The sequence below is a fragment of the Pseudorasbora parva genome, chromosome 19, assembly GCF_024679245.1.
Source record: "Pseudorasbora parva isolate DD20220531a chromosome 19, ASM2467924v1, whole genome shotgun sequence".
Lineage (NCBI taxonomy): Eukaryota > Metazoa > Chordata > Actinopteri > Cypriniformes > Gobionidae > Pseudorasbora > Pseudorasbora parva.
In genome coordinates, this window is record NC_090190.1 from 10,039,475 (window position 1) to 10,327,832 (window position 288,358).

The following is a 288,358-nucleotide window of genomic DNA, read 5'->3' on the forward strand; positions in this document are numbered from 1 at the left end:
TATTTTAGCTTTTTGTTACATTTTTATTTTATTTTATTAAACATAAAACATTCAAGTGTTTATAAAAAAAGATTAGATAGAATTAAATTAATAAAATAAAAAGCAGAGGCGTTTTTATATAGGCTATATACACTCACCTAAAGGATTATTAGGAACACCTGTTCAATTTCTCATTAATGCAATTATCCAAACAACCAATCACAGGCCAGTTGCTTCAATGCATTTAGCGGTGTGGTCCTGGTCAAGACAATCTTCTGAACTCTAAACTGAATGTCAGAATGGGAAAGAAAGGTGATTTAAGCAAATTTGAGCGTGGCATGGATGTTAATGCCAGACGGGCTGGTCTGAGTACTTTACAATCTGCTAAATTACTGGGATTTTCACACACAACCATTTCTAGGGTTTACAAAGAATGGTGTGAAAAGGGAAAAAAATCCAGTATGTGGCTGTCCTGTGGGTGAAAATGCCTTGTTGATGCTAGAGGTCAGAGGAGAATGGGCCGACTGATTCAAGCTGATAGGCTGATAGAAGAGCAACTTTGACTGAAATAACCACTCGTTAAAACCGAGGAATGCAGCAAAGCATTTGTGAAGCCACAACACACACAACCTTGAAGCGGATAGGCTACAACAGCAAAAGACCCCACCAGGCACCACCCATCTCCACTACAAATAGGAAAAAGAGGCTACAATTTGCACGAGCTCGCCAAAATTAGACAGTTGAAGACTGGAAAAATGTTGCCTAGTCTGATGAGTCTTGATTTCTGTTGAGACATTCAGATGGTAGAGTCAGAATTTGGCGTAAACAGAATGAGAACATGGATCCATCATAGCCTGGATCTGCCCTCCTACGTATCATTTACCATCATTTAAGTTACAGGGACTGGTCAGTTATTTTATTGCCATCTGTCTCTCATCACCCATGTAAAAATCCCTGGCCGAGTTACCTACTGCTTTTGACAAACGCAAGGTCGTGTGGTGATGTAATAGCTGTCCGAATCCACATCTCTTAGTTTTCAAGAATAAATCATTTCAAAATTCACTGTTTATAATCCGTTTTGACCACTGCAGAGCACCATACGGTTGCTTTGCTGTTATGTGGATGCATTTCTAGACTTGTAAAATGTTGGCAAGTATTTACAAGTGCAATAGATTTCATCACCACTCAAACAAATTAAAATAAAAGCACTTAAATATTTGAATTGTTCTGTTCTTTATAGCAGCATTTATTATAATACCAAGCATATGACATTTTATTTACAGCATACAATGATGTTACGGACCACGTGAGCGCTGCGTTCCCGATCAGACAACTCTCCCCTCCACTGTAGCGTGAATAAATCACAATCCGAATGCATGTGTTTTAGGTTTTATCCTAGGATTTTATCACTGAGGTGGCCTGAACAAGTGGACATTTATGTTGTCAGATTTCCATGTGTGAAACAGGTGAAGCGCGCATGACATGTGTCACGACCAAACGTTAGCAATTGGTTATGGCAGATCCAGAGTGGCTCGGGGTAGATCCAATAGTTTTAAACCTCAACAGAGTGCCCGCCTTTGCGGAAATAAACCCTTGTCAAGAGAGTGGCCAGACTCTATGTACAAATGAAATGTGCAAGAGTCTGGTAAGACCAGGCTAGATCCATCATGCCTTGTTACCACTGTGCAGGCTGGTGGTGGAGGTGTAATGGTGTGGGAGATGTTATCTTGGCACACTTTAGGCCCCTTGGTGCCAATTGGAAATCGTTTCAATGCCACGGCCTACCTGAGCATTGTTTCTGACCATGTCCATCCCTTTATGACCACCATTTACCCATCCTCTGATGGCTACTTCCAGCAGGATAATGCATCATGTCACAAAGCTCAAATTATTTCAAATTGGTTTCTTGTACATGACAATGAGTTCACTGTACTAAAATGGCCCCCACAGTCACCAGATCTCAACCCAATAGAGCATCTTTGGTATGTGGTGGAACGGGAGCTTCATGCCCTGGATGTGCATCCCACAAATCTCCATCAACTGCAAGATGCTATCCTATCAATATGGGACAACATTTCTAAAGAATGCTTTCAGTAGAATTATGGCAGTTCTGAAGGCGAAAGGGGTCAAACCCAGTATTCGTATGGTGTTCCTAATAATCCTATAGGTGAGTGTATAATATTCTGGGGCCCATGAAATTGAAATTATCCAGAATGCTGGCAAAAAAAAAAAAAAAAAAAAAACACCAGTGAAGAAAGTTAAAGTACAGTTAAATGTATTTAAATAATTAAATTAAATTAAATTATTAAATTAAATTAAATTAAATAGGAACTGGTATACTTAAAGTTGTAAAGTATAAGTATGAAATGTGGGATCACAAAATAAGTCATGAGAGTTCAAAACTGAGAAAATGTATTAGATATTTACACATCTAAAAACTAATTAAATAAGCTTTCCATTGATGTGTCAGAATAGGACAATATTTGACCGAGATACAATTTTTTGAAAATCTGGAATCTGAGGGTGCAAAAAAGTCGAAACAATGAGAAAATCGCTTTTTATACTTCCCTTCGAGTATAAAACTAAATTAGTGGTTTACTGAGAGTATACCTCAAAGTGTCCTTTCACTAATTCAACTAGAAAACTACAGTATAAGTGTACCTATAAGTTCACTTAGTATACTTGCAGTACAAATTAAAAACTTTAAGCTGTAAACTAGTTGTGTACTCAAAGTTTACTATTGTTACACTTAAGGTATACTTAAAAAATACTTTTACACACTAAAATGTAGTTTTAGTTTCCCAAGTATTATTAAAACAGTACACTTACAAGTATTCTTCTAGGACATTGATATTAGTATTACTACATAAGGTATACATAAAAATATACTTGAACTTGAAGTATACTTAAAATGAACGTGAAGTGTACTTATTTTTTGTAAGGGTATCTTACAATAAGGGTTCCATGTTTGTTCAATCAATCGATATAACAAGTTGGAAGATCCTTCTGCTTGTTTTAAAAAGCTGTCATTTAAAGAGCCAGCTACAATTTTTATTCCAAGGTTGAAAAACAAAACAAAGAATTATTGGCCAAAAAAGTGAACCTGCATGCAAGATCTGGAAACATCTGGACTCATGAGCCTGTCTATTCAAAGGTGGAGTGTACAAACAGCCGTTGGTGTTATGTGCAAATAGGAGGAAGCTGGAAAAATGAAAACTTCCATCTTGTGGGTGGACCTCAGCACATGCTAGGCCTGGCATGTGGCATGCCTGAATACTCCAGGCCCTTTCACATTGGTGGTTGAACGTCTTATTTTGACCCTGGTGATAATGAAGTGTTGACAGCTGGTATTGTTTTTATAACACTTTATACCTAATACTACGATTCTGGAAATGTTTTCTTGGGCTTCATTAGTCTTCTCACACCTTAGACAGAAACAGCTCTGCAAACTGCAGTTCAGCAAGGCGTGTGTCAACAGCAAAGTGTGCTAGTTCTGTGTTTACGGACACTTGTACAGTTATACAAAACAAAAACACAAAAGCATACATAATAGGTGGTTAACAATAATAATGATAATAATTTAAAATGAATTTACGACAGTTATACTTGCTCCCTAATCACCTTAATAGCTACTTAATATCTACTTACTGCCTGATAGCTTTCAGACAGAATGAATGTTCAAATGATGTTTTCTCAGCTGTATTGTAACGCCACTAGATATTTAGTTCCAGATCTTTGACACATTCCTCATTACTGTATGTAATTATACTTACAAATACACATCATTTATCTAATGCTGCAGACAAATAAATAAGCAACCCTCCAGACATTCTGTGCTGTTGTGGGTCATTAAATCTGTCTGTTTCAGATTTTAACACGGATTGACGCCGCATCCACATGAAGCCAAAGCTTTCCCAATTTTTTTATCTCCTCATTTCCAGAAATATCTGTGAACACACGAGAGCAATGAAAACGACTCAAAACGATGTAGCATACATGCCAGACCAGTGAGTGGCGCTGTAATTCTGCCACAGAAATACACTAAAAATGGAGAAGAAGAGTTGTGGCTAGAAGGGGTACATCACGGTAGGAGGTGAGGCAAAATCTCACATTAAAAAACTATAAATAAATGTGCTACTTAAAGCTGTTGTCCGTAAAAACAGTTGTGTTCAAGATTTACAAAAATTATATAATGAGAATGCTCAACATGAATCCATTTTCCAAACTGTTTTTTTTGTCTCACCCTGAATCATTATGGTACACTTATAATAAGTATTTATATTGGGACTATTTCAGGCCAGACTGGTAGGTACCGCTGCGGAGGAGCACAGTCCCTGTGTGATCCGCCATAGACATAAACAGAGAGAAGTAGCTCCGGATGCAATGTTCTTCCACAAGACGCATGCAGTTCTGTTCTGCAGAGTGCAAAAAGTTACGGACTGCAGCTTTAACAGATATGTTTCATTATTTGCCTACACCTACAGTTACAATAATGCAAATATGGTAATTAAATGATGCAATATTGATGTGCACATACCCAGTGCCCGTAGTTGTATCCATAGATATGTGTGCATATACATATCTATGGTTGTATCCCTTAACTCCTTTCACCGTGCTGGACGTAGTGTGATGACATCACCGTTTCGCAAAATATACGGATTGGCTGCACACACGAAAGCGTAAGAATGTTGTTTTCAGATTTATCCACTCTAGGACCCGGTTTCAGAAAATATCGGATTCATGCTTCCAAAACGCTGGATCCGTGAGGGCGAAACACTGATACGGTACAAAATGTATACATATACAGGTCCTTCTAAAAAAAATAGCATATTGTGATAAAGTTCATTATTTTCCATAATGTAATGATACAAATTAAACTTTCATATATTTTAGATTCATTGCACACCAACTGAAATATTTCAGGTCTTTTATTCTTTTAATACTGATGATTTTGGCATACAGCTCATGAAAACCCAAAATTCCTATCTCAAAAAATTAGCATATCATGAAAAGGTTCTCTAAACGAGCTATTAACCTAATCATCTGAATCAACTAATTAACTCTAAACACCTGCAAAAGATTTCTGAGGCTTTTAAAAACTCCCAGCCTGGTCCATTACTCAAAACCGCAATCATGGGTAAGACTGGCGACCCGACCCTGTCCAGAAGGCCCTCATTGACACCCTCAAGCGAGAGGGTAAGACACAGAAAGAAATTTCTGAACGAATAGGCTGTTCCCAGAGTGCTGTATCAAGGCACCTCAGTGGCAAAAAACGCTGCACAACAAGAAGAGATGACCGGACCCTGAGGAAGATTGTGGAGAAGGACCGATTCCAGACCTTGGGGGACCTGCGGAAGCAGTGGACTGAGTCTGGAGTAGAAACATCCAGAGCCATCGTGCACAGGCGTGTGCGGGAAATGGGCTACAGGTGCCGCATTTCCCAGGTCAAGCCACTTTTGGGCTACAGAGAAGCAGCACTGGACTGTTGCTCAGTGGTCCAAAGTACTCTTTTCAAATGAAAGCAAATTTTGCATGTCATTCGGAAATCAAGGTACCAGAGTCTGGAGGAAGACTGGGGGAAAGGAAATGCCAAAATGCCTGAAGTCCAGTGTCAAGTACCCACAGTCAGTGATGGTCTGGGGTGCCATGTCAGCTGCCGGTGTTGGTCCACTGTGTTTTATCAAGGGCAGGGTCAATGCAGCTAGCTATCAGGAGATTTTGGAGCACTTCATGCTTCCATCTGCTGAAAAGCTTTATGGAGATGAAGATTTCATTTTTCAGCACGACCTGGCACCTGCTCACAGTGCCAAAACCACTGGTAAATGGTTTACTGACTATTACTGTGGTCAATTGGCCTGCCAACTCTCCTGACCTGAACCCCATAGAGAATCTGAGGACTATTGTGAAGAGAAAGTTGAGAGACGCAAGTCCCAACACTCTGGATGAGCTTAAGGCCGCTATCGAAGCATCCTGGGCCTCCATAACACCTCAGCAGTGCCAAAGGCTGATCGCCTCCATGCCACGCCGCATTGAAGCAGTCATTTCTGCGAAAGGATTCCCAACCAAGTATTGAGTGCATGACTGAACATAATTATTTGAAGGTTGACTTTTTTTGTATTAAAAACACTTTTCTTTTATTGGTCAGATGAAATATGCTTTTTTTTTTTTTAGATCATCAGTATTAAAACAATAAAAGACCTGAAATATTTCAGTTGGTGTGCAATGAATCTAAAATATATGAAAGTTTAATTTTTATCATTACATTATGGAAAATAATGAACTTTATCACAATATGCCAATTTTTTTAGAAGGACCTGTACAGCTAATCACGTCTCTGTGTGGACGGGGCCTTAAAACTTAGAACTTAAAGGGACAGTTCACCCAAAAATAAAAATTCTTACCCTCAAGTTGTTCCAAACCTGTATAAATTCCTTTGTTCTGCTGTACACAAAAGGAGATATTTGTAAGAATGTTTATAACCAAGCAGATCTTGGGTCCCATCGACTATCTTCTTTTCCTACTATGGGGAGTGAGATCTGCTTGGTTAACTGTAATGTTAACTGTGACAATTTTTCTTTATACTTTACACCTGTCGTATACAGTCCCTGACAAAAGTCTTGCCACTTATCTATTTTCTAGAAATACCTGATATTAACCTGACTTTTAATTAATTAATTGGTGTTAGAAATAGCTCATATGAAAAGCTAAAACCCTCCCAAATGATGTTTAATGCACTGAAATAAATAATTTTCACAGAAAAAATATTTATCATTTAATCAAGACAAAAAGGTCAAATTTTGGCAAGACAAAAGTTTTGTCGCCTATACAGAAATTGAACAAATTTACTGCAAATACAAAAATATGTCAGCAAATTAAGTTGTGGTGCTGTGAGATCCAAATTTAATATCTTGTATGACTTCCATGAGCTTGAAGGACTGCATCCATGCGGTTTGGCAAGGATTCATACAATTTATTGATGGAGTCATTAGGAATAGCTAAGAAGTCTTGCATGCCTCCCAGAGTTCATCAATATTCTTTGGTTTCGTCTTCCATGCGTCTTCTTTCATCCTACCCCACATATGCTCAATGATGTTCATGTCTGGTGACTGGGCTGGCCAATCCTGGAGCATCTTGATCTTCTTCACCTTGAGGAACTTTGATGTGGAGATGGAAGTATGCGATGGAGCACCGTCCTGCTGCAGAATTTGGCCTCTTTTATGGTTGGGAATATAAGAGGTAGCTAAGATTTCTTGGTATTTTAGACTATTGATGTTGCCTTCCACCCTGCAGATCTCTCGCACACCCCCATACTGGATGTAACCCCAGACCATGATTTTTCAGCCACCAAACTTCACTGTTTTCTGGGTGAATCTCGGATCCATTCTGGCTCCAGTAGGTCTCCTGCAATATTTGCGGTGACTGTGGTGTAATTCAACAGAAGATTCATCTGAAAAATCCACCTTCTGACACTTTTCCAGCGTCCATCCTTTTAGCAGGCTGTGGGCCTTGGCAAATGCCACACGGCTTTTCAATTGTCTTTTGTTTAGTGCTGGCTTCTGGGCACTGATTCGACCATGGAGGCCATTTCGAGACAGAATCCGACAAACTGTTCTGGTTGACACAGGGACTTCAGGTGACTAGGTCTCGTGGAGCTCTGCTGCAGTGGAAAATGGGCTGGCCTTGGATTTTCGAGCCAACAAACGGTCCTCTCGAGCAGTTGTCTTGCGGGGTCTGCCTGACCAGGGCTTGTCAAAAACGTCTCCAGTCTCTTCAAATCTTTTTTTTATCCTCTGTACTTGACTCACATTGACACATTGAAGGTGTCTGCCACATCAGCAGTGGATCTGGTCTTCAGCCTCTTGATAATCAAAACTTTAGTCTCAGGGTGAATCTTAGGCATGTTTGCAGAGGTCTAGTTGCAGTTGATGTGAAGGTCTAGCGTACTGGGGTTCTTTTTATACACACTTGAGACCTAATTGATCCATTATTAGTCACAGGTGAAGCTCATATGACAAGTTGACAGCACTTATGTCTTTGCACATATTGACTCAATGGGCTTTATCAAGCTGTGAATATTAGAATACTTTTTGAAAGTTTAGTTTTTCACTGAAACATTATCACAAAAGCTGGTGGGATTAAAATGAGCCATTTCTTGTCAAAATATCTTGATTAGAAATATATTTCAGCGGCACTTTAGGTCAATTTGTACACAAGTGACAAGACTTTTGTCAGGAACTGTATAACATACATAAACAGATTTGAGTCCTTTTACAATCCCACCAGTAATAACTGCTAATCCTTTCGGTTAGACACACAGGCAGCATTTTGTATTTCCACAAAACAAAGCATTTTCTCTACTAGAAATGTGGTAAGCAAAAATAAGCTGAGAGATTTAAAATATTCTTTTTAATTCCCTTTGGTCATGTTCATCTGTCAACATGCTCAAGTTTTAGTCGGTGTGTATATGTATTTTCTCTCTGTTAAACTGTTTAGGACTTGAGTTTGACCATGAACAGAACACATGTAGCTTCCTCCTAAAGTAATCTTTTAGTTGAATAATGCAGGTGTAAGATTCACTGTTGATGTGTAAATGTTAGTGTTTTAGGGTAAAGGTGGTGATGTAAGCAGCTGACAAACACTGATTTGACTGTACCACCCGGGAGTTGTTCCTCAAGACAAGCTCCAACCTGGATGATCAGGTTCCCACCATCAACAATAACATAGCATTCTGTGTAGACTCAATAATATCCACAAAACAGATTGCCAGCAACAAACCCAAAGCAGCCCAGAGCATCCTCAATGAAAAGCAAAGAGTCTTTAAACAGGATCTGCAGTGGAAACAAAAACTTCAACAAAAACTTGAAATGAGCCATCTGACAAACAGAAACAGAGAAACAGTACAAAAACAAGGTTGAGCAGAAGGTCATGCAGCATGAGCAAAATGTGAAGTCTGAGAGAAGACATTGATTGAAAGGTTGAAATCAATACTTATTTCTAAAAATCAGCCACTAATATCAATGACAGTTTAAGGCTGTAATACTAATGATGTCCACTAGAAATAGGTCTCATAGCTTAGAATCAGTGTAAATGGTTTAATAGCTTCACATAAAAGGCACAATTTGTAAGCCTTTTGGATTAAAATATACCCAAAAACCAATAGAACAATGTTATTTATTGTCTGTTTTAACCAGGACACGGACTGTGTCCATGCCTTGCCTATCAATGACATCCAACCCGTTACCCTCGCTTATTGGTTTTATTTTGTAGAAACCATGGAAACACCAATGACACTTTAATATATTGTGTTTTATTAGGGAGGTGAGCAACTGTTTGGATACATTCATTTACAGAAAACTAATAATTGTTGTATATCTTAACAAAGTAAGACAGTGTTTAAATCTTGTTTTCTTAATTTAGCGTGAGTACTATGTTTTACCGATCTAGCTTACTGCAGTGTGCAACAAGTGTCTTAGTAGCCACCGAGTGAATGCAGAGTAGCATTTTAACATAACTTTTAAAACGCTCAAATGTATCTTTTATGATTAAACAGCACTGCGTTACCCCACATATGCATAATTAGAACAGGTGGTAGTGACTGGGGCATAAAAGCTCCACTGCTCTCAAGCTCTCAATTCTACTCCCATTCTGCTTCATACTACAGTAATGTTAATAAATCTTTAATACATTAGCTCATCATAAATATGATTTCTACCAGAGTCCCATCAGATTCTTTTCCATCAGCTGTAGATGTGAAGACAACAACTCCCATGTTGCTGCGAAATTAAGGTGTTATCAAGTGATCTCTAGCAGCGAAAATTACATATTGCCACTTTAAAAAAATCAGAAATGAATTAAAGCTACACTATGTAACTTTTTGGTCCACTAAAGGGTGCCTATTCAAACTAAAGGTGTAGCTTGATGATGCCAAGTTCAAGCTCAGAATCTTGGGGCATGTGGTCTTCACCTAACAGCCGGTGGAAAATAATCGGGATTACACTAGGGCAGAAATCATGTTCGCGATTATTAACGTTAATGTAGTATGAAGCAGAGCAGGATTCAAGATCCTCAGGAGGTCTCTCTCAAGACCCATAAAAGGTGCCAAAGACGTTGTTACAAAGCCCATCTCACTACAGTGATTCTACAATCATTTTATGAAGCGACAAGAATAGTTTTTGTGTGCAAAAAAACGTAATAACAAATTATGATGGGCCGATTTCAAAACAAAGTTTTGAATGTTAGGAATCGGTGTATCAATAATGATTCGGATCCCCACTGTCACATGATTTCAGCAGTTTGGCAGTTTGACACGCGATCCGAATCATGAATCAATACGCTGATTCATAACCATTTGAAGCTTTGTTTTGAAATCGGCCCATCACTATATAAGTTGTTATTTAGTTTTTTGGCTCACAAAGTCACTGTAGAGTGATTGTAGTGAGATGGACACGACGTCTTTAGTGCCTTTTATGGGTCTTGAGAGAGGAAATGATATTGGTGTCAATGAAGGCCTCTCTGAGCCATCGGATTTCAACAAAAATATCTTCATTTGTGTTCCGAAGATGAATGGAGGTGTCGAACACCTCCGATGAACGAAGATGATTGGATGTCGAACGACATTAGGGTAAGTAAGTAATGAGATAATTTTCATTTTTGGGTGAACTAACCCTTTAATATAAAAGGGTTATAAATAAGTTTGTAAAGATTATACTGTAGATCATCAAATGATACTTTAATAATTTATTGATTATATATATAATATATATTTAATAATTAAATATATTGCTGTTCATTTAAAATGAAGAGATTATTTGTCTATTTTAATATATAAAATAAAATATTCCACCCCAGAGACTAGATCAACTAGACTCTCCCTATGATCCCTGTTATTTATTGACATAAACAAGCCTGTCATCTGTGTGATGACTCCGATCTTCACCTTGATGGAACTGGACAAATATTCTGACTGTTTGGATCTAATATGACTTCTGATTTATAATGTTGCCTGAATCATAATTATACACTGTTTGTTTGTTTGGCGCGGGGAGAGCCTGAGCCTGGCACTCCGACTGAGCCTGGTTTCTCCCTCTCCATTATGTCACCTGATGGAGTTTGGATTCCTTGCCACTGTCGCCCCTAGTTTGCTTTGGCTTTTGTAGATTTGCGGTCCTGCAGATTTGCTTTATACAACATTAGAAAGATTAGACCCTTCCTATCAGAACAGGCTGCACAACTCCTGGTTCAAGCTCTTGTTCTCTCCAGACTGGACTATTGTAATGCTCTTCTGGCTGGGCTTCCAGCATGCACTATCAAACCCTTGCAGCTGATCCAAAATGCAGCGGCGAGAGTGGTCTTTAATGAGTCGAAGAGAGCGCATGTTACACCTCTCTTCATCAAACTGCAATGGCTGCTCACATCAAATTCAAGGCACTAGTTCTCGCCTACAAAACAACCACTGGCTCTGCACCAATATACCTAAACTCACTTGTTCAGCCTTACACACCCTCCAGAAGCTTGCGTTCTGCGAGCGAGCGGCGCCTCGTGGTTCCATCCCAAAGAGGCATGAAATCGCTCTCACAGACATTTTCCTGGACCGTTCCCACCTGGTGGAATGACCTGCCGATCTCAATTCATGCTGCCGAGTCTGTAGCCATTTTTAAAAAACATCTTAAGACACATCTTTTCCAATTGCACCTGACCAATACAGAATAGCATTTACTGATCACCACAGCAACGACCAAAAAGCGCATCATATCTACATCTCTCATCCGGATTTGTGCCTTCAGGCGGGTGTGTTACATAGTTATCATAGCTATCATAATCCGGTGTACTGTATTTTGTGTACGTGAGTTTTTGTTGTAGATGGCTATTGCTGCGTGTTTAGCTAGAATGCCATACAAAACCAACCCATTGGGCCACTGAATCTGCATAACGACAACAGTTGGGGCAACAGCCTTAGTCCTAATGGGTTGTTATCATGGCTATCAAAATCCAGTGTTCTGTATTTTGTGTACATGAGTTTTTTGTTGTAGGTGGCTATTGTAGATGGCTATTGTAGATGGCTATAAAAAAATATATATAAAAAAAATTGTGTACTGTGCTACTTAATTGAGACTTCTACAGCTCTTACAGGTTGTTGGCCTTGTTTGTTTCGTTGCTTCTATTGCTCTCCCCTTTTTTGTAAGTCGCTTTGGATAAAAGCGTCTGCTAAATGATTAAATGTAAATGTAATGTAAATGTTTTGGCTTGCTCAGTTGTGGACACTAAATATTTAAGTATATTACTTTCTATTAAATTCTATTAAACAGCATTATGTTACCTCTTACCCATGTGAAGCTGCTTTGAGGCAATCTTCATTGTAAAAAGCACTATATAAATAGGTGACTGTCACCGGGTGTTTGGTGTTGGTTAATTTTCATGTTCATGTTTTTGAGTTCATGTTAAGTTGTTCACAGTCATGCTTTCTTTTGTCATGCACTTCCTGGTTCATCATGTTCCCATGTTGTCATTGGTTTATTGGTTAATCATTGATCACTGGTGTGTCTTGTCTAGTTATTTAATCACTCATGTTTGCCATGTGTCTTTCTTGGTTATTGAAAATAAAAATAAATAAAATATAAAACATACATAATAGATTGTGGATTGTATAATAATCTACAGTAATAATTAGAAAACAATTAAGGCCATGAAGTTCCTCGAACAACTGGTGCCAGTCAAAACTCTTCATTATTGATTCTTCTCATTTTCACCCAGAGAAGAGGAGGGTTCTCAAGGATGACATCCAGTTATGCTCACCAACACAGGTTAATTCACTTCCCAATCTTGTCCTTCCAATCATGGGTGCGTAACATAGTATGATTGTCTGGCTATAACCAGACCAAGCTCAATTTAAGATTGAACATTGTCTGAGGAGTCTGCTTTGTATTTTAGGGTGCTTTCACATCTCTAGTTCGGTTCATTTGGTCCGAACCAAGGGCAAACAATCGTGATCAACTGCCATGACCCATCGTTTCTCTATCTGTCATCGTTTTAAACCCGCCAATAGCGCACCAGGTGGATAAGCCAGTCTGTGATTGGTTCCCACAACCCACAATGTGTAACAGAAGCTGTTGAAATGAATGTACAGGTTTACAGACTGAGTTGCAGACCAAAATCGACTAGCTATTCACGACTGTTTCCCTAAATCGTATTGTCGCAAATCTGTCCAATCACGTTGGTTAATGATGTCACACAGGTGGTGGAGTAATAACTGCTTTTAATGAATTACTTTGAGATAAAAAAAAAAATGTTGTGCTATAAATTAAGGACATGACGTCTGAATACAATTTCTTATTTCATCTTAATTCTATATTTTTCTCAGTTATTTTGCTTTATTTCAAGATTCAATCATAGGCACGTTCTTACATAGCATGTTCACACATGCACACTCTTCAAAAAAGTTGCTTTAAATCTCTTGACAAACTAAGACAAAAATATCCAACATATTAGATATTGATTGTACTAAATGTCAGCTTGCTTATTTTGCGCAAGATAAGTATTTATTAAGTCCACATGTTATGCAAACAATAAACAATGCTTCTAACCACAGGTCGAGAGCTGTCATTACAACTAGGCTACACAAGTTTGCGATGCTGTTTACGAATGTTCGTTGAAACTATGGTTTCGGGAAACACAGACTGGCTAAACTACCGGTATGTTGATAACGATGGAACTTACAACCACAGTTGGCTAACAATGCTTTTGGGAAACGGACCCCAGAGCATCCTTCCTATCTGCCATATGACATTGTATTCCTCTCACTACTCTGAGCATGATCATGGCCCTGCCCTCTATGAGTTCAGATGACTGCTCATCTGGAGTTGAACATCTTCAATCAACATCTTCACTAAGGAAAAGATCATAATCAAACAAACTCGTTCAGTGTCCAAAAAAGTATCCGCCATATTTTCTGCTCTTCTTTTATTAAGTAATTGATTCCATTGTCTGCTGGTTTAAATCTCTGACAACCAAGAACAGAAAAAAAGAACAAAAATACCTAAACTATTGAAAACATCTTCGCAAAAATCACTAGAATCTGCCAAGTTCTAGTTTCATTTTATGAACAGATAACAGATGTTAACTCAGGTCCGATGAATAATATTAATGATACAACTTTTTATTTTAATGATTTGTTTTAGTAGCCTATGTTGCAACTAGGTAGGTGAAAACTTAGTAAGTGAAACTTGGTAGGTTGCTAGGCAACGTGGGGGAGAGGACGCTGGCGTTGTCTGTTCGCCGCTTCTCCACCCACAAATGATCATGTTAATGTACTATTAGATTTACATTTTATTTTATTTCCTTATGTTTGTGACTAGTCTAACAGTCAGAGCTACAATTGGGACTGTTGCTGATTGCTGGCACTGGCAGCCACTGAGAGGTCGTTGTTCGTCGTTTCGCCGTTTTCAACCGCTTCTCTAATGTTTACGTTTGAATTGCTGCGGTTGGTTTCTGGTTTGGAGGACATTTGATGTTTCTCGCCGCGGGTGCTCACTGGTGGTCTCCCTTGGGCTTGGGCTGCATGGTGGCTGAAGTTTGCACCGGGCTAGCGTCATCCGGGCTCTCGTCGTCGGCGTCCGGCATGAAGTTGGGATGTTCTGCTTCTCGGCTGCGCCGCTGTTCCGTCCTGCATTGCGACCGTGGAGCGGCTTGGACATCTGCGCCGGCCCCGGTGTGTCCACAGAAGTGCCCGGAGGAATGTTCTGACTCCTGCATGGTGCTGCAGCGATCCCCATCGTTTGAATCATCATGAAGAAGACCCATCATCTGGTTTTCAGCTGTCGTGCCTCGGCGATGTCATCGGGACACTGCCGCTGGGAGAAATCTGAAACATGGAGTGGACCACAGTGTGCTGCGGAGCTAACAGAGACTTCCACCATCAGCTGTTTTCTGTTCACCATCAGCTCTGTTTCTGTTCACCATCAGCTCTGTTTCTGTTCACCATCAGCTCTGTTTCTGTTCACCATCAGCTCTGTTTCTGTTCTGTTTTCTGTGTTGGTTGACTGTTTGAAGTATTCTATATTTTTACTTGTTATTCATTTTTTGTTGTTATCCCCCCCCCCCCCCCCCCTCTGTTGCACTTTGAGATTCTTCGGAATGAAAAGTGCATTATAAATAAAATCTATTATTATTATTATTATTATTATTAACTAACTAACTGCAAATAAACTAACATTAATAAATGCTTTAGAGGTATTTCATTGTTAATGTTAACTAATGTTGTTAACTAATACTTTACTATAAAAAACCTTACAGTAAAGTATTAAAAAGCATAACGGTGCCTCACACAATGGGTTATATTTAAGTTAAATAAAAGCATAAATTCAATATAAAGTGACTCAGTCTCAAAAGATTTGGACTAAACCACACAATTCATATGGATTAGTTTTATGATCTCTTTATCCACTTTTTTAAGCATCGTTGTGTAGCTGCCAGTGGAGGGACAGAAATCTCTCAGATTTCATCAAAAAGATCTTCATTTGTGTTCCGAAGATGAGCAAAAGTCTTACGGGTTTGGAACGAAAAAATTAGGGTGAGTAACTAATGACAGAATTTTCATTTTTGGATGAACAAACCCTTTAACCTATGTGTGCTGTGTAAATTTAGCATCAAGGGAGCTTCGAATGAGCCTCTAGCACACTATGTGTGGAAGAGAATGCAGTTTAGTTCTTATGCTACTCTTCTCAAAATAGGTAGAACAATTTCAGTTTATGTCATTCATGGAAGAGTTCATGAGAAAAACCGTTGTAAGGTATTTTGCTGATATTCTATCCGCTCTATCACTGAGACAGGGTGAAGGAAGCTCACTTAATTTTTGAAACAGACCAACCTGCAAAGTTTTCCCATTAGAAGTACAGTCTGGGATTGGATGCCCCAGAGAGCTTATTTTGGCATTATCCCCAGATCACCTTTCATACAGTATGAATTCATTTCCTGAATTGTCTGGAAAGCTTTTTATTCACAGGTATAGGTTTGGCTATAAGAAACTTATTTAAGTGTAAAACATAGTTGCCACCCAATATGGATGAATTCCGATAAAGAGATACCTTTTCTTTATTATTACTTTTGCTAACTTTAAGGTCCAGCTGTAATATTTCAATATTTTATACATTTCATATAATGTGTTATTTGCAAGGTATACCAATATACATTTTGATATCATGCACTCCAGACAAATTTATTTTCAGGTAAAGTGGATCAGCTGGTCTGGTACAAAAAAGGTATCAAAAATGATCCTGTGTATCTTAATTAAAAACACATGATTTATTAACATTATCTAACAAACATAATTAACAACATATTTACCCCCCCCCCCCCCAAATATAGCCTAGCCTGTGAGTAAAATGCATCACTCAATTCATGTGTGAAATTCAGAAATAATCAGAACATCGATGAAAACAAACTCTATGACATGTTAACACATGCAACAAATAGTCTTTCAAAAATTGTACACAGTGTACACTCATAACAGTTTTCTAAAAAGGTAGATTATACATGTCAACTAAAATAACCAGTGAATGTCATAGTCAATTTATTTAATTAATTTAATTATAATTACTGAAGGGTAAAGGTCGCTCACTTCACCTGAATCCCACAGGCTTACTTTATCCAACACATTCAGCCCAATTTGGCCAAATATATTTAATCAGCTTACAAGAAAACAAACAATTAAAAAAATATATTTTATTCTTTGCATTTTAATCATTGTTAACTGTAGTGACAAAGCAAAAATTCAGCAACAATAATATTACATTTCACAATAATATGTTTACATATAGTACAATACATAGCCTACAATAGATGGCGACAATCGGCTGTGTATATAAGTGAGTGAACTATTTATTTAAAGAATTCAATCAAAAATATTGATTTGTTTTAGAATGTGAAGTTCCTCAATTCGCAACCACATACTAGCATAATACTCTTGCTACTTGTACCATATCTTTCTATGGCAAAAATATTAAAAGTAGTGTGCTATATGCAGTTCTGAATTCAGCAACTGAATAATTCACTCAACTGATTCGTTCAAAAACACTGATTCATTCAGAAAGGGAACATGTGAATATGAGTGGTTCACTGAATCATTTAGGCTACTCAAATGATTCACTCAAACGCTGAATGATTCAGAATGTTCAGTGTGTTTCTCTGCAAACAGAAAAATCTGAGACAACGTAACTAGTAGCTTTCTGTTGGAAAATGCATTGAATTAGCTTGACGAACAACCGAAATTTGCAAGGAATTATTTTTTGTCCTCACGCACGAAATGTTTCACCCGTGAAATTTCGATAAATAAAGGTAAGTGTGACAAGTGTGGACATTAAGTGTCATTATTCTAATGTTAGCTTCTTTATGACTGTAGAAATTTGATGTTTAATGTTGTCAAAATCATATTGCCTCGAGATCACCTGGGCTGCTTTGCCCAGAAGTATTGTAATCCTAAATTGATCGTAGATCAATCTACCCTACAATTTTCTTACGAAATTTAACCGTGGCTTTACTAAAAATAAAATAAAATAAAAAAGGTATTATAGTTAAACCATGGTAACCACAAATTAACCATGATTTTTTTTCTACCATAGTTTAACCATGTTATTTGTGGTAAAACTGGTTAAACGAATGGTAATCAATTAGCCAAAACAACAACAAAAACATGGTTACTGTTACTATAATGTTACAACAATAAAACCTGGTTAGTTTTTGTAAGTGGAGATCAATTAAAATCCCTTTGGGAAACTGCAGAAAAATTATTTGTGGTCTAAGTAAAATAATTACTTTTATTGTTGTTGGCTAATCTTTCTTTTTTTATGTATTTAAACTTCCAGTGCTGTTCATCAGAAATGCCACGGTATAATAACCTATAGGTATTGCTTAAAATATGGACAAAACCCCACCTATTTTCCAGGACAGATGGCTGCATCTTTCATCTGGATCTTCACTACTGGCAGCTGCACCAACAGCCCATGACACACAGGAAAGGATGGGTGGAGTTCACAAGTCTTTCCTGAACTTAGGAAGTAAGTTAGCTTCCTTTTCCTGTCATTTCTTTGATGCATAATTGTCTTTTTGGGTGCCTGAATTGACCTTTGTATCTTTAAAACACCTGATTGTGTATTATTACAGTGTTTTGCAAAATTGTGAGGTCCTCTATGGGCTGTGTTACCTGAAAAGAGTCTGTGGACAGATAGGGACTCAATTTCACTTGTGACAGACTGTGCCATGACCTTGTGTACTTAACAAATACCAGCCCGTGGTAATTTGATGGGCAATTATTGTTGGACAAAGATACTGACATTAAACGGTCACTGGCCTGCAATAATTGCCTTCTATTATCCTAATTTAGATGAGTGAGGGCAAACAAAGCTGTCATACAGAATCGGTGAACAATGGTTATCAATGTCTTTGGCAGAAAGGCAGGCTGTTAAGATTTTCTTAGGGAAAACAGAAAGACTTCCAAGCTTCACTTTGTCCTTTTTACAGAAATGAAACATGCTGCTTTGAGTTCATGTGTTATTTCCTAACCATGGCTTTTAATATACATATTGGGTCTCCCAATGTAAGCGCTCATGGAAAAGATGTTTCCTTCATTTTTTAATCTTTGTTTATTTCCTGCTACGTTGATGAAACCGCAACAGATTACTCTTTAACCCGACCAGACCTAATTCTTGATTACTCAACCACATGGATTGTGATATTTTTTTGTAAATTTGAATCTGAATGCGAAGTTGATCTTGGCTAGAATGACTTCACTGCTCAAAGACAGTATGTCTGTGAAAAATTACCACTCTTGTTTCCATTTGGAAATTTTGAGTGTGACTTCTGCTGCTATGCTCAGTAAATATTAACTGCACCGGTAAGAACAAGATGGACATGGCAAAATAAGAGGGGGAATGTTTTGCCTTCCCGTTTGCTTGGCAGTGGAAAGAGAGGGCAAGGCGCCGAGACCCTATCGGGGTCTAATTATGACTTGCAGATGAAGAGAAACCACAGGAAAGCCGTAGATGCATTCTCCCATTCCATAGGCGCATTTGGCAGATACTCAGCCAATATAGCAGGAGATTCCATCCCGTTAACAAAAAAAGGCGGATTAACCTTTCTTAGGCCATTTTCCTTCATTAAAACCCTTATTCTCACGTGCATATTTTTGATTTGAATAGGGTGATGAAAACAGGAAAGAGGAAATATATTGCCAGTGGCAACCATCTTTCCCTACTAAATACAGGGCTGAAATGTAGTATTCGTTTCCTTTTAGTATTTTATGTCTGTGTGTAGTGTAGTTGCACATGTTACGGAGGCCTGAGGGAGCCTTTGTAGCGATGCTGGGCAGAATGTGTGAAGTTACATAACCCTGTTGGAAACAAGGTTTTGATAAATGTTCTCCAACTGCTTTTCTCCAGAAAGCCCTACCAGGCGCTATATTGCTGCAGTAACAAATGGTCAGATGTAATGCCAGTCAAACATACAAACAGTTCTTAAATTTCTACATTAGATCATTTTAGGAATACAACTGAGTATCCCAAGAAAGATGATATTTAGATGGTAAATAGGGGAACGATTAACTCATTTCCTGTTTTGAAATATAAGACAGAGATTCTGTCGATTGATTGATGAAGTGTTTTGGTTCATCTACTAACCAAAATGGGCTTCTTTTTTTAAGAAGTAATGAAACATAGATGTTCCCTCCTCTTGTTTTAGTCCAGACATTGCCTTTAGTAGTCAGAATTGATTGTTTAGCATAATTTATATTCAATTTATGCATTTAGCAGACACTTCCAAACTTTTTGCCACTTACAATAGAGGCCTAATTGGCCTGGAATATATTTTGCTCAAATAGTCTCGTTGTACATATCAGGTTGCAGTTGAATGTCTAAATGCAAGGTTGTCTGGCATTGTAAAAAATATGTAAGTTACTGTGAATATGGGGTCGTTCTTCATTTATTTTTATATTGACTTGATATATGGGTGCAGTTGATGTCATATAGTCATTCATATAATTTTGTAGACAGAGATGGTTTGATAGAACACATACATGAATTGGTTACACCTGCTAGTGGTGATAAATTGAGAAAATGTACATGCCATAAAAATATTATAATCTCTTTCATTTCAATCAGTCATAAGTATGCATTATTTCACTAGTCAGGCGGCTTGATTTACTTGCCAAAGGGATTTTTACTTGCATGCCTATGTGGTTTTGTTCATTTAGCTTTGCATGTCTTGATGTTGGACAGAATAACAGACCGTCTTTCTAAACTGCTTAGATTTTTTTGTTAGAATGCTATTAATTAAAATATGAGTAAAAACAGATTCAGCTGTTGTCTTTTTGTGTTCATGTAAATTCATGTTGACGTCATGAGAAAGGAAGTGTGCAGGAAAACCCATTTGTGCTCAGAGTAAATATTAGCAGCTCATCCTGGACCAGGAGTGCATTGTCGCCTCTCACTCTCTGACCTCGGTTCAGATAATGATGCTAGTTTGAGGATGCATTTCCTCAACAGGATGCAGTCTATTATTTACATCTATTATTTCAACCTAGTTTGCCTTTATGGCCTTTTGTCACTCTTAACATTTGGCTGACACAGATATACATTTCCATAGAAGTAGCTAGTCTGTGTGCCACAGATGTGAACCTGTGAGTTCTTTATAATTTAACTAAATGCACACATGTGAAGATTAGATGTAAATTTACCACTAGACTTCTTCTTTTTGTCTTTCAATGATAAATAGCAACATGTCAGTAACAAAAATTTTGGACATATATACACGGTATTGCCAAGAATATTGGGACACCCATAAAACCAAGAACCTAGGCATGCAGACGCTTCTACAAACATGTGTGAAAGAATGGGTCACTCTCAGGAGCTCGGTGAATTCAAATGTGGTACCGTGATAGATTCCTACCTGTGCAATAAGACCATTTGTAAAATTTCCTCACTGCTAAATATTCTGTTCTTAACTGTCAACAGATAGATAACAAAGTGGAAGCAAATAGGAACAACAGCAACTCAGTATGGTATCACAAAATGGTAGGCTATGTAAAATCACAGAGCGGGGTCAGTGCATGCTTAGGTGCACAGTGCACACACTGTAAAATAAATTTTACAGAATTTTTACAGTTTACAATTGATCATTTTCTAGTGACTGATTTCTAGTGAAAATTTCATTTGGCCAAATTGAATTTCTGTGAATTGATGCAATTTAATTCACATTTCAATTTGAATTACACATTTAAAATTCAGTTTGGCCAACTTAAAAATTTAGATGTGATTAGTCACTAGAAATTTTTCAATTTAGACTCAATAGCGAAAGACCTCCAAATTTTGTGTGGCCTTCAGATTAGCTCAAGAACAGTGTGTAGAGAGCTTCATGGAATAGGTGTTCATGGCGAGCAGCTGCTTCCAAGCCTTACATCACTAAATGCAATGCAAAGCGTCGGATGCAGTGGTGTAAATCATGCCGCCACTGATTTACACATGATTCTAGAGCAGTAGAGACGTGTTCTTTGGAATGACGAATCACGCTTCTCTGTCTGGCAATCAGATGGACGAGTCTGGGTTTGGTGGTTGCCATGAGAACGGTACTTGCCTGACTGTATTGTGTCGAGTGCCAACAAGTTTGGTGGAGGGGGGATTATGGTATGGGGTTGGTTTTCAGGGGTCGGGCTTGGCCCTTTAGTTCCAGTGAAAGGTACTCTTAATGCTTCAGCATACCACGACATTTTGGACAATTAAAGGAACTTTCTTGTGGGAACAGTTTGGGGATGACCCTTTCCTGTCCCTACATGACTGTGCATTAGTACAATATGCAAGGTATATATATATATATATATATATATATATATATATATATATATATATATATATATATATATATATATATATATATATATATATATATAATATGTTCAATATTAAAATTTATTTATTTGGTTAAAAAGCAGATTTATTTGTTGGCAGTTCTTTAGCCTGGTAAGGCCTTGACACTGTGGTTTCAGCTGCCACTTTCTGGTGCTAGTTCAGCTTGAGAAAGATCTCCTTATCACATGGCTCCCTATTCTTAAATGTCAAGAAAAGGAGGAGCTGATTGGACTACTGATAGAACTAAGACACACTCTCTCTTTCACTTTCTCGCTTACTCCCTTCTCCTTCCTTACAGTAACCTAATGTGTGGCACCATTATATTTGCTTATCTTGGCTCTAAGCAGAGGAGTTTCTTCCTTGCACTCAACACAACACAAAGTGGGTGTGGATGGGGAAAAGGGGGAGCCATACCCTGGCCCCTGACTTCTATCAGGCCACCTCAGCGGCTAGGGTTACCTCTTTTCATTCTGGCCTGGATTTTTTCCCTCCCTTTTTCCACATGGTACCATGGAGACTCCAGCTTCCCTCTGTGAGGTGGCCTGCCCTGTCTAACTTGTCCTTGAGAAAACCACATACTTTCTGCATGCCTTCCACCAACAAAAGCCCTCCTAGCCCATCCTACCCTTTCCTACTTTTTTTCATTTTAGTCTTATTCTATCCCTTTATTTCTCTCTCACACACAAATAATGCATTGTGATTTGATTGTTGGCTTCATAAAGCTCACATTTGCAAATGTGCAAACATGTCAGAGATAATTCACAGTGATTGTAGTCTTTTATACAAATATTTCTAGTGCAATTTCAACCCAGAATTCAAATTATGAATTATTTCATGTCAGGTATTTGCTGAGAGAGCCACAATTTCGTCCTGTACTTGATGACCTGGACACGGTTTCATAAATACACTGTTATTTAGTGTTTAGAGAAGACCTAAAAGCTTAAATGTGAGTCTCTGACTAAGAGTCAATGTATAAAGTGTCATATAAAAGCAAATTATTGTGAAAATGAGGGGATAAAAGAATGGATTGCACAAAGCCCATGTTCACAGATGTAAACAATTTGGGGGGGTCGGGGGCTGCAATGCAAAGGAATTTCTCAGGCATGCCTGTACATTCAAATGTTGAAAGCAGGATCTGTGAAAGGGATCATCCAATTAATTAGTGTGCGGTATTAGATGTCAAACATGTGGAAACACACTGTACACGTCTCCCACGAGTCGCATATGAACGCAATTACCGCTGCGTCTGTGTAAACAGTATTACTCTTATGAATGAAAATATCTTCAGTGTGACGTGGAAATCAAAAATGGACACACTTGCTGGAACACATAGATGGAGACACTCTTCCAGATGTTCACTCCAGAGAGCTATGGGCTGATTTTACTGAAACATGAATGATGCAGCTTGTAAGACAGACTTCTCCTTTTATTAGCTGCAGAATCGCAGATTTTTTTTGTTATAGGCAATGCCACTTATTTTGTTTTCATTTGAAGGTTTTATGTAAAAAATAATGCATTTATAATATACTGCTAATACACCGTCCAAAAGTCAGTAAGACCTTCTTTTTTTTTTAAACCACTTAAACTCCATGGACCCTGTACAGGGTAGGGAATTACATCGTCATGTATATACTTTCAATTTTAAATGTCTGTGGAGGAGCTATGATGTCATATGTGGTACCATTTGAAAGCTTAGAGTCTCTACTTTCTTCATTTGTTTTACACAAAGTAATGTATTTACACTAAATTACTCTGGTGCCATTTCCACCTGGATTTGGCCTACCCAAATTGAAAACCCTCCCATACACACATACAGTGGTCTAAGTTCAAAATGTTGGTGTCATTTTACAAGAAACCCTTTAAAGTTACATAAAACACTGCTAAAAGTGATAAACATGTAAGTATATGTTTTTTTGAAAGTGTGTAACTCAGGCCCTGTGTGCTCTAGGACCCTGCAGACAGTTTGGACTGTTTCCAGCATATATAATTAATGATTTAATGACACTGGAATATTGCATTTATATCACTGTATATGGTGATGGAGGGGGGATAGCAGGGTCGGGGGGGGGGGGGGGTGTCATCCTTTCAGACCCATTTGAATAAATCTGACATACAACATGATACAGACAAACTTCTTTTTTCCACTATTTTCTAGAATTTAGTGGAAATAGCCCAAACTGTCTGCAGGGTCCTAGAGCACACAGGGCCTGAGTTACACACTTTCAAAAATGAATTTATTATTTAAAAAAAGCACCACAACATATACTTACATGTTTATCACTTTTAGCATTGTTTTATGTAACTTCAGGGTTTCCTGTAAAATGACACCACAATTCTGAACTTAGAGCACTGGTATGGGAAGTTTTTCAATTTGGGTTGGCCAAATCCAGGCGGAAATCCCAAAAAATGGTCTTGGAGTTTAAAGAAATGAATACTTTACAACAAGGATGCTTTACATTAAGTCTTTCCATGCCAGCATTTAAAAAAAAAATGAACTTTTGAAAAAAACAATTTGCCAGCCACCACCAGCGTTTTTGGCCATTTTTACAAAAATGCCATGGCCCCCAGAATACTTTGTAGTATGAAAAAAAAGGGAGAATTTTTTTTTTTTTGTCAAAGACTACGTCTGTATTAGATTCAGTTCAATGTGCAAAACACAGATGGGGCAGATCAAGCCCATCAACACCCCAAAGCTTGCACAGCCCTAACAACATCCTGCGTCGAATTTTCACTCTGTAACATTAAGCCATTTTGATTTATATGCTGTTTATTGCTGATGATCACATTATTTTTCATATGCATCTGCTTACATATAAGATCGCTCGTGTCTGTTTCTTTTCTCCTGTGTTTTTATCTGGAGATATTGTCTGGCTATCATCACCAGACCAAGCTCAGTTTAATATTGAACATTGGTCTGAGGAGTCTGCTCTGTATTTTCTACTGCACAAGAGGAGTGATAAACAAGTACGCAATTGGATAGTCCTTCAACCAATCAGACCACAAGAGACGTGATCAACGGGCAACAACCACTTCTATTCACTTCTCTATCCGTCATCATGTTAAACCGGCCAATAGCGTGCCAGGTGGATAAGCCAGGTTTGTTGCGGAGTAAAATCAAATCGCCGGTAGATCAGGATGGGTTTACCCATCATGTACCCTTCTTTAAAATACACCTATTACGTGTGCTGTACAGCTTTTCTCAAATGAATAAACACTTGTGCACTCAGGACATAAGTCACTAAAGGGTAAATTACTGGCAACTGTAAGCATTCACAACGATAATTTGGATAATGCAAAAAATGTTTTTTTTTTAAATATAATTATTACCTGTATATAAACTGCAAGGTGGTAGTCTTCAAAAGTAATTTGGATAATTCTTCTACTGTTCTTCGCTGTATAGTATAAGATGGAGGCAGGTTACCGGCATACTGCAAATTAATGTAAAAACGAATGAAACCACAAATAAAGATGTAAATACTTGATGTAACATCATTCACGGCAGTCAGATGGTGTGGAGCGGTAAGATTAAGTTTAAAGTCGCCATGTAATCAAAATTGACAATTCTTTTTTTATTGAATATTGCAGTATTTCTTTTGAACAGTTTATTTAAAAATGATGTTCCCTCATGAATTTTATTAATCAAAATAACTTTCATCTCTTCTCTTCTCTGAAGACGTTTCCCGGCATTACGGAGGGACATCCTGTCACTCACATGAGATTAGCAAACCACAACCATTCTATCAGTTATTAATGGACCAAACCAAGTCCCACCCTTATTTTCCTTTTATTTGTTGTTTCACTCGCTATACATCTCAAAAGGGAAGAAAAGACTACCGCAACTTTAATTTCATGCTGGCTTTGCCTTTCTTGCCACAACAATTGTTCGAATTTCATAATACAATTGACAGAATTTTTAAGATGAGATATTTCTTAAAAATAACATTTCAATTATCACTATTTTCCACAAATGGCTCATTGCAACTTCTGGTAGAACATGTCACTTTTAAACAATGTCTGTTACTGTCAAATTTAGCCAAGCTGTAACTGAAATTAGAGCTGGGTGGAATTGTCATTAATGGCTTGTCTTTTCATTTAAACCTCATTAGAATATGGGAAGAAAAACTCTATTTGACCACAGACCTTATAACAAAATATTGGAGTGTTTTCAAAAGCAGCTCCCTGCACTGTAATTAAAATCAAGCCATGCAGTCACCAAGGCACTAGTGGATTTTTTACCATGCTCTGGGGCCAGCTTCATACTTAACATGTCTTAGTTTTATTTCATAATTCATTCCACGTTGTGTGAGCTGTAAAGCAGGACAGTGGAAAAGTTACATTCCTTCAGTCTTTGGTAATGCAGGTATTTCATGTAAATCCTAATGTGTACATCTAGATATATATTGAGCAGTAGACCTTACGCCATTAATTCAGATATACATGTACCAGTGGTCTCCTTGTCTGAAAATGCACTTAAAGTGTACCATAAAGGCACAGTTTAAACTTCCATGATTTACAGCTCAATACATCAAATTGTCAGTGAATGTGTCTAGAGAGAGCATATTGTTGATATATCGTCCATTTATTACTTAGTGGCCTGTGAGTATAGTTTGGCTATTGTTGAACATTCATTATAAACATTATTTTGATTTCGCAGAGGACTGTTGCCTCAGGATTAAGCATGTGGATTTAATAAACATTATGGTGTCTGCTGTGTAAGAAAGAACTAAATGTAATGTAATGACATGAAGTGGCGGTGGGCTCGTACAAACAGCAAAAACATATTAAGTGTAGAGTTTTCTTCTTATTTAATCTCACTTTCTGGTGATGTATTACACTTTCCCAAATACACACTTGGAAAACGAGTCAGATTCATCTCCTTGAAAGTGCTGTCTTTGTTTTTATGTTTTCTTTTTTCCCCTTGATTTGTATTTCTGTATATGGAAAGGAGCACAATAATTATAAGCAACAGACTATTCATTTGTGGGGGAAAATGGATTCAGTAGCTTACTTAGGCAGAGTACGCATGAGCATTAACTGTAGGATGTCATCAGGTCGCTGCTGTTGGATTGATGACTGTAATTGGTGAACTCCCATTGATGCTTTTATTCACGATAAGGCATGCATCTGGCCGGCTTTGCTAAAATACCTTCCCTACCTGAATTCATTCACTTAGCTTATGGTGTGCCTGACTCAGATCGGCCCATGAGAAAACGACAGCTGTTATTTTAGGAGAGAGTTTAGAGTTATGTGTCTGCTTCCTTCTCAACTGAAAGCTATGAAATTCAGTAAGGTTGGAAATCAGAACGCAAAAGAGCTTCCTATAGTTTTGGGGGTTTAGGGGTAATCGCATTGGTCTAAATGATCCACTGGGCAACTACAGAGGATGAGATTGTAAATAACCTGATATAATTTGCCAGGTAATGATTCTGAGGAACTGCAGCCAGCAAAATAATTTTGTGGACTTAGGCAAGTTTGGTTTTTTTGGATAATTAACTAAGCGCTCGATTATTTGATTAAATGGAGTCTGTTTATCATTATGTCATCAGTGTTACATATGGTAAAAATAAAAATGTATTTGCTGCAAAAAAATATTATTCATTCTGATAAATTAATAACTTTCATATTAAGCTGCTTTCCTAATATTTAGAAAGTTGTTAGGGTGCCAAAATCTATCTTTGATTGATTAGATTGTTCATGTAAAGGGATAGTTCACCCAAAAATGAAAATTCTGTCATTAATTACTTCACCCCGTAAGACTTTCGTTCAGCTTAGGAACAGAAATTAAGATCTTTTTAATTAAATCGGAAAGCTTTTTGTATAGCTACGCAACCACCACTTTTGACAGTTAATAAAGAGATCCTTAAACTAACCCATATGAATTGAGCGGTTTAGTCCATGTTTTCTGAAAAGACACGATCGCTTTATATGATGAACAGATTAAATTTAGGCTATTATTCAAATTTAAGCATTCATCAATACACACATTAGTTATGGTAAATGGAAGCCATGAGGGAGGTTCATTCTCGCATGTTATGCAGGATGTTTTTGCTTTTGCAAGAACCATCGAGGTTTGTTCTCGTGTGTCAAGCAGGTTCGGTTAAGATTCTGATTATGGCTGATCAATGTTAAAATGTGAATAAAAGCCTAAATTAAATCTGTTCATCATATAAAGCAATTGTGTTTCTGTGAACATTGGGAATAAACCTTTCAATTAATATTAATTCGTTTTACGATCACTTTTTGAAAAAAATGTCAAGTGTCAGTTGAGTAGCTGTCTGGAGAGCAGGGGCGGAGCCAGACGATGTAAACATTCGGGGCTTAGCCCAAACCTAGGGGGGTCCGGGGGCTTACTCCCCCGGGAAGATTTTTTTTCCCATTTACATCAGCTAAATGCACTATTTTTCAGGCTGTTTGAGATAATATAATGCCTTAAAATCTATATACTATCTGGGAAAATTATAAGTTACTCAGAAAAAAAAAAAAAAAATCACCCAGTAGAGCCTACATTAGTAGTGTTTTGTATTTAACTGTTCTCCAGCTGTGAATCCAAAACACCAAAAATGTTAAGGATGACTAATTTTCACCCCTGGCAAATAAAAAAGGCAACCATTATCTGACTATTTTTAAGTTAGCCTGTAGGGGTGTAAGAAAATATCGATACACGTGAATATCGCGATATTATGTTTGGCGATATTGTATCGATTCTCAAAAACGCTGTATCGATATTTATATATTTATTTATTTACATCCAAGATTCGTGGCTTTGTGTTCGGTTTAAACCACAGACTGTATAACACCCAACCGCTAGATGGCAGTGTTATCTCAGAACGTATAACTGACTCGGAGCCGGAGAAGCGCAAGGTGAAAGTGCTAGTGTTTACATTAGCAAACCCAGCTCTCAAGACGATAGAATTATTCCGCTCTTGCAGTATACAGAGCTGAAGTGTGGACTCATGTTGGCTTCAGCTATAAAGAAGCCACTAAGGAAATCGACAAGAATCATTTTGTTTGCAAAATAGGCCAAGTTATAATCTAATACTCGGGAAACACATTGAAACAGAGAGCTCGCTTAACATCCTGACGTCACCCGCGCTGCTGAAACGCGTTTCGATAGAATGTCCTGCACGCTTTCCTCTCAGTAACAAAATAAACACGCACCAAAACTGACAGCGGTGGCAGGAGAACGAAAGATAATAGCAATGTGGATATGGATGCACCAGCTCTGCAGCTCAGTAACGTTACTTGAAACAGCACTTTATACAATAGACTGCTTTATAGAAAACAGCTTTAGGGTCCGATCACACAGAACGCGTTTTTCAGGTTCGAAAACAGTGCGCTTTAATGTTTCTAGGCAACCCCCGACTCACCTGTACTGTCAGTCAAATCAATGTAACGGTCAACACAACGGAAGGCCCGCCGCGATGATGTTGCGCGCTTTTCCGCTCAGAGTTGACTTTTTTTTCAACTTCATGCGCTCGGAGCGCTCCTTCAAAAACGCGAGGCGCCCAGGGCGCATAAGCAGCGCGCATAACGCTCTCTGCCAACCGAAATCCATTCAAAAAAGGCTTCTCGCTGCAAAAACACATTCTGTGATCGGGGCTACTGTGTTAAATATAAAACAAACAGTCATTCAGTCATGAAATGGACTGCACTTTCTGTTGTTAAATAGCCACTGCTATACTGTGAACCTTTAAAACATATACACAAAGAATCCCGCAGTGACTTTACATTTCCCTTAATTTAGATTGCACATTGCATATGATTAGTGTTATAAATGATACTGTATTAATTAAATAAAATACTTTGGCTCGTGTTTTAGGCTTATGGTTGTGTTCTTTATTCTTTTAAATTATAAAAAACAAAAACACACAAAAAGAAATATCGCAATATATTGCCTCTCTTACAATATCACAATATATTGCAATATATCGTATCGTAACCCCTGTATCGTGATACGTATTGTATCGCCAGATTCTTGGCAATACACAGCCCTATTAGCCTGCATAGGTAAAATTGGAATTTGGTGTAAACATCATTAATAATCTTTAGAGTTCAGTTTGGTTTACTTTGTGCTTAGCTGACAAATTTGCTATATCAGAATCCATGACCAATCAGATGTTGTTTTCGGCTGCAAACTTTCACGGTTAGTTCTACAAAGGAAATGCCCATATTTGGATTAGACAGCGCTGTTTGTGAGACTGAGAGCTTTATAATGATACCAGGCATGACATGTTTCTGTGAATGGAGACGGCAGGGGAGCTCGCGTTAGAATAACTTTGGATGATTTCAGGTAGAAATCTAAAGGCGCACGGTGACAAAATATAATGAAATAACCACCTTAAATGTGTAATGTTGCCTCTTTTTTTTTTTTACATGAAAGCTTACATGTTAAGGGAGTAAACTGGCCCAAAATCTCAAAATTGACTGTTTTCACCTGTCGTGTCTTGCCTTAATAAGTAAAACCTAACGTTAACTCTAGCTAGCCAGCAATACAGTCATGTAACTCAAGTGTTACAATAGCGGATTCAAAAACCTGTTACACTTTCGTCTGACGCAGAATCTCTCTGGCCGGTGAGGTTTAGTGTTCCTTTTAAAAAATGTGTAGTGCCCATTTTAACTATAGTTAACTACGGCGCTGGTGAAATACAAAAGTCCGCCAATCCCTGATGACAACGACGAAGAAGAAGATGTATATTCTACTTTGTTAGTGTTTATTGGCAGTTGGCATTGGAAAACAAGCTGAGTGATGTGCGATGCATTGCCGACCGCCACACACACGGTAATAGAGCTTTTGTTTCATTTTTTGCCGCTCCAGTCTGAAAGTCTGAGAGGAAATTAAACAAAATGTAAAACTTTTTTTGTTTTTTTGTTTAACTAAAAGATTCGGGGCTTTTGACAAAACATTCGGGGCCACCCCACTAGTTATATCATTTGCCCTCATGCTTTTAAAAGTCGTCTGGATTATGATTGTCAGTGTTTTATTGTTCATCGGCTCGGAAAAAAAATCACGCTGGCCATCAGGTAGGTTTTCATGTCAAGCCCTGGAATGATTCTTAAAATGTTATATAGTGGTGGCAGTAGCTCAGTGGTTCATGTAGCTGGAAAACCAGAAGGTTGGTGGTTCCATCCACTTTCCCACCTGACCAAGTGTCGAGCTGTCCATGAGCAAGACACCTAACCCCAGCTGCCTGTGTGTGAATGAATGGGTGAAAGTGAGGCAATATGTAAAGTGCTTTGGTGGCAATGGGTCTGTTGAAAGCACTATATAAATGCAGTCCATTTACCATAATTATAATTATCATTATCGTTATTGTTATTATATTCTTTGGAAGAATTTTGGCCACCAAACAGTTTTGGTGACCATTGACTTCCGTTATGGACAAAAAAAGGAGACATTTCTCAAAATTTCTTTTATGTTCTACAGAAGAAAGTCATACACATTTTTGAGGGGTTGACATGAGAGGTAAGTAAATTATGTCAGTAAGTATGTTGAGGTAAGTAAGACTCAATTTAGGGTGAAATATACATTTAAAGGCTTATTGACTATAGTGTCTTGGAACTGATTCTTGCTATTGTAATAAATAGTGGCAAGTTCCTTGAATATCTGAGTATGAAGTATTAATATGTCAGGTCTTCTGACACATTGAACTCAAAATGGGTCTGTAAGGGCCATTTGTAAATCACACTTGTTCAAAACATTTGTTATAGTGCGATAACAACAATGCCCTAGATGCATTTCGAGTGTGTTCTCTAGATCAAATTTGAACATCGAAACTAAATTTATGCTACTACATTGCTTCACGAGAGGCCCAATAGTTGACAATCTGTTATACACCTCTGCTCTATCAGTGAGGTACGTGCCAGTAAAACCATTTTCCCCTTTTTGTTCATTCTGCACATCTGGACAACAGCTGAACATTGTTCAGCGTCTGCTGCAGCAGAACCACTAGAAAGACACATTAGATGTATGTGTGCATCTCTGTACCATAAAAAAGCTGCTAACCCCTCCTTGCATCATAACCCCCACAATTCCTTGAGCTAATGTTTTATCAGGTAACCAAACACAACTGGGCCAGCCAGTCCAGACATCTTTGCAGACAGCTCCCTCTTATTTTTAGCAGGGCTGAAAGATGGGCCAGCAGACACAGATGATCCTTCAGTCAAATGTAGGACTCCCAGCGCTGCTGTGGAGAGCTCTGTGGAAGCCCAGTATGTCATGAAGGAGAACAAGAAGACTGAGATGATGCAATGTGAGATGCTCTTCTTGATATCCCAAGGTCACGCTGTAAAAAAATAAAATAAAATAAAATAACACTGGGGCATTCGCTGAGCATAAAACATGAATGCAACAGTTGGCAAGACTTTGCAGGGTTTTTTTTGTGCATTTCTTGTCGAAAGTCAACTTAAGAGCTTTGTATTCATTTCTCTCTTTATTTATATGGGTTTTAATTGTTGAATATTGATATCTTCTCACCAAACACATGCACTTACTTTCAAAGTTTAAAATGTTTTATAAAGAAAGTCCCAAGAAAAGTGCTCACCAAATTTTGTTCAAAAATACGATAATGTTAAAATCGTAATACTGTGAAATATTAAGTGTTTTTTTTTTTTATGTAATGGTAAAGTTGCACATAGTTTGTCCTAAAGCATGTTAAAAACACCACACAGACATACACTGAAAAAAAAAAAACCTTGGATCAACTTAAAAAATTTTGGATAAAGTTTGGGACCAAAATTAATTTTCAATGCTTCAAGAGATTCTAATCAACCAACTCCAACTCTGTGTGTGTGTGTGTGTGTGTGTGTGTGTGTGTGTGTGTGGGTGTGTGTGTGTGTGTGTGTGTGTGTGTGTGTGTGTGTGTGCGTGCGTGCGTGCGTGCGTGCGTGCGCGTGTGTGTGTGCCGCGATTCACGTAAACCGTGTGAGAAACACGGACTCTGGAGCGCTGTTGTTCAGAAAAGTAACCTGCGTATTTGTTTTAGCCGATTGTAATGTATTTAGTTCCATAAAACGCATGTACTGTAAGCAGTGATGGTGTTAAAGGTCCTGTTCTTCGCGATTCCATCTTTCAAACTTTAGTTAGTGTGAAATGTTGCTGTTGGAGCATAAATAATACCTGTAAAATTATAAAGCTCAAAGTTCAATGCCAAGCGAGATATTTTATTTAACAGAAGTTCCCTATCAAAGCCTACAGCGAACGGCCGGTTTGGACTACATCCCTGCACTTTCTTCAGGAATGACGTCACTAGAACCGTTTGTTGACTAACCCTCCGCCCACAAGAACACGCAAAATAGGGGGCGTGGTCTCGCTGCTCTCCCACGTGGAGAAGAGCGTGCATTCAGGGCTTGCATCTCCCCGTTATGGTAAGAGGAGGGACCTTTCTGGGCAAAGTGCGCTAAGCTGCTGTCCAATCACAACACGGGAAGCGCTGGCCCAATCAGAACTCGCTATGTGTTTCTGAAGGAGGGACTTCATAGATCAAGGAAATCATCAGGCCGTTTTTAGGACAGAGGAAACAGCGCTGTACAAATAAGTAAATTGTGTGAAAAATACTGTTTTTTTACAAGCGAAACATGAACTCATGTTATATTGCACACTGTAAACATAATCAAAGCTTCGAAAACACGCGAAGAACGGGACCTTTAATGATGTACCTCAGATTTGAGCGTGAGTGAGCTTTAGTGTAACGTTATCACGCTCGGACTGCAGAGAATGTGCTCAGCGAAAAAACATACTTTTCTTTTGAACTGGAGTCTAATAAAAGTTAAGCAGAAAATATTGTAGCTTATGTAGGCTATAACTGCACTTTGAGTAATGTTATTGTTAACTCTTTTCTTTACCTTGACACGGTCAAAACCCCCACAAAATGCATTTAGATGGTTTGCATGCATTTACGTTATACTCACCCACCCAATGGGGGGGGGGGGGGGGGCTAAAATAACCGAATGTTATAGTTTGAATGAAGATTGCGAACATTTCGAGTGCTATCTTAAAAGTAAATTTACACGCTATCAAGCGTTAGCGCTGAAATTACGTCCAGAATCAAGGCCCGTCAGATATACTTGGGGTAAAAACGTTAAAGTTTATCTTACCTTATCAATGTTGCTCGTAGTTCTGTCTCAGAGCCTGGCTGAATGGGTCTGATGTCCGTTGAAATGTACCGTCACGCCCATTTATATTGTATCAATTTAAAAAAAAAAATGATTTTCATCACAGGGATTTAATATTTTCGGGGTAAATATAAAGTTTAAAAAAATGCATTTATTTGAAATAGAAATACAGTATAATATCATACATTTTAATATCACTTTCGATCAATTGAGTGTGTCCTTGCTTAATAAAACACATTTCTTCTAAAAGAAAAGTCTTATTGCCCCCAAACTTTTGAATGGTAGTGGATGAGAACACTACACACAGATGTTTGTTGTCATTGTTGATGTTTCAGTTTGAGTTTAGGCTTATTTGAACTAAAACATGCATTCACTGAACTGTTGGTTTAATGTAATCAGATTATAATGAGATGCATTACTCGTGTTAAGTAATGGAAGGTATAATGATAATAAACAAGTCTTTTTTCTGCATGTTTTATTTGCTCTAAGAATCTTTTTTTCCCAGACATTGCTATTCATAAATCTCAGGATTTATTTATTTATTCAATAATTGATTTAGTCTTTTTCTGTAGAACATACACATTTTGATTGCAAACATGTGTTGTAGATTTCCAGATTGATGTGACATCATTATCTCCGATTCTCTAATCTAATTTGCCACAAAATCACAGTAAAACAAATTGCAAGTCTGAAAATGTGTGCTGTTTGGTCAGAAATACAAAACAGTCCTTGGAACGGTGCAGATTCCCGGAAATGTTTTCTGAATTTACAGTGAAGTCTACATGATTAAATGGGTTTTAAATGTTGCGTGTTGGAATCGTGGTGACTTTTTCCACATTATTAAAATAGTTTTGTCCAAAAATACTGACTTTAGACCTCACTCAGCCCCTACAATCTTTTTATAATCTCTTTTTTAAAATTGTTGCTTTATCATTTCAAGGGCAGTTGTTGTATCATGGATTATTCCAGATTTTACTTCAGCTAAAAAGGACCAACATGGTTAAAAATCCTGAGATTTGAAGTACCTGGATTTATGAGGGAAGTAAATATACATACTGCTGGCCATTATAGGTCAATGGCACCAAATTGACCCATGGGACAGGGGAACATAACAAAAGCATGTTTATGCATCATGAGGGGCCCATTCTAACCAGCCCTGCCCAGATATGAGACTTCAAACAAGCCTGCATACCAGTTTAAATACCTCACTTCATGCATGTGCCATGCGTGCTACAGACAAGCAGGCTCCTGAACATGGAAATGAAACAGAAAGAACCATTCAAATCAAACTTAAAAGTCTGCGATATAAATCAAAGGCCACTTGGATGTTGTGTATTTTATTCAAAGGGATCATTCTCAGTTTTTATGGCAGCTTATTGAAGGGTAACCATGGGAGCAGACATTAAACATGTATGTTTTAGTCTGAGGCCTATTTGAGTCTGTCATCATCAAGTGACTGTCTTTGCTTTGATTTCCTGTACTAGTCCCATGCTTCATGGTGCATGTATGCGCGATGATTTATTTAGAGGTCAGCTGCACCTATAAAAGATGACTGACATGTGAGAGCATTGTTAGCTGGGACCACAAGCTTCAGTCCAATGTTTCTTAAAAAAACACACTTTACAGACTTTAAGAGGGAAGAGAGAAAAGGCAGTGGTTTGATGTGCTGATGACTGTCATGTAGCCTCAGGATATGGTAGAACATTTTTTTAATAAAAGTCAGCTGACGCCGTTTCTCTGTTGAACGGACATTTATTTTCATTGTTGATTGTTTAGAGTCAGACAAATAGTACCATTTCCACCATTTTATGAGTTGCAGATCTTTGCTTTACTTTGAAGTTCTTCTAAATTTATGCAAGATTCATGGAATGAGTCGTCATTTCATCACATTTTGAACAGCTACAAATCAAGAGAATCAATAAGAGTTTAGTTATACAACCTCAGGAATGATTCTCAGCTTGTCCTGCTGTCTTCCACATGTGCATTGTGGGTAGGATGCAATATTTGCTTAGTTTTTAACACTTTGGCGGGGGGGCTTTTTCTCAAACCCCAAAGTATTCACATGTGCCTGGGCCTCCTGTTTAAATGAACACCTTCCTCTGCAGGGCCGGTGCAGAATGATTTCCTCAGATTGTGTTTAGGCCCTCTAGGGGCAGGAAACAGGAAATGGAGGTCGGCAGTATGGTGTTAAAGCATGGCTCTGACAATAACGCTTAGTGACACTTGGCAGAGATTTGAGTGCAGCCGTTAATGCGTCTTTTCCGCACAGTATTTGTCTTCTCACAGACAGACGGTTGATTTAGCGCCCAGAGATGATGACCGATAAGAGCTGGGCAGAGAGGACTCATAAAGTACTCTCCCATCACACACTGGCCTAGACATTTGTCTAATAGACTAAATCTACAAACTCTCAAATATGTCTCAACTAGCCACAAAATCCCAAACTCCCAAATATATCTCAGCTAGCCAAACACTATTAAGAATAATCTACCTGTATTTTGCCTCACTGAATCAATTACTTAATTTGCTCCTACAATATGATAAAAGGATATATTACCTGAATCTTCAAAAAGTTGGTTGAGTGTTTGTTGTGCTAAACATTTAGAGAGCTTCACTGGGTACCAATTAAAACCAGTGAGTGATTACTGATTTCATCTTTTATTTAGTGAAATATCTGATCTGAAATATCTATCTGATATATAGAAAATATAGAACAGGTACAACTATTATCTACTTAAAGGGGGGGTGAAATGCTGTTTCATGCATACTGAGCTTTTTACACCTTTAAAGACTTGGATTCCCATCCTAAACATAGACAAAGTTTCAAAAACTAATGTTGGACGTTTGATGGAGTATTTCCGTGTCAAAAATGCTTGTTTCTCACAAGTTTCTGAGAGTTTTTTTTTTTTGAGTATGGGTCGGCTTGACGTCGATAGAGCGGAAGGTCCTTGTATGGGCCGTACGGGCTCTTCTCCCGGTAGGGTGCGCGCGCTCGTGACTAGAGCGAGAGAGGAAATGCACGCCCATAAACACTCCGCGCCGCGCTCCACTTTATTTCTATGGGTGACATCAAGCGACTTCAACGCTTCAGCACAGCATTCCGGGAAGGCAGCGCTGCATTTGAACGCAGAAATGACGGGAAGCTTCACAACATTGCTTCAGTCGCGTCGCAAAGTGGATCTCCACCGTTCACTGCTGTCAGGACTTCACCAAATCATACCAAAGAAGTGCGTTTTTGATGGAGCGGTTCCAGCGATAAAGGTTCGGTCCTGCTTTGGAAGCAGCCGGTGAGTAAAACTGCTTCAAATGTCTATGCTGTTGGCTATTGTCGCGTGAGTAAACATCAGTAAACGACACGATCACGTGCTTCGTCATTCAAATGCGCTAACGGTTACTCCATTGCTGTTCTCTGTATAACGTTACACTAGTCTGACGTGCAAAACCGTTTTGCTTGCTAAGGTTTAGTCGCATACAATAGTCCATAAACCGAATCATGTCCTCATAAACTGCGAGTAAACACACACAAATGTTGACAGGCCACTAAATACAGTGCATACCACAGAGATGGACATCCTGCTGTTCCTGTTTCTCCTGTTCAATTTATTTCAGCCTCTGAATGATTCTGGATCATATCTATTAGCTGAGATCGATAGCCATGGGTTTCTCCATGCTTGAGGACGTCACCGCTTTGCGCGCTCGTCATTCTTTAGCTCCGCCCACATGATACGCCTCCAGGCGCTCGTTTTTTTCCGGAAAGACTCGGTACAGCCCATATTTCTTTTATAAATATAATAAAACTAAAGACTTTTCGAAGATATGAAGGATGCAATACTACTCTATAGATACTCAAGATTGACATGAGATTGACTGAAACTGAGTGTTTCACCCCCCTTTAAATAGATTTGTTATAGACCCCAAAATATTAAGATTAAATCTTAATAACATTATTTAAAATCAAATCTGACAACAATTGTATCATAAATTTGTATCAATAAATGTGTACTCAAATCACCCCCCAAAAAATATTTGTTACATTTTTTATTTGTATTTATTTATATACACCGATCAGACATAACATAATGACCACAGACAGGTGAAGTGAATAACAGAGATTATCTCTTCATCAAGGCACCTGTTAGTGGGTGGGATATATTAGGCAGTAACTGAACATTTTGTCCTAAAAGTTGATGTGTTAGAAGCAGGAAAATGTGACCAATAACTGAAAGTAGGGACACGAGTCGGTTCTGGGGCATTGAGTTATTCTGAAAAGACACAAAGGGACACAGATTCTGAAAGTGTAGTCACCAAGCTTTCCAAGTAACGATGTGTGACACATGGAAATCAGATAATATTTGGAGAAGTTGTGGCCACTTGAAGGTAGGCTTTAAAAAAAATTAAAGGGAGAAAACGCCTCTAAAGATGTGCATTTCTCACCTGTTCTCACCTGCTGGGAGTGACAATAGGGCTCATTTAGATAAGCCATACCCCTGTATGGTTGCATAGTTGCTAGTAACAACAGATGCAACATGAAAAATTGGACTGCACTATTAATAATAAAGGATAGCAGGTGCTAACATTACCATCTAAACGCCCATTATAGTAATGGGGGTTTTGGCAAGTGATACAATGCTAACGATGCAAACGATAAAAATTAAAATAACAGTTAATAACAATAGGTATAGGTATGGGAAGGTCTAAACATGAGATAACGTGTACGTGTTCTTAGAATGAACACAAAATGACAAACTTTGATGTTTATGGAAACTCACCCCATAAGAAACAGAAAAGTATTCTTGCAGATCTCGTTGCCTCCAATGAAATAAGTCGTTCATGCACACTTTCTGTTTGTGGGGGTCTTCCTTGTGGATGTTGTACATTATGTAGAGGCGGCCAGAGCGCTGCTTAAATAAGTAGCCATGCTTCCTTGGAGGACGGGGCAATTACAAAAGCTGGCTTATCTAGTATAGAAATACACACAGACAAAACAAGGTGATTTCAGCCTCAATATGTACGCTTTTAAATATACCACTGCTATCTCAGACACGGAGAGGCTTCTTCGTGATCTCAACTAACGTATTCTGCAAAAAAGTGAAAATCATTTATTTTGAAAAAGAAGAAAAATATGCTTCTTTCTCATTTTGCTTGAAAGTAGTGCTGACAACTTGTGTCACTGGTTTCCATGACGGGTCACAAGGATTTGAGCGAATTAGGGTTAGAGTTAGGGCCAAATTGTGATGGCTGGATGACTGGGTCAGAGCATCTCCCAAGCTTCAGCTCTTCTGGGGTGTTCCTGGTCTGCAGTCATCAGTATCTATCAAAAGTAGCCTAAGGATGCAACAGTGTTGAACCGCCGACAGAGTCAAGGCTCAATGATGCACATGTGGAGCAAAGGCTGCCTGTGTGGTCCAATCAAACAGACGAGCTATTAGCTCAAATTGCTCAAGAAGTTAATGCTGGTTCTGATAGAAAGATGCCAGAATACACAGTACATCACAGTTTGTTGAGTGTGGGGCTGCATAGCCGCAGACCAGTCAGGGTTCCCATGCTGACCCCTGTCCACCACCGAAAGCGTCAACTGTGGGCACATGCGCATGGAGCAATGGAAGAAGGTGCTCTGGTCTGATGAATCACGTTTTCTTTTACATCTCATGGATGGGTCGGGTGTGTGTCCGCTGCTTACCTGGGGAACACATGGCACCAGGATGCACTATGGGAAGAAGGCAAGCTGGCGAAGACAGTGTGATGCTTTGGGCAATGTTCTTCTGGGAAACATTGGGTCCTGCCATCAATGTGGATGTTACTTTAACACTTACCACCTACCTAAGCATTGTTGCAGACCATGTGCACCCTTTCATGGAATCGGTATTTCCTGGTGGCTGTGGCCTCTTTCAGCAGAATAATGTGCCCTACCACAAAGCAAAATTGTTCACTGAAATAATTAAAAATGTTTTATATGTTTATAGGTTAAAACAGTGGCTTTTACTGTTCTGTGGACAAGCACAAAGACATGTACTGAGAAAATAAACTAGCTTGTTAGCAATGATTAGTTAGCCAAATAGCTGTGTATAGGCCAGGGATGCCAGAGTGTGTCTCGTCTGTGTAGGAATTCTCTGCTGCAGAGGTCAGTGATTCGGTGTCTGGTCTCTGTGACACTGTGGTAGAACAGTATTTTCAAACAGATCCAACAGATGACTTAAATATTCAAAATATGTGTCCAAAGTGCATTTGAGTTGAAGAATTATTGTGTCTCCCTTCATCAGTAATAATCTGTTTATTATTTCTACAGTCGTGATTATTATCGGAGACATTCCAAGGCATTTATTCCCCCACGCTTTCTAATATTTGTACATGTTGAAAAAGTGTATGATGATAAAGTGAACGAAGCACAGCGTTCATTGTTATTCATGAATTTTATCCTGTTCCCCAGGCCTGTTCCCATCATAAAAGAATGGCCGGAAGAGATGGCTGGATGAGGAACGGCTTTTTGAAGGAGGGGGTGGGGGGGGTGCAGAAGTAATGCTGAAACTCTATAATTGATGGTGTTTGATTTCCACTGTAATTAGCATTCCTTTGGATATTTGAATTTCCAACCTGGGCCTATCTTATATCCATGCTGCATTCCAAAAATGGCTGGCTGGCTTACAGATCCTCTAAACTGCCCATGAATTGAGTTTTGGATTCTAGTGCATTTAGTGTAACAGGCACATTGCTCTCACAGTCAACAGGGTATGACTTTCTTTCTACTGTGGAACACTTTAGCAAAATGTCAGAGCTGCTCTCTTCCATTAAGAAGGAAATGGATGGGGACCAGTATGCATCGAGCTGTAAAAAGGAGTCATGAAATTAATCAACATACATGCTTTTTCATTTCATTTCAAGACACCCAAATCCTTACGATAGCTTTATACGAGGAACAGACTGAAATTGAAGTAGTTGTTCACTATAAATCTTGCATTAAATAACTTCACAATGGTGGTCACCATTCACTTTCAATGTATGGAAAAGAGCACCAACATTCAGTCAAAAGGACCTGTTTTTCTTTTTTCTTGATTTTTTTTTTTTATTGCCTTGTTTATTGAGCATAAACAACATTTACAACAAAGTTACAATGCTCTAAGTTCAATGCAAAGGAAGATATTTTCTTTAACTGAAATCCCTTTTATGAGGACTACAGCAAATGAATGGTAGTGACTACAACGTGGTTCTTCCAGGGTTGGTGACAACACAAAAAGTAAAATATGTACATTAACCCTGCGCCTGGGAACATGCAAACAAAGGGGGTGAGGCCATGTTGAGAAAAGGAAGAGTTGTTGTAGTACATTAGAGAGTCTACTCAAGTAAAAAGAGGTATAGGACCCCTTTAATATGAAGAGAATTTTTAATAATCTAAAGAACCTTTTTCCACAATAAGAAACTTATTGTGAAATGGAAAGGGTATTAAAGGGTATTATCCATGGGTATTAAAATTTCTTCTTGGAACTATAAATGCCAATAAAGAACCTTTATTTTTAAGAGTGTATTATATTATATACTCACACTTCTCTCCCTTACATGGTATTTTGACTTATAAACATTCCTATTTGGGTGAGAAAGAAAAGACCATGTTTTTGTTTCATGAAATTCAATAATATTCTATATGAAACAGTCGTCCAAGGACAAGTTAACATTCTTCCCTTTTCCTTCAGTCTTTAAGTTCTCCGTATATTTAGGCATTCTCTAATCTTTTCCAAGGAGCAGCTATATAAATATTTAGCGTGTGCCCAGTCCAAACTTGTGTCCTCTCAAAACTTTTTTCGAGAATGTTCACAGGTGCTTGTCCAAGTTCACAGCTTAGGAAATGTTTTGTTTTGTGAGGTTGATCGATAGGGCAGGAAGCAGAATGGATTGCAGCCATGGGCAGGGAACCATTCTGAATTTGGCCATAAGAAATGGCCGCATATAGTTCCAGGGCAAGCTGATCCTTTTGATCAAAGCAATGAGAATAGATTGGTCTGCACCAGATGGTATTTTTCTGTTGAGGAAATAAATTAATAAACCAGTATGGCAGAAAACGTCTCGGTTACGTATGTAACCCTCGTTCCCTGAAGGAGGGAACGGAGACGTACGTCAGAACTGAACCGACGAATGGGATCTTACTTTAGAGACCAATCCTACTTCGAGCATCTAACAACGAGCCAATGAAATTTGGCATGCGATCACGCATTCCACGCTCCGCCCCGCAGCGCGGGTATAAATAGGAAGTGGAATGGTAGATCAGCGCTTTTTCTGCTGAGGAGCCGAAAGGTGACCGGACTCCCAGCGGAAGCACAGCATCTGGCGACGGGACGTACGTCTCCGTTCCCTCCTTCAGGGAACGAGGGTTACATACGTAACCGAGACGTTCCCTTTCAGTCGGTCACGTTCGACGTACGTCAGAACTGAACCGACGAATGGGATCCCTATGGAAAACGCCAGGATGCTGGCCCTTCCAGCGTCCTGCTTGAGCGCACTGCACCGTCTAGTATGGTACGGAAGTCAGGGCTCCAAGCAGGGAGTACAGTCACTGCTGTTTCTGCAAGACCCACTCAGAATGACTATTGGATAACGCTGGGAAAGCGTGCCTACCTCGACTTGAGAGAGAGGGTACGCTGCGGGGCCACGTCCTTCAGGGAAGGAGAGGTGGCAGAATACACATAAGGACTAACCTGGCAGGGTAGTGCAACATATGGCAGTCTCTGGGGTGGTTCCAGCCTGATTGAAGGGGGGAAAGAACACGCCCAGAGACGACAGAGCGGGCTCTGTCGAGGGAAAGACACGGGGCTAGCCCGAAGGGTAGCTGGAACCGTGGAAGAATACACATATGGGGTTGCCGTGAGGGAACCGCTACATATGGGACCCAGCCTACAGCCACGTTTCACAAGCATACGGGTGCAGGCCTGGCGTCAGACGGTCCGCAACGTCTGACACCGGAGGGGTGACGGAGGAGCTCGACAGGGTTAGCCGGTTTCCCGGGGAACACAACTGGAGACAATAGACGCACGTATCCGGCCCAGAGGGCGGGAGTGGCGTTTCGCAAGCCGACACTTAGAACGGGCACTTAGCGCTCCTGGCCCCTGGGGGCGAGGATGCGGGAAGATACCGGCTCTACACGTAAGCTATAGAATCTAGCAAACGTGTTAGGTGTCGCCCAGCCCGCAGCTCTACATATGTCTGTCAGCGAGGCGCCTTGAGCCAGCGCCCAGGAAGAAGCAACACTCCAAGTGGAGTGAGCTCTTACACCGAACGGGCAAGGCACGTCTTGGGACTGGTAGGCCAAGACTATAGCATCCACTATCCAGTGGGCTAACCTCTGCTTGGAGACAGCCTTTCCCTTCTGCTGGCCTCCGTAACAGACGAAGAGTTGCTCTGAGGTCCGAAGGCTTTGGGTCCGGTCAACGTAAGCGCGAAGAGCGCGGACCAGACACAGCAAAGCCAGGGCTGGGTCTGCCTCCTCCGAAGGCAGCGCTTGCAGGTTCACCACCTGATCCCGGAAGGGAGTGGTAGGAACCTTGGGCACATATCCGGGCCGGGGTCTCAGGACAACGTGAGAGTTACCCGGCCCGAACTCTAGGCACGATTCGTTGACCGAAAGTGCATGCAGGTCCCCTACCCTCTTGATCGAGGCCAATGCCGTCAGGAGCACTGTCTTCATTGACAAGATTTTCAACTCACAAGATGCCAAAGGCTCGAAGGGAGGGCTCTGAAGTGCTCGGAGCACTAGAGCTAAGTCCCAAGAGGGTATCGAGGATGGACGAGGAGGATTTAGTCTCCTCGCACCTCTGAGGAACCTAGCGATTAGGTCGTGCTTCCCCACGGACTTACCTTCTACTACATCATGGTACGCTGCTATTGCTGCAGCATATACCTTGAGGGTGGAGGGAGACAGCCTTCTCTCCAACCCATCTTGCAGGAAGGAAAGCACGACACTGATCGAACACCTTCGGGGGTCTTCCCGGCGGGAAGCGCACCACTCAACGAACAGGTTCCACTTCAGAGCATAGAGGCGCCTCGTAGAGGGGGCTCTAGCTGAAGCGATGGTATCTACGACAGCTTGTGGTAGTCCATCTAGAACCTCCGCGTCCCGTCCCTTTTTAGGGACCAGACATGAAGATTCCAGAGGTCTGGACGCGGGTGCCATAGCGTGCCCCGTCCCTGAGAAAGAAGGTCCTTCCTCAGGGGAATCGGCCAAGGAGGGGCTGTCGCGAGGAGTGTGAGTTCTGGGAACCAGGTCCGGTTGGGCCAATACGGCGCAACTAACAAGACCTGCTCCTCGTCCTCCCTGACCTTGCACAGAGTCTGTGCAAGAAGGCTCACTGGGGGAAACGCATACTTGCGTAGGTCCCGGGGCCAGCTGTGCGCCAGTGCATCTGTGCCGAGGGTACCCCCGGTCAGGGAATAGTACCACTGGCAATGGGTCGAGTCCGGAGAGGCAAACAGGTCGACCTGTGCGGCTCCGAACTGGTCCCATATCAGCTGGACCGCCTGGGGGTGGAGTCGCCACTCTCCCGGAGGTGTCGGCTGACGAGAGAGCTCGTCGGCTGTCTGGTTCAGCACACCAGGGACATGAATGGCCCGAAGCGACCTCAGCTGCTTCTGACTCCACAGGAGGAGGTGGCGGGCGAGTTGGAGCAGACGACGGGAGCGTAGACCACCCTGACGGTTGATGTACGCAACGGCCGTGGTGCTGTCCGTACGGACCAGTACATGCTTGCCACGCAGCGGCCCCTTGAGGCGGCGGAGTGCCAGATGTACTGCCAGTAACTCGAGGCAATTGATATGCCAATGCAATTGCGGCCCCGTCCACAGACCAGCAACTGCATGCCCGTTGTACGTGGCCCCCCAGCCTGTGGTGGAGGCATCCGTGAATAGCACAGCATGCCTGGACACTTGTTCTAGGGGCACCCCGGCCCGGAGAAACGAAGTGCTGGACCACGGGCTGAAGGTTTGGCGGCAGTAAGGAGTCACTGGGACCCGGTACTGACCGCTCTGCCACGCCCACCTCGGGACTCGGCCATTGAGCCAGCGTTGAAGCGGTCTCATATGAAGCAATCCGAGCGGCGTGACCGCGGCTGCAGATGCCATATGCCCCAGGAGCCTCTGAAAGAATTTCAGTGGGACCGCTGTCCTGCTCTTGAACATATTCAAGCAGTTCAACACCGACTGGACTCGCTCCTCGGTGAGGCGCGCCGTCCGGTTGACCGAGTCCAGCTCCATACCGAGATAAGAGATCCTCTGTGTGGGACAGAGTTTGCTCTTCTCTCGGTTGACCCGAAGGCCCAACTGGCTGAGGTGACTGAGCACCAGGTCCCTGTGTTCGCACAACTGGTCCTTCGACTGGGCTAGGATCAGCCAATCGTCGAGGTAGTTGAGAATCCGAACGCCGCGTTCTCTGAGTGGAACAATGGCTGCCTCCGCGACCTTCGTAAAGACGCGGGGCAACAGGGACAGCCCGAAGGGCAGGACCTTGTACTGATATGCTTTCCCCTCGAACGCCAAACGTAGGAACGGTCTGTGTTGAGGGAGAAAGACACACGGAAGTACGCATCCTTCAGGTCGATCGCTGCAAACCAATCCTGGGGACGGATGCATTGGAAATGCGTTTCTGCGTCAACATCCTGAACGGGAGCTTGTGCAGGGCCCGATTCAGAACTCGCAGGTCCAGGATTGGTCATAACCCACCCCCTTCTTGGGCACAATGAAGTAGGGGCTGTGAACCCCGTCTTCATATCGGCTGGAGGAACCGGCTCGATCGCGTCCTTCGCCAGTAGGACCTCGATCTCTGACCTCAAGACCTGAGCATCGCTGCTTCGCACGAAGGTGAAGAGGATGCCCCTGTACTTGGGCGGCCGGCGCGCGAACTGAATCGCGTAGCCGAGTCTGATGGTACGGATGAGCCAGCGAGACGGCCCGGGGAGACCTAGCCAGGCCCCCAGAGACCGTGCAAGCGGGACCAACCGCACCACAGACGTGCCCGGGGTGGGGCAGCGAAGCGGAGTACTCTGGCCCGACTCGGGAGGCCCGGAGGCGGCCCGAAGTGTTGCCTGAGCACTCCTGGTTTGGACAGAGAGTGGGTGAGAAGGCCCGGAGGCGTCCTCGGAGCCCACTCTGCTGCCCACTGCCCGGAGGCAGGGAAGTGAAGCACTCAGCCCCGACCCGGGAGGCCCGTGGGCGGCCCGGAGTGTTGACTGAGTGCTCACGAGAGAGGAAGTGTGTGGGTGAGAAGGCCCGGGGGCGTCCTCGAGGCCCACACAACTGCCCCCTGGCGACGGGAGGGTAGGAAAGGAGTGACAAGGCCCGTGGGCGTCGCACACTGCCAACCTGACCCTCTTGGGGCCCAGAGAGAGAGGAAACTGCTCTTAAAATGTGGGTACCGCTGGACTCCGGAGAGCCAGTGGCAGAACCGAAACCAGTCAGGGCCCCCCGGTCCTCCTCCGGGGGGGTGGGGGAGGGATGCGAACATCGTCTCCCCCGAGCAGCTCCTGTTCTCCCTAGCCGGCCCGTCTCAGGGCCGCGTCCCCTTGCGCTTGCCTGCCGGTTAGCGGGCCCTGGACGGGTTGGGCGTCCCTCGCGTCCGGCACCCTGCTCCTCCAGTGGAGGCTGCTGCTCGGCTCTAGCAGGGTGGAGGCGGACGCAGGAGGGGATGCCCTCGGCGGCGAGCCGGCAGAGGCGCTGCGACCGACGACCGAGCAGCTGGTCGTCGGCACCCTGGTGCAACGCCTCCGTCTGCTCTAGGGCCACCAAGAACTGCTGGGCAAAGTTCTCGATGGCGCCGCCGAGGAGGCCAGCCCGACAGACAGGCTTTTCTTGCGCATATCTGCCAGGTTAGCCCCCTATTCCTGGACCACTAGTGTGGACATCGCCTGACCCAGGGAGCGTGCAGTGATTTTCGTCGCCCATAGGGCGAGGTCCAACACCGCACGCAGTTCCTGCACAACCCCTGGGCTGGGACTACCCTCGTGCGTGCAGGGCAGAGGGCAGTGAGAGAGGGAAAACAATGACACTTTTTTTTTTTTTTTTTTTGTCTCATTTTTGGCCCTTTTGACCCTCCATATTTCCCTCTCTCCGATGCAGCAATTGACATCTGTCCTCTGCCAGAGCCAAAAATGAAACGCTAAGCCCTTTTTCTTTAGGATCAGCGATTCCACCTTCAACTACCAGCAGGCATGCGAGACAGTGAACGTGGCCGTCAGAACGGCACACAGCGCACTGAGCGCTCAAGCCTCTATGAAGAAGGCAAGGCGAACAATGCCCTGACGTGGTCGTGTTCTCATGAGAGAATCCGTACCACCCACGAACAGAGTCTCAGCATGCTTTTGATGCGATAGAGGAGTGGGGGCCCGAGGGGATTTACCCGGCGGGGAATCCCCACTGTAATCCTCAGGCCACCAGCGCTTATCAGCCAAAGTAGCCCTTTTCCAGTAACACTAGAAATGAACTAGATCGGGGGATAGGCGAAGGGACTCGACCCCATCTGAGGTTTCATAGTCTCGACCGCGCATCTAGAGCGCCGACTGACGCGCGCCGGTTGTTGTGACAACCACCGCTGTCAGCCGGTCGCTCGACGGCACACGGCGCGCTGAACACTCGAGCCCTTTATGAGAAGGGGGAGACGAACAACGCGCCGACGTGACCATGTTCTTTACCAGAACATGAATCACCCACGATCGCAATCTCACATGCGCTCGTGGCCGTCAAAGAGGACAGGAAACAGTTGCATACCAGGAATACACGGTTTGAATGACATCTTGAAAAAGACGCAGGGTCAAACCGTGTTGCTCTTTTGTGAATGGAAAGCTGCTCTTTTAGTGTGCTGAAGCACTCAGGGAGATGACCGCGGCTCCACACAGTTCGTTCCGCAAGCCTGTGTGAGCTCTCAGTGATGTCTATTTGTGTGTGTAACGCCCAGCGAACCAACAGTTTGTATGGGAAACGCTCAGCGAACCAACAGCTCCTTTAGATCGCTTGATCACTGATCAGACGGTCTCTCACTGACGCGCCGTATCACCCGCACTGGCAGACTCTCTCACTCAACACTCTTTGACTCGTAGTCAGACACTCTTCGTAGGAAACAGTAAGCACTGCTCGGCTCCGAAGTAGAAAGCGCTGATCTACCATTCCACTTCCTATTTATACCCGCGCTGCGGGGCGGAGCGTGGAATGCGTGATCGCATGCCAAATTTCATTGGCTCGTTGTTAGATGCTCGAAGTAGGATTGGTCTCTAAAGTAAGATCCCATTCGTCGGTTCAGTTCTGACGTACGTCGAACGTGACCGACTGAAAGGGAACTGAGCTCCTTGTCGTAGATTTTTTACTCTCACTTGTTTAGTTTGACTACTAATAATTGTGACTATGTGCATGGATTAGAAAAGAATTCTCTCTTTCTTTCTTTTTTTTACAAAAGTCTTGAATTTCCTCTTGAATGTAATTTCAATGTCATACCATTTCATGTCAGTGGGATTTGCTATTCATAACATTATAGTGTTTATGAACATTTACACTTAAAAAATGCTATTGAATGACTAATATTTGAAAAAATGCTTTAAAACATGATTTTCATAAAATAAATATTGCAAGGTTTTATTTCATTCTTTTTAGACCAATTTAAACATTTTAAACATTATAGTTATATATTTTTTAAATATGGTCCGGTTTTGTGTAAAATCTAAACTTGAAAAGTACTCGTTTCCAGTAGTTTCCAAAGATTCAAATTGGTATTCAACCCCTGGGACATCAAACTGCCCAAAGCTGAAGAAAAGCCCCTTTTAGAAACACCCTACATGCAGAAATTACTTCTACATGTATTGGAGGTTTTTTATCATGACTCATACCCAACTTTCTGTACCAAGTGCTATCAAGCAAGTCTACTACATGCATATAAATATATGTGATGCAAACATCAAAATATGCTATGGTAAAAAATGTATAATAATAATAATAATAATAATAATAATAATAATAATAATAATAATAGTAGTATTGTGCAAGAAACTGTGTGTATTTATATTCTGCAATATTAATTTGTTATTTATGTTTTACTGGAACTGGTGTTCATTTCAGCTGGAAAGGTTTGTTTTTGTAATTGTGCAAATTGTAGGTAGAGGCACATTTTTCAATGAGCCTATTTTGAAAATGAAGATGAGCACTAAATCTACATTTTTGTGAAGTTGCTCTCAGTTCTCCAGTGCTCTCATGCAACCACATAAAATCATCCTCATCTAGATATGTGTTCCAGTGCACATGTCTTTTTAAGTCATCCTCACATCTGGTGTAGAGGAAATCTACTCCCAATATTACAAGTAATGCTGTAAATTTTTCTCAAAAGGTCTTCTCTTGACTATTCAAGTGATGAGGCTAAACTGAACCTTATGTTTATTCATGAAATTCAGGAAAACCCCATATACTAAAACATCAGCTGCCTTTCACCATTTTATTTTCTAGCAGGCCCAAACCATGCTACCTCAACCATGCCATAATACTTTCCCATTTTCAAAAACATTTATCCCTCTCTCTGGAGTTTATATGACTTGAAACTATTGCAAAAATGTGTCTGTCTGTTTCCTTTTTAGGACTTGTGAGACATAATCCCCTTCTGTCTTTTTCATTCTTCACTAATGCAATGGGCACTAGGGCACACGTCTGGACTGCTGTACGTAAAAGTCAAATAAATCAAGTTGGGATACACTATGCTACACCGACTGTTAAGAGTGCCTATGACATGTTTGTAATAGTTGGCATTGTCGAGAGTAGAGACCCCCAGAGTCTATACGCACAATAAAATAAGGTTCCAGATTCCCAGTCTGGCATCTTTTCCTTTGCAAACACCTCATGCTCCCCCTCTGCAGACCCTCATGATGTATTGACTGCTGTGCTGTCCATGCTTCTTTCTCCAAACATTAGGGTGGTAGGTTGAAATACAGACGAAAACCTTTTATTTCTATTATTTGACATAGTAAAATCATTTATTAGAGGTCACTTTGCTCTAAATTATACTATTTGGAAGTCATGCCAAACTAGTATACAGTTATATAATATATAGTGGGAAACTCATTGCCTTTTTTAAGCTCTGCCTCCTTTTTGTTAATGAAAATTATGGTGGAAGAAAATTGAATTCCTGTAGCTCAAATAGTAGAGAATGGCACTAAGAAAACCAAGGTCATGGGTTTAATTTGAATGCACAAAACATGCTTGTGATATTAGCAAGAAATGTACACATAAGTGCTGAGAAATCCCACATGATATTACCCCAGTTCACCCTATATCTCCTTAATATTTCCCATCTTGAATCTCGTAAAATCCAATAAAACCACTTATTTTTAAATCACCACATACTGTGGCGTGAGTGACCGTTCCATGAGACATAATGAACTATTTCAAACTGATGGCATGCAAGGTAACATTAACTCTTTTTAAAAACAAAAAGTAGCTTTGTGTTTGTGTATTTTAACAGATGATACTGAGAGGTATATGTGTTTTATGAGATCCTCATTCCTGCTCATTCTTAGAAAACAAACCAGAGCTCATCCTTGAGGCAAAGGTCATTAGGAGTTTAGATCAACCGAGCGCCAACAATCTTTCTCTTAGCAGAATGATTAGGACTATTGTCCTGTCACCGCATTAATTTTTAATATTGCTATTCATGACGTTCATGACAACTAGTTTGTTTGTCCATGCAGTAATTGCATTGTTTCCAAAAACCTTTCTAATGAAATGTCATTCAGTTCGGCAGTGTTTTGACACAACAGCAAACAATATTCTAAACGATCTGACTCTGCATTTGGCTCAGCTTCACACTGACAAGCATGACAATGATTTATAATTACATGTAATATTCTGTTTATTTTAGCATTAATCTCACTTACAGTTACATTCTAGAATTTTAACTGTGGTTTTAGAATTCCACATTCTCTCCACTGTGACTGGGTTGAACTTGAAATGACATGCTTTTTTAGCTGTTGTCTAAAAGGTGTTTAACAAAAGGTTTTTATCAGTCAGACTATCAAAGAGCATGAAAAAAAAAGAAATTAACATCTAGTTGTCAAAGCTGTCAATGATCAAATCCATTAAACTTACAGTCTTGTTCAAAATAATAGCAGTACAATGTGACTAACCAGAATAATCAAGGTTTTTAGTATTTTTTTTATTGCTACGTGGCAAACAAGTTACACTGAAAAAAATTTGGAGTGACATTTACTTAAAAAAAGCTAGGAAACTTTTTCCACACAGAAAGTGCTTGTAATCTTTACTCGGGCTATTCTAAGTAATATTTACTTACTAGAACCACTTATTTTTTATGTAAAATACACAAGTAAATTGCACTGGCAATACTCCTCTATAGATTGTAACTTTCACTCAGATTACCATTGCATCCAATTACAAAACCCAAGTGAATATTGCTGATATTTCTTAGTTTTGAATGATGTTCCCAGAATGCATTGTGGCATGAAGCATGTCACCATTGTTGAGATTCTTAGGCTGAATCTTGATATCTGTGTGTGAGAAAAGCTTGCAGGTGATCAAAGTGCTTAGTGTACAGTCTGTTAAAAAATGTATTCAACTTTTCTAGTTAAAACTGTGCTGGCTCTTTTCTAGAATAAAACAAGGTTAATAGTATATTGCTCATATTCACATATATAAGATTGGTGAATTAAGCCACTACACAATGATCATATTCTGATCATCAAGCAGCCGACAGCATCTGATCGTGTTTTCTCTGCTTTTCTTGCCATAGCAAACTCAGTCACAGCAGTGAGAGAAACACTAACATTAAAAAGTCGCCAAACTGGCCAACTAAAGAAAACACTAATCGCCATAATGGTGACATAAAAAAAACTTGATTAATTCTCAATAAGAACTTATGTAGCGTTGGCTACCGTTATTGTGATTAAAACTCACGTTCAGTGAAAAGTCAAAACTTATTGAGAATAAGTCAGCCACATAAAAGCAACATCCCAAAATGATCGTCTCTGCCACCACTGAACAAGTGGGATCTTTGCGAAAAATCTGTGCGAGTGCGCATTTTCAAATGCACTTTGCTTTTCAGATTAAAATTTACTTAATATTTTAGGTGAATGTGCCGTGACTATAAAACATTAAATATTATTTGTAAATATATGATAAAATGTACTCTTTTTTCTCCGTTAATTTATTACATGAATAGACTGTGTACATTTTACTTAAGATATATAATTCCAACTTAAACTTGATTTTACAATGTAATAATTACATGATGTAATAGATTTTACCATAACACAAAGTCATTTTTTTCAGTGTAGATTACATGTAAAATACAAGACAATTGTTTTCGACACAGATGCTGTTAGCTAATAAAGGATGTTTAGGTTCTTTAGCAAACTCAACTCTGTCAACTAACGTGAAGTTAGCCTAAGTTATATATTAACAGTAACGCGTTAACTCTTTAACCACCATGATTGCAGACAGCTTAATAACTCTATACTTTTCTTCAAACGTAACTAAATTGACCAATAAACAAATATTTCATAACTTACCGTGTAAAAATCGCATCAGTCTTCGAGAAAATTTTCCGATGCTTTCCTCTGCGTGCCACTTCAGTTCGGACCCCAGTGAGCATGCGCATATTGCCTGGCTTCATGGAGTAAGTTTTACTTGCGTTTGTCATTTTTTGCATTAGTTCGTTAGATGACAAAACACCAAGCAAATGTTACTTGGGCAGTTCCATTTGAATTTACTTATGTATTTAAGCACAATAAATAAACATGAAGCCTCCAGTAGTTTATTGAATTAAACATGACATTTTGAAGTAAAAAGACAAAATAGGATTTGTTTGTAAAATATACTTAACTTATGCTATCTTTATTTACAAGCTCAAAAAAATCACTTTTTACAGTGTACCAGTAGGTTCAGTAGATTCTCAGAAAACAAATGAGACCCAGCATTCATGATATGCACGCTCTTAAGGCTGTGCAATTGGGCAATTAGTTGAATTAGTTGAAAGGGGTGTGTTCAAAAAAATAGCAGTGTGGCATTCAATCACTGAGGTCATCAATTTTGTGAAGAAACAGGTGTGAATCAGGTGGCCCCTATTTAAGGATGAAGCCAACACTTGTTGAACATGCATTTGAAAGCTGAGGAAAATGGGTCGTTCAAGACATTGTTCAGAAGAACAGCGTACTTTGATTAAAAAGTTGATTAGAGAGGGGAAAACCTATAAAGAGGTGCAAAAAATGATAGGCTGTTCAGCTAAAATGATCTCCAATGCCTTAAAATGGAGAGCAAAACCAGAGAGACGTGGAAGAAAACGGAAGACAACCATCAAAATGGATAGAAGAATAACCAGAATGGCAAAGGCTCAGCCAATGATCACCTCCAGGATGATCAAAGACAGTCTGGAGTTACCTGTAAGTACTGTGACAGTTAGAAGACGTCTGTGTGAAGCTAATCTATTTTCAAGAATCCCCCGCAAAGTCCCTCTGTTAAAAAAAAGGCATGTGCAGAAGAGGTTACAATTTGCCAAAGAACACATCAACTGGCCTAAAGAGAAATGGAGGAACATTTTGTGGACTGATGAGAGTAAAATTGTTCTTTTTGGGTCCAAGGGCCACAGGCAGTTTGTGAGACTACCCCCAAACTCTGAATTCAAGCCACAGTACACAGTGAAGACAGTGAAGCATGGAGGTGCAAGCATCATGATATGTGCATGTTTCTCCTACTATGGTGTTGGGCCTATTTATCGCATACCAGGGATCATGGATCAGTTTGCATATGTTAAAATACTTGAAGAGGTCATGTTGCCCTATGCTGAAGAGGACATGCCCTTGAAATGGTTGTTTCAACAAGACAATGACCCAAAACACACTAGTAAACGGGCAAAGTCTTGGTTCCAAACCAACAAAATTAATGTTATGGAGTGGCCAGCCCAATCTCCAGACCTTAATCCAATTGAGAACTTGTGGGGTGATATCAAAAATGCTGTTTCTGAAGCAAAACCAAGAAATGTGAATGAATTGTGGAATGTTGTTAAAGAATCATGGAGTGGAATAACAGCTGAGAGGTGCCACAAGTTGGTTGACTCCATGCCACACAGATGTCAAGCAGTTTTAAAAAACTGTGGTCATACAACTAAATATTAGTTTAGTGATTCACAGGATTGCTAAATCCCAGAAAAAAAAAATGTTTGTACAAAATAGTTTTGAGTTTGTACAGTCAAAGGTAGACACTGCTATTTTTTTGAACACACCCCTTTCAACTAATTGCCCAATTGCACAGCCTTAAGAGCGTGCATATCATGAATGCTGGGTCTCGTTTGTTTTCTGACAATCTACTGAACCTACTGGTAACTTGTTTGCCACGTAGCAATAAAAAATATACTAAAAACCTTGATTATTCTGGTTAGTCACGTTGTACTGCTATTATTTTGAACAAGACTGTATATAGACAAAGTTTTAACTTTTTTTCAATGTCCAGACTCTATGGAGCCTGCAGGACATGGTAATTGAAAAAAATATGAAATGGGGGAAATAGTATATATGTAATACTATATAATACTTTCAATGATTTTGCAAGTGAACATAACGTTTCTAGGGGAAACGCAATATTTTTGCAACCAAACTAGTAGGGTATCAAGAACCGAATTTCGAAGAACCTTGGATTTGATAAGACAGGCTTTTTAATTCCGCTTATTGATTGCTGTGCACAAATTCTAATGTGATTTTAAATCATTCAAGTGCAAGAAGATGCAAGAAATCTATTTTCAATGCTTCAATAGGAGGAGCCTGATTTAACTATCTCAGAGTTATGAAATGAGAATTATGCCATTTTGGCTAAACGGAGGTGCTCAATAGCACACTGTTAAAAAATTCAATATCCATTTAAGCATTTTCTAGTGATTGGTCACATCTAAATTTTTCAGTTGGCCAATTTGAATTTTTGTCAATTAAATTGCATCAATTCACAGAAATTCAATTTGGCCATCTGAAAAATTTAGATGTGATCAGTCACTAAAAATGTTTTTAATTGGAGACCTGATTTTTTATTGTATTTTATTTTTTACAGTGCATACAGTCTTTACTAAATTACCGGTAAATGATCATGTGTGAACAGGACCTTTTCAAAAATACCAGTAAATCAGTTGTAATTTACAAGTAAGGAAAGTTGTAACATTACCAGTTAATTACAGCTAATGTGCACTGTGTGAAAGCAGAATGAAGATACCAGTATTTGCAAATACAAAGTCAGAACGCGATGACATAAGAGGTCTGCTTTGGGCCAATCATAAGGTCTTATGGAGATTACATGATAACTCTGCGGTTGTCACAGGGTGTTTTGGTTTTTGAGTTTTTGAGTTTATCATGTTCACAGTCATGTTTTGTCTTGCACTTCCTGGTTCGTCATATGATCCTGCAATGTGCTCCATTGTCTTGTGCTCCCATGTCATGTTGTCATTGGTGTATTGGTTAATCATTGTTCACAGGTGTGTCTTGTCTAGTCCTCAGTCTTTTTGTATCTAAGCAATAGTTGGAATCATTTGAGATATTGTAATTACTCAACTGAACAAAACACTGGCCTAGTGGTTTTTGGAGATTTTACTGATTTTTTTTTTCTACATAGTGCACCTTTATAAACTTAATTTTAATAGGTAAATTTAATAGAAAGGGAATATGAAAATGTCAAAAGGTGAATTCGAACTTGGTTCTCCACTCACAAAACATGTATACATTGTGGCCTAATGTGACCTGGTGATTTCAGCCACAATGCAAGATTCTCTGATGTATGACTCTTTTCATTATCAAATGCTACATATGTGGTTTGTGCTCTGGCTAGTTGGATGTGATTTCTTCCATGGTGTAAAAGACTTATACACTGCCATACCACATTAAAGGTTTGACTCTGAAACCAAAACCCTTTAGTATAAATTAAGATGCCAAATGTCATTCAGCGCGTCTTTGATCAGCCGTTTTGATTGTTTTCCACTCCTTTACTTCACAAATTCCTGTTGTTCGAATGCCATCAGTGTCTCCTATAATATTACAGAGAACACCGGCTCTTATCCCAGTAGCACACAGGCACAGCAACACACATTTGGAATGATTTAGTTCCTCAGTTTTTCTCATGACTAAAAAGATCTCATCGCATTTCCCTCTCCTGCTCCGTTTAAACACATGGAACAAGTCTAAAGAAACATTATATAGAAAATGTGACAGGTTTTTGAGACTGACCATTTTCTGTCAGTCATCTTCATAATGCATAAAGGAATAGTTCACCCAAACAGGAAAATTCTCATCATTTATGTACTCACCCTCATGTCATTCTAAACCTGTATGAAAATGTATTTTGCAGAAAAGAATCTTTCAGTATCGTGCTTTTGTCCAATGGAAGTCAGTGAGTGAGATCAGTGAGGTTTTACTAAATGACAAAATGTAATTTTTTGGGTGAACTGTAGCTTTAAATTAATAATAGTCGTAAAGGTAAGTTGCATATGTGAACATCTCTGACAACACCTCTGTTTGTGTGTGTGTGTGTGTGTGTGTGTGTGTGTGTGTGTGTGTGTGTGTGTGTGTGTGTGTGTGTGTGTGTGTGTGTGTGTGTGTGTGTGTGTGTGTGTGTGTGTGTGGTCCGACCAGAACATGTGGACACAGTTACAGGTTGATTATTTTCAATTATATAAATTATTCAATTATTTTCAAAAATATCTTAAAATGTAGTTCACCACCTTTTCAGAGGCGAATGGATTCTAATGGCATTCCCTGGATTTTTGGGAAGTAGGGCCGGTGTTTCCGTATTTCACGGATCTCAATGGTGTGACAAACGCAATCTTCACTGGAATTCCTGGCAGGGAGATCAGAGGATGTGATTTATTGGGATGTACTTTCTGTATCATCATGGAGGCGGGAGAAAAAGCAGAGGCTGCCCCCTTTGATGGAGCGTGCGGGGAGTGGGGCTCTGGAGCTCTCCTTAGCCTTGATTCAGCAAAGTTGATCCCACTGGGGTTTGGACAGGCTGAAGCACGTGCCCCGTGTCACTGAGGTTAATATATTATCCTTAAGCGCTAAATGCTCTGCTTAACATTAGCATTGTGTTACTGCTAACATCTCCTGTGTTCTTGCGGTACACCAGAGAAAATGTAGCATACATTGTTGCTGGAAGACTCTTGCATCCCTTCAAAACTACTTGCTGTTTTTTAAAGGCTTTATTTTGTTCTTGATTTAACAATAATTCCTTCATGGCTTCCTCTCCAGTTCAAGCTTCCATTGAATTCTTAGAGCCAACTTGATTTCAACTATAAACCTGTGTCCAAGAACACACAGCCTGTTTTTCCTTTTATTAGTTTTTGTTTTGTTTTTGTTCATGTGATGTATTATGTGTGGTTTGTCAAAAAACAATTTACAACTGCTGCCGCAATGACTGAAATGAAGACTCTAAATGTAATTTTTTTCAATCAAGTCTTTTGTCTATAGAAGCTTGTCTTCGCCAGTTTTCTGTGAAAATAAATAAATAAAACAATTATATAAAATAAGAAATGTTCTATTTATTTTTGCATTTATTTGTATAGTACTTTCACAATACAAATCATTTCAAGCTTTATAGAAAATACATATTTCTACATTTCAGTTTAGAGCAATCTGGTATCTGATGTGACTGTGCCCAAGTAATGTCCATATGTAAAAAATGTACAGCTCTAAAATAATACCATTCATGTTGTTAGCTAACATAATGTATTCCTTTAGGCAGAAACAATTAGCTCGGTAAAGCTAGGTCTGGCCCAGTCTAAAGATGTTTTTAGTCGACTAGTAGCCATTCATTTAAAGAGTTAGTTCACCCAAAAATGAAAATTCTCTGATTAATGACTTACCCTAATGTAAGCCGTAAGACCTCCGTGCATCTTCGGAACACAAATGAAGATATTTTCTGTTGAAATCCGATGGCTCTGACAGGCCTTTGACACGGTTATTTCCTCTCTCAAGACCCATAAAGGCACTAAAGACAGCGTTACAAAGCCCATCTCACTGCAGCGCTCTACAATAATTTTATGAAGCGACGAGAATAGATTTTGTTCGCAAAATAAACAAAATAACGACCTATATAGTGATGGGCCAATTTCAAAACAATGTTTCGAACGGTTATGAATCAGCATATTGATTTGTGATTCAGATCGCGTGTCAAACTGCTGAAATCACGTGACATTGGCAATCCAGATCATGTCCGATACACGTTCGAAACTTTGTTTTGAAATCGGCACATCATTATATAAGTCGTTATTTCATTTTTTTTTGCCGCACAAAAACTATTCTCGTCTCTTCATAAAAGTATGTATTTGTTCGAATTCAATTGTAGAAACACTGTCAATGAAGGCCTCTCAGAGCCATCGGATTTCAACAAAAATATCTTTTGTGTTCCGAAGATGAACGAAAGTCTTACAAGTGTCTAACGACATTAGTGCAAGTAATTAATCGGAGAATTTTCATTTTTGGGGGAACTAACCCTTTAAGCCATTTGTCAACTAATTGCGAGTTTGTATTAAAGTTTCTACAATTTTTTTATTTAAATATCCAACAACCACTAGAACAATGTTATATATTTTGTTGACTTGTATACTTTCATTAACCCACAATTTCAAGAGTGTTTTTCGCCAGCTGTAGAGGTGAAGACAACAACTCCCATGATTCTGCAAAAACAAGGCGTCACCAAGCTACAAGTTTGTTTTCCAAAAGTCAGCACTTCATCATAATTGACTAAAAGGTCTGAGAGAGAGCAAGATATACATTTGCATTGCCATAATTTTGAGAAGCAAAGTTGCAAATCAATTCTGAATAAGATCACTATTATTTTTAAAGAATACTTCTGTTTTTATGCGCACTAGAACTTTTCATTCTTGTCTAATGTCTGCTCTATTTCTCACGAAAAAGTTGTCTAAAAATGTCTTTTTACTGTACTTAATATAAAGCTGATTGGTTTGGACGTGATCTCTAAGTAAGCAGGGATTCATGCATTGTTTTTCCCATTCAGGGAACTTTTCGTTGAGGTTTTGCTGATGTGACCACATGCACTGTGAGAATTATGTGCAGTTGTTGTTACGCTAAATATGAAGTGTGTAATTTTTCTTCCAGTAAATTCACAGAATAGACTAGCAAAATCTCCCCATCTGCCATTGGTCGTGCAAACAGGTAGTCCCGCCCCTAACTCAGCTATTATTATGTCTAACCCAGACTGGCCTCACAAACAAACATTCCAGTTCTGTTTAGTGCCACCAGTGGTGCAAAACACACTTCACCGTTAACTTCACAATTATTCTTACTTGATCCAATCCTTACAATTTACTTTTTGTTGGTGAAACCAACAATTCCTATAGCACAGACAAAATGACCATGGTGCTAGCGACACAAAGGTTATGGGTTTGAGGCCCAAAATATTGATTGAAATTAGATGATACCTTTCTGACAAAACCATCTCATGTCTCTACGTATGTATCGTACCAGGTTTATGAAATGGCAACATCAGAAGGAAACCATATTGTTTTAAGGGCCTCTCATGCACCACTTTGGAACATTACTATGACCCTGCTGCTCCCGTTCAGAGAACGCTAATGAGAGAACCTTTAAGGCCAGCCATTGTGGGCTCTGAATTTGAGTTTGAACTCTTGCCATTCTCACCACAAAAGCCTGAGCCAAGTAATTCTGTGATTCATTTTTGGCAGTCCTGATACCGAAATTTTCCCTTCTTCTCCCATAGCCTCTTTCTATTGATTTCAGTGTTCCTCTTCTTGTTTTACTAACGTGACCCCAGAGACCTAAAGTGTTTGCTATGCTCTGAGGCACAGTGTAGAATCGAGCACTCTGGAATGCTGGTGTGTGGAGGTTTTTGGGCAGATCCAGTTGGTTCTGAAGGATCAGATATCCTTCAGTATAGAGCCCTGCACATGACTTGAAAAAAAGAGTCCATGCCCATATTGTTGCCACAATTTAACTAGATTAAAACAAGGAAACCATTTTGTACAAAATGGCAACAAATTAATAAGTTGTGGGAATTAATTTCCACAATATCTATTTTTTTCTTCCACGTCAAGTGCAGATTTTTTGCTTCGTCATGATCATTATTTTAATTGGACTACAATTACTAATCTCATTATTAAATTTAATAATACTGTATAATACTATAGGCAGCATGTCAAATAAAATCTAAATGAAACCCAATATTTTTTTTTAAATAGGGCTGTCAAAATTAACACTTTAGCGCAAATTCATTTTAACGGCACTACATTTATTAATGTGTGTTTTTACATAGAGCACATGCAGTCCAGCTTTCACTTTCCGCATGACAGATTTCACATTACCAATTTTTCATACGAACTGTGCCCTGTTCTGAATTAAACTGCCCGTGTAAAAACTTCCTTTATTTATTTTCTTAAAATGAGAGAAATCACTGCTTATTTTGAATTTGAAAAATACATGAACAAGTTCTTTGATAAACATCTATGACCTTTGATACATGTCTAGTCTTCATGCTGTATTATTTATTATTATTGAATAAGTATGGTTTTACTACACTGTAAAAAAAATGTAAAAAAAATTAAGGTCTCTAATTGAAAAATTTCAGTTGGCTGAATTGAATTTCGGTGAATTAAATTGCATCAATTCACAGAATTTCAATTCGGCTAACTGAAAATTTTAGATGTGATCAGTCACTAGATAATGTTCAATTGGAGACTTTTTTTTTTACAGTGTAATAATAAATGTACATTTGCATAAAGCATGTATATTTGTTAACAACCATGTTGATTAGAGTATTAAAAACTTAATTTAAACTTAATTTAAGATACATTTACAACTAATAAAAATGTGCGATGAAGTTGTGATTAATCGCGAGTTAACTCATGCCAATCGTACGATTAATCGGGATTAAATATTTTAATCAATTGACAGCCCTAAACATTTTAAATATTAATTTGAAAATGTATTACGATAAGACAAGTTAAGAGTTTCTGTTGTGAAAATCTGAGCTCCTGAAATGACGTATGTGTTTTAGTTTGTTGTTATGGAAATGTGACATATATGCCTTATTTTGTGCGTGTGTAAGCTGTAATATTAAGTTTATATTTAATGCTGTATCTAATATAGGATGTGCTTGGTTAAGTTATTTAACCCTTTTGTAAAGTGCATCAGCTCACTCTTCGGCTTCACCTCAAGTGGATTATTTGAAAAAAGTCATCGTTTATTAATTTTTCTTATTATAAAATGATACATCTTAGTGTGATTTTTCTCGTCAAGTGTTTTTTTTTATTTTATTTTTTTATCGTTAATAAGGTCAAAAAAGTCTCTTGCTAAAATTTTCAGTATTGATTTTATTGACCAGATAAACTGTAAGAGGTAGACATTGCCTACTACATCTAAATTTTGACCGAAGGCGATAACCAGTGCTGAGAAGAGGTCCTAGCAACATGACTGGATGGCCATTTCAAAAGAAGGGGATCCATCTGTGTAAACAACACCTCGTTGAGTGGAGTTATTAATTAACCTCAGTCATTTGCCATGGATTTATCTGATCCCCCTCCCTCCATCTGACTCCAGCTGACTGGAGGCATTCAGTGTGGTAAAAACCGCATGGACGGATGCCCTGTCTGCAGAGGGCCCTAGACCAAGTTGACCATAAATCTCTCTGACGCCCACTTACAGCGCAGACTTCTCGCCACAACCACCAGCCGCCCCCGCCCGTGTCTATGAAGAGAAAGAGAGGGCCAATGTGGTTACAATTTATTATTTCATCAACATACTGTCAAACAAGAACTTGCGCCTTTTTATCCATTCCCTGTAAAGTTTGGGAAAGAGGGGTTCATCTTTTTTTCTGCCTTCAAGAATGTCAGCAATGCTTCCCAAGAATCCCATATTGTTGACTTTGGTGTAGGATGAAAGGTCCAGATTCTCTGTTCTCTCTGTAGATCTTAAATGCGATTAGATGGCCTCGACATGATCAGATGCACAGAGGCTAGAACAGATTATGTGCTTCTATGCTTCTGTTATTTTGAGGACATGGTTTGCAAAATAAGAAAAGAGAAAACGTCTCAGGTTACGTATGTAACCCTAGTTCCCTGAGGGAACGAGACGCTGCGTCGAAACGCTGTGAGAACGCCTCTGCGTTAATGCGTCGTGAAGCGCCTGTAGAACCATTCCATCGGAAAAAAGATCGATCGTCGGCGTGATGACGTCATCGACCGGAAGCTATAAAACGTCCGTGAAAACAAACAGGAACTAACTTCTGATAAAGCCTGAAGTAAGTGATCACGGACACGCCGGGAGTATGGCAGAGCGACGCAGCGTCTCGTTCCCTCAGGGAACTAGGGTTACATACGTAACCTGAGACGTTCCCTTTCGGGGAACTCGAGCTGCGTCGAAACGCTGTGAGAACGCTTATACCCACATCGCCATAGGACCAAGTGTCTCGTATGTGTGAAACCGAAGCGCACACGGTTACGAGAGAACCTGCGCCCCTACTGTAGATGCCAGGTCTAGCTCATAGAACCTGACGAAGGTAGACGGAGACGACCATCCGGCCGCGTTACATATATCATGGAGGGAAGCCCCCGACAAAAGTGCTTTAGAAGCAGCCATACCCCTGGTAGAATGTGCCCGGACAGCCAAAGGAGATGGCTGCCCGGCAGCTTCATAAGCAAGTGAAATGGCCTCGGCCACCCACTTGCTCATCCTCTGCTTGGATACAGGAGCCCCCTTCTTAGGGGGTCCGAAGCAAACAAATAACTGTTCAGTCTTTCTCCACAGGGCAGCTCTGTGGACATAAGTATCCAGTGCCCTCACCGGACACAGCAGATTTAATCTTTCCTGGTCTGACGTCAAGAATGGAGGAGGACAGAAGGCTTGTAGAGTGATGGGGCCCCGTGGGCTCGTAGGAACCTTGGGGACATAACCCGGCCTGGGATGCAGAAATGCTTTCACCATCCCAGGCGCGAACTCTAGACATGAGGGCCCTACTGACAGGGACTGAATATCTCCTATCCTTTTAAGGGATGAAATGGCCAAAAGGAAAATAGTTTTCAGGGTGAGGAACTTATCCGAAACCTCCTCCAAAGGTTCGAACGGAGGTCCGGACAAGCCCCTCAAAACAATGGCCAAGTCCCATGCCGGGACCCTCGAGTGCATAACTGGCCTCAACCTTAATGTGCCACGAAGGAAGCGTGTAATTAGAGGGTGTCTTCCCAAAGACACTCCACTGCAAGGGACGTGGACAGCGCCCAAGGCCGCCACGTACACCTTAAGTGTGGAGGGGGTCAACCCTGCAGAGAACCTCTCCTGCAGGAACTCCAGCACTGTACCAACCGGGCAGTTAACTGGATCCCACTGGCGTTCTCTGCACCAAGCTGAGAAAAGTCTCCATCTCAAAGCGTACAGCTTCCTCGTGGACGGAGCTCTGGAGTGTAGGATGGTCTCTACGACCTCGGCCGAGAGACCCTCCTCTATGAGCCTAGCCCCCTCAGAGGCCAGGCCCACAGTTTCCACATCTCCGGGCGTGGGTGCAGGAATCTCCCGCCCGCCTGAGAGAGTAGATCCCTCCTGGTCGGAATCTCCATCGGAGAGCCTTCCAGGAGAGATATCAGGTCCGAAAACCATACTCGGGTCGGCCAGTTCGGGGCCACTAGGAGTACCTGGGCCCCGTCCCGGCGTACCCTCTCCAGAACTCCTGGAAGCAGAACAATCGGGGGGAAGGCGTACAGAGGCAGCCTCGGCCACTCCTGTACCATGGCATCCAGCCCCAGCGGAGCCGGATGGGTCAGAGAAAACCACCGCGGGCAGTGAGAGTTCTCCGCCGAAGCGAACAGGTCTATCTCTGCTTTCCCATAAACCTTCCATAGGAGCTCCACCACCTCTGGGTGGAGTCTCCATTCCCCGGGCCTCGGCCCCTGTCTCGACAGGCTGTCTGCTTCCTGGTTTAGGGCCCCCGGGATATATACTGCCTTGATTGACAGCAATTTCCCTTGGGCCCACAGGAGGATCCGATGTGCCAATTTGTCCAACGGACGAGACCTCAGACCCCCCTGGTGATTTATATAGGCCACCACGGACGTGTTGTCTGTTCTGACTAGTACGTGGTGGCCCCTGAGGTCGGGCAGGAACTGTTTCACTGCAAGAAACACTGCGAGCATCTCTAGCCGATTTATGTGCCAGTGCCGCTGATGTTCCTGCCATAGACCCTGGGATGAGCGACCACTCATGGTCGCCCCCCAGCCCGTGAGGGAGGCGTCTGTCGTTAGCGTTACGCGACGAACATGAGCCCCCAACACGGGACCCTGAGATAAAAACCCCGGGTTTTTCCACATGACCAGAGCACGTAGGCATCGCCGCGTGACTTTGATCGTGCGGAGCGGATTTCCCCTCGGGGAGAACCCCTGTGTTTTGAGCCACCACTGCAGTGGCCTCATGTACAGTAGGCCAAGAGGTATCACGTTGGACGCTGCTGCCATGAGACCTAACAGTTTCTGGAACTGTTTCACAGTGACGGCTCGGCCTAGCTTCTGTTCTTTGGCGGCTGCCAGGATCGACGCTATGCGTGTTGGCGATAATTGCGCCCGCATAATTATCGAGTCCCAGTTCACACCTAGAAAAGTGGTTCTCTGAGCCGGAGAAAGCACACTCTTCTTGGCGTTCAGCCTCAACCCCAGCTTCGCCATATGGGCGAGAACAGCATCTCGATGCTGAACCGCCATCTGCTCTGTATTCGCTAGAATCAGCCAGTCGTCGATGTAGTTCAGTATGCGGATGCCCTGAAGACGCAGCGGCGCCAGAGCTGCATCCACACACTTGGTGAACGTGCGGGGTGACAGTGCTAGACCGAAGGGAAGTACACGATATTGGTATGCCTCTCCCCCAAAGGCAAACCTCAGGAACTTCCTGTGATGTGGACGGATGGAGACATGAAAATACGCATCTTTGAGGTCTATGGTGACAAACCAATCCTCCGATCTGACCTGCGCTACAATCTGTCTGAGTGTAAGCATCTTGAATTTGAGCTTGGCCACCGAGCGATTCAATAGCCGCAGATCTAATATCGGGCGTAAGCCCCCGTCCTTCTTCGGCACGATGAAGTAACGGCTGTAAAAGCCCGACTCCCTGCTGGGAGGGGAAACCCTCTCTATAGCCCCTTTTTGCAGGAGTGTCTCTACTTCCTGTGCCATTACCAGAGCCTGCTCCGGGCCCACCACTGTGGGTAGGACACCGCAGAAAGGAGGTGGCCGACTTCTGAATTGTATGGCATACCCCTTTTCTACTATCTGCAGGACCCACTGAGATATATTTGATAGACGTTTCCATTCGTCTAGAAAATCTACTAAGGGAACCAGCCTCTCGAGACTGGCCTCTGGTGTATTTTGAGCAACAAGCACAGTGCCCTGAAGCGGCGGACCGGCAGGGAACAACTGACTTGACTGCTCGGGGACCCCCCGAAGGGGGTGCGGACCACCCTCGGGTGGCCCGCGGAGACCGACTGCGCCCCGGCATTGCGGCAGGGTTGGCAGCGCGGCCCCCCGAGGGTGCCGTAGGGAAACGGGTACCGTAGGCAGGGGTAAGCACCGTTTCCCTACGGGGGGAACCACCCTCAGCGTCCTGACGCTTCTGGCGTCAGGAACGCTTCGACGAGGCCTTCTTGGCGATCAGGACTGTCCGCAGATCAGCCCTGCCCCTCGAAGGCCTCGTCTGAGAGCGCCGCCCCTGGTCCCCGCGCTGAGGGGGAGCCCGAGCGGCGACGCTCTGTTTCTGTTGTGCCCTGTGAGCTGAGCTCGTACTCGGCTTGGGCTGCCTGATGTCAGCGGCAGCCCCAGGGACCTGGACTCGGAGAGGGAGAAACTGCTTCAGCGCCGCAGCTTGTTTCTTTGACTCCTGGAACCTCTCGGTGACAGTGTGTACTGCGTCACCGAAGAGGCCACCAGGAGACAGCGGCGCGTCGAGCAGAAAGCTCTTCTCCCTCTCTTTGATTTCGGTGGGGTTGAGCCATAAATGTCTCTCCGTAGCCACCAATGCTGCCATCGAGCGGCCAACACATCTGGCCGTCTCTTTGGTGGCCCGGAGAGTTATATCAGCTGCTGTTCTGAGCTCATTTATGACATCACCCCCCACTTCATCGCGTCCATCTAGGTCCCTAAGCAGGTCAGCCTGATACGCCTGCATAATTGCCATGGTGTGAAGGCATGCAGCAGCCTGACCTGCAGCCGAGTACGCTTTGCCCACCAGCGCCGACGTTGTTTTCAATGGTCTGGTGGGCAAAGTCGGGGCCTTTAGGGACGATGCCGAGGAAGGCGAGAGATGGCTCGCAAGCGTCTCTTCTACCTTTGGCATCGCCCCATAACCGTAGTGTTTCAGCCCCATGATGTTACTATAGACCGTAGTCTGAGGGCTGAACACACGGTAGGATGCCGGTCTCTTCCATGATGTTGCCACCTCGGTGTGCAAATCATGGAAGAATGGCAGGCCCCGCCGCTGAGGTTCTGAAGCGCGAGCGGGCAGGAATCTTTCGTCTAATTTACTAGAACGTCTCTTTCCTGCCTCAGATCTTTCTACGGGCCAGTCGATGTTTAATCTGGCCACGGCTCGCGTTAGAACCTCAACGAGCTCATCACTCGCAGGGGACTGAAGTGGCGAATCTTCAGTCGCGATGCTCTCAACGTCCACCTCCTCGGAGCTGGATAGTTGGAGCACCGGCGGCTCTCTCGGGGGGGAAGAAACCGCAATGCGTGCTTCCAAGCCCCGAGAAGAACCGCTGGATGGAGCGGGTGAGGGCAGAGATAAGGCAGCGCCCGTCTCAAACCCCTCCGCAACATCCAATTGTGAACCCCACGACTGCAGCCTCCGCTCTGCCTCGGCAGCAGCGGGACCAGAGCCGCGGGGAACACGAGCCGAGGCACCCTCCTCGAAGAGTGCCCGGCGGGAGCGCAGCGTTCTCAGTGGCATACGCTCACAGTGCTCGCAAGCAGCCCCCTCGAGGGCTGCCTGGGCATGCTGCGCTCCCAAGCAGGCAACACAAAGAGAGTGTGTATCCCCACTCGTGATGTAGCGTGGGCAGGGATGAACACACCTCTTAAAGTTACTGCTTTCGCTCGCCATTTCTCTATCTATTTTATTTTCTCTTTTTTGTGAAATATATATGAAATATTTAACAAAGGGTGGAAAAACTCTTTCAATAGACAGACAAAAACACCAAATAGACAGACAGGTTCACACAGATCGCTTACTGAAGGCACAGAAGCTAGTTCCTGTTTGTTTTCACGGACGTTATATAGCTTCCGGTCGATGACGTCATCACGCCGACGATCGATCTTTTTTCCGATGGAATGGTTCTACAGGCGCTTCACGACGCATTAACGCAGAGGCGTTCTCACAGCGTTTCGACGCAGCTCGAGTTCCCCGAAAGGGAACTAGAGTTAGGTATATGCTTTTTGCCCAAGGGTAGCAAAAGTTCACCCCTGAATTGGATGTTGCTTTGTTGATCAAATCTTGAGATTCATACTGTCTCAGACTGGTGCAGTTGTTTCTTTCAAGGTGTAGTTGCTTACTACTACTTACTACTTACTATCTACAAAGTCACAAACATAATTTTGGCTTTGCTATAGATATTTTAAAGGCATGGCTCTCATGAAAATGAAAATTCTGTAATCATTTATTTATGTCCTTCTAAATCTATATGACTTTCTTAATCATGAACAGAAAAAAGTGGGTTGAAGTCAGAAATCAGTAGGCTAGTAGTTGCAAAGCAGTTGACTCAACAGAACGAATCATTCATAAATTAGACATTATTACTTCTTTGATCAACTTTTATGGTGCCTTTTTTAGTCAAGCTGGAGCATAAAAGATTTCATCCATTTAAAGTGGGCATTAAACGGAAGTTGCAGTAGTTTTTTCTTCCCTATTAAAGGCTTTTGTTCCTAAATGGCGGAAGTACCTGTTTTTTGCTGTGTTCGCACCGCAGGAAGTGGGGACAATTTTAGTTCTAGGAACGCCTTTTGGGGGAAACTAAATTAGCTCCTTCTTCAGAGTAGAGTCTAACCCATCAGAATAGGAACTACCAGTGACATAAATGTACGCTGATTGGCCAAACTTACGTGAAACATCAGCACCCACCATTTTTAAAAAGATCTGTGTACACACACACAGACTAAGCCTATATATTTACTCCACAAACTAACTCTCCAGACATGGAAAATAGTGATAGATGGACCTCTCAACCTTTACACTTTAATTCAACGCAACTTTGAGGAGACCAAGCAAAACATGATTATGCATTTCTGCTACTGACATTGGACATCAATCCCCCCTTAGGGTGCGTTCACACTTGTAGTTCGGTTCGTTTGGTTCGTTTGGTCCGGACCAAAAAACAAAAACAAAACATATAGTCCTGGTCCGCTTAGCGTTCACACGGGCATTTTTAAGAGCGAACCTAAAGTTACCGAACCAAAGGCACAGGGAGACGCTCACAACCTGATTGGTCGGCTTATATGACGTAGGAGCTCGTTTACCGAACATTCAAAACAATACTGTGTGCGGATTACACACGCGATCATTTTATGCGTGTAACACATATGGCATTATTTTTTACCAGAGAACTCATGAAGAGCTCATGAAATGTTCAAAACATTCAAAACAACGCTGTGTGCTGGATTAAACGCGATCATTTTATGCGTGTAACACATATGGCATTATTTTTTACCAGAGAACTCATGAAGGGCTCATGAAATTTTCAAAACAACGCTGTGTGCTGGATTAAACGCGATCATTTTATGCGTGTACATGTGGCATTATTTTTACCCGCTGAGAACTCATGAAGAGCTCATAAAATGTTCAAAACATTCAAAACAGCAGCAGGATATCCTCCGTTGTGCAGAAAAGAGACCGGCGACTCTTATGCAAAAGAGACGGCCGTTCTGTCGTCTGTACCTGCTAATAATGGGCAACACAGGAACTTTGATGAGAAGAGCCAGGTATGCTTTTTGTGTGATTTTTCTAGCATTTTCGAAACATGCTCGTCTGACCAAATATTGATTAGGCACTTCGTTGCTCCACGTTTGCCCTCTAACGTTAAAGTTACTCATTTTGGATACACCGATCTTTCCGCGTCGTCAAATCAGCTGCATTATGCGTCGCATCTTGTGACATTATACGTCCGGTTTTTGGTCCGTTTACATGTCTTTGGTCCGTGTTGCGTTTATATATCAATCGAACCGCACCAGAGTTCGTTTGGAAGCGGACCGAGACCCATCTTTTTAGCGGTCTCGGTCTGCTTGTTTAGTGCGCACCAGGGTTCGGATGGCAGCGTTCACATATGTTCAAATGAACCGCACTAACCGAGCAACCGCACCAGGGTTCGTTTTACTCGAACCAAACATGACAAGTGTGAACGCACCCTTAATGTTATGAAGCAATGAGAACAACTGATACATGTGTAACGGAGGCCAGCTAGTAGTCACTGTGCAAGTAAACCTCACTCCTCTGTCCTCAAGAGACGGTCTAGCGACTGATGCTAGAGGTTGCGGCCTTTAGCCTTCTTGTTAGAGCATCCGACTCTCATGCTGGCGGACCTGGGTTCGAGTCCCGCATGGAACGGGCGGTTTGAACAGGAGGGGTTACACATTCATTGTGGTGCTTACATGAATCGGGTAGGAGAGTGTCACGGAAGAGAAGAGATAGTTGAATAAAGTCGTTATTAAAGTTGAACCACTGTCGACACATGGACTATTTTAACAATGTCTTTACTACCTTTCTGGGCCTTGAAAGTGGCCATTGTGTTGCTGTCTATATGGAGTCAGAAAGCTCTCGTATTTCATCAAAAATGTCTTAATTTGTGTTCTGAAGATGAACAAAGGTCTTACGGGTTTGGAACGACACGAGGGTGAGTAATTAAGAACAGATTTGTTTTTCATTTTTGGGTGAACTAACCTTTTCATGCTATCACGCTTTCATGCTATCAGAACCTCCGCTATCATTCGCCAGCATTCATCTTTTTTTCACTCCCTCAAGGAAACATAATAAAGGCTGAAGTATTGTTGCTATAGCTCCATGAGCCTGTCCTCCATTGCATAATTCGACCTAGCAGCACCAATGCCATTTCATTGTCTGCAACTATTCCCTTAATTAATTTTCTAAATGGGAATGGGTTTAATTTTCTAGGGATGTTTCAAACAAATTTTCCATGAGAAGTACACCTCCAATACAAATAGAAACACTGACTCCCTGCCTTTTGCCAATATTAACATGCAAAATGAGCAGGAGAAATTCAAAGGCACTATTGTTTCATGCTCCATTTTTCTTCTTTTTTTTCTTTCTTACAGTAACTAACTTTTTCTTTTAGAAAAACACAACAGCAGAGTCCAAGGCATGTGGAGATGCTACCTTTTCTCCAAGCAAGCAAGGCCCACCCACAATGCTTTGACATGGAAGCTTCTGCCACCATTAATGGAGACAGATATGTTACATTCTGAAGTATTTAGCTCAGCCCACCTGCTCTAACTAAGAAAATAAAGCTTGGGAGAATTTTCTTCTCTGGATAAATGGGCCAGTGAAGACTTAATGTATTATTTGTGTTTAAAAAAAAAAAAAAAACGCTACATTTTCACCATGATTCTACTGTAAATTAATAGTGGGCTGGTCGAATAGCATCCTCCTTATGTTGTTAAAACCATTTATTATCAGGGGTCTGATCTGGTTGCCTTTCGGCTGTTATTCTAACAGTCTATCTCTGCTAGTAGCAGTTGTGTTCAGCTTTGAATGTGAACCATTAAGCATAAGTATCTTGGTAATTTAGTAATACAATTACATTATAAGTGATTCTTACTGAGAGAACTGAAAACAGACCTCACAGTGGTTCACAAGTTATGTGCAGATTTCATGATTAAATCATTTTTTTCTTTTTCTAATGTGCTCTGATATTTGGCTCACATGCAAATGCAATCTGAGCAGATTCTCATTACTAACATTATTCACTCAGGTCCTTATTTTGAATGAGGTTAATTAAATTTCTTTCTGTGAATACCAAGCGTCCCTCTACGTTTTAATTGGTGAGTCATTTCTTCCAGGTGGGGGTTCAGGTTTAGCCATTTGAAAACCGGATAAGGGATGTTTCATTAGAGGCTTATAGCGATGAGTCAAACCGAATAGTAGGGGGTGTATCAATATGACCATTGTTGCAGAGGGCGTTGCAGCACCGAATGGAGTCTGTGACCCTAGTGCTGGATTTCACACCCCCTCCAGAGCGTTCACACACAGCTTGGCATCTTAGCAACTGTACCAGGAGATTGAGAGCATGTCAAATGGCTCTTATCTTCTGAGAATCTGAGACAAATAATAAGGTATCTTGCTGCCTCTGCAGTGGTTTCATTAACATTTGTTTGACTTCGCTGGGATCTCTCCACTGCATCAAATCTTCATTTTTATGCTTGTTGATTCTGAGGTCTACCATTGAAAACACACTTAAGTAATCATTATGGTTTTGCTCGTTTGTTTGGATTTTTAATGTGATCTATTTTCATATTCATAAGATTGATAAAGGATAATCCTAAATGAAATGTCTACTTGCATTGGCTGTGTGAGGAAAAATCTGAAATTGTCTATGCTATAAAATGTAATATGAGTCGTCATACAAGCAAAAGAGAGCCCTGCTTTGAGATTCAGTGTTCAAGTATTCGTGTTATTGTTTTTTTAAGGAATAATTAGTCAGAGAATGACACATGAACAAAATAAATGTATAACCATAAAAGCTGCCACAAAGACTATTTACATAGGGAGGGGTTATTGGCTACAACAGTGTTTTAATTCACTTATTGGTTCTCAAAATTGATATGTGTTGTTTTTTTCACCAATGAATGAACAAGTGAAGGACATGTTTCACCCCGTACTTGACACCGTTATACATATTTAGACTGTTTTGAAAGACAGGCAGACAGAAAGTCAGGCAGCTTTGTCTGCCAAAAGGCCTTGGGTCTACGTTTATACTTATTTTCATTTTCCAACAGAAATATACACCTTGAATGTCTGCTATGTTTGCAGTTCTTCTTGGAAATCATCCATCCTTATTTTTCATGTGCCTAATTTACAAATGTTGTCTCACTCCCTTTATTTGTCACTCCATAGGCTACAGAGATAAAACTAGCTTGCAACAACAACAAAAAGTGCATTAAAGGGTATGTCCACCAAAAAAACAAAAACAAAATTCTGTCATCATTTACTAACCTAGCCTAGAAATCTAGACGCACCCTAGCGGCAGCAAATTTAATTTGACCGCAAGTGTCGTCTAGGAACTCTCAATACCATTCTGAGCTGTGTTCCTAAAAATCTGGACGGCCCAATCACATCATGTATAGAGTCGGTGGGCGGGGCCATAATGACGACGGCCGAGTTGTGTTTGTGTGCTTCTAGTAAACACAGAAACTGGCAAATAGCGGCGGTCTTTCGAATCAGCTTTGACCGCGACTTTGGAAGACTTGGAGTTAAGCTTTTCTCTGAGAAAAGAACAAAGAATGGCACTGAAGTCATTCTTAACCTGATAACCGTCACGAGGACGAGGACGCACTGAAGGTCTCTTTGTTTAAATTAGCTCAAAATTACTATCAGATGTAAGTAATTACCTTGACAAACTATACATCATTAAAAAGATCTAAGACTAAAGTTTAATTTTTTTACCTCTGTTTTATTCTCAAAGTCTTATAGTGACCGTAATGTGTTAATATGTTCCAGGAGTTATGAATATGATCTTGGGCGTCGCTACCTTTTGATTGTAATATGCGCGTCATTTGCTCCCATTCATAAAAAAATCCTCCTTGGTCGTCATTAAGACACTCGACAAAACAACTTCCCTCAGGGCTTTTACTTCAAAAGTGTGCAGATGTGGAGAAATATTGATAGATTCTCACACGTTTGAGTCAAATTTCTATACAGAGAAGTATTATTTATTCAATCTTTATCCAAAATCCGCGGATGTGTGATTATGAGCGCAGTAGGCTGTGATATGCTGTGTTTTCAATTCATTCTGGCAGCCGGAGGGCGCTGGAAAGCTGTACTACTGAAAATTCACCCCATGGGGAACACATGAAGAACAGACACACCATGTGACATTCAGGAAGTATCTGACATATGGACATATCCACACAGCTCCCTGGGATCGTCAGATCGCTATTTTATGCAGATAAACACGTTTTAAGACAATAAACACACAATCGCGGCAATATATGGTTGGTCTGTGTTCTTTATGCCATGTTGGGTGGTTTCATAATAGATGATATTTATAATGCAATGCTATTCCACATAGCTTTTAGCATTGTATATTTTCTGTCAGATTTTTTGACCCGAAGCTATATGAGATCACATATTGTTATATAAAACACTCTACATATAAAATATAAAGTGATATGAAGCAAGTTTTGAATAAAACATGATTTTAATCGTATAAATTGTTGTTTTGCTGGTGTGCTAAGCTAACATGCTAGCTTGCCCTAGATGCACCTGCCATTGAGTAAATACTTTATTTTTATGAACATTTTCTAAATGTTAAACTACTGAAATGCTTATTTGGACGAAATGCATTCAATAGAGTCTCAGTGAGGGTAAAGTGAGAGGTTTGATTTAGAAATGAGGTTTGAATAGAACAGTTTGAATAGAGAATCGTTAGTAATTATAATGCAGACAAAAGAATAATAATTGGAGCCATAACCAGTCCGTAGAAGTGTGAATGCCGGGGAGACAAACTGAATGGGGCAGTTTGCACCTCTAAACAATAGAGGCAATACAGCGACTGAAAGCTGAGAAGATGTGGCAATAAACATCAGTTGATATTTCAGCGATATCTCAAAATAAAATCACATGAAACGATCTTGTAAAACGTTTAATAAAATTCAGAGTTTTAGACTGATCATCTTCAGATCTGAAATATAACATGGTCAGACTTGTGGCTTTAGCTGTAGTGCATTTCTAGATTTCTCCAAGGCCCACTTCAATTTTATTTTCATAAAGATATATCATACAAATAAATTTCTAATAACTTTACAAAACTTTGAAGCTTATTATAGCTTTTTTTTATTATAAAAAATATTATCATTTTGACTTTACAGTAAACTGCCAGGTGTCTGCTTTCAAATGAGACCATAATTATGCTTTTAGTGCAAAGGATTCACAAACTGTATTTGTTTTAGTCTGAGTATACATTTCTTAGGATTTTTTCAAAATTTAGAAATCAGCTTAACAGGTTAAAAAGGGAAGATGTGTTCGTAGTTTAGCCGACCGGATACGGTGAATGTTTAATCAGTCAGCGAGCTCTGCTTCACCTTCGTTGCTCTGGTTGGTGTAGCGCTATCCTATCGCGTGCAGAAGGAGTTTGAAAGACAACCGTTTATCCCGCCCCTCAGATTGAGCCCTGTCTATGGTGAGTTTCCAGACCAAACATCTTGATGTGGGTCTGGCTTGTCAGGCTATTACTAACCCTTATGTTGTTCCAAATCTGACAATATTTCTTCAGTGAAATTTAGCAATTATCATTTATTTAAAAAAAAAAATGTGTACATGTAATGGAAGTTAATTCTTGGATGAATGGTTACCAACACATTTTCTTTTTGTGTTCCACTGAAGAGAAAAAGTCATACAGGTTTGGAAAGGTGCCCAAATAGTTATCCTCATCCCGGAGATCTTTGCTGAATCGTTTCCAGACTCGGGTTGACCATTTGGGCAGCACATAATTGTTTTTAGCAGATTCTTTCAGTAAAACAATAGGGTTCTTCATAACCAAGAGAACAAAACTGCACTAAATGAAGTGGATATTAAGGCACAATCAAATTACACTCAACCTATAAATGCATCCTAGATTTTGTCAGTGATGAAGACGATCTTTATGAAGTTCAACATCTGCACGTGCATAAGGCCTCTATACTGCAAAAAAGCATTTTCCACAAAAAAAGCATCTTAGTAGTACACACACTTGAATGACAGTATGGCTTGACATTAAATATAAGCTACTATGGTAGTGCCATGGTATTCTTTTATTTGAGTTCCAGTTTAATATGAAATACAATAGCGATGTATTATATCAGAGTACCATAGTACTCTCATTTGATACCATTACTGTACCATGATACTGGCCCAAGCTACTTTAAAAGATGAAATAATGAATATTAAGATTATTATAGATTTTTTTTTTAGAAATATCTTGATTAGAGAAGATTAATTAGTTAGCGAAGATATGCTGGAATGGACTCATGCATTCTCTCTGTTCTTGTTTAAGAGGATAAGAAATTGCTCTTGAGGAAGATTAGAGCTGGCTTACACGCATGCCTACCTCAGTAATTACAGCTAATGGGTCTGTCAATCAAGACAAGGACTGTTAATATAAAAGCTTGGTTTCTCTATGTACAGTATTTATTTATTTATTTATTTATTTATTTATTTCTCCTACCAGTTCTTGGCAGTTTTCATATACCCGGTTTTTCTGTTCAGAGTTTATATAGCACTTTCACAATTGGCTCCAAATCAGCTTTGACAATAACATTTTTTCACAAGGGAAAAATCTCTGGTTTAGCGAGATCAGGAAGAAACCTTGAGTGGAACCAAATTTCAATTGAGCTTGCACATATTTAATCAATTTTTTAAAGGCCAGATACAAACTTGCTATAGAATATAAACTGCAAATATAACAATCGCTGGTTTAGCATCAACCCTGAACAACTTAATGTTTGTCGGACGGCTTTCTCAGAGGACCTGAACTAGAAAAACTTATTGAGTGTAAAAAGATACTTTGTTTATAGAAGACCATTTAGAGCTTTATATTTTAGGAATGGTGTTTTAGAATAGATTTGAAACCCAACAGGTGTCCAGGTGATGAAATGGGTTTGACATGCTCAGCTTTTCTCTTGTATTTTAAACCAACTGAAGCGTTTTTGGAAAGCGAAGGGGCATAGCCAATGGCGTATTAAAATAATCTAGTCTTTAATTTCCCCTTCCATTGTTCTCCTGATTTCGAAAAGAAATGCAAAATTTACTTTCATCAGAGAACAACTTTGGACCACTCAGCGGTCCTTTTTGTCTTTATCCCAGGTGAAATACTTCTGATGCTGTTTGTTGTTTAAGAGTGGCTTGACACAAGGATAGATCTTGAGACAAGGATCTGAAACCCATGTCTTAGGTAGTGGTTCTTGAAGCACTGACTCCTGCTGCAGTCCACTCTTTGTGAATCTCCCCGACATTTTTGAATAGGTTTTGTTTCACAATTCTCTCCAGGGTGCGGTTATCCCTATTGCTTGTACACTTTTTTCTACCACATCTTTTCCTTCCCTTCGCTTCTCTATTAATGTGCTCAAACACAGAGCTCTGTGAACAGCAAGCCTCTTTTGCAATGACCTTTTGTTTCTTGCCCTCCTTGTGCAAGGTGTCAATGGTCGTCTTTTGGACAACTGTCAAGTCAGCAGTCTTCCTCCTGACTGTGTAGCCTACAGAACTAGACTGAGAAACCATTTAAAGGCCTTTGCAGGTGTATTGAGTTAATTAGCTGATTAGAGTGTGGAACCAGGTGTCTTCAATATTGAACCCTTTTTTACAATATTCAAATTTTCTGAGATACTGAAATTGGGTAATCCTTAGTTATTAACACTATTGTTTAGGTTTAGGGTAAGAAGGTAAGTGATACATTATTATTATTATTAATATAATTTTTTATTATTATTATCATCATCATCAGATGCAATAGAGCATTATCCACTTGGAGCCACTCAACGGACATTTCACTTTTGAACTACCATGATACTGTAATAAAACTTAGCCATATTCATGTTTATCTTTTTCAGATTAGCATCACTCACTTTAAAAGTGTCATGAAATGTAAAAGAAGCAGCATAATATAATTTTGCGGAAATGTTGCCACATATTTCAGATAAGCCTGCGTTGCTAAAGTGACATAACTGATGGCAACACATTCTCACACCCAACTCGTCACATATGGACGCTTGACCCGGACCCCTTGTCGTCACTTTTTAACGAACTGGGCGTACCTTTATCGTCAATTTTCGACGCGCTGGGTGCTCCATTCATTACACTGATAAACCTTTGGTGTCATAAACAGACGCATTTAATTATTTGCGTTTATAAAAGCAGACATGATTTTATTAATATTTAAAGGCTACTTTTATATTTTGGAGCAACTAACTCCACTCCTACCCTAAACGTACCCATATCTAAACAATATAAAACACATAACAGGCAAATAAATGTACAGTCACAAGTATTTATTGCAAAAACGGACCAAAACAGTATAAAAGTATTAACTCATGTTGCATTCCAAGTCTTCTGAAGTCATACGATGTCTTCATGTCAAGAACAGAGTTGATCTTGATGTTTTAATCGCTGAAATGATGATCCCGCTGCCCCGTGAACGGACTCATTCATATCTCATTCAAATAATTCAAAAGACTCCTGAGCATGATGCAGTCGGTCACAAGACACACGAGAGCCAATGACATTTTACAATCAATGCTTACGTAATGACGCAATTGGTCACAAGACATACGAGAGCCAATGCAATTTCACTATGAAATCTCACGTAACGGGCGGCAATATTTGAAATTTGATGTGTTCATGATCTTCGGCGGATGGAGATGCTGATCGCTTTTGGGGATTTTCTTCATACAAATCAATCGTTTGGGCTCGGAAAACTTGGATTATTTAACTTTTTGAATAACTCGTGGATGCAGACGTTTGTTATATCCTGTGTTTTATATCATGTTCACACAAATGGGTAGGTTTAGGGATGGGTTACATGTTAAGCATGTCTAAATAGCGTAAATAAAATAAATGTAAATAAAATTATGCTTGCTGATTAAATGGAAAAACACACTCCAACATGTCATAATGGCAAAATCATAAACTAATACAATTTCACCATGACGATAACATTCCCAATACCCAGTGCGTCTGTGTATGACGCCAAAGGTTTCTCACTGAAATGAATGGAACACCCAGCGCCTCGAAACATGACGCCTTGGGGTACCTTTTGCCTCTTAATTGTGACGCGGAAGGCACTTGACCATGCTTCAGAGTTCTATAGAAGTCTATCGGACTACCCTGCACGTCCAAAATTGACGATAAAGGTACGCCCAGTTTGTTGACGACAAGGGGTCCGGGTCAAGCGTCCATATGTGACGAGTTGGGTGTGAGAATGTGTTGCTGATGGAGATGTAAGGTGCATTGCGCACAGACCCAACTTATGTATAATGAAATTTGTTGTCTATTATTTTCATTGTCAATTAACAATTTTATAGAGTTTTTGCAGCCATATTAAAATCATAGAATGTCTCAGTCCCTTTTATTTCTAGGGAGCTCCTATTGCCGGAAAATATGTAATTGCGGTTGTAGAACAGAACAAGAAAATGTGAACAGAGAAAGAAAATGCCCTCTGAATGTGAAGGGTAATTTTTAGCAGCCCTGTATATTTTCACAAAGCCAACTAACTCATGTAACATATCGCTGTGCTGTGGCTATGAGCGCATGAACATTTTTCATCTGAACATTAGCAGGCCAAAGTACACAAGACAATTACACTGCGTTCAGTCTCTTTAGCTGTATACACAGAAAGTAAGAGGTTGAACATTTTCCACCCTTTAGAACACTCCCATCCTCCCGGTGTCAACTGAAAAGCAAAATCATCTGTCCTTTTTTCCTGTTAAAAAAAAAGTCTCTTCCTTGTTTTTCTTACAGAATGTGAAAACTCTAGGAAGAGATTAAGGAGACAGAAAATGACACAGGATGTGATTAGAAAAGATCTCCCGTTTATGATTTTGTATTAAAAGTGTGCCAAATATTTTCTCCATGGAAGGAATGTTGTTCTAACCAGTTCCATGTGAATGGTCTGGAGGGGAATGCAGTCCAATGGTTGGGCCATGGATTAGGTTTTAAAATGACTGGGAAAGAAGTATGTAGAATGAGGGAAAACATTACGGCTTTGTGTGTTATTTAGAGGTGTTTAAGTTTAAAAGATTTAAAATTATTGTATAGAAATGTCAGCAGTGAAAGAATACGACCTGGTATCCTGCCTTATCCAAGGTCAAAATCCTTGTCTTTATTTGTACTTGTAAATTCTTAGAAGTGCCATTCAAGTTCATTCGAAAGAGTTTAGCCAAAATGTCTTGCATAATAGTTTGAATGGTATGAAAATCATTCTTTCAAGTCAAGGATATTGCTTACTTTACAAGTTATGTACACAGCCAGATGAGCAGAGTGCAGATAGATGCAGATGCAGATGCAAGTGTTTGTTTGTGCTGGCATTTGGCTGTGTTAAATCCCTGTTCCTGGTTTTTATGGCTCTTGACATCAAAAAGACAACACAATCTCCTATATATCTGCATGCCTTGCATAGGAGGTATGATAATAGCTACAGTCTGTCAATTGGGCAAAGAATTAATGTTTTTTTTTTACATTCGGACAAAGAATTAGGACTGCCAACCCTTTGGACAGGGCAAAACAGAAATGTTGCCACATAAGAAAGCCGTAATGGCAAAAGCCTTTAAACAGCTTAATGTTTTTGGATTTGGTTTGGAAGTCCAACAGTACAAACCGTGCAATAGCTCACAGGAGCTTTTACCTTTTTGGCCCACTTCATGACATGGATGTGTACCATTCAGAATCCAATCGAGAATGGCTTTTAAATTCAATGTGACTTTGAACTGGAGCAAAATGGATGCTATTTGATTTTGAAAAATAAAACTTTGCTTTGATGCTAGAGCTTTCGGTGGGGACTTTTGATGCCATCATTTGGTTCAGTTGGTGGGTGTCAAAGTGCTTTCCAAACTCCATCAGAATTCCAGTCAGTGAAAGGAAACCTTGAGTTGTAAATGCATCCTATTTACAGAAGTGAACCGCTATTCATGACGTGTCATACTGTTTAATTTGAATGCTCCCGATCACATTCATTATTGTATAAAGCATTTGCCATAGAAGCTTGTCTCTGAATAAAGGTCTTTGAAAAGCAGCTTGCATTCTTTGCATCTCTTGCAATGGATCCACTGCCATGTGTATGTAAAGTTCCATTCTTAAATGAATTCTAAATGGTACACTTTCCTGTCATCAATCAGGCAAAGTAAGCTAATGTCCAATGTTAAAACAGTGTTGGACTTCAAAGGAAAGCCATTCTGCTTTTTTTTAAAGGAATTACAGGAATTTTCACCCAAAAATGGAAATTCTGTCATCATTTACTGGTATTGGCATTTCAAACCTGCATGACGTCTTTTTGTTCTAGAGAAAACAAAATAAGATATGTTTGGTAACCAAACAGTTAAAAGATAAAATGCTGAGACATTTCTAAAAAATATCTTATGTTATGTTCCAGGGAAGAAAGATTAGGTTTGGAACGACATGCAGGTGAGTAAATTACAAAGTGTAATAAAAAATAATAAAAAGTCAGTACTTGGAGGTTTTTGTATATTCAGTCACTGGACAAAATTGACAATTCATAAGGATAGTCAGCTGCAAAATATGCTCTGAATTTCATCTAATTTCCAAACTGAGGTTCTTTCAGGTTTGTCATATCCCATGCAGGTCTGGTCGGTTAACACTGATGCTCTGTCAATGAACAAAAATCATTTTGTTCATAAAAGAGTGCTTATAATGTTGACGGCCTGGTCATCATTGTGCCGCCTAATCAGTTGACCCTAGATCAACCTTCAATCAAATTGCCCCTGTGAAACCTTGCAAACTGACCCAATGCAAGTTTTTATTAGCTTTCAGTGAGTTCTTTCAAACTTTTCAATTAGAAATGGATCGTAAACCATTCACTAATGCCCGCAATGTGAAGATTTGGGTGCAAAGATCTGTTTAACTAGACGACAGTCCGCTCACAAATAAAATGTTTCTTTTCTTAAATACTAAACTTCAGATCCAGGGTAACATTTGTCTCTTCATTGAGACACCTAAGGAGTATTTGGACACCTCAGTCCTTCTCAATCTTTGACAGGGTTCCCACACATCCTGGCTATCTCAAAAAATTAATTACCAATTTTCCAGTCCTTGAAAACACATGGAAAATGAGCGAAAATACCCTGGAAAAATCTTCTTCTTTTAATGTTCTTTATTATTTATAGATAGTTTATTTATAGTTCTTTAAGAATTATTGATTAAGTCATTATTTACTCCTCCTGCAGGTGTTATTCTAGTAATAATAATCCTTATTTGTCACTACAGTTTTCTTTTGTGCATTATTATATAATATATCTTGTACATAACCCCTCCCCATACAGTGGGGATCACTTGAAGGCTTTCAATAGTACCGTTGCATATCAATATGCTGTGGCTTGCAAAGTGTCAGCTGGAAATTTTTCAACTCATATTATTCTCTCATGCTGTTACAGTGTTTTGACTGAACCTCTTCTACTTCTGCTGCATGAGATGAGAACACATTTTTATAATTTTCTGGGTCTTAAAAGAGTTTGCGCTTGTGATATATGTCCTTATTTCATGCAAAACACTTGCTGGATGCATTTAAATCTGCTCTAAGTGTACATTTTTGTCACCCATCACACATGCACAGTTCAATAAGCCAATCAATAACGTTAATCAGTTTACATGCCGTGCAAAATCGAGGTAAGAGGCAAAAAAACTACCTGTGTCGACCGGTGCTTAAGCCGTTTATGACATTACTTCGATAAAAGAAAACAGGTTACCAAGTTTACATGACCATGTTCATTGTCCGCTTATTAGGCATAATCGGAACGTGCATGTAAACGCACCCGCTGTCAGTGTAGTTAAATTAGCTGGTTTTATCTCTACTCCCAAACCGAATGAATCAAAACTGAATCTCCCTGACTTTTCCGGACCTATTTTTGATTAATTGAGACATCAAACATCAGATAATCTCAAGCAAACACTTGAGCTCATAAACGCGTGGCAATATAAAAGAGAACATACCAGAATTATACAATTCATCCATTCAGAAACATACAACATTGTCCCTTTATGATATTACAGGAATTAGGCAATGAAATATTAATATTTATTATTAATTATTATTTTGTTCTTCATAAAATAATAAAATACCAGTTCGGGTTTCCTCTTTCGGCTGTTGTTGCAGCTAACTGCACAACATATTGCATGCGTCGGTCGTAAAGATGGCGGCGCAAACGAATGCGCGTCGAACGAATTTCCGCAACTTTCCCATGATCGCTATGGCAACATAGAACAAGCCGGTAACTAACTTCAGGTTTACGTTAGATACTGCTTTCAGCTAAACGCTTGGTTGTATCAAGGGGGTAATCTAGCACTCGGAAAGCGTTCCACCCATAGGGGCGGCCATTGCTAACCAAGCCATCTGCTGTTAGCATCCCATTGACTCCCATTCATTTTTGCATCACATTGACAGTGAATAACTTTACATCTGAGGCGTTTAAAGATTAAATTTTTCCATGGTTTATTTCTAAAGAAATACGAGAATGCATAAAAAGCTCCATCACCTTGTATCTTACACTATCGCCCCGTAGAAGCTGTTTTTGTAAAAACATGCTAACGATTGCATCATAACCAACGTGACTCTGTCGCACAGTTGAGGAATTACCGTATAGACAGGAGGAGACGCTCAGAAACAATCTTTTACTGTCTATGAGGCAGTCGGGGGACGTGGAGACATCAAATCTGATAAAGTCAAGGGAGAAGAATGGGGAGAAGCCGATAGTGAGCCAAAAGCAACGGGACAAAACATTTAAACAACGTGATTCAGATTTCACTTTTCACAACTACTAGAAGACCTACAACTGTCAGACAGGTTGCTCACGTCACATTTACTTCGTCAAGCTCAGCCTGAGCCTGCGCAGTTTGCTCAGCCATCAGGAAGTGAGTGCTTCTAATTGACCTCACTTTCTGCCGTTGAAGTCTATAGGAACACTCGGTCCATTTCTTTTACTGTCTATGGGTTGTATTATCAGGACTCAGGAGTAGACTTTTACAACAACGCCTTAATGTTCATGCCTGTTAATGTCACCTGTTGCTACCAAAGTCACGTTGGATAGAGTTTAATTGTTAGCTCCTTGAACATTTTTTGTAAAGTCTTAATACTTTTGAAATGTATGATGTTATGTAATGATTAAAAGCCAATGTGATTGTGGTGTGACAGGCAGCGGGGCGAGGGACCGCGAGAGCGGGCCGGTGATTAACGTTCACGAGTGCCAGCTGCGTGGCACACCGGTCTCGTCTCGCGGCCATGTGACGGGAGCATATAAGGAGGAGCAAGAGCTGCGGAAGACGAGAGAGGACCAGGCCTGGATTTTCTCTCGTCTTCCGCAGCTCTTGCTCCTCCTTATATGCTCCCGTCACATGGCCGCGAGACGAGACCGGTGTGCCACGCAGCTGGCACTCGTGAACGTTAATCACCGGCCCGCTCTCGCGGTCCCTCGCCCCGCTGCCTGTCACACCACAGTGATATATTTTAAAAGTGGTTAAAAATAAGTAAAAATATGTTAGCTCATGCATTTTGGGGAAGAGGAAAAATGACTTTAGCTGGAAATGAAGAGTGCATTTAGGAACCATAAGTGACAACTATACGCTATGATTTATTTTGAGTTGGAAGGAGACAATTTACAGGGTAACAGTGGTTATTGTCATTTTGATTTATTTAATCACACAAAACGTATGACTCAGTATTTGCTGAAAGATGAAAAATAAGACAGTTTGGATTTTATTTTGAAGTCGTGTTTATTTCATAGTGAACATTGAGAGTTTGTGATGGAGGATTTAAATTGTGAATGTCTAATAAATCCTCTCGTCTCTGCTGAGCGAGATGAAAAACGGACACATCGTTTGCCCTGTCTCATTTATTTTTTACTGTTTCCAGTGAGATAATGTAAGCTGTTTACGTGGTGCCAGCAGGTACCTGTAACAGTTTATTGCAGTTAACCTGTAACTCGTTCATAACCAAGGAATAACTCCGGATTTGGGTGGAGCTCCGTTGGTTTGTGGTTGATGAAATGGTAAGAACAGACATCAACTCTCTTTGGTGGATTTTTTAGCTTTAGGGCTGCTAACCATTCTCGTGTTTTTGTCTCGTTGTTGGGCATTGAATGGAGTGCGTAGGGTGCTAGGCAACATGGCAAATGGGTCCGCTTATGTTGGAAGCAGGTCCCATTCATAAAATCCTTAAGTTTTCTCGTGTTGTTTGTACACCCAACAACAGCACACGTTGAGCCACAAGGAGCCATTGCTTAATCTGTCTGTCAGCAACATATGCAATCAGTTTCACTGGTTGGTACCGCCGCGAGTAACTGTTCTCTCTGTGTGCTAAACCGGAACTTAGATACCGTCAACAGGAAGTATCGAATGTCATGGCAACCCCCAATAAGACTTGCAGGACAGTTGTGGATATTAAAAGAAAACTTAGGATATATAGCATGTGTTGCATGAAATCATTCTGTGATATTTTTGCATATGTTTTATGCTAATTGCTATACTTATATGGATGAGCACAAGCAGGACTTTTTTTTTTTTTTTGGTGTGGTCCGAAAAAGAAAGCATACTGCATTAGTGCAACAGAGTGAACTTTAGGGTGAACTATTCCATTAACGTTAGTTGCAGAGTTTTGACACATGCGAGAAGTATTTTGCATTACACCTAAATTAAAACAAACTCTACAGGGTTTGTTTTTCATTCTGGAGGAAGGAATATATTACTTAAGGCCTTGAACTGTGTTCCTTGTCTTTTATTCCTGTCATAATGAAATTTGAAATGTCCTGGAAAGTGAGTGAAGAGTGGAAATCCTGTTTGAGTCTTGGTAGAGTCCTCTGTTCCGTGCATGGTTACTTGGCGCCAATAATGTTAGAAGTACATGCCACAGATAAGACTGGGTTAACAGTAAAGGATATCCTAAAACCATCAATCAGAATCTTAACCATTCTTATCTCCCGAAAATGTAGACACCAACATCAAAGAAAAGAATGAGCTTTTCATTTGGACTGCCACTATTTAAACCGTTTTTAGTAGCACTGTTTTGACTACTACTTAATTGTCTTGCTAATTACTCCTGGAGACAGGATTAATCAACAGTTTACTTTAACAATTAAGGTTCTTCATGCTACAGTATTTTGGCACTTCAAACCTGAAACCCGTTACGGTTGTGGTGGCCATAGTGTAACACTGCCAAATACTTTTGGAGAGAAAACCACCCTGACACAAACAAACACGGTCTACAAATGACTGTGTTTGTGGCTAGACAACAATTTAACAAAAATCTGGTGATTTCTGTGCGTCACAGATTTCATAACATGTAGTGTTGCATTATATGAGTTGTGACTACATGTTAATTCCAGTTACAGTCATAAGAGCATTTAAAGGGTTCGTTCACTCAAACATTTTAATTCTGTAATTAATTACTGTTAATATTTAATAATTCATTAATATTTTTAATTAATATTTTTATCAGATGAGCTCCCATCAGTATCTTGCTATGAAAGATAGGGATCATTACTGTTAATATCAACTTTTTTTTGTCAAACAGAATTTATTTATGTTAAAGCACTGTCAGAATTATTATTATTATTATTATTATTATTATTATTATTATTATTATTATTATTATTATTATTATTATTATTATTATTATTTTTCCTTTAGGGGTATAAAGGTCTTATCTTATCACACTTAGGCAATCCCCTCAAAGGGTTAGTTTACCCAAAAATGAAAATTCTGTCATTATTTGCTCACCATCATGTTGTTCCAAACCCATAAGACCTATGTTCATTTTCGGAAGACAAGTTAAGATATTTTTGATGAAATCCGAGCACTTTCTGACCCCTCCATAGACAGCTATTTAATGACCACTTTCAAGGCCCAGAAAGGTAGTAAAGACATCATTAAAATAGTCCTTCATTTTATGAAGTGATGAGAATACTGTTTGTGTGCAAAAACAAACAAAAATAACAACTTTTTTTAACAATTTCTTGCCGTCAATGTCAGTCTCTTACACGTTTTACATTGTAACCACAGTAGTGCTTCCGGGTTCTACGTCAGAATGTCGGTTCTGTATTGGTTGATGCTGTTCACATGAGCAATGCTGACACAGGAGCTGCCCAATAAAGAAGCAAAGCTTTGATAGCTTTTTTGCGCACAACAAGTATAATTGTTGCTTCATAAAATTGAGGTTGAACCACTGTAGTCACATGGATTATTTTAACGATGTCTTTATTATCTTCCTGGGCCTTGAAATTGGTCATTAGTGATAGTTCACTCAAAAATAAAAATGTGATGTTTACTTGCTCACCTCCAGGGCATCCAACATGTAGGTGTGTTCGCTTCTTCAACTCCAACTGTTGTCGTATAATAATGCATGTCAATGGGGGGTGTCACGACACATTGATGTCTTAAGACATGAAACGATCGGTTTGTGTGAGAAATTTATATCATCATTTATATCATTTTTTACCTCAAATACAACACAACTGTATGTACATCAGCCCTCCCCACACCATCACTGCCTGCAAGTGAGGTCAAATTAGGCGTAGAGATTGCGCAAGACATCACTTCCGCCACTTGTATCCCATTGAGATCCGCCATATCTTGTACATTTGACCTCACTTGCAGAAAATGATGGTGTGGTCGGCACCTTTGTACATAGTGTTGTATTTGAGGTAAAAAAATATATAAATACTGTTTGTTTCTATTATATAATATCTAACTTTATATAACATGTTTTCTATTATATAAATACCGATCATTTCGTGTCTTAAGACATTAATGTTTCGTTACGAGCCGCTGTGTTTAATATGGATTCGTATGCCTATGTGTTTTCTACTCTCATAGTGGTTCTCATATAAAAACACCCCATTATGCATTATATGGCAACGGTTGGAGGTAAAAATCTTCATTTATGCTCTTACGAAGCAAACACCCCTACGTATTGGAGGCCCTTGGGTAAGCAGATAAACGTCAAATTTTTATTTTTGGGTCAATGATCCCATTAAATTGCTGTCTATGGAGGGATCAGAAACGCTCGGATTTCATAAAAAAATATCTTAACTTGGGTTCCGAGCATGAACAAAGGTCTTTGGGTTTGGAACAAGATGAAGGCGAGTAATTAATGACAGAATTTTCATTTTTGGGTGAACTAATACTTTGAGAAAGTGACAAGCTAAAGGTTAAAAAAAAAACATTTTCAACATTTGTTAAATGTTGAAATGTTGAAAATCAACATTTTCTGTTTGACAAAAAAACATTGATATTAACAGTAATGATCCCTGTTTTTCTTAGCATGATACTGATGGGAGCTCATCTGTTGGACTCATTGCCCCTATAAACTCACATTATAAAATAGCCTAACTTGTTTCTTCTCTGCGTCTTCATTTCTCAACGCAAACACATTCAACAAGGGTTAAATCTATTGTTCTGATTCCGGTGGCCACTAATTCGCTAAGTACCATGAGTCAGGCCCTCCTAATTCAATCATGAACTCAAACCCTCAAATTGAGATGAATAACACTGCCGTTCGCTGCAGATGATGTGCTCATTTGGAAAACCACAGCAAATTTCCAGATATTTCACCCAGCTTCACAGCCTTGTACTAGTCACAGTAAGTCAGTTTGGGCTCATTTGTAAGTTTGCCACCTCCATGGGTGGTCGAAAGTTAATTTTTTATGTTTGGTGTTTGCGCAGTGTTAGAGCGCTTTGTTTTTCTGGCACGTCTTTCGCTGCTCTCAAAAACGAGCAGACTGGTGGTGTTTTCTTTTGCACAGCTTTTTTTCTGAGGAACAAATGTCTGTTTTCAAAAATGTTCCTTTATAATGTCAGCCTCATTCCCCCCACATAAAATGCAGTCTGTTGGCATAGCCTTTACACATATGTTGACAGCACAGAATTTATACGACTTTTTGACAGCCTGTTTCAAGCAGTGCACACACATATTTCTGTCTAATTAATGTTGCTTCCGTTTTTGTCTGTAATATAAGTTTAGTTAAAGAATACAAGCATTTTTTTCTGGGACGTGTTTCAAACCGATTCTTTTTGCCTTATTTATTTAGCTTGGCATATTATATTCTTTATAAACTGAGGTTATATTTCTCATTTATGTAACAGCTTTATTTGCATTCAAAATTTGTGTTTGGCTACAGTTTCATAAATGACACGGGAATGATTTTTATAGATTCTTCATCCCAGACAATCTGTGGATAAAAAATATCTCTATTTTTTGTAAAAATGACGTTAGTGGAAGCAGCTGTTTAGGGAGGGATTCCTGTTGTCATTGAGGCCAGGCCATGTTGACATGGTTTCTCAGGAAAGTAGGTAAGACGGGGGCACTTGGATGCATGTTGAAGGGTCGTTACGGGATGGTACTGTCAAACAGGGTCATGCACAGTCCAAACCAGGACATAGAAATTGACACAGGTCAGTGTTTGTGAGTGAGTCAGTTGGGTAAATTGCATTGAGATTCATGGCATGCTTTTATTTACTGTCAAACCGAGTGTCTCAGTGGACACTGATGATGCGAAGAATGGACTCTAAGCGCTCACATTTTCTTAACATCTGTTGCTACTTTTGTTGCACTGATTTGTTCAGTAGATAATTTTCTATTTAGTTTTCACATTTTTGTTGTCTAGTCAGGGAGGTTTGTCTGGGCATCAGAATGGCTTGCATTGTAATTGACCGTTTTTCAAAAATGTTGCCCCCTTGTGTGCATAGTTCAAACCACAGTGCCAGTGCCTGCAATGTGCTTTTCTACACGTGGAAGTTTGATCGCAAGCAGTAAAATAAAAGCTGTGGCCCTTAAAATCCATCCATGTAAGGAATTTGGAATTATGCCTGGGATTTTTAACTCAGGGAGTTTACGTTATTTATTCTAAGACGTTTGTTTGGGTTTTTGGATTTCGTTGCCCCTGCTGTGGAGGAAATTGCTCTCTCGCCTGCTGGTTTGAAAATAGAACATAATTTTATAAAAGAAAAACAAAGTAAAACTATGATTTTTTTTTTTTTTTTTTTAGTTGTTGAACCCTTTCAATCCCAATTATCTCTTAAGTCTGCGGTTCTCATCCTGTGTCGCACGTGAATAAACATTTGAGAGGCTGAAACATTCAATGCTCTGAGATAACAATCAGTGAAAGTGGAGCTCTTATCGGCAGCGTCCAGACATTTACAGTTTGTGTGCGTGTCTGCATGTGAGTGCATGCGTGTCTGCCTCTGCCTGTCAGTCACTTTCTGTGTTGTAAGCAATTATTTTTATTGCTGTTGTTGTTATTTTATTTTAGAGATTATAAAAAGTTTAGTCATTCTCCACTAATTAACATTTTACTCTGTTCACTTACCCGTGAACCGCATAATAATTACTGATAATTACCTTCTGTGGAACATAAAAGAAGATATTTTGAGACATGTCTCAGTGTTTTTTCCCCTCCGTACAATGAAAGTCAATGGTAACCAAAACTGTCTGGTTATTAACGTTCTTAAAAACAGTTTAAAGTCTTGTTAAATTATTGGTGTTTTAAAAGATTAACTTTAAGTGATTTAGGACTCATATGATATTTGGTGCGTCTTGGAGGACTTCACATGTGAACGGCTATCTGATCAGCAAAAATGCATGAAGTGGAAATAACCCCAAAATTTCAGTTCAGCTTATCAGTCCAACTTATGGTCATGTCGAGTGTCCCTTTTGTTGTCTGAATGCTCATTTGGATGTTTTCAGTTTAAGATCAACTACAAAATAGCTGGCCTTAAAAACAGCAACAAAGTACTATTTGTTCTTTAAGTATATCAGACTTGCTGAAAGTAGGCTTTTAGTGCAATCGGTAGTGATGTAAACTCCCTCCTTTTTCTCCTCCCTTGTTAGGAATTCCCTAATGGTTCCTGTCATCTAGCCATAGTGCTTGTTTCCTCTTTCTCATCCAGCCAGAAGTGAAGTTTACCTGCCCGCTCTTCTAATCTATATCGTGCACTTCTAACCCAGAGAGAAAAGACAGTGTCCCTTCTGTCCTCCATATCTCTCCACCTCTTTAGTGCTCCTTTTATCAATGTAAAATAATTACCTTGAGGAAACATGACTGAGGTACAAGATGGGTCAGGCAGAGCATCACTCTTCTCTTCTCCTGTGCCAGCCTGAACCCTGGCAACTATACATAAAGGAATTTCTCTGAGAACTTTATATCAGTTTCAGTGTTTATCCCCCTCCCCCCCAAGCCCCGCTGTATCCACATCTACCAATACCACCAGCTCCCAGATGCCAGGCATTCCACTTTAAGGTTACAAGAGACAAAGGTTGGGCTTCATCACCCAAATAATATGTCACATTGAAACTAAGCCAAGTACCAGGGCCTTGTTGTGAAAACAGTAATATTAGTAAAACAGTAATATTGGGATTTCACAATTTAAAATAACTGTTTTCGATATTTTCCTGTGATGGCGAAGCTGAATTTTCAGCATCATTACTGCAGTCTTGAGGTTCACATGATTCTTCAGAAATCATTCTAATATGCTCATTTGCTGCTCAAGAAACATTTCTTCTCATTATCATTGTTGAAAACTGTTGTGCTGCTTAATTTTTGTGGAAACCACTTCACATTTTTTAAGGATTCTTTGAAAAATAGAAAATTCAAAGATAAAAATTAGTTTGAAATAGGAACATTTTGTAATATTATAAATGTCCTTAGTGTCTTTTAGTCTATATATATTAAATACATAGGAAATTAATTGTTAGTGTTAATTAAAGCTCTTTTGTCATTTTATCAACATTAATGACAGCCATATATTATGTTGCTGTCACTTTAAGAGGTAGTGAACGGATTCATTAAAGGGTTAGTTCCCCCAAAAATTAAAATTATTTCATTAATTGCTCACCCTCATGTCATTGGACACCCGCAACACCTTCGTTCATCTTCGGAACACAAATGAAGATATTTTTGTTGAAAGCTGATGGCTGAGAAAGGCTTCAGAAAGGCCTCCATTGGCATTCAGTACATTTCCACTGACCCACTCACAAGACCCATAAAAGGCACTAAAGCTGTCGTTACAAAGTCCGTCTCGCTACAGTGGCTGTACAATAATTTTACCAAGCGACGAGAATAGTTTTTGTGCGCAAAAAAATCTAAATAATGACTTTATCCGCCAAGTTGTCTTCCTTGTAGGTCTCTGATGTGAACTCACCTGGAACTCACGCGATAGCGGCGCTCCTCCTCTTCCGGGTCATGTATTCGAACGGTGGAGCTGTGTTGTATTCTTGCGCATGCGTCAAGTTCACGTGAATAACTTATTTTGATTTTTGTGCGCACAATACTATTTCCGTTGCATTGTAAAATTATCGTACAGCCACTGTAGTGAGATGGATTCTGTATCGACGTCTTTAGTGCCTTTATGGGTCTTGTGAGTGAGAATGTACTGAATGCCAATGGAGGCCTTTCTGAAAGCCTTTCTCAGCCATCAGCTTTCAACAAAAATATCTTCATTTGTGTTCAGAAGATGAACGAAGGTGTTACGGGTGTCCGACGACATGAGGGTGAGTAATTAATGAAATAATTTTAATTTTTGGGTGAACTAACCTTTTAAACTGTTTTCATTATACAGTCAAATGACGTGTTTTGTTTCTCAACTGTATATGTTTATTTAAGACATAACCGACTGTGTTAATGAGGATACTCACCAATACCGGAACTTTTACATACATTTTAAAGTGCTATAATCTGCAAAAAAAAAAAAAGTTACTTGCAAGCTGTTTGTGATGAGGCTTCTTGTATATACTCAGAGAAAACCTCTCTCAGTGAGCGTGCGTGTACTGAATAGTTTAAAATCGCTTGAAAATTGGTGAGACTTAAAAAGTTGTGCAAATTATAAAATTTAGTGGTAATGCAGCATTGGCCTGATTGTGCAAGTGACAATTTTGTCAACTGTCCCAAATCCCGAAACACGAAAGTCTAGTATAATGCTGCTTTTTTATCTGTTCCTGTAACTCGCCTAAAATCTATGGGGGATAGAGCTTTTTCAAATCTTGCACCTAAACTCTAGTCTTTCAAATTCCCTCTGCACGCAATCGGATAGCACTACAACCAACCAGAGCAATGTGAAGCGGAGTTAGTTAATGAATTAAACTTCAGCCATATCCGGTCGGCAAAACTTCGAACAAATTTTCAGTGCCTTACTTTTCTCAAAGAAAAGCTTAACTCCAATTCTTCGAGAGTTGCAGCCAAAGCCAATTCGAAAAACTGCCGTTCTCCAGCTTCTTTGTTTACAACTCTGCCATCATTATGTTAAGCCCTCCCTACCAACTCAATACACGATGTGATTGGCCTGACCAGAGTTTGGTTTTTCCAGTTCGCAAGTCTATAGAGAGTTGCTAGACGACACTCGCTGCAAATTAGATTTGCTGCCACTACGGTGCTTCTACATTTTGAGGCTAGTGGTTTTGCATGTTTTTGATGTTGAGTTTTCAGTTTGACAAATGATCTTTGGCTTGGTCCTAATGTATATCATCTTTAGTATCTTATTGTTACGTTCTTAAGCCCTCAAAACAACCTTAATTTGAATACATTTAAGTGAAGTTTTTATTGACAAAATTTCGGGAGGAGCACGTGCAGATAATTAAACCTAATTTAACACAAGTGGAGCACATCAAGCTAATCAACGATAAGAGGTGTGTATATATACAGCAGATTTACCTTCTTTCATTGACCATTTTCATTTTAGCATCCCTCCACCACCCCATCTCCTCACTTGATTCTAACAAACTCTTATTAGATGTCAACACAATCTATAATACACTCCGTGTTCGGGGTTCTCTGGGTTCGGGCCAAATTCCGAGCCCTCCCCCCGGACAGCACACCAAATACGCATAATCTTTACTCTATTTAATTTGATGTAAGTGTGAACTAGTGAAATGACTGTTCAGTGGTTGACTAGTGCCTCTAGTGGCGTGGTGGCCTTTTCCTCTGGTTCCTCGTTCCTAATAGCTCTGCTGAGAGGTAATGGGCTGTGAAAGTGCTTAGGTTCCACCCAAAACATATTAACATACAAGGACACAGTGGGTCCTTCAGTAAAACACACACAGGCCCACACATGAGCTCTGACTCAGAAAACTGGAGCCTTGGGTGGGGTGTCAACCGTCACAGGTGTCACAGCTTACTTTTAGCTCTAGGCAGTCGTGTAAAGCAAAACAGCTTTTCTGATGGAATGCCGTGGCATTCAGATTTGTGATGGCTGTTTATTTTTATATACTTCGCTCATGGAACATAACAGGGTGAAAGACTGGGAAACTCTTATTACCAGGAGTGTTTCCATGGGTCAATTTCACCTTGTAAAGGCAGGGTGGAGGTGGTGAGGTCAGCTGGTTTGTGAATGAGCTTCAGTGGCAGGCCTTCCTTCTCCTACTCCCTAAGTCACTTCACTAAAATGTTTTTAAAAAAAAGCACCCTGACACCTGGGTGTGAATGACAGCCTGCAACTCAAAACCGCACACAGGACACTATTGATGACATCACAAGAAGACGCACGGAAAACTCATCCATTCCTCTGTAAATTCTGTGACGACTGTAAGAGCAGTCAAGTAAAAATTTCCGATTTCACATTTGTTGACGTCGTATGATTAATGAACCCATATTATGACAGTTGTTGATTCAGGATCCTCAAAATAGGATATGCTTTCCTTTAAGTTGTTGAAAGTGTCTTTCTTACACAAATTTGTATTTCTTTTAAAGTGTTCCACTTTGTGTTTGTGATTTATTAGATAGATTAGATTTTTATTTATCTATCTATCTATCTATCTATCTATCTATCTATCTATCTATCTATCTATCTATCTATCTATCTATCTATCTATCTATCTATCTATCTGTCTGTCTATCTATCTATCATCTGTCTGTCTGTCTGTCTGTCTGTCTGTCTGTCTGTCTGTCTGTCTGTCTGTCTGTCTGTCTGTCTGTCTGTTTGTTTGTTTGTTTGTTTGTTTGTTTATTTTTTAACTCAGTTTAGCGAGAAAAATATATTGGATGTCCATCGAGTTAGGGTTAATTTATATGGCTTTTCCAGGTCTAGAAATTACTCTTTTAGGAATCCTCATTATCAATATATAATTATAATCAATCATACAGAGGCTTTTCCAAGACAGTGGCAATCTTGGTTTTTCAAAGAAAAAAAATGGGATAAATTAACTCTTTCCCCACCAAATATGGGATTTTTCGTTATTTGTGAGATTTTTTTTAATTTCTGGGTTTATGTGTTTTCCCTTTTATACAGTAATGGGTGCTTTGACACATCTTCTGAAAGAGTACTGAATCTCCAAAGCACATGAAAAGAAGTTGCAGAAACAATCCATATCGTCATTGTAAAATAATGTGATCTTCAACATTAAACAGCATATAAATCAAAATTGCTTAAAGGTGTCATGAACTTGCTTTTTTATTGTTTTATACTGTTGTCTGAGGTCAACTAAAGAAGTGTGTGTGGTTTTTACATCCAAAAACATCATAACTAAGTAATAGGCCATTTTCTACACTGGTTTTGAGGCTCTCTCCAAAATGCTGGGTTTTGATGGGCGTGTTGCATTGGAGACTTGAAAGTAAATGCCCACGGCTAGGATTGGAGAAGATTTTAATCATTTAATGAGCTTCATCTCCCCTTCTCATCTCAGTTCACATGAGGGAGGGATTGATTTGAAAGCGGCAACCACGATTCTCTCACAGGACTTGTAAACGTCTTTATCTAACAAACACAATGATTCATTTCTCATCCACCCGCAATTGATTGGAATATTATTTCTGTATTACATGGCCCGCACGATCTGTGGATATAAGCGTGAACACACACGTGTACGTGCCCAGATCCAAAAAATATTATTTCTTCGGACGGGCGTACGTTTTGATAGCCTGGAAAACACAGCCCCGGCACTACTATAAGCCTACATGTAAAAAGGCGTTTTACTCCTGGACCATTCCTGTCGGATCCAATATAGAAGTCACAACATTCTGTCTGCAAATCCAACACTTGAGACTTGTTTACAAACGATTCCACAGTGAAATGAAGCGAACACACAAACATTCTTCCCCATGTGAGCTGGAACTTCATTAAAAATAAATGTAGTATCACACATTCCTAATATTAGGATCCAAAGAAAGCTAATGCAGCGACTGTGTTCTTCCACAATATCTTGCTATATTCTTCAACGTGTTTATTGCTGCTGGCTAGCGATCCCATGAGTCGGTGGGCGGGGCTACTGAATTACACGTGCTTATTATTCTGCAGAGGCGGTATTTCACCACTAGATGACGTCAAGATGCGAACACGATCGTTTTCCGGGCCTGGTGTCTACAAAAGGTTTTCTTTGACTAACAAAGAAGATTTCAGCTCTGAAATGTACAGGATAATCTTATATCACCATGACCATATATATATATATATATATATATATATATATATATATATATATATATATATATATATATATATATATATATATATATATATATATATATATATATATATATATATATATATATATTAGCCTACATATATATATACAAATATCAAAAGCTCAATTTAACAACCCCTTTAATGTATTGAAAATGTTGACCCAGGACGAGGTATAGGACTGAGTGTTGGGGTACACCTTAAGAGTGTTGATGGACTCTATCTACTCCATCTATGTTTTGATCATTGTTCTGAATCCTTTCCAGATGTAGTCTTCGGAAAAAAAACGTGATTTTGTCAGCTTTTTGCTTAAAATTTGGCTTTTTTTATATATATATAACGTACCCATATTCAAGTGTTGATAAAAAAGAATGCATGAAGCTAGAATAAAACTTTTTTGTGTTTTAAAGCAGGGAGTTTGCTCTTTCTTTTGATATATTGAATGCTCAGATATTCATACAGCAATATATTATGGGGTCATGAAATTTCTGTGAAAATAATAGAAAATGCTGGTAATGGCTGGCAACATTTTTTTTTTAAAACGCTGGAAAAGAGGTAAAATAAGAAATTAAGACTTTTAGTTGTTTTGGCTTATTGTAATGCTTGGTTTGTCTTAAGCCCCTGGAATTTTTGATGCCCTCTAGTGAGCCCCTTTGGTTGAGAACCGCTGTTTTAAAGGGACTATCCACTTGTTAAGTCTGATGCCATGCATCACAGATCCCTGGTCCCAAAAGCGAACAACAAAAGGTGCTAATATACACTCGCAGTGTGCTGTGATACTGCCAAGACATGATCCTAACATTTATACTCCCACCAAAGTTTTAGCTGGCCAGACAGTAATTGTTTTTTTATGACTCATTAAAATAATTGTCTCTGAAACACCATGAGCCCAGAGAAGCCGTGACTTAAAGGGTTAGTTCACCCAAAAATTAAATTTATGTCATTAACTCCTCCCCCTAATGTCGTTCCACACCCGTAAGACCTCCGTTCATCTTCGGAACACAGTTTAAGGTATTTTATATTTAGTCCGAGAACGTATGCAAGTTAATGCACACTTTACCGTCCATGTCCAGAAAAGGAATAAAAACATCATCAAAGTAGTCCACATGTGACATCAGTTAGTTCATTAGAATCTCTTGAAGCATCGAAAATACATTTTGGTCCAAAAATAACAAAAACTACGACTTTATTCAGCATTGGCTTCTTTTCCACGTTTGTTTTCAAACCTCAAATAAAGATGAAAACAGTCATGAATCAGTGAATCGTTCAATAATTCGGATCACCCGTCAAACTGCTGAAATCACGTGATATTGGCGATCCGAATCATGAATCAATACGCTGATTCATGACCATTTTAATCTTTATTTGAGGTTTGAAAACAAACATGGAAAAGAAGCCAATGCTGAATAAAGTCGTAGTTTTTGTTATTTTTGGACCAAAATGTATTTTCGATGCTTCAAGAGATTCTAATGAACTAACTGATGTCACATATGGACTACTTTGATGATGTTTTTATTCCCTTTCTGGACATGGACAGTAAAGTCTAGGACTAAATATAAAATACCTTAAACTGTGTTCCGAAGATGAACGGAGGTCTTACAGGTGTGTTTCAAAGTACCAGTATTTTTGCCAACACAGTCCATATAATAAAGATCAGATGGCAATGGTGTTTTGGATTTCAATGACTTTCAATGTATGGGGAATTTTTATTTTAGCTTAACTGTCCCTTTAACAGTGACTGAGTACTTAGATCCTCCATTAGCCATAGCAAGACATTGAAGTGATGGATATCAAGACTTGAAGTGGTTCATTGAAGGATCCTTGACTATTTACATCTGTTTACTGGCATGATCAGCAGCTAAGATTAGTGAGATTACTAAATTTAGGAGAAAAACCGAGGTCTGGTTACTCTTTGCAAAGCACTATTCATACTTATTTCAATATCTGATAATCTTTGAGTGACTCTCATTGAGAAAATTGCTTGGATAGATCAAACAAACCGGCAAAGAACACGAAAACTCATTTCTATTAAAGTTTGTAGCTAATGATGGTCTTCAAAGACCCCAACCCACTGAGGAGGGCGATCATTACAAAAATATGCTTGTCCTCATAGGAAACAGTTCACCTGGTCATGAAAACTAAGAGCTTAGTCTCGCCCCACTCCTTTTAATCAAGCATACTCAGAGGTAGCCAACAACAAGAACACAATAGGTTATGTTTATCCAGCTCTAAACGTTTGAATTCACACGAAAGCCCTAGACCTCTTGATGGAATATTTGGATTCAATACAAGTTAAGATCAATTGACAGCATTATTGCTATAATGTTGATATGTGAAGCTTATCATTTTATAAAATGCTGTCAATTTATCCTAACTTTTACTGAACCTGAAATGTTCATTTAAATGAGAAATGGTGTGTACACTGTAAAAAATGAGATGATCAAGAAGTTATCACAACATTTGTTTTACATTATAAATAAGTTAAGCAATTTTTTTAAAACAATATATAACAATTTTAAGTCAGTTTAACATAATTTAAGTTGAAATTACTTAAACATGCAAGTTGATTGTACTTAAAATATTTTTAGTGTATATCCTTTTTTCTATAGACGGTTTCAACGGCAGCAACATAAACAAACGTTACTGTGCATGCGCGCTTTTGTGGCCCAAACGTAACTTCCAGTGGCCGTCAATAACAACAGAGGCTGCGCTATCTTTCTTATGCGTTATCACCTTTAATTCTAATTGTACAATATTATCCTAATTCATATGTTTTTGTTGTTTCAGCATGTTTATTACAAATAATCTCCCATTTCTGTCTTCAATATAGAGCAGGGAAAACGCCCCCCTTAAAGCATAGTTCACCCAAAACTTTAAATCCTGTCATTAATTACTCAACCTTATGTCAATCACAACCCGTGAATATCCTAAAATTACATTCAGAAGATGAACAAAGGTCTTACGGGTTGGGAATGACATGAGGGTGAGTAATTAATGACAGAATTATAATTTTTGTGTGAACTAACCCTTTGAGGACCGTGTAAAGCCGTTTTCTGCACAGTAGCCTATATAAATGCGTGCGCGCTCGCCTTTTAATTAATGCAGTGGGTCGGATTAACACGTTTCTTTATTTCATAAAATAATATTAATGTTGGGTAACTTAAACTTGTAGATAAAGTACCCTGAGATTAATTGTATATGAATGGATCACCAAAATCCCGTGCTCTGTGCTCTGCCATTAATAGCGGGTTAAAGCGAAAGTTGTTTTACACTCCATGATAAAGGCCTATTACATACCTAATTTAAATATTTTGCAGTAAACATAAATCCGATCAGTTATCCAGATGGCGAGCACTTGACGTGATCAGATGTAAACGAGCTGTGTCCTGATCGACTGATGAGTCGATCTACATGACAGGATCTCGATCACATTTTAAAGGTCCCGTTCTTCGCGATTCCATCTTTCAAACTTTAGTTAGTGTGTAAAGGGGGTCGCACACCGGACGCGGAGCTCGGCTGCGCTCGGCGGCACGCCGCGCAGCGTCTCAGGTATCGCACACCAGACGCGCACATTTTAAAAGGCTACGTTTATTATACATTTCCCCAAAATATGTTTAGACTTTATTCAAGCTGTTGAACTCAGAATGTAAAACAAATGTGTCTTGTAGTAAAGGTTGAAATCAGTATACCTTAACGATAATATACTTTTAATATAAAGCCTTGAAATGGCGCTCTGTGGCGCGGCAGGATTTAGAACAACTTCCTGAGTTGCCGCGGACAGGCGCCGAATGCCGCCACCGGTGTGCGTACACTCATTGAAAACAATGTGTTCGAATTTTAAAGACGTGGCGCGCCGCCGAGCTCCGCGTCCGGTGTGCGACCCCCTTTATGTTGCTGTTAGAGCATAAATAATACCTGTAAAATTATAAAGCTCAAAGTTCAATGCCAAGCGAGATATTTTATTTAACAGAAGTTCCCTTTCAAAGCCTACAGCGAACGGCCGGTTTGGACTACAGCAGGAAGTGCAGGGATGTAATGACGTCACTAGAACCGTTTGTTGACTAACCCTCCGCCCACAAGAACACGCAAAATAGGCGGCGTGGTCTCGTTGCTCTCCCACGTGGAGAAGAGCGCGCATTCAGCGCTTGCATCTCCCCGTTATGGTAAGAGGCGGGACCTTTCCAGGCAAAGTGCGCTAAGCTGCTGTCCAATCACAACACGGGAAGCGCTGGCCCAATCAGAACTCGTTATGTGTTTCTGAAGGAGGGACTTCATAGATCAAGGAAATCATCAGGCCGTTTTTAGGACAGAGGAAACAGCGCTGTACAAATAAGTAAATTGTGTAAAAAAAAATACAGTTTTTTTACACACGAAACATGAACTCTGTTATATTGCACACTGTAAACATAATCAAAGCTTCGAAAACAGGCAAAGAACGGGACCTTTCATGCAATGTGTAAACACAGCCAGAATAAGTTACCTCTACAGTAGATTATTTCTGAAAACAAGCAAATAAATAACATGTAAATCACATTAGACATCCGGTTTGGACTACAGCAGGAAGTGCAGGGATGTAATGACGTCACTAGAACCGTTTGTTGACTAACCCTCCGCCCACAAGAACACGCAAAATAGGCGGCGTGGTCTCGTTGCTCTCCCACGTGGAGAAGAGCGCGCATTCAGCGCTTGCATCTCCCCGTTATGGTAAGAGGCGGGACCTTTCCAGGCAAAGTGCGCTAAGCTGCTGTCCAATCACAACACGGGAAGCGCTGGCCCAATCAGAACTCGTTATGTGTTTCTGAAGGAGGGACTTCATAGATCAAGGAAATCATCAGGCCGTTTTTAGGACAGAGGAAACAGCGCTGTACAAATAAGTAAATTGTGTAAAAAAAAATACAGTTTTTTTACACACGAAACATGAACTCTGTTATATTGCACACTGTAAACATAATCAAAGCTTCGAAAACAGGCAAAGAACGGGACCTTTCATGCAATGTGTAAACACAGCCAGAATAAGTTACCTCTACAGTAGATTATTTCTGAAAACAAGCAAATAAATAACATGTAAATCACATTAGACATGCAGTCTAAATGACATTAGACGCTGCTCTCACATGCAGTCAGATTGGATATTTAGTAAGCATTCAAGGCTTTTTGGTGAGTCGCACACACACTGTTTTTGCGCTGCTGTCATATGCTCTCTGCTTGATTTTTAATATTTGTATAATGTTATCCAAAAATGGTACGTCCAAAAGGTATTTCTACTGAGTAGTGGGCCAAACTATCCACTAGCCAGACCGATAAAGACACAGACCGGAAGTTAACTTTGGGCCAGGCACATAACCGTAGCAACGCTCGTGCATTCGATGAAACCGTCTATAATTTTAAGACTAATTCACACTGCACAGACCAATGCAGAAAGACATTTTATCATGTTTTATTTGAATTAGTATGTTACCTCTTTCGATGTCATTGATAGACACACGTCAAATTACAGTACGTCATTTTTAGACATTTGTTTGCGGCGTTGTGGAACATCTGGCAACAGACATCGAAAGGGGGTAACATACCGATCCAACAAAACCTGAAGAATATGTCTGTTATTTTGGTGCGGTGTAAATTAGCCCATAATTTGCTTCATCACTATCAGGTTTTGTCATGCTAGTTCAAGCCCATGAAATGCTGAATGCAAATTTGTTTTCTTGACCTTTGGGTCCAACTTTCAAAGCCCACCATGTGAACGTACGTAGTGCAAATAAACAGGTCAGTAATTAGCCGCGTGCCTCTTTATTGTCTGTTCCATTACTTACGAGACACACAAACTCAGATTAGCATCTGATAATGCACCTAATATCCAACCATGTCAGGAGCTGCATGGATGGAAGGTATCCAGTGGCCAGTCTTAGCCGCAGCTCCCTCCGAGCACAATGCCCCACTTGTTGCTTCGTCTCCTCTGGCATTATCCAAAGCTATATCGGGCCCTAACCGAGGCTTCAAATACCCCATTTTTCAATGTGCGCTCAATCTAATCTTGGGTTTTATGATTGGATATTATGATAAAGTTGGTGTTATCTACAGTTCGTATATGTTGCACAGTGGCTAATTGGAACTGAGTGAGCTCATTGTTATTGGAATCAGATTAGGAGCAGAGCTCCGCGATGATGGTTAATTTAGGTCTAGATAACATATTCTGTAACACAGCTTGTTCTTACACAATCTGACTCTTCACATAATTATCCAAGATAATTAAGGGATTTTTATTCCAGGAGAATTGAAATCTGGTAATAGGGGCCATTAACTGTGTTAATGCGTATCTCGGATTGCAGCCTTAAAAATGCTGCTTTACACATTCTGAATTAAGCATTTGTACATATTATCGTAGCAATTCATCCGGGAAAGGTTCCACTTGGGAACTGTTGCTAAGTGGTTCACAGTCTAGATCAGTCAGCCAAGAAATTTAATCTCATCTCATAAAACTGATTGGTTTAATTGGCTGAGAGTCTGGCAAGATTACACAAAAACAGACTTCCACTGTACTTATTGCCGCATACATGCCTATAATCTTGTGCCGGAACGTTTAGGACAGCAAATTTGAGTCATTTTGTGAAAGAATGCTTACGCCGAGGTGAAATCGATGCAGGGCGAACTGCGCCAGCACAGCCTGAATTTTCCAAAAGGTGCTTTCTGGGAAAGATTTGTCTGTTTGTATGAGTGCAAGCATTTGTTTGCAGATGTTTATGTTGGAGGTGGGAAAACAAGGGCTTAAATGGTTACCGGGAAAAGAGGAGGGGTGCAAATCCATCCCTTCACTCCACCTACCCCACCCCATCCTCTATACTGCTTCCTTATTCTACCCGGCAGCAGACACTTGCCTTTTGTATGGAGGGTACCAGAGAAACAATCCACTCTCTCTGTTTGGAAAAAAATACTTGCAAGAAAAGAGACTGGGAGCTTCCAGGTGCTTTGCCCCCAGTTAAAAGCCCTGTAAGGAGGTCCTCTTCTTGCCTGGAGTCAGGAGAGCCACTGCCTAGTGAAGTCGAGCACCCTGCCTCTCACATTCTCCCTCTCCCTCTCTCTCTTTCTTTCTCTCTCCCTCCTACTTTCCACCCTGTGAGAGTGCACAGAGATTCAGAAGGTGCGTCTGAAATCTACTTGTATCCAGTCTGGAGACAACACCACAAGGACTTTTTTCCCTTCACTGCGACAAGCACATGGACTTAATTTTCTCCAGAGACAGAAGAAGTAAGAACAAGAACCACATTGGCACCTGCCACTGAGAACCAGAACTTTCTCTAGAGTTGTATTAGTCCTCTCTGCTCGCATGTAAACACTATTTGACTGCGACCAAGTGCCAAGGCATTCCCGAGACTTCCCTGTCTGCTGGGTTCCCATCACATCTTCTCAAGTTATTTCTCCAGAGATGACTGTCTGAAGAAGGAACGCAGAAAAGAAACCACCTGACCTGGAGAAGTTACCTGCCTGAGAAACTGAGGTGAAACTGAAGGGTGAGGTAAGTTCATATCTGAATCTTTCATTTTCCTTCCCTCTGGGTGCAGGCATATGTCATATCTGAAAATGTTTTTCATATCCCGTTGCTTCACAGCAATTGAATCCAAATGCGAGAGAGAGAGAGAGAGAGAGAGAGAGAGAGAGAGAGAGAGAGAGAGAGAGAGAGAGGTTTACATCTCAATCATGAGACCAACATAATTCTCAGCGCACTGCTACACACAAGGCAGATTAACAGAATATTTTAGTGCTCTACCCCCATTAATCTCTGCAAAATATGTGGCGTATTTTTCTAAACAGAGCCATGTGTCTACAATTGCATTCATGCTGATGCTGGTTGTGTGCGTTTGTGCGTGCTTGTGGCTGTATATGTTGTGTGGTTCAGGTAGTGTGGTGGGTCACACAGCTGTTTTGAAGTTTGGAGAGGGAGAGAGTTATATAACTGCAGCAGCCTCGCTCTAACTGACACCTGGGACTGTTTGGTCTGCACTCTGTTGCGCACCAATGCCACTCACTTACATTTTATCTCCACCCACAGTGTTCTCAAGTACCTACCCACTTTTCAGCTTCAGAAATTGATGCATTTTGACCCTTTAGACAGTCCACTTCAGAGGTTAAAATGTCACATTAAATCAGCTTGTTTGAAGTCAACATGAAACCAAAGTCATTTATTTATTATTTTTATTATTATTATGAATATGAAAGTGTTGCATGTTTTGACCTGTTAGACATAGTCCACTTCAGAGGTTAAAATCACATTAAATCGGTGCTTGTAAAGTCAACATGAAACTAAAATGGACCCTATTTATTATTAATAATAATGATTATTATAATTTATTGTTGTTGTTAATAATAATACTTTCATTCTAATTCTCGCATTTGGCAGACACTTTTATCCAAAGCGACTTACATTGCATTCAAGGTACACATTTTTACATTATTGTCAGTTCTTGCTTTCCCTGGGATTCGAACCCATGACCTTGGCGTTGCTAGCGCCATGCTCTATTATTATTATTTATTAATATTACTTGACATGCATTCCTTGTCCTGTTTTGAATTATCCCTTGGTGGACATTATTCTGATTTTTTTTTAATCCTCTCCAACCACCTGCCTTTGCTTTTTATATGCAACACCCACTTTTTATGATCCAGTCGTTTTTTTGTTTGTTTGTTTTTTATGGATAAAATTAGTCCCGCCTTACATTATTTCTCTTTTTAAATAACCTAAACAATATAAAATGTGATATATGATGTTATGTCATAATATGTCTTCTTTGAAATGTTTAAGCTTTTCTACACATAATCAACTACTGCACATGGCATGAGCTCCATGCTGCAGTCTTAATTTCAGACGGAGAGCGAGAGAGGACTGTGAGAGAGAAGGGAATGTGCTTTCATAATACATTCTTCACCAAGAGCACTGGGGAATAGTATTCAATAATACTTTTTTCTCGTCTGAGTAGCAGGGCCCAGCTTCTACAGAACTGAAACAGACCCAGTCTGGAAAAGACGACATGCTCTCTTCTAAAAACATTTGGCGCCTCAGCATGATGGCTTTCTGGAGGAGAAGCGGTTTAGGTCTGACTGCGAACCTGTGCATCAGTGCTGTTAGCGCTTCCACATTACACAAGCCTCCGAGGTGATCTGAACCCCTGAGTGGAAAAAAAAAGAGGTTAGAGAAAAAGTGTCTGAGACACTCCACAGAGTGAGGGCCCATCATCCTCACACACTTCTGATTCCTGCGGCTGGAGATGATCCAAAGCTTCTATATGGGATGCTGTCTGTGGTTAGTTAGATGACGGGAAAGCCAGCTGTGAAGTATGATGTGATTTTATGATGGATGCGTCTCATCTGGTCCTGTTATCAGGAGATGCAGCAGACAGCGTCCCACCTTTCTGACTGCAATCACAGCTATAGCTTCAATCTACCAAACACCTCACTCCCTCACACACTCACTCTTTGACCCTTCTCTCGACATGTGCATTTCAGTTAGAAGGAGATCTGTTATACCTGCAGAAAGCTATCCGTTTGCATTAGCAGTTTATCATTCAATTTTACATCTGCTATTTTTGCTCATGGGACCACAGAACTTTTTCTGGCAATCACCTGAAGGCTGAAAATGACATCATGAATAGCGCATTTCATGGTTTAAAGGGAAAGCTCTCCCAAAAATTCTGTCATTTACTCACCTTCATGCCGTTCCAAGCCTGTATGATTGACTTTCTTATGTGGAACACTAAATAATATACTTAGAAGAATGTTTCAGCTGTTTTTGTCCAAGGACCAGTGTTATTTTAGTATTATTTATATACTAACATCGTATTTATTAACATTTAGACATAGTTTTATTAATTTATGTGCTTTTGTTTTTATTACTTTTTGTTTTTTAATACTTATATTTAGATTTAATTTATTTTTTAATTCTGTTTTTCACATAATAGTTATATTTTATTTATTTTATCTTTATTGCAATTAATAAAAAATGTTTTTAATAGTTTTAATCAACAGTTAAAACACTGCACTGGACAACTTAGACTTTCATTGTATTAACAAAAGCACTTTTGAAATGGTTCTTGTTTTTATGAAGTAAATTGAATATGAGTGCACACACACACACACACACATATACACACGTATGTCCCAGTGGGAAATGCATACAGACTCATTGGGATTAGTGTCAACGTGGAGACCTAAATTGAGGTCCCCGTGGGGAAACAAGCTTATAAATCATACAGAATGTGTGTGTTTTGTTTTGTTTTTTTCTGTAAAAATGCAAAAAGTTTCCTGTGATGGGTAGTGTTAGTGTAGGGGATAGAATATACAGTACAAAAACCATTATGCCTATATAGAGTCCCCGCAAAGATAGTAAACCAGACTTGTGTGTGTGTGTGTGCGCACATGTGCGTGTGAGCCTGTTTATGTGGTTTATGAGGACACAAATTTGTATAACTACATGGGTATTACACTGGTATTACACTATAAATGTGGTTTATGAGGACATATCAAATGTCCTCATAATTCAAATGGCCTTAAAAACATACTAAATGATGTTTTTTTGAGAAAGTAAAAATGCAGAATGTCTCCTGTGATGGGTAGGTTTAGGGGCAGGGGCAGTGTAAGGGGATAGAAAATACGGTTTGTACGGTATAAAAACCATTACGCCTATAGAGGTCCTGTAAACCACAAAGACCAACGTGTGTGTGAGCGTGTGTGTGAGCGTGTGTGTGTGTGTGTGTGTGTGTGTGTGTGTGTGTGTGTGTGTGTGTGTGTGTGTGTGTGTGTGCGTGCGTGCGTGCGTGCGTGCGTGCGTGCGTGCGTGCGTGCGTGCGTGCGTGCGTGTGTGTGTGTACTGATTACTATATTTTGCTTGGAGAAAAATGCTTTATATGTAGTTGGCATCTACCGACAGGTCACAGGGGCTAATGTGATCATGCTAAGCAGCCAAATTTTGACCGCTTCAGCAAAGTACACAAAGGCAAATAGTTTGGCAATGTGAAATCATAATGGCGAGGCAATGTTGTAACCATGGATGCCCACCTTTGGGATGCCCTAATAACTCTGCTGACTGCATTTTATGATGTCAGTTGGCTCTGCCAGGTTGGGCCTGATAAAATGCATTTCTTTCTTTATTACATTACATGACTCCAACTGACCTGACGGAGGCTTTTATGTATGGACCGTTCATAATCGGTGCCCACTCATTGGTTGTGCTGGTCAGTAAGCATTTGTCCCTGTCCAAGCGTCTGCCTTGTTAATTCTGAGGCAATTTCACTCACTCAGTCTTGTTTATAAGCTATTAAAGGTCCATCGTAGATGTTGAAGACCATATTTCCCTGTGCTTTAGATCCCTATTGCTCAAGGTGGATGTAAATGTGTGCCCTGGAGAAGCTATATCTGAGAAATAAAAAGAAGCAAAGCTTGTATCCAAACCATTATGGATGTCTCTTTTCATTCAGCATGTAATAGCTTACTGCAGATTCAATTCCCATTTGAGTTTTTATTTTTTTACCATGCAACAGAGGAATATGATACGAAATCCATTACACATGCTCAATCAGTGAGGGAGACTAGACAGAGGACCTGGCCCAATGCAGACTGAGAAGCATATGGGAAATGTTGGACACACCAATAGGTTGAACTTTTACTTCAGGTTTATCACGATGTCTTGTATTTGCAGCCAGAGAACCCCTTACCAACGGTAAAGGAATAAGCAAATCTGTTTATAACATGGGACAGGATTGAGTGTCAAACTTGTAAAGCAATTGAACTGTCATGTACTGTCACATGGAGATCTTTAGCTTTTTTTTTATAGTGCTATAAATGTTTTTTTTGCCTATGACCTACTGAGCATTGCTCTGTTCTGGACTAGTAAGAAGACCAGTGATCAACATGGGTTTTAATTCAGTGCCACTAGAGGGCAGAGTTTCTGACCTTGACTGTGTAACCACAAACCCTGTTACATGGGAACGTGAGCCTGCCTCTGGTGTTGTGTGTATGTGAGTAATTTTTAGATGATAAAGGCCTTTTTTATTTTTATGTAAATAGTTAAGCATTTAAAAGATTATTGGTTATTTTTATTTGTTTATAGATTATTGTACCTTCAACATTCTTTAAGTTTATGAGCCACTGACTGTATGTTAACAGTGATAGATAACATGAAATAACACATTTTCAAAGCATTTAATAATCTTGGTTAATGTTAATTTTTACATAATTTTTTTACATTGCGAGCTGTATAATGCAACAAAAAATATATATTGATTAGCTTTATTAGTCAGTTTGACTTGTTTTATAGATTTGAAACAAACTACATTTACTCGACTTGAAACTGCAAACAATATTAAAGTGATAGTTCAATCAAAAATGTATATTCTCATTTATTCATGTATGACTTTTGATGAATTAATATAAAAGACAATGTGTCATGACTTTTTATATTGCACAGTGGTAACCAAAACATATTTTGTTTTGTTTTTTTTTTTTTTACTCTCTTTTTTATCCCATTATGGACTGCATTTATATAGCGCTTTTAACAGACCCTATGGCCATCCAAAGCGCTTTACATTTTGCCTCACATTCACCCATTCATACACCGACGGCGATGTCAGCCACGTAAGGCGCCATCCAGCTCGTCGGGAGCAGTTGGGGTTAGGTGTCTTGCTCATGGACACCTCGACACTTGGTCAGGTGGAACCGGGGATTGAACCACCAACCTTCTGGTTTGTAGAAAACCTACATGAACCACTGAGCCACTGCCACCCCATTATCACCCTCATGCCATCATGACATTCTTCTTTCAGATGAATACAATGAGAGTTACATTACAAAATGGCTAGTCCAAGCATTATAATAACAGCCTAAAAATTGAAGCCCAATAAAGTGCATCCATTCATTATAAAAGTAATCCATAAGGCTCCCGAGGGTTAAAAAAAATCGATTTGATGGGTTTTGTCTAAGATATGTTTGTGTTATGTTCTTAGAAAAACCCTCCAATTCCCTTCAGAAGGCCTTTATTACCCCTGGAGCCATGTGGACGTTTATAATGGATTGATGCACTTATGTTGGGCTGCCATTCACTGCCATTATAAAGCTTGGTAGATCCAGGACATTTTTTAATATAACTCTGATTGTATTCGTCTGAAAGAAGAATGTCATATACACCACTCACTTGAGGGTGAGTAAATCATGGGCTAATTTTCATTTTTGAGCGAACTAACCGTTTAAGAATATGATTTTTGCACACCTACAATTGTTGGATGTTGTGGATTTTTTTTGCACTATATACATTTAATACTTTTTGATGTAACTGAATAATAGTACGTCTATATTTATCATTAATCTAGATTAATAAATGCTGTTGCTCATTGTTATTTCATGATGCTAATCAACTACTGCGTTGGTTAACTACTGTTGAGGAATTGTACAGTACTGAAAAGTGTTACCAATTAATTTATCTCAGCTTTGTTTGGCATATGAACATGTCATACTCTGCTATTTTGAACACATCGGGGCTGGCAGAAAGGTGCTTCTCATCAGCCGTGTGGTTACCTTCATACCTCTTTTATTTGGTGTTCACTTTAAACAGGAAATGAAGGAGAATACCACTCATGCTCCAGGAAAGGCATATGCCTGACTGTGTTACGTTCCAGGAACTCACGCCCCCATCTCTCACCATTACCATTTGTTTCTAGATGTTTTTCACTCACTAAGAGAGGGGGAAAACAGTCCTGTTCAATGGTGCTACAAGGCAAGCGGTACATTCCTTTGAGGAACTGTGCTTTTCCTCAAGTCTGTGTGATGGGGTGCTGCAGGCTTCGTTCCTTCCGCCCGTTCTCTACTTAAGGTGTAACGGACAAAAGAAAAACAGCAAATGAGGAATTACCCTCAAAGCTGTCGGAAACAGCGCTTTGGCATAAGCCTCCTCTGCAATCAGCATTGTGCTTTGCGTCGGCGATTAGATGAGGGTGCGTGCGTTTCGGAGGGAGTGGGTGAACATCTTAGACCTTAGCGAAAAATGCCGCTGGTGGCTCAGTCAAACATCCTGTTGCATAAGGCTTCATTCCAGTGGGTTGTGCATGAATTGGTCTGGACAGGAAAAGAGGTGCAAACACATCCAGGAAAGGGGAGGTTATCTGTGTAGTCCAATGGCTTTATTCTATGGGCGCTCGGGTGTAAGGCTGTCAACTGTTTGATTGATTGAGTGGAAAGGTGTGCTGCCCTGAACAGATGTGTCTGTTTTGTTATTCTCAATAGGACACAAATGAACACATGCTTGCGGAAATTAACAGCTTTACTTTAAGTCTGACGAATGCGGCACAGATCTGGGCTTAGACTCGGGGCTGATTTGTAATGTCACAAATCACTTCCAACTATGTGAATGCTCTCGTTTTTCAGTATTTAAGTATCAGTATTTAAATCTCTCTCTCTCTCTCTCTCTCTCTCTCTCTCTCTCTCTCTCTCTCTCTCTCTCTCTCTCTCTCTCTCTCTCTCTCTCTCTCTCTCTCTCTCTCTCTATGCATATATATATATATATACACACACACACACACACACACACACACACACACACATTAGTGATTTTTTAATGAATTTGTTAAAAATAATGCTTTAAAATTATTAATCAATGACTCATTGATTTGGGGCCCTATTTAAAGGATCTGAGCAAATAGGCGTTGTTACATGTGCACATGTGTTAATTCTGAGTTTACATCTAGCCAAGGACAGTTCAAATCCCCAGATGCGTCCTTGATCCACCCCTTTTACAGAGGATGCATCGAGAGGTGACTTGAGTTAGCTCGATTAGCATATGGCTTTGTATCAGTAGAAACCCTGGAGTATATTCAAATGATTGTGCTTTCCCCCCTCATATCCCCCTGAAACAAGAGATTTATGCATTTTATTTCTGGAAAAATTCTTCCTATGACGCAAATTGACGATATTTGCATCATAGGAGGAATGTTTGGCCAAAGGCTAAAGACTACAGCCAGCAGAGGGAGCCATTTCTGCATGTTTTGAACCCGCGCATGGGGAATGGAGATCACACAGAGCTCAGCTCGCAGCTACAGGCACTCATTTAAACGGAGCTATGGTGAGCAATGTAAGTCTTAACTTGTCAAATTAATTTCTATGAAAGTTAAGCTTGCAAAGGCATGAACTGAACTCGCGTTGTGAATGTATGCCGCGAGTGTAGTCGTGATTTCCTCAGCTTCATCACGAGAGCTCAGCTCATTTATCTGACTCCTGCAGTTAGTGCTCAGTGCTGTGATACTCGCGCGGTGACTCACTCATTATATTGAACAGACACGTTCAGTTTTTAATTGTAGTGTCTTCTCTAACTCAGTCACAGTAATCCAGTAGGTGGCTTTGGGAATGGCCTCACAGGGCAGCGAAGCATTCTGGGAATTGTAGTCTTTCATCCCCATGAGACAAAAATACATTTTCTTACTTTTCTCAGGCTAGAAGGCACCAAATTAAAAAATAATTTCACATTTCTTCTACACTGATGACCCAGTTTAAATACAGATTCATCTTCCCAGCGCTGAAGTACCCCTTTAACAAACATCAGTAGCGGATGAGAAAACCCATGCAATTTAATAATACTACTGTTATTGTGTCACAAAATGTAGTTGTAAGACTTTTTCAGTAGAGAATGTACTTGTTTAAAGCTCAAATGTGTGGTTTATTTATAAAGAAAGCACCTATTTGAACATTTTATCTGCCGTTTTCGGAGTTGTGAGATCCAAGGAATCACCAGATGCTCAGCGCTCATTAACCCCGTCGAGAGCAACCTTTCCTCGGCTAGTCCTTCTGACGTTTGCGTTGATGTCTGTTAATAATTTTTTTTGTGTAGATCTAACGGGCGATCTTTGGTCTCATGTATATATTATTTGTTTCCTTGCAAATCGTTTTGGCTGAAGGCAAAGTGAAGTTTAGTAACTTTATATTTTTAGGCTATTTAACTTTACCATTGTAGCCAATCAAGGTGAGAGCAAGTTGAGTGACGCTATCGAGAACGCTGCTTTTCCATTTGCAGAATTACCGGACTTGTGTCCTCCCATCCTCTGGAGTTTGTTCTCTGGAGTCGAACTTGGCAAGTCTGAACTACCAAGGACACAATTCTGGGGTTAGCGTACTTGGTTTTGAGAAACGGTCATGGTCTGAAGCGCGTGCTACAGGTGCACTTAGGCCGTGTCCGAATCCAGTTTTGCTAGTTTAGCGACGGAAAAAAACAGCCTGCGCACCAGGCGCATGGTCCAAAAGATTTGTACCTAGGCCCTGTCCCAAATGGCACACTTCATGTGCACTTTCGGTCTTGTGAACATACAATGGCCATTGCGTGCATGTGTCCATTTGGTCCACAAGACCGTAGGGTGTCCCATACGTCATTTAAGCTTAAAGAAGGGTGCTCGTGAGCGCCCCCTTTGCAGCTGCTTTACACCCTCATTGTGCACTTCAGCTGAGCCCGCAAGTTTGCTAGCTAGAGGACTTCTACCCAGCAGTCAAAGCAGCATTACGTCGTGAAAGTGCGGACTCAGAGGAAGACCGTGAGGGTTTAGGGTGCCATTTGGGACAGGGCCCTAGTCTCTTAATGAGTCATGGGAGTGTTTTGGAGTCTCATCTCCCATTTCCTTCAAAAGCCAGTTGTGGTTGCACCATGGCGAAATTGCTATTTACATGGCAGAAATAGCGAGTGGAAAGACTGAACACTTCTCCAGAGAGGAATCCTTTTATTTTTAATATTTAAAAGGTTTGAGTGCTGCTGCATGTCCCTGTGTGTGTAATAAGCAGACTGTACGCACGTTGTGCACCCACCAATAGGCGCATATTACTAACAAATAACACAGAAAATACTGCTTCATTTTCAGTTGCCTCAAAATAGCAACGTGCAAACAATTCGCCTAAGCACACCTCGTTTTCAGACCAGCACACCCATGGCCGAACAGATGGCCGGATTGGCCGCGAGTTTGCTATTTAAACATCGGGCCAAGTGTATGCTAGGGCCCTTACTTGTTTAGACATTTATCTCCACCTACTGATCATCTTCTTCTTATTTTGATTATGCTATCATTTCATACTTTTTACATATTAATAAAAACACATTAAGTTATAGTTCACCAAAAATGAACATTCTGTTATCATTTACTCACTCTCATGACAGTTGAAGCCTAAACGGGTATGTGTAATAAATGTTAAAAACAGGAAATGATAATGACAGGAAATCAAATCAAATATAATTTTTTACAGCTGATTTTTGTAATGTCTGTTTGATGCTTTTCTCATTTAACGCAATGACTTTAGGTGATTTTTTGGAAGTAATTCTTCAGCCAAATTTGATGTTCGATTAATTTGTGATGTGATTATACATACACACATATTTTGTTGCCATTTTTAACAGATTTAATCTTGAGTAAAAACAACATGAGTTCCAGGTATTGTTATTATACAAGATAAATATACAGATTGAGAAAGTGTTTTGCAGTGCATGAGTTGTTTGAACGTTTAGTTTCAACGCTGAGTCAAAACATCTCTCCCCTCAACCTGTGTTACTTAAGTCATACTTTTGGCTTTCTAGTAATCTTGCTGTTTTACTAAATTTCCCTTCAGGGATCAATAAATTTCCTATCTATCTTTCTATCTATCTATCTTGTCTTCCTAGTCTTTCATTTTCACATTCCCTTCTTGACGGCATTCCCTCATTTGCTCTCCCCTGGCTCTCGAAAATGCACTGGACGTGGACGAGATTTTCCGTTCCGTTGGCAGTAGATGGAAATGGGGAAGCTTGGCAAGCGACTGTTATTATTTTTCCTTTTGCACAGTATCAGCTCTTTCAGCAGCCTCTCTGTCATTCAGACCCAGCAAACGTCTCCAGGATCACAATCTCAAGCTGCCTTATCAGCATCATGCTTTCAGACAGGCTGATCCCACTGAGAGAGACAGTAAGGCCTTTTCACACCACTGCTAAATATTAGTTGCAAATGTCAATTATGCAAACAACATTGTAAATAGAAGAAATATATTTTTATGGGCCTATTTTCACAACATTCGTAAGCCAACATACGCTACCATTCAAAAGTTTGGGGTCAGTAAGATTTAAAGAAATTGAAGATTTTATTCAGCAAGAATACGTTGAATTGATCAAAAGATTTTTTTATAGTTTCAGGAAAAAAAATTTTTGGAAAAAAATGCTGCTATGTTGAATCCTGAAAAATGTATCACAGTTTCCACAAAAATAGGAACTGTTTTCAACATTGAAAATAATACATTTTGGGGTTTTTTCTTGATCAGCAAATCAGCATATTAGAATGATCTCATGTGACACTGAAGACTGGATGCTGGATACGCATGCTAATGACTGCTAGAAAATCAGTTTACTATCAAAGGAGTGCATTCGATTTTGAAATATAAATTGCAAATCTGTTGCAATTAAAAAAATAGACCTTTGTCTGTGATTTGTTACACATTTTTGTTTGGAAAACAGCAAGTTGTTCAGTGTTTGTGCATAATGTAGATAGCAAGCTATTGATTGGCATGGTTCTGCTGGACCCTAAATGTATTTGAATAAAACCCTGATCATGATGATGAGTCTGAATGAGGAAGATTGGAGCCATTATTTGACTATTTCTTTAGTTTTATATCTAATCTTAACTCTTACTTCCTTTTTTGTACTATTTACTACAGTATATTTGATGTCTATGATGAGACAGCAGCTGTTTCCATCCACCTATGTCATAAGACATGCACATAAACTACAATGGAAAGACATTTACAGAATAAATACCTCAATGCGCATCAAAAACTCACGTTTGACTTTGCCTCAACAGTGGATGTGATTGGATAACTAACCAGCCGACTAATTGCACATCATCTCATATTTTGGTATTATACTTCTGAAATGCCTGAGCCAAAGTCTGTCTTCAGAATAATGTGCTTTAATTCCTTTAGAAGTGTCCTACATGATTTGGTTCCCAAACACCAGCAGAGTTTATTGCGTTTCATCATTTCTCTGAGTCATTTATTATGTAGGATAAAACAGCCACAGCTTCCCTGACTGGAAGTGCCGATTCCAATTGGGAAAACTAGTGGAAGTGCAACTTTGGATGGAAACATAGTTAGTGGCCCATGGTTTGGCACACTGAGAACAAAAATGTCTTTGGTCAAATATTCTCAAAATATTGCTTGCACACAAGGAAGGAAGAAAGAATCCCAGAGACTAGACGTTTAGTGTTTCTTTGGTTATCTGTGTTTAAACTCATCAGCCAGAATAGCGGATCTTTGCATTGTGTTTTGAAGAATATCATCTTTATTTGTGTGCAGGATGTTTCTAAATTGTGTAGTGCTTTTCCAAGGAAACTGTAGAAAACCTTGAAGCCATTGACAGAATATCAAAATAAGAGCTCAATCCAGCTGGAGGCACTTAAAGCCTTGTTTAGTTTAGGCCTACCTGCACAACTGAACCCAACTGAATCTTAATGGGAAGTCAGATGATGGGCTTTGAGGTTCAGAGGGACTTGATTTCTTTTAATTGGAAGCTGGTTGATTTGACCGGCTTTTTCATTAGTCTCTTGTTCAGATTCTGGGAGCCAAACTGATGAGGGACTCCAAGACTGGAGGAAAGAAGCAGAACAGGGCCAGTTCCTCTCTGGGTCAAATCCTTTAAATAAAACTCCAGTTATAACTTTGTCTTTGTCCTCCCAGGCCAAGATTTTCTACCCTCTTTTCTCACATTATGGGAAGGGTTGATGAATGGTCTGCAAGAGCAGAGATGGGAATAGGGCTTTAGAGCTTATTTACTCCAGCTTAAGTCTTAGATAATATTTCTTTACATGTGTTCCCAGTTTTTTCCTCCAACGACTTATTTGGGGAATTGGGAGCAGTACAGACACCAGATACCGTTGCACTCTTAAATATGTTTGTTCCAGAAATATATTACTAAGTTCTCATACTCGTCGCCATCCCGCTTCTACGGGGTCCTCGTGATTCTAGGAATGATTTGTGGTTCTGTCATGGTGATTGTTGAGGTTGTGCCTTCCAATGTAGGTAGTTGACAAAGCTTATTTTGTAATCTTTTAAATTAAATAACTTACACTGTCTGGTGGCATAAATCTCTTAAGGCCAATTCACACTGACCTGACAGATGCAGACCAACGCCGACAGTCACCAGATTACAGCACGTCACTTCTCCGACATTCTAAATCCGACTCAACATGTTCATTTGGCGAAAACAAGCTCCACCAGACGACAGGGCTAACACACTGATCCGGAAAAACCCGGCGAAGTGTCTGTTGCCATCTGTCGGCACTGCGTAAAAAGAAATGAATACTGTTGTTCAGCAGTGATGCATTAAATTGATCCAAAGTGACAATAAAAAGACAGTTTTGTTACAAATGAGTATTTCAAATAAATGTTTTCAACATTCATAATAATAAGACATGTCTCTTGAGCAGCAAATCAGCATATTAGTATGATTTCTGGAGGATCGTGTGGCTGGATTAATGGATCCTGGAAATAAATGAATAATTTAGTTTTATAGTAAATTGTTATGTTGCAATATTTCACAATGTTATTTGTTTTTACTGTATTTTTAAACAAATGAATGTATTCTTGCTGAGACTCCTTTCACTGCAAAAAAAATGCTTTTCTTACTTAATATTTTGTCTTTTTTCTACTAAAACTTCTAAAAAATAATTACATTAAGAAACATTTACTAGAAATAAAAATATATTGTCTTGTTTTGGGGGGGAAATTATTCAAAATGAAGAGAGTTTTTGCGTAAAATAAGCAAAATAATCTGCCCGTGGGGTAAGAAAAATAATCTTGTTTTAAGATTATTTTTCTTACCCCACTGGCAGATTATTTTGCTTATTTTAAGCAAAAACTCTCTTCATTTTGAGTTATTTTCCCCCCAAAACAAGACAATAACTTTTACTTGTCTAATAAATACTTCTCATTTTTAGATGTTTGGACTAGAAACGAGACAAAGATACTAAGTAAGACAAGCTTCTTCTTTTTTGAATTGTTCAAAAACATGAATAGATGTTACTGACCCATACCTTTAGTAATTAAAGTGCCCCTATCATGCTCCTGATTTTGTTGGAGACAACACATTTACATGCATCAAAGGTAAAAAAAAAAAAAAACACATTCATTTTCTTATATTATACATTGAACATCACCGCGTTGTTCAGAATCCCTCCTTTCCGTGAGCTACTCTGCTGTGATTGGTCAGATGCAGTCTGTTGTGATTGGTCTACAGTTTACAGCACACATCGGAAACAAACGGCCATCGAACATTCAGCTCCGTGAGGAGGCTTCCTATAGCTCAGCGATTATACACACTGTAAAGACAGTAACCATGGCATCGATTTTTTTTTACCATATCAATCTGAGCGCGAGTCTGCTGATGAATATGAATATGTACATCAACAAACACATGCCGCGCACATGAACTGAATAAACCCTATTTATAACAGTCCATACATTAGCCCAGCACTAATGTGAATGACTGATGTAACATTAAAGTTTGCCTTTATCCTTTATCTTTACTTAAAATAGAAAAAAAAACAGCATACAATCTGCATTAATAGACACATTAACAGGGAACAGTGACCCACATCAGATTTGCAGTAGTATTTCAGGCAGTAATAATATGAGTTAGCTGGTTAGCCGGAAAATTACATAATATAAAACACAGTATTTTGAACACCCGGTAGAAAATATATTCATCAATCCTTAAAGGGTTAGCTCACCCAAAAAGGAAAATTCTGTCAACAATAACTCCTAATCCTAATTAAATCTTACAAATCACTAATGAAGATATTTTTGTTGAAATCCGATGGCTCAGAAAGGCTTTCATTGACATCAATGCCATTTCCTCTCTCAAGACCCATAAAAGGCACTAAAGACGTCGTTACAAAGCCCATCTCACTACAGTTGCTCTTCAATAGTTTTATGAAGCTACGAGAATAGTTTTTGTGCGCAAGAAAATACATAAATAACAACATATAGTGATGGGCCGATATCAAAACCAAGATTTGAACGGTTATGAATCAGCATATCGATTCATGATTCGGATCGCCACTGTCACGTGATTTCAGCAGTTTGACAGTTTGACACGCGATCCAAATCATGAATCAATACGCTGATTCATAACGGCCTTTTATGGGTCTTGAGAGAGGAAATGACATTGGTGTCAATGTAGGCCTGTCTGAACCATCGGACTTCAACAAATATATCTTCATTTGTGTTCTGAAGATAAACGGAGGTCTTACGGGTGTCGAACGACATTAGGGTACGTAATTAATGACAAAATTTGGGGGTGAAATAACCCTTTTAATAATACTTACAGGTTGTGATTTTGAAGAGCTAGCTGGTCCAAATAAACTGGGTACTACTCATATTTCAAGTGCAAGCGTTTTGGTTTGTGTCACCACTTAGTTGCTGTGAAGTCTCATTTCATGTTATCCTATCACATCCTGTTCTAGATGTCCAACTTTCATACGCATCCAAAACGCTGACAATTTTAAATTCCCCCTTCCCTCCACCTCATGCTTTAATGTTGCCCAGTAAACCTCTGCATCTCCAGGCAGTTTGATGTGACAGAATGAAGGAGGAGCTTGACAAGCTGGCCATAGATGAGAGCACTCAAATGGGCCGTGCACCATCCAACTCCCAAGCACAACAGAGCGTTTGTGTTCTCCCCTAACCACAGCAAGGAAGAGATTCGTGTTAGCATGGAGAACTGGCTCCTGATGCAGCGTGGTTGACCTTTCGCATATGCTAGCACTTGCTGATGAAAGATGGAACATGTTGATTATAAATAAGTTGGTCACTATGTTCATCCAATGTTGCCTTTAAAAGGTTTCCCAAGACCTAGTCATCCAATGTCATTTCTGAGCTGTTTATTTAAAGACTGATATTGCTTCAATCAGTTTGACAATATTTTCAATTTCTTACAACTGATTACACACTCTGTCCTTGTTCTCCCATTCCTCTCATTACGATTTAGTCATCAAACCCATGTTTTTTGCCGCTTCGCTAATGCAAACCAGAGCATTTGTGAAATCTGGCGTACCAATAAGCGACACTTTAATACCAGATCCAAGTGCAGATCACCGGCACTTCCTGCCCCATGATCAGTTTTTTTTAAATCTTTACAGAAATGTAAGCCAAAAATGTCCCATGTGTTATGAGAGTGCGTGATATTCATCTTCAAGTGGCTTGATGCCTGTGCAATAATTTTCCGGAGCTTTGATCAGCGTAAGGTTCAGATACATATAGTCTCACTTGTTTCGCCTCTAGCTTGAGATTGTTGCCTGATTAAGAAGACTGTCTCACCTGCAACCTTTGTTTCCTGCAATTTGTTTGTCTAGTCTCAGAATATCCCGTGCCTTGCACTGGTTGTGCAATCAAGATCTGTGTGCCATTTGTCTAAATCTCAAAGGCCCACTTTCTTTCCTCCGTGTAAAAGGTACACTGTATCTCACATTACCCTGGCTAAAGTTGCTGAAAATGTAGAGAGGAAAGGATTTGGGTTTGCGTCTCACTGGGACGTCTCATCGTCATTCACATCTTTTTTCAAAATTTTTCTTGCAAGCTTTTGTTTGATCATAATTTGATTCACACTAAAGAGAGATTTTGGCTTGATTAAGGAAGGCATATAGAAGTTGGTTTGAGAAAGTGTATGAGCTACTACGATAAGGTTTAAAGTCTAGTCAGTTTTTTTGGAAAAATGAATACTTTTTTAAGATTTATTTTTGACAGTATAGAGTGGACAGGAAGCGAGGTGGGAGAGAGGACTGGATCGGGAAAGGTCCATGAGCTGGGACTCAAACTTGGGTCGCCCAAAGCACAATGATGCTATATATGTTGGTGTACTGTCCATGAGGCTATTGGCTTTTAACATTAATAATAAAAGAAAATATTCTTGAGCACCAAATCAGCATATTAGATTGATCTCTGAAGGATCATGTGACATTGAAGACTGGAGTAATGTGTTTATAATAGTGATCATCTTTTTTATGTATTCATTTTATCATCAACTTTGACAGAATGAGGGGTTTATGTTTGTTATGAGCTGTTTTTAATCTCTGAAGAGGATAGGAAAGCCATAGCAATATGTAACCTTATATGTTGAACATCTTCAATGTACATTTCCCATATTAATGCTAAAATAAACATTGTCTAGCTATCACCAGACCAAGTTCAATTTAAGATTGAACATTGGTCTGGGAAGTCTGCGCTGTATTTTCTACTGCACAAGAGTAATGATAAACGAGCATGATTCAAATGTCAGTTGGCTAGTCCTTTAACCAATCAATACATACCACAAGAGAAGTGATCAACCCATCGCTTCTCTATCCGTCATTGCGTTAAACCCGCCAAAAGTGTGCCATGTGGATAAGCCAGTCTGCGATTGGTTTCTGCAAAAGTGTAACAGAAGCTGTAAAAATGAATGTACAGTAGGGATGGCTCGATACCACAATTTTGGCTTCGGTACGGTACCACAATCTAATACCGAAGTACCGATATTAAATCGATACCACACGGTCTGATATTAGCACGGGTATATTGCACGCAAATGAGTACCCTACAATTATGCAAGTTTTGAGTTTATAAAGTGGGAAATTACCACAAATGTTTATTAGTAAGTTATTCAGCAAAGCTTATAACATCAAATCAGTCATTTGAAAACTTTCTTGTAAGAAATAATTGCAGCACAAATCTCTCAAAATTATTAAATTGCTTCTGGTTTCAAAAGACATCGCACCTACACTAAAGCAATCTGCATAATCCGATTCAACATTTCACGTTCGTCTCGGGATGGATAACAGAAATCATTTGAACATGCAAGTGATTTTATAGCATTTCGTAATAACAGTTACAGGAGATATGCGCTCAGAACAATGACACACACTTAGAGCTTGCACATTGCAAATTAAGTTTCCTTAAACAGTCAAATACACAGAATTATGTAAAAATGTCTGTCTTTAGTGAGTATTCACATAAACACAATCGGTTGTGTCTAACGCGAATGTAATTAGTGCAATAGTAGTACACATGCAAATATTATCTAAATGTTGGTTGAAACGAAAGCAGGACATTTTGTGATATTCGATCTTATGTTAGGCTATGTATGTGCGTTGATCAGTGTAAAAAGAAAATAAATGTCTAAATTAGATGGTTTGAATGATTCACTGACCTGTCGATCTCTTAAGAAGTCTTAAAGTCAGAATAGTGACAGATGCTTCTTGGCTAGGTTTGATGGTTCTTCCTTAGTTTTATAAGCAAAGTTATTAAAAATTTCACTTCTATTCCTCTCTTTATTATTTTGTTTTGGGCATCTTGAGTGAGATTCAACTGCTTTATCCATTTTGTTCATCTATGTTGTTGTCACATTTGCCAGTTGTTTCGGGTCAGTTTGGGTAGCCCGCTGCCATCTAGCGGTGAACTTCAGACAAGCAGCATATACCGAAATGTGCTGATAATTTCGTACCGTTTATTTTTCCAGTACCGGTATACCGCGTATCCCTAATGTACAGGTTTCCAGACTGAGTTGCAGGACAAAATCAAACCCTCAGCTGATCAGGCTGGGTTTACCCAGTCTAGAATAAACGTTAAAAAAAATATTATATCAAATAAATGCTGCTTTGGTGAGCATAAGAGACGTCTTTCAAAAATGGTTAAAAAGATCTTACCGACCCCAAACTTGTGAAAGTTGTGGTTGTAAGTGTGAGAAACAAAGCTGTAATTATGAAATATAAGATCACACCTGTAGATAAAGTCACAATTGTGAGAGATTAATTATTGTATTCTGTTATATTATGGAGGCAGGCTTCCACACATCCCTTCTATTTTTCATAGCGAGAGGTCACCTTTTTTTCCTAATAATTACAACAGGAGGATTTCTTCACGACTTCCTCTTTTTAACGTGTGAATATGTTTGAGTAATCAGTTTAAAAAGTACAAGAAGAAGTCATTTTCATGTTGTATAGTGTGTGTCTCTTTACCTGGTAACTAATCCTGACATCCAGATGTCATCATCATAACCTTTTTGAATTCATGAGAAATTAAACCAGGGGAGTCTTGAGTTCAAAGCGGCCTGTAATACAAACCCATGATGAGACAAAGACCGGGTTGTTCCTGTTATCCTGGACTGAAATACAGATCTTCTAAACTAGGTGCTTACAGTCCTGTCCTCTCACTTGAATACTGACCTTTTTGAAGAAGACCTAACTCTAAAGACAATGCATGATTTCCTTTGGTCCAAACATAGTTATCCCTGTCACAGATTTATTTTCCTGGCATAGCTAGAAAGAATCAAGCCATTAACCTTGTCCGGGTGGAACTCAAGTTTCTGTGAACATGATCCTGCCTTCATAGACTCATAACATTGCAAAGACTCGCTGTGAGGGTCTTTACACTGATCGCCCAGTCGAAACAGTACAAAGCATGACCCCTGCAGGAATAACCCACCTGCTTTTACCAAATGTAGGTGAATCCGGCTGAATAAAGGCCTGCAGAATTTGAGTTCTCCAGTTGCACTTTGGGTCATGGACACATGTCTGGGTCCAAGTAACAACTTCTAATCCGTTTACATTCGGCTGAGACTAAGCAAGAAGAAGGGTATTGTGTGGCAGTTCTTATGCAACCAAACACACTTCCTGCATCCCATCATGCTCTGCAGAATAGAGGCTGTGAGCATGAATAGAAGTGCCACCATATGCTTGGGCAATGCATTTGGCAGCTCATATGAGTGTGTGGGTAACAGTTACTGATTAGGAATGTTTGTTTGCAAATGGCCGCATTGGTCACACCGGCCCACAGCGTCATCGCATAAATCTCTCTATTAGGTATTTATGGAATCCAGATGAGTCTGCAGGGGTATGTTTTCATTCAGCCTCATTATGGTATTGCAGTAATGTTGAATAACATATATTTATATATCATTTAGCAAAGGCTTTTAACCAAAGTGACTTATGGGAAAGCACAAGCGGTCATATAGTACTGCAGTATAAACTTTCTTGCGTAAAACAGTATGAAGTTTTAGTAGAAGTAGAGAAATAAAGAAGTTAAAAGCACTATAAGGATATAATGATCAAATAAATTCTAACAGCAATACTGATAAAAGCACTTGGATGACTTCAAATGAATATATAATTTAAATACACATCAAGAAATATATTGTATTGGTAAAAAATATAAAAAAAATAGTGCTGTGAAATTGATTAATTGCAATTCATCACATCCAAATTAAAAGTTTGTGTTTACATAATATGTTTGTGTGCTGTAATTATTATGTATTTATAAATACACACACATGCATGTATATTTTTAATTGTTATTTTTATATGTAAAATATTTATTTATAAGATCAATTATTTTTATATATACAGTATGCAAATATTTCGTAAATATATACAAGAAGGAGTGTGAATTTTTATACAATAATTATACACAGTACACACGTATTATGTAAACACGAACTTTTATTTTGGATGTGATTAATCACGATTAATCATGATTAATCAATTGCACTAATAAAAAAGTATTGATATTTTCCTAAGTCCACTACATGTTAATAAATATTATTTTTGCAGCTGTATAATATTATCATCCATGGGAAAGAGGATTTCAGCAATGAAGATCATCTGACAGGGATTCGTGAAATCCTCTTCCCCTTTCCCATCCAAAGATTCAATCAGATTATTCATTGAAAAAGGAATTTAAAAAAAAATGGTTACATGCCTTACTGCTGACTAAATTGTTTTGAATCCTATCAGACATAACAGTACCTCTGCTGTCCTTCGACTGAAATACTGCTGCTTAAAAATGGTCATCGACTGGACTGCAAATGTTCTTCTGCAGTATTAATGAATGCATTGTGTCCACTTAGGGTAATATTGATGAAGTCCAGTAACCCAAACAAAGCCATTTGTTTTTGTAAAATACTGGAATTTAAGTCACCCACCCACAAACTGCACACGCCAAATACAGTCATTGAGACAAAATGAGGCTCGGGCAAATTTAATTCACATACACAGGAAGCTGAGAATGAGTGGTTTGATTTGCCATGGTTTGATACAGTATACACAGTGAATCTCAGGGAATTTCTGGATAGGACGTTAAAGTATACAACGCAGTTCAATTTGTGGGACCTGCAGCAGTCTCTGAGGGGAACTATGAAAAATGTAAGATAAAAAATTACTAAATGTTTTTTTAACAGCTCTATATACAGTATATATTTTATTTAATTAAATTATTTTCTTTATATTCGAATGGTAAATAGAAAAAAGGTAACATGAAGTAACTTAACTTAATAGAACGGTTTTTTTTTTCATAAGATAGTGTTTTAATGATTTCTTTTGGGTTTAGTCACATTTCATTTTGGAAACAACATGTCTATATTTCACACAATATTGTGCACAGTATAAACGGGTCTTTATATAGTACGTGAAAATATATAACTGCCATTATATTTTATAGGGGTTCCTAACAAGGGGATTATCATATTGGGGGGTCTTTGGCATTAACAAGTTTGCAAAACCTAGTGCCATTGAATTAAGTCGCTCAATGAGGCCTTTAGAGTACGTTTATAGTGAATTATTCATCTTTGGGGGAGATATGGGGGATGAGAGTGATTTTGGCATTTAGCTTGGAAATAGATCTTGAACCATGGTGCCCACAGACACTAGTACAATCATCTCTCGCCCGCCTCTCTCTCACTTTCCCATCACAGGCTCTCACACAAATCATTAAAATAGCATTTTAAGCACTAGTTAAGTCATTCCAGCAAAAACCACAGTCTCCTTATTAGGCAGCCTGCGATTCAGCAAACGGCACCCAGCAAGAGAAAAAGAGATTTTGGAAAAGCAAAGAAAGAGTTAGGCTCTGTTTGTTTTCTTGTCTGTCCTTTGTGTCTATTTCCTGTCCGTTTTTGTGAAGGCGTTGGATTGTCATTGTCTAGATTTAGAGATTTAGTCTGCGTAGGAGGGTGTAAAAAAAGTTCATATTTTCCCCATTCTTAAAAGTGTAATCTTTATAGCTTTCTCCCTCAGGCAACACTAATATGCTGTATCACCAACATCCTTTTTTTTCCCTGCTTTTTTTTTTTCAAGCAGAGACAATAAAACTCTGGAGGAGTCTTGTCTAGACCAGGCAAGTTTTTCAAGTGGGGTTCATCTGCTTGATTCATAGCCTTAAAGTCTCCTCCAAACCCAGTAACAACACACACTTGTAGAGCCGAACATTCCAGAACTATTATTTTTGCATTATATTCCTATTGCTTGAAAGACATAAGCAGTTATCTGCTCCATTAGCTCCACACGCCATACAAATCAACCTACTGTTCTCTTCAGCCCGAGATGATCACATTTTGCAGAATTAGTAGGCAACACATTTTCTATTGATAACACACTTCATCTCTGCCTATAATATCCTCCAGTGTGCAGGTCTAGCAGTGTAACCATACACTGTAAAAAAAAAGGCAAATTTTGAACTTTTGCAGTACAATCGACTTGGATGTTTAAGTTATTTCAACTTAAATTATGTTAAACTGACTTTTAAAAATGAGTTACATCTTGCCTAAATAATAAAAAAAAGTTTAACATTTCTTAACTTATTTTGATGAGTTAAAACAATGTAAAAACATATGTTGTCATAACTTATTGAACATATAATTTTTTACAGTGTACGGTTAACCTTCAACGCTGTCAGAAAAAAAGATACAAAAGATATGGTACCCTTTCAAAAGGTAAACATTTTATCCTTATTTGTGGGTGCATATCAGTATCTTATTAGTTCCTTTTTAAAATATTATCGGCCCAGTAACGGGATAGTACACCCCAAAATGAAAATGTTGTCATTTGCTCAGCTGTATGTCATTATAAACCTGCATGACTTACTCTCTTCACTGTAAATTGTTTTGTTGGTTTAACTTAAAAAAAGTAAGTAACCTGGTTGCCATAACATTTTGATTTTATTTAAATTAAAAATGTGAGTTGATACAATGAAGGAAATTGGATTAATAAATAGAAACTCGAATTATTATTGTATCTGAACCACATAAAAAATGTGATAAATCATGAAAATTTGGCATGTTTCACTGGTGTTATCAGAAATAAAACGCTCACAATTACCCAATATGCTTACAAAATCTTACCCGATCACACATAAATGCGTATAAATAGTACGAGTGTGATGTAATGTCGTGGAATGTATATGCCAAAATGTTTTTCGCGTGCATATGATACGCACTTTATGGCATATATGACACGGTCTCTTGGGTAGGTTTAGGGTAGTGGGGTGGGGGGTTCGTATGTATAATACGCCATAAAGTGCGTATCATATGCACGTGAAAAACAGCGTATCATATGCACGCCAAAATGAGTTTTGCCGTATACATTCCACGACATTGCACACTCGTACTATTTATACGCATTTTTCGTGAGATCCGGCTGGAATAACGGTTGTCAATTCTTAAAGATGTTCATTGTATTAACTCAAATTTTTAATTTCAATAAACTAAAAATATTAAGGAAACCAGGTAACTTATTTTTAAAATAAATGTTTACAGTTTGATAAAACCCAAAAATATATATTTTAAAAAATGTATTTTATTGTCTGTACAGAGAAAGCCAGTGGCATGTTGTTATGGACCTCATTTACTTTTTTCACACACCAAAAACTGCTTTTCGTAGAGGTAAGTCATGCAGGTTTGGAATGTAAATATGACAGAATTGTCATTTTTTGCTAAACTATCCTTTTAAGACGATAAACCTCCACACCAGTATTCCATAATGGAAACTAGCATTCAAAACACAATATGTGTAATAGAAATAAACACTTTTCCATGAATATCCATTGCTTTGCTTCAATATGTTGGAGCCATTTTCCTTGGTGAGGTGTCACCTTAACATCTGCCCCATAGTTTAGCACACACACAGACACACACCCAGTGGTCTGCCTTACTTTGATATATTATGTCTAAGCATGGAGGCTCCTTAGTCTGCGTCTCAATAGTAGGTTTGTCGAGCTCCAGGGTGTCTATGGATACATGCCCAGTCTGAAAAGATCTACAAAGCCAGACGAGAGGACCAAAGAACCCTTGTCTTGTCCAGAAAAGGGGCATGAGTCCAACAAGGATTAAAACAGCATTCCTCTGCCACCCCACAGAAGCCACAAAATGGTGGTTGCATGGAGTGAATTGGAATGCCTGGTCCATGACTTGACTATTGGCTGTGCTTGAAAGACCGAACATGGCAGTCATTAAAAAATTGCTTATAACCATTAAGCTTTCTGTGATTGAAGCTATTTCAGTTCATATGATCTTTCATGTGTTTTAGAGCAGGGAATGGTGTTATTGAATGTGATATTTTTAGGCCGCAGATTGTTAAAACAGGAAGAGGAATATTATACGGCTATGGGCTTATATTTATAATTAATTTGCCTACTGACAACCCTTTTGCCATGAAAGTACGACTTTGTGGTGTAAAATGCCATTTTCTGCTATGATGTTCATTTGAAGTAAATGGTCCATTTGCTGTAAAACTGCTAATTTGTTAGATGCAGTTTCATTTCATTAATTCTTCTCCTGTCTGCGTGTAAAAACGGATTGCACCATATTTAGTGGCAAGGAGTGGTTTTCTCATAGCTTTTTCCCTCTGTGGCCGTGGTCCATTGATTTTAGCCCCCTTTCCCTAAACCTAAGTAAACACAGTCTTTTCCAAACCATACTAAAAAGCAGAGCTCTTGGTCAGCAACTCGTGAATGATTAGAGAAAGGGCTGTTTGGGTAATTTGCATGTACTTTACTTTGTGTCACAAAGAGCTGGTTTACAGGCTGTGGTGTTGACTTCAGCCAATTAATTATCCTTGGGCTCAATGGAGTGGCACGTTTTTACCTTCTCCTTTATTTCATATTTGAAGTCTGTTTCTGGTTAGTATCTATTATATTGCCAGACATTCTTATGTGCATTCTGTTTGTAGTGATGTCAGGTTTTTGCCTACTTGTAAATAGAAATTCTGACATTGTTTACTCGCCTTCTTTCTTTTTGACCTTTTTCTGAAATGTAAAATTAGATATTTTGAAGGATGTCACTTAAAATTATAGTTTTTAGTGACCGTAACTGTTAAAGGAAGTGTATGTAAGATTGTGGCCAAAACTAGTACTGCAATCACTTTTAAATGACTGCAGAGTGGTGTATCCCCTCCCCCCGGATGCTGAATCACTACTGACTTCATGATTGGTAGATATGTGAAGGGTGGAGCTTCAGGCCAAAACATCAACATCAGTCGAGGGCTGCAACAACAACTTTTAAATGACAATATCCTGGCCAGACTGCTGTTGTCAGTGATACAAGTATTTGAAATTTACATGATTTTTTAATGTCTATTGGCATATCAGGGCCATTTTATGATTAATTGAACTACATTTCTAACATACAGTTCCTTTAAGGATGGAAGATAATTAGTTAATAATTTAATTCAACTTATTTCAAAAGCATTAAAAAAATGGTAACTTTATTTTACAGTATCCTTACATATGTTACTTGCACTCACTGTAGTAACAACAGTAAATTATGCATTATTACATACAGCTACACTGTCACAATTGACTGGTAATTTTCTACTAGTACATTATCCAGTAATTTTACGGAAATTTTCCGTTGACCCTTAAAACACAAACTAATGCAATGTGTAATTCAAAATACAGGTAAAACACCTGTATACACCTGAAACACCTGATTCCTTCATATTTATACAGTACATTGTGCACTATTTTTACAGGCTTTTTTTTTTTACAGTGTGACCTTATAGTAAGTGCATGTTTTTAATTAAAATTACCCAGTAATTAAATATATAATAACTCTGTTACAAGGACAAAGGTTTAACTAAAGTGCAACCAAAATATTTGACCAACCTCTTTCGAGAGGTAGTGTACTGTAAGTATTATTCATGCAATTTTCCAATGAAAGAAAATGCCTTGATATAGAAATATACAATTCTTAAAAAATGTACAAACTCAAATATGAATTCAATCCCAGAGGCCGTTTGGGAAGGTTATGTGTGGTCTTTTTCACCATCATGTTTCAGTCCACATCAAGGGCTTTTCTATATCTGTTGGGCTCTATTGATAAACAATGGGTTGTCTATTTAATGGAGCTCCAGCAGTGCCCACCCGATTTTCTAAAGGAATGTGTCACTGTTCGTAACAGATGCCAGAGACCCCAGTGGCACGGTATTCAATATTGCAAACCCAGAATTCAAGAACCCAAATGAATAGTTTGGAAAAGTAATCATCCGGTGATTGTCCAGAAATGTAGCCACAACATAGCTAACCGCTTATGGCTCACTAATCAAAGGCATAAAATAAAGCCCCTGATATGGTGTCGAAAACTGATTTTACCAGCCGTATTCCCTTCAATAGACACCTGCTGTTTGAGCATGAGGGGTGACTCCAATGCTGGTCCACAGATAGGGCAAATACACTGAATGAAAAGAGAGAGAAAGAGGGAATGTGTGCAAGGAATTTTAATGGAGTTCCCCCTTTGTTGCATCTCTGAAACTAATGGCCTCTCCTTACAAAAGCAACCATCTGAGTAAAGTGTCCAATCAAATATGAAATGAAAAGCAAGAAAGGGAGTTAGTGGAGAAGGTCTGCACCACGGCTCATACCAAGATGTAGGCGTATAGTTTGGCAGGGACCGAGGATTTCCATTAAATAGCAGGTTTCAGGAACAAGATAATTGTTCTAGCAGAACTGACCCTCTCTCACCTATTCCTCATCCCCTCTTTCTCCTCTACTCTTTCACTCAACTCTTTTTCCCAGCCCATATGTGGTCTGTCTCTCCTCTTCCAAACCAGAAAGCTGCAGGAGAGAGTCCACAGGTCATTTTCACACCTTAATGAACGAATACAACAGACTTTTCAGCATATAATGGTCTTTAATGGTTTAAAAAGTCATTAAAAGCATACCATTTATCCTAATTTATATATTAAAACATAGATTTTGTGTTTATTAGGAAGATGTGGAAACATATTTGGGTCAGTTTGTCCAGCATCTACTGGAGTCTGAAACAAAGTGCTAAAAATAATTTTGTGTTTTGGACAGTGGTCCTTCATATGGAATATTGGTGTGCCCTCATTGCTTAACTAACCTGATGTCATTGGTCAACTGTTTGTGAACAAAGACTCTTATGAAGTAGGTTTTTTTTTTTAATGGGGGCAAAACACACAGTTTCTGCCAATTAATCTAGAGTACCCATAGAGTAGTATTGCATCCTTCATATCTCTGAAGAGTCTTTAGTTTTATCATATTTATTAAAGACATACGCTGTGCCGATTCTTTCCGAAAACAGCCAAACTCATTAAGGCATTTAATGGGCCGGGCTAAAGAATATTGAGCACACGCACACTTCCTGGATAACTTTGATTCACATTCGTGTTTTTGACATTACGCACCGATTGCCAACAAAACACAGACATTTGATGCAGTTTCACTCACTGCCTGTGGTTTCGACTCATGACCGGGAACAAACACACATGCATAACTCCACACTTTTTAGGTTGATTTTGTGGTCTAAAAACAAAATGACAGCACTGCCAAAGGCTTTAACCCAAACTAAGCTTGCTGTTGACGCTCTTGCTCTAGTTGTGGTTAATGTGCGCACGCGCTAACCCGAGAGAAGTGCACATACAAGTAAAATCTCCCTTTATGATTTAATAAAGGTCCATACTCTGATATAAAAAATTTCCGAAACTTCTTTGAACTCCGTATTCATACATTTTGGCCATGTTTAGTATGAGCATCCAACTCCTTAATAGTGTAAATAAGTCAGAACACAGCTCCATGAGTTAGAGGTTTAAATCAGAGCCATTCACTCTTTCACTGAACCATTAGTGGAGATATTTTTCCAGTTCTGATTCTAATTGAAGTGGGCACTATATGTTTGTACGGGACAGATTTTCTCACTCAACCCACACACACACACACACACACAGGCACACACATATAAGTATCTTGCCACCCGGACCTGAACTCGCCCATATAATCTTGTCCCGCACTGTACTAGCAAATGACCATTACTAATAATTGTATATTTATGTCTGATAACCATGACTTGACATTAACATCTACCAAATGTGGGTGGATTTCAACAGTGCCATGTAACACAGCCACTCCTACTAGCCACTTTGGCGGGTTGAATATTATATATAATGTATACAGTTTTTAATTGTAGTTCGTCTTTTAAAAATACATCTGAAATAATAAACTAAGTGCATTGCAGTGTTAAATATAAAAATACACAGGTCCTTCTCAAAAAATTAGCATATTGTGATAAAGTTCATTATTTTCCATAATGTAATGAAAAAAAATTAACTTTCATATATTTTAGATTCATTGCACACCAACTGAAATATTTCAGGTCTTTTATTGTTTTAATACTGATGATTTTGGCCTAATGCTCATGAAAATCCAAAATTCCTATCTCAAAAAATTAGCATATCATAAAAAGGTTCTCTAAACGAGCTATTAACCTAATCATCTGAATCAACTAATTAACTCTAAACACCTGCAAAAGATTCCTGAGGCTTTTAAAAACTCCCAGCCTGGTTCATTACTCAAAACCGCAATCATGGGTAAGACTGCCGACCCGACCCTGTCCAGAAGGCCATCATTGACACCCTCAAGCGAGAGGGTAAGACACAGAAAGAAATTTCTGAACGAATAGGCTGTTCCCAGAGTGCTGTATCAAGGCACCTCAGGGGGAAGGAAAAAGTGTGGCAAAAAACGCTGCACAACGAGAAGAGGTGACCGGACCCTGAGGAAGATTGTGGAGAAGGACCGATTCCAGACCTTGGGGGACCTGCGGAAGCAGTGGACTGAGTCTGGAGTAGAAACATCCAGAGCCACCGTCCACAGGTGTGTGCAGGAAATGGGCTACAGGTGCCGCATTCCCCAGGTCAAGCCACTTTTGGGCAACAGAGAAGCAGAACTGGACTGTTGCTCAGTGGTCCAAAGTACTTTTTTTGGATGAAAGCAAATTTTGCATGTCATTCGGAAATCAAGGTGCCAGAGTCTGGAGAAAGACTGGGGAGAAGGAAATGCCAAAATGAAGCAGTCATTTCTGCAAAAGGATTCCCGGCCAAACATAATTATTTAAAGGTTGACTTTTTTGTATTAAAAACACTTTTCTTTTATTGGTCGGATGAAATATGCTAATTTTTTGAGTTTTCATGAGCTGTATGCCAAAATAATCAGTATTAAAACAAAAAAAGACCTGAAATTTTTCAGTTGGTGTGAAATGAATCTAAAATATATGAAAGTTTAATTTTTATCATTACATTATGGAAAATAATGAACTTTATCACAATATGCTAATTTTTTGAGAAGGACCTGTATAGATTTTTCAATACATATCGATACTGAAAAATCTGAAACACTTCCAAAAAAAAATTTCAGCAGAATAGAAACACGATACCAGCTGCGCTTTCTCGCTCTCTCATCTCTCCGACAGCGAGTTGACACACAAACCCTCACTCACTAATTTCATTTTCTCCGGATGGATATTGTTTGTATTACAGGGCTTGAATTTCTGTGATACTTTAAATTTTTCCCGCAGATTTTGACCTCACACCCAAAGTGCACACACAAAAGCCACCTCTCAGTGAAAAAAATTGTTGTTTTATGTTGCTTATTGTGCCTAAACAGTCAAACAAACAAAATAATTTCAAAATGCCAGTCTTGGCGAGTATTCAAGTAAACGCAGTCATGTTTAAAGTAAAAGTAAACAGTTGAGAAAGAAAATGCATGTAACATTGTCTGTGTAAATGGTGAGGGAAAAGGTAGAAAAGTCTGCATGAGAAACTTATTCTTAAATATAGTGTAATTTGACAGTCCTTTAATCTGGAGCCCTGCAAACCCATCCTAACAAGCATAAACATTGCAATTTACATCATCTAAACTAATCAAGATGTTGTGCCAAATTCTCCTCTCTACCTGAACATGCTATTACATGGTTCCGATTGCAGAGGCCTTTCTTTGACTTACATTGGAATGGATCTTGTCATCTATGATGAAAATGGGCCATGCCTCGGAAATCATTAAGCCATTGATACACAGTCTTCCCAGGACCTTTTGAAGTCCATAAAGCTGATCATAATCTCATTAATACTGACTGGCCTGCACATTCTAGGGCAGTCTGCCTCCACCCGAGATTGCACAACAGCCATCATTCATCCCTCCCCTGAGAGGCGCGCTTTGGCTGGAGCTTTTATTTGGGTGGAAACGTGTCTTTGGCATTTTATCTTCGAACTTATCAATTGTTGCTCTGCAGTGATAGGAGCTCAAATCATTGTTAGACCTGGCTTCTCAGACTGAGTGGAGGGAGGAAGATATAAGGAATAGGAAGGAGGCTGTTCAAGGGATTTTAAGAGGAGCTGAGCTGTGTAAGACAGAGTGGTTTTTGACATGAGGAGTGAAAGCTTGATTTGTTTTTAATTGGCTGTGTGGTGTCGGTATTGAGTAACGGCGGTACGTTTATGGCCTCATTATTTTAAAGCTCCTGTCTAGATGAAGTGAAAACCAAATGGAGCTGTTCTGTGTGAGAGGAGGAATCCAGACCACTTTACCGGGTATAAAACAGTGGCTGACACCACAAGTGCTAAGGAAAGGTGTCATTAAGCCATTAGTGTCAGAGAACAGCCAAGCGAAATCTAGTATTTGGAACGGATACTTTGCACCTTTTTTTTAATATTGTAGTTCTGAACATGGGCCAGTGACAAATGAGAGTGCACTGGATAAAATAAAACATAATGACATATTTTCCTTACACATTGAATACATTTGAGTGTACACATCTTATTTATTTTATTTTTTTAAGGTTATAATTATTATTTTTTTGTAATATAATTTTTGTGGGGGAGTTACACCAAAAGGCAATTTTTAACAACCTTAGCGAAACTTATCATAAAAGGGTCAAGTTATCTAAAAGTTTAGGCGATTTGTTGACCCTGAGAGACAGTCATGATAATATGCAAGGTTTCTCTTTATAATGTTATTGCCTGATTGATTGATTTGACTGTTTAAATAATTCATTTGTGTGTGTGTGTGTGTGTGTGTGTGTGTGTGTGTGTGTGTGTGTGTGTGTGTGTGTGTGTGTGTGTGTGTGTGTGTGTGTGTATGCGCGTGCGTGTGTGTGTGTGTGTGTGTGTGTGTGTGTGTGTGTGTGTGTGCACATTGATCAGGCATAACATTATACATACATTATACAACATATACAGTGTTGGTCCTCTTTTTGCTGTCATAACAGCCCTGACCCGTCGAGGTATCATACCCCTGAAGGTGTGCTGTGGTATCTGGCACCAAGATGTTAGCAGCAGATCCTTTAAGTCCTGCAAGTTGCAAGGTGGGACCTCCATGGATTGGACTTGTTTGCTCAGCATACCACAAAGACGCTCGATTGGATTAAGATCTGGGGAATTTGGAGGCCAAGTCAACACCTCAAACTTAATGTTGTGCTCCTCAAATCATTCCTGAACCATTTTTGCTTTGTGGTAGGGCACATTATCCTGCTAAAGAGGCCACAGCCACCAGGGAACACCGTTTCCATGAAAGGGTGTACATGGTCTGCAACAATGCTTAGGTAGGTGGTAAGTGTTAAAGTAACATCCACATGGATGGCAGGACCCAATGTTTCCCAGAAGAACATTACCCAAAGCATCACATTGCCTCCGCTGGTTCGCCTTCTTCCCAAAGTGCATCCTGGTGCCATGTGTTCCCCATGTGAGTGACGTATGTGCACCTGGCCATCCACGTGATGTAAAAGAAAATGTCTTTCATCAGCCTTGATAAGAGAAAAATAAATAAAAAACTTAAAACATAGACATCTTAGATCATAGAAAATGTGTATTCAAGTAATTTATGTATGAATTATATTCTAATATATATATATATATATATATATATATATATATATATATATATATATATATATATTTAAACAAGAAAAAATTAGCGAGACATCTTTATTTAATTATTTTTATACAAAGAACTACCTCCAATTGGCTCCCTGGGAGGTTTACAAATGATACTGTTAAAATGTTAAGATTTATGATTGTGTTCGTGTGTGTGGTCGCCCATCATACTTGCTCTCATCTAACGTCTTGATTTTTAACAGTGTTTCTAAAGAGAGGAACCTCCTCAGTGCTAGCTGACCTGCTGACCTCTGCAAGTGCTTTGTAATTAGTCTCATTTCCCAGGTCGGCTTATGTCAACAAGTGCGTCCAGTGGGTGGTGCGGTGTCGTGATGGTCTGATGCTGACAGGTGTTTTATTCACTGAGGGCTGGGAAGTGATATATATCCACAGTGAAGGCTAGGACCAATAATGTGCAAAAAATGAGCTCCTCTCCAGCTCTCAAGATGTTATAGGTCACATTCCTCTGACCGACACAAGCTCATAAAACTCACACGGTTCTCAGAAATGTTTCCAGAGAATACAGTATGGGGGGAAATACACTTGCATAAATACGCCACATATGTAATATATTTTTTTCTGCCATTATGGAATGTAAACTGTAATTCAGTGATGAACATCTCTGTAAAGAATTTGTCATATCTTCATACTTAAGGAAATTCATTTTATTAAAGTGCAGTGACGCACAATTTTTAATTACAAACATGCATTCAAAATAAAACGTGAGGGTGATACAATGCTTAACCCTGTCTATCTATCTATCTATCTATCTATCGATCTATCTATCTATCTATCTATCTATCTATCTATCTATCTATCTATCTATCTATCGATCGATCGATCGATCGATCGATCGATCGATCTATCTATCTATCTATCTATCTATCTATCTATCTATCTATCTATCTATCTATCTATCTATCTATCTATCTATCTATCTATCTATCTATCTATCTATCTATCTATCTATCTATCTATCTATCTATCTATCTATCTATCTATCTATCTATCTATCTATCTATCTATCTATCTATCTATCTATCTATCTATCTATCTATCTGCCTACCTCCCTCCCTACCTATATATATATATATTTTTTTTTTTTTTTTTTATTATTTTTTTTTTTTTTATGCATGTTTGTAATTATATATATATAAATATATTAAAACTTTTCTTGAAAATAGTATCAACTTTGTTGTACAAGCATGAATACAAACAGTACATAAGAACTTGGCACATATATACAAATGTATTTATTCTGCTGAACACAAAAGAAGATATTTTGAAAAATATGGGTAACCAAACAGTTAATTGGCACCATTGATTTCCAAAGTATTTTTCACGTCAATGGGGCCCATCAACTTTTTGGTTACCAATATTTTTCCAAATATCTTATTTCAACTATTTGGTTCCAAATATCTTATTTTGTGTTCAGCAGAGGAAATAAATTCATGCAGGTTTGGAACAATTTGAGGGTGAGTAAATGATGATAGAATTTAAATTTTGGGGTAAACTATCCCTTTACTGCATGGCTGTTGAATAAAAGTATTATTTCTTTTAAAAAATAATAAGTTTCCACTGAATACCTGCTGAGCCAAGGAGGTCAGTCACAATGATGCTGATGCACACAGTCTACCATCCCACAGAGTTATCTTCAGAATGTGCCTTTTTATTAAAATGCTGCATAAATTATTATTATTATTTTTTTTTATCAAATCAAAGGATATGGATTTTGTATATGGTGGCAGAAGTTGTAAGAGGTATTCAGCTGTAAGATCAAACAAAATGGCTTTCATGTTGCTTCCCACAGTCCAGTAAAAAAAGGCTTGTGTTTCTCACACAGAGTCTGCACAGTGTCAGCTGTGATCTACAGTTACTCTTTTTTTTTACCTTCAGTTTCTATATTTAAAAAACAGACATGTTTTTTAAATATTAAATTGATGACAAATGAACTACTACAACAAGCTTTTTGGGTTTCAACAGTACTTGTACTTTCCTGTCTTCTGTCTAGTTATCTTTAGTCATGAATGGCTACTGTTGCTCTCAAATGACAGTAAGAAGACCACATGTGCTTTCCTGGGTGCTGGAAGCCATTCTGTGTGTCTCAACCAAGGCTCTGCTTCAGAGTTTAATGAATATGTCTAGAAACATTTGATGTGGTGATGCGATGCTCATACTTTCTATAGACATTCTGTTCTAATGTACAGCACAACAGACACCAGACATTTCCTCCATCTGTCCAAATTATATGACCTGTCAAGGAATGGGCTCCACTAGACCCCTGAAGGTGTGCTGTGATATCTGGCACCAATCACTCAGATGATTCTGTACTTCTCTACATTATAACTTTTTCACACTCAAGCCTGGTAAATATGACCAGGACACTGTACTCATTCTCTATTGCTTGTTTTCACTAATAACAGTCTCAGCGCTTGTCTTCATGATTTAAAAAGCTGTGTTTGCCCACATTTTTCTGTCACGTTGAAGTAAGTAATGAGTCCTCGAGAGCTGTCTACACATCCCAGGTGCATTGCTAGACTTCCAGACTTCTGTTGAAATCAATGTGGATGCAATTGAGCGAAGAGTCAGAGTTTAGCTCCCTGTACTTGTTAGTACGAGACAATCTGATTCATTGGAAGCGTTCTCCTCCGGTCAGCAGACGCCTCTTTGTTTTTCCTCAACTTTTGGATATTTAGTACATGAATAATCCGACAGTCATATGTCTAGCTGGCCACACAAGACACACAACTCCTTTTATATGGTTTGGCGCTATTGCAAGAATGCAATAGAACAGGTGGAAATGAGTTCTTGAAGGTGTAATTGTCTGGTTTTTGTCCATCCATCCATTTTTTTGTTTTTCAGTGGTGTTTGGGAGAGCCCCAGATATTTAAACAGCTCATTAGCTGTAAATTTGCTTTAATTCTGGTCTGTTTACGACTGAAACAGATGTGAAAATCCTTCCATGTCTGCCTTCCTTCGAATTAAATCACATTTATGAGTTTTGTGGCAATTAGAAAAGACTGTTTCTCACCTTCTCTGGCAGGCTTCGCCCTGTCTATCCACTCTCATAACAATGCTCCCGTATTACATCCTACCTCACTAAGGAATCAACGTTCATATCTCACCCACAATGACTGACACAAATTCTTTGTTATGAGTTACAGTTGAAATGGTCCACTGCCAATGTTAAAGTGTCTCCAGGCTTGTATCGTCATTCATTCCCTGATTAGGTGGAGACAAAAGTGGACCTCGCCACACAGCAAACGAAGATGTGAAGGTTGTGAGAAAATAAGAGGATAGGATGCATGGGCGGAAGTATTGTCTTAACCCCTCCTGTCCGACTCCAGGCCTGGCTTTTGATTTATGCTCCTCCTCTTTCACGGTTTTGGCACATCTGGCACTCTGCACATGATAGTGAAGGGAAAAACCTGCTCCCTCTCTCCTTCCTAAGGCCGTAGGTCTTATTTTGCATGTACTTACCAATAAAGACTTTGATTGTCAGTAATGAGGCCTTCACTCATGGTTCAGTGGCATTGTACGACTTCTTGCCTCATCATGTTTGTTTTTACTTCTGAAATCTGTAAGGTCTGATTATTCATATGGGGGTTGTTAAGGACTGTTTGCTAATCGCTGTCTTGCTCATGAGAGAAACTTACACTGCAGTCTGCCCTGCTGTTATCATTGTCTAAAAAGGGTCAATATTGTGTTTGAAGTTAAAGTAGTTGTTGGTTTGGTCATGGCTTAATTAATATGCAGGAGATGCAGTGCTATATTAAATGTCATTTATGTCTCTGGTAATAGATTTCAGGGACTTTTCATGCAATGTTATACCATGTCCTCTTTTAACACATTGTGCACTAACACAATTCACATTTACAAGATCAAAAGCGTTCAAGTCTCTCACACACCAATAACGATCAATGAATTTGATGACATCACTCTGCACTTCAGCTTCTCATCAGATTTTCTGTCCAATCAAATGCTCTAGATTCTAAAGCGCCCACCCCCTATATTATAAATGCACGCTGTGGTTGAAATCAGTCACTTGTTCATACATCTATTATATGGTTAATGGCACATAGTGCACTATATAGGGATAGGGCTGGGCACCTTTATGGTATCGAACAGAAAACTCAGATACTATGAGTATCGAAAAATGATTTATCTTTCGGTGCCAAATTTCGGTTCCAAAAGCCAAGCGGCTGTGTTTGTGTGAGCCTGTAGCATACTTGCATATAAGGACCTAGAGCACAGGTGATTGGCTGTCCACCACCATGTGACAGGGAGGATTTCTGAAGATAGTCTCGCAGTCACACTAGACGCAACACAAGAGGGTCTTAAGTGTGGCTACACTTTATAAAAGTGAATGCCGAGTCAGCAAAGTGCAACATATGTGATAAGAGTATTGCAACCAAAGGTGGCGGTGTAGCTACTCACACTAGGCACTCTGAACCGTACATGAGCGCGTTTGAGCCCCAAAGCCCAGTTCGTTTGACAACTGTGAGCGCTCCATTCTGTGTCCCGGTGCAGTTAGTTTGGAAGAGGTGAGAGAGTGATGGGCACAGTGGGCCTTTAATTTCATATCAGTGCAGAATACAGACCTCTTTGAATACAGTAGACCTCTAAAACAAGCCATTCTTATCATCAGTACACCTGTAGACATTCCCTCTGTGAAGGCCTAAACAGTGCACACACTATATAATTCCCTTTCGAAAGCACATTTCTTACCATTTCATGGTTCATTTCCAGGCTGCACATGCTGGCTGGACCACCCTGTCATCATTCAAAGTTATTGCCCACAATTGTTGCTCCCTCCCTAGTGGACAGTTAAGGACTAAGATCCCACCATCTTCCCTTTTCCAGCAAAGATGTTTCCACATTTTACATCTCCCAATTGCATCTCTGTTCCGCCTGTCATCATAGCAATATTCAGTAAATAACCAAAATGGCAGTGCTTTCAATGAATCCTGAATATTTATCATTCCCTGTCCTCTTCTTCATCTCTCATGCACCGCCCTCCCTCCCCCACCCACCCACACACACATATACACACACACAATCCTATGTTATTCCTGCTCTCATGCTTTAACTCCGGACAGTGTCTGTCCCCTTTTTGTGAGAATGATGGTGGCAAGATTTCACTCATTTAGCTGCTTACACAGGCCTTTAAGAGATAGGGTGAGACCGGGGCTAGACGTGTTGCCTTACACAACGTGCGCATCGGACACTACAGAGCCTAATCTTCTGAGAAGGGCTGGACTAGGATCAGGAATCTCAAGACAGGTCAAGGGGAATCCCTAGGAAGATGTATTGGTGTCACGATAGGTCAAAACAGCTAAAGCCTTTTGAGGAAATTGCACAATTGTAGAAGTTAGTCCGTGAAGAAGCCTGGCATTGATACGGCAAGTTCTTGTTAGCTAAATGGAAGTCAGAACAACAATTAAAGACCTGGAACAGTAACGTCTGGTGTGGGATACCGGCCTCTCGGGATCTGTATTTGTTCCACTTTCGAGGTCCAACTGGCAGTTGGACTTTTGTGCTTGTAACATACCCACTGTTTTTTCAATCGCATCTATTTAATCACAACTGGAGGTCCTGTGAAAAGGTGAGGTTTAAGAGCAGAGAGGGAATGAAAACCTCACCTCCAGGAAATGGAGGAGAGAGCACATTTTCCAGAAGCTTGGGGAAATGAGATGTTGATCCCACACCATGGCTCGAAGTTTCCTCTTACCGCCCATTCTGGACAAAATTATCAATGATCAGATTCCTCAAATGGAATCTTGAACATTCCTACTCACGTGTGAAAACGTGTTTAAATTAAGTTTTGGCCCGTTTGCAAGAAGCACTAAAAGGCACGCATAAAACAAAAGATGTCCGACAAGTACCTCCTAAGTTATTTTGGTCAAGAGTGCATGTGTGCATGGAGGTGATACCAAACTATAATTCATACCAAATGCTCACGCACAGAGTCCCACCCCTAAACCACACACACACTCTCTGAGAAATGGAGCTCACAGACCGGTGCAATAATCCTTCATACATTAGTTTCTGTCAGATGGGTGGGGTGGAAGGTGTCAGTCAAGTTTGTATAAATGTATATAATAAATATGATAATAACGTCTTAAAATACCACATATCCAGGGGTCAGTCGTTTGGTCTGTCTGTCTATCATTATAATGTTAGTTATATGTTTACATTTTATATAAATTATATAAAAAAATGTTAATTTGTTTTTGCCATAATTTGGAAAGTATAGCTGAAGAGAAGACATGAAGTGATTTGGGAGTGAGAGGAGGCGGTTCAGGAAGGGACTAATACACTGCAAAAAAAAATGCTCTTCTTATGTAGGTTTTTTTTTTTTTTTTTTTTCATATTCAGTCCAAATATCTAAAAAGTATTAAATCAAGATTCATTTACTAGATAAGTAAAATGGCATAAGATATTTTTTCTTTTTCTTGTCTGGGGGGAAAAAAATCAAAATGAAGTGAGTTTTCGCTTAAAACAGGCAAAGTATCTGCCAGTTGGGTGAGAAAAATAATCTTATTTCTGTTTGTGACGGAAACAAGATTAATGGCAGATAATTGTGCCTGTTTTAAGCAAAAACTCACTTCATTTTGATATTATTTTCAACAAAACAAGAAAAAATATTGTATGTTGTTTTACTTATCTAGTAAATGCATCTTGATTTAAGAATTGTTAGATATTTAGACTAGAAACAAGACAAAATTACCAAGTAAGAAGAGTATTTTTTGCAGTGTAGCCGAGAGTGGAACCGGGAGTGGAACCCCTTGTCAGTGGGTCCCCAAAGCACCATTGTACTGCATTGGCCCAGACAAATTATTTGATTTTTTTATTCATTTTATTTCAACTTTTAATTTCAGTGTTGTGCGCTGACAAACAGTTGAGTAGATTGAAAAAATGTGCTTTTGGACTCCAGAAAGTATTTGTTGAGTAGTAAGATATGTCAACATCCTGCAATGTGCGGTTTACCATGTATTTTTCTCTCTGGGAATGATGGAAGAGGCTTCAGAACACTGTATCCCTACCTCAGACAGTGGCTTTGGCTGTGGTTTGCGACCTGTGATGCTAATATAGCTGGCCTTTCATCCCTGTGTCAGAGGAGCAGACCTGTCTCACCGTCTGAGATCCTGCTTGTCTGCCACAGAACACCACAGCTTTTCATCCCCTTGAGGGGGTTTGACAAAGATTTCCTGGCTCTTATTAAATTATAATCCCCAAACTCTCTCACCCTTCACTCTCATCACAGGGCCTGAATCTTTTTCTCTGCCATCCAGACTGTGAGAATAAGGTGGATTTCCATGTGTCTTGGATACCCATCAGACACAGTGATACAGTGATTGTAAATAGTCATTTAGCAGGCGTTTTTATCCACGCCATAGAGCAATCTGGGATTAAAGTTATAGTTCAATAAAAAATTACAATTATGTCATTATTCATGTTTTCTTGTCTTTTAAACCCTATATGGCTGTCTTTGTTTCTCCAAAATACTTTGGGGTACTTTGGGATACAAAAAATACTTTTGAATACTTCAAAATATATTGTACAAGCTGCCCTTTTCCATACAATGAAAGTGAATGGTGACCATGTATCATCACGAAATGTAAACTATATTAACACCCATCTCTTTATATATATATATGAAATTATATATAATTATCTCCGTATACTCACGTAAATCTGTATACTTTAAGTAATCTGCTTGAATGCTTGTATTGTCACAAAATGTAAACTATAATTTCGTTCCGCTCTAATCTGCTAAATGCGACTATAAGGCATGAAGATACTAAGATTATAAACATTAACATCATGCTTTTTAAAGCTGCTTTGAAACGTTGTGTATATAATACATTTGATTTAACTTGACCTAAGTTGTCAGGCAAGATTTTCATTGAATACCACATCAAGTTTAGTCTCTTCCTTACATAAAGCTATTGTATGACTTCAGAAGACTTGAAATGTTGCACATGCGTTGTATTGGACTACATTTATGATGCTTTATCTTTAGCAATTTCCATAGTGAACAGCATCTACTTTTGAGTATTAAAGAAGAAAGTAAGTCATACAGGTTTAGAAATGACTTGAGGGTGAGAAAATAATGACAGAGCTTTCAGTTTTGGTGGTTTTGCATAATGACATGGTGATTGATCATGACTTTTGAAGCAGAATTGTTATTTGCTAACAATGCCCCACCATTCCTAATTAGCATGTCAGATATCTGCAATGGGTGGGGATGGAGGTGTTCAGCCCAACAATGACTTTTCTATTCTGCCGTGGACAGAAGACAAACTGCGTCTGCCCACATCATCACAAGCTATGTTAGATTAGTAAGCATTTTAATGGCATGGCAGCAATGGATCAGAATTTCATAATAGAAAATGAATCTGCAGGTCATTCGCTTTCCTTCTGGATGTGATTCTCACTTATGACCAAGTCCGAATTTTTCCAGCTCTGGAGAACAGTGAGCCTTTGCATTAAGTGTGATTTCCCTGGTGTATGCCAATTATTTGGTACTCCATAAGTTCACACCCTGCATAGCTAAAACAAGTCTAAATCCATGTAGCCATTGGCCTGGGTTCCAGAAACGTGTAATTGTGCCTATTTGTACAGAGGAAAGCTTATCCTTTGTGACTGGATGAGCTGAATGAAAAATATTTGGATGATCTGAGGGAAGGGCAAGATTTAAGTACAGTACTCATTTATCATTCTCAATGCACACTGGAGCCGAGCTGTTCCTCGTTCTGTAAGAATCCCGGAGTAATTTTAGCTTGACAGAATCCTGGGGCCCCACATCCACATCAGACATAGGTATGTACATGTTATGCGTTCAAGGAGTTCACCTATACACATGTAGGTCTTGCTCCACTGACGAGTGCCACCCACATGGAGGAGTAGAGCGGGCCATTTGTCATCCAGGCTGAATATATGCATGGCACAGGCTGCGGAGACAAAACACAGCCAGCTGATGACTGCTCTTTGAACGCTCTGTCCCAGCTGCTACTACACATTTCAGTGTTTTTTGTTGATCCTAGGTTAACATTCCAATCAACCAATCAGATTTGAGGGTCAAGTTAACAGTTTATGCCAAGTTTAGGCTTAATCCCAGGGTTGGGTGCTTCTACACCAGTTTTATTCACCTATCATTTCTCACTGATTTTAGGGATAAGTTATGAGTTGGGTTAGATTTAGTGGTAGGGATGGTGTTAGGAAAGAAATGTTGTTCCAGGATCAACAAAATATTACATAGCTGAATCAATGTGACCTTCCAACCTGTATGACTTTTTTAATTCTGTGAAACACAAAAGAAACATTTTTTGAACGTACTGGTTATTGTAGTTGTAATTTGAAGTTTTTGAGCTTTAAGAATGACTATGTTAGCCTTGATGAATAAGCTGGTGTGTTTCAAAACAATGACAAAATTTGCATTTAGGAGATATAGCCTAAGCATTCAAAATGTACAGTCTATCACTTCCATTAAAGGGATGGTAAAGCACATTCTTTCGAAGGCCTGATTGTGTTTGTGGGGTGCACTGTAACATGTGTTCATGCTTAGTTTTTTTAAAATTTCATTATTTTTCATATATTTTAACTTTATTCTACACTGTTCTGTATCTCCTTGTAAAAACGGTCTGATGGTTTCCCATCGCTAACCACTAACCACCTAGTTCACGCTGATTCGCTGTCCGCCTAGTTCACGTGTTTGTTGATCGATAAGTTATCACGGGCTGTGGGCGAGGCGCCGCCATTACATGTTTTCAATACTAAAAGGGAGTCAGAGCCCGCTGGATTTACAACACAAGATCATCCACTTCACCTGATATATGTAATGTGACATTAAGTGAGGGAACAGAGTCGAAAATGGCTGTGTTAGTTGATCGGTAATTATCACGGACTGTGGGCCTCCGGCCACCGTTATATGCTTAAACACTGACTCTGATTGTATAATGTAATTTGCAGTGCATGAAAGACTCTAACGTTAGTCAAACTGTGTATTAATGAAACACTATTGGCTGTTTCAAAAAAGGGGAGGAGCTGCTAACAGCTGGAGCCATTTCAGGGGAAATAATGTCAGCACATTGAATAATGCGGCGCGTTTTAAGGCACTTCAGTGGGCCTTTAAAGAACCAAATCTGTCCGATTCAGTCCTACCAATTATCAAAGGGGTCATGAATTGAGAAATCAACTTTACCTTGAGATTTTGATATATAAAAGGTAATGGTAATATAAAAATATCCTGTAAGTTTCAGAGCTGAAAACATCCTTATTAGTCAAAGAAAATATTTTATTGACACCAGGCCCAGAAAACGCTCGATCTTAGAATATGACAGGCTGTGGGTGTAGTGAAATGAATATACAATAGAGTGTAGTGAAACACCACCTTAATATAAGATTAACAACGCCTGATTCTGTAGCCCCGTCCACCAACTCGTGCCACTGACATGACACTGGCCTACATAGAGCTAAACCTGATCCAACTTCTAAGCAATAAACATGCCGCATAAGTTTAATTCGGATTCCAATATTATGCATGTGTGGATAAACTTTATTTTTAATGAAGATCCAGCTTGCATGGGGAAGACATTGCGCAATTGTTTTCTTTATTTCACGGGATTCGTTTGTAAACGAGACTGGATTTGCAGACAAGATGAGATTACATGAATGAATGAAGCAACACACTAATGTGAGTAAAAAAAATTTTTTTAATATGTGATAGTATTGCATTGATATAGATCTATTGATTAATGTGTATGTGTCTAAATACCTTAGCATGCTGTCAAAGACTGAAGAATCCTTTAATTGTGGTGTTGTTGGTTTATTCAGGAGAAGACTCTGACATATATGGGCTCGCAAAGCCCAAGCAAAACGTAACACCGGCCTGCCGAAAAGCTGTCTTAAATAGTGAAATAATATTCCTTTTTTGATGTATGTTGTTCACTCTCTTGACTTAATATTTGAAGGAAAAATACAATTGCGGAAGTTTTGATCATGCTCTCTTCAACATGGCGTGTTGAGATGAAGCTCATTAAATCAGGGGATTTAATGAATTTTTTATTTCGGGGGAGCTGAAGCGTATTAAATGTGAAAATCTTATCCAATCCTACATGCAGGCGTTTACTTCCATGTCTTCAGTGTGGCACGCCCATAAAATCCGAGCATAAGAGAGCCTCAAAACCAGGGTAGAAAATAGCCTATTACTTATTCATTATGATGTTTTTGAATGTAAAAACACGCAAACGTCATAAATTGACCTCATACAACAGTATAAAAAAATGTAAAAAGCCAGTTTGTGATACCTTTATGTCTGGTATTTTAAACTAGATTAACAAAGTCATTTAAAGGATCTATTACAAAAGGATGATTCATTTAAAAAAGAGGATTACTTTTCTCATGAACATGCCAATAAGAGCTAAGATTTTTAGTGAGATATGCAAGACTGGCTACTTTTATGGTACTTTTACCGTCCTTTTGTGTCTGTATTGAAGCTCAACATTATTTGCTTGAAATTAAATCCTTTAAAAATTGTAATAGCATGGGAAAATGTAAGAAAAGTCATACAGGTTTGGAATATAGACTGTAAAAAAAGATGGACAACACGCTTTTACTCTCTTCTTGTCACAGTTGGTTGAAGATGAGGAGGACGAGGGCAACACAGGAGATGAGGGTTCAACACAGACTTTACTTCAAACATTAACCATACACAACATCCGTACAAACAACAAACAATAACCAACGAAGGACAGGCCAGAACGGGGAGTATAAATACACCGAGTGGATGAGGGAACTAATCAGACACAGGTGGAGAAACTAATCAGTGACAAACGAGCACAGGTGAAGACAGAACATACATGCAGCATCCCAATTCGCCTACTTATACTACGTCCTAAAAGTATGTACTCTTTTTCTGAAGAAAAAGTATACTTTTGAGTGTGTTGCAGAAAAGTATGCAAGCTTCGGATAATACTACTTCGCCATCTTTAACGGACTCTGGATTGCATCCTTCATATCTCTGAAAAGTCTTTAGTTTTTATTATATTTATAAAAGAAATATAGGCTGTACCGAGTCTTTCCGGAAAAAAACGAGTGCCTGAAGGCGTATCGTGTGGGCGGAGCTAAAGAATGACGAGTGCGCAAAAAGTGGTGACGTCCTCAAGCGTGGAGAAACCCATGGCTATCGATCCAGAATCAGATTCGGAGGCTGAAATAAATTGAACAGGAGAAACAGCAACAGCAGGATGTCCGTCTCTGTGGTATGTACTGTATTTAGTGGCCTGTCAAAATTGTGTGTGTTTACTCGCAGTTTATGAGGACATGATTCGGTTTATGGACTATTGTATGCGACTAAACCTTAGCAGTAGCAAGCAAAACGGTTTTGCACGTCAGACTAGTGTAACGTTATACATAGAACAATAATGGAGTAACCGTTAGCGCATTTGAATGACGAAGCACGCGATCGTGTCGTTTACTGATGTTTACTTACGCGACGATAGTCAACAGCACAGACATTTGAAGCAGTTTTACTCACCGGCTGCTTCCAAAGCAGGACCGAACCTTTATCGCTGGGACCGCTCCGTCAAAAACACACTTCTTTGGTATGATTTGGTGAAGTCATGTGACAGCAGTGACCGTGGAAATCCACTTTGCGACGCGACTGAAGCGATGTTGTGAAGCTTCCCATCATTTCTGCCTTCAAATCGGTTCAAATGCAACGCTGCCTTTCCGGAATGCTGTGCTGAAGCGTTGAAGTCGCTCGACGTCACCCATAGGAATAAAGTGGAGCGCGGCACGGACTATAACGACATAAGTGTTCACGGACGACTGGATCTGCACCTGAGCGAGTGTTTATGGGGCATGCATTTCCTCTCTCGCTCTAGTCACGCGCGCACGCACCCTACCGGGAGAAGAGCCCGTAAAGCCTATACAAGGACCTTCCGCTCTATCGACGTCAAGCCGACCCATACTCGAAAAAAAACTCTCCGAAACTTGTAAGAAACCGGAAGGAGTATTTTTGACACAGAAATACTCCATCAAATGTCCAATATTAGTTTTTGAAACTTTGTCTATGTTTTGGATGGGAATCCAAGTCTCTAACAGTGTAAAAAGCTCAGCATGCCCCCCCCCCCCCCCCCCCCCAAAAAAAAAGTTAATGGCCAAGCGTGTCATTACAAAAGTTTACAATGCTGCTGGAGGTGAAATATAATGTGGACAACACTGATTAAAAATATATTTTTGTCAGGTTAAATATTGATAGTCACTCAAACCCCTTTATCTTAACTTCTCTACTTAACCGTCAGATTCGCACATCCGTCATGTTTGTAGTTTTTTAACGCTTTTTATCCACGTTTGAAGTTCTAATCGTATCCCCGTCCACCTCGCAGTGGGTTGAGGGCAATATCAGCCGTTAGAGTGCCTATGATTTGGGACATAAGAATTCTATTTTCGAATACTGTTTAGTATGGATAGTATGCGAATTGGGATGCAGGGAATGTGACACTTCTATTGTAAAAGTCTAAATATGGAGCTGACATCTTGTGCTGATTCGGGACCTCAGTCTGTGCAGTAGTGAGCATGAAGCCTTCCCACACTCCCACAATCGGTTAGTACAGTTTACTACAGATATACGAATAGTGAGATGCGTTGAAAGTAGAGAAAAGGAAGAAAAAAAACTGTGAAATAGAGAGAAAGAGACCACAGCTCAAAAAAAGACATAATGGGAAAGAGGAGAGAGATGTTGAGAGAGAAAAGGAGAGAGAAAGTGAGAAAGAAAAAATGGTAAGGGGAAAAACAGAGGCTGAGGAAGGACGTGGGGATCAGATTGTGTCTATGTCTGAGGAGAGAGGAGAGCAGACAGACCCAGACTAGATTGGATTGAGATGTGGGGAATTTGGAGGCCAAGTCAACACTTCAGACTCGTTGTTGTGCTCCTCAAACCATTCCTAGACCATTTTTGCTTTTGTGGCAGGGCACATTATCCTGCTGAAAGAGACCACAGCCAACAGGAAATACTCACATGCCCACTAGGCAGGGGTCAGCATGGGCACCCATATGCTATGCAACCCCATACATGACAAACTGTGGTGCAGCTTTCTATCAGAACCAGCATTAACTTCTTGAGCAATTTGAGACACTGTCTGTTTGATTGGACCACACGGGCCAGCCTTTGCTCCCCACGTGCATCAATGAGCCTTGGCCACCCATGACCCTGCCATCAGTTCCCCACTGTTCCTTCCTTGGATCCCTTTTGATAGATACTGAACACTAGACCGGGAACACCCCACAAGAACTGCAGTTTTGGAGATGCTCTGACCTAGTTGTCTAGCCATCACAATATGGCCCTTGTCAAACTTGCTTAGATCTTTACGGTTGCCCATTTTCCTGCTTCTAACACATCAACAAAATGTTTACTTGATGCCTATTATATCCCACCCACTAACAGGTGCCTTGATGGAGAGATAATCAGTGTTCTTCACTTTACCTGTCAGTGGTCATAACGGTATGCCTGATCAGTGTATATGTGTGTGTATTTAATTTTTCCCTCCAGAGCAGTCCATACAGAAACCTTTGAGAACAGACAACTTGGGGGCAAACAGAGCGTACTAATCTGATCAGTTGTCCCTTGCACACATACTACACACACAGTCAGTGTTCTCATTCGATTACCAAGTATTTGTTCCTATATGCACTAAGAAAATGTTCCCTCCAGGCATCAGTCCTAATTATGGTGTCTTTAAATCCCTTTTTTCATTTTCATGTGGAATAGGAAAGAATGTGAGCATTTTCCTGTAAGCTAAGCTGATTTTTTTTTTTTTCAAGCTAACACCTGGATTTTATTTGGAGCTGTCTTAATCAGATATTTCTCCACAATTAACAAAACAAAGTGCCTCTCAGTTGGAGACTGGGCTTTATTCTTGTTACTTTTTCTTTCTTCACAGCCATTTTTCTGTCTCTTGAAATGTTCAATATGCTCAACTCAGATGCCCTGCTTTGTTTTTCATCATGATGGACTAAATTACAGAATGGTTTAATTCACGAAGGTGAGCTGAAAAAATAACAATGTATCTTACTCAACAGACCAATGTGGGACAGGGAAAAAGAGACCTGGGATCAGAGTTCAATTGGACCAAATTAAATTATGGGTAAATTAAACAAATTATTGGACAAATTAAAGGCAAAATTAAAAATATTTAAAACAATGGGCTGTTATAACAAAATCCAAAGTGGAACCCTACCAAAGTGGAACCCTATCTCCCTATAAGAATACACTTTTAATGGTTTCATGACATAACCTCATCCATGTACGTGGCTTTACCAATGTAGTAAACTTGCTCAGTAGCTCACCTGGCACAGAATTGTAATTGCGATCCAGATATTTAATTTCCAAACTAAGATACATACAACAATAATGTAATAAAAAATTGCCACATTCACAATCACAGTCAATGGTTTTGGATAAAACTGAATGTGTGCTACTTACTGTCAAAAGCACAGCTAGCTACACTGTAAAAAAAAATGCAGGTCTCCTATTTAAATTTTTCTATTGACTGAACAAATCTACATTTTTCAGTTGGCCAAATTGAATTTCTGTTATTTAAATTGCATCAAATCACAGATATTAAATTTGGCCAACTGAAAAATGTAGATGTGATCAATCACTAGATCATTTTCAATTGGAGACATACATTTGTTTTTTTACAGTGTAGGCAAGGATCAAAATAATGCTCTCAAGTAGCAGAGTTAACCACTTTATTTGCCACTTAATCAAATGCAGTGGTAATCACATTATCATTTTAGTAATTCTTGTTAGTAGCTTGTAGTAGTTTAGCTAAATAATTGTGAATAAAAGTGAAACTTAATGATATAGCTTTAATAGCCTGCTTTTTTTATTGTATGCTTTCCCAGGATTAAAATCTAGATATAGTCTTATAAATGCTATATTTCCAAAAGTGTTGGGACGCCTGCTTTTACGTGCACATGAATGTCATTTAATGACATCCTATTCTTAATCTGTAGGTTAACCCTTTGGAGCTATAACAGCTTCAACTATTCTGGGAAGGCTCTTCTAGAAGCACATTTATGAGGTCAGGCACCTCATAGGTCAGATGGATGAGAAAGCCTGGCTCGCAGTCTCTGCTGTAATTTATCCCAAAGGTGTTTTATCGGGTTAAGGTCAGGACTCAGTGCAGGCAGGTCAAGTTCCTCCACACCAAACTCACTCATCAATGACTTTATGGACTTGCATTTGTGTAGTGAGTACATTGGAACAGGAAGGGGCCATCTCTAAACTGTTCCCACAAAGTCCTACAAGCATGAAATTGTCCAAATTGGCCAAGCCCATCCCCTGAAAAACAATCCTAAACCATAATCCCCCCTCCACCAAACTTTACACTTGGCACAATGCAGTCAGGCAAGTACCGTTCTCCTGGCAACCGCCAAACTCTAACTCGTCCATGGGATTGCCAGACAGGAAAGTGTGATTTGTCACTCTAAAGGACACATGCTTTAGAGTCCAATGGCGACGTGCTTTACACCACTGCTTCCGACGCTTTGCATTGCACTTGGTGATGTAAGGCTTGGATGTAGTTGCTCGGCCATGGAAGTCCATTCCATGAAGCTCCCTACACAATGTTCTTGAGCTAATCTGAAGGCCACACGAAGTTTGGTGGTCTTTAGCTATTGAGTCAGCAGAAAGTTGGCGACTTCTGTGCTCTGTGCACCTCAGCATGCACTGACCCCGCTCTGGGATTTTACGTGGCCTACCACTTTGTGGCTGAGTTGCTGTTGTTCACAATTGCTTCCACTCTGTTATAGCCCCACTAACAGTTGACCGAGGAATGTTTAGCAGTGAGGAAATTTCATGAATGGACTTATTGCACAGGTGGTGCAATAAGTCCAAGTTATTACTGTACCACGCTTGAATTCATTGAGCTCCTGAGTGACCCATTCTTTCACAAAAGTTTGTGGTAGAAGTCTGCATGCCTAGGTTCTTGATTTTATACTACTTTGGCCATGCACTGTAAAAAAATATTTAGAAAAAAAGTTACCTGATTGCCTTAAAATTTTTAGTTCATTGAAATTAAACTTTTGAGTTAATACAATGAACATTTTTTGAGATTCAACAAACTTTATTAAAAGATTTTTAAAATATTTTTAATCATATTGGGTATTGTGTGTGTTTTATTTCTGATGACGCAGTGAAACATGCCAAATAGTGCTATTTTCATGATTTATCACATTTTTTATGTGGTTCAGATACAATAATATTTTGAGTTTCTGTTTATTAAACAAATTTCCTTCATTGTATCAACTCAAATTTTTAATTTCAATAAACTCAACATTTTAAGGCAACCAGGTTACTTACTTTTTTAAGTTAAACCAACAAAAAAATGTTTTACAGTGTGGAAGTGATTGGAATGCCTGAATGATGAATGTGGTGTCCCAATACTTCTGGCAATATAGTGTATATGCACTAAATTTACATGACATTCAGAGGTTAATGTTTTGTGTATGTAAGGCTTTAGCAAGGCAATCCCTTGTTTATCATGATAATAAAGCTTTAAATCTGGAAAGAATGAGTGATAAAGACTAAAGTGAAGAAGGGATAGTAGTAAAACATGTTTAGTATGGTCTCAAATGCGGCACCCAGACACCCTAGTGGCCAATTTCTGATTAAACCCAAACATAAAGTAACTTCTCCATAATAACCTATAGGAGCACCTGTGCTAATGGTCCAGCTGGTCTAACCTAAACACTCACATCTTGTGTATGCAACATCTGTGTGTCTGCGAAGACATGCGTAAGAAAACACATTGCTGCGTTCCCAAGACTGCAAAAGGTATGTGCATCATTCACACAGCCAAGAAGTCGAGACAGCTAAGATGAACAGTGTCTGTTATTTACTGTGTCTAAGAGAACATTTCCTCAGGGGCACGATAGAGGGAGCTTTAACTGAACTACCTGAGAGAAACATGTTCCCACAGTATACAAACCCCATTCACAGTTGTTAAACAGTAGAAGTGCGGTACTTGAATTCACTGTTTATCTGTCACTTTACTTGACAAGAGTGTTGGCTTTAGGGCCATTGCATAACATCTATGGGGCCCTAGGGAAGGCTAGAGGCCCCGTTGATGGAAAAAAGCGAAGGGGCGAGGAACAAAATGGCAGCTTAAGTCACACCTCAGCAGGACCCTGACAGCATTAAATAGATGATTTATAGGCCGATTCTGTTAAATGTTGTCACAGAGGGGGGTGGCTGCATATTACCCATTTGCTTTTGAGACTTGGTCTGTTGGTCAATGCATCTAAGAAATAGTCTCTGAGAGCCAATTTAGCCAAACCTCCATTTTAATATCCACATTGGGCTAAGGTCATGATATGCTATGCAATCAGAGAAAGTAATTGTCCAGTGTGTTGAAAATGAGCACAGCGTTTCTAAATGTTTGTGAAGTGTTGTCGTTACTAGGGTACCCGATTACATAGTGTATATGGGGGAATACATGATTGGCAGACGGTGAGGCCATTACAGGTTAAGCACCGTTCAGTCCCTCCTGAGATTTAACTCATGGTGAAAAGTTGATTTATGGAATAAAACTCTCAGACCCAATTTCCGCCTTTCTCACTGACTCCATAAGCATGGTGCCTATCAAACAGACATGTGCCTGTACTGTGCAAACACACACGCTCCCTCGCATGCCACACACAGACAGACTTTAATTTACTTTCACACGTCTCTTAAGTTCATAGAACACTAAAACTCTGTGTGAACTGTATGTGATGATTTGAGTGTCATGAATGCATTAAGAATGCAATTCATATATTCTTGAATATACACGTCGTATTCTTGAATCACACTTTATGATATTAATTAAATTAATTAAATATATACTAGGGGTGGTATCAGAAAAAGGTTGAGTTTCAGAACTGAGAAAGAATATTATATGTAACATTGCTAATATGTGCTACATTACAGAAAAATACTAAACCATAATAATGATATATAATATAATCACGGCAAAAAAATTATTATGACTGTTGGATCAAACATAAATGAGTCTGTCTAAACATTTAAATAATGTATTAGTGTAAAAAGTTCAACTTTGCTGACTTTCATCCCACTTTATATTGTTATAATGTCTGTAGTATATGTAAATGAGCAATGTTTACAAAATTTAAGTTTGTTTCTCAGCAAAAGTTTTTCTTTTTTGATAGCTCCAGGGCTATAATACTTATAATACAGATTATACTTCCGCATTTTGTGTCCATTCCCCGTCCACAGACAGTCAGATCAACAGAGGAGTAATAACAGAACTGTTATTGTAAGTGTAGGTTTATCACTGAAAAATATATCGTACTTTGTCTACTCTTTAAACAGCATTATGGTAAAAATGGAACACTATGTCAACAGCTTGCTTACCTGTATGCACAATGTGTTTTGCTTCGCTGAATCCTTCACTGCAAACCGAATGTAATTTACTTTGGCTAAATGTTTACTCTTTGAATTCTTGCACCATTATATCTAAAAGTTTGCTCAGTAGTATTTCCTACTAAAGCAAGGTGGTATTTGACTATGGTCAAGAATATCCATAGCAGACTAGTGGGACTGTCCATGGACGACAACATACCCAGTGCATCGTGGGTCTTGAAGTTTTCCTACCTATTTGGCAAAAGGGTAGACTGGGAAAACCGAGACAACTTCCGGCAAATTTAGATTTGCTCTGCAAGTAGTCTGGCAGAGACCCCACTCAAGCCCATTTCTAATCCGTCACAATCGCGGCACCAATCAGAAACATTGGGACGGGCTTTACACGATGACGAAAGCGCAAAGTGAAGCAGATTTTGTACATTAGATGGATACCACCGTGGAACATAGTCGTTTAAATCAGCTATCGCGTCTGTTTTAGCGATTTCAACTTTTCCTTTTAGTTAAAACCCGAACAAAGAACAACACTCAAAGCCTTCATATCTATAAAAGATGCTATTGCTGTCTTACCAACTGGATTCGGCAAAAGTTTGATATACCAGCTTGCCCCTTTGGTGGCTAAACGAACGTGTCTTAAGAGGGTCGCACACCAGACGCGAAGCTCAGCGCCGCGTCTCAGCTATCGCACACCGGATGTGCACATTATATACGCGCAAACTCAATTTTGAATCGACTTATGACAGAAGAGCTGCACGATGAGTGTATCTTGTAGCACATGGTGAAATATTATTATATAATGTTATATACTTTTAATATAAAACCTTGAAATGGTGCTCTGTGGCGCAGCAGGATTTTTAACAATTTCCTGAGTCGCCGCGGACCGGCACCGCATGCCGCCGCAGTGTGTGTACACTCATCGCTCTGATTGGTTTTATGTCCATCCAATTGTGCCCAGAGGCATTTGAGCGACGTCCGTTAGTCACGACCCTTTGGAAATGATTTGAAGCTTTGCCAGACCATAACTCAGTTACTACTAAGAATGGTCTGGTTATAACCAGGCTAGCAAAAGGGAAGACAACAGCCTTTTTACTTCTCTAGTCACGTAGCACCGATTTAGAAAAAGAAAAATTGCCTTTCTACTGCATATTAGGCAGGCAAGTTTTATTGAACTACCCATTAAATAGCCAAGTGTTTTCTGAGTCCGCCACAAAGGTAAAGTTGACAACGCTGACTCTTTATCTCTGCAGTAAAAGGAATGAATGCAGAGACATGCATGTTAATTTAAATATGTCATGCATTAAAATGCTGTACTAATAATAGCACACATTTATCTAGGTTAACGTTAGAGCGAGGAGACATTTTAAATGGCTAACGTTTGGCTACCACTTACTTTCAATTGATAAGTAATGTTTGAGGTCGATGAATGATAGGCAAACGTTTGGATTTCTTGCTTAACATAATTACCACATTTACCAACCGTATAAACAATCTGTCTGTCACGGAGCCTCTTCTTGTTGACATTTGTTTGGTCATAATTAGCCCTAATTACTTTTAACTTTAATGTTCGTCTTGTTTATATACTCTTGTTTTATCAATTATTTTGATATGAACTTGCACACCTGAAAGGTCTTACACGCTGCTTCTGGGTTTTAGTGGAGAACTGAAGTGTTTATTTCTCAAACATCAAGGAAAGAGACATCTGTTTTAGGTTATGAATAGTGGGAATAGCTTTCTTTTGAGCTATTTACTTGTGGCTCAGTCAGTTTTGGTGTCTTGGTTACCACCTGAGTTGTCGTGTTGTTTTTAGAGATTACTGCGAGTAGGTTTTGGCCCCTGCAATGTTTTGCCTAATTTTCTGCCAGCATGCAGTAAGAGTAAGTGGTATAGCGAAAAGTAATGTGTTATGCATTTTTCTTATTTTCCTGCTTTCGTACAGAGAACAGTCCACTTTCTGATTGAGTTTCACAGGACTGATTAGAGGTGAATTACATGGGTATGCTTTTAAAGCTCATTTTTGGTTTTGGTGAATTATTTATGATTATTATTCTATGTTATTTTCCGATTTGGAGGCCGACTCGCTATGGGAAAGCCATAAAATGTGTAATGTCTTGGGCGAATTCTTGCTTATTTCTCTGTCTGCTTTTAAAACAATTTCTGTTTTGATTTTTGGTAGCTGTTACCGTAAATTCTAATGTGCGACTGACTTCAGCTTCTTTATAAATCTGTTTTAGATAAACCATCACCACCTTTTGCCAAATGTCTCCTTTTTTATTGTTCTTTCTGATGGTTTTACCTTCAATGGTTGTGACTGGCTTTTGTTCTTTTTTTGTTTTGTTTTATAGACATTTGGCAGTCGTCCATTGTTTTGTGCATATCTATGTTTTAGACCTCAGCTGTGCGCTGTAAACACAGAGTGTGCGCATGCATGGCCGAGCGCTTGGCCAGACGGATTGCGTGAGACTTTTTTACTGCGTCTGCAGAGCTTTTCAAGAAAAACATTAGATAAACAGATTGTACCGGCCTGTGGAACAGGGGTAATGTCTGATTCTGATCGTTTCGAGTGTTAAGACGCCTGCTCAGAGTGAGGCACATGGTTAAAAACGTCTAAATTACCCTTCCCACAATACCACAACCCCCAAGAAAGGCTCAGCCATCCGCCCCCCTACCACCACCAACGACAGCCAACTATTCAACAACTAACCAAGTTGGATGAATACCACTAATGCTCTCAGTCACTTTCTGTTTTTGCCCATTTCTGTTTGTCTGACTCTCTCTTTCTTGTTCTTGGCCTCCCTGCTTTCCCTGTGACTTTGACTTGTGATCATGTTTTTCCTGGAGGGGGAAACAGCTACATGTGAGAACTAGGGGGACGCAAGAAATACAGATGCTCACACAGACATGACTAATTACACAGGCTAGCTCATGTTTTTTGGGACTGCACATCCTTACACGGCAGTAAAATAAGATGGCAACCGCAGCGCTGTACAACGCTCACAGTGGCAAAAAAAAAAGCATCACACTACGCTGTACAGTGTAGAAGAGCTTCAAGGCCGGAGCAAAGCTCCAAATTGTCCTGCCGGAGCCCAGCAGAGCCCTGAACTGAAATTCCAGTAAGGATAACAATAAAAACGAAAAACCAAAATGATAAAAGAGGGAAACGCCAGTGAACCACAGTGAATTAGGCAAAACAAACAGGCGCAGAGTGCCCTGTTTGGAGTCTTGCTGATTGGGAAAACACAGCGAGTCTGACCATGTCTGGCTTTTTTTCTCATCTCTCTGGCCAGCTAGTGCAGGAGCTGCAGTTGAACCAGGTTCCCTGCAGATGTGGTTTAACAGGGACATTTGCTCTGCCATACTTTTCCCTTTTGATTTCCACTGATACAACACAGGCACAAACTAAATGTTGTTAACTTTCCACTTGCATGCTGCCTTTGTAGGCCAACACAAATCACAAACACGCAATTCGAGTATTTGTCTTAGACACTTTTCACAATACACAACTTAGATGTACCTCCCCCTCGATCAATCGATTTATTTATTTATGGATTGATTGATTAGATGCACATTTTTAGGAACTATTTGATATACTATTATTTCACATAAAATTAGTCTGAAAAGCAGCCTCTATGTAAGGTGGGATTTTGGCTTGTCCAGCCTCAGAGCTCTTGAACTTCTTGATAGTTCCAAACAAAATAGTAATTTAGCTATTTTTCATAATTTAAAAATATTTTCCTAATACTTGATATGATCTGAATTGATGTTTAATTCATGGTTTTATAATACAATACCACATGTTTTATTTAAATGTAAAATTGCAGCAAGTTATCTGTAAGGGTTTGTTTAGGGGTAGGGTTAGGGTTGGGTTCTGGTAAACCCTATGATATGGGGACAAGGATGGCAATATTCAAAATCCTTGTTCTTGAGGGGACATTTTTTTTAAAGTGATGTTTTTTGAAAATATAAAAATGCAGAAAATGTTCTGTGATGGGTAGGGTTAGGAGATATAATATACAGTTTGTACAGTATAAAATGATTATGTCTATGGAATGTCACCATAAAACATAAACACATTGGCCCTCATTTATCAATCTTGCGTAGAAACGGGTGTATATGTTGGCGTAAGATTATGCTTACACTCCTCTCACCGCCTGATTTATGAAACTGTGCGCACCTCTGCAATTCAGGTGTACGCAATACTTGCCCTTGATAAATCCCGCGGCTGAAAACGATCGTCATTAGAATAACACGCCCCTATATATTCAAGTCTCCGCCTCTCCCACGCCCTCATTTTACGCCATGGACACACAGAAGACGGCAAAGAAACGAAACTTCTCCGACGTGGAGATCGGGCGCGCTCAATCATCTCTTTAGTCCACTAGTCAGGGCACTGATTAGGACATAAGTCAACGGGCTGACTCCCTGATCAGTGCTCTGACTACTGAACTATTGAGATGATTGAGATGCGCCCATCGAGACCATCACCAGGGAAGTGGAAAAAAACCCGAAATTGTTTTATTTGGGAGTTTAAAGAGTGGGATTAAAGGCGCTCACAAAAACAAAATATGGACCCAAATTACGAGTAGCTACTGTTAGTGTGGGGGTTGAGAAGCGCACTCCAGCAGTTTAAATAGCTGTTTGGATGATAAATGACCATCCCAATGCATTATTTTACAGCACGTTTTGAAACAATTGGCATTTAATTTCGTATCACGGCATGTATTGGGGTGTACAATAGTGATGATGATGTGATGTGGAGTAAGATTCATTCACATTAATAATTACATGACAATTTGTAAGATTCTTCTTCTTATTATTATGATTATTATTCTTAATGACGCTTGTTATTTAGAAGAAAATGCCGTTTTTATTGATTTTATTATTATTTAAAAGAAGAAGGCCATTTTTATTATTTTGTCAGTCTGAATTATTTTAGTCCCAGTCCGTGCGCAGCTGCTGGGCCAGGCGGGCCTGAAACGTCAGGTAAAGCGCACAGGCTCGCGACTGGAGGAATACATATGCCTACAGATCAAACATTTTGGTAAAGTCACACAAATTAAACATTGACGTTCATGTTACACAAAAATAAACACTAAATGTTGTTGTTGTGGTTTTTAACAGTGTATCATATAGCATATCTTGTCAGTGCGTTTTGTGGTGTTAGGAATTGCTTTTCTGCGCATTTTCCCACTAACTCAAACGTGCGTACACCACCTCCTGAGCTGGCGTAGGATTTGAGCGTGCCGTACGCCAACGTCCATATTGATAAATCTCGAAGTCACCGTGGGTTTGGGTGTACGCAAGGTGTACGCTGGAAATTTGGTGTACGCACTTTTGATAAATGAGGGCCATTGTGCGTGTTTTTGTGCATGCATGTGAGCACACATTATGTAGATTTAAATATTTAGTTCATTACTAGAAATTAAACATCAATAAATTAATGTTAAAGAAAGTTTATATTTTAAGCTTAATTTTATTTAATTTTTTGGGACCCAGTATTTTGTTTTTCATGTAATTATATTTTTTAGAGCATAAGAAACAAATAAAACATTTTTGAAAAATGATATTTTATTAATTTATTATGCTATTTCCTCTGTAGTGGACTTCAGGAGTTGTTTTAAAAAAAAACATGTATAGGCAAATACAATGGGTTCCATCACTTTTTAGGTTTCAGTTCAAACAAACTTTGTTTTAAGATTATTTCAACTATGTTATGAGAGATATAATGGAATGGATTGATATAACATTTTACTTTATGCAATATGTGGGTAAAATGGGCATATATAAGTTTTCCCGTTCAATAATATACATATAACAGTATCTAATATTTCAGAGTAAATTGATATTTAATTTCTTTCCCTATTCACCTGTCTCCAAAAGGCCTAATAAACAGGATTTAAGTTCTGTTACATGTATAAAATCAATATCCTGTTTTGTTACAGAAAGTCATATTTTGATTAGAAAACCCATACCATTTTCCTGAGATGCTGATTAATAATAAACTATTTAAAAATGAATCAGATTTAAATGATGATTACAAAATGTTATCATATTTCCATAAGAATGCTAAATTTGATCACTAATGTCAGTCATTTTTAAACACCAAGGAGAAGTAAATGGTGTCAGAGAATTTCTAATATCCACTACAGTGGATAAAAGTCTATTTCATGGGTCCCAGGAGGTTATTTAGACATCCAACATTAACCCTTACAAAAATCTTAAAGCCCATACAGAATAAATCAAAGAAACCTTCTTTCACTGTCCATTTGTTGGAGAAAAAAAAAAGACTTTTTAAGATATTTTTCCGGAAAGTGCATGGAATGTGTACAGACTTTGATATGATCCTTACAGGAGACTCTTACTGTTTAAACTGTGGAAATGGTTTATATTTGAGAGAGGGGCACCATTAACCATTAACCTTTGGTTAGAATTTAAAGAGCCTCTTGCTGAGCTGTGGCACTGTGGAGAAAGTTGAGCTGACCTGTAAGTCTCATGCTTGCAGATGCAGTCAGGCTGACTAGTGAGTTTCTGTGTTCAAACCTGCGGTTGTGAGAGAGAGTTCAGCTGTCACAGCACATTGAAATAGGAAGTGAGGTAGGTTATGAATGTGTCTTGGCTTGGCCAGGTCCACTGAGACCGGCAAACCAAAACCTGCGAACTGTGAAGGCCGCGGATAGGATGTCAGTGTGCTTTTGGACAGAATTTAAGATCAGCAGACTTTAAGCTTCACAGGTTAAGCACTCTTGGGAGGACACGGTGTACAAAAGTGAAGGATTGGTAGACGTTTCAATCAATAAACTACCTGCCACGTTTAATCAGAGCACAGGACAGTTCATCCGGGTGTGATGTGTAGTGTGGGGAACAACAACTGGTCATAAATATGCCTGAGGTCAGATTCATTAGAGAAAGAGTCTAAATATTAATATGTATTATTAATAGTATAATATTAGTAAATAGTAATAGTGTTGTAATGCTTTATATTTGATTTATTTGATTGTAACATCTTAACTATATATAGTTTTAGTTATCCTAACTATAAACATGATGATTTTTAAGAAAACAAATTGTTGTGAAAACAAAATGTTATTTTGGAACACAACATATTTGTAATTTAAGTTAGAAAATATGAAGAAAATATCTGTTAAGAATTTTTTTTTGTGTACTAAAATTTAAAAATTGTATTTATTTTTATTTTATTATTATTCATTTACTCAAATTTGTGTCATTCCAAACCTGTAGGAATTACTTTCTTCTGTGGTTATCTGAATATTTTGTGCCAGATTACATATTTAATTCGATTATGTATGATATTTATAGAAGATTCATAAAAAATAAGCTGTTATTAGACATACAGAATTACAAACTCTGCTCATATACAATAACATAATAAAACAGTAAACGTAATATTTTGCTTACTAAAGTAAAGGTTTTTTATTTGTTTTTGATTCACTTTAATAAACCTTCCGTGGAACACACACACAAAATGAATAATTGGAAGAATGTTTTTAACAGTTTTTGTCGATGCGATGAATGTCAGGGGGTCATTTTTATTATTATTAATTTACTCAAATTGGTGTCATTCAAAACCTGTATGATTTACTTTCTTCTGTGGTTATCGCAATATTTTGTGCCAGATTATATATTTAATTAGATTATGTATTTGATATTTATAAAAGATTAATAAAAAATAAGCTGTATTTAGACATCCAGAATTACAAACTCTGCTCATATACAATAAAATAATAAAACAGTAAATGTAATATTTTGTTTACTTTAGTAAAGTATTTGTATTTATACTTGCTTCACTTTAATAAACCTTCTGTGGAACACACACAAAAATTGAATAATTGGAAGAATGTTTTTAACTGTTTTTGTCCATGCAATGAATGTCAGGGGGTCCAATACAACACTGGATCCCATTGACTTTCAATGTATGGAGAAAAACGCAACATTTTATTTCATATTTCCCAGATTAAAGAAAGTCATACCAGTTTGGGATGACATTATTTTTCTGTCAATGATGACAAATTTTCAGCTTTGGGTGAACTATCCCCTTTAAGAATATTTCATTTTCCTTGTTCCAAATCTCAAACCATGTTAAGCACTCAAGAGAATGCCAGAACAGACAGCAGACAGACCGGAGTATTCTGACATCTTCAATATCCCCACTGTTGAAACCCAACATGATGCCATCAGCACCCTCTTCTCCCAGCCAGCCTCTCCATGCACCTGATCAAACCTGTGTAAATATTTGGTGCGAGTAACATGAGGATGAAATTATCATTCCTTCCTGCAGTAAATTAAAGCAAACAGCTGCAGCTGTCTTGGGGAATGACTGGTTAAACAAACGCTGAGGCACTGAGCCCTACCTAGGCTTTGGCATCCATACCTCATCGCCCAGGTGTAATTTGTATGGGGTCAATAACTCTACCCAGTGACCCATCCGACAGCCAGCCGTGTAGGAAGATCCTCCTGGCTCTTATTGTAAGCATCTCTGCAGGCCCTCGAGTGAGACCATGTACCTCTGACAAGGCTGCTTGTCTAAACCCAAAAACTGAACCCAAAGATTCAGTGATTTTTCCACAACGTACTGAAACAAGGCCTAAAATAACACTTCACTTCTAAAGTTTAACATGATGGGCTTTACTTTTGCTTTTTCAGTTTTGGACCGGTGTTAGGGGTTATTTTCTCAGTGCTTTGTAGCCCATGTGGTAGCTGAGAAGAACTTTCATGTGCTATGTTACGTGCCAGGCATCACTGATCAGGCTAGCACATTTATGTATGCCACTGTCACTCAGTATTACAACTACTAGCAGTAATGCTGACTGGCGTAGGACTTTGAAATCCAATCGAGCACATTGGTAAAGCCAATATAAACGGGAGTGAGTGTGAAGAGAAACTGAATGCTCAATCAGGTATCCAAAAATGAAGAACATGGAGTAAAAGAACTTGGCCTATAAGAGGAGATGAAAACATTATGCAATGAAGGCCCCGATAATGAAGTTCTGTTTTGTTCTTACCTAAGGGGTAAAAAGAAGTTCGAAACACGTGACCAGCACTGTAATGGGCCCTATTTTATGCACTTAAAGGGGTACTTCAGCGCTGGGAAGATGAATCTGTATTTAAACTGGGTCATCAATGTAGTAGAAATGTGAAATTATTTTTGAATTTGGTGCCTTCTAGACTGAGAAAAGACAGAAAATGTATTTTTGTCTCATGGGGATGAAAGACCACAATTCCCAGAATGCTTCGCTGCTCTGTGAGGCCATTCCCAAAGCCACCTACTGGATTACTGTGACTGAGTTGAAGACACTACAATTAAAACCTGAACGTGTCTGTTAAATATAATGAGTGAGTCACCGCGCGAGTATCACAGCACTGAACACTAACTGCAGGAGTGAGAGAAATCAGCTCGTGATGAGAGCTGAGGTAATCACGACTACACTCGCGGCATACATTCACAACGCGAGTTCAGTCTGGCGCTTTTCAGTTCATGCCTTTGCAAGCTTAACTTTCATAGAAATTAATTTGAGAAGTTAAAACACTTACATTGCTCACCATAGCTCCGTTTAAATGAGTGCCTGCAGCTGCCTGCTGAGCTCTCCCTGCGAGCTGAGTGTAACCCATCCCCCATGCGTGAGTTCAAAACATGCGGAAATGGCTCCCTCCGCTGGCTGTAGTCTTTAGCCTTATTCCAAAGATTCCTCCTATGATGCAAATATCGTCAATTTGCATCATAGGAGGAATTTTTCCAGAAATAAAATGCATAAATCTCTTGTCTCAGGGGGATATGAGGAGGGAAAGCACAATCATTTGATTATACTTCAGGGTTTCTACTGATACAAAGCCATATGCTAATCGCTGAAGTAACCCTTTAAAGGACAACTCTGGGGAAATTTTAAGTTTATCTTGATAGTTATATCTTTGTGAGTACAGTCTATAGAAAAAAAACTAACCGGATTGGTTCTTGCAACACGGAGCTGTTACAGTTAATGCCCAGAGCCCCCACTCAGCTAAAACGGTAAAGGGTGTCTTTGTGCCTCTTAACAGACACAAAATGAAGATGAACAGGGCCTTTACATGACAACAAGATGCCTCGATTTCCACCATAAAAAGGCTTAAAAGCACACCTACCTATGTAATCGCCACAGATGAATGGTAGTTCAAAGGTGTTAACAGCTCAAGCTCCCAAAAACAAACTTCATTTTGGCCTGATTTTGTGTGAAATTACATCACACCATGTAATTAAAGTATATTGATGTAGCTTAAAGTATATCAGGCTCTTAACATAATGTCACCCGTAAAGTATTTGAGTAAATGTTTTGTTTTTGTTCAAAAAAATTTGTTATTGTTCATAAAAAAATTTTTTGGTTACTTTGTAGTTTAGAGTATCAAATATATTAGCAACTTTTACTCTCTGCTTGACTACATTTATGAATAATGTACTTTTTACTCCAATACATTTGTGATGAGAAGGGTTGGGTATCGTTTGGGTCTTTTACGATTCCGGTGCCAAACCAGTACCTTTTAAAACCGTACCTAAACGGTGCCTGAACCGATACTTAAAAAAAAAAAGAGCGACAAAACGACAGGCGATGACATTAAAGAATGGCTTTTTGTTTATTTATTTTGTATTCTTTAAATTGAACAATTTATTATAAGTCTAAAGTATACTTAAATATATAAATACATACAAAACACAATTTACTTAAATTCACAGTAAAAGCTAAGCCACTAGGCCTAATTTAACACTAAATAACAGCACTAATACTAGTGATATTACAGCACTAATAACAGAAAAGTAGTCTGTATTCTTGGTCTGCTGCAAACCAGCTTCAGTTTTTATGTTTCATTAATATGACCATATTCTCTGGCTAAATATTTTAGAATCCATGGCCTTATTGTTTCCATGGAAAGCGTTGTGCTTCTCACATGACACACAGCAGCTGTATGACAGCTCAGTTGTATCAGTTTATTTCGTTTTTGTGTTCTTTTTTATTCAAAATATTCACAAATTTGTTACCTATGAGCTGTCTGATATTCTGATTTTCAAATATGTGTAAGTGAATGTGTTTTGTCCTAAGGATGTTAGTTGATCTATAATGCACGATGGGCGCTGCCATGTCAGTTTGCGCCTCAGAGAATTGGATCTGTCGGATTTACATTGCGTAAATTCATCCTCGTCTCACGAAATACATGAAAGTACGTGACCAGTGAACACCAAGAAGAACAGAGTAAACTATATAGTAACTTATATAATGTGTGTCTGATATGAATAAAACAGTCAAATTATAACGGTTAGAAAGGAGTTATTGCCACTTCCATAGACATCATTTTTATTGCTACTTATGTGCATTTAAATGTCTGAAACCTAAAATAAACATGATGTGGTTGAAAACACTGAATCATTGTGATATGTGATGAGTGCTGAGTGCGTCTATCTCTGGCTCAGCGCCAGCCAAAATGCGTTCTGATTCGGTCCGGTACATACCGGTTGTATAGGTATCGGTGCTATATTGGCACCGGGTTTCGGTAACCAACCCTAGTGATGAGTAATGCAATTTACACATTACATTCTGCATGGCACCTAACTTTTTCTGCAGCAGTTTGTTTCTGCCATAAAGAAGGAATATCACCATCTAAGGGTATTGAAGGTACTATATCTTGTGTGCTTTCACTTTTTGTGAATGCGAGTGCATTAGCAGGCAGTTGCTGAACCGCAGGTGTGATTTATGAGATAAGCTCATGACTAGAGCCTGTGATGAGGCTGAAACCAGCACGTAAGGAGACTTTGACTATTTCATTTTACTTAACATACATTTTTTTTATCCGCTATACTGACAAGATGTTTTTAAAGGATATTGGTTTACTTATGGCCTTTTTGTGCACTCGAGCTTTACTGTTTCTGTTGTATTGACTGTGGTTTGTTGCAATATTGAGGTGTTCAGTTTTATTTTGATTTTAGAAAATAACATGATTTCTCTTCTTACAAATCAAGTGTTTATTATTATCACTGGCATGTCTTTTAGGTGCTGTATTTAAGTACTAATAAAGACTTTTACCCGAGCAGTATTGGAATTGCACTGCAAAAAAAACAAAACAAGCTTTTCTATAAGCAAATTTGTAGAAACCAGACAAAATACTAAGTAAGAAAAGCATTTTTTGCAGTGATGAGACTTGTAACTTGTAATGGAGTCCTTTTCGCTGTAAGGTATCTGTTCTTTTACGGTTTTCAGGTACTCTTTACCTCTGTGCCCAGCACTAGGGCTGCACAATTAATCAAAATAAAAATCAAATCACATTATGGCTTAGTGAAATCTTATTACGAAAGCTGTGATTTAGTGAAACCGAGTGTTATTTAACAGAGTACAGCTCAGTGTCTGAGAGCAGCTCGGTTTGCAGTAAATGCTGCTCCACACCGCAAAAACAAGTTTGATGACATTTGAAGAAATAAAGTCATAAATATACATTTTAAAATTGTATTTTTTAACTAATATTTCTTTAGTTTTTCTAGTAATTTAATTTATTATAAACAATATTGTTATTATTATTTTATATCCATATTGATATATAAACAGTCCTAAAAACGAGCGCAGCAAACCTGGATTTTTTTATTGCATTTAAAATTGGAATTTTTATCAGATCCCTATTAAGTATGGACATTTTTAAAAGGCAAAAAGGATTGTGAGCTAAAATACTGATGTAAATAGGTTGTTTGATCCAAACTAAGTTAATCAGCTATCTTTTTTTCTTTGTAGTTTGGAAGCTTGTGATCTCAGAGGCCGATGACAATGCTGACAGTGCTCTGTGTCCTGCTAATGCTGGGGAATCATGTCCTGGGTGGAGGTTACGCCCCCATGCCTCAGATGAAATACGTGCAGCCCATGATGAAGGGGCCTGTCGGGCCACCCTTCAGAGAAGGAAAGGGCCAGTATCTTGGTAAGTGTTGTTAATTAGCATGCATACATATAATCTATACACTCTAAAAAATGCTGGGTTAAAAACAACCCAAGTTGGGTTGAAACTGCACCGACCCAACAATTGGGTTGTTTTAACCCAATGGTTGAGTTATTCTTACCCAGCAATTGGGTTGTCTTAAGCAACATTTAACCCAACCACTGGGTTAAAACAACTCAACCATTGGGTTAAAACAACTCAACCATTGGGTTAAAATAACCCAATTGTTGGGTCGGTGCAGTTTCAACCCAACTTGGGTTGTTTTTAACCCAGCATTTTTTAGAGTGTATAGATTTCCAATCCACTCATTCATCCATTTAATGTGCCTGAATAAAAGTATTTTCTTAGTAATTTCTGAACATGCCTTAAAGATATATATGTGCACTTAACTACACCACATACATTATTTTTATATTAGATTAGCTATGGCCAGATAGCACTTTTTACTATATGTATGCGTCAGTCAGCATTTGTGGGAATTTCAGTGACTCTTTCTGCAAGTACATCATTACACCTGTAGGTGGCGCCAAGTGTCTAATGAGTGGCTCAATCCAATCATTCATTACACTGATTTGTTCAAAAATGCTGATTTATTCAGAAACAAAACAAGTGACTGTCTTTATGAGTGAGTCATTTGAATAAATCACATGATTTATTTTAAAACAATAACTCACTCATAAAGACAATCATGCTTGAATGGATTTGAATGGCTGGTTTAACTGGTTTTCAGGAGGTTAGTGAATACAACTCATTTTTTTGCATCAAAATACAATTTTATTTTAATTTAAAAGTTGAAATATATAAATATATTTTTCCACTAAAGTGCCACAACAGTATAGTGTATTCACTTTTTTAAGTCCTGGATGGCTGAGATTCTTCAGGCAGAAAAATTGGGAGTTGAGCCAGAAGTTTGTCAGACTGAGAGCATTGGAGATGAACAATGAGAGAGGACAAGAACGGTTCGCCGTTCACTGACTCCTCTCCCCTCTATGATATATACGAGAGGGCATTGTGAGTGTGTCAGAGGAGGAGAAACAAAAGGAGAAAGAGGAACAGGGTGGGGTGAAGTCACCTCTCTTCGGGGCAGTATATCACAGGTCCGTATAGTCCAAACCTGCAGGGAATCAAAGGCTGTGTCAAAACAGTGTCTGAAACAAGTAGGAGGGGTCAAGAGAGCCTTGGGCTGATGAGAAATCCAGGGTAGGTGTCAGATGTTAAGCTGTTTGTGGTGTGCAAAAGATCCACAGGTAAAGGGAGAAGGATAACATACAGCAAAGAAAGGAGAGTAAGATAGTAGTGTAAGGTTCTTAAATGCCAAGATGTGACTGGTTTCTGCTGCTGATAGTTCAGCTCTTTGGAGAGTTTACACAAAAAGAAAAAAAAAATGGTTATCATTTACTCACCCTACTGTTATTTGAAAAACAAAAGAAAATATTAAGAATATGTAGTTTGTTTTCAACCTGTAATTAAAGTCAGGGGGTCCAGTGGACAAAAACAGATGAAACTTTTTTTATTCTCCTTTCCTCAGAAAGAATAATCATGCATGTTTGGTAAATCATGACTTAATAGTATTAATATTATTTTTGGGTGAATTATAACTTATATAGCCTAGTGCCATTATTTGAATTTTAAATTATCAAAATGTGGCCTAAATGTGATTATATGTTTGTGTAAAACAGTGTGTGTGTGTGTGTGTGTGTGTGTGTGTGTGTGTGTGTGTGTGTGTGTGTGTGTGTGTGTGTGTGTGTGTGTGTGTGTGTGTGTGTGTGTGTGCGTGCGTTTTTGTGACATATGAGGACACAAATGTGTATAATGACATGGGTATGACACAGGTATTACAAGGAGAGGGTGAAATACGAGAACATTGGCCATGTCCCCACTTTTTAAAATGCTTAGAAATCATACAGGATGAGTTTTTTTAGACAGTATGCAGAATGTTGGGTAGGTTTAGGGGCAGGGGCAGTGTAAGGGGATAGAAAATATGGTTTGTACAGTATAAAAACCATTACGCCTATGGAATGTCCTCATATGTCACAAAAACAAAAAAACAAACGTGTGTGTGTGTGTGTGTGTGTGTGTGTGTGTGTGTGTGTGTGTGTGTGTGTGTGTGTGTGTGTGTGTGTGTGTGTGTGTGTGTGTAGACAACACGTGTACATTCCTCTGCTGATTGTTAGCGTGGGATACTGATAAACATTGCTTGTGATTGGCCTTTTTGGAAGGATTGCTTCTCTCAGCAGGTGGTAGTGACTTATATTCGGTTGTTAAGGCTGACGTCACGCGGCAGCGCTTCCGGGTCCAAACTTATACCACAAGAAAAACTACAAACGGTGCTAATATACACACACAATGTGGTGTAATAGTATTAAAAAAAGTTATAATAATAATCTTTTTCTCCATACCAAAATTCCAGATGGCCAGACAGTGATTCGTCTTTTTAATGTCTGTAACGCTGTGACCATAGAAAATGTTGTTTAGACTGTAAGTATTTAAAATGTTTAACTTTTTTAAAATGTTTGATGTTTAATATGAAAAAATAATGGTCATAAACGGGCGTCAATGGCATTCTCAAGTGAAACGAGTTGAGGCTTTGACCCGGAAACGGCATTCCTTATGTCACGACTTAATAAGCGGATAGAGTAAGTTACAGACCGATACTTGACTTATAGGGTATGTTTTTATAGTTGTTCTTTTAAAAGTACCTACATTTACCTTGGTATTTGGACATATACCATGGTGATATACTGTTCTATTCAATTACTGTAATGCTTTTGCACTTCTTAAGGAGAAACATGTAATTAAAACTGAAATGAATGTACTTTATGTAGACTTTAAACACATCCCTAAAATGATTTGTATGAGACCTTTATGACCAATTAGGACTCAAGAAAATCTCAAGAAATCTAAAAAAGAAATTAAAAAAGCTGTGTGCTCACTACCATCTAGTGGACAATGGAAGACATGCACTTATGCTCAAAGATTTTTTTAAAATAAGGAGTTTGTGTTGTTTGAGAAGTGTCTGTCATATTACACAGTTGATACCTAAGGCCATTTTCTTTTCTTTAAAAAAAAAAAAACAACCTACAGAATAAAACATAACTAACTGAATAACCATTAGGAATTAAAATGACACTGTAGAACAGAGTGAGTGAGTGAGTGAGTGAGTGAAATGTTAAGGCCAAATATGGTAACCCATACTCTGAAATTGTCCTCTGCATTTAACCCATCCAAGTTCGTGCACACACATTAGGAGCAGGGAGCAGTGAGCAGTGAGCAACACACGGACTCTCAGGTTAGAAGTCTGACTTCCTAACCATTAGGCCACGACTGCTCGACTCCCCTGTTAGAGGGAGACCTAAGTAAATGTAGTAAGTGAATAGAATTTACAGAACAAACTAAATAATGTATATTTATGTAAGTGTAATGTACATGTCTAAATCATCCTTCTTAACCTGTTGAGCTCTTATGTTGAATGACTAGGCCTATGTAATAAATTACTGTACCACTTGAGGGCGCTTCACAGTTACAGCACATCTTTCTAATACTCTTACAGATGAGGATGTAAATATATATATAGTCTGTACACAAATTACTTTAGAACTTACGTAGACTAATAGTCACTATATTAGGAAACAGTTTGTGTGTGTTGTTGTGTTTTTGAAGTTAAAATCATCAGACACATTGACCAGTTTGGTTAACAATTAGGCGAAGATTTCTATCTCTCTCCCAATTGAGTCACATGGACTTTCGAATATGTCAGTACACTGTAAGATCAGTGAAATGGACCATTTTGCAGAACTCTGAACTCATTTTTCTACATTTGTTGAGAACTGAATTGAATGCAACTTGTGTTTTCCTGACTTGCATAGTTTTGTGGTTCTTTTTTCTAAACATGGCATGGCAAATATCGTCACTGCAGTTCCCTTGCTGAAATTCCAGTGAGGTCAAATGCTGTTGAGAATTTTGTCCTTGTCCTTTGTTTATGTTTCGTCCATAAACACATTAATATTTCCTGTAGGCCTTCATTGCATACCTGCATAGCTGCCATTGAGCAGGCGCTTGAGTGTGATGAGGAGTAAAACACAATGTATATTTGTAGTCTTACTAGTACGTTAGGGCTGTATGATGAAAAATTGTATGATGGTAAAGAGTCATTGACAATACATTCTCACATTGACAAACTCTTCTTCTAGGATCTTGAAATGAAGTTTAATCATGGCCCCTATTTTTTGTATTCTTTCATTTATTGCAGAGTTTCCACCCATGATGGACGTAAAAGGAGAACCAGGTCCTCAAGGGAAACCAGGACCAAGGGGACCACCTGGGCCTTCTGGATTACCAGGGAAACCAGGTATAGGAAAACCTGGTCTCAATGGTCAGCCAGGTCCTCAAGGGCCTCCAGGATTCCCTGGGATTGGAAAACCAGGACTACCAGGTTTACCAGGAAAATTAGGACCTAAAGGACCTCCAGGACTCAATGGCGAGGTTGGTCCTCGTGGAGAACCAGGTATAAGGGGACTTCCAGGTCAGCCAGGACAACCTGGGCCAGCAGGTCTGTCATTGAATGGTAAACCAGGTTTACCTGGGACTAAAGGCCTGCCAGGGTCAAGAGGGGATCCAGGGCCTAAAGGTGGACGTGGTATTCCTGGTGAACGAGGACTTAAAGGGGAAAATGGCAATGGAAAGCCAGGTCCAATAGGTCCCAGGGGACCAAGTGGCCTTCAAGGACCTCCAGGAGCTCCAGGTGTTCCTGGGCTAGGTAAACCAGGGATTGATGGGCTGCCTGGGCCATTGGGGCCAAAAGGAGATAAAGGAGCTCCAGGAGAACATGGTGTCCCAGGGGATGCTGGTCCCCCAGGGCTACAAGGGCAGCCGGGGGCACCTGGTTTGGGAAAACCTGGTCTTGATGGTGTTCCAGGTATTCCAGGTTCATTAGGCCCAAAAGGTGATGCTGGCCCCAGAGGAACTCCTGGGTTTCCTGGACCCCCTGGCTATGGTAAACCAGGGCTTGTCGGGCAAAAAGGAGACAGAGGGCCTGCGGGATTACAAGGAGCCCCTGGTGACAAAGGAGAAGCTGGGATGGAAGGTCTTCCAGGAGATTTAGGGCCAACTGGAAAGCCAGGCCTTCCAGGTCCCCAAGGTCCTATGGGTCTTCCAGGGAAACATGGGATGCCTGGTCTAAAGGGAGATAATGGCCCACAAGGACCTCCAGGCTTGCCAGGGCTTAGAGGAGATCAGGGTCCCAGTGGGCTTGCTGGAAAGCCTGGCCTCCCAGGGGACAAGGGCATTCCTGGTCTCAACGGGGCTACAGGCAAACCTGGACCTAAAGGTGAACCGGGTCACATCGGTTTGCCAGGAAATCCTGGTTTGATTGGAGGACCAGGTCCAAAAGGTGAGAATGGTTTCACAGGCCCCCCTGGGCCACGTGGCAATTCAGGAATTCCTGGACTCCCAGGCCCTACTGGTCATATGGGACCTCAGGGTGTTCCAGGGTTAAAAGGCGAACAAGGTCCACCAGGGCCCCAAGGAATTGGAAAGCCTGGAGACAAGGGGATGTCTGGTCCACAGGGACCTCCAGGAAAACCTGGCTCCCCTGGACTTACCGGTATGCAGGGCCCTCCAGGTCCACCTGGACCTCCTGGGCCCCCCGGCCCCTCAAATGGTGATCTAAATCAGTTAGCGGTTCAAGGGCCAACTATAGTAGGAGAATCTATTTCAAAACCAAATGGTGAGAAGCCGCATTATGGTCAGGCCGAGCTCTCTGCCTCCGTTGCTCCTGCTTTTACCGCCATTTTAACAACGCCATTTCCACCATCTGGAATGCCAATCAAATTTGACAGGACTCTGTACAATGGGCAAAATGCTTACAACCCTGCCACAGGCATCTTCACAAGTCCACTGCCTGGAGTCTACTATTTTGCTTATCATGTACATGTAAAGGGAACCAGCCTGTGGGTGGCACTGTATAAAAACAATGTGCCAGCCACATACACCTATGATGAATACAAAAAGGGCTATATGGACCAGGCATCAGGTAGTGCTGTACTGGAGCTGAAGGAGAATGACCAGGTTTGGGTGCAAATGCCCTCTGACCAAGCAAACGGGCTCTACTCCACTGAGTACATCCATTCGTCCTTCTCAGGGTTCCTCCTGTGCCCCACATAACGGTCCATCTAAGCGGAGAATTGCTTGCTCAAGTGTCCTGCAGAAACATCTGTAATAACAGCAACTTGATGAAAAGAAAGACTTACTGAACGACGGAGAGGCTGAGTTTCGAAGCAGAGGAAGAAGAATTCATGCTGTGTCTCTGTTTTAACCCTCTCTTTCAAATGTCTGATTTGATCATTGTTTTACTTTTAAGTGTTGTTATTTTCTGCCTATATGATAATTTTATTATAACTGTTATGCTATGTTTGTTGATGTTGATATAATGGTGTTATTTTATTGATGTTGTTGTAGTTGTTTATCGCAATCAGACTATTAAGTACTTTGCAATTTGTAGGCAACCATTTAAAGACTTACCCGTGTGACTGCACACATTGCCAAATGTTCTGACTCCCATTGAGCTCCATCACATTGACTCTGGGGTTGTATGTTCCCCTGGTTGCAGTCGAATTCACCTATATCTTTTCCTTCATATAACACAGGCTACTTGATTGGTGCCACATTGCAGATTTTAGAATGCAGACATTCTATACAACATTGTTATTGTATTTGTATGTTTAAGTACATCCGTAATTTAAAGAATAATCCTCAGTTCCATTTTTAATTTTATTTTTTAATACCAGACAGGTGAATATCTATCTGCTTTAGTCATTAGGTATATATGTTTTGTTTGATTTACTGTGTTAAAGCAAAACAATATGTGCTAATCTCTCTGTTTCTGCGACAACTACATTGTGTTTGAGAGAAATTACTTGATTTAAAGAGATCAAAACATGCCAGGATTGAATCGGTAGCGATCCCGAACGCCTCGAAAGGACAGCTGTATGACAGTGCCTGCATTAAAAAACAAAACAAAATGCAATTTCTGTGACACTAATTTCATACTTTAAAAATCATGTCAACGCTTACTTAATGTATAGCTTCTCTTCCAAATCTTAGAATAGCTAACAGTACATTGGTGAGTAAGGGACTACTAATAGATTGAGAGTATGAACATAAAATTCAGAATTTTTCGTTTGTTTTTTTATAATAAATCAATTCACCACAAATCCAAACTACTGCGTTGTGTACTCTAGACGTTTTTATGACTCTTTTCTCATTGCTGCTTTTACAATGACATTTGACTGATTGTTTTGTATCACATTCATTTTCCCATTCGACTGATTGACTTGCAGTGTCACAGACATGATTGACACTAACATGAGTCAATGCATGTCCTAATCTTTTACGTTTTGACAAAATATGATACATTTATGAAGTTAATTGAACATAGATACATTTGGATACATCGCATTGTGATAGCACTGCTCCTATGGTGTTTTTGAAAGGTTCCACATAAACATCCTCAAACAAAGAAATTGTTCCTTGCACAATTACTGAAGTGATTGAAAAATAGCAAAGGAGGCTTGAAGTCCCTCTTGAAAGAAATTCTCATGTAGGATGATGAAACCTAAACCGGATTAAAGGAGTTTCAGTACTTAAACGCACTCGCTCACTGATCTTAACCTTTCCGTACACGCTTACATGACATTTGTTGCTTCAAATGGCAATTATTCACTTTGGAATAGCACCAGATCTTTCCTATTTCAGCATGTATTTGATGACCTTTTTATTGTACAGTATATTAACACTGTGACCATTATTTTTCATGATGAGTGTATATTGTTTGTGTGCAATGGATTGAAGATTTAAAAAAAAAAATTGTGCTGCAATATCTCAAATCTGCTTCGACTATGTGTCTTCCTTTTTTAGTTCAAAACAAACTAGGAAAAAAGCCTTGATTCTGTTCCACAGGATATTTGTTCATTATCAATCAAATTACAAGAAACAACCAATTTTGCACATGAACTTGATGAAGGCATATTTATACATTTGAGATAGTCCAGTAAGGAATATCCAAACACCGAAACCCTGAACGTACAAATAACCTTGTATTTAACAGCATCAAGGAGTTTGTAATACACACTAGGCTACAATTGTTTTTTTCTTTCTTTTATAATGTATCCATCAATCTATAGGATTTTTTTGTCTCATTACATTCACTTGATGCAATCCATTTTTGGTATTAAATGCACTCTTTGATTGAACATATTTTGTCAGCTCGTACAAAATCTGCAAGTATACTTGAGAGTACAGATGCAACATCAATAAAGACTTTCTTGATCAAGAGTGTTTTTTTTTTGTTTCTGTTGTTGTTCTCCCTAATAAGACCAAAGGAGCTAGTAATCATAGATGGGATGTTGACAAGTCAAATTCAGATATTATTAGTTTCATACTTGATAAATCCCTTGAAGTAAAACCTCATCTTAAAATCATTCTCAGAGGCAGATTGTATACAATAAAACTTCAGCCCACATATTTACAATGATCAAAGCTTTATCACATTTTAATTACCACACTCAGTATTTTCAAAAACATCTTTGTAACTGTTCTGCTCACCTAGAAAATCTGTGACTAACACTAGGGGGAGTCTACGTCCATTTCGGTGTCACTTGGATTCCTGGATCTAAATATCACACCTGTAAGCATACATCCACCTTAGTCTACATTTTTGCTAATATTCAAAACAGTTTAAAATCTAATATATCTGAATTCCATACAATAAGCACAATTATGAATTGGTTTGATCAAGTAGGCTGCTTCTTTTATATATAGGTCTGCAGTATAAATAGGCTATTAATTAAACAATATTTAATGCTCCACAAAGTATTGAAATAAATTGTTCTTAAATACATTTTCTTGGATTAATAAAAATATTTATTGAAACAAAGTATTGGAATAAAGTGTTTGTAAATATATATTTTTGTATTAAATAAACAGTATTTATAATAAAAATGTGATAAGAAATCATATTACAGAAATTTGAAAAGAAAATACATCATAAATGTCACAGAGAATTGTACATTGCATGGATCTTGTTGCAGGCCATAAAAACATTAAAGCGTTTACAATTTTTCTAAGTTTTAACTTTCTTTTTCTTAATAGAAAATCGTCTTGAGTCGAATTGGCTATTTATTGAAACACATAAAACAGGGATTATTAGCCTACGTTACATTTGTCAACATCCACTTTTTCCATTTAAATAATAAAATGTATAATGTAAACTGAATGTTCATGGCTTGACTTGACAGCCAAAAGAGTCCAAATAAATATTTCCATAACGACACAAACTGACCATCAATATTTTTTGTAATAAAATCACAAACATTTGGACAAAAACAGTCTTGCAAATGGGCAGTACCAAAACAAATCAACCAACTGTCACAAACAATGCAATTAAAATCAATATCACCTTTAAATTTGACAAAGTATGGGTATCGCTGGCGCTGGGTAATCAATGGGTAAATCAAACCCACAAGTCCTCTTAAAACGTCAACGAGCTCTTGCGCAAAGATGACGCAGTCATTGACTCCGCCCCTTTTGTTCATCTCAATTCGGTTTTCACAGAGAGGACGACAAATACGACTTCACCCTCAAAGCGGTTACGGCTCTACGTGCACTTTCTCCGGGGATTGCCAAGGGATTTCAATGTTTGGCCCGTTCGTTGTAAGTATCCCCTATTACCACTCGACCTCTGTCTCTCAATATGGCAGAAAGATGTTAAAAACGAATCCCCGAGACGTTTGTTTGACTGTTTCTAGTGTAGCTGTGAAAGCTCGCGTTCAGCCGGTGAAGGAGCTCGCGAGTGTGGCAGCCATTTGCCCGCGTACGTTTGAACGGAAACTCCATTATCGTCTTTTTTGTTTTGTTTTATCGTCTGGTCGGGTTTTACCGGGTCAGGGACGGTTTTTTGCTCATTCCTATATTGCTTGATTTATGGAGGGTCTGGAGTTATCCTCGGGCTTTCTAGCTGTCCCGTAGTGCGCTGGCTGGCTAGCCAATTGCTAGCGGTCTCATCATCAGCCAGAGACTGTGTCAAGAAGTTACTCAGACAGTTTACTTACCGTTACCATTTTAATTGTATATTTGGATGTATGGCTAATTCTGTGTCTGGACATAAGAAATGATGATTACTTGGTCGTGTTCCACTATTTGACCGGCTGTGAGGGTCAGAGATGGTGAAATTGACTGACTTGTTAGCCAGCGAGCTAATGTTATTAACTGTCAGTTCAGTCAGATAACACTTTATCGTCAAACTCCAGAATGTTCCTGATTTCAGTGGCTCGATTGTAATGCAAACCGTGGAAGATTGGAGGCCTTAATTTTAGACTATTTGTACTGTACCACAAACCTTGCCAATTCACGTGCTTGTAATCTGTTTCTTCGCCTTCACGTTTGCTTTATTTTAACTGTGAATCTAACATATGGTAATCCTTTGAAGCCGACCCGTGTCTTTGTTCATTCCTTTATCCCGCACATGGTTAAACTGTAAGCTGATGATCCAGCATGAGACCTGAACTGCGTAGTAAACTAGCTGGTAAGCCGATAGTTTTTTAAATGCCATGCTTGTAGAACAGGTAGAATGACGTTTGAGGGAATCTGAATTAAACCGGTTCCCTTTCGGGAAATATGCTTGACGTGATCCAAGATGTTGTATTCAGGTGTCATGTGTACGCTAGTATCTGATGAGTCACCTGGCTTCATGCTCCACCTGTTCTCATCCTGCTCCTGTGTAATCAATAGAAGGAAACTGTAAAGGTCGTGATCAGTGGCTTATGCTTGTTGTCTGAGACGGGACATGCTTGCAAAGTTGTAAAATTGCCAAGTGGGATCAAGTCAGGACATGTTTGAAGCTAGGGTATTTGCATAATTAAGGTGAGAGATTTCACTAACAAAGTTTTTTTGTTGTTGTTTTTTGTAGCTTATTTGAAAAGGGACATTAGTTGTTTGAAGTCCTAAAACTGGGACATGGTTGTTGTTGTTTTTATTGCTTTGACCTTCTCGTATCTACATCTTTATCGGACAGGTTACTTATAGGCCTCTTAATATACCACTGTAACATTTCTTTTGGAATTTAATCACTGTTATTAGTATAACTATATGGGCATTTCATTGGTTTGCTACATTGGGACAACTTTTAAATAAATGTAACCCTGGACCACAAAACCAGCCACAAGTTGCACGAGTATATATAATATACACATATGTGTACATACAGTACAGGCCACAAGTTTGGACACATTACTATTTGTAATGTTTTTGAAAGAAGTTTCTTCTGCTCATCAAGCCTGCATTTATTTGATCAAAAATACGGAAAAAAATAATAATATTGTGATGCATTATTCCAATTTACAATATTTGTTTTTCAATTTATTATACTTTAATTTATCATTTATTTCTGTGATGCAAAGCTGAATTTTCAGGATCGTTACTCCAGTCTTCAGTGATAATATTCTGATTTATTATGATTGTTGGAAACTGTTCTGCTGCTTAATGTATTTGATGAATAAAAGGTTCAAAAGAACTGCATTTATTCAAAATAAAAACATATTTTTCAAATAATATAAATCTCCTTTACTATTTTTACAATTTTTATCAATTTAACACATCCTTGCTGAATAAAATTATTGATTTATTCAAAGAAAAAAAATTACTGACTCCAAATTACTGACCAGTAGTGTATATTGTTGTTACAAAGATTTCTATTTTTAAAATATTTGCTTCTTTTTTAAATTATTTTATTTTTTTACTTTTTATTCATCAAAATATTATTAAAAAAAGTATCACGGGTTAAAAGCGGCAGAACTGTTTCCAACTTTGAAAATGAATCATCATATTAGAATGATTTCTGAAGGATCATGTGACACTGAAGACTGGAGGAATGATACTGAAAGTTCAGTTTTGCATCACAGAAATAAATGATCATTTAAAGTATAATACATTGAAAACCAATTATTTTAAATTGGAATAATAACCAACAATATGTTGTATGGTTCAAAATTATCGATTTTTCTCTACTGCCAAAAAATCGTTAGGATATTAAGAACATGTTCCATGATGATATTTAGTAAATTTCATGCTCTAAATATATTAAATTAATTATTATTAGTAATATGCGTTGCTAAGGACTTTATTTGGACCACTATAAAGGTGGATTTTCTCAATATTTAGACTTTTTTTGCACCCTCAGATTCCATATTATCAGATAGATCCAAATATTGTTCTATGAGGTTGTCCCCTAATAAACATATATCATTTGGAAAGCTTATTTATTCAGCTTTCAGATAACCTAAAATTGATTGCATTAAGGGTCACAAATGTGAGCAAAATATTGGATATGGATAGATTTCATAGCCTATTTTATTTAGTTTTCTGTGTTTTTTTCTTATGGGCCCACTATATTCTGAAGCTATCTACTTGATATTTTTGAAAATATTGTTACATAAAAAAACTTGCAGATCTGTAACTAAGCTACATGTTGTCACATTAACAGTCAGTCAGCGATTTGTTTTACTAAGTAATAATAATTTGTTTTGTACAGCTGTTTTGCTGTACCATCTAGTAAATGATCAGATTTTGATTAGTTTTCATTAACTGTTTCAAGCCTGAAACAGAGGCTATCTAAAGATTTGCCTTTACCAAAACAAGTTGGGAAAGAGAGGAACAAACATCTCCATTCAGGCAAATATTTTAATTAACGTTTGAATTTCATCCTTATTCTATTTTCTAAACTGCTGATCTTTTATTCCCTCGTTTCTTTGTTGGGACAGTTGATCCTCTCTGTGATTGATTTCTTAAGTAGAATTTATGTTGCTCACAGAAGATGGACATTAGATACGTGCTAGTTATAGCAAGTCTGCCGAAACCCTTTCATTGCTAACTATCATAAAGACTGTATTATATGAAGGTCTGATAACCTTTCAAAACTCTAAAGTACAGACATGTCTTTTTTGAGACCTGTTTGGAGCATATTTATAGCTTGTTTGGCATTTTAGATGAACAGAGCTGTCAGTAACAACTCTTACTGGGCAGCATGTTAAATGTCACTGGTAGCAGTAGTTCACAGCCTGTTAACAAACATGGATCGAGTTGTGCCTAACAGCAGGCTTCCTTAGAACTTCTACACAACTGGCAACAGCATGACTCCCATTCCTCCCACTGTCTTTTTAGCTTGTCTGCTTAAATATTGAAGGAGTTGTTGTACCCTTTGAGCTAGCATTGCAAGCCCAGCAGGAGCGCTGCTAACCCTTGATGAATGAGTGTGTTGCTCGCCACAGTCTCATCCTGACCTGACAAACATCTGCTCCCTCTGCATGGCTTCAATACAAGCCGCGTGATGTGGCCTCAGAAAAGACCTCAAGACTTCTGTGTTGAATAATATGAACTGCCTGTCTTTTTGTTTCAATCATTCTGTTAGTTTTACAGTCACACGTCTGTAAGCTTGACAGGAAGTGGGCAGGTTTTGTGGCAGCATTTGCAAGAGTCCCCACCCTCTTAGCGGAGTTTCCACTGAACAAATTCTTGTCTTCCCTCAGCGCTTCTTCAACACAATAATGTGGTGGCTGGTGGTGACATTTTTTTTTTTTTTGCACATTAGTTTCACCAAACAGACAAAAGCTGTTAACGCTTTCCCCACCAGCGTTTATTTAAAAAAATACAAAAAAAAAGTTGCCATCCATCACCAGTTTTTTTTTACCCTTTCCACCAAAATTGAATAGCCTATAAAATATTTTGTTTCATGAATATCAGTAACATTAGATAGTTTTGATTTATACGCACGTTATTTTGCATATGCATCTGCTTACATCGATCGCTTGTTTTACTGCATCTTCCTCACGTGTGTTTGATCAGGAGATTCTGTACTCCTTCAGAAGATGCGTAAAAGCACCCCCTAGTATCTAGCAGTGAGAACACAGAAAATTCCGTTTTTGGTCGGGAGGCGTTTTCTCACAAATAACGGAGAATTCAGTGTTTGGCGGGGAAAGAGTTAAAGAGTAGACATTTTCAAATGCATCCTTTATCATATTTTTACATGGCTAGCTTTAAACAAACATTTTGTAAAGTTCTAAAGGTTTATTTTTTTATTTATTTAAAGCTACACTGTGGGATAATTTTCCCCCCTCTAGCGGTGAATGTTATATGACCATCCAGTGAATATTAGTTTCAGTTCCTCTCAATTCCGATTTCGTTTTAACTCCTACGGTGGCCGATTTAGTCCAAGATTAACATGGCAATCCCCCTCTTCACATTCGACACGGTGCCATCGAGTGTTAAAACGCGAAAGGCGGAGCTTGAATTTTTGGGTATGTCCCTCTTTGGCTAATGTACTTTCAAGATGGAGGAGCAACATGTAGACCAGCATTCAAACTCCTCACCCGTATGTATTTTCAATGGCATATTATAAACTTACGAGAATACTTTACTTTATTACGTGAAAGAAGTAAATATACATTAATGAGCACATATTTTTTTGAAAGAACTAAGTGTTTTTAACTAAGAAAAAACTAAAAAAGTTGCACAGTGTAGCTTTAATGAAGAGCAAGTCCCTTTCAAAGAAAGCTTGTTCTCTTGGTGGCCATCACTATGCCTCCGGGCAGCAATTTTGGGCATCCATGACCAAGACCTATCTATTTGAATTGTTTCTTATGCTCAAATAACGAATAAAAAAGCGTATTTTTCAGGTTAGACCAGCGGTGTGCTGAAGCGCTTGCAAATTATTATTATTATTATTTTTTAACCATTTTAGGAGGAGTAAAATGTACAAATGGCTTCAACAACCAGCTGCACTTACACCATGTCCAGTTTTGTCTGAAATGCAAAAAAAAACCTGGGGCTGGATCCACGAAAACCTTCTTAAGAAAGAATGCGCCTAAGTGCAATTCTTGAAAAATTCTTACCATTCGTACCAAAACCATCTTAATTTTTTTTAACTTAAGAACAAAATGAAATGTGTTATTTAATTGAAAGGTGGTAATGCCAAATAAATGAAAACACTTAAAAGGCCATCTTTTTGCACTACTTGCAGATTACTGCAGGTATCATAATAAGCATGCAAAATATTTTCGTTGTGACTGGCTTGATGGAGTTAATCACTCAGAATTGTGTTTTTAATGTGCTGGGTCTTTAAAAATAAGTTATTTCAAAAGCGTCTGTGTCAAGATGCAGTGGTCTTTCCCATTCATTTGCACTCCCGTCTTTTTGTGTGTTCTCTACTGCGTGTGTGTGATGCTGCCTTGTTCGTTCTAGCTTTAGTGAGCACATTATGTGTAAATAATCGATCGGTATCATTTAAGAGTACTTGTCCACATTCATCATACTAGTATTTTTAAATATTATATTTAGCTAGCTACTGTTATGTTGTAATGCTTAAAGGGATACTTCACCGCTTTTTCATATTAAACTGTTATTCCCTTAACTAAGACGAGTTGATACATACCTCTCTCTCGTCTGAGTGTGTGCACTTAATCGCTCTGACGTGCGGTGACATTCTGATAGCATTTAGCTTAGCCCACTAAGCCCAGTTCATTCACTATGGTTGTTTTCATATGTTGTTTTAAGATTATGCGATCTGACATTGAGTTTGAAATATAAACAAAAAACTTATCAAAACTTAATCAAACAAATAGTATTTGTGTCTTTTTAGTGTGTCATGATCTGTGGCTGTTATATGGGTGATGAATTGAGTCATGGAAATATAAGAATAGCCCTAAGTTTCAGAGCTGAACTTCCTTGTTAGTCAAAGAAAAGCTTTTATAGATACCAGGCTCAACAAACGGTCCTGTGCTTCATACTTAAGTCATTACGTGACGAAACAGCACGTCTAATCCAGTAGCCTCGCCCACCAATTCATGGAGGGCTCGTGCTAGCTGGTCAACAACAATAAACATGCCGAGGAAGATTAAGATATTGCTGCGCTATTCCTGGTTGTGGAAGAACACAGTCGCTGCATAAGCTTCCTTCGGATCCTAATATTAGGAATGTGGTTGAACTTTATTTTTAATGAAGTTCCAGCTCATGTGGGGAAGACTGTGTTCACTTTATTTCACTGCGGAATCGTTTGTAAACAAATCTCCGGTCGATGCTGGATTTGGATCCGACAGGAATGGTGCAACACACTTGTGTGAGTAAAACCCTTTTTTATATGTAATAGTATTGCATTGTTATAGATCATATTGCTTATGTGTATGTAACAGAACATGACTTTAGCACGCTGGACTCAGACACATATGGGCCAGGGCTCGCAAACCCGGCAGGCATTATATTACGTTTTACTTCGCTCTCTCTTTGACATCTGAAGGGCGGCGTGCGCATGCTGTTCACGCTTATATAGTCCGATCTTGCAGGCTAAGTGTAATAATAAAATAATAGTCCAATCAGTCACTGGTTGATGAGAAATAAATCATTGTTTGTTTGATAAAGACGTTTACGAGCCCTGTGGTCGAGAAAATCATTCTGGTTGCCGCTTCTCCCTCAATCTCTCCTCTTCCTGACCTGACAGGGGAGCTTAAGCTCATTAATTATGCAAATCTTATCCAATCCTTGCCGTGGGCGTTTACTTCCAAGTCTCCAGTGTAGATTTGATGTAATTGGTCAGACCATCTGTCAATCGAACTTGTGGCGAAAAAGTAAATTGTCATTATCAAGAAAATCCCAGAAAATAGTTATTTTTATTTTTATTTAGTCAGGATCACACACCCCACGTTCTGATAGCGATCCGATCAGAAAAGGCATGAAGTGATGCATGAAGTTTTTAAAACATCATCATTGTGATGTAAGACTATACACTGTTGCATGTTTCTGAAATGTTATAACCGTTTTCTTTTTTTTTCTCAAAGCCAAGTGCAACAAATACAGCACAAAAAGCTGTTAGTCAAACATATTTGTGTGCGCTTGATGCACAGTGGACAGTGAACAAAATCATTTAATTTGACCTCAGGCTTTGCATGCATTGGTTTTCTCTGGCGCTCGCGACGGTTTCAGATAAATGTCCACAAAGGTGAGAGAGGATTATGAAAGCTTACATAAAACCTTTTTACATGTTATGACATAGTATAACAATTAACAACAAGCTTTCTGCGATTTTGCTGTCCATCATGTGTGCAGCTACTTTTCATACATTAAAAGCACATTCATCCCGGACACGCAAGTATTTGCCATGGTAATGAACAAGTAGTTGCCGTGGATCATTGTGGACTAACATTTATTTGAAGAAATCTCTTTATAATAATAGGCTATTAGGTTTGCCGTATTAGTTCTGTGCTGTCCATTGATTTGAATCAATACGTCTATAATGGCTGACGTTGCTTCAGTGAACGTTCAAGTTTAAAGGGGGGTGAAACACTCAGTTTCAGTCAATCTCATGTCAGTCTTGAGTACCTATAGAGTAGTATTGCATCCTTCATATCTCCGAAAAGTCTTTAGTTTTATTATTTTTATAAAAGAAATATAGGCTTTACCGAGTCTTTCCCGAAAAAAAACGAGTGCCTGGAGGCGTATCGTGTGGGCGGAGCTAAAGAATGACGAATGCGCACAAAGAGGTGACGTCCTCAAGCGTGGAGAAACCCATGGCTATCGATCCAGAATCAGATTCGGAGGCTGAAATAAATTGAACAGGAGAAACAGCAACAGCAGGACGTCCGTCTCTGTGGTATGTACTGTATTTAGTGGCCTGTCAACATTTGTGTGTGTTTACTCAGTTTATGAGGACATGATTCGGTTTATGGACTATTGTATGCGACTAAACCTTAGCAGTAGCAAGCAAAACGGTTTTGCACGTCAGACTAGTGTAACATTATACACAGAACAACAATGGAGTAACCGTTAGCGCATTTGAATGACGAAGCACGCGATCGTGTCGTTTACTCACGCGACGATAGCCAACAGCATAGACATTTGTAGCAGTTTTACTCACCGGCTGCTTCCAAAGCAGGACCGAACTTTTATCGCTGGGACCGCTCCGTCAAAAACACACTTCTTTGGTATGATTTGGTGAAGTCCGGTGACAGCTGTGACTGTGGAAATCCACTTTGCGACGCGACTGAAGCGATGTTGTGAAATCGGTTCAAATGCTGCGCTGCCTTCCCGAAATGCTGTGCTGAAGCGTTGAAGTCGCTTGATGTCACCCATAGGAATAAAGTGGAGCGTGGCGCGGACTATAACGACATAAGTGTTCACGGACGACTGGATCTGCAGCTGAGAGTATTTATGGGCTTGCATTTCCTCTCTCGCTTTAGTCACACGCGCACCCTACCGGGAGAAGAGCCCATGTACGGCCCATACAAGGACCTTCCGCTCTATCGACGTCAAGCCGACCCATACTCGAAAAAAACTCTCCGAAACTTGTGAGAAACCGGAAGGAGTATTTTTGACACAAAAATACTCCATCAAACGTCCAACATTAGTTTTTGACAGTGTAAAAAGCTCAGTATGCAAATGCATGAAACAGCATTTCACCCCCCCCCCCCCCCCCCCTTAACACAGTGATGATAATGCAAGCCGAGCATTCGCATGCAATTAATCTATTTTTAGCGGCATTCAGGATGGCAGTTGCCTATTCATAGTGTTCTTTCAAATGGATTGCACATGCTTAGTAAACAGACTTTCACTTTCAACACCACTACCGAGAGGTATCTGCATGACGAGAGGTTCAGCTTGGCCTACTCGCCGTGTAAAAATAGTCATTGCAGTTGTGCGCGTTGAAAGCGAGAGACCCCTTTTCACTTGTCACTCACTTGTGTACAGCAAATGTAACTCTCAGCGCGGCTCCGCATCTGAAGATGCTTTAAAGTGGTATCGGTCGTATCAGGGCAGTTTTACAGTAATTCACTGGCTTGTCATGTTGCTGAAATAATGTACTAGCAAATCTTATTTAGCATTACATATTGATAGAATAATTACTTGCATACTGTAACGTTAGTTACCGTTAGATTACCTTGCTAGCTATTTATTTCTTATAGAAATGGTGCAACGTCTTATAGTTACATTACATGTATTGCTAAATATGTAATGTTTTGAGTACCAAGTTTGTAGTCAAAGTATGGGCAGGCCATAGTCAGTGTAAATCATATTGTGGATGTTTTGGTGGCCATACCACGAAATGTGCCATTACTGTTTATCCGCCGTCATCGGTGGCCCTTCTGGTTTACTAGCCTGTGTGTTCACACACACACACAACCCTTTTGTTGTGTCGAAAATGGTATTGGATATCAATATTTTTCAAGGTATCATATCAAAGTTTGCAATTCCAGTATCGTGACATCACTATTGCTATATATTGTCTGACAACAATTAGAACTTTGTAGCAGATTAACCAGATGCCAAGATAGATATTCTTAGAGGCCTTCATACGTACAATCAATTATTTATTTATTTATTAAAAAGGAACTCCTGCTAGATGAGTTTTCAAAATACAGCCTTTCCTTTTGTCTGCAGACTTTGAACATAGTTTATCAGACTTTGCTCAGTCAAGACTGGGCATGATAAAATAAATTTCTATGTAAAGGGAGTTTCCTTTTTGTTACTATGGGCTGGCTGAATGTCATGACTGCTGTATATACATTTCTTTTTTTCTTTTTCTTTTTATGTATCCATGCGTGAGTAAATTACTCTAATTCAGTGAGTTCTTCTACAGCACTCTACTCAGAGACTGGTGAGGAATGTAGACAGACGGGCCTCAAGAATGTGTGTGGCATTCAGTGTGTACCTCAGGTGTATTTATAGGCCACTAAGTATGCTTTACACAGATTTTTATTTCTGACCTATGTGTGATAAAGTGTGCCGCATTCTAAACTGGTATTGCTATTTAAACCGTTAAATAGCTACTTTAACTGGATGACTCCATGGTCCATTGGTTATTTGATGCCCTTTGTCTTTTGTTACTGTCTGCATGGTGCAATTAAGGCATGTGAAAAGAGCTACTCTAACTTTTTCCTCTTAGCAACTTGGAGCACCTGGAGAGATGGAGCATTCATTCTTACACTGTTATTCAGTCTCAAAGCAGGACCCATATTTCCTCTCCTTTTCTGAGAATGGCACTGGTGGCCTCTTTAATGTTTATTAATACCCAGAATTCACACTCTGGAGTGCCTCCACTCTGGCAGGCAGGAGCGAAGTTCATCCACTGCATGTCCGGTTTACTACTGTAACATGTAACACGACTTCATCTTCTGGGGACATTAGGTGTAAAATCCTCAGTTAGATATTTACCTGTGGAGTGTCTTGTTTAAAGGAAAAAGTTATATTTCAACCCTTTGGCTGTATGTAGAGCTCTGTTATAAAGATTAAATCACACCTTAAAGTCAGCATGACATGAGATGTTTTCTAAATGCATGTTAATTGTCTTATTTTAAATAATTCATACATGCATACATGTAATAAAAATGTAAAAAATGACGGCATAGTTTTAAATTAAATTTAAATTTCATAACTTTTTCGGGTGATGCAACAACTTCTCTGACGTATGACTCATCCAATATTCTAGTCTTCCCAAACCCTGCCCCTTTCTTTCAATTAACTTCAAAACTCTAATTCAGATCTACTACTCAACAAACAATGGTTTAAACTAGACCATGACATTTTTTCAATAAACTGGATAAGCACCATAAGACAAATGTGTTGCTGTGTCTGTTACACTCAGACTTTTAATCTTAAAGGTCCCGTTCTTCGCGATTCCATCTTTCAAACTTTAGTTGGTGTGAAATGTTGCTGTTAGAGCATAAATAATACCTGTAAAATTATAAAGCTCAAAGTTCAATGCCAAGCGAGATATTTTATTTAATGGAAGTTCCCTTTCAAAGCCTACAGCGGACGGCCGGTTTGGACTACAGCAGGAAGTGCAGGGATGACGTCACGTCAAGTAATGACGTCACTAGAACCGTTTGTTGACTAACCCTCCGCCCACAAGAACACGCAAAATAGGGGGAGTGGTCTCGCTGCTCTCCCACGTGGAGAAGAGCGCACATTCAGCGCTTGCATCTCCCCATTATGGTAAGAGGCGGGACCTTTCCGGGCAAAGTGCGCTAAGCTGCTGTCCAATCACAACACGGGAAGCGCTGGCCCAATCAGAACTCGTTATGTGTTTCTGAAGGAGGGACTTCATAGAACAAGGAAATCATCAGGCCGTTTTTAGGACAGAGGAAACAGCGCTGTACAGATAAGTAAATTGTGTGAAATACTTTTTTTACACGCAAAACATGAACTCATGTTATATTGCACACTGTAAACATAATCAAAGCTTCGAAAACACCTTTAATACATTTTCTGCTGTTTCACAATATTTTGTTTACACTCAGATATGGTTTAAAAGTCAGGTAGATTCAAAACGTTTAACAGTAAAATGTACATCCTATTTGGACCCCCCATTGTTGTAAATATTCATTGTATTGCTCACCTGTATGTTATCAGCTGAACAACATTGTGTTTACTGCTCTTGTTAACCACAGTGTGAAACTCTATGGCAGTGCCAGCAATAGTTACACCTGCCCAACCAAACCTCTTTTTTTGATCTCACAAGAGTGTCAACAAACTCACCTTTTCTTCTGGGATGTCCTGGAATGCAGAAAACAAAACTGTGAAACTGTGGTGTTGAATGCAGAAGCAATGGTGCTTATTACAGTAATCGGTAAAGGAATGTTTACCTCCTTTTTCAGGTGTGCATTCTGCATTTGTGGTTGCCCAACTTGATCCAACTTGCTTTTTTAATCATACTCCATACCATTTTAATTAAAGCATCGTGGGAGCTGTTATATGATTGCTTGTGGCATGGCCTGTGGAAACCTGCGTGACTGCATACGAACCTTTGTGGAGCTGGTGCAAAGTTTACTGTGTGTGGTATTTGCTTAATGGCCTCAAATCATTCCTTGGGCTTATCTTTTCTTATCTAGTTGGAGCATTCATGCGTTTGCTCTTGTGTTTTTAGTTGCCGCTGCACTATCTCACGTGGCTTCCAGCATTGTCTTTTCAAGAAGTCAGGCAGATCTGAACAGGTGTATCCTCACGTTTCGCTTCCTCCCTGCTTTGTATACATTGCATACTTTGTAGTGAAAAAGGAGTAGAGAGTGTGTTACAGTGGTGCCTGTGAAGCCTTTGCACTTTTGTGGTAAAATGCAGCATGTAATCAACACTTAACTTAAACTCTGTTGTCATGCAGGATTCACAGATTCAGTAATTTCAAGCAGACTGAAGTAGCAAATCTCTAAAGAATCCCGCTCACCTGAGGAACATTTTTTTCTTGTACTCATACATCCGTTCTGTGTTTTTGGGGTGGGAATGGCATGCGTCAGTGCTGTTGGGGGAGTTTTTCTGTGAATTGTCAATGCATGGGTGGATGTTTGCTCTCAGCAGGGTGGAGTACATATGTTTCTGCCAATTAGGTTAACACTGTATTGATGGCATACTTTCAGTTAAAAAATACTCTCTGTGCTAACGGAAAGAATAATATTTCATAAGGTTTTTTATGAGGTTTTTTAATGCTCACCAAGGTTACATTTATTTGAACAAAAACAGTAAAAAAGTTGTAATGGGACATTTGTACATTTTAAAGTAACGTTTAGTAATTTAATAATTTTAAAATGAACATTTTATTTAAGAAACCATTCTAATATGCTGATTTAGTGCTTTAAACATTTATCAATTCTTAAAAGAGATGAACATTTTTGTGGAATAAAAACAAAATTGGATTCTTTGAAATAATTAATTTGAAATATTAATGTATATTTTAACATTTGCATTGAATCGATCAGTGACAATTATTTCTACTGGAAATAAATGTCTCATGCAATTGCTTTTAACTTGTGTGATTATAGCCAGAGGTTTGAGCAGAGCGTGAGCTGGCACAGCTCTTATCTCTGGTTTTCTCTGCATCGCTGTCTCTGTCCCTCAACCCAAGGCCTGTGCTCTCAGACTCATTCCCCAACAGTTGTGAAGGAGAGGGTAAGGCCTTGCAGCTGACTCTGATACAGGTCAAGCTTTAGGTCAGTAGTTAAGACAGAACTCTAGGAAAAAAAAGAGGTGTATTTAACAATTGACCAGCGTTAATGTTGAGTAGGTATTACTCTATATTCACATTTTGTCAATTCTCCTAATGAGTGAGTCAGTCTGTTGCTTTAGTCTTGTCCTACTTCTGTGTGTTTTGACATGCTGTGCAATGCATCTGCACACAAACCCTTTGGCCCATAGCTCGAGCAGGTTTCTGACTGGATTTATCATGGAGGATGAAAACACAGCCTCAGTGTCCCATCTGGATTTGTTACCCAAATCTGAGGGATCTGAGAAGGATCATTGTTTTGCTGTTGGCATATTAGCCATTCGAAAGCCCTGTAATCTGTTTCTCTGGCTGAGGAGCATACAGACATTTCTGGCAAGGTTAGCATGTTTTCAGATGCTGCTTTTAGCCCCTATTTGAAAAACCACAAAAATTAGGTTAAGTTATATATGTACACATTCACATTCATTAGACCTCTATTGCACCAGTGTTTATATCACAACACGAGTCACACTTTCCTGCAACTGCTAAATTCCTCCGAAAGCATTTCGTAGTACTGCTAAATCCCTATAGAATTCATTCAATAATTTGTTTACAGATTCTCACTCCAGCTCTTTAAGGGTTTGACTCGTCACTGGTCTCCTTGTCAGCTAGTATTATTACTTTTAAAGCTTTAAATTAACAACTCAAATTAAATATAATGTTTTTTTATTATAAAAACATTATAATATTTTAATGATAGGAGTAAAAATATAAAAAATATGTAAAATAGTGCACCTATTTAGCAACGTTCTTTAGCAAATTTCTCTTGCCAACTAACTAGATGAGGCCTAATCGCATTTCTACCCTTTCCCCAACCCCTTCGTTTGGTGCTTCTCACGTGAAGGGATCTGGATTCTCTTTTGGCTGAAGCGGTATGGGTAAGACCATATAGCCCTTCAAATTATTTTTTTGGAATCACACTACAAACGAAGGGGTATGAGTTTCCCTGAATGCACAGACTGCGTGCCATGTAGTGATGTTGCCACTCGGGATCGATCACTTGTGTTGTCTGGCTGCCAGTTTCTACGTAGCTTACTAAATGTGCTATTTGAGTGATGTCTGTAAACCATAAAATCTTGCATTACCAAGGCAACAACTGACTCATTTGTATTACATTGCAAAGAGCTCTGTTATTGCAATATTATAATTACTATGACTTCTTGTGATTATCATGTCTGTACAAAATGGATTTATAAACGGGTAAGGCTCGGCAGATTTGAAGCGTTTCCCCCTATTGCAACAACTTTCTTTTTGCATGTTCTGCAGACAGGGTGACCATCTTCGATTAAAGGGGTGATCCACTTTCCCTTAAGCTTTTGATATATAAAAGGTCATAGTAATATAAGATTATCCTGTAAATTTCAGAGCTGAAAGCGTCCTTGTTAGTCAAAGAAAAGCTTTTAGACACCAGGCCCAGAAAACGATTGTCACATCTTGACGTCGTTGACTGCCAAGAAACAGCCTCTACAGAATAATAAGCACGTGTAGTTCAGTAGCCCCGCCCACCGACTCATCGGATCACTCTAGCCAGCAGCAATAAACATCCCAGGGCCAGGGCTCAAAAAGCTACCAAAACGGAAGCCTGTCAGCATGCCGATGAATCTCGTAATATTCCTTTCTTGTTCTGCTATTCTCTCTCTCTCTCCTGACATGACATTTGAAGGATGCCCACGTGTGCGCATGGTTTGCGCTTATATCGAATCGTGCAGGCTATGTAATACAAAAATAATAGTCCAATCAATCGCGGGTGGATGAGAAATGAATCATTGTGTTTGTTTGATAAAGATGTACTTGAATCATTCCGGTTGCCACTTTCAAAACAATCCCTCCCTCATGTGAACTAAACTGATATGGGCATATATGATATGACAGAAGCTGAAGTGCATTCAATATGCAAATGTTCTCCAATCCTAGCCATGGGCGTTTACTTCCAAGTCTCCAGTGCTGCACGCCCATCAAAACCCAGCGTTTTGGAGAGAGCCTCAAAACAATTGTAGAAAATACAAAATACACACAAACATCATTAGTTGACCTCAGACAACAGTATACATTTTTTTTTTTAAAAAGCCAGTTCATGACACGTTCTGACCACACGTCAGATTTGGTCCTTTTAGAAGGCTGAACAATCTCACGAGCCTCAATCTCTTCTGACATATCTTCTCTACTTCAAAAAACAACAATGGGTGCGTTTACATGCACACCAGTAAGCTGATAACTCCAAAAAATCAGCTTATTGAAATAACCAGTTTTCCCCGTTTACATGCAAACCAGTAAATGGACAATGCAAGTAAACCACGTTTACAGGACTATTTATAAACCGCGTTATTCCCTTGTAGTGCCGTCAAAAATAATAATGTCCGTATATCTGACTCTTGAGTTTTTCAAATTTTACATCAGTTGTGATGTTAAATAAAGCGTGTGCCGTGTCAGTGGGAGATTTACGGCTCATATTAACCCCTATGCAGTTATGAAGCGTTTTGACTGAACCTCTTCTACTTCTGCTGCATGTGATGAGAATAACACATCTTTACATTTTCTGCGTATATGATATATGTCCTTATTTCATGCAAAATGCTAGCTCGCTCTGTCTGGATGCGTTTAAATCTGCTGTAAGTTTGCGTTTTTGTTACCTATCACACATGCGCACTTCAATAAGCCGACAGAAAGCAGGTTAATGTGATTACATGCAGCGCGAAATTGAGGTAAGAGGCAAAAAACTACCTGTTCCGACCGGTTTATGTTTACGCCGTTTATGACCTTACTCCGATCAAAGAAAACGGGTTACCGCGTTTACATGACCATGTTCGTTGTTGGCTTATTGGGCATAATCGGCTTAAGAACGTGCATGTAAACGCACCCATTGACTGATGCTGGCTGGATAGGATTATCTGCAAGTTTTAAAAATTGTGATAATCAAACACGATACTTCAATTTTAAACTATATCAATAAGCGGCAGGTCATATCATGGTTTATCGTGAAACCAGTAATCATCCCATAACTACACTTTTTTTCTGCTGTTCATACTGGTTAGATGTTACAGGACACTAATGAAAGAAAGTTGGTTTGATGATGCGTAATGGTGTAGTTGTGGTGTCTCATTTCTTAGGGGAACATTAAATCACCACTAGGGGTAGGCGAATGGGTATAAAATAGAATTGGATTGGGCCTAAATTACTTTTCTGAGGTAAATGTAAAGTTACGAGACATTGTTCTCCAGCTGTTCTATTGACCTCTTTGTGCAGCTGGAAAAACACTGATTGATCGATTTATGTATCCAACATTCCTTTTGGCAAGTTGCACTGCATCTTTCAACATATCTTCTAATGTCCAGTCGTATTTATTTACTGTTAACTATTAGTAAAGAGCAAGCCTGCAGTCTCCCTCTCATTTACTGAAGCTTTCGCGCCTCGATCGACCCCCGGTGACCGGTCCCAGTATAGCCGCCCCTCTGTGTTTTCTAATGGACGCGAGGCAAACTAAATAAAATTACACTTCAAAAGTTTTTCCCCAAAGTTAGTTTATGTCATTGAAGGCAGGTATCATCACAATGATTTCATTTCAGGTGTTCGTTTTAAAAATAAGTTTAGTTTGAGTTAGTTATTTGATGCTATAAAAACGGGGGGTGTGATGTCATGATTGACAGCTGAGACTGACGGCTTCTCTGAGTGAAGTTGTCACTGAGGCACTAACGGACTTTTTTCGAAATTTTTGGGAGCAGATTGGTGCTTTAGCTTTAATTTCTACATTTCCATAACTGTTTATTTCACACCAACATAATTAATTGTTCTGCATCTGCGAGAGTGTGGGCGGGCTTTTGATATCGCGACTGTACTTCCTGCTCTTTTTCCTGCGCTCTACTGCGCAACTCCGGTCCCGAAATCGCTACTGCGCGGACTCGGTCCCAAGATGTCCGCGCCGTGCAGGCCGCCTAAAAGCTTCAAATCTGCCAAGCGGAAACGGATGATGTCGAGTCGTCCATTTTTTTTTACGGTCTATGGTAAAGAGTAAGAGATGATCAGTTCATGTGCCACTTAAACGGAGGCGTTACATCATTCTGTCACATCACATTTACAAGCGCCGTAAAACGGTATTTATTGTTTATATTGGGTAAAAAACTTGACAGAATTTAAGAGCTGTATTTTTCATATCAAAAGTAACCTGATTTGTCTCGTTTCCACGAGAAAATGGATGTGTGGTGTGAGTGTGTGAAGTGTCATTTGCAAGGTTGCAGCCCTAATAAATAATGAAAGCGCATCAAACTGTCAAGTAGTAGGCTATACTTAAGTTACAATATAACGCTTGAATGCATGCAGCCTCGCGCGCACGAGAAGCTTATATGTGATGAAGGATGTCAGACAAACGTCGGTAGGCTATAATCGATTATGGTCTATTCCTGCATCCACGCAGAATCGTCCATGTCCATATTGCAATGCAACGATTCATTTCAACTACTGCTTTTACAGTATGGGATATGCTCAGTCGCACTACGTAAAAGTCAAAACCGCCTCTATCACCTGTTTGGGCTTCTGTGTTCCCAGATAGAGCGCTCATTATCACTATGTACACTACGCTCCTAGATTATGACAAGAGCAGACGTATGGCCTTTCAAACTTTCCCAGCTGCGTAGGGTTGAGGGAAAGAGGGTTCAGATAGAGGGAAAGAGGGCTCATGGAAGAGAGCAAATGGAGAGAGACAGACAGAGCTCTGTACCCAGTGACCTCTCATCTAGATAACAAGGAGCAGTATTTCACAAAACAGTGGGCAACATGAAACTGTCATTTCTGAGAAGTCTTCCTTTTTTCCACTACTCGGTTCGTTCATGCACAGGGCAGCTGAAGTGTGTGTGTTTGTATAAGCGGCAGGGGAACTGAGCAGGGTGTACGTGTGACACAGCAGAGGCTTCACACTGGCTCGCCTCCGGTGTTAAAGAGAAACCGAATGTCTTACCGGACAGTTCCAGTTCTGCCTAGTTTAAACGTGTGACTTCTAAATGCTAGATGTGTCTTGTGAGAGAAGATTGTGAGTAGTATATTATTGCTTGTTTTGTGACTACCTAGTGACTTAAAAGAAACAAAGATCCTTGTGATCTGTATTGAGAATTTTCTTTTTTTCCTCTACCCTTTTCTCTCTGTCACTTCCTGTCTCACTGTTACTTTACCCTCATTTCTTCCCCATCTGTTCTGGTAGTAGCAATTACAGGAGTGGCTTGCAAATGCGGTTGTATGATTTGCGTGAGTTCCTGGTTAAAGTAGAGCAGGAGGAAGTAGAGCCTTCATAGGAACGGCATTTCACATACTGCATCCCTGATTGCATTGCTTCTCATAGAGCTTTCTATTGGCATTGTTTTTGCTTTGCATTTGTATGCATTTTTGGAGATCCTATTAGCAATGCACAGCACTGAATTCTAGGGCTGGGTTAATTAATTTGAATAAATTCTCATGTTGAATAGTGTTGTCAAAAATATTGATATTTCGATATCAATCGATACTGAAAGATCTGAAACGATACCAATACTCCTTTCTACAGTATCAGCACACATACACTAATATCAGCTGCGCTTTCTGGTTTTCCTCTCCGACTGACAGCAAGTTGACACGCACCCACCTTCTATCATTTACTCCGGTTAAATTGTGTTGGTTTGACGGGTGTGAATTTTGCGTGGGATTGCAGTTAATTGCACACAATTCTACTCATTCCTGCAGATTTCGTGCTGACATCTAAAGTGCACACACATACAGTAATAAAGCCGCCTCTGACATACAAGTGCAAAAATTAACTCCTTTTCCCAGCAAATTAATGGTCAAATACACTCAAAAATAATATCACAATGCCCATCTTGATGACTATTAACGTAAACAGTTGTAAACCGTTCAGGAAGGAATGTGTGACAGGAACAGTATTTTGGATCCATTTGTGTCAGGTCTTAAAGGGATTCCAGCCAATGTTATTAGGCTAGTTGTATGGTATGCTGTGTTTTTTTTTTAACCAAATGAACAATCTCACCAAATGAACAATCTCTGTGTTTTTTTTAAACATAATCAAACTTTCTAGCCTGTTGATTTGTTAATGATATTCAGCTGCAATGAAATGTTTTGCAAAAAAATGTGAATCTTTTCTTCTTCTTTTAATCTTCTTTAATCTTATTATTGGAATTGAAATTAGGATACGCAACCCTAGTATTGTGCATTTTTTTAATAATAATAATAATAGTGTTGTCACAATACCAAAATTATGACTTTTTTTATGATACGATACCAGACTAAAATACCTCAATTAGATACTAAATCGATACCATGGTCAAAAAAAAAAAAACAACTAAAAGTAATTGAATATGATAACAGAACTTATTATTCATTGTTTTATTTTCTTTTACTAAAAATTCACTTGGGCAGCATGTTCCTGCCCTGGTATCTGACCATTCCCTCCTCTTATTACTATAATAACTACATGGCAGTGTGAAGATCTTTGCAGAGATATCAATCACTAACCTTTCACTTCTGAACAGGTTGTGATGACCACAATCTTATTTCATGATACGAGTAATTTAATATTATTAAATGTCATTTTATAATTATAGTTTTATTTGTATATTTCTTTTTAAAAATAAGCAAAAAATGCAAATTACAAACTATATGACTAAAACAGTGCTTTATTTTTCAGCTACATTTGGTCTATTTAACAGTAGCAAGTCAAGAAAGAAATTAAATAATCAAAGATAAAACTTCTTAGTCTTCATTCTATAATTGAACTATATACTGATTGTTAATAAATATGTTTTAGTCATTTAGCCAATCATGTGGTTTTCTATTTTTCAATGTTGTTTGATTTACATTAATCACAGAATATTAGGTCTGGCTGAAGACCTGCACTAATCCAGTTACCTCAATTGTATACATTCACTAAAGACATATCCCACTGTGTTTACCTGAATACTCGCCAGACCGTGCATTTTTACATATATTTCACCATTCAAACCCAAAAAATAATCTGCAAAAGAAGGCGTTGCGTACTTTAGATCAGAGTCCGGCAGCACGAGCCCTTCCAGCACCGCGCTTTTTCTCATGCGTGCATATTTCTGTTGCTTTTTGTCATGCACGTGTATATATTTAACTCTTCTGCTTCCAATGTTTAGTGAACGGTGAAAGCAGAGCTCTGCACACACATCCTGACACCTGTTGTCACACATCGATGCAAATTAAGAAATACAGCTTATATTAGCGCTGTCCTCCTTAAAGTACCGGTACTAATAAAATTCCATATTGTACCGTTTGTAATAGCATGGTATCGCGATGCTTCTCTAGTACCGGTATATCATGCAACACTAATTTATAATTTTTCTTACGATCCCTAACCCTACACAGATGTGGTAACATGACGCACACAAGTAGTTTTAATCCGAGCAACTAAGATTTTATTATCATTCTAGTTTGCAATGCAGCATCTCAATTTCACAATAGCCATCTCTTTCCACCTGTCCTGTCCTATGCCTTTGTGTGGTTGTTTCCTTGAGCAGCTCAATTATCCTGTCTGAACCACTGGCTTACCATCTGGCCCCTGGAGAAGGTTTTAAATAAAAAAGCACTTGTGGTGTTCTAGTCCTGAGTAACCTTTTAGCTCTGCTCCTCTTTTGATAGGATAATCACATTCCTAATCTTGCTCTTTTTCTCTTTTGAAGAGGCCACTTTCTTTTTTGTGCCATCTATTTAGCCTCATCTGTTTGATATAGCATTTGAGACTGCCTCTTTCCTTCTGAGAATTGCAACTTGTTGACAGTCCAAGTCTTCTGACGTTCCTTTTTTGAAATCGTGTCTGTCTCGACATGTCCAAGTCTCGCATCATGAAGACTCTCATTGTGTGTGCAGTTTTTTTTTCTTAATGTGGTTATTCAATCTGTTGCAGATCAGGGAGCCAAGATGACTTGGTTACTTTGATGGGTGTCCTTTTATTGTGGATGGGGTGGCGAGTCGAGGAGAGAAGCGTGGGACTGTGAAACAGTTGAGGCTGTTTGAAGCTTTGCCTGACTTTAATCCTTGCAACTGCCTTTTGAGTTTTCAGAAACTCAGGAACAAGTCCTCTCTGTATTGTCCTTTTTGTGCCTTTATTCATGTCAGTCTTGCTCTTTCGCTCTACCAATGTGTTTTTTTCCCCTATGTGCACTACTTTTGATTTGAGAGAGACTGCATTTAGAGAAGAACCTGCCATTTGCATGAAACAGGACATTGTGCTCCATGCCATATCAGGAAGTAGGTGTCTTGATGTCCTAGACTTGCTGTTATCACCTTTCAGCTTCAAATTGCCTTTCTCAGAGAGTTGCGCAGCAGCAAGGGTGAATCATCAGTCAGAGCTGAGCAGTACTACACTTAAGATGTTCATAAGGATTTAAAGGATGTCTAAATGATTGTTCAACTGAAGAGGTCTCTTTCTGCACTCACTGTGTCCTCTTTCTCCCTCTCTCCAGTGTTTCCGTGTTGATTCGGATCACACATATATGGCGTTTGTGACCGTCTGCGGAGAGTTCTGCCAGGCTCAGCACCTCACCTTTGTGGACAAGTGAATTGTTAGCCGCCCGAGGGACTACGCTACCCAGAAGCCTCCCTGACAGCCATCACACTGGGTCCAGTCTGTCTCTTCTATACCCTTTTGGGATCCTGTGTAGTCCTCGAGCACGCCCACCTCACTTCCTTCCTACAGCATTTTCTCCCTAGCCAATCATAAACTCCTCTCCTGAATGGGGTAATCTCAATTGTCTCAATTGGATGACTGAAGGATAGTCCCTTTTTCTTTAGTTTTCCTTTCAAGTTTCTCATCCCTTTTTTTATACATCCTTTGAACATCCGTGGACTAGATCACCATCCTTTTGGCTTTTGTTTGTACTTCTAGTAGTCTAGTGTCCACCCACCATTGCACCCAATATTTTTTTTTGTCTGTATTTATTTTTTAATACTGCTGAGATCTGAGCCAAAGATTTTTTTTAAGAAACAAAGGAACAGGAGTTATAAGTACTTCATTGTAATTGTTTTAAAGACGTCTTGCCAACATGAACCGCCCTGCCGCTGTTGAGATTTCCTATGACTGCATGAGATTCCTCATCACACACAACCCCACCAACTCCACTCTCAACAAGTTCACTGAGGTGAGGGAGCTGTCTGAATCCTCCTTTTGTGAATAAGTTTGTCATGAAAAGGGAAGCCCGATTATCTTACAGATTCCACTCTGTTTCCCTCTTTAGGAGCTGAAGAAGTTTGAGGTGAACACTCTGGTGAGAGTATGTGAAGCCACCTATGACAAGGCACCAGTGGAGAAGGAGGGCATCCAGGTCCTGGTGAGTAAATTTAATTGAAGATTTGAAGAACCTTGTTTAAAAGGATAAAGAAAGGAAAAGGTGCTCATTTTGAACACTGAATGACAGTGCTTTTCTGCAGGATCAGCTGCCTCTGGTTGATAAAAAAGGCACATGTATGCCTATGCTACATTACCAGTAGTAATTCACTAAACGACAACTAAAAGTTGCTTCAACTGGCCCTAAACTCTTACAATAGCATTTGGCCATCCTTATTGTTGAGCCCTGTTAATTAATGTTTATTGTGCTATATTGAGCCCATATACACTGCAAACGTTTGGGATCCATACGATTTAAAAAAGGAAATTCAGCAAGTATGCATTTTGTTTATCAAATCAGCAAGTATGCATTTTGTTTATCAAATCAGTAAAGATGTTAGTAATGTAACAACATATGTCTGTTTAAAATGAATGCTGTTCTTTTGAACTTCGTATTTATAAAAGAAACCTGAAGAAGAAAAAATCCATAAAAAATAAGTAGCACAACTATAAGACAGATAATAATTTTAAAAAATGTATAGCTCCAAAGCGGGATATTAGAAGGATTTCTGAAAAAGCACAGGAAAACTGTTACTTAAAATGTCTCACAATATTACTGTTACTGTGTTTTTTTTTTATCAAATAAATGCAGCCTTGGTAAAACTTAAAAAAAAAAAAAAAAAAAATCTTACGACCCAAAACTTTTGAATGGTAGTATTAGTGAGAGCTGCATAAAGTTGTTCTCTCTCTTCTCTTAGTTTTCTTCTCTTAAGAGGTGTGTAGAAAGCACTCGATTTCAGCCAAATTCAACATGAAGTTTAACCTTCTTACAAACTTTCCCATAAAATTAGAAATCATTTCTGCTGTAATACCTTGGTATTTTATTTAGCATAGTGAAAATATGCAGTAGTTGTCTTTAACAGCGAATTCGTTAATGGGTCACTATTGAATATAGTTAGCAGTAAGGGTTAATTGATATCTAATGTACAACAATGAATTACCAGGTACATCCTATTTGTCATGAGTTTTATAATTGTGTAATTATTCATTAGATTGACTTAATTACACTGCCAAAAGAAATTAAATTAACTGTAACCAGAGCAATTTCAGTGCCGCTTTAACTGAAACATGGATTGCGTTGATTGCTTTGTCCTGTTTGCAATGGTCTTTTCTGTGATCTCTTCTTAAAAGGGCGAGCCTCACATGCTCCTCTCCCTCTTAAGATCATGTAGGTCGTTTCACCCAGAGTCGTACTGATGTCACTAACAAGTGCTGTATGCGGGTGTGTGTAATAAAACCACATTCTTGGTGGCCTTTGAAAAAAATCTTGCTTTGCATGTTGAATCTTTATTTATACTTGACATTATCTTCTTCTGACCCTGCTGGAAAAGCCAAGATAGCACTCCCAGTTTATCTACCATCTCTGATCACCCGTACTTTGCATGCTAGGTTGATCAAAAGAAGGTATTTTGACAGCTACAAATGTTTTAAAAAGCAGCTCTATCTCCACTAACTATATCTGAGGATTAAGTCAAGCCAAACATGTCTCCTGTAAAAGAGGAAATTTCACCCCTGCCCGATTTATGTATTTGATAATTTTGAAAATAAGGAAGGAAAGGTGTTAGAAGGGAAACAATATCCTTACTTCCTTAAAGAGAAGGTACAGAGCAGTTTAAACTCTACAGTCACGGTAGGGTGGTAAGTCAGCATAATGTGTGTGAGATATATGGCATCTGTCTTACTGCATTTGTAACCCAATACCCGAGAAAAAATGTACATCCCTGCTGTTAAATACTGTTCACCTCATCCATTTTTCTTTGAAAGTGGTTCACTCCAATTTGATGGGGAATAGCTGAATCAAAAAACAAGGTTTAATTGGGAACAAGAAATTGCATGTAAAATAAGCATAGAAAGTAAGAGAAGCTGAAGCTGTCTATGGGTCAGCAGGAGCACAGCGGCCCAGACAGCTGCACTGACACAGAACTGCCAGCCGGTCTGTTTCCATTATCTGTCATTTTCGCCCACACACCCTTTCTCTTTAACATTCCCAAGCACCAGATCTTCTCACACGCTTCAGATCTTGGGATATTCAAAAAGGAAATGGAAAGCAGACCTAGATAACTACATAAAACTGCTGATAATTAATGCTTTACAAAGCTGTGTTTAGTGATGCAAATGGATTTACCAGAAAACCACCATACTCCCTTAGGATGACATTAGATTTCTGCGTCATTTCAGTGAACCCGATACATCTAGCCCCGAACTCCTCTGTCCTCTCCACTCCTCTTGCCGGCTCTTCTTATTGATCACATTTTTCCAGCTTCACATTATATCTTATTCTCCCAGGTCTATCCGTCCTCTCCTCCTTTGTCTCGGCATATCTCTCTCCTCGCAGGCCTTTCTCACTAGTTGTGGGGTTTGGCTGGGAGTAGTCCAGATCTCTATGGCCTTCTGCCCAAAAACAATTCATGAGAACGTTCTGCTCTCCCACAATGCTTTGCTCAACAGACAAGTTTTGCGAGGCCTAATGTGAAACATCTCAAGTTCTTCAGCTGTTTCACCTTGGAAATGTTCCCTCTTACGCTCTGAAGTGTATACAAGTCAAACTCTAAACTGCTATTTGTTTCTGTTTCTTCATGGATGCAGGACTGGCCCTTTGATGATGGAGCTCCACCCCCCACCCAGATTGTAGATGATTGGTTAAACCTGCTGAAGACTAAATTCCGAGAAGAGCCAGGATGCTGCGTTGCCGTTCACTGTGTTGCAGGGTTGGGCAGGTCAGTCTTTTATGTTGTCAATAGAGTGTTTCCACTTTTGGGCCAAAAGTGGGCGTGCTAGTGCGTGCCAGGGCCTGTCGTGTTGTATATTTTCATATACCAGCTTTAACGACTTTTTAAAATAAATTTAGCTAGTAACTTGCTTTCAGACAGCAGCGAGTGTTTGAATAATTGTTTGTGATCCGATGTGGATTCTGATCACTGTATAAGGGAGAAATATTTAAATGCCATGCAAAATACTTTGTGCTAACTATAGTAAACATGGCAAATATGACTGCTTGAAGAAATCAGACTTATGTCACAACAATCTGTATATAACAATATTTTTCAGTCAGTAGGCCTATGTCTTGTCCCTTTATACCGGACTGATGGCAATAATTAGCTTCATATATGTCATGAAATAGTGCTTTTTAGGACACACTTTTTTTTTTTTCTTCTTCTTCTCTCTGACTGAAGATATAACCGTCACTGGGTAGAGTGCTATAGGTGCTCAGGTTTTTGCAGGAAAATATGTAGAAGTGATTGTTCTTTCTAAATCTGATGAACTGTCCTGTAACTACAATAACCAGAAACGAACACATGTCCTCTTTCTTTTGTGAATACAAAGAAATAAAGTGGTATTTACCATTATTTTTTAATCTCAACAAATTAATTTATTAGGATAAATGTATCACTCATAATGGTAAAACTGTGGTAAAACGTTGATGCTTGGGTTTTAAATCTTTAAGTAAACAACAAAAATGTTGATTAGTTTTCTGATCATATGTCCGTTTGTTGGTGAAATGCTACAGGGTGAGGCTATAAGCCTGGCCCGATGAAACCCCTGGCTCACACTGTCCTGACAATGGAAACGCAGCTAAATTGCTTCTCAAAATATTTGTAGTTTAGAGTAGCACTCCTCCATTAGCTCTAGTACCGGTAGTAGGACATATGTCTTGTGTCAAAAAAGACTTCAACAGATGACTGTAATATTGAATATGCAGAAAAGTAAATGTTTTAAAGGTAATTTTATAAAATCCTGTAATTCAAAATAACTGTCTTTCTTTTTTTTAAATGTCATTTATTTATTTGATGGCAAAGTTGAATTTCATCTTGATATGCTGATTTGGTTCTCAATACATTTCTTATTATTATAAATGCAAACAGTGCTGCATAATATTTTAGTGAAAATCTGTGATATTTTTCCCCCCAAAGGTATTTATTTGAAATAGAAATATGTATTTTAATTTATACTGTTACTTCTAAATAAATGTAATGCATCCGTGCCAATTAAGTGTTAATTTCTTTTGCATAAAAATATTTTACTGATCACAAACTGTTGAACTAGTGTAAATACAGTGCATGTTATACTGTTTATTTTTCTGAAGATTAGCCGATGAGTTTCTAGAAAAGTGACTGCAATATAACCATAAGAATAATCATTTTGTTTGTTGAAAGCAGAAAGAAATACAAACCAAATACAACACCACCAACAAAATCACAAACATAAAAGAATCTTAGGAACATTCACACCGTGTATTGGGTCCACTCTTTGCATACTAGGGATGGGCAGTGTCCAACTAGACAGTCTGAATGCGTCTTATGTAAAAAAGTGGTGAGCCTGAAACCTTCCTAATTTAACTGGACATCTAATTAAGAATGAGTTGATTAGTTGCTTAATCAACGCATGACTAGTCAAATACATCGTCGTATAATAAGTGCATGTGAGACCCACTTGTGTTCTCTTTACACACTTGCTAACTTTTGCATATTTAGCACTTAGTCTTTCTCGCCTCTGTATAAACCCACACACGCATGCAAACCCAGTCTTAACTTAAGAAGTTAAGCGTCTGTGACCTGCTGGTGTCAGTATGGTGTAACCAACATTGTGGTCAGTACCGTGCACACTATACTCTACTCTCGCATTCATTTTCCTGAGCTCAGTTTACACCAGTTCTTTTAGGGACAAACAGCAGCACCATTTAAAACGAGCCTGTGGTTGTGCTGCTTTCCAAAAGTTGAAGTGTTTTTTTGTTGTTGTTTATTCAGGTTTTTTTCTCTTCTTTTTTTTGTTGGAAGGGTGTGTGTGAGAACTCAGCTACAGACTGCCTTCTCAGCTCTTGACCTCTTTGCGTACACAAGCAGCTCAGAATACTGTTTTCGCTGTGAACACAAGCACACATTGTTTTTGAGCTCCCAAAGATGGTACAATCTGATTTGAATGTTGTTGATGCAGGTGCAAAATTCATGACCTGAAAATGTATATTTTTTGAGTAGTTGGATTTGTATTAAAGTCTGTTTTGTCTTGTTTTCATAGAGCACCTGTGCTGGTGGCTTTAGCCTTAATTGAGAGTGGAATGAAGTATGAAGATGCGGTGCAGTTTATAAGACAGTAAGTAGCTTGGATGATTTGTCATTGATCATTAATTTTGACCTTCTAACTTTTGCTTTAAGGTTGGAGTACACTACACAACTTGTTAAGTATCTGAGGCCACTTTAATACATTAGGCATTATGCACTTGACAACTTTTTAAATGGTGACAGAACCATCTGTCACCATTTAAACGACTGAGGATCAGATACTACCAGACTTTCCGAGGTCATTCCGAACAAAAACTCGCACAGAAACATGCTCCTCATTGCTGGGAGGTGCATGACCGATGGAAACAGTATGTTCTAAAATGTGAACATGTTTGATATTTCACACATTCACTCTTTACTGGTAAATTACCATTTAAAGATCATTTTTGAAAAGGACCTTTTCATAAGTAACAGTAAATCAAATTTCTGCAATGAGAATTTGGAACTTTGCCAGTAAATTACTGTTGTGATATGTGAGAACAGAATATAATTGCCAGTATGATGTGTACAAAGGCAGTACATGCTGACCTAAGAAGTTTGCTTTGGGCAAATCATAAAGCCCTGACGAATCTGTTCACAGAAAGCTCTGCTGCTTTTAATCGTTTTTCTTTTGTAAACATTCGCCGGACTGAAGTCTGGCCATTGCGCAGCATATCACGCTCAAAACCATGCCGCCTTTCTCAGTCATTAGTGTTGCGTCGTGAACAGCACATTTGTGTTATTACCGCAAAAGTCAATCCAACTGTTGAGTATCTGCAGACTGGCTCTGACTTTTGGCATCCAAGAGTTGTGTTTACCAGCCTTTAGTAGATTTAAAAACTGCGATCTCATGCTTACTTTTTTTGTTTTGTTTGTTTTTCATTATTTTAGGAAGAGACGTGGAGCCTTCAACTCCAAACAGCTTCTTTACCTTGAAAAATACAGACCCAAGATGCGTCTGCGGTTCAAGGATGCCAACGGTCACAACTGCTGTGTCCAGTAGTGCGTCATTCTGTCACTCATACAAAACAACAGTGGGAATTTCAACCAGGGTAGAGGGGAACACAAGCTGTGGGTTATAATTGTGGTGATTTTTATCAAACGAATCATGGCTAATCGATCACAGAGATGTAATGAATGAAAGCTGATCTATGGATTCACCAGCAGTATCAATGCGAAGGGTCAAAGCACACAGATGAGCCTGTAACCTGGTTGGTTAACCAGTGTTAATAATCACAGGCAAGAATATACACAAGTTCCCCTGATTTCCCAAATTTACAATCATGGGATGGCTTTTTATTTTGTTATTGAGTACTTTGAACCATGAAAAGATTTACAGTTGTAAAATGCTGTCATTGTTCGATTTTTATTATGACTTTTATTGTTGGGCGTGTTCCTTTTATCATTTCTTCTTCTCCCCCCCTCACAAACAATAGCCAATTTTGTTACAGAAACAACTCTAAAGTAGGCATATGATATTTTTGCACAAAACAAAATTAAGAAGTTCCTTTCCAATGCAGCAATTGCCCCCTTGAAATCACTTTTAATTTAGGGTTAGCCTAGGTTTTTAAATATGTCAGCTGTATTTATTCACTATAATTAGTATCTTGTCAGGAGTGTGGGTGGGGTTAGGACACTTTTCTTTCTTTCATGGAGCCATGTTATTTTCTCGTTTTCGTAATCTCTGGGGAGTGCAATATTCAGTCCAGCTTAGAAAAGCCCTCACCCTTAGGACCGTCCTACATCCAAATTCAAATAGAGGAGGACACTTGGCTTGTGTTAGGTACTCACTTTCTATAGCTGCTCTTCGCTGGCTGCTCAGTAAAAAAGCTTTACTGTTGACCTGGCTGTGACACGCACACATAATGTGTACACTTTATCCGTCACCCTACTGTTCAGCCCACAGACACTGAAGGAAGTGAGAGGCGGGAGACTGGTCGGCTCTGGGTTATTTCATTTTATTTTTAATCATTGTGCCCATTTTGAAAACACCCCCACTTCATCTTGGTTTTAAGACAAATAAATGAATTGAAATTGATTCTGGCCTATTTTCATTGTGTTTTTTTTCTGTAATATGTTAGCTATTTACTGTTCTTGGTTGATGAGTCACTACGTGATGACTGATTTTTACAGCCACCTTCCAGATAACATCCAAAATTATGGCGGAAGATAATGCGAAATGTAATTAGGAGAAAATTGTCACCTGCAGCTGAAAGAAATAATTCAATCTTTTGATTTGCTAGTCTATAAAAATTATTCAGAAGGGGTCAAAAAGATGTGTATCTCTTCAATAAGCAAATGTAGGACTTTCAATAGTCAAACTAAATGTGACTCATTTGACTCAACAAAGCTTTTCCACACCAGGATTTCTGTCCAGAAAGGTTTTGGCTGATTAGTGACTCATGCATGTAAAGGCAACAGCGCCTCTGTGACATTTCTAATGTGATGAGTGATAGTGCAGATGGAAGATGACTAAACTCTTGAAATATTTAAGTCAGTCACATGGTATAAATCCACAGGAAGTTGGGAAATGACCTATTTACTTCTATCTCTACACCTGCTGACACAATCCACTGGAGTCCGTAATATGAAGAATCAAATGTGTGACTAATTGTTTATAGGGAAGTCTATTTCTAATGCATAATCTAATTATGTATTAGGAAACCACAGCACTCAAGCATATGCCCTTTTTAAAGGGATAGTCGCCCTCTAGTTGTTCCAAACCTGCATTAATTTCTTCTGCTGAAAAAAAAAAAATCAAGAATGGGAAACTAAACTCCCATTGACTTCCATAGTATGGGGGGGAAATACTATGGTTTGGGACAACTTTTGACTAGTACAAAAAGATGGGAGTCACATTTTCCAGATTGCACAAGCCTGGGCTGGTTTGTCTTTATCTGCAGTGCCATCTGCTGGATCTGCTCGTGTGCTGGGATTGGGAAGGGATCTAACCGCCATAGTTGAGGTTAGGGAGTAGACAAGTTAGAATTGCCTTTAACCGTTGTGTGTTGTCTGCCAACTCATTTTGTAACATTAGATGGAGAATAGAATTTAAATATCTAGAATTTAAAATATCTTTAGATATAAGATCAACCTGGCAAAAGTTATTTTTGTTAATAAATTGATTAATATGCTAGGCTGAACTGAGAGTACTGAGCTCTATGGATTCATTTGCCTACTTTTTGGAGCTTTTACTAAAATAAAATAAGATCTGTGGGTTATATTTTTGTGGGTTATGCATTTAAAAGGCTAATGGGATTTAAACCAACGTTTTGTAGATGTCTCCATTTTTCTATATGAAGAATACAATTAAACCCTTTTTACTTCATTGTTATGAACGTGATATAGTGTACATTATAACTGTGCTAAATTGCATGCAGCTATAATGTTAACACTTTACAATAAGGTTTCATTGGTTAACAATAGTTAACTACTTTAGTTAACATGATGATTTAACAATACTTTGACAGCATTTATTAATCATAGTTCATGTTAATTTCAGCATTTACTTGTGCATTATTAAAATCAAATGTAGCCTATTTGTTAATGCACTGTGAAGTAATAGCCTACTGTAACAACTGTAATACTTATTGTTAGTTCATGTTAGTTAGTATATAATATAGGATTATGTTTAATTAAAATAGCCACTAAACAGCGCCACAAATGAAAGGAAACTACCTATTCAAGTAATTTTTTTAATAAAAAAAACAACAACAAAAAACACCCTAAGCTATACATTTAGTCAAGAAGCAAAGCATGGGAAATGTGTATTAAAATAATCGAAATGTAGTGCAGCTTCGTCGATTTCGTTTGGTCTAATAGTAATATTGGGCGGTCTCATTTTGGTGGGCGTGGCTACGGTAACGTACTGGACCTTTTTTTGACGTCCTGGAATATCATTGGTTTAGCTGGTGGCAGTGACGTGTTCGCGACCGTTGAGATGGATCTGGCAACAGCAAAGTGAGCAAGCGCTAAATTCAAAATTTTCAAACAGCTGAGGAGCGCGTGGCGTGTTAGAGAGAGAGCGGGGAGACGTTTACTCCCTCACTAGACAGATAAAGAAGGAAAGCATAAAGGATTGTGCTTTCATTTACGTTTATTGTAGCATAAGTTATATCAGGATGGACCCATTCACAGAGGTGAGTGTCTTTTGTGACAGCTTATGTGATCGTCAGATGATTAGGGAGGGTGTTGATTTAAAATGGCACTAGTCCGCATCGACTGCATTTACCTTAATTTAGCAAAAAGTATTCTGTTGTAACTTCATATTTGATTTACTAATTACATTACGTATTATCCAATCACTTGTTTTGCAGTTTTGTTTATGTTGTAACGTAACGTTTGTGTAAAGCTAATGCTCTTCTACTTGGTCATAATCAATGATCTTTTTTTCTTTCTCGTTTTGTTGTTTTTGCATGCCTCTAGAGTTTACTCATGTAATGCGTGACTTTAAATCATTTAACATCCAGTACGTCTTGCTGTTTTTTGTCCAATTTGTTGGAGAATATTTTGTATCCACAGAGCCGATGTTAACTGACTGCAAATGTAACGTTAACGCCTATTGTTTTTGTAAAGCATTTTCGTATCAAAATGCTAAGTAGGCTCTGAATAAGACTGCTTTCAGTCTTTGATATTTGAATTGTAATATCTTTCTGCACTTAAATAGCATGCATTCGAATATGTAATATATTTGAATAAGGAAAAAAATAGCTGTCAGGGCTGTGCCCATAACTTATTGAATACAGGAAGCCTGGTTTGACTCTGGCCAATGGGATTAATCTGCTGGGTCACATGACAAAATTCCATGGACATGAAATCCTCACTAACTGAAATTTCCACTCATTCCCTGGGAGACGGCCAACCAACCGCCATACTCCAGGAATGTGTTTGGTCTTGCTCAGTAACTGGGCTGTTAATCATGATTCATGTGTGTGAGAAGTTCTGCTAGAATGAGCTGCTGGTTTGTTCACACTTAAAAGATGAGCAGTGCAGATAAATGGGCTGTGCATGAAAAAAAGGATCTGAAACTTTTGATTCTCTAATGCTGTTTTGCCATTTGCCAGACATTTTGGCATTTGTTTACACATACTCTTTCTTTCATTTTGTGTATTAGGAGGTCTGTCTCTGTTTATATATAAGCACTGTCAAATGGGTTCTAGTAATATTGTGAACAAATTTCATTTTACTGCTAATTTGTCATTTTGCTCACTCAGAAACTGTTAGAGCGCACGCGTGCTCGTAGAGAGAATTTACAGAAGAAGATGGCGGAAAGACCAACGGCGGCCAATCGTCCAATGGCAAAAAGGACAAGGGAGCCTCTTACAGATACAAACAGTGTCATAAGTGAGCCGACCATAGAAAAAGGTTAATTTTTGTTGGACTTTTTTGTTGCATGCCTGTGTTGACAGATGCAACAAAATTTGTTTTTCTTTTTCTGGCAGCACTTCCCTCCTCCAAGCCATCTCCCTCAAAGCGCCGTTGTTCAGATGAAAATGCTCTCCTTACCGGAGAAGAAAACAAGCAACCGGCACCCTTGCAATCGACGGCCTCTGTGCCCATGACAGACAAGAAGCCACCCCCGGCACCAAGCTGTGTTCGTCCTGTGCCAGTGGAGCATAGGTCTGCTCGTTGTACACCAGAACCAGAGGTGCTGCCCACGCGACCTCCTCCAGACACTGAAAAAATCGTGGTGTGCCCTCCACAGTCTCCAGTTAAAAGCACAGGTACTGCAATTAAGCACATGGGGGTAGATGGAGCCAGAGAAACCCAGAAAGATACTCCAACCCCAGTCCCAACCAGCATGAGATCTCGGCTACAGAGACTGGCTGAACAGAGGCAGTACTGGGACTCGGCGGGTAGGCAACTCTTTGACTACCTGAATGCATAGAACATAGTTACAGATTAATACACATTTCATTATATAGAGGTAAAATGATCAAGATTATTTTTCGTTGTTTTGCCTTAAAGGGCTAATTCACCCAGAAATGATTTACTTGTCGTCATTTACTCACCCTCATGTTGTTCCAAACCTGTTGGAGTTTTTTTTTCTTCTGCTGAACACAAAAGAAGTTATTTGGAAGAATTTTTGTAACAAAGCAGATAGAACAACCATTCACTACCATCGTATTTTGGGTGATCTGTCTGTTTAATGAGGGGATGGCATGAGCCAACTGTGGCATTAATGGTGGTTGGCTGATATATCATCAAGCCTGATGTTTGCTTTTTTTGTTGTTGTTCTTTTTTTTCTTTCTTCAATGGTCGATAGTTAAAGTTTCGTCTAATAGTAGAAAGACACATGCTATAATTTTTTTAAAGGGTTAGTTACTTAATTCACCCAAAAATGAAAATTCTCTCAATAATTACTTATCCTAATGTCCTTCGACACTCGAACACGAATGAAGTTATTTCTGTTGAAATCTGATGGCTCAGAAAGGCCTTTATTGACACCAATGTCATTTTCTTTCTCAAGACCCAAAAAAGGCGCTATTAAAAGGTATCGATTCATGATTCGGAGAGCTTGTCAAACTGCTGAAATCATGTGACATTGGCAATCTGAATCATTACATTAGGGTAAATAATTAATGACAGAATCTTAGTTTTTGGGTGAAATAACCCTTTAATGTATGCCTTTCAGAAAATGCATATTTATATAATTTGAACAATTCTTTTAAAAGTTTACAAATTTCTGCAAATCCATTGGCTGGATCTTCTAAAGTTTTGGTTAAAGTGTTAACCTTTTTTATGATTCAATTATTTTTATCATATGATTACAAACTCAAGAAATCTTTATTTTACAGATTTTTAAGTACCCTCTCCTCCCCAAATAAATATGTTATGCTTGTTTAATATCTTTAAATAGTGATGTAATCAGAGGTGGACAGTAGTGGAGTATTTTTTACTTTCTACTCAAGTAAATGTTTAAGTATATATTTTATCAGTGTCTTTCTTTAGAAAACTTTTACTTCACTGCATTCCAAAGCAATAATGTATGTCATACTTTTACTGCACTACATTTCATAAATACGTTGTTGTTTTCTAACTTTTAATACTTAATTATGCAAAAAACTTGTGGAATTTTAGATGAATTTTTCCAGAAATAAAATGCATAAATCTCTCGTCTCAGGGGGATATAAGAGGGGGGAGCACGATCATTTGAATATACTCCAGGGTTTCTACTGATACAAAGCCATATGTTAATCGCTGAAGTAACCCTTTAATTGAATTCAGAATTTCAAAATTCTGAGTTTTAATATATTCTGAAGGAATTAAATATTTTAAAAATTAAGTTATTTCAACTAAGTAGCACTGTGTTGTGTAACTAAATGAGGCCAGTTCTATAAATGTCATTCATTTTTATCATTAGGGTAAAGTCCTAGTACACATTTAAGTTCTTCAGAAGACAGAAATCTACATATGTGACATATGCGATCGTATTGTATAATAATGTCTCGGGATGATAAATAAGCATGTAATTATTTATTAAACATAAAATTGTGCTTTCAGGGACCTCAGAAACAGTCGCAGAGAGCATAGTCATATCTCCTTTGAAGTCTCAGAAAGTGGATCTCCCTCCTGCTACTCCATCAAACTCTGAGCCCCCCGTTGGAAGAAAGGGTAGGCTTGCAAACCTTGCTGCCACAATTGGCTCCTGGGAAGATGACCTTGGACACCCGCCCATTCGCCGGAACAATGCACAAGCACAGCCCGGCACGGCCTGTGCTCGCCCACCAGTCAGTAAAGTGACCAGCAACAGTGAGCGACTTCAGTCTGCCCGGCCAGCTTCACACAAGCCTGTTGACAGCGGCCAGCAGGTGGGTCACGGCAACAACAGATTCCACCCCATGCTATTTTTTATGTGAGGTTTTATTTGGGTTCACAATTTTCTGAATGTCTCTTGATGGTGAGGGGGAAATGTAGAATGTTAAGCCATAGCATTTCAGAACAGTATAGTGCTTATGGCAGATTTTTGTTCTTATAGCCAACAGTTTATTCTCCAGTCAAGTCAACCAGATTGGTTCCCCCTAGTCCTCAGAAGACAGAGTTGCCACAGCCCAGACTGACTCAAGCAGTTCCCTCTCCTGTTTCCAGCCCACTGAAGAATTACTCCTCCACACAGCCCTCCAGTCCACTTAAATCTTTTCCAGAATCTCCCTCTAGCCCCCAAAGAGGGTACATCTCTCAGAGCCCCCTGAAGAACCATGGCCCATTTAAGTTGAATTCTGGATCGACACTTAATTCAAGCCCTGCAAAACCAATTGTGACACCTAAACCCTCTTCTACTGCTGATGCTGCTGTGGTACCTCAGGGTCGTGAGAGGTTTACCAAGGACACAACACCCTTACAGCACAGAGGCCCAGCTGGAGCTTCTGGTCAGTGGAGCTTCTCTTCTGCTCTCTGTTGTTGTTGTTTACACTGAAGTGCACGACTGTGAACTTACATTTGCTTATGTTGACCTTTAGGAGGCGTCAAGTCATTTTTGGAGCGTTTTGGAGAAAGGTGCCAGGAGCGTAACCAGAACTCTCCCTCCACATTAGGAAGTCAAGGCCACACACCGACGGCTACTCCCACTGCCACCTCTAAGTCCAGGCTGCTCCAGGAGAGGATGGGGGGCGCCCAGGCCGCCTCCACCACAGCTGTCCTTGCACAGAAGCAGAAAATGGTGTGTAACTTTTTTTATGTGCATGTTTGTTGAGTTGCATATGAAACATTGGAAGTAATGTTTATTTATTTTGTATTAATAGGAACGAGAGGCAGAACTGGCACAAATTCGTAATCGGTTTCAAAAAGGCAACTTGTTAAGAAGTAAAGAAGATCTCAACGAGGTCGAGAATGACCATAAAAATGAGGTTTGCTCTCCTGTTTGCTCTTGCTGCTTGAAGATAAGATGTTATTACACAATGTGAGATTAGTCAATATTGGTGTATACTACATATTGCTAAAAAAATGTTTTAACAATGTATAAATGGAGATAATACAAGGAGATTGTGTTTTGTGAAAACATGTTATTAATGTTTTTACTAATTATAATTTCCTTGTCTTATTTGTATTAGTTTCATTTTTATTTATTTTTTTACTCAGGGATTTTACCTTGTTCTTGCTTTGAAAATAGGCGTATAGCTGACATGGCATAAAACCAAATAAATAGTCCATTTACCATATGATTTTAAACCTAGGAAACCCAGTACTTATTTAAAGCACTGGATGGGAGGCCGACAAACTTAATGTTACCATTTCTCATCCTCAGGAAATTGGGCTTTCTGTAGAGAGTCAGACATCTGTGCCATTGCGTGATGTTGAGCCTTCTTCACCAGTGCCTGAAGTACTCAACAGCCCTTCTAAATCTAGTGGAAAAGGTATTTTATCATTTTAACTATAATATAATTTAATGCTGTGTTCTTCTAAAGCAGGGGTGTCAGATTCGATGATGTGGACACAACTGGAGGCTTGTTCCTTTTCTATTTTAGTCCATATTGGACGTCTTGATTTTTATTTTATTTTTTTAGATATTTAGACTAGAAACAAAACAAAAATAGATTTTTTTTTTACAGTGCACACGACACCTCACTACATTGTAACCAAAAAAAAATACATGCAAAAATAGAATTCATGTCTAGAATGGCTTTATGGTATTTAGTTTATAAACACATTTAATATAAATACAATTGCACAAAACTGCAAGCCTGACAAAAAAATTGTCTGTAATTTGGCCTTTATTAATAATTTCATGTCTACATTAAAAATGAAATAAAATTTAGATATTAACCTACACTTGACAAAATACCATAGTTACAGTTAGTGTTACCACAGTAAATCCATTATGAATTGTTCGGTTAAAGGTTTTATAACTGGATTGTCTCAATGTTTCTCCTGATTTGCACGTTAGTGCTGTTAAGTCAGTGCTGTTTCAACTGGCTTTAAAGTTTAAACTAAATTAAATCACAGAGATTTGCAGCTTGTACCAGAGACCTCTGTGCTGAACTCGGACACATCTCATTGTCTGTTTAGTAGTTGCGTAATCAAGATAATCAGCAAGTAAACACGTTTGTTCAGCTCGCAAGTTGCGCTGTGCATAAGCAGCGCTATTTTCGTTCTGCTTTTGGTGCATTAATGTTTCCCTGGCCTAAAATCCACCTTGTGTTGACATTGTTAAACTGCACTGTTTGTAAATTATTTGTGGTGGTCCACATATTATATATTTTCATAGAAAAGCTGAGGGCAATTTGAAATTCATCCCTGGCCCGCAGGCTGGACTTTGGACACCCCTATTCTAAAGCATCAGGCCACTGCTCTGTTTACAAGTGCTAATTAGCTATAATCAGCCTCTGGTGTGTTTTAGCCTGGTTGTTTTGTTTGCTGTTACACTAGTGGCCCTCATGTATATATAATATGAGTAATTAAACATTCTGTCCTCTTTTAGACAAGGAGTGTGCTCTTCCAAGCCCTGTAAAGAAAGTTGAATTCATAAGAGAGATGCCTACAGTGAAAGAGCAAGAGGAAGTTAAAGGTATGTCTAGAAGACAAATATAGATTATGCTGTGTTTTTATCATATTGAGACATTTATCATTTGCTTTAAACATTTAAACTTTTGTTTTCATCACTCTTCCGACAATCTGACAAAAATAATTATTAATTTTTTTGCTTTATTATTTCTATATCCAATTGTTACTAAATGCCTGGGTGATATTTTGTTCAGTGTTTTGAAGATATGCAATTGTGTGTGTATATGTGTGTGTGTATATATATATATCTCAACCAAACAGTTATGGCCATTAAAAGCACTAAATATGAAGTGCAGTATTATATTATCACATTAAAATGAACACAATTAAGATTTCTTAAATTGTAATTTTAGAATATCTCATACCATCATTTTGATTTTCACAAAAGCATTATTAATTCTACCCCTGAAATCATGGTGACTGAATATATTGTGAAATTTGTATATTGCTCCCATTACATGTTATGATAATGGACGTTCTTGTTGTCATTGCAGGACAAGAGGAAGTGCGTGAGATTGAGATGAACGTGGATGGTTCTGTTAACTCTGAGGTGATTAATGAGCTGTTTGATGGAGTCCTGGAGGAAAGTGAGGACCAAAGTGATGAAGAGGATGAAGATGCGCTGAATATCTCCTCCATGTCTCTTCTTGCTCCGCTTGCAGAGACCGTAGCAGCTGTGGTCAAAAGCCCAGAAAGAAAGCATATGGTGAGCATTGAGGATGTTAAATTATAAGTTAAATGGTGATGGCACCAAATAATCTGATAACTAGTTACGTTTCTCAATTTAACTTCTGATTTGGTCAAGACATCAACTCCTGCCAGCTCATTCATTGAAAAGAGTTCCACCCCTGAGAATGTGTCCAGGCTCAGTAAGTTCCAAAGGGCACGCATGTTACGAGCTGGATCATCTGACAGCATCGATGTCCTAGATGAGCAGCAAAACCAGAACCTTCCTTACAGGTGTTCATCTGCTCGTCTCTCTTTAAGCAACATTCAAACTGATTTGTTCAGTTTTATTTGTATAATCAGTTTTTTAATAAGTGGTTGTTTGATTTCAGCATTGATGCCTACAGATCCACAAGGGTCAAGACCGAGTCTGAGAGACCTCATGTTAAACAGGTGATCGTGAGGAAAGAGGATGTTTCTCAGAGGATGGAGATGAATGGGGGCACCAGTCACAGCAACATCAAGCAGAAAATGAAGGTCTGTTTAGTAAAGGTTTTTTATTATTTTATTTTTTTAATCAATCACTCAATTAAAAACATGGCCATATGTTACTCATGCCCCATAATGTTACTGCATTTTAGCAGATGCTTATGGAAAGCAAATAGAGGAACATAAGCAATTCATCACACCCAGCAATATTTGTAGTATACAATGGCTGGTTTATTAGAAAACAAGCTATAGCAGAGAATAAAAAATGTCGAATATATAGAAGAAAATATGCGCCGGAACCAGCTCGTTTGACTTTCATCTGAAGGGAATTTATGATGTCATGTTGTGTTTCTCAGATGTTGACCAATGAGATGAATATGCAGCAGACTATAATCCATCAGGCTAGTCAGGCTCTCAACTGCTGCACAGATGAAGAACATGGGAAAGGATCTCAGGTGGAGGCTGAGGCTGAAAGACTGCTGCTTATTGCCAGTAAGTGATGCTTTACTTTTTGCACTACATGGGTGAATACCAAAATTATTTCTTAGACTTTGAGTAATCATATCTTTTGTTTGGCTGAAAGCTGAAAGGAGGGCTGCCCTCAAGGCTGAGCTGGACCGACTAAAAGCAGAGGGTCCAGTGGCCCAGAAGAAAAGCAGTGCCCAGGTGGATATGGGAATACCAGCTTCTAAAGGGTATATCTCACTGCTGGAACTGCGGCTCCCTCTGAAGGCTGACTTTATCTGTTCTTCTGCCAACAAGCCTGGTAGGAAAGTTTCTATATCTTATTTATAGCTATTTTTTTGTTTCATGTCTGCTGCTTAATAAGGCCCTCACTCGTGTCATAATTTTGATGCAAGATTGTGGAAACCATTACTTCTTTGTGATGATCCGTGCTGGAGCCGAGAACACCGTAGCGACTCCTCTTGCAAGCGCCCGCACCGGTCTAAGTGGTGACGCTTTGACCTTCACCACCAAATTCACTTTGTAAGTGCCATATCCTATCAAACCTCTTGATATTCCCCCTCACCTCAGGGAAATGTTTTTCATATTACTTTCTACAATGTGCAGGTCTGATGTCTCTAATGACTTTGAGATTGATATTGAGGTCTACTGTTTTGTAAGTACAGCTTTTTCATGTATTTTTAAGTGAAATGCATGTTTGAATACAAATGAAAGATTTAGTAAATGTTTGTTTTTCTCTTAGGTTCAGAAACGTGAACTGAACTCTGACAAGAGGAAAAAGCCCAACAAGTCAAAGGTAGACTCTTGGTTGTATTGTATTTCAGTGACACAGTAAACGTGGAAGTGTAGTGTTTAACTTAAACAGCTTACTAAGTTTTAATGAACGCTACTCTAAAGAGCAGCAGTCAGCGTGTCCAGATTCTCCTGAGGCATATCCATGACATGGAAGCATGCTTGTTGGTATGCTGTTTCAAAATCATCACTTGCTGGTGTGCAGGCAGTTTATTAGATCTTAACCAGCGGTTTCTTTTGTCTTGTGTAGTCAGTCTAAATGCAGTGCACGGTGAAGGGTATTTTTATTCATTTGCTAACCAAAAAGAGTTTTTGTCTCAGTCAATAGTACTTTATATCCATATTTGTGCATAATAAGCTCTTATAAATAATGCTCATTATATTTTACACTGAAATAAACTTATCTCCCCAGGCTATCACACCAAAGAGGTTCCTCGCTATCTCTGTAAGTATTTGCTTAAAGCTCAACACATAATACTGGTCAAACGTTTGGGTTGGTGTATTTAGAAAAACTAAACTAAACTTAAAAAAAAAACAAAAAAAACATTCAGTTTTCATTATAACAGTCTTCATGTAATATTGCAGTGCCTAAACAATATAACAATATTATTTTCTGAACTGTTTTGCCCTCTCCATTTATTTATTTTAGAAGAGCAACCTCCAAACACCTGGTGAGTAATAATTAGCATTTAAAGGCTGTTCAATTCAACTAATTTTTAACAGTTATTATTAAATTATTTATTTTGTGTATTTATTTTCAGTTATGGCTAGCCCCGGTGGTCCAAATGCAGTGCGCACCAGTAGCTTTTTGCTCGTTGGGTCACACAAGCTAACTCTAGCCTCCATTGGGAAGAACAAATTCCCGTTGGAAAAGGTACTTATTTCTCTTTAAGTTCTTTTCTATATCATCTATTCTTCCACAAATGAAACCATACTAACACCACCACCTGGCGAAATGGATGTAATGCTTGCTGGCATCATAGAGGGAGAGGTTTAACACAGCATTAGTGTTCACACCATCCTAATACAGTAAACCTCAACACTACTCTTGTTTTTCTTGCACACTGCTGCCTTTTGTAAATGCCAGACTCTTTCACATGTCGTCATTTCTCTCTTTTAGATCAAATATGAAAGGAGTGAAAGAGAGCTGCTCAGTGACATGTTTCACAACAAGGTTGCTATATTTGCTCTGTGTTTAGTAACACGGGTTATGTGTCTTTTGGCTAACAAGCCTTGGTGTCTTTTTGGCAATACTGGTTGTCACTGTAAGCTGCTTATTCACAATCCTGTCTGCACATGTCTTTGTATGTTGGTGTATGCTAGTTGTTTCTTTGTGTAGCCTCTAATGTATCTCACTCTCTCTTTCTGTAAATGATACCTATGTGCTTCATTTCTTTTTGTCCTATTTTTCTACAGGTACCTTTCCTTTGTCCTTTGGAGGGGCATGTTTACCTGAAAATGCATTGTGAGGTTGGGTCACGGATAGAGGAAAGGGGCTTCCTGGTGAGTCTTTATTCTGAAAGTCTGCATAATAGATCTCATCATTCCACTAAATATCCAGTCATTGCTGGATCATCTAGATCAGTAAATTAGCAGATTGGATCAAATCTTGAAAATGGGTTGTTCAGAAGAGTGGGGTGGGGGGGGGGGGGGGGGGGAAGGATCAAAGCATCAGTTTGTGTTTAACTTTTTAGTTAGATTGAGCTACCTTTTTAGCCTAACGTGGTCATACACAATTCTAGTCAGAATATGAGTCTGAAACTGCTCCATTGGGCTGTGATTATGGGGCGTGTTTCAACCGAACCAGGAAAGACATCAATTGGATAGACCTACAACCAATCAGAGCAACAAAGCGACACACTTTCAAATGTCAACAGAGCTCAACTGCACTGTGTTGCCAAGTGCCAAGTTTTTTCTGCGGGTTGTTTTCTATGTCCGCGGGTTGAAGCGACTATTATGTGATATATAGACCCATGAGTGCGAATTTTAGCAGGCATTCTTGCCAAAATAACACACATTTTACCCCCCAAACGCTATTTTTTTCCCCTGGAGAACCCGCCGAGAAGCTATTGTTTAGGGCTAGTAGTTGGCGGGTTTTGTTGTAAAAACTTGGCAACCCTGTCTGCACGCGAGCTGAAATCAGGCTGGAATACACAATCTTTGCGGTGTTGTAAAAAAATAAAATAAAAATTAATGATACACAGTAGGGCTGGGATAAACGATTATTTTTTAAACGATTAATCTAGCGATTATTTTTTCGATGCATCGATTAATCTAACGATTAATTTTTCCTGTCCGATTCGGTTACGATTCGATTCGATTACCGATTATCTCCCCATTAATTGCCTAATAGCAATTTATACATGTTGATTTAATTATCTGAATGAAAAAACGAATTCCTTAACATTGCAATATATGTTTATTGCTCTTAAAATTCCAAAGTAAGACTATACAAGAGCAATGCATTCAATAAAACCTTGAAAACATAAAGTAGGCTACACACACACACACACAAATAAATAAGTATTAACCTACAACAAAGAAACATATTATACGATTTTTCTATGTATGCAGCTCAGCCTACAGGCTATGCCCATCGATTAAATATCAACAAGTTGGTTAATCAAATCCGGGGACACTGCAAGCGTGAGCGTCTCGGCTGCGTGGCGTGTCCGTTTTTGTTTCAGCTCCCATGTTAACAGGTTGGAGTTTGCACACTGCCTGTGACGCGAGGAAAACGCGTGCATGCTGGAAATAGAAGAGCGCCTATTTTTCACGTGTTGGGAGCGTCTCCAGGCAAAATAGAATAGGAAAAGATGTTTATATATCATTTTGACACGAATACATATTATTAAATTACATTTTCATGTTTGAAAGTCTGTAGGTTTACATAAATGCAAATATATAGGCCTAATTGTAATAATAAAAAAACGTCAATGATCGATTTTGAAATATTGCAACTGTCAATACAGAACGAAATATTCTGTAGCCTATTTTGCCGTCAATACCATAGATATGTGGCTACTCCCGACGTTTTCTTTGCTGTATCAGTAGGCTATTTATGTTTAACATTAGGAATAGGGCTTCCCTCCGCATCAATAGCAGCAGCAGCGCCGCGTCAGACACGCTTCTAGTGTGCAAAGGCAGAGAAAACGCCACGCAGCCCCGTGGCTGACCCGCAACAGAAACGCCACGCGCATCCGCGGCATGACAGTGAAAAAAGTTACATGTAGAGTGCATTACGGGCGCCAATACTCCGTTTAAAACCGGAATAGTCCTGGGATGAAACTGCTCACTTAGAGGATAGATACCCTCGGTCACATCAGCGCGATTAGACATTGAACATTTTAAATTTAAAACAGCTTATTATGTAGGTAACGTAGCCAATGTGTCCGATGCTTTCACTTGATGCAAACGTTTGTTTTTGTGATTAAAACACATCAAATATTACCAAAACATCTGTCTTCCTGTGTGCAGAAATTTGTTTATGTAGCCGTGACAACAAAACGCGTGCGCGCATGCCTGTGATTCTCCGTGCGCACCGCGCGCCAACCCCATAGACTGTAGCCACCCCTCAAGCCTTGCACTTCTGAAAGTCTGAGGAGCCACTCGTGTTGCTACCATAGATATACATAATAAATAATATACTTAATTACATAATATACTTTATTATGTACATCTATGGTTGCTACTACTCTCCGGCGCCGCCATCTTTATTTTGAGTCTGACGAATCGACGCGCATATTTTGCGTCGACGTATTTTTTGCGTCGACGTCATCGATGACGTCGACGCGTTGTCCCAGCCCTAATACACAGAGTACTTACCCAACATGATCATCATTTCTGAGAGAAATAGTGAAGGTGAATGCAGATACAAACAAGCTCTCCGTTTAGGATTCAAGTAAATATAATCCAAGCCCCTTTGATGACGTGCATGACTACGTTACTGTTGATCATCTGTCCATCATCGTCTAAAGCCCGCCCTGATGATTTCATTGTTCTGGATAATTACTCCTCTATGGATCGAGTCCAGACCGAACTGCCCGACCTAAAAATGTTGTGGGCGAGGCTGAGTTAGGCTGGCATCCAGACTACTACCTTTCATCCAGAAAATAGAAAATCAGGATTATCCTGTTCCCAGGAGATGATGTTTTTAAAAGTAATACATTTAATATCAAATATGTACATACATTTTATTTCTTGATGGAAGAAAAAATAAGAGATGGGAGAAAATTAATTTGAATGATTTTTCTTTGCCATAAGAAACTTTGCAGTGACTAACAACCTTTAAGTTCTTTGCAAATGAATGAAAGTTTTTTGGGGAACAACTTTTGTGAGAAAACAAAAGCATTAAAATATATTGTGTGTGTGTGTGTGTGTGTGTGTGTGTCTGTCTAGAGGTCTGATTGCTTAAAGGAAATTTAAAATGAAAAGGGAATGTTTTTGTCTCTTCAAATAAAGCCAGTAAAATGACCCCACACTTGACTACCTGTTGTTCTTTACATAGCCAGCAGGCTACATGAAATGTAAACTCATGTGACGCACTAGCAATCCACATAGGGTAATCTGAAAAAAAGTATATCTGGATCAGGGAGATCCAATCTTATTTTGCTTTGAAAAACCAACACAAAACTAAGATGAATTACCTGATCTTGGATAAAAAAAAAACTGAATATCCAACTCTAGATCATTCTGATCCACATTAAAGTTTTTGAACAACTAGGCCCTGGAGTTAAGCCAATTCTTGTTTGTACTGAGATGGTTTTGTGTGCTGTTAGTGATGTTGTCTTTTATTTGCAGACTATGTTTGAGGATGTTAGTGGATTTGGAGCCTGGCACAGGAGGTGGTGTGTCCTTTCAGGATATTGCATCTCTTATTGGACCTACCCTGATGATGAAAAACGAAAGGTAGGCCTACTATGGTGGTTTTGAATTTTATTTTTATTTTTTGCTCTTTACATGGCATTAAAGACAGGTTCTTCCTCCTGCAGAATCCAATTGGTCGCATTAACCTTACCAACTGTACCAGTCGTAAAGTGGAGCCAGCAAACAGGGAGTTCTGTGCTCGGCCCAATACCTTTGAGCTCATCACTGTGAGACCACAGAGGGAAGATGACCGAGAGACCTTGGTCAGCCAGTGCAAGGACACACTGTGTGTTACAAAGTAAGATCCAATCAACCATGTCAATTCATCTTTTATGAAGATCAGACCCCAAAATCAAAACTTGCCTTTGTGATGTGCAGGAACTGGCTGAGTGCCGACACTAAGGATGAGAGGAATCTGTGGATGCAGAAACTCAACCAGATCTTGGTGGACCTGCGCATGTGGCAGCCAGATTCATGCTACAAACCCATGTGAGCCTGGGGCCAAACATATCCTAGTCTAACTTTTACATTGACTTGCATACATTGATGATTTGGAAGTGCAATATATGGCATACAGTTACAGAGCGTTTACAGATACATTTTACAAGTTCATTATAAATCAAATGTATATGCGTTAAAAAAAATCAATGAAGACATTTCAATTAAAGAACAAAATGCTTTTCCTTACAAGGGTATTCAGGTATGTTCTAGATATGTTTGTGTAAATTAGCATGGCTTCCTTAAAGACTAATGAACATTTGTTTGCTTTGTTAGACTGTTAGATTCGTATGTATATTTAAATGTATTTTGTAATGACTGTTGTTTGCTGAAATACCTGCTGTATTCAGATTTCTCCTAATGTTCTTCAAGTCCAGCACGACAGGATGCAATTTCCTAAATCTTTGAATGAACCATACACTTAATGTTAGTACTTTGTAGTGACACATTTAATTTCATATTCTAAGTTCAACTTCAAAAACCCATGATCTGTTTTAAGCAAGGTATATTTCTGTCATGGGAATTAGAATTTTATTTGAATAACTAAATAGTTTGGTTGGATTATGGTGTTCTGAAAATTCGCTTGAATTGAGAAATGTATATTTATATAACTTTTTGTTTACTTTAAGTACACAGTAGAGAGCACACTTGGATAACCAAAGGGAATAGGGTTTTTCTCCTTTGACATTTATGGGCAATGTGGTTCAAACAGTGCAGACAGTTCAAAACACAACTGGATCCTTCCCTGTCACAACAGTTCTTCAGCTCAGTTTCTGCAGTAACACTATGATGAGGAATATGAGCCTTCAAAAGAATTATAATGCAGATAGCATTTGCCATAGATATTTTCCTTTAGTTTTATTGAAAAAATGTCCCTAATAAGTTTTCCTTCATTAGATGACTTATGCCAATATTTGTGAGCTAAAATATTTATCATGCACATCCCCTATTTTCTAAGCTATATGTTTGCTTTACTTTTATATGAACATTTTATAACTTTTTTTAAATGGTTATAACTTACTCTAGATTTATTGTATCCAAGTGTGTTTGTTTAATAAGTGACATTTACATTTATTTTAATTGACACTAAATGTCATTGCCTTGACTAAAACAAATTTCTTAACCTTGTGATGCACAATACCAAAATGCTGCCCCATCACTGTAGTAACCTTAAGGCACTTTAGTGTAATGGCTTAAATTGGCTGTTTTGTGTGTTATGGTATCTTAAACACTCCTAATGTGGCTTCCATGTATCACACAGCTGCAGTTTAAATAAAACAAGCTTTTGACAGCATACATCCCATCTGTGTCTTATTCTTCTATCTATTGTTGAAGTAGAAGGATATTTAATTTTAAGAGATATGCATGTTTTATACCTTTTTTCAAGCTAATGTTGATGCTGATGGTCCATCTTATGTTGGCTCTCATTGTCCTATCAATGTATTTGTTATAGTAGAAATGTTTAGAATTAGTAATGTTATTAAATACTTTATGAGTGAATGCTTGTTATACTGCATTTCATTACAGTGACCAATTGAATAGTGCTATTGTGAATTAAACTCTTTAAAAAAAATTGCAACAATACAACTGAATTGAAAATAGAAGCGAAATAGAAATATACTGCTAAATAAAATTAAAGTACATGCTGATAATCCAAGTTAATTCTAAATGCGTATACTTGATTAAACATTGATTTCATGACACTTGCATAATACAATAGAACAAAAATCAATATAACTTTTTTTTTAAATAGTTAACTAATTTGAGTTACCATACCTTTACGCACAGTACTTCTAAATTATGGTCTGTGATTGAATCTATAAGTAAGAATGAAGTTGGAAGAACAAAAGAGTAATGAGTACCGTTGTAAAGTCCGATATGAGTATTAATGTGTCATTTAGATATGGATATCTAATTTTGCCTTATCTATACTAAAAACGCTGTGCGGTGTAATTTCAGGTCACATTCCGGATATTAGATGATACTGAAGTATTCGATTTTATCCAATGAGCTCACGCTTTGTAAATGCGGAGTGTTGTTGGCCAATCAGATTGGCGGACTCGTCCTAGAAGGCGGGCCTTGGAGTCCATAGTCAGTAATCGGAGGCGTGACCACTTCCTTTCTCGGCTGAGAGAGTTTGCGGACGTCAAGTGTGTAGTGGAAAGAAGTGTCTTTATTTCGTTCACACCTTGTAACCATGGCCCCCAGCACGCACGCGGATGATACTGTCTCCGGTGTTCGGAGAGGCATTCGAGCCATTCTGCTCGGCCCACCCGGAGCGGGGAAGGGGACGCAGGTGAGAGTTCGTGAGAAGGGCCGCGTGGTTCTGTTTGATTAAACTGTTCAGCACAAGCTGGATAGATAGTAAAGGGATAGATCTCCCCCAAAAAATAAAATCCTCATGCTATTCCAACCCATTACGGATTGATTTCTTCTGTGAAAAACAATACCAATATGTTAGACAGAATGCCATTCACTTGCATTCATCTTTTCCCACATAATGAAAGTGAATGGCGACTGAGACTGTCATTCAAGAAAAAAAGTGATACAGGTGTGGAAAGACATGAGGGTAAATGACAGCAGCATATACGTTTTGGGTTGAAATCATAGACTGTAAGGTTGAAATATTCACTGAACTGTAAAAAACCAAACGTTTTACTGTTACTGTCTCTTTAAGAGCAGTGCCCTGTTGCCCTGGGCTTTATTAGATGCGCTCTGATCAGACTGTTCTTTCAGTGCAAATGTGGAAACATCTAATGTGACAATCAACGCATGTGACTTGGTGACCACTGTGAAAGTTGTAGTCCTTTCTGTCCTGTTGAACGAACATGTGACTCAAAAGACCGTAAAGAACATCAACTAGCGTCCACATCAGTCAGCCAGATGTTTGGTTTGCATGCCGCTTGCTGATATTGAGCAAAATCGTTGCACATCAATAAACAAACAGTTACAAGTTGACTTATGATTATGGTTACAATAGAATTGTGATTGAGATTTAGAATTTTCAGCATCATTACTCCTGTCTTGAGTAATCCTTCAGAAATCATTCTAATGTGCTGATGTAATGTTTAAGAAACCTTTCTTAATATTCTCAATGTTGAAAAGGGCAAAATTGCTTATTTATGTGGAATTATGATGTTTAATTTTGCCCCTTCAGGCACCCAAGCTTGCAGAGAAGTACTGTGTGTGTCATTTAGCTACTGGGGACATGCTGAGGGCCATGGTGGCATCTGGATCTGAGCTCGGTCAGCGTCTAAAGGAAACCATGGATGCTGGCAAACTGGTAAAATAAGTAGATTTTCAATGTTCTATATATTCAGTGTAAACTGATGCCACTAGATTTGTTCTTCTCCAGTGTGTTTGTTTGTTCTGTTCATCACCCTTCCTTTAGGTGAGTGATGAGATGGTGGTGGAGCTCATAGACAACAATCTGGACACGCCTGCATGCAAGAATGGATTCCTGCTGGATGGTTTCCCACGTACCGTCAAACAAGCGGAAATGGTAAAGGGTCTTCTTCAATCTGTGAACAATTGACTCTTCAAATGTGTCTATAGACTAGAGGAAGATAACTATAACGATAAAGACATAGTTCTAAATATGAAAGAATAGGACAGTCCAAAACTATAATCATAACGTCAGAGGAACGATATCCGTGGAGTCATATTCAGAGTGAATTTTCCAGCTGATGAATGATAACATTTAACAGCCAATTAGAATCCATCCTGCTTTGAAGAGCTCATGCATTTAAAGCGGCAGATGATAAAAACTGCAGTGCGTTTATAATAAATGGAACACTATCATTCATTGGTATAGATGCTAATATAGCTATCGTTCTTTATGTGAACAGACCTTAAAGGGAAGGTGAAACACTCGGTTTCAGTCAATCTCATGTCAATCTTGAGTACCTATAGAGTAGTATTGCATCCTTCATATCTCCGAAAAGTCTTTAGTTTTATTATATTTATAAAATAAATATAGGCTGTACCGAGTCTTTCCGGAAAAAAACCGAGCGCCTGGAGGCGTATCGTGTGGGCGGAGCTAAAGAATGACGAGCGTGAAGCTACTGCACAAGAGCTTCTGAAAGCTGACATCCTCAAGCGTGGAGATGAAAACGTTACCCTAAATAAACCATGGCTATCAGATTCAACTAATACATATATCGATCCAGAATCAGATCCAGAGGCTGAAATAAATTGAACAGGAGAAGCAACAACAGCAGGACGTCCGTCTCTGTGGTATGTACTGTACAACATTTGTGTGTGTTTGCTCGCAGTTTATGAGGACATGATTCGGTTTATGGACTATTGTATGCGAGTAAACCTTAGCAGTAGCAAGCAAAACGGTTTTGCACGTCAGACTAGTGTAACGTTATACATAGAACAACAATGGAGTAACCGTTAGCGCATTTGAATGACGAAGCACGCTTTGTGAGAACGCTAGGTTTATGTTTGGGTGGTTTTCCAATAAACAAACTGACACCTATTTTGGTCAGCTAACCAAATGTATTTAAACACACAACATAGATCGCATGCTCTATTGATAAATTAACTAACGTTATACAGGATCGTGTTGTTTACTGATGTTTACTTACGCGACGATAGCCAACGACAGACATTTGAAGCAGTTTTACTCACCGCCTGTTTCCAAAGCAGGACCGTGAACCTTTATCGTTAGGACCGCTCCGTCAAAAACACACTTCTTTGGTACGTTAACGGTTGATTTTGTGAAGTCCTGACAGCAGAGACCGTGGAGATCCACTTTTGCGACCGACGCGTATGTCGTGAAGCTTCCCGTCATTTCTGCGTTCAAATCGGTTCAAATGCAGCGCTGCCTTCCCGGAATGCTGTGCTGAAGCGTTGAAGTCGCTTGATGTCACCCGTAGGAATAAAGTGGAGCGTGGACTAGTGGATCTGCTGCACCTGAGAGCATTGTTTATGGGCATGCATTTCCTCTCTCGCTCTATTCACGCGCGCACACCTTTCTGGGAGACGAGCCCGTACGGTCCATACAAAGACCTTCCACTCTATCAATGTCAAGCCGACCCATACTCGAAAAAAACTCTCCGAAACTTGTTAGAAACCGGAAGGAGTATTTTTGACACAGAAATACTCCATCAAACATCCAACTTAGTTTTTAAAACTTTGTCTATGTTTAGGATGGGAATCCAAGTCTTTAACAGTGTAAAAAAGCTCAGTATGCATGAAACAGCATTTCACCCCCCCTTTAATTCATTTTTAATCTATAATAATAAAAGGGAAGTCCTTCTGAAGTCCTCGATTTTAAATGGACACCCAGCTCTGATTGGGTGATTGCAATATAAAAATGTTAGTCAACCCTTGTCTCTCTTGCTCTCTCTCGCTTTTTCTCTCTAGCTGGACGGCCTCTTGGAGAAGCGTAGTGAGAAACTGGACTCTGTGGTTGAATTCTCTGTTGAAGACTCCCTGCTAGTACGCAGGATCTGTGGGAGGTAGGATGGAATGGCCTTTAAGCATTGTATTGGTACCCATCATCACTAATGTATTCTAATAGCTCAGTTTAGTTTAACGAATATAGGATGTACTGAATAGAACATAACACTCAATTCAAGAATAAGAGAAGACATTCTTGATAGGACTTAAGACTTCAAAAACGTATAGTTTTGTAATATTTAATAAGGGAGGTGGCAGGGATTTTTTTCAATAAGGTTAAGTCAATAAGGAAGTGCACCTACCTCTTTACTTCCTCCTTTAAGTAAGAGTTATAAAGCATGAAAAGTATGCTTTTGTTTAAACCAATCGGCAACCTCCCCCAGTTTAAGCTTTCTGTTTAAGCCAGTACGGAAGTAACTTGAACTGCAATTCACTGACTGGCCACTAGAGACAGGCTCCAGAAGGGAGCAGAATCTCATTGAGCCCCATGTTGTAATGCCCAACTTTACAGCAGAAAAAAAAACATTTTTACAACCTGGTACACTGGTACAAATTGTTGTTTTAGTCTATACGGCTATGGCAACTCTGAGGGGGGGGGATTTTTTAATAACTCATTTGTTTACATTATATAAAGCCTTAAAGTTCTGCATAATTAAGGGTGTGGTCACTTTGATTGACAGGTGGGCAGCCATTTATCCACTGTCTGTTAGTCATTGCGTCACCTCATCTCCGCCCACATCCCGCCTCTTTGCCCATTTTATCTGGGAGTGACGGGTGATGAAGCGCTGCCAAGATGGCAATGGTCAGCTAGTAACAAAATCTTTTCATCCATATTGTGACTTACTGTAATTCAAGTGTAACATATTATTAAAAATGTAGGGCGGAGACTTGGTTCTATGTTGTCATTGAGATGTGGCAAAAGTAGAGGCAGACAAGCTTGCAGGGATGGAGTTTAAGCCAGGAGAAGTCCTGAATGCGTCTCCACAGAGAAGCCATTTCACCAGAAAGTTCAGTTAGGATTTTTTTAACTTATTATGAGTTAAGTTTTTTATAAAACAAATTAACATATACACTTACAATAGTCTTTTCTATCCTATTGTGATGTAAAACGGCTTCTCAAACAAGTAAAAATGTAAGGCGAGACTTGATTTTGTCTATTGGGAACTGATTGGATGGTTGTGATTTACTATTGGCCGATCTCATATGAGTGACAGGTTGTCCCGCCCTTGCGCCAGTAAACGCATCATCAGAGAAGAGGTGTCGTTTCAAGAGGGAGGGGAAGTTATTCTGATTAAAGATTATAAGAGCGCATGAAAAAAATATGAATTGTCCTTTTTGATCTAATGGCGACTTTAAGTGTAATATAATCCATTACGTTCCTCAGGCTCATTCACCAGCCCAGTGGCCGATCTTACCATGAAGAGTTCAACCCCCCCAAAGAACATATGAAAGATGATGTGAGAAACAAAACTGTTCAGATTCTTATTAATATGACAACTACGAGCATTGCTGTAAAGTTTTGGTCTGATCCATACATCCATAGGTGACCGGTGAGCCTCTTATTCGCCGCAGCGACGACAACGAGACCACTCTACGCTCGCGACTGGAGTCTTACCACCGGATGACGGCTCCTCTAGTGCAGTACTACAGTGCCCGCGGCCTGCACACTGCCGTGGATGCTTCTCAGTCCCCCGACCTCGTCTTTGCCTCCATCCTTGCTGCCTTCTCTGCTACTACCTGTAAAGATCTTGTTTATTTTGTCTGAATCACCTCTGCATACCCTCTTTTCTATTACGCATTATAATCCTTTATTTGATTCCTCTTATGTTTTGTCTCTATGACTTTGTCTTTAGATATGTTTTTGATTTAATCTGCCGCTTATTGTGCAATGGATAAGAGCTCTTTTGACAAAAAGGCTATGAAGAATTAAACGCTGATTGTAGAACCCAAAATAAATGTAGTGTCATTGAAGTTCAGACTTCATATAATGAAGGCTCTTAGCACTTTTTGCTCTAACCAGACACCTGTAAAAATGCATGGTTATTGCATTTGCACCATTTACTTAGTGAAATATTATAATTTATAAGAATAATTCTGTTTTCTGGTAGACTTGGATCTAGTAGTAATGCGTGATATCCAGTAGGGGTCACATGAATACTTGGTTTGACTGCTGATTGTATTAAAAACACTTTTAATTAATTGCTTTCAGTTAATATGTATGGATTACTGTCTTGAGTTGAATCATTTATTTACTTGTGGACTTTTTTTCTTTCTTTTTTTTCTGCAGCTGTATGAAATCCAGTTTCTCCCATCCATGTTGATCCAGATGTGAAAATTAATGGATGGGGTAAAGGGGAAGCTGGAAGTGTCTCAGATGTTAATTTTGATCATTCCTTGTAGTGAGTGTTTTTGTAATGATCACAGATTGGCCTAAAAACCAGTTGATTACCTCCAATAAAATTGTGAGACTATTTTCTACGACCTTACACGGTTTTGATTCATTGTTTCCGTAATTACTGTCCCAATGCAGGATGATTTATCCTTTTCTTAATTTTACTTTGAGGACATTTTCTGAAGTTTGAGAGCAAATATTAGTTTTCTAGTTATACTCTTTTTAAAATGTTATCAATGTTGCTGTTTGAGTGTTTCCCCACACAAATCTGGCTAACACTGGTTGAATGATTCAGTGAACTGATCAGTATCAAAAATTTTAAAACATTTTTAAAAATGTGTATACTATAATCAGAAATTATATTGAAATTATATATATTAAAAAATATGTTGGTCAAACATGTGAGAACCCAATAGTGTTAAAACTATTTCAAGAATATATACGTTTGAGGTATTTTATTTGTATTAGGGGTGAAATTAAATCATTGGTTCTTAACCTTTTTGACTCCAAAGCCCCCATTTGTCCAAAGGCCTTCTTGTCAAAGCTAATTTGTCCATCTTGTACCTCTGATGAAATAATGTATTAAAAAATGAAAATTCCTAACTTGGAAATTTGAAAATTATGTAATTAATTACTCACCCACATGGCGTTTCAAAACCATAAGACCTTGGCTTGTCTTAGGAACACAAGTTAAAATATTTTTGATGAAATCCGAGAGCTCTCTGACCCCTCCATAAACAGCATTTTAATGACCACTTTCAAGGCCCAGAAAAAAACTTAAAATAGTCCATGTAACTACAGTGTTTCAACTTTAATTTTATGAAGCGTCGAGAATAAAAATAACTATTTTAACAATTTCTTCCGACTGTAGTCAATACATAGTGCCAGAACGCCGGCTTACCATAGGCCGATGCTGTTCACGTGAGCACAACGAAGCATGGTTTTGATGCTGATGCCAACAGCGTATCTGACAGACAAGTGAATAAAGTCATTATTTTGTTTTTTGCGCACAAAAAGCATTCTCATCGCTTCATTAAATTAAGGTTGAACCACATGGACAATTTATTTTGACTATGTCTGGACTGGACCTTGAAAATTGTAATTAAATAGCTGTTTATGAATGAAGGGGTCTGAGAGCTCTCGAATTTCATCAAAAATATCCAAGAATTTGTGTCCTGAATATGAACAAAGGTCTTACGGGTTTGGAATTACATGAGGGTGAGTAATTAATGACAGTTTTTTGGGCTAAGTAACTCTTTAATGTTTTTTGTACAGTATTTACTTTTTATTGTTTTTAAATTGGTCTCCACCTAGACTGGGTAAACCCGAGCCTGATCTGACTGCGATTTGATTTCGCCGGCAAATGTTCAATTTTAAACTGAACTTGGTCTCATCTCCAGCCTCCACTGGTTAGTTCGCTGAGGCGGCCTGATGCTTCTGGTTGAGAATTGAACTGCTGTTTTACATCGCCTTATTTAAATTATGTTCCGTGGTGGCCTCTGATATGTACTAATAGTACACAAAATACTTTGAATCTACGTTTAAAAGACTTTTATACGTTTAAAAAACGTTCCTGCCTGGCTAGGCTATTACGGTCTATGCCCTGTCGCAATCATTCCCTTTTTCAAACGACGTCAGTGGGCGGGGTTTCCTACTCGAACGCGAGTGGCGTCACACGCAGGGGCTTTCCTCGGTGACGTGAATGGAAAAGAGAAGCAAGCTGCGGACATAATCTGAGCAATATCGCGGATAGGGCAAAAAAAGGGACAGACATATTCCCCTCGGACTGTTTGTTCGGGGAATGTTGTAGCGGACACGTAGGGTGAGATTTGTAAGGTTTACAAGACAGGTTTACGAATTGGTTGAATGTACATTGTGTACAGTAGCTCCGAAGCTCACTGCGTACCGCCCTATTCCGCCTCAGTCGCCTTCAATACTATCAGAGCCATCTCTCTACGGTAAGTGCTCAACAGATCTGTCGTCATGGATACGCTTTAGAATCCTCACGATAAGTTCTAAAATATGATGATTCTAAAATACGGCGATGTTCTGATGTTGACCAAGAGTTTTGTGATATCCAAATCCCAGTTGGGAGACAGGCCACTTGAACCTGATCAATATTGTTTTGTTTTACTGTAGACTCTTCTTTGAGTGCAGTAATGCGACACAAGTAAATAAAGTAGCTGTTTCGTACATTGGCATTGATGTACATTAAATGTTTACATAACAGGTGTGTGTGTGTGTGTGATGTATATGTATGTATGTGTGTGTGTGTGTGTGTGTGTATATATATATATATATATATATATATATATATATATATATATATATATATATATATATATATATATATATGTGTGTGTGTGTATTCATATACTGTATAAAAGATTGTTATTACATGTATGTAATGACCCTTGTGTTTATATATTTAAATCAGTTGCTTATAGTCATTTACTGATTTACTTAAGCTAAAATTTAAACATAAATATTTTATATTTATATATTTACATGAAATATAATAATAAATATAAAATATTTACGTATTTTGCAGTTGTACATAATTATTAGTTTTATTGATTGATTGAGAATAGGTTTTGTGGACTGTTTATTGACTCTTTAGTGAGTCTCTTTGTTGTGTTGCTTTCTCTACAACACCTTGCTGAATATAGAGTGTGCTAGTTTGTCGTGATTGTTACAGTATTTCATTAATTCATATTAACAATACACGTGTTGGGAGTTTTGGCAACACTTCTCCATCTAGTGTAAAGTAAGGATTGCACAGAATGACTTCAGTTTCATTTCTTCTTTTGCCTCAGCAAATATGGTTAATTCCAGTCTTTCTTGTCTTGTTTATCTGAATTTTTGGGTTATCCTTTTTACCGTAAACCACCATGTGACTGTGAAGAACTGATCAAATCGAGGTCTTTGGTTTCATAGGAACCTGTGGCTGTTTTTTTCTTTGGTACCAGCCTCCCTCACACAATAGTCAGTGAGTTTGAATATGGTGTACTGGTGTTAGTCATGTTTTTTCTTGAGTATTGTTAGTGAATCTTTGTACAGCGCATTGATGATAATGCATACGTTATATGATATTTTTTGACTTCTATGAGGATACAACAAAGGATGAGGTGAGCTGGAGAATAGATCAACATGGATCAGCACAACCACCTGCTCCACGCAACTCACAAAGCTTAAAGAGATTTAATTAAAGGGATAGTTCACCTAAAAGTTTAATGAGTCAATGAGACTATTTTGTTACCCGATATTCTTAAAAATATACTCTTTTGTGTAGTAGAGATGTGACGGTGAGGACATTTTCCCACCGGTTAATTGGCGTGTGACAACACCGGTAATACTGGTATCACCATGGGGGCGATGTTGGAGTTTATGAATGCCTGTGCACATTTTTCAAGTTACTGGCAATTCAGTTGTGGCAATTGCGGGTTCATTATTATTCTTAATGAAAAACACAGCAACAAAACACATGAAAAAAAAGTACAATGACAAACTCGCTTATTAAACATAGAATTTTTATTAACAAAACTAATAAGCACGGCACCCTCATTCCTGTGGTGCATGCGCTACATGCAAATTAAAAGTGTTACCTCCGGTTGCTGCCACTGTCATCAGGCAAAGCTTTCAGATTCCCTCAATATTTGCTGGTTCCCTATTAGCATTGGGTTTAAATCCAAAATATTGCCAAATATATTTACATTTTGCTTTGAAACCAAATCTTTTGCCATTGTCTTGACAGTCAGCTCGCACCCAGTCACGTCTGTGTAGCAGACAGAAATTCATACAGGTTTGAAACAACTTGGGGGGTGTATAAATGATGACAGAATTTTCATTTTTGGGGGAACTATCCCTTTAAGTATAACAACTCATCTAATGGGTTAGTTATACCATCTGCCAGTATTCCTGCCCTCCGTCACAATGGAGCGGTTAAAACACGTACTGTACATGTAAGCAGAAGTTCTGACAAATCCTGACCAGTTCATGCCCAACCAAAAATTCATATTAATTGGTTAGATCACTCAAAGTTATCTCATTATGTATTGCCCTTATTTTGAATGAACTGATTCATTCTTTTATTAATCGATTAATTGTTAAAAGATCTCCATTCAAACACCCACACAATCTTGTTTCGGCTATAAACCTTTGATAAGTACAGTTGTCATGTATATTTTTGAAACAGCTTCACAAACCATCTTTTTTATTTCTGTCACAGGAGCACTGGTATAAATGTCTATAGTTCGGATATAAACACTGATGTAGCCTGACGTGGTCATACTCAATTCTAGTCAGAATATGAGTCTGAAACTGCTCCATTGGGCTGTGATTATGGGGCGTGTTTCAACCGAAACAGGAAAGACCTCAATTGGATAGACCTACAACCAATCAGAGCAACAAAGCGACGCATTACGTTAGTTGTCAAATGTCAACAGAGCTCAGCTGCACTGTGTTGCCAAGTCCACGTTTTTTCTGCGGGTTGTTTTCTATGTTCACAGGTACAAGCCACTATTATGTGATGTATAGACCCATGAGTGCGAATTTTAGCAGGCAACCTTGCCAAAATAACACACATTTTACCCCCCAAACACCTTTTTTTTTCTTCCGGAGAACCCCCCGAGAAGCAATTGTTTAGGGCTAGTAGTTGGCGGGTTTTGTTGAAAAACTTGGCAACCGTGTCTGCACGCATGCTGGAATAAATGATCTTTGCCGGTGTTATAAAAAAAATGTAATAATTTAATGATACACAGAGTACTTACCCAACATGATCATCATTTTTGAGAGAAATAGTGAAGGTGAATGCATATACAAACAAGCTCTCCATTTAGGATTCGAAAAAATATAATCCAAGCCCCTTTTGATGACGTGGATGATTACGTTACTGTTGATCATCTGTCCATCATCGTCTAAAGCCCGCCCTGATGATTTCATTGGTCCGAACAGTTTCTGTTCAGGGATAATCACTCCTCTATGGATCGAGTCCAGACCGAACCGCCCGACCTAAAAATGTTGTGGGCGGGGCTAAGTTCGGCTGGCATCCAGACTAACTGATGTCTAGAGTAAATCAACTTTTAAAGGTAACTACGCTTCAGATACAGTTAGCATTAATTCCATCATTACACCAGTAGTTGGTGACAAGTGACTGTTAAAAATGTGTGTCATTGAATTATTCATTCAAGAGATTTGTTCAAAAACACTGATTCATTCAGTAATTAAACAGGTGAAGTCTTTATGAGTGAGTCATTGAATCATTTATTTAAACCGAAGTTTTTAAATAACTAATTCAAATGTAAAAAAAAAATAATAGACTGTTGCAATTAGCATTTTGTCAGAAAATGAACAAATGTATAGAAAAACATATTTTTGCTTTTGTTTAGCTGTCCATTTAGATTCATGGCAGAATCGTGATTTGTATTTTAGATAAGATAATCGTGATTCTTGAGTTATCCAGAATGGTAGAGCTCTAATAAAGATGCACACGCGAGACAGCAGGACACATGCAGGCTTTGCTATGAACAATAAGAGCTTCAGATGTGACTCAAATGGTTATGTAATGGCCAGAGATCCAGTAGACCACCTGTACACCAATAGGCCATGTGAATGGTGTATGTGTGTGTGTGTGTGTGTCTGAGATAGAGAACGATAGAGCCGCAGTCTGGGTCTGTAGGATGATGCGAAAGTGCTGAGGTGCGGTTTCAGGGTCTGAAGCAGGCGGAAACGCAGAGACTGTGTCAGTCTAGCTCTGTCTTATCTCGCGGTAATGAGTTTGTCAGTAAGATGCAGGCGGGAGGCCAAACTCTATGCGCAATTATTTTCTATATTTTCCTTTCTTTGATTGTTGAATTAGCCTATATGTAGTTTATAATTTAGAGTATGTTTTAAATATTGTTGTGTGTGTTCTCATTCTGTGCTGATTTGTAGCCTGGTTTCTAATTCATTTTCTGATTTTTTTTCACTTTCCTCTGTGACGTTGATAAAAAAACACAATTCATTCTGAAACAAAACAATATAGTTAGTGATTATGAAACTACTATTCTTGTTCCTTATTGAGGACCTCTCTTACAGTAAGTGTCTGTAGTAAGGATTTGCTTTCATTTATGACTTCAGCAGCAGTTGTTTTCTTTTTTCAATATGAAACCTATAGATAATAATAGTATGGAACAAATAAGGAATTTTTTACAGATATTATAAAAAATGAGAGAATGACAGTAGTTGATGGGCTCCATTGACTTCCATAGTATTCTATAGAAATTAATGGGACCATCAGTAGTGTGGTTACCAACATTCTAAATTAATCATTTTCTGTGGTACATTCCCAGTAAAAAATTCTTGCAAAAATACCGTAGCATTTTAATTTTACCATTAGTAATGGTGTAAATTAAAATATGTACAAATGTATAAAGCCTGAGACTGAGACATTGCACTTCTTTCAAAATAATAGATTTTGTCATTACAACATAATATTCTCAGCCAATACAATTTAATCATAAGCTTACATTTGATTATTATTGATCTAGAAAATCGTAAATGTTTTTATTCATTTTAAATTGTATACTTTTTTGTTTATCTCTTAGTGAAAATGTAAAAATTCCAGCTTTTCAGTGTGGTCTCACACCTTTGGAACACAAAACAAAACGAAAAATCCCAGACCAACACAAGATTTCCCTTTAGCGCCCGATTGTAACCTTTTTGATGTTTTCTCTCGCGTGTGTGTGTGTGTGTGTGTGTGTGTGTGTGTGTGTGTGTGTGTGTGTGTGTGTGTGTGTGTGTGTGTGTGTGTGTGTGTGTGTGTGTGTGTGTGTGTGTGTGTGTGTGTGTGTGTGTGTGTGTGTGTTTATATATACTCTGCATGTAATTACAAACTCTAACTAAAGTGATAAATCCTGCGAGAATGAAACCAAACTTGTGGTAACAGAGATCCATCCTTCATCAAACGAAGCCTGCGAGCTTATGCTGTGGATTGTTCCAACCGCTTTCAAAGTTTTTAAATAAACTCTTTCCTAAATGGAAAAACCAGCCTGCTGATTTCCAGCTGCAGCAGTGTAAGCAAAAAAAGAGCTTCTTGTGAATCGACATGATCATTCACAGCTAATAAATAATACAGCAACTTCTGTTGTACAAATGCAGCCACGCCCATTACACACACACACACACACACTGGCGCTTTGTTAACTTGCACTTTGGTACCGAGATGTGACACAGATTTTCCAGAAACAGCTTTTGTTTTGCACCCGCTAGCATCCCTCACACACACTAAACCTCAGAGAGCACAGATGGTAATTATGTGTCATCGGTTGCATTACAAGAGGCTGCTGAAGTGGAATGGAGGGCTATTACCATCTCAGCCCCAAGTTATATATGTATAGATAGATAGTGGAGACTGTTTTTCTTTGAACCTGCTATGATTCAACACCCACATCTTCAATCTGCCTGTTTAGAATATGCAAATCTGATGAGATCGTATAGTTTTTTTTCCATTTGGAGTCTCCTGCATTTTGTATGCGTCCTTTGATAACTTACATTATAGAGCACGTAGGGCATGGCGGTTATTGCATCCTCCTGTCGCAATGGGTCAAGACGTCAGGACAGTGGCTGTGAGCAATGCAAAAGCTCTCGGTGTAAAAGTGGGTCATCCTGACTGCTGTCACTGTGTACCTCGCATGTCCATGAAAGCCAGGAGAAAACAGGCAACGACTCTCTTGGTCATATACAGTGCTTACATTTACCCTGGCTGTAGTGTGTTTTGGACATGTAATAATAAATAACGATCATGGTTTTGTTAAAGTACCCTAGCATAAAACAGCATTGCATATGAATTGGCTCATCGTTCATTTTATAGGTGTGTGCGCATTATGTCGAAATTACTATAATTACAAGATTAAAAAGCACATCCTCATCTATGGTCATTTACGAATTAAAATGAATTTTGATATGCTTTGTGGGGAGTGTCAGGTTGATGCAGTGGTCCTGATATTATAATGAATATCTTGACCACATTTTTTAATAAAACTTCACTGAATAATAAATACACATTTGTTTATAACAAGAGAAGTAGTTCAAAATGTCATGTGGTGTGATTGCTGAAAAAATGCTATTTTTATGAATTAAAAGTCTGATATTTGAACCAAAAAAAGTAGCTTAAAGTATATTTACAGAATGTCTGTATTGTTATTACCTTTTATTTGGTGGTTACACCACATGACATTTTCAAGTGTAAGTCATTAAAATGATTACTATATTGAAATCCCTTGAAATGGTATAACAGTTTGGTAACACTTTATTTTACAGTGTCATTGTTACAATACATTACATGTAGTTATCATATTAATAACGGTAGCCCCTTCTTTTACAGTCCTTTTCCCCATGTACGTACTATATACTAATATACTAAATAATTCCAATAACTAGGTACTAACCCTGAACCTACAACAAAACCTAACCTTATCCGATTTAGTTACCTTGTTATCCAGTACTTTCACATGAGTAAATATACTGTAAAATAAAGTGTAACCTTAATAACTATAAATTATGCATAATTACTTGCAACTAACCCCAAACCAAAACCTTATCTTAATCCTATAGTAAGTATGTAGTTACTTAATATTACTTAGTACATAATCGTAAAATTACACGGTAACAAAGACACCTTATAATAAAGGTTAATACTTTATTTTACAGTCTCCTTGTTACGTTACATGCACTTACCGTAGTAATAACAGTAAATTAAGCATAATTAAATGCAACTATACCTCAACCAAACCCTGATACTACCCTATCCCTATAATATGTACATGTTGTTAATTAATATTGCTCAGAACATAAATATATAATTATACTGCCTATAATAATAATGACACTTTAAGATAAAGTGTAACCAAATAAAGTGTAACCAAAACCATATGGACATGATTCATTAAGAATGGTACATGTATTTGTCATTAACAGTGACACACTTATTTGTCATTGACCCATTAACAAATCTACTGTTTTTATACTTTGAGGTATAAGAGCACTGACAGCTTTACGCTAGCATGGTGGTCTCTTTCCCTTCCCCCTCGCACAAGTAAACAGATTTGTGCTACGCAGGCATTAGTTGAGAGGTCATCAGATCAGGAAACCAGGACACGTCAGTCTTGGATGAGTTTGTGTTGCTTAAATATTTTTATTTTTAATTTTTCTATGACTAGAAATATTTGACACATTATGTTGGCCTACAAAACCATCTCCTCTGTTGGTATGACATTTACCAACTGCATTTATGTCCCCTTTCAAATATAAATAAATGAATAAAGTACATTGGAGGCATGCGCTTATGCGTTATGTGATGTATGGTGTTAATATCTACCGTGTGTGTGTGTGTGTGTTCATGAGGGCCAGAGTCACTGTGAGGGTCCTTGTTTGCTGTGTTCATAGTGGGAATTACCATGGCAACTGCACTAGCAGTGCAGTGTGAAGTGTAGAGGGAGTGCTTGAGTGTGTGAGAGAGCGAGGATGAGAGGGTGTCATACACAGTGAGACACAAAGAAAATGAGAGAAGTAAAATCCAACACAAGATAGAAGGACAGAAATTGTGATGACCGATGTCAGTTTTTTTAAAGTTTTAATGCCACAGTGCCAGTTACTTCCTCAACTGTGTCCTTTTTTACTTATCCGGTAAGTGGTTTATTCATAGGTACTGTCAGGCAGTCACCTTAGGAGTCCAGAGCATGAAGAGTTAACCATGAAATGAAAAGAGATTGAGAATAAAAGAAGGGAGGAGTGTGTGTGTGTGTGTACGTGAGCGTGCACGTAGCATGCTCCTCCTGCAGGCTGTCTGTTCCCTGTGCTAACTTCCTGTGCTATTTCTCTTCCTTAACAGACCGGCTGATTCAGAAGGAGAAAACAGCAAACTGGAGCACACTCATGCTGGCTCTGTGAATTTAGCCGAGGCAAACGACGACGGAGGACAAGCTCTCAGGATTACGATATCTTGAGGCATTTTTTTACTAACTACTTCCTAGTTGTCATTAAACACCCCGTTTTTTTTATTGACAGTATCTGTCAGTTTTGTTATCTGTAACAAATTTGGGGTGCAGAAATTTGTTTCCTGGTTTCTTTTTGACATTTACAAGAAGATCGTTGGAGTGAAGGGACTTTTCTTTCCATCCCTTTCTTTTTTTGGCTCGGTTCATCTTTCCGTTTATTGTTTATACACGACACCCTGTTATAGTTAAGAGGAAGAAATTACTTAATTCATGGAATTCTCCCAACGGGGAAACTAACTGGAATTTGTTGAGAGCTTGACAAACATTCTTTTGTAAGTGTTCTTGAGGTTTTTGGCTTCATTGAAACCGTTCCGTGGAAGGAACCAAGGTGCATCACAAGAACTCCTCTAACCCAAACTCTCTGACCTCTCCAAAGACTCAAGTGGGAGAACAATACAAGGTTGTTCTTGGGAAATGGGATCTGAAAAGGACTCTGAATCACCCCACTCCTCTGTTAGTGGCGTTCCCAATCCGAAATGCCGCGGGCCAGGCAAGAAGCAAGGCAGGATCTCGTTTCACAGTCTCTTCCATGGCAAACGTGGATCCAGGGGGAACAAGGCTAATGTGGGCACTCCTCTCGCGCAACAGCTGCACCAACAGCAACAACTCCAGCAACAGCAGCTCCTCCAGCCTCCCACACCCACAAATGTTTCATCAGATCCATCTACGACTGACCCAGCCGAGCCGTTATCTGCTAGCCAGGCCTCTTTGGGAGGTCAAGAACTCCTAGAGTGTCCCCTGTGCCTGGTGCGTCAACCTGCGGAGCAGCTTCCTGAGCTCCAGGGATGCAGCCACCGGTCTTGCCTGTGCTGTCTAAGGCAGTACTTCCGTATCGAGATAACGGAGAGCCGAGTGCAGCTCAGCTGCCCAGAGTGCGCCGAGCGACTTGCCCCTCGGCAGGTGGCCCTCATCTTGGACGACCCCAACCTGATGGAGAAGTATGAAGAGTTCCTGCTGCGCCGCTGCCTGGCGTCGGACCCTGATTGCCGATGGTGTCCTGCTCCCGACTGTGGGTAAGACTGGGATTGGGTTGGGATGTCAGGAAATCGTAAAAGATACAAGATACCATTTTGAATAGATGTTGTGTTTTGTATTGTACATTGCTAAATCTTATGGACCTTGAGTTTGACAACATTCCTAAATGCCAAGATGTGTCATGCTACGACATACAGGGATGTTCTCTGTAATTTTGGCTTTGGCAACAGTTTGGAAAGGGAAATTTCAGTTTCAGTATGACAATTTCTATGTGCAAAAAGTGAGGTCATTATAGAAATGAATTACTGAGTAAATGATGTGATAGAACTGAGAAACCTAGATAGCCTAAAGCATGAAATCCAGTGAAGATATTTTGGATGAAGCGAATACAAAGTTTTGAGTTGAAGGATTGAGTTGGTAGAGACATATTGAAGACAGGGGACAAATCTAAGATTATAATTCATAAAATATATAATAAAATGTGATTAGACGGAATGAAATTCCCTGAAATCAAAAGTCTCATTTCCTATTTTCTCTGACACACAACATCAGATATGACTGCTGATCTTTTCTGTTCCTGATATCTGAAGTGACCTCACTATGAATCCTCCCATTACTTTAATGTTTGGTACATTAAGTATTATAATTCCCTGTAGTCATTGGCAGAAACGATTATAGGTGACATAGGGCAGCAGTGTTTGGCATGGTCAACTGTCACACTCCATTTCTCTCATTTTAACCTAATTACCTAAATGTACTGAAATTTTATTTTTCGTAATATAATTATTACGACTATAATTTCAGTTTCATTATTTCAGTAAATAGGTTATGTTACTTATACATAAGTAAGTACAAACTTAGGTTTGGTAATAATAGTAATATTATTAATTAATAATAATAATTAACAACATGTGATTACTATAGTGTTAGGGTTGGAATGAGGGTTAGGGTTAATTGCATGTAAATAAGCACTTAACGTAACTAACATTTAACGTGTAACAATGACACTGTAAAATAAAGTGTTACCTAAAAATAAATAAATAAATAAAATTGCGCAAACTTGTGCTTCCTGGCATTGAAGGCAAGAGACACTCCACTGAGTCATATCAGCTCATGGTTGGAGCCTGGGCAGGGCCCCGCTAAGACTGAAATCCTATAATCGCCCCTGACGTAAGCATCCATTGACCAATGAGAATTTTAGAGAGGACAACCAATTAGCTGTATTCCTTCTTGATATCAGTCTAACACAGCTCTTCCCACAGCTCTACCCTCAAAAAAGACCTTACGCATTCATATCCGAACATTAAACACTCTTTAGTGTGTAGGCATCCTAAAATTGCCCAAATGCTGGTTGAGAAATTTCTCGTCCGACATGCTCATGTGTGAGTGGGAGAAAATCCAGCAATGCTCCAACATCTAGTGGGAAAACTTTCCCAAGAGAATGGAAGCCGTTAGGAAGAACCAAATCTTTATTAAAGCCAACTGTTTTTTTAATTAAAAGCAAAGGTGTGGTATTCTGGCATCCACCTACTTCAGGCCATATAGTGTATTAAATGCACTTCTAGGTATAGCAGATCTTTGTCGTGTTCAATAGAAGTAAGGGGGGGTATTTCACAGTTTTTTGCTTGTTCTGTGTGCTTTGGCAAGTGTAGGAGGCACTTGGACAGTTACAGGGAACACTTGCGCTTGTGTAGAAAGCCTAATTTAGTTGTTGTGTCATTCTGAGAGAGATTATTTCAGTTTGCCAATTATTTTGGTTTGTCAATCATAAAGGTGTGCTGACCTACATTTAAGGGACATGATTATTTTTGCGTCACTGCCACTTTCTATAAAGCCCACGACTGATACTTAGGGGTTTTCAGTTTGTCTGGGAATTTTCCAAAAGGTCATTTTTTTCCATTAGACATCACACTATTGGCTGGTTTGTCGGTTGCATCATCTAGGGTTGTGAAACAAGTGACTTTTTTTGCCGCAGGATGCATTAAGGTTCACCCAGATGTTTAATTAGCCTCTTTCTAGATGAACTAGGAATCTCCCAGTCTAGACAACGAAAGCACACACTTTTCAGTCTCAGAAACAGCCCCTTGTATCTCTGATGGAAAAGCTTCCCCTGTAGATTTTGCTGCCTTAGTATCAGTTCCAGTCCATGGTGCTGCTTATTTCCCATCAGCCACCCCAACCAGCCCTGCTTCAGCTTGATTGAAAGTCCAGAGCTTCCAATAGGAGAAAGGTACGGCTCGTTTCTCTCTCCCTCAGTCATATGTTGCTATGGCAACTGAGATGCGGCACAGAGGTAGAGTTGCTATGGGTAACCGAGGCTGGCATTTGATTAAGACAATCATTGGCTACTCACTTGACCGTGTGTGCATGCGACGGTGTCTTTGTGAGCCTCAAAATAGAGTGTTGATTTCATTGTCTTCAATCCTAGTGAGTGTTCTAGGATACCTTAATCATGTATAATGAGGTCGGTTTCAGCTTGACTCTACATGTAGGGTGTGTGTGTGTGTCAGTACGTGCAGGTAATTGGAAGCTCTTTGTGTAGGACATTACAGTTCTCCATTGCAGCTGAGCTGATTAATGAGGTGTCAGCTGGAGGAGGAATGCTTTCTACAGAACCTGCTTTAACTTCGGCCAGCAGGTCAAAACATGCACTTCAAATGAAAGGGATTGTTTTTGTCACGCATAAGCAAAAGTTAGGCAGGGAAGCTGGAGTCAATTTTTACTTTAACTTGAAAGGAGAAATCAGCTTGATCGATTGCTACTGTTTATTCAGCCATAAAAATTGGGTTTCTTCAAAAATTTAACGTTACGTTTTTTTAAAATGATTTAATAATGTTTATTAATTATCAGTGTGCTTATCTGTGTAGTTTATCTGAGGTCTGTAGTAGGATTTGGCAACCAAGTAATGTTCTTAGGGAAGGAATAAAATGCAACGGGAATGCTTGAAGACTCTCACAGCTGGAACATACTGACTGCAATAAATCCTCCCTCTCATTTCCCATAATGTAGTAGTGTCTGTGTCTGCTAATGTTTTTCTTGACTTTAAAAGGAATCTACCATTACAAAGAATCTGAGTAGGGAACACATTGAGGGGTTTGTCAAAAGAAAAAACTATAGTCATTTCTATAATTGCATTCTATGGAAGCTTGTTTCCACCACTGAATAAAAAAAACCTCACAATTCCGACTTATTTTCCCAGAATTGCGTGATAAAAGTCAAATTATTTTTTCTTCAGAATTGAACTTTATAACTCACACTTGTGAGTTTTTAGCTCACAATTGCAATTGTGACTTTATATCACAACATTTTTACTTTATATCTTGCAAGTCTGTAGACTGGGTAAACCCAACCTGATCTGCCAGCGATTTTGATTTCGCCTTGCAAGTCTGTAAACCTGTACCTTTTGCAGGAACCAATCACAGACTGGCTTATCCACCTGGCGCGCTATTGGCGGGTTTAACACGATGGCAGATAGAGAAACGTTGGATCGTTGCCCGTTGTTCACGCCTCTTGTGGTCTGATTGGTTGAAGGACTATCTGTATTGCATACAGAGTTATTTGAATAATGCCAGTTGATCACGCCTCTTGTGCAGTAGAAAATCCAGAGCAGACTCCCCAGACCAATGTTCAATTTTAAATTGAGCTTGGTCTGGTGATAGCCAGATAAGCAAGTCTGACTTAATTACTCAAAATTATAACACGCAATTGCGACTTTATATCATGATTTTTTTACTTTAAATCTTGCAACTGCAAGTTTTATGATGCAGTTCTGAGGAAAAAAAGTTTGAATTTGAGAGTTTATAATCACGCAAACTCGCTATTGTGAGAATAAAGGTCCCAATTATCTTTTACATTTTTTTCTTAGTCTGTGGCGGAAACAAGCTTCCATAGCAATCATATTAAAGGTTAGCTGTGACCATAATCATGATCATGTTCTTGCTTTTTGGTGTATTAAAAACAAGAACTGTGAAGTCTGAGACATTTACATGGTCTACATATTCCTTAGCCACAATTACAGAAAATACCAGGATATTACTATAATTGGTTTTAGACACTACCATGATGCTATTTTTTATGTACCATTGAAGTACCATGGAAATACCATTGTAAATGAATATGATAATCATATAGTACCATTGTATTCCACACTATTACAGTCTGATACTATCTCTGTAGCATGTACTTCTGTGTAAGAGATGATCTAGGTATAATGATATCTCATGTTACCTAAATCATAGATTCTCTAGTAATCAGTTAACCTGTTTTCATTGTTCTCCTGCCAGTTTTGCAGTCATCGCCTCTGGATGTGCCAGCTGCCCCAGGCTGGTGTGTCGACGAGAAGGGTGTGGTGCTGAGTTCTGCTACCACTGCAAGCAAGCTTGGCATCCTAACCAGACCTGTGACTCTGCCCGCCAACAGAGGGCGCTGTCCTTGAGAACGCACAGTAACCATTCACCCAGCTACACGGCCGAGCAAGGACACAGTGAGTATTCAACCATCAGTCCACCATTTTCTGTCTATCAAAAGTAAAGTGAAGGAGAGACTCAAGCCATATCTAGAGACTGTTATATCAGAGATTTGAAGCTCTTTTTGCCTGGGCTAGGAGATAACCTACTAGGTATGCCCTAGAAACCGCCCAGATCCACCTAGAAGCCCCCTAGAAACAACTCTGATCACCTTAGCAACTATCTAGCAACCACCCAGATCCCCCTGAACCACCTAGACCTAGACGCCTATTAGAAACCACTCTGATCACCTTAGCAACTATATAGTAACCAACCAGATCCCCCTAAACCACTCATATCCCCCTAAACCACCTAGACCCCCCTAAACCACTCATATCCCCCTAAACCACCTAGACCCCCCTAAACCACCCAGATCCCCCTAGCAACCCCTTAGCAACCATCTAGCAACAAAAAACACTCGGAACATGTTAGTAACTACCTAGCAATGCCCTGGTAACCACTTAGAATAGCTCCAACTTAGTGGTGTCTTAGAAACCACCCAAAAACACCCTAGCAACCACCTAGCAGTGCCCTAGAAACCATCAGTGTTTCCTTAGCAACCACATAGCAACAAAAAACATGCATAGCCAAGCCTTGGTAACCACCCAGAATTGCCAAGCAGCCACCAAGTAGTAAGTGCATAGCATTACTGACCACCTAGAATACCCTAGCTACAACCTAGTGATGTCCTAGAAACCCCCCAGAATACCCTAGCAACCACTTGGATCATCTTAGCAACCACCTAGCAACAAAACACATCTCAATCTTTAAAATGTACCGTCTCAATCTGGTTCAGTAGTCAAGGCACTGATCAGGACATTAGTCAATAGGCTGACTCCCATATTTGTGCCCTGACTAATGAACTAGGGAGCTGATTGAGACGCACTCCCTGAGAACACCGTAGTACAGCAATGCCCTGGTAATCAACCAGAGCACCCTAACAACCATCTTGAACACCAGTCCTTAACATTAACCCTGCAGCTACTTAGAAACCACCCAGATCACCGTAGAAACCACATAGTGACAAAAAAAATTATACTCACCTAAGCAACTGCATAACAATCCACTAGCAACCACACTAGCAACATGGCAGCATGTTTTGCACCTTCAATTACCTCTCACTTTTTTGATTCAGAAAATGTATCAAGTTAGTATATGTTGTGTGTTAGTGTATTAGTCCTTCACTTCAGTGTCTATCACAAAAAGACTACCACAAATTAGTGGCTAAAAATAAACTGTAAAACTCTAGTGTGCTACCGGTCTGGTCTATTGTGTTTCAGTGTTTGCCACTCATATCATTTGATTTGCTACGTGTTTCCCCTTGAGCGCTTTCATTTTGCTCACTTCAGTGTATTCTGCAGATTATTGTGTTTCATCTTTCCCTAAAGGACTGTGCTCTCTCTCCTTCTTCTCTCTACCTTCTCTCTAGCCTCCCGAATTAAGGCAGGCGTCTGTTAACGTCCCTTGCGCTTTTATTCCCGCCTGACATTCATAAAACGCTTCCTCAGCACTCACTGTTTACAGCAGATTCTGTCTGCCCGTACAAACTCTAAATCCCAACCCTTTAATCCCCACTCAGCTGATGACATCAAGCCTTGCCCCCGATGCGGCGCCTACATCATCAAGATGAACGACGGCAGCTGTAATCACATGACCTGCGCTGTGTGCGGCTGTGAGTTCTGCTGGCTCTGTATGAAGGAGATTTCAGACCTTCACTACCTCAGGTACCTTTTGCTTGCCATCAGTGAGAATCAATCAAACTATTTGCTTGAGTCTAAAATGTATTATATGTGGTGTCTTTTTAGCCCATCAGGTTGTACATTCTGGGGAAAGAAGCCATGGAGTCGCAAAAAGAAGATTCTGTGGCAGCTGGGCACTTTGATTGGTGCACCGGTGGGCATCACTCTTATCGCTGGCATCGCAGTTCCTGCGATGGTTATCGGCATCCCCGTTTACATTGGACGCAAGGTGCGAAATGCCAACATCACATCTTACCCCACAGCACTACAGTTTAGATGTTAACGAGAAACCTTTATCGGGTGTTATCAGGAACAGAATTTCCTTAAAAAGCCTGGGAATTTCCCTCTCGACTGCCACGTCGCTCAACCAGCTTAACCATGTTTGATATCAGCATATTTATGGTACAATGACTTCCTGCTGAAAAATATAGAGGATATGTTGCTCTGTTTTATAGATTTGTTCCAGATTTTGAAGCTGTAGGATCAAGTCTTTTATTTTAGCAGATGAAAGCACATCTGTGACAGTTTAATAATAACACAGCTGCTCTTTGTCACAGATCCACTCGCACTATGAGGGCAAGAAAACGTCACATCACAGGAGGAATCTCGCCATCACTGGCGGTGTGGCTCTGTCTATAATCACAGCTCCAGTCATCGCTGCTGTCAGTGTGGGTGGGTATTCCTGAAAACAGTTACGTTCATATTTACACAAGCGTTTTAAAGTTTGTGATCAGTACGATAAAAAAAAAGAAATGAAATGAATACTTTCATTCAGCAAGGATGCATTGAATTGATCCAAAGTAAAGACTTTTACATGTTTGTATCCAAAGACATTTACAAATGAGCAAAAGCAATGCTGTTGAAAAAGCAATCCATCCTTAAGTTGGTAATATAATAAAATGCTAACAGACTTTTTGGGGGCAGATTTTTTCTCTTCCTCATGTTATTCTAGACACGTTTGACTTTCTTCAGTTTAGGGAATATATTAGCCACTTTTTCAAGTCAGACCGATCCATTTCTCTCAAGTTCAACCCATTGACCAACAGAAAATCAATATTGAATATAAATATCCATCTGTTCATCACACAAAGCTATCATATGGCTTCAGAGGATGGAAAATAACATGTTTTACATTGTATAGACTGCTTATATGATATTTTATCATACTCTTTTGGCGCTTCCTTCTGCTTCCTACCTTTGTAAAGATTGAAAGCTTCAGTTCCTGGTCATTGTAATGAATTCTATAGACAATCTCTTCTGCATTTAGACTCAGAGGCAACCGCAACTTTCAGTGCAGCACAAAATATGGAAAATATGAGAAAATTCAGGAAGTTTCACGCCAAAGAACAAAGCAATTTGTGATATATTTAAAACTTGTGGAACTTGTTACTAAATCATTGTTTTAATCACATACTGTAAAAATGTGAGGATAACTTGTCTCTTCTCCCTCCCACTGTAAAAAAATGAAGCTAAAATATTTTTTTCCCCCAGCGTTATACTCTAGTTATCAAAAAGCTAAACCAAAACCAGACTTATTGGAAACAACGTACACTTGAACATACATTGACATGTGCTGAACGGAAAACCATCCTCCAAAGAAATGTGTTGGCTAATTCAATTTTTTTTTAGTTTGGCTCACGTCCCATTTGATTATATGAAGAGTGAGGGGTTTATGACCTTTACTGCAACCAGCCATCAAAATGTTTTAGCTTCACTTTTCAGGACGTGTGTGACACATTTGGTTTTAATATACTAAAGTGCTATATTTACTATAGTTATATATAATAGACTATATTATAATATAATTAGTTGTGAATGACAGCCTATGTGTGACAAAAAGGGTTTGCTATGGGAAAACGGCAGCGGAAATACATTTTCCGTCAGGTTGAATTGCTTGTGCATATGATTTTCTCATCAACTTGATCCCTTTAACTCAAATCCCAGAAGTTGACTATAACTCTATATCTCTGTCTCTACCCTACAGGCATTGGTGTCCCCATCATGTTGGCGTATGTGTATGGTGTCGTGCCTATCTCTCTGTGCCGTGGAGGGGGCTGTGGCGTGAGCCGGGGGAAAGGTCGCGGTGTTAGGATAGACTTTGATGAGGATGATGGGCCTATTACAGGTAAGAAAAAGATGATTGATCAAATGGTATCATCTGGCAAATACCTATTATTCAGGGTACTGAACCATCAACCGGACCCTTTCTCTCTGTAGTTGCTGATGCATGGCGAGCGCTGAAGTCTCCCAGCCTGGGTGAGAGTAGTTTGGAGGGGGGAGCCAGCGGTCTCAGTACCACCTCTCCGAGCGAGGGCCTATCCGTCGCCCCAGGGGGTCTGGGAGACACGCCACACTTCAACACACTAGCAGGAGGAGCGCTTGGTGCGAGGACAGGAAAATACAGCAGGTATGTGGGTTTTCTGGGCATGCTGGGTTATTCTGTGTACTGTATGGTAAATATACAAGAGTTACACTGTAAATATGGGTAGTGTTCTTGTTTTCATGTAAACATGTTTATGTTTTAGGTTGGAGGTGCAGGGGGCAGAGCTAGGAAAGGAAAGTGCCGGCAGGGAGACGGGCAGTTTGGGAGCGGCCAGTGACTGTGCCAGCACAAGGGGCATGGCAGGATCAATCACTTCCTCTTACACCTTACCTGACAGGTGTGAAATCGCTCTGAATAAACACACCTGCATAACAAATAAATGTACACCTCTGTTCAAAAGTTTGGGATCAGTAAGATTTTGTTATTGAAAAATGTCTCACCAAAGCTGCATTATTGCATTATATATATTCATTTTTAGTAATTTATTCCAGTGATGGCAAAGCTGCATTTTCAGAATCCTTACTCCAATCTTCTGTCACATGATCCTTCTGATTTGCTGCTCAAGAAATATTATTATCAATGTTGAAAACAGTTCAGCTTAATATTTCAGCTCAGTTCAGCTTAATATTTATGTGGAAACTCTAATAGATTTTTTTTCAGGATTCTTTGATTAATTGAAAGTTCAAAAGAACAGCATTTATCTGAAATAGATATGTAATGTAACAATTTAAATGTCTTTACTGTCACTTTTGATCAATTTAATGCATCACTGCTGAATACATATTCATTTTAACTTTAGTATTCATTTATTTTTATTTGCTGACAAAACGAAACTTTTAAACAGTAGTGTGTATCAGTACCACAATTGTTATCAGCTAATATTAGATATTAAAAATAATTTTGAAAAATAGCAAAAATAAAAAATGGTAACTCTTTACAATAAGGTTTTATTTGTTAACTTTAGATTATGTATTAACTAACATTAACTACCCATGATGAGCAATACATTTGTTACATTATTTATTAATTTTTTGTAAATGTTAGTTAATATAACTCCAGCGGTTCATTGTTTGTTCATGTTATTTCTCAGTGCATTAACTAATGTTAACAAATAGCATTTATTAATCTTAGTTCATTAGTCTTAGTTAACATTATTAAAATCAAAAGTTGATTTTAATAATGTTAACTAAGACTAACGAGCTAAGATTTAGTAGTTCATGTTAACTAATGTAGTAAACTAATGTCAACTTATAAAACCTTATTGTAAAGTGTTACCGAAATACCTTTATTTTTACATTTAGATTACTTTTGCTGTCAATTAAAGCAGATATTTAAAACACAAATAAATTAATAACGCTTTTAAATGTAATATTTAGCAAATCTAAAAATGCATATCTACTTTTCATACTGTGTGCATTATTAATACATTGGTAGAATCTGAAATGATTTTAAATTATATTATATCTTATCAGTATCGAGAAGTATTTTAATATTAGTGAGTCCACAATATGAATATGAAATAGTAGCAGCTTTGATAAACACTCCTGGAAATGAGAATATGACCTGATCTCACCTGTTCTATGATCTGCTTTGTTTTAGAGAGGGCACTAATCTTGAGATCCAGGTGGACATCGAAACTAAACCGAGCCATCTGTGTCTGACCACTGAAGAGGATCTGGCTCCGTCCACTGCTGCCATGGTGCCCGGCTCGGGGGAGGAGCCTCAGGACTGCAGTTCCCGCAGGAGCGGGGTCGTCGTGGACTCCCCTCTGGGCCTGTCGCCAGGAATGTCACTCAGGGAGGGTCTCCGAGACGTCACCCTCGCTCAGCCGGAAAGCATCCGCAGCGACCTGGAGATGTCCGACACGCAGTCGGACGACATTGCTGAGCTCACGTCCGACGACTGTGACTCGCCCCGCCCCAAGAGCTGCCACGCCGCACCCCCGCCGCAGGCCACCTGCAGAGCCTTGAACCCCACCGACAGCCTGCACTGTCCCGACAATGTCATTCTTTACGTGTGAGAGAGACTCTCGCCATTGCACAACCGTTTCTGAGCTTTTGACTTGTTAATGCTTAACATGTTATTTTGCTGCTTTTTATAATTATTAAAACACCTTGCATCCAGACGACTCATGGAACTGACAGCTCATCGCTCTGCTCTCCTGTCCCGTCTCTTAATTATGGGCACAGGTCCTCTACCTCTTCAGAAATCCATACTGTTATTCATTAGTTGGTGTTTACTTCTCAATGGAGTAATGCCTTGAGCAACAACAACAACAAAAAGCGTTCAATCGGTACCATCGTGGCCAGAAGAATTTCCTTAGATAACAAACGAACGGACAAATAATGCTGCAAAGCGAAACGTCGCCAAGCACATGTATACGCGAGAGCTTTCGAGTGGTTTGTATGAGGATGACACATCACAGTATTGTTTGTTTTTTCTTCGTTCGACCTGGAAATTGTATGATTTTGCATGCGCTGCGCTAGTATTGTTTTGGTCACGCTAGCCCGGTTTGCACAGAAGAACACACACTTCAGAGAGAGAGGTCAGACTGATCCGAACTTCACTAGCTGACAGTTTGACTTGAATCACTGACTGCCTGCCTTACAGACCGAGCACATGCACTCAGATCCCTTACACAGTCTGTGACTCACTGACAACACTGTTTGTGCCCTCTTGAGCTGAGAGACGAGAGACGTATGTATGCGTGGATCATGTTTACCAGTGTTGATTTTATTGCTGGGTATTAAATCATATAGTATATCAAGGATGGAACTGCCATTCACATGCATGTCTGTTGTCATTGTTATTTTATTATGATTTTTTTAGCCTATTTTATCTCTTTCTTAAGCACATGGCTTTTTAATTGCAATTGCAGTTTTATTTTCAGTTTGTTTTACCCGCTAGCTAGACCGATGGATGGAGAGAGATGGGTTGGTTGGATGGATCAGCACTCCTGCACTTTATCCCACTATTTATCATTGTTCCACATCATAGGCTTATATTTATGCACTCCCTTTTTTCTTTGGATTTCAGCTTCTCTGGGAAATGTTTGAATGCCATAGTCATGATTTTGTTATTTATTGGATGTAATGAAATATTGTAATTTTGTTTTGCGTTCTTAACATGCAATGCTTTCTGAATCTCATAATTATATTTGGCTGCAGAGAGAACCCTCGGTTTTTTATATGTAATGATGGATTAGCTTTGTCTTGTAATCACAAAAAAAAGGATTTGTGGTTGTCACATCTTTTGCTCTCTTTATTTTCTTTTTTTTTTTGGTTGTGTGAAGATGCGTTTATATTTTTAGGTTTATGAGTGGATCGTGAAAACTACTTGATAATTTGACTATAAACTGGTTATGGTGAGATGATTGTTAACAACTAAATTCAGTTACTTAAGCAATATGCTGAAGAGAAGGCGTGTTAAATCTGGCATTGTTTTGTACATCCCCACAAAGACAACTGCACTGGCTGTGAGTGTTTGAAACATGAAAAATAAACATTTCCTCCTTTGTGGCAACTTTTGACTCTTTTCCACCTTATGGCAAGTTTTGACTATTTTGGGGCTGTAGACCTGATGATCAACTTTTGCTCTCAAAACATATGATGTTGGTTTTAAAATGTTATGCTATAAAATACACAAATTAGATGGAAAACTTAAACTAAAGGTGTACTTCAGCGCTGGGAAGATTAATCTGTATTTAAACTGCGTCATGCTTTCTAGATTTACTTGGTGCTTTCTAGATTGAGAAAAGACAGAAAAATGTATTTTTGTCTCATGGGGATGAAAGACAACATTTCCCAGAATGCTTCGCTGCCCTACGAGGCCACTCCCAAAGCCACTAGATTACTAAATCACTTTCACTTTCCCTACTATGGAGGACCAACCCTGCACAAATTAAAAATAAATGAATGAATGAATAAGTAAGTAAATAAATAAATAAATAAATATACACATATGTAAATTAATAAAAACATAAATAGATAAATAAATGTGATAATAGGAAAATAAATAACATAATAAACGACTAGATAAAATAAATATAATTCATTTTTAATTAAATACAATTTTGTATTATCTTTCCCTTAATTTATTATTTTCTGCTTTTATAAAAATATATCTTTTTAACTTTTATTTATTTGTTAATTAAATTTAACATTTATTTTTATATTTATTTTTACATTTATTTTTATATTTATGCGTTCGTTTATTTTTCTCTCATGTATTTATTTTTACATTTATTGATCGATTGATTCATTTATTTTTCCGTGTGCAACATGTAAATGAGGAGGGCGGTCCTTGTGTAGCTTCAGCACATCATTGGTTGAGAGCTCACCACAGTCTATGAAGCTCACGCACGCAGAATCAGATCAGCTGAGGAGAGTTGTCAGTAAATGACGGCCGCATAGTTCTTTCACTAAACAAACGTATCAATGTTTCCAGCAGTTTGACCCATTGAGAGATACGTTTCATGGATCATTCGATTCGAATCCAGGGTTTCCACTGATACAAAGCCATATGCTAATCGCTGAAGTAACCCTTAAAAGAAAATATGCCATGTTGCCATATTAAACAATATAATACAAAAATAACCTACTTTATAAAATTACTTCCGTGAAATAACTGGGAATAGGCCTAAATAAAAATAATAATAATTATATATGTCCTTCTCAAAAAAATAACATATTGTGATAAAGTTCATTAATATATTTTTTTCCCTTTTCATATCTATTTCCAGTTAGTCATTTTAGTGCTTCAGCTTCAGTTTATTTTCAGTCTTTTTTTTTATATGGCAACATTTGTCTCATTTACGTTATAGATGTTTAGCATCTAATATGTATATTTCATTTACTATGGTTAACAAATCTTTTTTTAATATAAGTATTTTGAATTGAAGCCTGGCCCACTGTTATTTTAGTACAATAATGCTAAATAATACAATAAAATGTAAAATATTCATTATATATAAATAAACTGAAGTTGAAGGACTAAAATCACTAACTGGAAATAAATAAGAAAAGAAAAAGGGAAATTATATATATATTTGATATTTTGCATTTATTTTATATTTACTAATACTAAAATAACACTGGGATAGACTTCTCTAATCGAAATACTTCAAAATGAAAATACCAAAAAATGTGCCAACACTTCCCCCTACTGTGCGTGTGCAATTTTAAGTTTGCAGCACTGACGTAAACAAGCAGCGCCTGGTTTACGGCAACGGACGGTCGTGAATGAACTGTGGGCCTGAGGAAGGTTAAAGTGACTCTCAACCGAACGGTCAGTGCTTGCATTTACACCTTGAGAGCTTTTGTATCCTATATGTGACGTTTATAAATATACCAGCACTGATGTAAACCTTCTGCTGCACATACATCACTTTAGAATAAACACATTGCGCTGTATCCTTATTGGGCCTGTCGTTAGGCTAGCAAGTTAGCCAACATCAGGAGGACGATTACTAATACAGCTTGTTTATTATACACTGATAAAGTAACGTAAATAAGTGCAAATGCTAATGGAATATTAACTAATCGCATGAGAGGACAGATTGCTTGTTTTTTAACGCCAACTTCTGAATGTTCTATTATTAGTTCTAAAAATGAACTAGGTCGTTCAATAATTTAATCGCTAAAATGTTTATAAGTTATTAGTTGAAAGCATAATAGGTATTCGAAGGCATACAGCTGTAATATATAGAATAATATTATAGGCATGCCCGCTGTCAACATGTCAGTAATAAGCTTCGGAGCTATTCACAAATAACTACTTTTTGTTTTATTTAACGTCGATGTCAAAATTTACCTTTTTAATGGAATATTGCATTATTTATTATAAACGATTTATCCGTGCAAATCATAATAATAATAATTTGTCTTAATTAAAAAACTTGCATCAAAATAACTTCTTGAAATGATATTTCTTCTCTGATGACGTGTTTACTGGCGCAAGGGCGGAGTAACCTGTCAATCACATGAGAGCAGCAATAGCAAACCACAACGATCCAATCAATCCCGATGGACAAAAGTCCCACCCTACATTTTTTTCTTGTTCAGAAGCTGTTTCAGTCACAATAAGGAAGAAAAGTCTATTGTAACTTGTTTCATGCCAACTTTAGTGCCTTAAAGTGTGTAGAATCTATGAAGATCTTTTGACAGAAATGCAATATAATATACATAACTGTTTTCAGTGGAGTATAAAGACCTTACATAATGAACCGTTGTGTTTTCATTAGCTTAGAATGAGCCATTTAGCCTAGAAATCTAGGCGCACCCTAGCGGCTGCAAATTTAATTTGCCCGCAAGTGTCGTCTAGGAACTCTCAATACCATTATGAGCTGTATTCCTCAAAATCTGGACGGCCCAATCACATCGTGTATAGAGTCGGCGGGCGGGGCCATAATGACGACGGCCGAGTTGCGTTTGGGTGCTTCTAGTAAACACAGAAACTGGCGAACGGCGGCGGTCTTTCGAATCAGCTTTGGCCGCGACTCTGGAAGACTTGGAGTTAAGCTTTTCTCTGAGAAAAGAACAAAGAACGGCACTGAAGTCATTCTTAAAAAGGGAAGATGTGTTCGTAGTTTAGCCGACCGGATACGGTGAATGTTTAATCAGTCAGCGAGCTCTGCTTCACCTTCGTTGCTCTGGTTGGTGTAGCGCTATCCTATCGCGTGCAGAGGGAGTTTGAAAGACAACCGTTTATCCCGCCCCTCGGATTGAGCCCTGTCTATGGTGAGTTTCCAGATCAAACATCTTGATGTGAGTCTGGCTTGTCAGGCTATGAGCCATTTCGATCTCCATACACAGAGGGTCCCCTTACAGTGAAGTCACCAGTTTGTGTCGACATGCTTCTAGAGCACAAGTCACTCTCTGCTGTCTCAGATGACATCTTTGTTCTGTGTGGGCCACCGTACATTTGAAAACCACTAGATGCTGCAAAAATGTACACAGAGCACCTTTCAGAGTGCCAGAAAATATAAACCTTGAGGTGTCATTTATTAGAACAAAAAAGAATAACTGCTTTGTTCATTCTTTTTAACCGTGATTGCATTATTTCACATATAATATTTCTATTCATTTCCCAGAATCATGCCGTTCATTGACCTCCAATCAAAGCTTGGGATTAACCTGGACCAGTGGCTCTTGGCTCAGAGTGGGGAACAGCCACAGAAGCGGGCCGCTCGCTGTCATGCCTTTGAGAAGGAGTGGATAGAGTGCGCCCACGACATCGGCCAGAACCGGGCCAAAAAGGAGTGCAAACTGGAGTGGGAAGATTTCTATGAGTGCTTGCACCGTGAAAAAACTGTAAGTAAATTCAGAGATATTCAAGCAACGTATTTGAGGTTATTCACATTACTAACATAATTATTGTTCCTTACAGCAAAAACGCTTGTATGAGATCCGTAAGCAGAAGGAGAAGATGATTAAAGAGGGAGCTTACACTCCCCCTCCGCACCACACAGGCAGTGAAGATATCCGGCCGTGAATTCAGCAACCCCAGACTGAACATAAAATCACTTTCATCCTGTTGTACAGTTACTTCCTTCCTTATGTATTATAATATTACTGCTGTATCAACATTGTTTAATATTCAAGAAATAAATATAATGATTTCATGTCAATGGTATTGTTTATATATGTTTTTTTTAATGGAAATATGCTATACAACTTTTAAAGGGATAGTTAAGCCAAAACTAAAAACATCCTTTACTCACCCATATGTCGTCCAAACCTGAATGACATTCTTTCTTCTGTGGAACATAAAAGAATACATTTTGAGATGCATTGTTAATCCATGCAATGGAAGTAAAATGGTCACCAAAAGCGGCATTCTTCAACAAATCCTTGGGAATGTTTATTCTCCATAATTTTATTTAGTAATTCCATATGATAAAAATTGTTTTAGATATAGTGCGCACCAGTGCACAAAGCAAGGTCCATAAAGACATGGATGAGCAAGTTTGGTGTGGAAGAACTTGACAGGCCTGACCTCAACCCGACAGAACACCTTTGGGGTGAATTAGACCGGAGACTGCGAGCCTGGCCTTCTCGTCCAACATCACCGCCTGACCTCACAAATGTGCTTCTAGAAGAATGGTCAAAAATTCCCATAAACACAAACCTTGTGGAACACCTTTCCAGAAGAGTTGAAGCTGTTATAACTGCAAAGGGTGGGCCGACTCCATATTAAACCCTACAGATTAAGAATGGGATGTCATTAAAGTTCATATGCATGTAAAGGCAAGGCGTCCAAAATCTTTTGGCAATATGGTGTATATATGAAGACTTCAGATGCTAAAACCTCTAAGTCTGTCTGACAATTTTCTTTTAAATTTGCATTTTATCAGGCTCCTATGTTTAGTAATTTCACTATAATGGCAATGAAAGGTTTATTAATCAGTTATTGAAATGCCTTGTCAAAAATTTCACTGATACAAGTAGGCTACAATTTAAAGCAAAAATGCTCATTAAAAGAAAAATATCAGACAGGCTGCGCCTATGAATTAATATTAAGGATGCACTGATACATACACATAATTATTTTAATATATCAGTAATGCATTATTCATTTAAATACTTTTAAGTCATCCTTGAAGCCATCCTTCAGGTAGTGCTAGACCATCTGATTATCTATATTACTGTGCTACAGTATATTAAATCTGTCTTTGAACCTGAAATGAATTCAACTGTCTTTAAGTGGTTTGGTTAAGCTTCCCATGGGACAGCATCCAGCTGAAAGCTTAATATGAATACATCAGTCCATTTGACTTCCCAATTACATTACTAAGCCAGTCGCCATGACAAGATTAGTTATTTTGTATTTTGGTCAGTGGGTGGCAGTAAAACCACTATTTTTGAGCTTCAATTTCCTTAAATTGTTAATGTAAACTAACAAATGAAGCATCAATGTATGACTTTTATACTACTGTGACATTTCTGCAAAGCCTAAGCAATTGGATGGGAATAATTGGGTGAGGATGGTTCTTAAACTGCTTAAATAATTGGATAAGTAATGGTTCATAAATTGCTAGATATGTCTGTCTCTGTCTGAGCGAAGTTCAAATACAATTCGGGTCCATGAGTGGGATAAACACGTGCCGACCATCACATGGATTCAATTAAGCCTGTTAAAATCTGGCTTTATAAGATGTCACTGTAAGATCCCCATTTTAGATGTTGTTCGTCTTCACGTGATGACAATCTCTTTCTAGAGTAAAGTATGTCCCCAGGATGCCCACTGTTGTGTTTAGCAGTGCTCTGTGGTGGTGTTGTTTGATCAGTCCACCAGCAGCAGTTAATCCTTCACTGTCACACTGAATTCCACTGCAGCTCTATGAGGACAGACAGATTCATTATGGATTATACTTTTATTATTTTGGTAACTGCAATAAGGTTAAGAATTAGTTTACCTGAACTAAGAATTAACAATATTTCTACATCATTTATTAATTTCAAAATGTACTAATAGGCTACATTATTCAAATCAAAATCTGTATTTGTTAACATTATCTGTGAAGTAACATGAAGGACTGCATTTTTTAAATAACCATTAACAAAGATTTATGAATACGGTAACAACAGTATATTGCTCATTGTTATTCATGTTAACAAATGAGACCTTATTGTAAAGTCAAAGTGTTATGGACAACTGCAAATAAAAGTTTTGTCATTCTTTTGTGTGTTTTAAGGGGGAAGTCTTGGAAATGTTATGGTTGCATTTAACTAATTACATGTTCTAAGCTGGTTTGCTGGTTTTAGCTGGTTTAAGATGATCTTGCAACCAGGATCTTCTTCATCTAATATGGTTGGTCTCCTAGGTTGAAACAAAAAAAAAACCTTTACCAAAAACCAGCAAACCGTATTAGACTGGTTTAGATGCTTCCCACTGTGATACATAATGTTTGTCATATCACAAACACACATTTACAGTTTGTCTTTGCATTCTAGTGTTGCATTAACATGAATTTAGATGCAATGTGTGAAGCAACCTTTTCCCAATACTGTTATAGGCTACTGGATCTTACATTGAACTGATTAAAATAATGCATTTTGATTGAATGTATTATATGCATTATTCATAAAGTATAAAATCATCATCTTCAATAAAGAGGGTTTGAACTGATGGGGAATTTGATTGAATTTATTCTGTATTATGATTATTTTCATATGATTATTGGAAATATTTATGATTATTATGTTCATATAATGCTTAGACAAGTATTTTTTAAAATCATCAGCAAAATTAAAGAGGGCTGGGCTTAAGAGTGGATGAGAAAGGAGAGAGTGAGGAAGAGGAGGAGGGGGGCTGGAGAAAGAGAGAGCGGGAGAGAAGGAGGGATATGAAAGGAGGGGAATAGACAGCCATTACCGAATCACAGTCTCCATACTGCTCCTCTGTCTACCGGGTCGGTGCAAAACGGACCGAGAGTCAGTGTTTCTCTGGCCGGCTGAGAGGCGTGTTTGTCAGGATTGAGAGCCAGCGCATCCCCGCCTCTGTCACCCTGCGTGCGGTAACGGGCACTGCCGTTATACGGTAAGAAGGTCCAAATGTCCGTCGTTATTCTGTCCGACAGCCTCGGGGTGTATGTATGTGTCTAATAATGATCGTTTTTTACACATGTGTGTCATCATCTTAGTATTTATTTAGTGCTTTAACGTCTCATTAAGCGCTGAAACATCATGTAAAAACTCAAGATTTTCTACAAGCATCCTCATTTCCATTTAGTAATCGATCATCGGAAGTGCTTTTCTGTTTATAGAGAGTGAGCCGAGGTGTTAATTTCACTCGTTAATTAATTACATATAAAAGGTGATGATTTATTAATTTCACGCCCGCATGAATGGATCTTTATAAGACAGCCTGTTATTCTGTGTGTTTGGACAAAGGCTGTTCACACCTCTGTGGTCACTCTCCTCGGCTTTCGCCACATTACGATCTAGCGATGTCTGATGTGTGTGTGTGTGAACGAATCGTTCTTAAGAGTCGGTTCTTTTCAGTGATTCCATTGAGCCGATCCACACAACCGGACTAAGCAATTTGTTCACGAACTGACTCTTCCCGAGCATTTTGATTGCACACTGAGCATGTAACAAATAAAACGTATGAAATATGGTTATTGACACTTGGACAATTGTATGAACAAAATATACATTTTTTTAATAAATCACATTTTACATGTTAATCGTGGCTATAGCACCCTAAGTTAACTTTAATAGAGGACATTCAAACATTATATTTAGCCTAGATAAATTATTTTGTGGCGGAATCCTGGGCTGGATGCAAGACACTCAACTGTAATTACGTCATGACGTAAAAGAGCAGCTGAATTCGATTCATTGAAGAACCGATTCGCAAAATGTGTCGGATTTTCCATCACTATGCAGTAGTAGATAGCCTACGTGGTGAAAAAAAGAGGCGTTCCTAGGAGAATATGTTTGGATCTATGCACATGTATTTCCTTTCAATGGCTAATATTCATTCATTCGTCCCTTACAGAGATGACAGAAAAACTAACAAAAGGCATGTGCTCAATAAGTTCACATAATCACAAACATTGTCTAAAATGTGCATAAGTAGGCCTACATAAGGTTGAGTGTGTAAAGGCTATTTCTAACAGCATCCACAGATGGTTTTTGTGCTCCTGTAGAGATGCACATACACAATGTTTTCCTGCTGTGTGGTTGTGTAGCCATTCTGTTCACTTGCATCACCTCATTTACAAATAGAAAACCCGGGCAGGGCCTCTTACAGTATTTATGATGTGATGTCCAAATATTCGAATTAAAGTTAGCTGTGAGAAGTCAGAAAGTTGCAATTACGAGATTAAAGCTGTTCAGAGGCACTGCAGGCCTGTCTCTAATTTCTTCATGTGCATCGCATTGTTCATTGCACGTTGCACATTTAACATCTCGATGTTCCTGACAGCTAGAGGCTTCAGGCACCAGCCCCATTGGCCTGATTTGTAATCCATCCTTGATCTGATCAAATGGGGCTTATTGTAGCTACTGCCCTTGGCAAACATGCAGAACCACAAAAAATAGGACAAATAGTGTCTGAATGCGGCCGGTCTTGTGATTTCTTTAATAGAGTTGATCACATTTGAATCAAAATGCTACTGGTTTCCCCTTTTTAACACTTTGCATTTGTCTGTCTCTGGCGTAGGACATGTTTCCAGGTCAGATTTGTTCAAATAAATCAGTGGTTCTCAACTGGTGGGTCGTGGCCCAAAAATGGGCAACAGGTCTTTTCTGTGGACGGGGAAAACAAAACTATAGCAAAATGAACCTACACTCTAAAAAATGTTAGTTCTTTAAAGGGGTTTCATGAGGAACCTTTAACCAAAAGGCTATTTATAGTGGAACACGATTCTTTAGGCTATTAAAATGTTAGGAAAATGTTTTGGTCGACAAAAAAAACTTTTTTCTATTTCATCACTGTCAAAACATCCTTTTAGAACCTTTATTTTTAAAAGTGTAAATTAAAAAACTAACATATAATCATGTATAGAATAGCAACAACACACCTAGGCTACATTAAATATGGGTTCACTTCATCAATATACACATAGTTTGTGCTGACCATGTAATTTGTGGTAAATTAATACGTTTTAATGATTGTTTTAAGGATATTTTTGTTGTTGCTATACTTAGCATCTAATGTGAAATATGGCTACTAAAGCATAAGTTTGAGCCCTTAAAGGCATAATGCTACAGAATACTTGACCACATGCATTACGTCCAGATTAAATGTCACATTTTCTGTAAGAACTAATACCAAAATGGCCACAACGTTCTGAATAATGCACTGCCATTATTCATTGCTATGATAAGCTCCCCTCCTCCATTACTGTCCCCAGCAAGTGTGTGTCATTACTGAGTGAGTGTGTCTATAGTGATGTGTTAGTGTTACTCATAGCAGATGCTTCTGTCCTCATGGGTGAATGCACATGAGCATATCTTTGCACACATTGTATAAACACCAGCAAGAGAACAAATGCCACCAACCTCTGTTCCACAAACGTATCATTTGTCTCGAAGGGAAATGGAGTAGTGGCGCAATATTAAGGCTGTTCTGGGACGTGCTTGGCGAATGTTGTGGGAAGCCGACTCTTTGTGCAAAATGCAGAGCCAATTTCAGAGAGACTTTAAATCAACACAACGGCTCTCTGTCGGTGCATTGGGTGCATTCAGCTGTTGTGAACTTACTTAGTGTGGTGGTGGGAAAGGAATGAGTGATGAAATAAATAAAATGAGAGAGAGAGAGAGAGAGAGAGAGAGAGAGAGAGAGAGAGAGAGAGAGAGAGAGAGAGAGAGAGAGAGAGAGAGAGAGAGAGAGAGAGAGAGAGAGAGAGAGAGAAGCAGTATTTTCCTCCCTTTTCCTTCACAGGAATAATGACATAGGAAGGTTTTGAATACGGCATTGCCTCTATTTATATCTGTTGGCTGCCACTGAACCACCATGCTGTCAGGCAACAGCAGGATGGAAAGGGATCTAGCTTCTGCAACATGGTTTTTAGTGAACTTAGTCCTGCTTTTTAGAAGCTGTAAAGAGTGAGCTTAACATATCTGGCTACATGCAGGGAATGTACACTTTTTGAAATAAATAAATGGATTCCAGATTTCCAGGACAGTCTTGTTCACATTATAAAGTAGAACATTCTGTTTATGTATTTGCCATATTTGTATCTAAATCAAACTACATTGAATTTGAGGGGATATATTTTTCTATATAAAGGCGTTCTCCAATAAGCATGTAACATAATATTATACAAATTAAATGTTAGATTTTGAGTAAGAACTAATACTAAACTATCCACAATATTCTTTAATGAAGAAAAAAATTAAATCAAAAGTAAAAAAACTTTTTTTATTTGTAATGAAATAGAAAATATTAGCATCTTTTATTATTTTACTATTTATAATATATATATATATATATATATATATATATATATATATATATATATATATATATATATATATATATATATATATATATATATATATATATATATATTTATGGTTACACCCCACAACATCACCTAGGACATTTAAAAAACTTTTTGTGAGCCCCCTCTCTCCTCAACTCAATTTGTAGGCTACACCACAGAAAAAACACTCTTCACAGGGCCTGGGACAACATTCCTGGTTGTATCCCCTGACAATGGCTCTGGTTGCATCACATTTGTAGAGTCATTAAATCAAAGCATTTGTCAAAAATTATATAAAGGTTTTTAGAAACAATATGATATCAATACTCATACAGAGAATGTTCCAAGAAGCTGACATGCATTTTATACTACACAAAAAAATTAAAAAAATAAAAATATATATAAATAATATATATATATATATATATATATATATATATATATATATATATATATAATGTAGTATAAAATGCATGTCAAATATATACATAATCTTGGGCATCTTTTTTTATCATTGAATTTGAATTTTAGCAAATAATAAAATAAGAAAAATCATTTTAATAGTATTATACTGAAATATAATATATCTCAGATCTCAGAGAAGCCATAGCTCCTCTTGCAAGCCATTCCTGAATGACGTGCGTTTGGAAAGTGGAGCACATCTTGCACTGAGCTCACTTGTATTGATGAGTTCAGCTCGTGTGGAGTAATGTGACGGACAGGAACCTACTCCAGCCCCCATGGGTCCATTCCTTCCAGCTGATCACAGAGGAATGCACATCAGAGCGGTCTGGCCCAGCCAAATGCAATGTCCGATACTGATCAAAACCTGTTTTAATAGTACTGCGACTGAAAAGAGAGTTCGATTCTCCTGCCACTTTTTCTTCTCATCATCATTGTTAAAATGAGTCAGCGTTGTCCATCTCCAGAAGCATCTGCCATCATCTCTTTTACTTTCATTTTATTGCAGAGTGTTCTTGTTCTCACAAATCCTGCTTTATTTTGTGTTCTCTAGTCTAGTAGTAGTGCATTGTCCTGAATAGCCCATGTGGGTGATGAATTATACATCTCACATATTACAGAGTCTCTTACATGATTCTCTTTTTATCGTGACCTTATTTCTGTTTCCCTTTTTACCCCGCCACCCCTCATATCCCTCCTCCCAGGCCCCTGGCGAGATGTCTTCCTCGGATGAGGAGAGCCTGAGCGAACGTTCGTGTGTGAGCGAGCGTTCGTTCCGCAGTGAGAGGTCTGGAGGCTCTCTCTCGCCCTGTGCCCACAGCACAGCGGGCTCCAAAGGGGACACTCTGCCTTGGAACCTATCGAAACATGAGAGGCGCAAGCGCAAGAGCCAGGACTCAGTGCTGGACCCTGCGGAGAGGGCGGTTGTGCGAGTCGCAGGTAAGAGATTTGACTGTGAAAGTGAGAAAAAGTTTGTTCAGAAAGAGTTCTTCAGTATTTAAAGGGATAGTTCACCCAAACATTTTAATCCATAATTTATTTCCAAAGCAGTATAACCTTCCTTCTTCAGAGGAGGGCAAAAGAATATATTTTGAAGAATATTTTTCATGTGATGACAGTCAATGGGGTCCAAAACAACATTGTTTCAATGTTGACATTGTTGTCCCATTGACATTCAACGTACTGACAAATAACACTAAGACTCTTTTTTTTTTTTTTTTATAATATCCCTTTAAACACAAGAATGCAGTCACATTAAATCTAATGTATAAATTAGACTAACTTATTGAGCAAATGGCCCTTGTTTTGTGTGTCCTGAGTCTTATGATTTGATTCAAAGCAATCTGGCAATTGACTGAAGTTGGAAAGGAAGAGATGCAATGTTTTTTAGATACACATTAGTGTTCAGCATTGATACATGCAGCTGCATGTGGATCAAGTTCTGTGAAATAAACTGTCATTTGGCTCGAGTGGAAGAAGAGAGGCCAAATGTTGGGAGCCGAACTGTTTTGCGACCCTTTTTAGACACGCTGGCTGTTGCTCTAGCTTTTCCTGCTGATTTCATTACTCCTGACAGACCGTGTCTGTGTTTCTAACCAGTGCTGAACTAAACAGTGCATTGAGCTGTTGGATACAAAAAGAGAAAACTGGCTAAAGTGATAGAGATTTAGGTTTTCTTTGTGACTGTGGGTGTATATGCGATCAAACCTGTGAGAAAACACTAGTCACTGTTTACTAGGTTTATAAAAAACGAATGTAAGGATATCTGAGGCACATCTGGAATGTTCTGCAGACTGTCACGCTACGGCCTCAACAGAGTTTTCTCTGCCAATCCTAACCTCACATTTTTATGACCATGCGTAGGGCTTGTGTCCCTCCAGATTCATCTCTGTCAGAAATGATCTGTGTTTGTTCCATCAACGTTTTTTACTTTTTTTTGCTCTGAGATTCTTAGTTGTTGTTAAAGAATGATCAATGGCTGCAATTGTTTAAGCATGATTTTTTATGATTTTTTTTACATAATCGTAGGCATAAAATACATTAGACTTGACAGCAATGCTCAACAATGCCCAGCAAGCAATAGCCGCCATTTTGTCTTGGTTAACTATAGACTTGATATAGTCCGGCAATGAGAAATCCACTTCTAGCCAAAATATCATTGAATTTGGTTACATGTCATTCTTTGCCAAAATAACTTGCACGATGATTGATATTCCATCATGTAAGCAAAGTCAACAATGATTACAAGGTGTTTGGTTTCATGTTGGTTCATGTTTGACTAGCAGTCTATTCTTAGTCTAGTAGTTTTTCACTGATAGCCCAAATTTTGCTTGGTTTTAGCCTAGACGTCAGGGCTGTATTTGGAAAGCCATTAAACATCTTTTGAAGGCAAAATTGCTTGCTGGGATGTCGCTCATTTGTTATTTTATTTTTTGGTTCCATTCATTTATCCAAAAATAGCCCACATTAAAATACATACAGTTGATGACTTAAATACAGCTCTTCTATGATTAAGATGTTTTTTTTTCAAAATATGAAGTAAAAATTATCAGGGTGAAACAGTCATGATATTACAAAAAAGAAAACCTCATTAAAAGAATTACATTTTTGAAATTAAAACTTTTAAACTTTCTGAGAGGAAAATAATATTGTAACAAAGTGGCTTGTTAATATAAAAAAAACATAAAACAGGAAATTTTATCATCGAGAGGGCCCCTGCAGAATTGTGCATCAAAGTCAATAAGTATCCTAAAATATTAGATAATTTGAACTTTTAATTAAAAAGTTAGTTAGTTCTGGTAATATATAGGGCTATATATATATATATATATATATATATATATATATATATATATATATATATATATATATATATATATATATATATATATATATATATATATATATATATATAAATAAAAGAACAATAAAGGACTGTGATGGATTAAATCTGTCTGCTTCAGTGATTGTTTATTAGTATCTCAGATACTTAGTATGGAGATGCCGTGTTGTCTAGGGACCTTCCTGTGTCCATTACAATCACTACTTTTCAGGCAGCTCAAAGGGTGACTCAGCCTGAATCCCTCAGTTCCCTTGTTGCCATGGGTTACCTGTTTCCTTTTCCAGTCCCCCTTAGTTTCCATGGCTATGAAGTAGGAGGGAAAGGGCGAAAGCCCGAAAAACAAATAGTGAAACATAGTTTGCGAAATCGTTTGAATTTCAATTTGAGTTTGAGGAAAAAAGAGAGAGTCGTTACGTGAAGCTTGGTTGAACGAAATGACCGGGAGAAAAATGAAAAGAAGATGAAGATAAGAGTTGAGAGGAAGGAGGGTGCAAACAGGGGGCAAAGTTCAAACAGGAGGTTAAAGGGGAAGAATCGTGATGGCATATTAAAGTGACGAGGTTAGAGAGACAATGAGCATGGAGGGAATAACTGGAAGGAAGACGTGTGTGTGTGTGTGATTTACAGCACTTCACTCTTGGAATGCCATGCTGGAAAACAGTTATGACAGTTGCCTAGAAAACATAGAGAGTTTCCAAACAGAAACAACTCTATGCACACAGATCTCAGCTCTGTTCAACTTTCATTTTGTGTGTGCGTTCAGGTAAAGTGATTTCGAACCCAGGCAATAAATTGGCTAAATCACAGCGACGACTTTTCAGTCTGGGTGGCCGTTTACAGTTGTAAGTGATGTCTGAATCACTACAAACCAAAGAAAGAGGATAAGAGGCTGATGAAGCCATAACTTCACACAGTTTAAATGTGGCATGACATGCAGAGTAACAATGGAAAAACACTTCAATAGAACTTCCAGTCAATGCTTATTATTGTTGCCCACCAACAGAGTGAGAAAAGAAACAAAATGTGTTTTTCCATTGGAAAGACATGGTGACAAGTTTCATGTATAATACATTTACCATCATCTAATGCTCACTTAAAGGTAATAACAGAACAATTAAATTGAATCTTTACCAAGTCTCAAATATATAAAATTATAATTTTTTTTAATGTAGTTATGTGGCAATTTAATGCTGACCCTTTATCGTTTAACAGCCACAACATGACAATAATATTTTGTTTATCGTTAATGTTCAGAATTGTATCTGTGCATCCCTATATGGAAGTTTGCTTTTTGCTGATGTTTTTAGCTTTCATGAGCCACCAAAATCAGAGTAGCGAACTCCATTATTTTTGAATATTGCATAAGGTTATCTGTTTGGCAGAGACACGTTTATGTGCTTAAATGTAAAAGTAATTTGCATACCTCATCAAATTGCAATCCGATCGATCAAGCACTTGAAATGACTAAGCATAAATAGGCCCTTAAGAGTTTTTAAATGTAGGCTTACTGTACATGCTATGTAAACTACTGTAAATGAATGTAAAATGCTACCCTCTTATTCAGAGCTGGGTGAGAAAAATATCTTAATTAAATCTGTAAACTGATCCACTGTCACTGAAGCAAATTGCTAGACATAATCCATAATAATGGTGAGCCTAAAAATATTGTGCTTTTAAAAATCATTTTTCATGTGTGATAATTCCACCTGCAAGAAAGGAGCTAGAATATGTTTCAGTGTTCAGCTCTTGCTTTATTTAACATGCTCTCTTTTCCTGGAGCTGTGTAATGTGCCGCAGTACTGTGTGTTTAGGGACACACGGGGTCAACAGCAATATCCGCTGTCAGGCTATCGGTTGTTAGACAGTAGACATTTTGTGGGGTCATGTGTGCCTTCCAGGTCTCACACGCAACTTTGTTTGTGTGCCAGTGTGTGTATCTGCTGTATTGCTAGAGGATTGTGGAGAAGTAATTGCTCTGTAGAAATGAATGTTTCAACACAATCTTCAAAAGCATTTGGACCTGAACTTTCAGAGGCTGCAAGTCGCCCAAGTATATAGTAGGAAACTTCCTGGACTTACATGGATCTACATCTGCTCTCAATATATGGGATCCCAGCAGCACATGCAACGAAAGGAAATAGATCAGACGATGTTTACAACAGTAGCTTGAGAATGAGAATGCTATCTTTATGAGGAGCTAAGTGACTGAGGTGATTGTCGTCACATAAATGTCATAAGCAATTTGATTTATTCAGGGACAAGACTTTGTGTTTAAAGGTGCTGTATGTAAGTTTTTGACTGTACTAAAGCATAAAAATACCACAATATGTTTGCAGACATTTAGGAAACATGCTGAGGTCACATAATATTTCTGTGAAAACCAATGCTACAGCCAGTTATTCTGCTTTGAACAGTTTGTTCCGTGTCGGAATGTCTGTTTTGTTTTGGTCTATTTGATAACGCACGTTGCCAATTTACCCAATAGTTTTTCAACACGCCAGGTTGCCAGTTGAAGGAAAACGCAGCACATTGCTGCCATGGAAGCCAGCAAACAAACTGGGTCAGAGATCACAGATTCTACCCGACCTAAAAAGCCTCAATATCCATCTAAAAATCTCTATGAACGGAAGACCATTACAGTGTGGATTAATCAACTAATCAACTTACAGTGTGTGATTCTCCTCACCTTCCATTGTCAATTACTCCCGCTCCTAGCCTGGCAAGCCAGACCCACATCAAGATGTTTGGTCTGGAAACTCACCATAGACAGGGCTCAATCCGAGGGGCGGGATAAACGGTTGTCTTTCAAACTTCCTCTGCACGCGATTGGATAGCGCTGCACCAACCAGAGCAACGAAGGTGAAACAGAGCTCATTGATAGATTAAACATTCACCGTATCCGGTCGGCAAAACTCAAAACACATCTTCCCTTTTTAAGAATGACTTCAGTGCCATTCTTTGTTCTTTTCTCAGAGAAAAGCTTAACTCCAAGTCTTCCAGAGTCGCGGTCAAAGCTGATTCGAAAGACTGCCGTTCGCCAGTTTCTGTGTTTACTAGAAGCACACAAACGCAACTCATTACCGTCATCATTATGGCCCCCGCCCACCGACTCTATACACGATGTGATTGGCCCGGCAAGAGTTAGGGGAATACAGCTCAGAAGGGTATTGAGAGTTGCTAGATGAGAGTTGCACTCGCGGGCGGATTAAATTTGCTGCCGCTAGGCTGCGTCTAGATTTCTAGGCTATCCCGCTCCTGTTGTGTGTCCTCAAACTGGCAACAAGCATGAGCTTCTAGTCTGAGGAGGAGGGGGCGGGGCAAACTATATTTTGAATTTGGACTGCCCATTTCAACCAGCTGTCATTCTTACATACAGCATCTTTAAAGCAAATAGTAAATAAGGTAAATATTAATGATGTATTCATAGTTCAACACTCCAAGTGGGGTGATACAACTTCTGATCTGGGTCTTTGGAAAGTCTGGTCTTATTATATAAACTGAAATGTTGTTTTTATAAACTAAACCAATTACAACTGACTAGTAAGAGAGATCCACTATGAATCAAATAAGTTACTTTATTTTGCCTGAAATTACTCTTTGTATCTGTTAGGTGGCAGTGCACTAGATGATCATGTGTGACAAAACACTGATACTTCAGGACTTTGACAAAAACAGGCTACAAAATGGTTTATGTATGAAAGGAAGTATTTTGGATATTCTGTCCAGAGGTATTGACTTATTTCTGGATTTACAGCTTCTTCCATTTTCTCACATAATCTTTGCCCACCACTCAATATACAATATTTATGTATATGTACAATTTAAAAATCCTTCCAGATGCACAAATAAAATAAAATAATAGTATAAACATTGACAAATCTAGCACTCCCTTGAATTGAGACCACAGCTTTTCAGCTCCATCTATTAAATCATCACAGAAAGTCTCATGGTTTTGACAAAATGCCCATACTTTAATACCATGCATATAAAATTCAGTACACCATTTATTTTCTGGTGTTGCTCAATAGTAATAGGATCTGCTTATGCTTGTCACAAATAGGAAATTATCCAGAATCCCAAAGAATTAATTTACAATTCAAGTTGATATGAGCATGAATACTTAGAGCTTGTATGAGTTGGCTAGTGAAATATGGAAAGCAGATAATCAGGATTAAGGCTGCCTTTGATTTTGCCTGATTTTAAAATGGTTCATAAATATCTGGCTGTGATTTATGAAATGTAGATACAGCTTTGAAAATGTATGTAAAAATGCTGGAAGGACATAAAGTGTTTTTTTTCTTCTTATTTTTTCTTCCAAAGTTGAATATAGACTGAGTAAATGAAGCAAGTGGTTTTAGGGGTAGTTGAGCGATGCACCTCTCGGCTTTAACCGGTCGGGGGCGACAAAACCCTAAAATCAGACCCAATAACATCAGCCATTGTCACCATGAATTTCCTGCGCTGGATGTGCCTGGCGTGGCTGTGGAAGGAAGGGAGGGATGGAGGAGGAAAGCGCAGGCACTGCGGGAAGAATAGAGAAACCTGAACCCCATTCGCACTGGGGAAAATAGAGGGAGGAGTGAGACACACGCCGTGTGTTTATTATAGGATCGACCATTACATTAAGCAGCACGGATGGAAAATAACATAATATAGCTGGTACCGGCGAGTCAAGAGCGCATCGGCAAAGGAATATAAGAAGCACCGTCCGGATACCGTTTCATTGGGGCCTCATATCTGCTTTCGGAAGGAGCCGAACGGACCGCCCACCGCACATAGACGCACACATACTTGAGAAGCGCACACATATAAACCCAATCACCGGCCCGCACGCGCTACAATGGACTTTAAATACGATAACCGTTGGGATTCTAATCTAAACCAATGAAAGATGGGTTTATTTAGTTGTACGTCTAGATTTAAACATGTTCAGACGTTTAACCGTCCTATATAATAAGGAATATTTACTCTAAAGATAGATATTTACTTGTTTTTATTTATCTAATCTTGTTTTGAACGCACATTTACAGGAATCGCCGGTCCACTTAGCTTTATTTCACTTGCTTTATTTAATTCACCGTATTTACGAACACCAGTTATAATATAATACGCGTTAGAAACATACCGAAACGTGAATAGGTCGGTATCCACTGTGGATATTTAACGCGAACCGGAATTGACAGCTGTTGTCGGACGACCGGGTCCCACCGTCCTGGATTACTCCATCAGCGGGCCGCTGCGAGTCGGCCAGCGGGAGTGAGAGACGCTATGGCCGGCTTCATCCCGGGCTTACTCCCGGCGAATCACTCCCAGGAGAAGGAGTTCGCTAAGGCGTATGAGGATGTGTTGGAGAGATACAAAGGTAAATAACTCACGAAAGCTCCGGATTGTCGTGTCGTTTACTTTGGGAAAAGTATGTATGCGAATGTTGTAGCTGTTATGTTGTGCTTTATATTTTGCTATTTGTTGTCAGTTGTCCAAGGACACTGGAGGTGGATGGTGGGTCTCTTTTCCCATGGGTTTGTGAAAGGGGAGAGGACATATAGTGCTTCTGTGTAGTGTTATATGCAGAGAATGTTGTTAACTAGCTATTTTTTAAATGAGAAAAATGATTTTTTTAACACTAAATGATAATTGAATAAAAAAAAACAGTTTTCTTGTCCAGTAGCCTAGTCTAGTGCTGCCAGTGCTTGCTTGTTGCCATTTTTTCACATTGCTGTCAGAGCTGGTTTAATATTGTCCCAGCTTGTCTTCTATTCTAGTCTACTGCTGTCCGAGCTTGCCCTTTAGTTTGTCCAGCATTGTCCAGTATTCTGAAGGGGTTCAAAAACTTTTTTGGGGGGTCAGCTGAAACCCTTAGATTAGATGTACAGTAAATATTTACTTGAATTACCTTAGATTACGTTTAAATTTCAATAATTGAACAACATTTGGGTGTCCATAATTCTCTGTCACACTGGGGTTTTAGGAATCCAATCAAAATTAATATCTTAAAAATAATAAGAATAGGAATAATTCGCCATATTATTATTATAAGTTTAAAAAGTCAAGATAATTACACAATAAATTGCAATACAACATAAGTTATTTTATTATTTTAAATAACATCTGGCGTGGCACGCAATGTAAAGCACATTAAACTAACAGCACATGCACATTCAAAGCATTTTGCTGCATTTACTGTGAACGGAGCAGCTTAAGATGCTGAAAACATTGGATCAAGTGTGTAAATGATCACACTGCTTTACTCTGAAAGACTATATAAAGACGATATATACTTATCTAATTAAATCACAGTCTTTGGTTTGATAATCACACCAAGCTGTATCGCAATTAGGGTTTATTTTGTTTATTTCGACTGAATGAATTATTAACTTTTATTAATTTTTTTACTCACAAAGCCCCTGCAGTTTCCTTTCTAACCCCTGCTTGTGAAACCCTGCCCCAGTGTCCCAGCTTGTCTAGCCACTGCTGTCTGAACATGTCCTGTTGTCCAGAATCAGTGAAGGATGGTCCTCAGATGGACAGCAGTGTACCCCTGACGCCCTCAGAGGGGCTGTTGTGTACTTCAAATGACACTGTTTCTGTGAAATATGAATACCTCAAATTAAATTGACCGTGATGGGAATATAAGGGAGAGCGAGTGATGTCAGTTGACTCGGACAGCATCTGTGATGCAGCCTTGATGAAAAGAGCTCTTTTAATTATTGATTATTGTAATGAAATGCGATTCTGTGGGGGCCCTTTGGGACAGGGGCCTAAGATAGCACCAAGAGCTCATTTTGTAGACTGTGATCTTAATAGAAACTCTGTTACTGATCAACTGTAAAATATGTGCTTATTTTTTGTGAAAAGGCTTTGATATCAAAGCAAATAGTGATTTGTTTTCTGTGCAATTTAGAAATATGACCATTGTCCATTAGAGACATTATCCATTAGCGTTGGAAGCTTGGTTGATGTAAATGCATCCAGCAGTCTCTTCCCTCACACTCTGTCTATTCAAATGAATGCTTAGTCAAATAAATGTATTTCCTTTGACTGATATTTCACCAATATAACGCTTTTGAAACAACAATACTAACATGTGCTGGCCTCCGCAGAGCGTGTGGTAAATCTAGCTTAATTAATTGCCTGCATTACACCCACATTAGGCAACATCATTTTTCAAAGTGGTTGCCAAGGGAGTTGTTTTATTTTGATGAATGAAAGACTTATAAAGGGCAGCAAGATCTAAACTTACGCAATCTTCGACTTCCTTCTTGTATTCTATAAATACCTCTCGTTTATTCTTATTCTTTATGTATTGACAACCTTCCACTTTTCTTCTGGCTAGCTTTGTCAAAGGTCAATAGATTTAGCTTTACATGCCCCACTGGCTCTCAATTGGACGTTTATGTCACTGTATCTATTGTGACGTTTACTTTTTAATGCTGAGTAATGTTTAAATGTATTTTTTTATTATTATTATTAATTCAATGTTTTATGTACACTACTAGTCAAACATACCTGTCCTGACCTACATAATACAATCTTTTGTTGCTAAATGATTCAATTGTTTTGTTAATAAATATAAAAGGCATCCAACTACATATCTCTACTAAAATATTTTAAAAATTGTTTTAGTTTTTTTAGTGTTTTGTAAATGGATGACTGGACTGCATATTCTAAAAGCTTAAGATTAAATGTTTTGTAGACAAATATAAATTGGGTCTATGGATATCTTATTATTTTTTTGTAAATAGTCTGTTGTCGTGACATGGCATTTTCACTGTCACGCTAGATAAAAATGATTAGTTAGTATTATTGTCATAATTTAAAATGCAGTAAATGGTTAAACATTTATTTGTCTTATATGGACCTGTTGACATAAACTGATTTGTCTTTAGATTTTTTTTTTAAATAAATTTGAGCCAAATTTTTTTGAGCCAAAGCCAAACTTTTATAAATTAAAAAGAAAATCATACAAATGTTCATAAATACATCAGGCATAAAAACAAGCGACTATTTTAGTAAACAACAATCTTTTTAAAATCATTTCTAAAAGCGTAGGAACTTGATACATTTTGTCACTGAAAACCATGTCCTCTGGTGTGACACCATATCCTGATTTTAAATGGGGCAATTCCACTCACAACTTTAATTATTTGAGGGACCCCATTCAAGTTTATGCTACTGTGAAGCCCATGACTTGCACAATCTATACATGGCAAGATGTTTTCTCAGAATTGTTCAAATATTAAAAAAAATAAGTGTTGATTTCTGTTGTCCTTTGGTGCAACACTGTCACACCATAGGACACATTTAAGTATAAATGCTATATAAAAAACCAATGACCCTTATTTTCCTCAAACATCAGACTTTACACTACATACACAAGTGCTGTTTAAAAAAACAAACAAAAAACTACTTTTTTTTTACTTCTTATTTGTCAACTACCCAAATGAGTAAACTGGAAGGAAGAAGCCGACAAGTGTCCAGCATACACTGGACAAGTCATCCCAGGATGCATCTGATGACATCGGTTGACAGTGTGAAGAACTCCAGTGCAGAACTGTTAAGATGTAACACTTTTTTTTTGCTCACTACATAATTTTATTTTTAAAATGTGGAAAATGTCTATAGGTGTGTCCAGACTGGCTGTGTATTTCTTCAAGTATCACATGATGTTTTCAGAGCTTGAAGCTTTCTTCAGTGTCAATATCATTTCAGTAACATCAAACTTCCCCTATGTTTGCAGTGAAACAGGAGCGGTTACACTTATTCAAGTGTGTATATTACTGGATGTTTGTATAAGGCTTTCATCTGCGTCACTTGTGGCAGTTTCGTGAAGAATAGGAGGGGAAATGTGAGAAATGTGCATTTGGTGGCTTGTTGAAGGTGTCACTTGAAGCTGAAATCTGAGTCGTATACATGATACAGGGATTGAATAATTCAGGGGCTTCTGTATGCGAGTGCACGTCTGTTTATAAGAAGGCAGTGGCTATTTGGACCATATTTATGTTTTGTTTTGAGCACAAGTTGTTTTTCCGTATGAGTTAACTGAAGACAATGGCAGGATATGGAAGGCTGACTGGTTTCCAGAATGGGAACGAGACAGAACCATGAGTCAGAAGAAAACGGACTCGTTTAGGAAGCACAGAGATAGACAAACCACAGCAGCTTGCAAAGGACAGAAATGGTCACAGTCACAGGCCTGGTGCTGAACGATGGTCAGCTCTCACTCCATAACTCTGTCTCCTAAACTGGACTTGACCAGCCAGGCACGAGTACTTGGAGTAGAAATACAGTGTCATTTTACTGTCGGGAATTTATCGTGTTGTGTCACATCGCACTGTATCCGGTGTAGACAGCATTACTGATGATGATGGGTTCTATTTGCTTTTGTCGCATAGTTTCATGACGCTTGCATCTGTAAGACAGATACAGTTGACATTTTGGAGACATGCAAGGAGAAAACTTTTAACATTTAACTTAAGTCACAGTTTACACCTATATGGTAAATGGTAAATGGACTGCATTTATATAGCGCTTTTAACAGACCCTATAGCCATCCAAAGCGCTTTACATTTTGCCTCACATTCACCCATTCATACACTGACGGCGATGTCAGCCATGTAAGGCGCCATCCAGCTCGTCGGGAGCAGCTGGGGTTAGGTGTCTTGCTCATGGACACTTCGACACTTGGTCAGGTGGAACCGGGGATTGAACCACCAACCTTTCGGTTTGTAGACAACCTTCATGAACCACTGAGCCACTGCCGCCCCGTATATCTACGACTACAGCCTATTTGTAAGATTATACTCCAGTAAAATCCTTCATTAGATGTATAGGAATCAGACTCTTTTATGTCCAATATAGACGCTTGTCACTGAAGGTTTTTTGTCATATCCAATGCAATCCAGTCTTGTCATTTGGCTTTGTCTCATATTCTCCACCCATGGTATGTGCCTCACTCAGTTTCATTGGCCTTTGGCCTGCCTGATCCCAGTGACCCTCAAACACACACAAACATTGGCTTCACAAAGTGTGTTTGTGTGTGTCTGTTTCCTCTAGTGAGCCAGAGGAAGTTGCAGTTTGGAAGGAAGCCTCTTTTAGCTGTCTCGTCATTTTCTTTGTTTGTGCTGTAAACACCATAAAGATGTTCCTGCAAGATTTATGTTACATTGATTATTATGTTTTATTTTATTTTAATTATTATTTTGAAAGCTTGTCATGCTTGCAAACCTCTAGCTTTAGATATGAAAATTGAGATCTGTAATGTGACGTACATTCTATAATGAAAAGAAAAGTAAATTTGTTTTACCGAAAGATTGAGATATATTTTGATAAAAATGTACGAGTTCAAAAAAAGAAACGCATGGATGGATGAATTTTTCACGCTAAGGTCAAAAACATGCGTTTAGAAAATAGTGGGAAATGTATTTCATGCCCACTTATGAAGGTTGTAACAATCATCCTCGATCATCATGTCCTTCCGCTACATGTGCTAATTTTTTATAAAGAAATATTCACCAAATAAACTTTCTATTTGGACATATTTTAAATATTTGATGAGAAATAATGTGATTGGATTTGATACTTTCAGACAGACAGTCCCAAAAACAAGTGTTTGTCTACTGAACCTTCAACCATTTGCTGGTTTGCAGGGTAAATGTGAGCTTGAGGCAGTGCATTGAATGATCGAGGATGGATCGTTACAACCCTATTTTTCCACGTGGCCTAGTTTCCCCTCAGTCCTTGTCATTCTCCCTCTCACGGTAGACTGCAGTGACCATGAGTACATGCAGCCTCCGCCTTGACTTCTGTCTTCCCCTCCCTCATTCTTTCTCCCTCTTTTCCTCCCCTACTGCAACGCTGCAGGATTTCCCTGCTTGCACTTCCTGTTTGGCTACATTCTGCGCGGCACCTGACTGTGTTAGTGGGGGAAAAGCCGTCAGAGGGCCGATCCTTTTTGGTTCAGGATGTTCGGTGACATGGCGGAAGCATTCTTCTGTCAATGATCATTTGACATCCTTCCTATTCAAAAGGATGTCTAACATTGGATTCCTTACATTTATGCTCATTCAACATTCTGGCTATGTTTGGTTGAGTTGAGTGCAGTATGTGAAACAATAAATGTTTCAAATAACATTTGGCTACATTGTTGCCAGTTAACAGTGAAATATTGCATGTTTAATGAAGCAAGTGTCTTACATTTATCATCTTAGAAATACATTTTAACACTGGGAGATATAATGGCTGAGGCTTAGCTTGCCGTGATATTTATTATATTATTTAGTCGGATTAATTAATAAATCATGAAAAATCCATAAGTAAAAAATTGTAGCAAGGTGTTTTTAATGGTACTTTGAAACAAGGTTTTATGAAAAATATTCTATTAAATACATGTACTACAGTTGTTTCTCTCTTTAAAGTAGGCATGCAGTTCATGAAAATTATCTATTTTGTAAATGCATGGTATAGATCTTATTTCATCCCATATGTTTCTCTATCTTTTTGTTTTAAATAAATGTAAACTTCCTTTCCTTGCACTTTTTAATTGAAATGCTATAACTTTCCCTGTGGTGACACATGCTGAACTTCTCAAGTAGTTTTGTTTGCATGAACCCTGCACTTTTCTTACTATTGACTGCAAGCGTGCATTCAGATCTGCCACAATCAACAACTGCCCGATGCTTAACGCTTGGATATACGTCACAATATGGAATAAAAACTTTAAACAGAACGCATCTCTCTCCTTGTTTTCACAAGCTTTTTGTAAAAAAAATTCCCCCATTTTACTGCACTTCTAAGCCCTCTTAGCATTCTTTACTGTGGACATGTTTCTAGTCACACAGTGAGAAAAAAATCCTGTATAGGAAAAAGAAGATGCATCGATTATCATCACCGCATTGCAGCCCTCTCAATTGTAATCGAATCTTGAGGTGCCTAGAGATTCCCTTCTTCGGGAAACACAACTGACTACATTTATTGTTATTATTCAGTAAATGATTGAAAATGTTTGGTTAATGCAAACCTCTCTGATTGGGTCATCCAGGTATTTTCTGCATAGAAAACACAAAATTGGACTAGTACTGGGCTATTTTGAACGTACCCTTTATCTCTTCCCTGTGTTTTCAGATTTTGTATCTCCTTTCTGTAGTGAGGTCCTCTATTTAAGCTCTTTGTCCTGTTTGTGCGTTAGCAAGCTGACTGCCTCACTCTGCAGTAGTCGGGTCTGTGAAGGGCTCTTGCGTAATAATGAATCCTCAGCTGACTTTAAAGAATACCTTTAACTCCTGCGGTGACTTACTTTTGCATCGTAGTCTCACAAAGTTTTTGCTGAACTGTATTTGACATGATTCCACTTTACATAATGTCTCTAGCCCTTTTTACTCTGGCCTCCAGCTGGGGGTGAGTTAGCTGTGAAGAGCGGTGCTGGTGGGCACTGGGTTCTGAGCTTTCAAGACAATCACTAATGATTCTCAGTGACAGGAAGTTCAGATCTGAGACTGTAGCCGCTGTTCTGTAGTACTGGACTTCGCCACACACACACACACACACACACACACACACACACACACACAAACACACTCACTCTCACACACTGTGCTGTGTTTTACCTCAGGGGTTGCTGCTAAAAAGACAAAACCCGAGAGAGAATGATTGGAGCTGGAGAGCTGTTTTTGAACGAAGGTGCAGTAGAAGATGGCCACACAGAAAGCCTGAGATCATGAATTATTGTGACGGTTGTGTTAAAAGCAGGTGGCCACTGTGGCTAGACGAGACATAGATTTATGATAGATTGACTGAGAAGGCCTGTTCTTGTTTTTTCTTCAGCACAAAAAGCAGATCGACATGTATGCTTTGTGAAATTACACACACAGTGTGAAATCATCCTACCCGGAATATTTCCTGCTGTGCTGCTTTTGTCAAAATGCAGCACTTTTATTTTTGTGAAGAATTATGTCTGTAACACTCCCATGCTCATTTTGAAAAGTTTTCTCTATTCCTCTTCTTTTTTTTTCTTGTATTGTCTGGACAAAATAGCTCTGATTACATTATCCACTTGTAAAACTGTGACGTATAGGGAATAATATGTCTGGGTCCAAGCCTCCATTAATTTCAATTGAGAATTCAACAGTGGGCACTATTTATTCACATCACACTTTTAAGCTAGGCTTTTAAAACGTTACAGCATACACTACGACACACTGTAAAAAATCCAACTTATGGTTTGTATGACATATTCAGCTTATAAATTTTATTTAAATATTTAACATAAAAAAGTTGAGATAACTCAAACAAAGTTTGTACAACTTTAGACCGAGTTGAGAGAACTCAAAAAGTGTCTGCAGCCTGGCGCCTTAAACTTTTACGTTTTCTCAACTTTTTTGTTTTTTTACGGTGCAGTACACTAGAGCACTTGAAATGGCGACACATGACGTCAGACTTCACAAGCAGATAGCATGCAATATTATCTCTGACCTCTCAGTTAATATAGTAAATTGGAAGTGATTCTGTTTTTAATGAATAATTAATGATCAATTTAAAATATTTAAATATATATTCTCTCGTGTCATGTGACGATGAAAACCTTGCAGTTCCTAATTGAAGTTTTATTTTGTCCTCTATTAGTGATTTGGAATTTTGGATTTGGATTGGTGATCTCAATTTTAAGGTCAGCATTCACAACTTTGTAATGTAACAACTTGCATTCAGCATATGAAAGGAAGTGAATTTAACACGCTAGTGCAGTGTTATTCTGGACCCCAGCATGGTTCCATCTGGACCACGGGACATAATTGCTGCATTTTACCATTTTGATAATAATAACAATAATAATAATAATAGCCTGATAAAACATTTGTATCCATGTTTTATGTTTAAAACATTTTTATATCCATATACAATATAAATATTTACTTAATATAATACTTTTTTTGTTGTTGTAAATATTGGTAACAATTCTTAGACATCACTGCTTTGGCTCTCAGGGCCCAAGAGTCTCATCTTTGATGAATATTGTGTTTACATTTTTTATCCGGCTGCCGATGGAATGTATAACGGTTCCAAAAAGTATTGTCTGGACCTCTGCTGGGAGAGAAATATAATGACTGGACCTCTTGTAACTTTAATTGAATACCCCTTGTCTAGTGTGACTGTAAAGCAGACATAAGCTGTATAACTGCGATAACATGACCTTTCCTTATTCTCTTCAGGTGCTGAGAAGCGCGCGTGTGTGTGTGTGTGTGTGTGTGTGTGTGTGTGTGTGTGTGTGTGTGTGTGTGTGTGTGTGCGTGTGTGCGTGTGTGCGTGTGTGCGTGTGTGCGTGTGTGCGTGTGTGCGTGTGTGCGCGTGTGCGCGTGTGCGCGTGTGCGCGTGTGCGCGTGTGCGCGTGTGCGCGTGTGCGCGTGTGTGTAAAACAAGAACATTCACATCACTTCCCCTGCTCTTGAAAAGGGTGTGTGTTTTTGAAGGACACTCCATAGAGAATCTTTCCAGATCTTAACTCCATCTGCTATCCTAACATTCCCACCATCCCTTCAGGAAGTGTGGAAGTTTGCCAGTGCTAATTACTCTTTGTTCTGGATTATTTGGATTTCAGTTAAGGATGCTAAAAGGTGAGGTTAAAAAATGCTGGTTCTTATGCTAACATGGTACCATGGTACATTTACCTTTGTGTTCAAAGCGACTTACAAAAGAGCATCATGGTACATGTAATATGGTAATCATTCAATACTCAACTCTTGTAAAGAATTATGATTTATAGAGTTCACAGCTGAGCTCAACAGGATGAATGCTTCTGATGCTCTGAAAGCAGGCGCATGACTCTCAGCTGAGAGCTGCATTGGGAATGTTGCCCACTGATTGTGGTGGCATCTGATCCTTTGGCCACACCAATGAATGCTGGGACTGTCTCACAACAGGGTGTGGGCCAGAGAGAGCTTTATATCCCTATTAGATTACAAAGACTTTCCACACAGGTGAGTATTTTAAGCTTTAAAATCACCTTATTAATTCCAAAGGGAATTCTTAAGAGGAAATGCTGAATGTGGTTTTTAGAGGACAGTTCCCTCCATGTAAAATTTACATAAAATATTGTACATATAGGCTTGTAAAAAATCCTCACCTCATGTTAATGTGTAGTTTACTTTTTGAATTCATGATTAAACTTTAATACTGTTACATTGGACTTTCTGTAAATGAACAGTTGATGATCCAGAGAGAGAATGAGAGGGCATTTGCCTGAAAGCTGAAAGATTTGCCATTCAAATCAGTCATGCTGCTAATCTCTCTACACGGATATATGTCTTACAGTCAGACTCATTCATATACTTACTGTAACTTAATTGTTACCATATTAGACTAAAGACCAGCATCTGCCCATCTCATCTGCACAGGACTCTATTGCTCTGTCTGCTCTTATTGTAGTTTTTGACTAAATGCCCTGGTAAAGAGCTCCACTCTGAGTGCTTCCTCCTCTTTGTGCTTTTTTTGTGAGGATTTCTCTTTTTCTTTGTACAAATAAGGGCTTCCAGTCTAGGTCTACAGAATCTGCTGGCAGGGAACCAACACATTCAATCAGACCTGTGACGTGAAGTAAAGAAACCTGACAAGAACGTTGACAGTAAAGATTATAATGTTAGAAAAGATTTCTATTTCAAACAAATGCTGTTCTTTTGAGCTTTCTGTTAATCAAGGAATCCTGGAAAAAACATACCAGTTTTCATAAAGATATTAAGCAGCACTTCTGTTTTCAACATTTGATAAGAAGAAATGTTCAGAATTTTATGATTTTTGACGACTTGGTCAGTAATGGCCAATGAAAATGTTGATTTACAATCTCAGGAATAAATTTAATTTAAAATGTATTACATAAAAAATACTGTGTTTTTATTTTATTTTTTATTATTAAATTAATGCAGCCTCGGGACCTTAAGAGACTTCTCTCAAAAATATTTTAAAAAATAATACCGATCCACAAATTTTAATTTGATTTTATGTGAGGTGTAATTTTATGTCAAAATGTAGCATACTCAAGTTGAAAAAAGGCTAAATAAACACGTGGGCATGTTAGATAAGTTCATGTATTACATCACTCAAGTTCTTACTAAAATACCCCATATAATGCTGCTGTTTAAGTTTTCTTTTCATTGTTTTTGTAGGATATGATGTAAGATTTCAGAGATTCCTTCTTTTCTTTCACCTTTATCAGAGCTGAAAACCAAGAAACTCCAGTGTAGTCTTATAGTTCTCATCCTCTCTCACTTTTTCAGTGCTCTGATTAGTAGGTCATTACTGGAAGTTGTAATCTGTTTTGGCTAGAGCTGTGTTAACAAGATTTACTCCTAATTGACGTGGCTAAAATTATCAGTTTATGAGAAAACAACTTGTTTGTGAGAGGCAGCATGCAATTTGTGGCTTTTTTTAGTCATTGGCGATCCTGGTTTAGACAGTTGGGTTTTGGACAGTACTGTGTGTTTGTTCTTTTTCCAGTGAAGACTAATAAAATTTGGTTACAGCTTTTTTTTAAACTTCGAATTCTTTTGTTTATTAGATTAGGTGTTCCTAACCTAGTCTGTCTTTACAAGTTCTTCTGCCAAAATAAGAGGTGGCAGATGACACGGACACTTGAAATGAACAGAATAAATACATAAATATTCTCATTTGGCTGCACAGTATCCAGCTGTACACATATAGGTTTTTTGTTTTTTTTTAAATGCCACTTTTGAAAAGTGATTGTTGATGAATATCCACTTAATTTAAGTCACTGTTAAACCTATGCCATGCAGGCTTAATACCATCTTAACATTTGTCAAAAGATTAGGAAAAAAAGAGAAAAAAAGATTGTCTAGAGATAGAGGAAAAAGTGTGTGTGAAGCTTGGCTATTAAGGAAAAGAGAAGGCCAAGATCTTCGATTGTGTTCTTACACAAAGAAAATATATGTCAGCAGAAGTGAAAATGTATACTCAGCAGAGCTGCTGCATTGCTGACCTGAAATGCTTCCAGTTATGTAATGCATGTAGCTTGGATCATTGTGGTTTAATTAAGTTATGTCTAATCTCTTTCAGATTCTGCAGAAAGATTAATGACTCTTGTTGAGGTGTAAACTGTTATCACTCTCTCTGTTTGGGTTGGTTTGTGTTAATGTGATGTGCATGTTGGGACCTGTCAGCAGTAGGGAGGAGGGGGTCAGTCAGCCCTTCTGGTGAAGGATGACCCACTCCATCTGTCTGGGGTCAGGTGTGTGTTTATGGTAATTTACTCACCCGTTGAGTTAAGGGCATCCAGAGCTATTTCAAATGCCAGCCATGTACCACCATGCAGGAGGACCACCAAGGCCTATTCAAACCAAATATAAAATTCCAACACCTGTACTACTACCGCTCAAATGTTTGGAATTTGTATTAATTTTTAATTCTTTATTAATTTAGTATTTAGTATTTTTTCTTTTTGTTGAAAGAAATATATTGTTTTATTCAGCAAATTTGCATTTAATTGATCAAAAGTGACAGTAAAGAGAAGACTTACAGTGTGTGATTTGTTTCAAATAAATGCTGCGCTTTTGAACTTTCTATTCATCACAAAAATATTAAAGGCACAATAAGTAAGATTTTTGGATTAAAATATCCAACAACCACTTGAACAGTGTTAAATGTTTTGTTGACTTGTTTACTTACATGATCCCAAATGTTCCCAAGAATGTTTAAATCCAGAGAAACAAGCCATTGTAACCAGGACCACGTCACTTATCATACCCGTGTTACCTCGATTTCCAGTTTTATTTTTTAGCAACCAAGGAAACACCAAAGACACTAATATATTATGGTCTGGTTTCACAGACAGGGCTTAGATTAAGCCAGGATTAAACCTTAGTTCAATTAGGACATATAAGTAGCTTTTAAAAATGTACCTTAGAAAAAAAAACATTACTGGTGTGCATTAACAAAGTCATAACAAAGGTACTAACATTTTTTTAGATTTAAATATAGTTAGCTGATAGTTGCTTTCAGTTAAAATAGCTCAAACATGCATTTTTTTGTCAGGGATTAGGCTTAAACCTTGTCTGTGAAGAGCCTGATCTCACAAAAATGCGTATAAATAGTACGCGTCTGCAATCTCGTGGAATGTATACGCCAAAATGAGTTATGGCATGTATATGGTACGCGTTTTTTCGCATGCATATGATACGCACTTTATGGCGTATTATAAGTACGAACTACCCCACCCCACCACCCAAGAATGTGTAATATGCATGCCATAAAGTGCGTATCATATGCATGCGAAAAACTGCGTAGAATTTGCACGCCAAAACTCATTTTGGCATATCCATTCCACAAGATTTCACACTCGTACTACGCATTACCATGAGATCGAGTTGCTGTGAAACTGGGGTTATGTGTTTTATTAGACTGTCGAACATTTTTTGGATACATTGATTGATAGAAAACGAATCATTGTTAAATAAAAAAAGTTTATTACACAGTTGAGTCTTATTGTTTTGTTTTCTTGATTTACCGCGAGTGTCACGTTTTCCGTGCCTAATATCGATCTTGCTTACTGCAGTGTGCAACAAGTGTCTTATAGTAGCCGTTGAGCAAACGCACAGAGTAGCATTTTAACATAACTTTCAACACACTCAAATGTATCTAATATAATAATACAGCACTGCGTTACCAGAAGTGGAAACACTTGTCTGTGGCATAATAAAAGCACTGCAAAATCAAGGCGTCATCAAGCTACGGCATTTGTTTTGAATAAGTGACCTCTAGCAGAAAATCTTACATATTGTGGCTTTAAGCAGCACAAACCTTTTTTCAACATTAAAAAAAGTTTCTTAAGCACCAAATCAGCATAGAATGATTTATGAAGAATCATGTGACACTGAAGATTGGGGTTAGGATGCTGTAAATTCAACCTTATTATCAGCATTACATTTATTACACTTATTTATAATTTAAAATTATCATGTTGAATATTTTTGATAAAATAAATGCAACCTTGGTGAGCAATCAAGACCGCTTTCAAAAACATTAAAATTACTTGAACTTTCAAATGTATATTCATCACAAGTTTTAAAGGATTTTATTCATTTTTATTATTTTTGAAGTCTTTTTAAAAAAAAGGATATTCCTATTTTTATTTGGATTAAAATCCTATCCTTCCTATTTTTAATTTTTAATAATTAATAATTATTCTGTTTTGTTTTTGTTTTTCCAGATAGTATTTTTCTATTTTTAGTCTTCTTCTTCATCTTCTTCTTCTTTCGGCTGCTCGCTTCAGGGGTCGCCTCAGCGAATCATCTGCCTCCATCTAGTCCTAATATACAGTTTTTTTTACAATGTAACAATTGGTATTTTACACTTTGTTACATAAGATTTAGTGTGAACGTGTTAACACTGTCTGTTGTTAAAAGAGATTAATGGAGGGAAAAGGTTCAAACAACTGTGGGATTAAGATGGTACTTAAGTATTATCTCCACAGACTGTCAGAAAAAATCTGTCAGAGTCTGGATTTAATTTTAAAGGATTTGAATATTTACTGGTATTGACTGACTGGCTTTTTTATTTACTTGAAATAATGAAGGAGTGACAGGAGGGTTGCAATTAATAAACCAAATAAACTAGAGGAAATGATTGTGACTAACTGAATCCACTGGCTGAGAGAAACACTCCATAATGATGCACTTCAGTCACTTTTCCTGTAGCATGTGTGACAGTGAGAGACGGTTGCTTTTGAGTTAGCTGTTAATGATATGTAATGTGCTGGAGAGGGATATAAATCGAGGTGTCTGTCTAAAAACAGCCATGCGCACTGTATATTTGCCCTCCAGCTGAAGGAGTGGGAGTGGAGGAGTGGTCAGGGTGACACAGCAGCGGGCAGCTAGAAAATGAAGTGGGGCTGGAGCTGCATTCCTGAAATAATAGCAAATTCTGGAAAGTGGCAGGAAGGGAGGAAATCACTACATGGTCCTGTTCCTCCTTGGGCCAGTATAAAACAGTAATTTATTTGGGGACATAAATCACATAGTTTGTTATAATGTCATCTGGGATTTGTTATCTTTGCTGTGTTTTAATCTTTAGCAAGCCGCCTAACTAGACAGCGTCTTTGACATCATTGGCATGTTTGGAGTCAACTGAGTTCAAACAGACTTGATTTTAGCTGACTCCAAACATTATGCTCAAAAATGCTGTCTAGGTAGGTGGCTCAATATGTTTTGAAAATCAACTTTCTTATGTGCCACCTGGCTACATCTGGACATTTTCAGCCCTTATCACTACTGTTTCCACATATACACTATATCCCCTAAAAGTGGGACACCCCTACAAATCATTGAATTCAGGTGTTCCAATCCCTTCCATGGCCACGTGTATGAACTCAAGTACCTAGACATGTAGACTGCTTCTACAAACATTTGTGAAAGAATGGGTTGCTCTCAGGAGCTCAGTGAATTCAAGTGTGCTACCGTGATAGGTTGCCACGTGCAATTAAGTCCATTCGTGAAATTTCTTCACTACTAAATATTCCACGGTCAACTGTTAGTGGTATTATAAAAAAGTGAAAGAAATTGTGAACAACAGCAACTAAAATCACCGCCATGTAATATCACAGAGCGGGGTCAGCGCGTACAGGCCTACAGTGAGCAGAAGTCACCAACTTTCTGCAGAGTCAATACAGAACTCCAAACTTTGTGTGGCCTTCAGATTAGCTCAAGAACTAGAGCAGTGGAGACGTGTTTTGTGACGTGAGAAATCACACTTTTCTGTCTGACAATTCGATGGACGAGTCTGGTACCAATTGTAAAGTTTGGTGGAGGGGGGATAATGGTGTGGGGTTGCCTTTCAGGGGTTTGGTTTGGCCCCTAGCATACCAAGAGATTTTGGACAATTTCATGCTCCCAACTTTGTGTGAACAGTTTGGGGATGGACCCTTCCTATTCCAACATGACTGCACACCAGTGCACAGTCCAGGAAGACATGGATGAGAGTTTGGTGGAGGAACTTGACTGGCCTGCACTGAGTCCTGACCTCAATCTGATAGAACACCTTTGGGATGAATTAGAGGGGAGACTGCGAGCCAAACCTTGTCGTCCAACATCAGTGCCTGACTTCTTGAAGAATTATCAAAAATTCCCATAAATACACTTCTGAACGTTGTGGAAAGCCTTTCCAGAAGAGTTGAAGCTATTATAGCTGCAAAGGGTGGGCCAACTCCATATTAAACCCTATAGATCAGGGGTTTTCAAATAATTCCTGGAGCCTCCCCAGCACTGCACATTTTGGATTTCTCCCTTATTAGACACACCCAGCT

At 38.9% G+C, this 288,358-nt stretch overlaps 7 protein-coding genes across 15 annotated transcripts in view; all 7 read left to right on the forward strand.

Annotated features, from left to right (window-relative positions):
* Window positions 1–17,129: 17,129 nt before the first annotated feature.
* On the forward strand, window positions 17,130–175,021 carry col8a2 (collagen, type VIII, alpha 2). Of its 4 annotated transcripts, none has more exons than XM_067426245.1 (4): window positions 17,130–17,307; window positions 17,835–18,026; window positions 166,492–166,672; window positions 170,940–175,021. In XM_067426245.1, the coding sequence occupies exons 3-4, from the start codon at window positions 166,519–166,521 to the stop codon at window positions 172,850–172,852; spliced, it is 2,067 nt and encodes a 688-aa protein (XP_067282346.1). In that variant the 5' UTR covers window positions 17,130–17,307; window positions 17,835–18,026; window positions 166,492–166,518; the 3' UTR covers window positions 172,853–175,021. The 4 variants fall into 4 exon arrangements, with proteins under 4 accessions (XP_067282346.1, XP_067282345.1, XP_067282344.1 ...); XM_067426244.1 differs by having other exon boundaries at window positions 17,915–18,026; XM_067426243.1 differs by lacking the exons at window positions 17,130–17,307; window positions 17,835–18,026 and adding an exon at window positions 102,217–102,836.
* A 1,217-nt stretch (window positions 175,022–176,238) lies between these two features.
* Window positions 176,239–206,208, forward strand: ptp4a2b (protein tyrosine phosphatase 4A2b). The gene is made up of 7 exons (XM_067425300.1): window positions 176,239–176,398; window positions 198,215–198,489; window positions 198,781–198,889; window positions 198,986–199,078; window positions 201,721–201,851; window positions 204,148–204,222; window positions 205,062–206,208. Exons 2-7 carry the CDS (start codon window positions 198,485–198,487, stop codon window positions 205,171–205,173), a joined length of 525 nt encoding a protein of 174 aa, XP_067281401.1. The 5' UTR covers window positions 176,239–176,398; window positions 198,215–198,484; the 3' UTR covers window positions 205,174–206,208.
* Window positions 206,209–208,016: 1,808 nt separating this feature from the next.
* On the forward strand, window positions 208,017–223,740 carry anln (anillin, actin binding protein). 5 transcript variants are annotated; one of them, XM_067425974.1, is made up of 25 exons: window positions 208,017–208,309; window positions 209,384–209,534; window positions 209,612–210,025; window positions 211,674–211,981; window positions 212,149–212,539; window positions 212,630–212,829; window positions 212,912–213,016; window positions 213,415–213,523; window positions 214,588–214,674; window positions 215,165–215,376; window positions 215,476–215,630; window positions 215,729–215,873; window positions 216,182–216,317; window positions 216,409–216,591; window positions 216,686–216,812; window positions 216,897–216,945; window positions 217,033–217,086; window positions 217,495–217,527; window positions 217,732–217,753; window positions 217,844–217,956; window positions 218,203–218,256; window positions 218,499–218,585; window positions 221,883–221,990; window positions 222,074–222,246; window positions 222,327–223,740. In XM_067425974.1, exons 1-25 carry the CDS (start codon window positions 208,292–208,294, stop codon window positions 222,439–222,441), a joined length of 3,549 nt encoding a protein of 1,182 aa, XP_067282075.1. In that variant the 5' UTR covers window positions 208,017–208,291; the 3' UTR covers window positions 222,442–223,740. The 5 variants fall into 5 exon arrangements, with proteins under 5 accessions (XP_067282075.1, XP_067282077.1, XP_067282078.1 ...); XM_067425977.1 differs by lacking the exon at window positions 208,017–208,309 and adding an exon at window positions 208,991–209,130; XM_067425973.1 differs by lacking the exon at window positions 208,017–208,309 and adding an exon at window positions 209,037–209,173.
* An 806-nt stretch (window positions 223,741–224,546) lies between these two features.
* On the forward strand, window positions 224,547–230,341 carry ak2 (adenylate kinase 2). 2 transcript variants are annotated; one of them, XM_067425108.1, is made up of 7 exons: window positions 224,548–224,742; window positions 225,604–225,729; window positions 225,838–225,948; window positions 227,820–227,914; window positions 229,240–229,312; window positions 229,399–229,594; window positions 230,143–230,341. In XM_067425108.1, the coding sequence occupies exons 1-7, from the start codon at window positions 224,644–224,646 to the stop codon at window positions 230,148–230,150; spliced, it is 708 nt and encodes a 235-aa protein (XP_067281209.1). In that variant the 5' UTR covers window positions 224,548–224,643; the 3' UTR covers window positions 230,151–230,341. The 2 variants fall into 2 exon arrangements, with proteins under 2 accessions (XP_067281208.1, XP_067281209.1); XM_067425107.1 differs by lacking the exon at window positions 230,143–230,341 and having other exon boundaries at window positions 224,547–224,742; window positions 229,399–229,635.
* Window positions 230,342–231,944: 1,603 nt separating this feature from the next.
* rnf19b (ring finger protein 19B) lies at window positions 231,945–253,345 on the forward strand. Its single transcript, XM_067425448.1, has 10 exons — window positions 231,945–232,205; window positions 240,116–241,294; window positions 245,540–245,739; window positions 247,341–247,485; window positions 247,567–247,729; window positions 248,058–248,172; window positions 249,485–249,625; window positions 249,718–249,907; window positions 250,026–250,160; window positions 251,423–253,345. Exons 2-10 carry the CDS (start codon window positions 240,696–240,698, stop codon window positions 251,841–251,843), a joined length of 2,109 nt encoding a protein of 702 aa, XP_067281549.1. The 5' UTR covers window positions 231,945–232,205; window positions 240,116–240,695; the 3' UTR covers window positions 251,844–253,345.
* Window positions 253,346–255,003: 1,658 nt separating this feature from the next.
* Window positions 255,004–257,450, forward strand: ndufs5 (NADH:ubiquinone oxidoreductase subunit S5). The gene is made up of 3 exons (XM_067426364.1): window positions 255,004–255,109; window positions 256,914–257,133; window positions 257,210–257,450. The coding sequence occupies exons 2-3, from the start codon at window positions 256,918–256,920 to the stop codon at window positions 257,312–257,314; spliced, it is 321 nt and encodes a 106-aa protein (XP_067282465.1). The 5' UTR covers window positions 255,004–255,109; window positions 256,914–256,917; the 3' UTR covers window positions 257,315–257,450.
* A 2,727-nt stretch (window positions 257,451–260,177) lies between these two features.
* Window positions 260,178–288,358, forward strand: part of macf1a (microtubule actin crosslinking factor 1a) — a 185,197-nt gene continuing 157,016 nt past the window's right edge. Inside the window, exons 1-2 of the mRNA XM_067426361.1 lie at window positions 260,178–260,362; window positions 264,926–265,160. Of these exons, the coding sequence (XP_067282462.1) occupies window positions 264,938–265,160 (223 nt within the window). The 5' untranslated portion in view covers window positions 260,178–260,362; window positions 264,926–264,937. The remainder of the gene's footprint in view (window positions 260,363–264,925; window positions 265,161–288,358) is intronic.

Bases quoted from the DNA above. Each gene is read 5' to 3' on its own strand.
- ptp4a2b (XM_067425300.1), top strand. The intron at 199,079-201,720 runs GTGAGTAAATTT...TCATGGATGCAG, and splicing joins AGGAGGGCATCCAGGTCCTG to GACTGGCCCTTTGATGATGG. The intron at 204,223-205,061 runs GTAAGTAGCTTG...TCATTATTTTAG, and splicing joins GCGGTGCAGTTTATAAGACA to GAAGAGACGTGGAGCCTTCA.
- rnf19b (XM_067425448.1), top strand. From the start codon at position 240,696: ATGGGATCTGAAAAGGACTCTGAATCACCCCACTCCTCTGTTAGTGGC. The intron at 249,626-249,717 runs GTAAGAAAAAGA...TTCTCTCTGTAG, and splicing joins GGATGATGGGCCTATTACAG to TTGCTGATGCATGGCGAGCG. The intron at 249,908-250,025 runs GTATGTGGGTTT...TTTATGTTTTAG, and splicing joins AGGACAGGAAAATACAGCAG to GTTGGAGGTGCAGGGGGCAG.
- anln (XM_067425973.1), top strand. From the start codon at position 209,150: ATGAGCAGTGCAGATAAATGGGCT. The intron at 215,874-216,181 runs GTCTGTTTAGTA...TGTGTTTCTCAG, and splicing joins ACATCAAGCAGAAAATGAAG to ATGTTGACCAATGAGATGAA. The intron at 216,946-217,032 runs GTAAGTACAGCT...TTTTTCTCTTAG, and splicing joins ATATTGAGGTCTACTGTTTT to GTTCAGAAACGTGAACTGAA.
- ak2 (XM_067425107.1), top strand. From the start codon at position 224,644: ATGGCCCCCAGCACGCACGCGGATGATACTGTCTCCGGTGTTCGGAGA. The intron at 224,743-225,603 runs GTGAGAGTTCGT...TTGCCCCTTCAG, and splicing joins GAGCGGGGAAGGGGACGCAG to GCACCCAAGCTTGCAGAGAA. The intron at 225,949-227,819 runs GTAAAGGGTCTT...TTTTCTCTCTAG, and splicing joins CCGTCAAACAAGCGGAAATG to CTGGACGGCCTCTTGGAGAA.
- col8a2 (XM_067426245.1), top strand. From the start codon at position 166,519: ATGACAATGCTGACAGTGCTCTGTGTCCTGCTAATGCTGGGGAATCAT. The intron at 166,673-170,939 runs GTAAGTGTTGTT...CATTTATTGCAG, and splicing joins AGGAAAGGGCCAGTATCTTG to AGTTTCCACCCATGATGGAC.
- ndufs5 (XM_067426364.1), top strand. From the start codon at position 256,918: ATGCCGTTCATTGACCTCCAATCAAAGCTTGGGATTAACCTGGACCAG. The intron at 257,134-257,209 runs GTAAGTAAATTC...TGTTCCTTACAG, and splicing joins GCTTGCACCGTGAAAAAACT to CAAAAACGCTTGTATGAGAT.